General features: G+C 39.7%; 15 protein-coding genes, 1 long non-coding RNA gene and 7 other non-coding genes across 29 annotated transcripts in view; 9 read left to right on the forward strand and 14 right to left on the reverse strand.

Annotated features, from left to right (window-relative positions):
- Nucleotides 1–28,882, reverse strand: part of LOC136705921 (uncharacterized) — a 32,274-nt gene extending 3,392 nt beyond the window's left edge. Inside the window, exons 1-2 of the long non-coding RNA XR_010804102.1 lie at nt 28,804–28,882; nt 25,317–25,482 (exon numbers count right to left, since the gene is read on the reverse strand). This is a non-coding gene — a long non-coding RNA (uncharacterized lncRNA). The remainder of the gene's footprint in view (nt 1–25,316; nt 25,483–28,803) is intronic.
- A 10,860-nt stretch (nt 28,883–39,742) lies between these two features.
- npas4l (neuronal PAS domain protein 4 like) lies at nt 39,743–44,387 on the reverse strand. Its single transcript, XM_066679754.1, has 8 exons — nt 44,210–44,387; nt 43,485–43,624; nt 43,140–43,233; nt 42,800–43,028; nt 41,884–41,993; nt 41,638–41,788; nt 40,428–41,473; nt 39,743–40,191 (listed from the first exon to the last, which is right to left on the reverse strand). Exons 1-8 carry the CDS (start codon nt 44,385–44,387, stop codon nt 40,121–40,123), a joined length of 2,019 nt encoding a protein of 672 aa, XP_066535851.1. The 3' UTR covers nt 39,743–40,120.
- Nucleotides 44,388–46,816: 2,429 nt separating this feature from the next.
- On the reverse strand, nt 46,817–70,766 carry klhdc3 (kelch domain containing 3). Its single transcript, XM_066679723.1, has 11 exons — nt 70,680–70,766; nt 68,932–69,160; nt 67,810–67,986; nt 66,363–66,478; nt 64,693–64,764; nt 63,196–63,409; nt 62,983–63,069; nt 60,623–60,731; nt 52,609–52,682; nt 51,764–51,842; nt 46,817–49,386 (listed from the first exon to the last, which is right to left on the reverse strand). The coding sequence occupies exons 2-11, from the start codon at nt 69,083–69,085 to the stop codon at nt 49,320–49,322; spliced, it is 1,149 nt and encodes a 382-aa protein (XP_066535820.1). The 5' UTR covers nt 69,086–69,160; nt 70,680–70,766; the 3' UTR covers nt 46,817–49,319.
- Nucleotides 70,767–73,981: 3,215 nt separating this feature from the next.
- mxtx1 (mix-type homeobox gene 1) lies at nt 73,982–76,875 on the forward strand. The gene is made up of 3 exons (XM_066679191.1): nt 73,982–74,003; nt 75,409–75,587; nt 76,123–76,875. The coding sequence occupies exons 1-3, from the start codon at nt 73,982–73,984 to the stop codon at nt 76,873–76,875; spliced, it is 954 nt and encodes a 317-aa protein (XP_066535288.1).
- Nucleotides 76,876–77,811: 936 nt separating this feature from the next.
- On the forward strand, nt 77,812–91,832 carry tspan14 (tetraspanin 14). 4 transcript variants are annotated; one of them, XM_066679437.1, is made up of 10 exons: nt 77,812–77,905; nt 78,867–78,898; nt 80,433–80,522; nt 84,931–84,981; nt 85,245–85,391; nt 85,497–85,667; nt 86,295–86,420; nt 89,697–89,750; nt 89,859–89,972; nt 90,137–91,831. In XM_066679437.1, the coding sequence occupies exons 3-10, from the start codon at nt 80,442–80,444 to the stop codon at nt 90,203–90,205; spliced, it is 813 nt and encodes a 270-aa protein (XP_066535534.1). In that variant the 5' UTR covers nt 77,812–77,905; nt 78,867–78,898; nt 80,433–80,441; the 3' UTR covers nt 90,206–91,831. The 4 variants fall into 4 exon arrangements, with proteins under 4 accessions (XP_066535534.1, XP_066535537.1, XP_066535535.1 ...); XM_066679440.1 differs by lacking the exon at nt 78,867–78,898 and having other exon boundaries at nt 77,887–77,905; nt 90,137–91,832; XM_066679438.1 differs by lacking the exons at nt 77,812–77,905; nt 78,867–78,898 and adding an exon at nt 78,914–78,937.
- Nucleotides 91,833–113,038: 21,206 nt separating this feature from the next.
- frmd6 (FERM domain containing 6) lies at nt 113,039–142,107 on the forward strand. The gene is made up of 14 exons (XM_066679326.1): nt 113,039–113,315; nt 126,486–126,773; nt 128,059–128,149; nt 128,275–128,354; nt 128,855–128,931; nt 129,145–129,331; nt 130,310–130,465; nt 130,697–130,762; nt 130,919–130,987; nt 131,151–131,325; nt 133,222–133,530; nt 134,071–134,202; nt 134,373–134,464; nt 138,437–142,107. Exons 2-14 carry the CDS (start codon nt 126,675–126,677, stop codon nt 138,725–138,727), a joined length of 1,824 nt encoding a protein of 607 aa, XP_066535423.1. The 5' UTR covers nt 113,039–113,315; nt 126,486–126,674; the 3' UTR covers nt 138,728–142,107.
- Nucleotides 142,108–142,520: 413 nt separating this feature from the next.
- On the reverse strand, nt 142,521–144,663 carry LOC136705556 (ladderlectin-like). The gene is made up of 6 exons (XM_066679193.1): nt 144,603–144,663; nt 143,823–143,870; nt 143,592–143,683; nt 143,198–143,323; nt 143,019–143,118; nt 142,521–142,588 (listed from the first exon to the last, which is right to left on the reverse strand). The coding sequence occupies exons 1-6, from the start codon at nt 144,661–144,663 to the stop codon at nt 142,521–142,523; spliced, it is 495 nt and encodes a 164-aa protein (XP_066535290.1).
- Nucleotides 144,664–152,916: 8,253 nt separating this feature from the next.
- LOC136705557 (ladderlectin-like) lies at nt 152,917–155,448 on the reverse strand. Its single transcript, XM_066679194.1, has 7 exons — nt 155,427–155,448; nt 154,969–155,064; nt 154,252–154,299; nt 154,021–154,112; nt 153,607–153,732; nt 153,428–153,527; nt 152,917–152,994 (listed from the first exon to the last, which is right to left on the reverse strand). The coding sequence occupies exons 1-7, from the start codon at nt 155,446–155,448 to the stop codon at nt 152,927–152,929; spliced, it is 552 nt and encodes a 183-aa protein (XP_066535291.1). The 3' UTR covers nt 152,917–152,926.
- Nucleotides 155,449–157,154: 1,706 nt separating this feature from the next.
- LOC136705558 (uncharacterized) lies at nt 157,155–165,516 on the forward strand. Its single transcript, XM_066679195.1, has 4 exons — nt 157,155–157,214; nt 157,667–157,951; nt 160,022–160,128; nt 163,749–165,516. The coding sequence occupies exons 1-4, from the start codon at nt 157,155–157,157 to the stop codon at nt 164,740–164,742; spliced, it is 1,446 nt and encodes a 481-aa protein (XP_066535292.1). The 3' UTR covers nt 164,743–165,516.
- Nucleotides 165,517–165,947: 431 nt separating this feature from the next.
- Nucleotides 165,948–168,113, reverse strand: LOC136705559 (ladderlectin-like). The gene is made up of 6 exons (XM_066679196.1): nt 168,053–168,113; nt 167,259–167,306; nt 167,028–167,119; nt 166,628–166,753; nt 166,449–166,548; nt 165,948–166,015 (listed from the first exon to the last, which is right to left on the reverse strand). Exons 1-6 carry the CDS (start codon nt 168,111–168,113, stop codon nt 165,948–165,950), a joined length of 495 nt encoding a protein of 164 aa, XP_066535293.1.
- An 11,355-nt stretch (nt 168,114–179,468) lies between these two features.
- Nucleotides 179,469–179,557, forward strand: trnay-gua (transfer RNA tyrosine (anticodon GUA)). Its single transcript is given in 2 exon segments — nt 179,469–179,505; nt 179,522–179,557. It is a non-coding gene; the product is annotated as a tRNA-Tyr (tRNA).
- A 1,319-nt stretch (nt 179,558–180,876) lies between these two features.
- Nucleotides 180,877–180,948, reverse strand: trnae-cuc (transfer RNA glutamic acid (anticodon CUC)). The gene has a single exon. It is a non-coding gene; the product is annotated as a tRNA-Glu (tRNA).
- Nucleotides 180,949–185,761: 4,813 nt separating this feature from the next.
- trnak-cuu (transfer RNA lysine (anticodon CUU)) lies at nt 185,762–185,834 on the reverse strand. Its single transcript has one exon. It is a non-coding gene; the product is annotated as a tRNA-Lys (tRNA).
- Nucleotides 185,835–187,611: 1,777 nt separating this feature from the next.
- dtx4b (deltex 4, E3 ubiquitin ligase b) lies at nt 187,612–210,088 on the reverse strand. 2 transcript variants are annotated; one of them, XM_066679148.1, is made up of 10 exons: nt 210,006–210,088; nt 209,633–209,900; nt 209,106–209,320; nt 200,344–201,415; nt 192,657–192,718; nt 192,158–192,319; nt 191,991–192,052; nt 190,990–191,310; nt 190,786–190,875; nt 187,612–190,342 (listed from the first exon to the last, which is right to left on the reverse strand). In XM_066679148.1, coding segments are annotated over exons 2-10 (2,214 nt in total). In that variant the 5' UTR covers nt 209,635–209,900; nt 210,006–210,088; the 3' UTR covers nt 187,612–190,114. The 2 variants fall into 2 exon arrangements, with proteins under 2 accessions (XP_066535245.1, XP_066535244.1); XM_066679147.1 differs by lacking the exon at nt 210,006–210,088 and having other exon boundaries at nt 209,633–209,997.
- A 3,338-nt stretch (nt 210,089–213,426) lies between these two features.
- trnat-ugu (transfer RNA threonine (anticodon UGU)) lies at nt 213,427–213,499 on the forward strand. Its single transcript has one exon. It is a non-coding gene; the product is annotated as a tRNA-Thr (tRNA).
- A 396-nt stretch (nt 213,500–213,895) lies between these two features.
- On the forward strand, nt 213,896–213,968 carry trnak-uuu (transfer RNA lysine (anticodon UUU)). Its single transcript has one exon. It is a non-coding gene; the product is annotated as a tRNA-Lys (tRNA).
- Nucleotides 213,969–214,291: 323 nt separating this feature from the next.
- trnak-cuu (transfer RNA lysine (anticodon CUU)) lies at nt 214,292–214,364 on the reverse strand. Its single transcript has one exon. It is a non-coding gene; the product is annotated as a tRNA-Lys (tRNA).
- Nucleotides 214,365–214,867: 503 nt separating this feature from the next.
- Nucleotides 214,868–214,939, reverse strand: trnae-cuc (transfer RNA glutamic acid (anticodon CUC)). Its single transcript has one exon. It is a non-coding gene; the product is annotated as a tRNA-Glu (tRNA).
- Nucleotides 214,940–215,779: 840 nt separating this feature from the next.
- On the reverse strand, nt 215,780–224,760 carry zgc:66472 (uncharacterized protein LOC327494 homolog). Its single transcript, XM_066678316.1, has 7 exons — nt 224,630–224,760; nt 223,589–223,935; nt 220,709–220,808; nt 217,909–219,081; nt 217,694–217,761; nt 217,516–217,559; nt 215,780–217,281 (listed from the first exon to the last, which is right to left on the reverse strand). Exons 2-7 carry the CDS (start codon nt 223,901–223,903, stop codon nt 217,203–217,205), a joined length of 1,779 nt encoding a protein of 592 aa, XP_066534413.1. The 5' UTR covers nt 223,904–223,935; nt 224,630–224,760; the 3' UTR covers nt 215,780–217,202.
- Nucleotides 224,761–227,653: 2,893 nt separating this feature from the next.
- Nucleotides 227,654–232,392, reverse strand: LOC136705913 (uncharacterized). Of its 2 annotated transcripts, XM_066679740.1 has the most exons (6): nt 232,278–232,392; nt 231,264–231,570; nt 230,095–230,242; nt 229,792–229,956; nt 229,661–229,680; nt 227,654–228,852 (listed from the first exon to the last, which is right to left on the reverse strand). In XM_066679740.1, exons 2-6 carry the CDS (start codon nt 231,513–231,515, stop codon nt 227,767–227,769), a joined length of 1,671 nt encoding a protein of 556 aa, XP_066535837.1. In that variant the 5' UTR covers nt 231,516–231,570; nt 232,278–232,392; the 3' UTR covers nt 227,654–227,766. The 2 variants fall into 2 exon arrangements, with proteins under 2 accessions (XP_066535837.1, XP_066535836.1); XM_066679739.1 differs by having other exon boundaries at nt 229,661–229,956.
- A 1,046-nt stretch (nt 232,393–233,438) lies between these two features.
- urb2 (URB2 ribosome biogenesis homolog) lies at nt 233,439–243,582 on the reverse strand. The gene is made up of 10 exons (XM_066679813.1): nt 243,503–243,582; nt 242,561–242,704; nt 241,695–241,871; nt 237,771–241,068; nt 237,512–237,672; nt 237,177–237,287; nt 236,471–236,713; nt 235,897–235,993; nt 234,793–234,926; nt 233,439–234,000 (listed from the first exon to the last, which is right to left on the reverse strand). The coding sequence occupies exons 2-10, from the start codon at nt 242,684–242,686 to the stop codon at nt 233,803–233,805; spliced, it is 4,545 nt and encodes a 1,514-aa protein (XP_066535910.1). The 5' UTR covers nt 242,687–242,704; nt 243,503–243,582; the 3' UTR covers nt 233,439–233,802.
- Nucleotides 243,583–245,265: 1,683 nt separating this feature from the next.
- On the forward strand, nt 245,266–254,388 carry abcb10 (ATP-binding cassette, sub-family B (MDR/TAP), member 10). Of its 2 annotated transcripts, none has more exons than XM_066679529.1 (14): nt 245,266–245,647; nt 245,730–246,247; nt 246,993–247,193; nt 247,323–247,525; nt 248,031–248,165; nt 248,366–248,512; nt 248,742–248,877; nt 250,697–250,792; nt 250,886–251,095; nt 251,360–251,439; nt 251,549–251,729; nt 251,830–251,873; nt 251,956–251,990; nt 252,642–254,388. In XM_066679529.1, exons 2-14 carry the CDS (start codon nt 245,869–245,871, stop codon nt 252,895–252,897), a joined length of 2,103 nt encoding a protein of 700 aa, XP_066535626.1. In that variant the 5' UTR covers nt 245,266–245,647; nt 245,730–245,868; the 3' UTR covers nt 252,898–254,388. The 2 variants fall into 2 exon arrangements, with proteins under 2 accessions (XP_066535626.1, XP_066535627.1); XM_066679530.1 differs by having other exon boundaries at nt 245,750–246,247.
- A 2,719-nt stretch (nt 254,389–257,107) lies between these two features.
- The window catches only part of acta1b (actin alpha 1, skeletal muscle b), a 3,083-nt gene continuing 2,389 nt past the window's right edge, over nt 257,108–257,801 (forward strand). Inside the window, exon 1 of the mRNA XM_066678462.1 lies at nt 257,108–257,673. The gene's annotated coding sequence lies outside the window, so the exon portion shown is untranslated. The remainder of the gene's footprint in view (nt 257,674–257,801) is intronic.

Genomic DNA, 257,801 nt, shown 5'->3' on the forward strand with positions numbered 1-257,801 from the left:
GTAAGCAGAGTGGGCAGGGCCGAACTGCTGGTCGCTTAACGAAGCCCCAGTCATGACTCGGCTGATTAATGATATTTTGGGGTGAGTGCAGAGAAACTGGTGAAATTAGATTTGATTTTTTTAAAGTCAGACCTATCACTTTATACCCAGAATGCATCAGTGCAGCTGAAGATCTGATCGGGGATTGGACAGCACTGTTGTTGTTGTGTGAGGGTCAGGGTTTAATGGCAGTAATCTTCCTGAAGTGGGAGGTGGAGATCAATAACTCCGGACACACCGCTCCGTGAGCTCAGACTAATTGTTTAAAAGTGATTGATTTTTTTCTGCTTGATCAATTTCTCTTAAAGGATTTCACACCTCTGCCCTAAAAGCCACATTATCACAGAAATAAATGTGTTTCATGTAAAGTTTATGGTTTGCACTGTATGTAGTGAGTGTTGGTGTAAACTCTCTCTCTCTCTGTGTATTGATTAGCCTTTTAGAGCTGGGAAAACTGCAGTGATCAGGGAAACGATTTCTATATTGCACAGCTCAGTGTTCACTCCTTTGTTTGACATTATCATTTCTATTGTAACCACTGCACTTCTATTACTTTACAATACACAGAGACATTAACTATTCAACTCGACAATTATTCTGTTTAACCCCTTTTATTCCAATTTCCAATTCCCCCCTTCTAGAACGCAAAGCGTATTTCCCCACTGGTGTCCACTGCTGTCTAACACTAACAACACTATATCAGTGTCAATGCAGTGCTGCTTACCTGCTCTGTGGTGGTCCTGTAGGGGCCCTAACTACTGAATGGTCCCTTGCAATAATTTTGGACAATTATGAGACAAGAGTCCATTAGTGTCTAGTCAATATATTTGGGCCACAAACAGTTAAGATTTCATTTTCTACTATGAGTCCTGCCTCCTGAATCCACACCGCTCACAGGATTGGCTTTGCCATTTCTTGCTAACATGTGAGAGGCTGTGGCTGTAAGGGGCCAAAGGAATGCAAACACAAGGCTGGGTGAGAGACATTGTCCACATCGTACATTGTTTAGGAACAGTACATTTTCATTTTAAATTAAAGTACAATTCCATAGGCTATTATATGAAAATGGTGGCAACCCTAAACATTGTGTGTGTGTGTGTGTGTGTGTGTGTGCGTGCATGCTCAGTGAAGATGACATCAAAAAATGGATGTTAGGAAAATTGTCTTCCCGGACTGTCACACACAGTTCAAGCCCAAGCCTCTTAAAGTGACAGTACACTTAAAAAATCACAACCTAGAAGAGTGTTGTAAATGTGCCTGCCACAATTGCGATCAATACATCCTTGGTCCTGTACTTTGAAGAACAGGATAAAAGGGGTGAAAACAGCAGATGGTCTACAAGCTATTATTGTAGAATTACAAAATGTCAGTAGAGCTGATTTAATAGAGTTTATAAACAAGGAAATCATTTTAGTGTCTTGGCTGATCAGTGCATATAGTCCTTGTCTATGTCTTATGAAGACAGTTTGTCTTTTATGATCTAGTTTTTGTTTTATGTATGCCATTAATCCAAACCACTCTGGCCTACATCCTGCCCCAAACAGTGGTATTAATAATACATCACCTACTGTATGGCCAGGTTCTAGCCTTTGCTTTTTCTGTTTAGAAAATAATAATAAAAAAATAAAATAAATAAATTTGTGTAAACATACATTTCATTCCATTCCAGATAACTGTAACATGTATTTTCTTATGACATCAACTCACTGAGCACTCACTTCACCAGCAGCTGCTTAGCAGAGTCTAAATCCAGAAAATACAGCAGAATCCTCTGTAATCTTTCCAGATTATTGCTAACTCTAACACTAACAGAGAACCCGTCCGGCTCGGGCAGTTCCCACAGTCTGTGCCTCCTCAGAGCTGCAGAGAAAATTCAGTACAAAAAAAACAAAGATGAAAAGGAATAATCCTCAGGTGTTTTCCAGAAGTGCTTTGGTGCTTCATCCTGATCTCTGATGTCTGTAAGGTGTGTGTGAATACAATTTCAGACACAGAACAATTTCATCATGTTTACCGTAACATAGAAAAATAAGAAACTGCCCAAGAGGAAAGAATCTTATTTCTCAAAGATCAATGATAACACAGGAGCTTTAATGATTATCCAGTGATGAGCACAAACAATCTCAGACAGAAAGAAGTCATAAGACACTTTGGATCAGATAAAAATTTTACAATTGTTTACAGCTACAAATCTGAGAAGGATCTTGTTGCTGATGAGAAAGGGGTTAAGTTCCTGTCCAACAGGAGTGTTATCTCTCCACTGCTGAGATACAGATGAGATTCAGCTGAGATTTGCACGTTCTTTAACTGCAGTTTATCTGTGCACTGTTTTTGTCTTTTTTATACAATTAATATTAATTTAATGTCAACAGCTGCACCATAAGAAATTTTTTGTACACCAGATACATGAATAAAAGATTCTGTTTCTTCTTTTTCTCAACTGAAATGTCTGAGCAGGAGGAGAGACATCAGCTTCAGTCTCCAATGTCTGAACACCTGAGTGTTGTCCAAGAGAAGCTACAGATTTTAAGTAAAAGCTACATAGATTTTAAGGAGAAACTACCAGAAAGATATAGATATTAAGGAGAAACTGGGGTGCTGTGCTCACAATCACACAGGTTTGTGGATGGTGGCGAGGATGGATGCAGGTGTTTCTGTCTGTTTTCCTTCTCCTTGCATTTAGTTTGTTACAGTCAGATCTCCTGGAGTCACCACACTGTGAAAATACACTCTTCTCTGAACAAATTAATTGTATATATCGTCATGTTCTGAGAAAATCATGGAAGATTGTCTTCTGGGTTCTCCTGCGGTCCACACCAGAACAACTGCTCAACCTCCATCTACTGTTGCCAGCCTTGAACCCCTCACAATTACCCACCAGCATTAATTACAGTGAAGCAGAAATGGACTTGTATAACACTCAGACTGATGCTTCCAGCACTATTATAATTGTTACTGCCCCAGATTGATGCCACTATCACGTTTATTACTATTATTATTATAGCCATAGTCCCCATTAATTCCAACATTCATACATCCATACTCTAATATTACCACCCTGAAGCATAATAATAGACAAGGGTGTAGAATTAGCATGGACAGAGGTCACGTGTCTCCACCAATATCCAGCGATTATTGAATTGTCCCACCAAAAAACATATGTCAACGTCTCATTAACTTAGAGGTGCAGAAAGGGTTAAATCACATTCTCTACTCAAGTCCTACATCCCCATAACACATGGCCAGTGTGACTGGCTGTGCCTTTCCCTGCTGTCACGTGAGACTCTGTAGCTACCTTTGGTTGTTAGCAGTGCTAAAACGTACTGTGCAAGACTCAGGTGCAACATGGATTACACATGAGTGTGTGTCAAAAGCGAGTGAAGATGGCAGCAAAAAAGAAAGTTAAAACAAGGAGCTATTTTTCAAAGAAACATTTAAGTCTAGCGACACTTAAAGGTCGCTAATCAAATGAACCCATCATAACGTTTATGGCAATGCTAGGCGTACAGCATGCAGCAGGCTAAAATCATCTGTAGCTATGAATAACAGGGTTTGGGAATTTTTGTCAGTCATTAGTCATCATTAATTCAACATTTTATAATTAATGAATTAAATTATGCATTGTTATTCAGAATAGTTTAAAGATTTGTAGAATAGCATATTGTTTGTAGAATAGCATTTTATAGTTTTATCACAGAGCAGGGAGACAAAAAAAATAAATAAATAAACAGGGGTGGTGGTAGTAGATTTATTGGTCCCCACCATTGTCAAGACCAAATCAACGTCCTTAATGACAGACATAACTTAAGAGGAAGGTCTAAACCCCTGTAGGCTGATTGTGTGGCTCTAAATCAAACCATAAAGTCTAGAGTGACAGGGTAGGTTTCAATGGAGGGTGTAGTGAGCTGTGTTATTCTAACAGTGTTTCCTGAGAGAGCAATAGCTCATCTTCATTAATACTCAAGGAGATGAGCATCAGTGATTAGCTGCTAGCGTTAGCCAAACTGAGGATGAAACCATGTCAGCATCACTAAAGTGAACAGTGTGATTATGATGTTCTCATTTGCATACACGCTTGGTTAACAGATGCTAAGAGATACTGGGAAATTTTCTGATTTCCTGAGGAACTCAACACTGATCTCGGCTCAGTCTGTGATCCATTCTTAAAAGATGGCCCTGCAACACTGCAGAATCAACACTATGGAAACATCCTACAACCTCAAGTCCTACACAACATCCTCCATCCAAAACAGAGAACAGCTAAATGAATAGATTATCAGCGAAACAGATTTATTGAAATGCCCCACCTCCAAATAAGGACCATCCCCTCTTCCTTACACTGTCCCTCTGAAGGCCCTACTTCAAATACAGACCCTCCCTTCAGAGTTTCTTCCAAATCCCACCTCCAAATAAATACAGCCTCTGCTAAATTCCACAAACATTCCATCTTTAACTAAATACTGTCTCGCCCTAAAAACCCATGCCCAGGAACAGCCTCATCTTGCAGTGTTCACTCCAAAGACCTCCCTGGAGAAGAGGCATTACTTTTGCTATGGTCAGCAGATATAAGCAATCAAAACAACATGTGGTTAATCATCAGATAAGAATTTTGCAATGTGTTTTTTTTTAAATAAATAAACAGAGATCCTCAACACAGTTTATCAGCTTCCGATTTTGGATCATAATAATTAGGATATAGATATATGAGCCGGCTTAGTGTCTGTAAGCTCTTAGGCTTCCTTTTTATTATTTATATATAAGACATTGAAGCTTTAGGATTAAGGGTTAAATATAAAGACTGAAAACGAAACCCTTCACTCAGAGTTTCAGTAGAATTTTAAAGGATTTCTGAAGAATAATCTCCTACAGTGCTCACATTAAAATTTTGCACCCTCAACAAAAACGTCAAATCTTCTTAAACCACCTTAAACATGAATAATGACACAGTGTCCTCAGAACCTGCTCAGCGTCACAAAGAGGTCTATTCACATACTCTAAGAGGTGATTTATTACACATAACACAATAAGGAGGACACGGGGGCAGAAATTATTCCACCTATATATCTAGTGAAAAAATAACAGCTTTTCAAACAATCACACTCGACAACATCTGAATAAACACAGGCAGAACAGTCTCCTGCTCACCTCTGATGGGATTTCTGTGTAATTAATAATGTCTGAAGAGGTTCAGGTTCATAATTGGAGGCTTGTTAAGCTCAGAGAAACTATTAATGAGTTAACAAGCTAACAAGCTTCTACTTATTAAACTGAACCTCATTAGACCTTATTAATTAAGCAGAAATCCTATTAATGCTGAAGAGAATTAACTTAAGAGAAACTGCACAGTTCAGAATTTAAAACAACATCCAGAAACTGGTGGCTCGGGTTATTTTCAGCCCCTCCAGGATTTAAATGATTCTTCTAGAGGTTGAATGCAACAACAGGTATTCCACAGTGTGCTGCTGTAATTTTACAGTAATATACGTTTTTATCAATAACAATAACTTTCAGTATGTTGTGTTTTGCAGGGAGTACATGATGCTGATGTCCATTCTTTTACAGTGTACTGTAAATTGTCTCAATGTGAATTTGATTCATACAATGTGTATGAAATATAGTTTGCACTCGTGTGTGTGCAAAACATAATTTACATTTTATGGATGTACCCTAACTTTAACATGACGCTAATCACAATGACACCCTGATCAGGATTAAGTGGGAGCAGACCATAAATTAATAAATTGAATGTGTTAGAAATAACAGAATAGTGAGACAGCATGAAGTACGTTGTTTATACAAGCGGTGGCATCAGTGAATCAGATTATTTGTGGATGGAGCTATAGCTATAGTGTCTAGGGACAGGCTGAAGTGGGTTCAGTACTGCTGGGGTGAACATTGTCTCAGCCCCTGTGCACTTGTGAATTTGTTAGTTTGGTTAGGTAGTTTGTATTTAATGCCATATCTGCCCATTGGGCCACATTCATGGCAAGAAAGGTATTTAGCTGTAATTGATTTACTAATACAGTTTTATTGTAGGTACATTGAGGCTGCCATCTATTTAAGTTTATCATATGTGTTGCTAAGGTTTTGTTACTGATAGGACTTTTAGGAGCGCTGATGCTTTCGTATTGTTGAATAATTCTGTTACGGACTTTCCAGTCAGGATCTGTTACCTGTCAAGGCCAAAATAAAGACAGTACAACATTAAATGCTTAATCGTAAACTGGGTTTGGCATGTTGCACAATATGGGCCTGCTTCTCCCTTTACTAGATGAGCTAATCTGGTGTATCCAATTCGGCATCTGGTGTACACTGCTTGGTCCCAGTGGTTCTCAAGGTAGGTCTGCTGTTTTCAGCCAATAATGGGATTCTCTTTGTGTAATTTATTATCCAGGCATGTATCCCATTCACTTTACCATTCACCCTTGATCAAGGTTTGTATTACTGGTTTGACATCCATTGGTGGAATCTGGTACATCCAGTCTGGGTTGCATGAGGCCATTTTGTCCGCGCGATCTGTTTTTTCAATCGTCAAGTCCACAGTGTCCAGGTCTCCAACAAAAGATTATGTCGTAGTTCCATAGCATTACGCAGTACACTTCCTGTAGAACATTCAGAATTGTTGGGTGGTTGGTTTTGAGGGATTTGAGTGCCTGTAGATAGGAGCTGGAGTCTGTGCAAACAAGTATCCTTCGTTGCTGAACTGATTCAGCATACTCTAATGTTAGAAGCAGCACTTGGGCTTCAGTTGTGAAAATCGAGCTGTTTTTCAGGAGTCTAATTCCTTTCTGTAGCGAACTAGACATTATTCTCGCTGATATTTGGTTGTTTGTGTTAGAGCCGTCTATGTATATAGGGGCGTATGCAGGATACCCTTCTCTGATTTCACAAAATCGCTGTCTGATTTCTTGAGCTGTGAATGTAAAGCTGTGGTTACAGCCTTCTATAATTAGTTACTGTAATTTTCAGTGTCAATAAGTTACTGTATATTTTTCAGGATACAGTGCAAATATTCATTCATAATTTACAGATTTGTTCATAACTCCAGTTCTTTACAGACAAATCCTATCTTTATTTTCTTTGTTGAACATAAAGCATGTCTTTTTGAGGGAAATGGGTTATAGAAATTAACCTTGCCTTGCCTTAGTAATGGGGGGAAAAATGACAGATGTAAAGCAATATTTAAATGTCAGAGTTCAGAGCTTCCGCTCATTATACAGAGCCTGACATTCAGCAGCACACTCAGTGTTTAAATATACACACCCTCTCTGTCATAATTCATACTGGAGCAAGTTTCAGTACCCTTCAGAGACACCACTGTCCCCCAGGAATTGAGGAGTGATTACAGTGAATATAACCCACAGCTGAGCACTAGAGGATTCTGCTTTTAGTTCCTGACTCCGGCTGCATCCTAAATAGGACAGACGCACCACTCCACCCTCAGTCTTCTCCCCAAAAACACCATAAATACCTGTAAACACTAGGTAATGTACACATTGTGACGTACGTTGTTTATTCTGTATGTTTACAGTATTACTATGACTTCTACTGTGGTGCAGTGGCTGATGCGTGTTAATTCCACGTTCCTGTCTGTGCAGAGATATGTTTCATTCATTAAGCACTACTCAGTGTTTACTGTAATGTTTTAGTGAAGTTCCTTATTTCTCAAATATTTTTTTACTAGGATTGAAATTTTGTTGGATTCTGGTCCAAGAGAATTTGTTTAAGGTCAGAAATGATTTTGTCAGTTTTAGGGAGAATAACATCAGTGACCTTTAAAAAGCTTGGAGTTGAACAGCTTGCCTGGTTTAGGTGTACTTGGACCAAATGCTGTCAGGATTAAGCAAAAAGGTCAGAGAGAGTTTCAAGAGACTGACAGCAATTTGTATGGGTTAGACAGACTTTTATTAAGGTTAGACAGGATCTTGTAAGGGTAAGACACTATTATATAGCATATAATATATAATATTTTACAGTCGAACAATATTTTATCAGGGTTAGACAGAATCTAGTCCGGATTATTCAGATTTGTAAGTGTTTAGATTGTTATCAGGGTTGGATAGAATCATGTCTGGGTTAGACACAGTTAGGCAGAGAGTGAACCGTGTTTTGTCAGGCTTTCCCTCTGTGCCCAAGTGTAAGCTGAGCCTTATCCCATGCTATTTCCTTTGCTGGATTGTGAGCTGTGTTCAGAAGGTCACATTCACATATCCTTGTGTAAAATCTTTTACCTTGTCTCAGTTTTGAACTCAACTTCCAAAAGCCCACTAAAACTGCTGACTAACAGCAAAACCCTTGGAAAGATTTTTATTATTATTATTATTCGCTATAACAGTGGAAACCTGCTGCGTTTACCTGCCTTTAAATCAGCAGAAGTGTGTCCACCCTGCTGTGGTCAGAACTTTAATACCAGTGCGGTAAGGATTAAAGATCTAAGTGGAAACAAACGCATGCACTAAGCGTCAGAGAGATGGCCCCAATGCCAGCATCCTCCTTAGACCAATGAAGTATAATGTATCAGTTCTAATGGCATTAGGGGGGTCCTCTGTTGCCTGTCCACTGAACTGTCCTGTTTAATCCAGGTCTTTAAAGACGAGCAGTAATAGAGCTGTAATGCAGCACTCTCAGTGTAATGTAGAGTAAGGGAAAGTAATGGAGAGTAAGGTCTAAAAGCAGCTTGTCCTCGCTCTTATTGGTCCAGACAAGCTTCACCCCTCCCCCTCCCCCGTCTCCATTTCACTTCTGAATGACTGAATTACAGCAGTCCTCATTTGTAGCTGAATGACCTTCTATGGAAACTAAATGAGCTTCTGGAATTGAATGACTTTTAAAAATGCCTCCAACAAACACAAACACACACACAGGAAATGTAAACACTCGGATAAAAAGCATCTCTTTATTGCAGTGTTTTTATTCTGTCTAATAAATGTCTGATGTGCTGTGTATTGGATTAAGCTGCTGAGTAATTGGGAGACGGGAGTTATTTTCCTCTGAAGGGCTCCAGTCTGGAGAGGAGGGGGAGTTGGGTGGTGTACAGTAAAATCTCATTTTCTCTCTAAACGCCTGAGTGGACTGAGCTATGGATGATAGCCTCAGTGCTAACGGTACTGTGCTAAATGCTGCCACTCTGCTGCTACATTTCATTACTTAAATTTAATCAAATACACAAAAAACTCACTGCTGGAATGTTCTTTATTTAATGATCACAGATAAAAACAATAACTGAATGCAATGAATAATTAATGACAGCTCATGGACAAAAGCCATTTACAGCTACTGCTTGGTTGTTTGCAAACTTATAGAGGATTTATGACACACACATGAACACTGAAATATTAATGCTCCTCTTGTTTTTATGTATATAATATTAATTCCTTCATTCATTCATTATCTGTAACCGCTTATCTAATTCAGGGTCGCGGTGGGTCCAGAGCCTACCTGGAATCACTGGGCGCAAGGCGGAAATACACCCTGGAGGGAGCGCCAGACACACACACACATTCACTCACACACTCACACCTATGGACACTTTTGAGTCGCCAATCCACCTACCAACGAGTGTTTTTGGACTGTGGGAGGAAACCGGAGCACCCGGAGGAAACCCACGCGGACACAGGGAGAACACACCAACTCCTCACAGACAGTCACCCGGAGCAGGAATCGAACCCACAACCTCCAGGTCCCTGGAGCTGTGTGACTGCGACACTACCTGCAGCTCCATATAACATTAATGTATTTTTTTTTAACATACCGCAGATTAAACATTTTTCAATGTTATACTGAATGTTCCTTTAAATATTAATGCAGCGATGAGTCAAATTCTTCAGAACAAGTTGATTCTTGAAGTAAATGACACTGCATTGATAGACATTCTGTTGCTCTGAATGTGTTTAAAACCCCTTTCATATACAGGCATAAATTTAGAATATGAAAAATTTGAAGGCTCTGGACCCACCGCGACCCTGAACTGGATACGAGGTTACAGATAATGAATGAATGAATGAATGAATAAATGAATGAATGAATGAAAATTTAGATTTTTTTTTCAGTAATTCCATTCAAAAAGTGAAACTTGTATATTGCATTAGTGTATTGTATTTGATACTGAATATGATACTGAATTTGGGGTTTTCATTAGTTGTCAGTTATAATCATCAAATGAAACAAAATAAACACTTGAAATATATCAGTCTGTGTGATGAATGAATGAGTATAATATACCAGTTTCACTTCTTGAATGGAATTACTCTATCATTTCATAAAATCTCAAGTCATTTTGTAATTATCATATTCCGTTTCATAAATAATTTATTATTCTTAAGCATGTGTTACAAAGGCCTTCTGAACACTCTGAATGCTACTGTGTTAATTAGTTAATTTACTTGCACTTCATAATCAGATAACTGTTCTGTTTACATGACCAACTGAATAATCAGATAATCTAATTATGATCACATGCCCTTAATGATTTTTCTTCTCCAATCAGTTTCCACAGGCCATCAGTGAGGTGGGCTTATGTGTAGACAATAACTCAGTTTATGAAAGCTTACATTGTTTTATGGTGTATTTGGGTTTTTACTGCAGTGAACTGAAGGACGCAGTATTAATGTGGTGCTTCAGTCGTTTTATAAAGGGTCATATTCCTTACACCAGGCCTTGGTTCAGCACACTCTGATGAAGTGTGTATTGGATTAAATGCTGAGTAATTGGGAGATAGAGCTATTCTCCTCTAAAGGTCTCCTGACGGGGGGTGGGGTGCGGGTGGTGGTGGTGGTGGTGATGTGGGGGGTTTACAGCAAAATCTAATTTTCTCTTCAAATGCCAGAGGGGTCTGAGCTACAGCCACAGTGCTAAGGTTTATTTCTCATGATGACAATGTTCACCTGGCGTCCTGCCATGTGAGAAATCATGCTTTTTGTGTTATTTTTTAGTTCAAGGTACTATGATCCTTTAAAGTAAACATTGAAGCATTTCTCCAGTGCACTACCTCTTTAATGGTGTACATTAAGCATACATTGCCTGAGAGCTAACCCATATCGTTACAATGGAGATGGGTCACCACAGTGCACAGAAATAAATCACTAACAGGACACAATACAAAATATCCAATAAATAAATGAATAAATACATCAATAAATAAACAAACACATCAAAACACCTGAAATACACTCACTATTCAATACATTACTCACTGTATAATGCACTATGATAGCAAACTGAATTCAGGAATGATTCCAGACCCTACATCACACTGGTTTGCTTATTACTGGGGACATTGTTGCTCTCTTTAGCCCACCTTAGATAAAAACCATGAATCTTCAACCCAAACCCCACAGTGTATTATGGGTATCGTCTATCTCCTAGGGTACAACATTTATATTTTACATATTGTCAAGCATTGTAGGGTTGCTTGAGTGCACTGAAATGTGCGCACTACTTTCAAACAGTACCTCAAAACCTCAGAAGCCCCAAATATGCACTATATGATGAATAAGGACTGTTTCGTCCACAGCCATTTTCCTTAGATATGAGAGGGTGTCAGTCAGTAGTCTTGTAAAATTCTTCTACTATATGGTTAACATTAAATATCCTGTTTGTGCTGGTTGCTTATTTTTCTATTTCAGGTAAAATCAATGTTTGAATACAAAGAAATAAGTCTTGATTTTTTTTTTTTTTTCTTCTTCCATCATCTGCTGATCAAAGAGCAATGTCCTCGTTAGACTGTGATTTAAAACAAACTGTAATTTAAGGCGGACTGTAATCAGACCTGTTATTTAGGTTGTTAGTGTTTTATGTTGCTCCGAGAACAGCAAGAGGAGAAAAAATCTGCCCTGAAATCTATTCATACCAATGAGAACCCCAATCAGGAGAAAGCTTTAGAGAGGAACACTTGCTCTGTAAATTAAATTCTCATATATTCTTCTTTGAGAATCAAACACCCTTCCACCTTAAAATGCATTACACTTTTACAGCCGAATAAAATCCCTTTAAATACAAAAGATTTCCATGTTTATTCAAGTAGTTTCATATAAAATTAATCTCACAGGTATCCGTGTACTGCATGAAATGAATCATCTTCAGGCTACATGGAGCGTAGCCTTAGGGATAAGATACGGTTAAGATCATGGGAACACTTGAAAATAAGACTACATTTATAAAGGTTTTTAAAGAGGTTTAAAAATCTGTTTATTACATAGTTATTAATTAGGTTGCAAACACATTAATTATAAAGTAATTAATAATAATTTCTAAAAGAAATAGAAAGGGCAACACTGACTTCTTTATTGTCTACTAGTGAGTGTCAGAGAACTTACAGAAACATAGATGTAAAGAATAAGCTCAGACCTATGAATGTGAGTTTAGTCATTTAACATGCTAAGGTCCACCACCTTATCATCAGTGTCTAAAAAAGACTCTCTTGGTGGTTCATCGATTACACGTGATTCTTAAATGGTTAAACTTATAAACAAATATGTGCTGAAGCTGAAAGTACTTAATGTTGATTTAGTAAGGCAAGTTAAGATGAGTATTCTGTAAAATCTGAAGTTCAACAATGCAGATGGTTGTGAGTTCACTATTTGGCAAACAACAGGTCCCTGTCGCTCTTTCTGTCTATGTATAATAACTGATTAATGACTTTTAATGTGCTTACAACCAAATTAATAACCATTAATGCATCATTTGTAAACCATTTATAGAGATTTAAAAGTGTAGTCATATTCCACAGTGGTATCAGATTATGGGTTTTTGAGTAGGATTATGAATAGTGTTATGGTTGGCATAGGGGCAGGGTTAAAGCTGGGTAGGCTTTATAGATAAATGTGAGTATCCACAAAGTCCACACTATATTTCCTAAACTTTGTACAAATTATAATAAAGATCACAGTAAATATGGAAATGAACTGTCCCGATGTAAACTAGGTAACTGAAATCACTGATTAAACCAAACAAAACCATGCAGCAAATCTGACACCATTCATGCACTGTCTGTAACTGCTTATCCAGTTCAGGGTGGGTCTGGAGCCTACCCAGAATCACTGTGGGCAAATCCAGTGGAGGGAATATGAAATATAACGTCTCAGAAGCTACAACTGTCTAGAAAATTAGCTTATTAGCTGTGCTAGCCTTAATCAGAATCAGAATCACTTTATTTCGCCAAGTATGTTGACTGTATGTAACATACAAAAAATGCCAGACAGGCACAAAGACTATTAATCAAGTGTCAAACTAAGTGAGTCCAGAATATAGTATAATTAAAGTGGGCAAAAAGTGTCATGTTCAAGGGGCTAAAGTGGATGAGTGATATTAGTACGTATGCAGATGATTAAGAGCAATATATTGTCTATATGCCAGTCTCTGCACGCATACTATAAACATGCTATAAAAACTAATTTATGGACAGGCTAGTAACGGCAACTGGCATTAAATAAATCAACACACCATTAGACCAGACGCATAGATACAGTCTAGAGAAAATATTAACCAGTATAAACAATATTAAACTACTTTTCCCTTTTCAGCCACAGACATTTTAAGTTTTCTCTCCTATTTATTCATCACCATTCCATATACTTCTTCTAAGACATGTAAAGCCAAGTATCGCTCTTTCCGAAACTCCTGCCAATACAGTGCCTCTAGACAGCTCAACACACAGGAGAATGCTAACTGTCTAGAAAGTTTATGCCAGAACGTTTATGCCAGGTTACACCTGTGCTAGCTAGCGTTGTTATGGTAATTAAGGGAGAGTGGGCAGGCCTCAAACTCAGGATGGGCTCAATGCTTAGCCCACTGCACCTCTCAACAGCCATAACAATGCAGCTTTATTTTGAATTTTGAAAGACATTTAGTTTGATTCTCATTTGCAGTTTACAATGTTACAAAAAACACTACAATCTGAATAGGAAGTGAAAATCCAAATTTAAGCTTGAGTTTCCATGACTTTAAGCTTTAGATGTTTTCACTAATTTAACATTTAACATTAATTTAATGACAATCCCTCATTAACTAACAAAATCCTCAGTAACAGCATGTGTTTCCTCTCTTTCAAAGACACTTTGCTGACATTAACAGAACTACGGGAGAGCTGAACCGTGAGATACAACTTAATAAATGGAGGGACATTAGTTTGGACACAAGACGCTTATTTATTTGTTTGTTGACTTGTGCATGTCTGCTTACATGTTTGTGATTTGTTTTTTGTGTCAGTGCCTGTTGCTGTAATTGTTAAAATGTCACAGTGCCAGTAAAGAAGTCTCTCTCGCGCTTTTTATTCTCTGATCACAAACAGCTTTAAATAGAAAGGGAACTCACTGAAGTGACATTTCCACACAAGTAGAGCTTGTTTTTCATGTTTATTTATTTATGTTTACGCTTCTCTTCTCTGCCATAAAGAACGGAGAATGCAATGAACAATGACGTTAATGTCTTATATTAAATCATGTTTAGCTTTTCTCCTCTATCTGAGAGCTCTGAATCTTTTCAGCTTTCTCCATATTTGATTAAGGGAACCTTTATTAAGAATTCATCAGAAGCTCATTAGAATTTTTCAGTTAACTGAGGTAATGTCTGCAGCTCAGGAGTAATCATCCTTATCAGCAATACTGTTCAATGAGGCTCATCTTCTTACATGTTACAATCAAGAGGCGGAGTTAGGGTTGAGCAGATTTTGAGCTGTGTATTTAGAAAATGTATAGAGAAATGTTCATAATAGTTGCTCTTCACAGCAGAGCAAGGTTCATTCCTTCTCAGTTCAGATATGACCCAGATAATAACAGAACTGATCAGAAATTATACAGATCAGTAGAGAAATGATCAGATACTGAAGAACACAGAAATGATCAGCTATCAGTGGTCAACCCAGAAATGATCAGATGTGACCAGTCAAGGCCTGTGGAGGGAGAACCAGATGATGTGGAGCTGAGCTTCTGGATGGGAAAAAAATGGAGAAGTTTTAGCACCAATAATAAAATGTTTCCCATAATGCACTGCTGCTGATTAGCATAACTGCATCATGAGAGCACTGACCATGGAATAAGCTTCTGACGCTTTCACTAAATTAATGTCCACTTAATCCTAAACGTAAAGCTTCTTTTGCTGACTACACTCCGACTCGCTGACGCTGCACAAATTTTATAATAACGGCTCTGTATATCAGACTGAATATTTCCATTAGTGTTTAACTCGCCCTCATTTCTATTCCATACATTTAGGTTCTGAACCTCGTTCATTAAAATCAGGCATGTCTTTAAAAAACTGAAGTGAGTGACTGCATTGAAACTTTACCAGATTTCAGAATTCCCTTCAGAGTAGGACTGAGGTTCTAACTCTAGAACAGAGCCAGGTGCTGCTTCGTTTAATCCCTGGGCTGCTGTTGTCACTGAGCCTCACCTCCACTGGGTTATACTGATTCAGTAATGTGAGTTTTAGAAGAGTGTGTTTTCTCCTGACTCAGCTGAGAAATTCAACAGAATCTAGTGTTCAGCTAATGAATAAATCCTGACTAAACAGAACCAAGGTTCAAATGTAAATGAGTGAGGTGCTGCACAGCTATTGTTTACAGTAGTAACTAATTCATGTTTTTAGAGCAGTGTTTCTGCTGCTCCTGCATCTGGCCCTGGTCCTCTGGGTCATGCTTCTGGAGAATCCCTGATATGTTAAAATGTTTTTTCTGCTCACCTATTCTCACTAATGAAATGCTTCATATCTCATTTACACAAGCTTCCTACCTTTGTTAAAAACTCCCAGTGTGAGACAGTGTTCAGGGGAAAGGGACTGGGCTTCATCCTTCCCTTCACCTACTTCACAGTGGAAACCAAAATGTATCCAGGCTGGAGTTTGCCTTTTACATATTTTTAAATTTTAAATGGCTTTTAAATTGATCCAGTGTTCTCTTTTGCATGGTTCCTCCAGTAAAGAAATGTGTTTCACACTACACCTTTTTCAGCTTTGCGCTAGTTTTGCATGAAGGGCAGAAACTTTCTGATGCCCTCTTCACACAGCCTCATCAGCCCCTCAGGAGTGGTCCTCTGAGGACTGTACTAATGAGGACTGGTGTTTCTGTCTTTAGATGACTGCAGTAGTCTGTTCCCTTCTACTAATACTAAACATATTAAAAACTCCAATCAGGCTCTACACTGCCCCCTGGTGGAGGATAGACTTCAATGTTAAACAATGTTGTGTTTGAGGCTTCTCGGTGCTATGCTATGCGATGCTACAAAATGATGTACAGCTATCTGTAGCCAGAAAGAAACTGCTTAATCATTTAAGGTGGAACAGAAAAACAGAATAAGGAGCCTCTGCACAAAAAGCTCATGACATGCGTCAATTGTTACAGTAACAAACGCTAGTTTGATAAAGTGCTTAATATTTAGAAATGTTTGCCTCAGACAGACAGACACACACTTTCTTCACTTCTGCTTCCTCAGTAAAATTGAATAAACTGAGTGCTCTAAATCTTCAGTGGTGTCACATACAGCTCGCAGAAATTTAGCACACAGAGAGAGAGAGAGAGAGAGAGAGAGAGAGAGAGAGAGAATATGAACTTGACTGTGACTAAAGGAGATGAGGAAAGAAATTATGGGTGAATTTGGCTGAAAGTGTTTGTGTTCCTCTGAGAGCTGTTAGTGCTACAGTGGGGCAAAAAAGTATTTAGTCAGCCACTGATTGTGCAAGTTCTCCTACTTAGAAAGATGAGAGTGTTCTGTAATTTTCATCATAGGTACACTTCAATTATGAGAGACAAAACGAGGAAAAAAAATCCAGGAAATCACATTGTAGGATTTTTAAAGAATTTATTTGTAAATTATGGTGGAAAATAAGTATTTGGCCAATAACAAAGGTTCAACTCAATATTTCGTAATATAACCTGTGTTGTCAATGACAGAGGCCAAACTGTTCCTGTAAGTCTTCACCAGGTTTGCACACACTGTAGCTGGTGTTTTGGCAGTGATGTTTTGGGGCTGTCTCTGGGCAACACGGACTTTCAACTCCCACCACAAATTTTCTATGGCGTTGAGGTCTGGAGACTGGCTTGGCCACTCCAGAACCTTGAAACGCTTTTTACGGAGCCACTCCTTTGTTGCCTGAGCGGGGTTAGGGATCATTGCCATGCTGGAAGACCCACCGCATTCTATCTTCAATGCTCTCACTGATGGAAGAAGGTTTTGGCCTAAAATCTCACGATACATGGCCCCGTTCATTCTTCCCTTAACACGGATCAGTCGCCCTGTCCCCTTTGCAGAAAAACAGCATGATGTTTCCACCCCTATGCTTCACAGGACGCATGGTGTTCTTGGGGCAACTCAGCATTCTTCTTCCTCCAGTTTTTACCAAAATGTTCCATTTTGGTTTCATCTGACCACATGATATTCTCCCAGTCCTCTTCTGGATCATCCATATGCTCTCTGGAAAAATTCAGATGGGTTTGGACATGTACTGGCTTAAGCAGGGGGACACACCTGGCACTGTAGGATTTGAGTCCCTCTCTGCGTAGTGTGTTACTGATGGTACCCTTTGTTACTTTGGTCCCAGCTCTCTGAAGGTCATTCATCAGGTCCCTCCGTGTAGTTCTGGGATTTTTGCTCACCATTCTCATGATCATTTTGGCCTCATGTAATGAGATCTTGCAGGGTGCCCCAGATACAGGGAGATTATCAATGGTCTTGTATGCCTTCCATTTTCTTACAATTGCTCCTACAGTGGATTTATTCACACAGACCTTGCCTATTGTAGATTCACTCTTCCCAGCCTGGTGCAGGTCTACAATTTTCTTCCTGCTGTCCTTCGACAGCTCTTTGGTCTTGACCATGGTTGAGTTTGACTGTTTGAAGCTGGGGACAGGTGTCTTTTAAACAGATAACAAGGTCAAATGTGTACCTTTAATACAGGTAACAAGTGGAGGACAAAAGAGCTTCTTAAAGAAGTTACAGTCTGTGAGAGCCAGAAATCTTGCTTGTTTGTGGGTGACTAAATGAATATTTTCCATCATAATTTACAAATAAATCCTTTAAAAATCCTACAATGTGATTTCCTGCATTCTTTGTCTCATAGTTGAATTGTAACTATGTTGAAAATTACAGACCTCTCTCATCTTTCTAAGTAGGAGAACTTGGGATTCATTCATTCATTCATTATCTGTAAGCGCTTATCCAGTTCAGGGTCGCAGTGGGTCCGAGCCTACCTGGAATCATTGGGCGCAAGGCAGAAGTTGGGATTAATATATTACTATATTAATCCTGTTATTTAGACCAATCTGTAACCCAACATTCAACCTAATATTACAATTAACAATTGATCAGGTCACATTACAAATTGACTGCTCGCTTCACTGACACCTAGTGGCCTGGATGTATGGTGATTCTGTACTAAACCTATTATAAACACAGCCATCCTAGGGACAATGCAACGTGATTCTTAATCTCATGTGTGTTGCACTTTACATAAAAAATGTACTACTCAATAAGGAACACATTTATAAATGTCTCTTGCTGGTTCTGGTGGTACAAAATGCCTGACTGTTCCTTTAACCCAAGGTTTACACCCGGCTTTAGCTTAATGTTGATGCAAAGGTTTAACTCAGAATTCACCCAGAATTTTACTCCAGTATTTAACCCTGTACATGATTACACTGGACAGTGATCAAATTACAGCTTCTGGACATTCACTCCATCAGTCAGACATGGAGGAAAATCAATGGCAGAAAGTAAAAGAGGAGTTAGAGGTGGACATACTCCCTCCCACTATCCATCTCTCTTTGGCTCTCTCTCCAGTTTCTTTTCTTTTGCTCTCTCTCTCTCTCAATTTAATCTCAGGTGATTTTAATATCCTCTGAGAGAGATGTTGATCTTTAACTCCGAGGAACTGAAAAAAATCAGATAAAAAGGTTAAAGTTCTCAGGGAAATAAGAAAGGCTCACGACCAGATCAGATATTAAAGTTTGGATTTATTAAACATGAAGAACCTGCTGGAAGAGAGCAGTAAAGATGCATAAAGTACGTTTACCATAATGCCTTTAATGCAATGAAGTTGATATTTAGAATATTTAAAAAAGAATATTCAAATGTTACATAATAGTATCATTGGGCCTCATTTGTGAAACCTTCATAAAAATATTGTAAACGTATAATGGTCCTTCCCAAAAACATTCCAACAGATCCATGAACACTGCGTAAACAACAAATTCTGAGCACGTGCACGTTTCTTCACAATTAACATCCCATTACCATAATCCATGCCCATGAATTTCAAATGACCACCATAAAAGGAAGCGCTCAGACTGAGGAATCACAGCAAAAAGCCTTTAAAATCTCTGCAGAAAAGCAAAAGTAAACATCACTTTTGAGCTGATCTCTAAATTTCATTGAAGTGCATTATAATCTACACCTTTTATTTCCGGTCTATGTATATTTGTTTTGTTTGTTCACTTACAGGAACTAATAGTGAGGCATTAAATATAGTGCCATTTAAAGGCTCAGTTACAAAGTACTGTGAAAATGTTTTAGGCTCCTGAGAAAATGTGATTTAGGAAATCTACTAAACTCAGCAGTAAGAGTTTATTTGCACAAAAACCCTGATGTTAGAATAAAAAATATTCCAATTAAAACCCATTATTCCAGTAAGTAGTGATTGTTTTGTTTATGAATAGTATAATTGTATATAATAAATCATGGACGTCGTTAGACCTGTTTAGGCGGGCTGTAGCCCCCCAAATTCTTTCAGTTTCAACACTGGTTCTCTGTCTCCTGATAGCCGTTGGCTATCGGTCTGTATTGCTTTCTTGACAGAATACGCACACGTAGTGTTTCCAACCGTCCTGTCCTGTATTTTTAACACTAAAAGATGCATGTTTCAAACTGTTAGGGTACACGAGGGGCAGATTCTCCACGGCTCCTAAACAGAGAACACGCTTTTCATTGGTCATCACCTTTATTTAGCCAATCAGCAGCCAGAGTGATCTGTCCATCATTAAGTGCTGCAGCCAATGGAGTCACAGTCCCTCTTTCAGGGGGTTGTTCTGTGGCAATGCTGAGAGCAGCAGGTCAGAGCTGAAACACTGGGACTTACAGCTCTGCTTTAGATAGAACTAATGTTATCTCACCTCCTTGTGGCTTCGCTTACTCAGTACCTCGTCAAGGAAATTTGCTGCTATGAGGCCTTTACCCCAGACCTCCTGGTTAAATCTTAGACCCCTTAATCATTAATCTCTAGTGGTGGCCCTGTAATAAATAATTATACATAATTTTATACAAGCAACACACTTATTTAGAAGATCAATTATTTTAAATAATGGTAATTTTAGGGGCCTAAGGCATTTTCACTCTGCTGCAAGTTCACTGAGGTTTGTCCCACACAATTCTACAAAAGATCCTACACAGAAGCTAAATCTGTTTCTCCTTGACATGAAATCCTTTTAGTGCTGTGTGATATTAAGCATAAATCAATATCACCATTAATTGTACATTTTACCACGATTACGATTAATGAGGAATTATTTTGTTTTTGTATTTTGACCCTCATAGTTAGGGACGAGGCTTGTACTGTAAAAAGCTGGGATAATTTTTCTAATGTTGCTGGGAGCTTGTTGTCACTTGGTCGGCCTCAGTGTTTAGGTTGCTTCCATGTGGCAGATAGGGGCAGAACCACGTGACTACAGCCTGTTAGCGTGATTTTAAAGGGACAGCAAGCTATTACAGGTGCGAAACTGCGACAGAGCAGGGCCACGGGCAAGGCTCTTGCACTGCAATTTCCTCATGTTAAATATATCATATCTTAAAATTGTTCCTTATTTTGAGGACTTAAAAGCTCCTGCTTGTAATGTCCCAGTGTCCAAGGAGCCAAGCCCAGACAGCATCGGTATTAGCATGGGATCTGCTGGACTCTGTTTTTAAAGATGGCTCTAAACATTGCACAAGTAAAGAATGGATTTCATTACTTAACGGTAGCTAGCCAGTGAGGAGAGAACCAGCTAACAGCCAATAAACCTGTATAGCCCCCAAAGACACTATAGTGCTCTCAGTAGAACTCTGTTAAATCCAGCAGCAACACATCAGCCATTTGCACAGGTGGCACTACAGACCTTAAACTCTTTTATAGTGAAATAATCCACATGAAATAACTGTCCACATGAGTAACAACATGATTTAACAAACAATTGCCCTTTAGCTAGTGGAAACTGCTCTGAATAACAAGTTGTATTAGGAAGATGACGGTTTAGTGAAATTTCATTTGATTTTGTGTGTTATTTATTTATTATGTATTTAGTCTGTACATTATAATCATTATTTTTAATCACAATTTCAGTGTCTATCAGAAATTACACACATTTTGCACTATTACATGAGCTGATATGAATTTAGTTTGTACCTATCGAGGGTTATATTAAACATTCAGCTCAAATGATCAAAGTTTTAAATAAATAAATGAATTAAAAACCACAAAAGCCTTGCCAGTGGAATTCAGAGGGGCAAAAATGCATGGGCGCGTCTAAAACTAAAACCTAATCTACTGATCCTTAGCCTCCTCCCATCTCCATTCACAATCACTTCTCTCCTCTCCCTACCTCACTCTTGATCCCTCACTCCTCCCTCTGGTTTAGAGCTGGATCTTCCTTTCTTCTCGAGTTAATCCCTGTTCTTTTATCTGTTTATAACTCAAAATTATGGATCCACATATATAAATACGGAAGAATATACCCTGAAGTCACTGCTTTCTGCCATAATTCCACATCAAACCTACAGCCAACACCTGATAAATCACCTAAAATATTAGTATTAGTAATAAAGTATTATTAAATAATAATATTTTCTGTTATACAACTCTTTAAACAACTAATAACACAATGCCGTTGGAGCTTAACACACTCTGAGGAGAACAGTAACTGGCCAGCGAACAGATGCCATCATGAACAAGCATCGTGATGAGTGACAGGGGAAGAGGCTCAAGGTACAGAATGTCTGTGGCATCAATAATGTCTAAGATTTAATGAAAGTGTCTTCAAGCCTTACATCTGTTCCTTTTGGCACTGATCACAAACATTAACCTACAGTCAGTGTCTACAAAACAACACACAAAACAAAAAGAAAAATCCCAACAGATATATCTACAGAAACGAGGAGTGAAAGTCACTTAGAAAATACTGTTTTTTAAAAAAATGTCCTCACGTACAGCACTTTAATAAAGCACCTGAGTTTAGCACTTTGTTAAAGTGGATAGTTAGAAGACCTGGTAACTACCTTAATTTGATCCCAGCAAATCAGACTGACTTCAAAAGGGTACCAGGTGAGATTTAGCAGATACACTCACTCTCTGTCAGATCAGAGGAAATATCCAGCCGGAATTCACTCCCTCCTCAGAGAGAATTTAATAAATGAGGTCCAGAGAGAGGAAGAGGATAAGAACAAGAGAACTTCAAAAAGAAAGTAGAGAAACAGCTCCACCACCTTAAAAATAAAGGGGGAGAGAGGGGGGAGAGAAAGAGCGAGAGAAGGGTGGAGAGCGATAATAGAGAGATAATAGAGAGAGAGTTATAGAGAGATAATACAGAGAGATAATATGGCACAAGAGTGCAACAACACAATGTGATAATAAAGTGAGAAAGGATGTAAGAATGGGAGGTGTTAGAGAGGGGGAGAGAGAGAGAGAGAGAGAGAGAGAGAGAGAGAGAGAGAGAGAGAGACACTAGGGGGAGGAAAGATGAGAGACTGTGAATGGAGAATGGAGAGAGAGAGAGAGAGAGAGAGAGAGAGAGAGAGAAAGAGTGAGGGAGTTGGTGAGAGAAAGAGGTGAGAGGCAAAATTGGGCAAAACCTCACAGTAGTTGTTGTGAAAAACCCAGTCTTGCCCAAGAGGAATTTAATAAATCAGAGCTAGAGCTGAGTGATCAGCATTAACAACGTCATTGTTCCTGAAATCATCTAAAAAATTAAATCCTCATAAATAAAACCAAAACCCTTTATTTATTTTTTTTTTCAGTTTGAAGCAGGAGGTGTCCTCATGGTTTTGAAGCTCGAAGATGATTTGTTTTTAATTTAAAACGTAAACCCCTCTGGAACTGGATTAAGTGAAACTCTAGCTCTCAATTTACCAAAACATCACCTTTAAAAACCCCTGGAATTAAATGCCTGCAGGTGACGGAGGCACCAGATTATAAATAGGCAAACTTCTGTTGGGTTATGAAGAAAAGATGCCCGCCCTCACTGTTATTAAAGGGGGTGTGTTGTATTTACAGTTGTTATTTATGAGCAATTATTTGTGTTTGTTCCTGTGTCCCTGCTTTTCTTCTACCCATCATCGTGTTGTTTCAAATTCCCTGTGGTCACCTCCTCCAGCGGTGGGCTGGGAGATAGCTGTGGATCAGTGTCCACAAAGTGCTTGACAATATAAGTGTGGTTAAAGCATTAAAAACCTCCTCCAGCGTCTTCTCAGGGAATGTTACAATATTGTGGGTAGGTGGATTGGCGACTCAAAAGTACCGTAGGTGTGTGAGTGAATGTGTGACTGTGTGTGTTGCCCTGTGAAGGACTGGCGCCCCCTCCAGGGTGTATTCCCGCCTTGCGCCCAATGATTCCAGGTAGGCTCTGGATCCACCGTGACCCTGAATTGGATAAGCGGTTACAGATAATGAATGAATGAATGAATGAATGTTTTTAACCTGAAAGTCTAACTTCACCAAAGCCTCAACAGCATTTTACCCAAAATACAGGGACTTTTACCTGAAATAATGAAACAATATTGAAAATATATTGAAACAATTTTAATATTTCAAAATACTGCTAATTTACCCTAAGAAATATTTTGACTTTATTCTCAAAATCTAAAAGCAAACTATTTCATCTGTGTCTTTAAAACACTGTGGCACAGATGAGGTGGAATGTATTCCGATAAATGTCTGTCACCAGCAACAAACACTGAGGCCAACAACTAAATAATGTGACTATGACAAAGAAGGTAAATTCTAAAAGAAGATCCCCAGAACAGATCCCAGAGGATCACTGCGACTAACAGCAGCCTAGGAGAAACAACATTCCTGAATACAGATGAAGTGCAGCCTGCTGGGATTTAAGGAACAAAGTAGGAGAGAAAGAGAAAATGAGAGAGAGCTGTGAGAGTTTTATCAATCACTCAGGAGCTAAGTGTCACAATATCAAACACTCAAACAACAATAAGAAGAAGATCATGAGGAGAGAGGAGAGTGAAGGTCATTATAAAACTTCAGGAGAACCGGAAGGTTGGACAAAACGTAAAGGAATGAGACAGAGGGAGATCTAGACAGTGAGAGAGAGAGAGAGAGAGAGAGAGAGAGAGAGAGAAAACATAAGTATAGCATGTAGTATAACTATAAACCGAGGATGTCTGTATTAAAAAGAAATGAAATCAATTGGAAATAGGTACAGGAGTTCTCCCAGGGGAGTGTCTGATAGATTAGAGTTCCTTTAAAGAAACATCTCCCTTGTTGGTGGGGAAAAAGAAAAAAAGGGAAAAAAATATCCCAATCATCCAACCACAGTCCGCTATAAAGTGCTGTAAAAACAGGGCTGTTTTCATCTGCATCTTGTCACGTTAGTCACACTGTGTCTAGAAATCTGAACTATACTCCTCAGATAGCAAAATAACACTGGCCCTGGTCTGTCAAACATTCCCCATTTTTGTGGCCCACCTGCCAAACATGAGCATGTCCCTCACACTTGCCACGTGAGGGCCACATAAACACCAAATTAGGGCCACATTGCACCAGAGGTCACCTTTAATGTCACTTTTAGCTCATATCCAGTTTGCCACTGCCTTCACTGTCATACCTTTGTCAGACATTTATCAGATCTGAGACATGTGACTATTTTAGCAGTTCTTTTTAAAATGTGGACCAGTTTAAAAACAGTTGCTCAAAAGTACTGCATCTTTGCCAGGGGTGGCCCACATCCGCGTGCTATCTGGGACAGAGAAGACATTACACTAAGAAAGGGATCAGATTAACAACTCAGGGCAGCACAGTCACCTACTATCTGATTCCAAACCCAATACACATCACCTGATCCAGAAGGCTCTGGTTGGCTGGATTACAATTATTGGCATTAAGAAGGAGGAGGGGCCAATGTGATTAAGGTTAAATTAAACCTGAGATTTAACGCTGAATCACAGACGATAATCAGGATATGTTTGATCCTGAAAGTCCGAGACCACAGTTGGCCTCTTTACAGGTGGGTAATCATTTTGTTTGTTTGTTTTCATCTTTATTTAATTACCCATTGTTAGCCTTTCGCCAAACTCGACCTTCTCTCCACTCACCTGAGTTCCTTCTCCAGTGAAGGACACAGCAAGGCGACAGGCAGATGTTACAGCAATTGGATCAGTCGCTCAGGACCCCTGAGCCATCAGGGCGAGTCCTGAGAATGTAGGAGGTGTGTTCTTTTGTTTGTTTCTGAATGTATCTAATGGAACCGAGGACGCTGTCCTGAAAGGAAGAGAAGGAGAAATGTCAGTGAGTTTTGGTTGAATACAAATCAATCCAATTAGGATTGTATTTTCTGTAGTATCTAGAGGAGCTGAGCTCCTCTGGCATCAATTAGTATTTAAAGAAGACATTGCCCTTATCCACAAGTGAACACATTTCTGGGGTCTTAATGAAATCTCTGTGATGACCTTTAATCAAAATACCACAAGGTTCAAACAACACAGCAACATTCTCAGCCTGTCTGAACAGCCCTGTTCTGAATAACCAGGTTTCAGCACCTGTTTCCTTAATTGAGAATGAACCACAGGTCAGTTTTGTTCTGTTTAACCTCACTTTTGTGCTCTGAAATAAATTCAGGTACAGTACTGTGTTTGGAAAGACGAGGAGATGGGACAATATTTAAAAAAATATATCACTTTATCTCATGTTTACTGACTTAAGCAGACCGCAAAAAATAAACTGATTTGGTGGCTTTATTTCACAGTGTGTATGTTGGTAGGTGTTCCAGATGTTCCACGTTAATCTGCTACTGCACAGAAAATGTGATTTTTTTTTTTTATTATGACTGATTTATAGAACTAGACTGAAGGCCTTACACATTCAATTAATCATCAACAATATTAACAAGACATGGGGGAGCCAACCATTTAAAAGAAAAAAAGGTATTATTTTGCTTGTTTGTATATTACTTAAATTTACCCATGATGTTGCCTTGCACTGTGTGTGTTTTATATTCAACTGATGAACTCTGAACCTCAGCTCAATATTTACTGCAGCTGCTAAACACAGATAACGTCAAAACCTCAGATCATTTTGATTTAAAGATTTTAAGTAAATTCAGTGCTTGTTTATAACTCAGAATTCATGAATAATTAATAAACATGAAAATAATCCATTATAAATATTAAAACCAGAAAAACAATCTACATTCTGTCTCTCAGTCGATCTGAGCCTTATATTTATACCATTCGGCACTCTGAGCTCGGCCTCATATTTACACCATCCTGCAGTCTGTGCTCTGCCTCATATTTACACCATCCTGCAGACTGATTTCAGTCGCAGATTTATACACCGTCCAGCAGTCTGATCTTAGCTTCATACTCAGAAAGAAAAAAATATTCAGAACCTTGTCTGGCCCCGGGGTGTGACTAGACTGTACGAACATCAGGGGCTGAGCCCTTGTCCCATTTAACATTTACACAGCCTGTCCTCTCAATTCCACAGCATCTCCATAGATTCAAAAAGGTTGCTCAGGTCATCCTAAAATAGTGATTTCACATGCAATTGATCAGGTTTTATTCAGCTCAATTGTGTTGATAGAAACAATACAAAGTAAAATATTTCATTCACATGGACAAAAATGAAGATTTACATCAATTCAAATATCCAAAACTTGATGTATTTATCCCACTGCATTTGTTTAAAGAGAACGTCTGAGATTGTGGCTAGGAGCAGGTGTTGTTTACATTCCGAGCCTAAGCATCGAACGGCATGTTTGAGGGGAAAAAAACAACTGTTGTTTGTACAAGAATGACATGTGTCTGAATGTTTTTATTCACTGTTTGAATTACCACTGAAACTCATTTTTTCTAGCACTTTCAGTAATGCAGTTAGCCGTCAGTTAGTGATCAGAAACAGCAAAATAAGTCAATGTTACCCACCTATTGATAGAACTCATTTTGGTTCATGCATTTGGAGTTCTCTCCATTGTCTAAAAATTCACCAGATGCCTTCACCATGAGGAGAGAGAGAGAGAGAGAGAGAGAGAGAGACCGGTTTCCAGCTTGAAAGCTGACTGAAGAACTAGCAAATGGTGAGGAAACATCTTATGAATTTTGTAAAAAAAAAAAAAAAAAGGAGAGAAAAGAAAAAGAAAAAAAATGTTTGTGGTGCAGCAGGTAGTGTCGCAATCACACAGCTCTAGGGACCTGGAGGTTGTGGGTTCGATTACTGCTCCGGGTGACTGTCTGTGAGGAGTGTGGTGTGTTCTCCCCGTGTCCACCTGGGTTTCCTCCAGGTGCTCGGGTTTCCTTCCACTGTCCAAAAACACACATGGGTAGGTGGATTGGCGACTTGAGTGTGTGAGTGAATGTGTGTGTCTGTGTTGCCCTGTGAAGGACTGGCGCCCCCTCCAGGATGTATTCCTGCCTTGCGCCCAATGATTCCAGGTAGGCTCTGGACCCACCGTGACCCTGAACTGGATAAGCACTTACAGATAATGAATGAATGAATGAATGAATGAATGAATATGAATGATGCCGAATCTGCTTCGAGGTTAAATGACCATTGTCCTGTTTTAAGGTTAAACACACAGGGCACTGGAATGAACTACCTCAGTCTTTCACATATTGATACTAAATTTCTGGTTGTTTCTTGCTTGCGCTGCCATCCCTTGTTAAAAATTGGCTGTCTTAAAAAAATTATTTCATTAAATTAGTTGCAACCTGCTTCTTAAAAGCTGTGATCACGATTTAGATCAAAAAACGATTTTTATATAATTCTGAGGTTTCCTCGCAATTTGCTAGGATTCCAGTCTGTTTGCATGCTCGAAACTGATCTATTACATTTATGAAGCTCCAGTGTCAGTAAAGTGCTTTTATTTATTTATATATAAACTGATAGTCTAATGAAACATTGAAAACCATGAACTGAAATGAGGATATTGCTATTTCTGCTCCATGGGTGGGTAATAATGACTTATTTTTTGCTGTTTCTAATTACTTAAGTCCTCTCCAGGGTGCGTTCCTGCCTTGCGCCCAATGAATCTGGGTAGGCTCCGGACCCACCCTGAACTCAGTTACAGACAATGAATGAATGTCTTCCTGTGGTAATTCAAACAGTGAATAAAAAAACTAGACACGCTAAATTCATCCACGTACAAACAGCTGTTTTTCTCCTCAAACATACTATTCCACCTTAAAAGACACAGAACTTCTAAACGTAAACAAACCTGATAACAGCGTTTCCCCACAATCGTAGGCATACCCTTTAAAAATACTTTATTTAAAACCACCTGTCGCTACTAGATTTGCGCTGCTGCCCGATCTGGATTAATATTATTCTTGTGTACACTTTGCTAATAGCGCTGATATTTTACTTATTTCTTCTTTGAGCATAATAATAAAGAGACACGGCCCTTTTATTAACGTCATGTAGGTCGCAGATCGTTATTCGTCATGTTTTGTTTAAACAGAAGAATACCTCAACACGGATATGGTCAATTGTAAATAAACACACTTTGCAGGTACTCCAGTTATTTAAAACGGTAACGGACAGTGAGGAAAGACTAACTAAAGTTTGTGTGTGTTTAAATTTACTCACGCTAAACTCCTCTCTGCTAAACTACACCTGTCTACATCAGGTCGCGCTGCGGCTTCATTTAAGGTGGAAGGGAAAATTCGAACAGGAACAGGAAATTAGCTAAATTAAATAACTCTAGTCAGCAATTAGCTAATGAGCTAATGTTTAAACAATGTGTGGTATGGTTGACAGGGAGCGCTAAAGAGGGTATTATTGTCGCCACCTGGTGGGTTGGATAGGACGATAAAAGCCCCAGGATCACCAATAATTTTCACTTCCGCTTTCGATCAATCAAGGTGGTGTGTGTGGGCGTGCAGCGTCGTCGCGGCGGTGGAAGCTGAGTCGTATTTCTCTGGCTGAATCGGAAGCCAAGTGTCCGAGGTTTAAGCAGGTTTCTAGCCTTGCTTGACTACCCAGCGATCTATAGTGTAGATGGTGGTTTGAGGCCACGGATAACTGACTTCGCCGTTAAGGCTTTACACTTGATTGCAGTTGCCTGAACGTCATTGTTCCGGTGCTGGTTGATCGCACTTTGCAGCAGCTAGGTTGGTGTTTCTCTTTTTTTTATATTAGTGCATCTTATCTTGGTGGATTAGGAATTGTGATATGGGGAGCAATGCGGTTAATGTCGATTTATGTTTTAACTCCAATATAGTAATTGACTGCGGTGGCCTGAATGTCACACTTCCTGTGCCAGTTGATCGTGCTTTGCAGCCTCTAGGTGGGTGTTTATTTTTTTTAGTGTATCTCATCTTAGCGTTTTTGATATGTTTTAATGACAGGAGTGTACTGAAATGTAGACTGATCCTGTGTTTTATGTTTCAGTGGGGCCAGGCCTGGTTGCCTGTAGGCCACTGTTTTCTTTTGTTTCTTTTCTTTTTTTTCTCTCCCTTCTTTTTATATTACTTGCTTGCCTCTCATGCCAAATTTTAGCAGTATTGTATTGTTTTATTGAGCCATCTGTACTGTTGTCTTTTAGTTTTCTTCTCTTAGTGGACCATAGGACCACTATTTTTACTCAGTGTTACTAGGGGTTGCCCTTTATGCCCATTTAGTGTTTAACACATTTGAATAAGTCTTAATCGTGATGACCCTAGAGTAATTATTAGTGTTCTGCCCCAAGGCTTAAGTTTGAGTACTTTTGGTTTCCTTCTTTTTGGGAGTGGTTTATGTTTAGAGGTGTTTTCTTTGTTTTGTTTCCTTGGGGTAATTAACTGGAACTCCTTTATTACTCTGGGCATCTTACTATTAACCTTTTAGGCTTTGCCAGAGGTATTGGGCTGAATGGGAGTGTTCCTGGTGTTCACTATTGAATTCAAGACTCGTGTTAATGTGAATTGATTTTTATACTGTGTTGACTGAATAAAGTGCCTTTTGTTAAGCAGCCTTATCACTCATTTATTTGAGAAACCTGACAGGGGTCCCCATACCCTTTAGACAATTGGGGTGGCGTAGTCGTGGTTATTGTATGTGGCGGTAAGCTCTTTTATTTTATAGAGGGTGCATAGTAGTAGCCCCTGGAGCGTGCGCCCCCGCCACATTCTTGGCGTAGTCGGCAGGATCGTGATTAGATTAAGGCTGTTTGACAGGTGTGTGGTCAATAGTATATGGTGGCTCAGTATTTGGCTTGGCAAGTAGGTGTTTGGAGGGAGAGGAGAAGGGAGAAGGAGGAGGGACGAAGAGAGCGGTGGTCACGGCTGGACTGAAGCGTTGATGCCAACAGAAGACTTTTGCCATCCAGAAGGAGCCTGAGGACCTGGGGATTGGAGCTGAAGCCACTTACACCTACAGATTTTTTTTTTTTCCTTCCATTTCTCTCTCCTTTGTTTTTTTCTCTTTTCTTTTGGGTTTTGGTTATAGATTTAGTTTTCTTTCTTTTTCTTGAGAGAGTATATTTCTTTAAAAAAAAAAATAAATAAAAAAAAAATTATATATATATATATAATAATGGCAGATGAGAATTTGGCAGATCAGCTTAAGGCCCTTACCGAGCTAGTTCAGCAGCTCAGGACAGAAAATACTAGACTCAGAGAGGAGGTAACTCAGAGACCTGTAGCCGCAAGGGTAGATAACGCGGTTGAAGGTACTTCCAGGCAATCATATACTTCTAGTTCTGTCCAGGGGAACTCTTCGATTGTGGGTGGAGTAGTAGAACGTTATGTTTATGTGCCTAGGGACAGAAAATGTCCCAGGTTTTCTGGAAACCCGGCAGTAGATTCCCTTAAGGTGGAGGAATGGATAGAAGAGGTTCGGCGGTATTTGATATTACGTCCTGGGTCTAGGGGTGAGCAGGCTTTGAGCGTACTTGACCTGTTGGATGGCGAAGCAAAGGCAGAAGTTAAGTTTCGTCCTGACTCTGAGAGGGAAGGACCAGAAGGGATTTTTAGTATTTTAAGTAGTGTGTATGGGTGTTCGCAGTCATGCGTTAGTCTGCAAACTCAGTTTTTTCAGCGGCGACAACGTGAGGGCGAGTCATTAAGAGTTTATTCCCATGCCTTAATGTCACTAATGGAGGCTGTGAAGCGTAGGGATCCTTTATGTTTTGCCAGTCCTGACATTACCTTGCGCGATCAGTTTATTGAACATATACGTGATAGTTCACTGCGAAGGGAGTTACGGCGCCAGGTCCGTGTAGACTCCGAGGTGACCTTTTTGGATATTCGTAGCGAAGCAATTCGTTGGGCGGAGGAAGGCGAATCTTTCAGCCATCGCCCCCGAGTACACTCTTGTCACACCCATTTAGTAGCTGAGCGCGAGGGAGATGTAAATGCTGTTTTGGTTAACCGTTCAGGCGAACTGACAGACCTAAAGGAGAACATACGGAAGCAACAAGTCCAGTTGGATGCTATCATGCAGCGTCTCGAGTCTGCCCCTTTAGTCCCTAGGCCCCAAGGTCACCAGATTAACCGCCATTCACGGTATCGGTTTCAGGCCGACGGTAAGCCAATATGCCTACGTTGTGGTCAGCCGGGGCACATTGTTCGTTTTTGTAAAGCAGAGGCCAGTGTTGGACTAAGAGTGGGGGGAGCAGTAGACCGGGCTACCGTTCAGCAACAGGAAAACTAGTACCCCCCGATACAATAGCCCAGGTGTCGGGAGGGGAGGAACAGGGCTTTGGACTTTCAGGAGCAACAAGGTTAGTTGGTGAATGCCCTACAGTGGAGATCGAGATTGGGGGAGTGGTAGTGCCTTGCTTATTAGATACCGGGTCAATGGTAAGCACAGTTACAGATCGGTTTTTTAATGAGTATTTGCGAGGTCACTTGCAGCCATCCTTGCAGTCATGTCCATGGTTGCAGTTAAAGGCTGCTAATGGACTAGATATTCCATACTTGGGGTATCTGGAAGTGGACGTGTGCGTTTTTGGCAAGGTTTTACCCCGTATGGGTATTTTGGTCACTAAAGGTTCTAGTGAGTCTAATACTCTTCTCTCTAAGAACGCTATTCCCGGGTTGCTGGGGATGAATATAATTAGTCAGTGTTATAATGAGCTGTTTTTACAACATGGGTCGGCACTGTTCCGTTCCCCAGAGGTCCAACAGGCTGGTAGGGTGTGGCAAAGAGCATTTTCGCAATGTCAGCATTTGGAGCGTACTTGTCATGGGGGTAGGGTAGGCCTGGTTAGAATGCAGCGTGGCCCTGCTGTTCGAGTACCAGCTGGCACTATGAAGTTTGTGCCTGCCTTGTGCCATGGTGGTCTGGGGCGTGCCCTTTCTTCCGGGATGTTGGAGCCAGCATCCTTTGTGGATGGCCATTTGCCCGGTGACCTTCTCATCCCTTCAGCCTTTTTGACTGTGGAACAGGGAGTGATACATGTGCCTGTGGTGAATGTGAGTTATCAAGATAGGTGGCTTCAGCCCAAGGTGGTGCTGGGGGAGCTTTATGTACCTAGATGTTTTTCTAGTGGTAGTACCGTGCAAGTCCAGAGAGATGAGCAGCAGCAAGTGGTGACAATTCAGTCTGTTCAAAGGGATGATGGGTTTGGCATTGATTTTTCCCAATGTACTTGGCCCTCTCTTTCTGATCAAGAACAGGAACAAGCTCGAGCGGTTTTGGAGAAGTATCGGGACACCTTTAGTCAACATGATGGTGATTTGGGATGTACTACACTGGTTCAGCATACCATCCCTCTTGTGGATCCTATTCCAGTGAGGCAGAGGTATCGGCGCCTTGCACCTTCGCAGTATGATCTAGTGAAAGCCCATATACAAGAACTGGTAGATCGTAAAGTAGCGAGCCCTAGTACAAGCCCTTATGCATCGCCCATAGTGGTTGTTCAGAAGAAGGATGGGTCCATCCGTTTGTGTGTCGATTATCGTCAACTTAATGCTAAGACGCGCAAAGATGCTTTTCCTTTGCCTAGGATCGAAGAATCCCTAGATGCTTTGAGTGGTGCTAAGTGGTTTAGTACATTAGATTTGGCCAGTGGGTATAACCAGGTGTCAGTAGCTAAACAGGATAGAGAGAAAACTGCCTTCTGTACACCTTTTGGCCTGTTTGAATTTAACAGGATGTCATTTGGTCTATGCAATGCGCCGAGTACGTTTCAGCGATTGATGGAACGGATTTTTGGCGACCAAAGTTTCCATTCCCTGTTGTTGTATCTAGATGATGTGGTCATTTTCTCTCCAACTGTCGAGCAGCATCTCCAACGTTTGGATATGGTACTGGGCAGGTTGCAACAGCATAACCTAAAACTGAAGTTACAGAAATGTAAGTTCTTTCAGACGGAGGTCGGTTATTTGGGGCATGTTATTTCCGCTGCAGGTGTGTCCACTGACCCGGAGAAGATCCGGGTAGTAGAGGACTGGAAAAGACCGTCAACGGTTAAAGAGTTGCGGTCCTTTTTAGGTTTTGCCTCATATTATAGACGGTTTGTGGAGGGGTTTGCTCATTTGGCGGCTCCCCTGCATCGACTTGTGAGTGCCATACAGGGCTCTAAAAAACGACCCAGGCCTAGAGTGCAGGATCCCCTTGGGCAACATTGGGATGAAGCCTGTGAGAGGAGCTTTTTAGGTCTTAAAGAGCGACTTGTAAGTGCACCTGTGTTGGGATATGCTGACTTCACTCGCCCTTTCCATGTAGAAATTGATGCGAGTCATGCTGGGTTAGGGGCAGTGTTGTCCCAGGATGTAGATGGGCAGCGACGGCCAATTGCATATGCCAGTCGTGGGTTGCGACCATCGGAGCGAAATATGTCAAACTACAGCACTATGAAGTTAGAGCTGTTGGCTTTAAAGTGGGCTGTAACTGAAAAATTTAGGGAGTATCTTTTGGGCAATAAATGTATCGTCTATACGGATAACAATCCGTTGAGTTATTTACAGTCTGCAAAACTGGGGGCAGTAGAACAGCGGTGGGCATCCCAGTTAGCATTGTTTGATTATGAGATCAAGTATCGCCCAGGCGTGGCCAATCGCAATGCAGATGCCTTGTCTCGGTTGCCTGTCCCTTCTGAAGCTTTTTCGGGGGGGTTGGTAGGAGGGGTTTCCATTCCCCTCGAGGTAGCTCATCAGGTAGGTGGCTTAGAGAGACGCGACCTGATGTGTCAGACAGTAGATGCAGTCCCTAGTCGCAGTAGGGCTGACCTTAAGGTGTTGCAAGCGGCTGACCCATGTATTGCCGCGTTCTTGCAGTATTGGAAGCAAGGACGGAAGCCTACGGTACTAGAGCTAAGAAGGGAGACAGAGGGGTTGAGGGAGTTGGTTAGGCAATGGCCTAGGATTATAGAGATTGAGGGTGTTTTGTACAGACAAGTTAAATTTCCATCAGCAACCAACCCAGTCTTTCAGTTGTTTTTGCCTAAGGCACTGCAGGGTGAGGTGCTCACCGGGCTACATGACCATCACGGTCACCAGGGTATAGAGCGCACTACGGACCTTGTGCGGCAGAGGTGTTACTGGCCTAAGATGTGGCAAGATGTGAGGGATTGGTGCCTTCAGTGTGACCGATGTTCCGTGGCTAAGGCCACACGCCCTAAAGTAAGAACTTTTATGGGTAGTTTATTGGCCACTCGACCTTTAGAAATTGTGGCCATCGATTTTACCCTTTTGGAGCGGGCTAGTAGCAGACAAGAGAATGTGTTAGTAATTACCGATGTATTTTCAAAATTTACCCAAGCATATCCAGTGCCTGACCAAAAAGCCAGTACGGTGGTGAGGGTGTTAACCGAAAGGTGGTTCTATGTGTATGGGGTACCTCAAAGGATCCATTCAGATCAGGGTCGTAGCTTTGAGGGGGAGTTGTTGCGACGCCTTTGTGAGCTCTACGGCATAGAGAAGAGTCGGACTACACCTTACCATCCGGAAGGCAATGGGCAATGCGAGCGTTTTAATAGAACTCTGCATGATTTGCTTAGAACTTTGCCTCCTGAAAAGAAAAGAAAGTGGCCGCAACTGTTACCACAGTTAGTGTTTGCTTATAACACCACGGTGCACCAGTCTACCCATTACTCCCCATATGAATTAATGTTTGGGCAGAAACCACAGCTGCCCATTGATAGGTTGTTGGGGAATGGTTGTGAGGAAGGGGAGGGGAACATTGATCTTTCTGATTGGGTAGCTCAACATAGGGAGCATTTGGCTGAGGTGTACGTTAGAGCAAAAGAACATTTAGAGGAGGCAGCAGCATATCGGAGGCGTAATTATAATGCACCAGCACCCCTACTTTCTCCAGGCACACGGGTTCGTTGTAGGAATCATTTTCAAGGTAGGCATAAGGTACAGGATCTCTGGAGTTCTACTGTTTTTGATATAGTGGAGTGCTTAGATCATGTGGGGACTCTGTATAAGATTAGGCCAACAGGGACTGAGGAAGGTTGCAAAACAGTGCATCGGTCAGAATTAAAGGTTCTGACCACGGCAACAAATTCATTAACACCAGCCGAAAAGGTTATTGTAGAACCCGGGTTAGCTTGTCATCAGGAGGTAGGTTTAGATGATTTAGAAGAAGAGAGTGTATCGGGAGAGGTATTGGTGGGTGTAGGGCCCCCAGTAGTTGATGTGGTTGGGAGGGTGACTGAGCCTCGTTTAGGTCAGGTAGTGGAACCTATCCAAGAGCAGCAGGGGTGTACAGTTAGCGCTCCTGCTATCCCCTTAGCTCCTCAGGTGCCGTTGATACCTGAACATCAAGGGCCGGAGTTTTTACCTGTTCCTATGTTGCGGCGTTCGGCTCGTAGCACTGCAGGCCAGCATCCAAACCCTTTCCACCTCCCTCGTGCAGCTACAGCAAATGGTGTTACTGGTTTAGTCACATCTGGCCCCGTTCTTACCATTTTTCGGCCATGGCAGTAGTGTTCTGGTGGGGTAACTAGTTCACCGGGACGGTGAACTTTGAAAGAGGGGGTGAATGTGGTATGGTTGACAGGGAGCGCTAAAGAGGGTATTATTGTCGCCACCTGGTGGGTTGGATAGGACGATAAAAGCCCCAGGATCACCAATAATTTTCACTTCCGCTTTCGATCAACCAAGGTGGTGTGTGTGGGCGTGCAGCGTCGTCGCGGCGGTGGAAGCTGAGTCGTATTTCTCTGGCTGAATCGGAAGCCAAGTGTCCGAGGTTTAAGCAGGTTTCTAGCCTTGCTTGACTACCCAGCGATCTATAGTGTAGATGGTGGTTTGAGGCCACGGATAACTGACTTCGCCGTTAAGGCTTTACACTTGATTGCAGTTGCCTGAACGTCATTGTTCCGGTGCTGGTTGATCGCACTTTGCAGCAGCTAGGTTGGTGTTTCTCTTTTTTTTTATATTAGTGCATCTTATCTTGGTGGGTTAGGAATTGTGATATGGGGAGCAATGCGGTTAATGTCGATTTATGTTTTAACTCCAATATAGTAATTGACTGCGGTGGCCTGAATGTCACACTTCCTGTGCCAGTTGATCGTGCTTTGCAGCCTCTAGGTGGGTGTTTATTTTTTTTTAGTGTATCTCATCTTAGCGTTTTTGATATGTTTTAATGACAGGAGTGTACTGAAATGTAGACTGATCCTGTGTTTTATGTTTCAGTGGGGCCAGGCCTGGTTGCCTGTAGGCCACTGTTTTCTTTTGTTTCTTTTTTTTTTCCTCTCCCTTCTTTTTATATTACTTGCTTGCCTCTCATGCCAAATTTTAGCAGTATTGTATTGTTTTATTGAGCCATCTGTACTGTTGTCTTTTAGTTTTCTTCTCTTAGTGGACCATAGGACCACTATTTTTACTCAGTGTTACTAGGGGTTGCCCTTTATGCCCATTTAGTGTTTAACACATTTGAATAAGTCTTAATCGTGATGACCCTAGAGTAATTATTAGTGTTCTGCCCCAAGGCTTAAGTTTGAGTACTTTTGGTTTCCTTCTTTTTGGGAGTGGTTTATGTTTAGAGGTGTTTTCTTTGTTTTGTTTCCTTGGGGTAATTAACTGGAACTCCTTTATTACTCTGGGCATCTTACTATTAACCTTTTAGGCTTTGCCAGAGGTATTGGGCTGAATGGGAGTGTTCCTGGTGTTCACTATTGAATTCAAGACTCGTGTTAATGTGAATTGATTTTTATACTGTGTTGACTGAATAAAGTGCCTTTTGTTAAGCAGCCTTATCACTCATTTATTTGAGAAACCTGACAGGGGTCCCCATACCCTTTAGACAATTGGGGTGGCGTAGTCGTGGTTATTGTATGTGGCGGTAAGCTCTTTTATTTTATAGAGGGTGCATAGTAGTAGCCCCTGGAGCGTGCGCCCCCGCCACAAATGTATCAGCGTTCGCGTGTAGTGACATTATGGGTATACATAGGGTGACCAGACGTCCCCTTTTTTAGACTTAAAAAAATGTCCGGCCGGAATTTTTACAAACTTTTGTTTTTCTAGAGCTTACATAGAATTTGGAGAAGTGTTTCGTTCACAAACTAGTCCCGCCCTCCCCTACTCCGATTGGTTCGCTTGAGTGGAAAAGGGGGCGTGGCGAAGTATCCTAAAATCTTCGGATTGGACGGTCTGACTGTAGAGCTACCGTTACTGGTCGATAACCTTCTCTGTAAACATTTAATTGGTCAGTATGCACGTCAGACGTCAGCCCCCCCGGAGACGTGTCCTCTTTTTCACCACCTCAGATCTGGTCACCCTAGTATAAATAATTCAACTTCACGATTGGCCTAGCGTTAAACATTAACATTACCCTAAAACCCCAGAAAAGTTAACATATTAGACTGTCTGAAATCTAACAAGCTGTTTGCGAAACAATCACAAAAGTAATCCTTACGAAAATATTTGGCTTACTCTTTTCTCCACACAGCAGTCGAGCCCAACTACTACAGCCCAACGTCTTCTGCTGATGGAGAGTCGACTCCAAAAGAATTCAATCATATAAACGCGATATTGATTCTTGGCCAAAGCTTCGAAAAGCTTGGAGTAAATTCTTACTATGATATAAGCTTAGAAAATGATCCAATGCTATTGATAAACATTTGGGGCAAAAGTCCAATAGAAGTAGACCCCTGGCCAACATCGCTTCTTTTCATGGCGCACCTGCTAATGTCAGCACTTAGCGGAACACTCCCGCTTGCCAGGAGGGGCAGAAAAACGCAAAATTAGGGACACGTTTTGTCAGAGGTCACGTTTTTGTCCATATTCAGTTTGCCATGGCCAGCACACATCTCTGCCAAAAGTGGGCCCGGTTTGTTTTGTGACTTGTGCAAACTAAGTACTATGTGGGCCACTTTTGATTCATACACAGATTGCCTGTACAGTGGGCCAGCAGTGCTGCATCTTTAACAGATGACCCACATTATCCTGCTATCTCGAATATTTACAGCATCCTGCAGTCTGATCAGAGCTTTAATATCACCCTTCGCTAAACCTCTAATCTGAAGATGTAGGAAACTCATACTCCATTTTCATGTAAAAAATATTACCCCCAATACCCCTAAAATAACCCCAATATAACCTCAAAATAACAACTATGAGGAAATCACATCACACTCAAACATGCTTTTCATGCAGATGAATTAGACTCATTAACTGTGTCGCTAAGCAACATTCATTTGCATTTGACCTGCTGAGTTTCCCCCCGAGATTCCAATGAATATCTCTCTCTCTCTCTCGCTGTCTGTCTCTCTCACACTTTCTGTCTGTCTCTGTGTGTGCTTGTGTGGTGTGATCCATAACTCTGTTGTTTGGGATTAAGTGATCTGTTAAACAGGAGATTAAATATCAAACACACTGACATCACAAACTCCGACCCGGCTTAAAACATCTTAACAGAAGTGCTATGCAAACTCTCACAGGACTTTCATTCATTAATCAGTTTTATTGCAGTGGATCTTGGCCTGTTGTTCTGGACCCTGTGAATACATTTCTACACCCTTGGGTTATTGCAGTAGTCTAAACTAATATGATAATCCTGGACTATTTAATATATTTCAAAAATAACTTTATCACCTGTATGAAAATTAATTAAGGATCTTATGAGTGAACTAAACTAATTTCCATATTAAAGATAGTATTTAGGTCACAGGCTAGGCCGCAAATGTCACAAATATTTATAAAATAATGGACGCCATGTCATTTATTGATGTCATTTAAGTCGACAGCACCACCTGGTGGTTAATGTATTTCAGCCGGGAAACATATTACAGAATGTGAACCAGTGACAGTGGTATGGACCAAAAATTGATATTAATTTGAATGTTGTCTGGTGGTATCTCCTGCACTTTAAAAAGCCAACAGCTACCCTACATGTATTGAATAAGACTACTGTCGCTGTTGTTTTAATTTTATTATTATTATATAAATATATATTTGTAACTTGAGGACATTCAGCGTGCTTATGGTGTTTCCATTAACCTTTAGTAAAATACAATTTTTAAAAACACTTTACATCAGGTTTATTAATATTACAAAAATAGAGCCATATTCTAAAAATGTGTTTACTATAAATTTGACAAAAATGTAAACAAGTGATGCAATCACAGTTAAAAAAAAAAAAAGTTTGCAGTGAATTCAGAACAAGAAGCAGTTTTATTTCCTGTGAATCCCCTCATCAATATTCAGTAGATAACTGACGTAATCAGTTTTCAATTTGAAACTTGAAACACTGTTAAAACTGAAATGTGCCCAGTTTTAAAACACAGTTGCTCTGTAGCGCTCTTTCTAATATAAACGTACCATGATAAACACAGAGAAAATGTAGCTGTGTCCCGCAGAGGGCGGCAGAGAGCCACATTTTTCCCGCCAAATATCACCACAGGTTTTCTGGGAGAATTAAGGTTTCAAATATTATTCCTTTCTTTAAACGCGAGAGGAGAAACCTGCTCCCAACTTAGATAAATGTCAAAATATTAAAACTCTTCTTTGAATCCAGCGAAGAAGTCTCTCTGTTACATGACAATGTGCCATACTATGGAGCACTGTGGAAAATCCACTCCGTACATGGACTCAGCAGCAAACTCTGAAACCAGAAACAAAAAAAAAGATTATTCAAGATTACTCAAACACTCAGACTTAAGATGTTAGATAAGAGTGTGTGATACAGAGTCAGAAACCATACACTGAATTCTGTTAGAGATTACTAAACAACTAAACATGGTTTCAAGCTAGACTGATACTAGGTCTCTGTTGGAGATTACACTTTATCCCAAAATGTGAATGTTTTAAGGTGGATGATGCTGAGTTTCTTTACCTTACCTTGCTGGAAGTTGCTGTTCAGGTTAAAATTGAGTTGATACAACTCATTGTTTTCTTCATGGCAGTCTGGTCTGTAAACACTTGGCCATGGTTCCAAAGGAACCGGGTTCACTGGAACGTCCATGGAGAGAGCATGCAGCCTGTCAGTGTCTGGGATTCTGGGGCTTTGCTCCCAGGATGAGTCTGAATGTGTCCTCACTGTCTCTCCATCCCAGTTTCTCAAGATGCTGTCAATGATATCGTTGTCCAGCAGCAGCTCCTCATTGAGCCTACAGGGGGCACTCTGAGTGTCCGACTCTTGGATGTTAGTGCGGTAAGCATCGAAGCTGCGAGCGAGGGATGAGATCTGTTCCGCAAGGACACTGATTTCTGCCTGCTCTTGCTCGGTGTAGCATAGAGGAGGTGTCACAGAGCCGGGCACACTCACCAACTGGTCAGAGGTTAGCTGATCAGCCACTGAGGAATACCCAGAATCCTCAGTGGCTGGAAGAGCCACACCCACACCTGCCACCAACTCCGGCAGCATGTCGTCATCGAAGTGGAAAACACAGTCTGATGATTCACATGCCTCTGAGCAATATTCGGGAACCAACGCATCTTCAGCTGGGCATTCTGGGTAAGAAAATGAGGCAGGAGAGTTGGAGTGGAGCTCCCCATCAAAAGAACTTTGCGGAAAGGCCTGAAGAGAAAGGGAAGACGGAAAGGAAGGAGAGGAGGTTGGAGAGGGGGAGGAGGAGGAGGAAGGAGAGTAAAAGGGAGAGGAAGAGGAGGAGGCAGGAGACGAAGAGGAGGTAGAGGAGGCGGGGCTGTAGAGGGGTGTGGAGAATGATTGGTCGTAAGAAGCATCTCCCTCGTTTTCACACGTTCTCTCCATAGCTATAGAAAATGTTTTACTTTCAGAAATTCGTCGGATTTTTTTTCGCGGCTCGGCACTAGTGGCATCCCCTGCTGGACGCTTTTGGGAAGTGCAGGGTCCGGGACCCCAGGGCAGCGGAGAGCACACACTGCTGTAGAGCTTCTGCCTCAAGTACATCGCCTCTGTTTCACTGAGAATAAACACAAAAAGCCGATCAGTAATAATAATAATAATAATAACAATCAGTTGTGTGAGGTTTGACTGAATTGGTAGTTTCTTTGAGTGATATGTGTGAGGTTTGTACAGGGTTTTCCTAATCAGGTGGTTTGTGCGTGTGCTGTGTGTGACATTTACCTGATCAGGTAGTTTGTGCAGGTGATCTGATTCTGAGGGAGTTTCAGGGCACGAGAGTAGATCCAGATCCAGAGCTGAGACTTAGTCTGAAGTCTAAACACCATCTCCACCTCCTCACCATCCTCTTCATTATCACCTCCACCCTGCTGCACTGCAAAACACACACATACACACGAATGTAAGAATAACCAAATATAAACAATAATTTCTTGCATCTTTGTGTGTGTGTGTTTGTATGTTACTTACTCAGGTGTGTGTGTGCACTGGCGGTGATTGACAGGTCTTGTGGGTGGAGCATGCTGTACCACGATTGGCCAATTAGTTCCTCCGCTTCATAACCCAGATGCAGAGCCACACTGAACACACAACAGACACACATTTCAGCTCCAGAGTTCTGTTTAAAGGAGGTCAGTGTGAAATCGTCTACAGTTTAAGAAAGGAGCAGGCTTGGGATGGAAAGGTCACTGGTTTGATCATATGGCAGGACAAAATAGAGGAAGAAGGAGAGAACGAAACATCAACATCCACGGCTGAAGTGACCTTAAAGGAACACTAGGTAAGATTTGGAATTTTTGCTCCTGGGCTCCCCCTACAGTTACAGAGGGAAATTCACGTTTACAGCACTGTCCTGAAAACAAGGAGAAGGGGGTGATATCCTACCCACCTCCAAAAGTTACATGGTGCAGTTTCTGCAGTGCTACACGAGTAGCAACAACAAAGGCTCTATTCTCCCTATTGCATGTCACAAGAGCATGTCAAGCTGTCATTTTAAGGTAAAAATACTACCTAGTGTTGCTTTAGGCAGTACACCTAAAGCCTAACTGCCTCAGGGCTGCCTGTGTGGCCTCTCTATTCTCAAGGTGTGTGTGTCTATATGTATGTGTGTTCACTGCTACAAATGGGTTAAAGGCAGTCTACCAATTTTGGCTTTACTGCTGTGCAATGACTTTAAAAGAACATTTCTTTTTTTCTTCACTTTCTTTTCAGAAATGATGCAATAAAGCAAAAGAGAATGCCCTGCTGGAGCTCAATACCACTGGCCTGAATTGGATTATAAAACCTTAGTAACTAATAGTAATTTTACAAGAAAAAAAAATATGATAAAAGTTTAGTTCAGATATTTAAAAAGAGGGAGAGGGAGAGAGGGAAATAAGCCTGATACCTTTGTTGGAGGTCTGTGAAACTCATGTCTGGTCCATGTTTGCTCTGAAAGTGCTCTCTGGAGGACAGACGCTCTCCGTCTGTCAGTCTGTCCACCGTCGGAGAACACAGAACCACAAACATATGCCTCTCAGAGTCCAGAACCCGCCCACGAAGTAGCAGGGGACAAAACCCACCAAACCTCCGCCTCACAGACTTAGAACACTTCATATTACACATGAAGCTCGACCCTGAAAGAGAGAGAGAGCATGATCAGCTTTAAATTGACTTATAAACATATAGCTCACTAACATATCTATACGCTTTTATTATGTTTTGTTGTGATTCTGTTTGTTTCTCACCTGCGGCAGTTTGATTATCCAGGTGAAGCTTCACTGAATCCACATCATCAGAGCTGATCAAGCTGAAAAACGAATCGCTTTGCAGAATCTCCACCTGTTAAACACACACATACTACTTTAACTGTAATGTATCAATATTAATATCACTGTTTTAAATGGGACTTTAAACCTTTAGGGAGATGGACAGTTCACACTTTGATAAACAGTGAAATTACAGGATTAAACCAAGTATCTCTGTTTATTTAAAAGGCAAGACAAGTTTATTAATAGAGCACCTTTCATACACAAGGGCAATTCAAAATGCTTTACAGAGTCAAAAAAATAATAATAAAAGAAGAGTCTCACCATTGAAAAGCCAAGGTACTGAGAGACATTGTCTGAAACGTAGAGGAGTTTTCCATCTGTGGTTGCAGCAATGATGAAACCAGGCAGAACCTCCAACAGGTCGTTGTACAGCGGCAGAACCCCATCACTGTCTCCATCAGCTTCAAAAAGAAAAAACACACACATGATCACCTATATATGCTGCAGCACCACGTGTGCATTCTTCACAGTCTGTCGAGTCCATACTTCAAACATTCCCTAGTCCAGTCCAGTACAGCACAGCATTTAGAATGGGGATTCTCCACTGAGCGGCAGATGCTGTTCAGGTCTAGCCTTTGTGGTCTGGGTTTCCCAGCCATATCTAAAAGTACATTGGAAGTGATTATTTAGAAATGAAGGGTATTAATTAGGATTTTGTTCCCTCTTTGCTGCAGATACTGACTCTAGTCTTCTGGGAAGAATTTATGGAAAATGTTGGAACATTGCTGTGAGGATTTGACAGTATTCAGGCCCATAAACTCTAGCGATGTCATGTAATGATGTTTTAGCTTCATCACTCCAGAGTCCCACTGTTCCACAGCCCAGTGGTGAGTGGTTTTGTATCCTTCTAGACTGCACTTGGCATGGGGCCTGGTGACTTATGAAACTTAAAGCAGCTGAATCCACTGGATAAGAATCCACTGGAGAAGGTTGTGGTAAAAGCAGTAACAGAGGGGTTACCCTTGAGGAAGAAGAGGAGGTCTTACCTCTGAAGAAGACTGTTTTCCTGATGAAGATGCAGATGATAGCCATGGAGTGAAGGTAGGAAAGTCCCTGCTGATCCTGAGCCGAGATGGGGAGCAGCGTCCGAAGGTTTCGGATTTCTGCATTGATCTGGTCTCGCCGAGCTTTGGAGGCTCCTTTGGTGGATCTGCAGGACACCATCGGATCAGAGCCAAAACAACAAACTACTGAAACTACAAAAACAATACGCTTCTCTTCCTACAAAACACCACATCAGACTCTGAGATAAAGACTGGTACTCTGTCTATTCCAAAACACTGCTCTTACAGACCACCAGAGACCCCCCTATATAGTTAATGAGGGAGTGGGCGAGAGAGTGAGAGAGAAGGAGTGGGAGGGAGGGTGAGAGGGGGCATGTGTGAATGGACAAAAAAAGAGAGAGGGAGGGTGGTTAAATGAGAGAGGTGTAATAAATCTCCATCATGTGGAGTTCTACGTCATAAACCCTGAAAGACAGTCATAAATAAATAAATATATAAAATCATAAATAAAATCTACCTTCCTCTTCCTCTTTCAGAAATGAGTTTAATAAACTGCAATGATGACCCTAAACTTCCCAAGTAATTGAGTAATTAGGATCTGAATGGTCACTCAGAGGTTTGGTGTAAAATGCTCCGTTTTAGAAAAACATAAGAGTGTCAGAATTGTTCAGTTTTGGGGAATGGAACCCGACATCCCAGACATTAACATGTTTTAAGTTGGTTTGGCAAGTGTTTTTAAACCTATTTTTGATGGAGAGGTGATAACTGAATTGTTTTGTTTTATATTTTATTCATTCATTCATTCATTCATTTACAGAGCATTCCAACAGTACAACTTTTTAGTACACACAGGGAAAATGATATATTTTTACAATTCACACATTCCAAGCTAAAAGAGCATTGTCCACAACTGAAAGCACATCTGTTTCAAGTGACTCTCCAAACCCAGCATTTCTGAAGCTTTGTGTTTGTAGTGTGTATATGTTAAATATTATCTTTTTAAAAACTGTTCTGGTGCAGGGTAGTGTCGCTACCAAAATGTGGTTCATACCCCATCTTGGGTCACTGTTTCTGAAGGGTTTGGTGAGTTTATCCTGTGTCTACGAGGTGTGTTAACCTCTGTGTCTGACAGAACACACCAGGTGCTTCAGTTTCCTCCTACAATCCAGATAATTTAGCTGAGAGATGCTCTGTCCAGGTTGTGAATCCAATGTTTCGAGGTAAGCTCTGGACCCACTGCGACCCTGAACACGCCGGTTACAGAAAATGAATTAATGTATGTTGTGATGTAAGACTGTCATATGACTTCCACTGTTCCAGAAAACCAGAACCCACTGTCATGTTGTTTACAGCAGTAAATATGCTAATTTCACACTTAGCTGCTCTGTATAGTGGACAGGCTGCCTTTGGCGTGCAAGACAAATTGTCTTGCGTTCGCTATTCCAGTGTAACAGCGAAGAGTCAACTGTGATATCACCTTGAAAAACGACACATATCAACAATGGTGGAAATAACACAGAGGTCATAGGTCACAGACTTGCTCATGTTTACCGTTTTTGTCGATGGGAAACTTCAGGAAATGGTCTGAAAGCACTAGTGTACAAGCGCAGAATGTTCCAGATTACCCGGGTCAGTGTGGAGTATATCCTAATGTTTTTAAATCTGGTTTTGACCACCAGGGGGCAAACTCATCTACAGGTCACGTTGTTGTTTGTACGTTAGGAGGCTGGACAGTGATGGAGATTCATGGACACTCAGTTTTTAGACTTTTTTGGGTTTAGACTTGAGAGTTTGGATTAGAGGTTCAGAGTTTTAGAGTTTAGTAGCTAGTTAAGTGTGCCTTTTTTGGTGTTTAGGGTTTGTTTTGGCTTTTAAATTGAGGGTATGTTGCTGGGGTTGGTGGGTAGGGTTCAAGGTTTGAGGGTTTATTTATGAGTTTGGTTTTCTGTGTTTGAGATTAAGGCTGAATGGGGGAAAATGTGTGGACAAATATATATATATATATATAATTTTTTTTGGGGGGGGGGTGGGTTATAGTTTCATTTGGGAATTATAGTTTCATTTTGGCTTTAGGATGATTATCAGTTTTGGGGTGAGATGATGAGGGGAGTAGTGTATTCAGGTAGCACTATACACACACAGAGAGAGCGAGACAGGTTTATAGCAGCTCAGCGCTGACAGATATGAACACACTGCCACCATGGGGGGTTGTCAGTAAATGAAGAGGGGAGCATAAATATGATTTATTACTGACTCAGAGAGAGAGGGAGAGGAGTGGGTTATAGATGGTCCAGAATGATGTTAATCTCTAAAGCCTCAGTGTGTCCCTCCGGAAAACTCACTTCAGTTTAACGAGTCTAAAACAAACAGATAAGTGTTAACTGACCAATGTCAAACCGGACTCCACTCAGAACCTGAAACACACTACACACCCTCATTTTCTCTACACACAGACTGTTTTCTTCTGGTCCAGCAGAGAATTAGAATATTTAACCCAGAAACAGATGATTAAAAAGTTTCTACACAGTCATTTAGAAGCTATTAAAAATGTTGCTTTAATCAGTTTTTAAAATAAAGAGTTGAGTGAATTTGTTTATTTCTGTATGAGGTGACAGGGCACAGATACATTTATTAAGAAGTATTTTTAATTAAGCCAATATTAAAATACCTTTTAAAGTGATATAGATACAGATGATTGTCCCTATATATTGTCCCAATGTTCGTAATCCACCAGAGCGTTGCTGAATCCAGTCAGTTACAACTGATCCCCTACACCACACACATCAGTACTAAAGTGAAGTCAAAGGTTATAAATGTTAATCTTCAGGTGATAAATCACCATCTTTCAGCTCTCTCTCCCACAGCCAACGTTCCTGACTGCTGGGAGTCTCAAGTCAAAACAATCCTCCAAATTCAGCCCAAATCCTCTCTCAGTCTGCAGTGGGTTGAGGACTAAAAGCTCCCGGGAGACACTCGGATCGAATCTTTCTCCAACTTGCCACTCGACAGAAGCTGGAGGAGTTTAAGAGCAAGTTTAAGGACGACGAGCAGGTGGAGTGTGTCACAGTGAAGCTCTCTGGTATTTAAACTCCAAACAGATCAAAAACACCAGCTCAAAATGTCAGCAAACTTCAATCCAGGATCACTGCTAGTCCACCAAGAACAAAAATAAATCATAACATCATGTAGTTAATTTTAAAAACATTCATTTACAGAATTACAGCTTTTTGTTTAGCTTGTTTTTGTTGTAGGCCATGTTGAAATTGTTGCAGGACAGGCGTTATGTTTCCTCAGGGCTATAAATAGAGGGAGAACAACAAAGGCCCCAAAACATTGCCCTGTGGGACACCACACTGTGCACATCAGTGATCAGAAAACTTCAAATTTACACTTGCCTGTCAAGTACAATCTAAACCTGGCAAACAATTTGTATAAACCTTCTGTCCATTAAATGAACATCTTCAACTCAGCAAATAAATCTAGATAGTGTTTTAAAAAAGAATCAGCCGTGTGTCTGTTTTTTCCACAAACTAGAAAAATTCCCTTTAAATGTAACAAGAACCTGATGGTAGAAATCTGCCATGAGATCATGAATTTCAATATCAACCTGGAAAACATGGAAATAAAACAAAGAATCATCCATGTTCCAAAACCTGTGTCTGTAAAATAACAACGTAGATTATAGTGTAGACAAATAGTGTAGTAATATACAACCGTTGTGCTTTAACATTATGAAAGTGTTGCTTTAATTAAGCACACTGATCAACAGGAGATAAAAGACTCATTTGAGGAAAAAAAATGTAACGTTCTCAGGCAGCAACTGTCCACTCTTTATTATCAGTACCATCACCGTCTGTAGTTTGCATATATAAAAGAAGCAACAGTGATGAGTATAAAGGCCACACTCAGATGATGATTTCACTGTGATCCAATTTGTAACAGACTCATATTGGACGTATGCCTGACTTCTCCGAACACTGTCATATCTCCGGAACAGCAGACATTTTCCTAAAAATACACAACGGCCTTATTTAACACACACTCAGCCAGTTCTAAACATAAACATATCTTCTTTTATTTGACTGAATTTCATAAATAGATAACGGAGCTGAGTGGAAATCTCTGATGTCCTAGAAAAGGTTTAGTGACAGTTGGTCTGGAGAAGAGCACTAAACACAGCAAAGTGTTTTAAACATGTCAAATACTCTCTCTCTCTCACACACACACACACAAACACACTTTTTGGCACCATCAGAACTGAAGTGATTTTTATGTGTTTTCTAGGAAGAAATGCTGAGCTTCTGATCAGACACTTTCAAATCTGAAAGAATCAGAGAAGAACAGCACCATAAAAACAATGGATCCTAAATCAGTAAACATATACCTCAACAAATATTAAAATTCATTATTAAAAAAAACCCAGTTGGAGCAGCTTTATTAACTGACAATCACTCTCATACCCACAAACACCATCCCAAACTCCAGCTGAACACTAGTTCCGTGAAGGGACAGCTGTATTTGTAAATGTCTCCTACTGCTTAGTTGACCCTGTGATCATAACTTTAACTCAAGATTGACACTGACGACAGAGACTCTGCACTCTTTCTTCTGATGAAGTAAATGAATATTTTGTGCTCTGAAATATATGTATAACCTGCTTTATCTCAAAAAGAGACTGGAAACGTCTGAGACTTGAGACTGAGACATGAAGATGCTGTTGAAGATGAAAGTTGATTGTAGAGAAAGAAAAAACTAGAACCTGATCTTTAATCTCTCACGAGTCTTAAAAGAATCACAGTTACTTGTAATACCTCTGAAAATCTAAAATGATTTTAATGTCTGAAGATCCAGGTTCTTCATCAAACAATTACTGCAGTTTGTCCTCAGAAACGTGTAATGTGCAATACTTCATAATCAGGGAAACCGGGTCCACAGATGGAAAAGGGTCGAGTCAAATCATAGCCCATGAAAATTCTGACCCTGAAAAAGTCACCCAGGAAAAAAAAAAGCCTTCTCCAAATTCACCAAGAGGATCAGGTTCTAGAGGCAGATCTTCAGGTTTGGATTCTGGTTCTGATTGATACTCGAGTCTTTAGCCATGAGAGGAAAAGATGGGGCGGCTGATGTTACTATTTGTCGTCATTGCAGCCAGTTCCCACCTGAACAGAAAGAGGAGGATCATTAGACACACAACATTCATCATCTCTCCACTCAGATCTCAATATCTCTTTCTTAACATTATTTTATTAATTCTTTGTTCTAGTAGATATTGGCACTGGTGTGCTGCGGTCATAGATCAGTCACCAGTGCCAATATCTCACGTTACAGCATGAACCTTGAGTGTATTATTGCGATTATACCACAGTTCGTTATCGCCATTTATTATTAGCTTTTAAGAGGCCCAGTCACCTTTATGTTTCAACCGAGACCGTGGCAAAGTGAGCTGTAGCTGACTTGATAACCTCAAAGACCTGGAGGCAGGGTAAAGCTGAAGCAATTCTCCTTTATAAGAGGGAGCCACTCCATTTAAAGACTTAAATACAAACAGCAAAATTTTAAACTGGATCCTATAGTGTACAGGAAGCCAGAGTAATGATGCCAGAACAGAGGTAAAGAAGACTTTTTGAAAATTTGTTTGTTTATCAACCTTTCACGAGGACAAATAGTTCCATTCCGTCACACATTCCTTTTTGCGCTTTTCAACGAATTCTGGATCTTTAACTTATGCAAGGATTTTTGAACTCTCCAGCAAGCCAGTCCGTGTTCACACCAGATTTGTTGGGAAACAATGCTGCATTTTTCAGAGCTGCTCTCTGTCTAAATCAGGACAGAAGCAGAGATAAATGCATCAAGTCAATAACATGTCATGGTTTATCCATTGTTTAAAGCGGATTCAGATCGTAGTGATATCTATCAAACACTAAACGATGCCAGGTTCTCTCTGTTTAAGTTAAAAGTGAGTACTTTGGAGTATCACTCCAAAGCCATGCTGCTGAGCTGTGAGAGCAGTGGAGGAGAAAAAAAAAAAAACCAAAAAACACAGACGTAGAATTTTACTGTTTTTTTCCATTTATTTCCAATTTTCTTTTCTTTACAAATCAGAAAGCAAATAGTGGTTCACTGCACCATGACTCTTTACTCTGAAGAGCAGACTGAAGAGCTTCGGTCAGAGTGCCATTATCATGTAATGTTGGCACTCCTGGAATGTCTCTCAGCCAATCACACTGCAGGGTCGGAACTAAATGTTGTATAATTATATGATATGAAGTTTCGAACAAACTTGTAGTTAACCTTGGTCTAACAGCAGCACTAAGACTGTGTTGGCTCATGTTGTAAAAGACCTCAGGCTTTGGGGTGAAACAAGGCTGGTTTGTTTCATATTATGAAACTGAATAGAAAACTTTGTTGGAATGGTAGATTCTGACCTATGTGGAATTCTGCATTTAAATGCAGTCAAAGAAGTAGCTTTATATTATGTGAGATACATTGCAAGTAAGGCCTTTACTATCTCAGAATCAACTTTTTATTTCAGAATCTTATCATTCATTTGTTATAAGCAAAACTGTTTATTGTAAAGTTCCTTACTGGAATTCTTAAGAAAACCTTACATTCTCTACAGCTCATAGAAATCAATCACATGGATCCACGCACACGCACACACACACCTCATAACTCCCAGATATAAAAACTGGCCTCTTATAATCTGTTAGAATAGATTTCAAAGCTCTTTTACTTCTTTTATAGCTGTAAATGGTCTAGCTCCTGAGTACCTCACAAAACAACTGTTAACATTCTAGTTACAAGCTTAGACCTGTAGATTTTGGCCTTCTGACCAGCATTTTCCATAAAATACAAAAAACATGGAGAGGCTTCTTCGTCCTATTATGCATCTGAGCTGTGGGATTTTAATTAGACATTCAAACTTCTCTATAATTTAGCTTTTAAAACTAAAAAAACACTCTGCATATTTCATGCTTGACAGAGAAGTAATATAGTTTTTATTTAAATGTATTTATTAATGTATTTATTAACTAAACTGCTACATGTCTAAAAGTTGTAAACTGAAATTTAGTTGTTTTCTCAACCATTCAATCAGACTCCACACACACACACACACACACACTGTGTGACTATAAGTGTGTGCGCCACTGATGAGAGTCTGAATCTGAGTTGATGAAAGGTGAGGGGTCGAGGTTCAGATCATTATCACTGTATCTGATTACACACAAAGACACACACACACACACACACACACACACACACAGTGCGAGTGTATATTTGTGTGTGTGTGTGTTTGTTCGGAAGCTATAATGCATTTTAAATTGGATTAAGAATACTTCTAAAGAGTAATGAGCAGTTTGTGTTCAAGGTAGACTTAGGGGCTTCTACTGAGTAGATGAGTCTTTTGTGTTAAATTGGCACTAAAATAACTCCTACTGAGATCATGAGCAGTTTTTAAGGTGGAATAATAGTACGAAGAATGAGGTCATAAACAGTTTGTATTAAATATGGAGTTCAAGGACTAAAAGGACTGACCGGATGTCATGAGGGAGTCCTGACTGATCCAGACTGAACTGGATCACAGCGATCTTGCAGAGTGTCTTCAGATTCGGACCTGACAGGAAATAACAGATATTTACACACATTAAACTGATATTAACACAAATGAGCCATAAATTAGAAAAGAAACGAGTCATAAAATTTCAACTGATATATTAGTTGGTCCAAAAAACAGATGTCAAAATCCCCTTACACATATGCACGGAAACCCAGGAGGAGCTGTATATGTGAACACAAATATCAGAATCATTCATACCACATATTAATTGGATTAATCCTGACAGCCCCTAGTACAAAGTCCAGGTAAGTGAGCACACATGTAAATAGAGCCGGTGATTGTCCAAGGAGATCTCTCTGAATTCATGCCCTGCCTCCTGCAGGCACTACACAGGCACAACCTTATGTGTAAACCATGCGGAACATTTCCTGAAGTGTGAACTTATCAAACACGGAATATCTCCGGCTGTATGCTACATGTGAGAAAGGGCACATCTGGAAAATGTCCAGACCTGATTCTCCAGATATTTACCGGAGTTCATACGTGAAAAATTAAGTGCTACAGAACCAAAGACTAGACATTATTCAGGCATGAATGTTTCCACACTTGTCTGTGTCAGTGGATCTGAGCTGGATTTCTAACACAGGCTGCGTTCCGGCTGACATCATTCATACATATGGACATGAGAGAGAGAGAGAGAGAGAGAGAGAGAGAGAGAGAGAGAGACAGAGAGAGAGAGAAAGAGAGAGAGAGAAAGAGAGAGAGAGAGAGAAAGAGAGAGAGAGAGAGAGAGAGAGAGAGAGAGAGGGGGGGTGATACTCACTGAAGTCAAGGATGTAAAGATCTGAGTGATCCATCAGATTAAACTCATCACCCATTCCCTGCTCCGGACATGGACTGAAACACACCAAAGAGAAAAACACAGATCAGTATCTCTCTCACATACACACACACACACACTATCTACAAAGACTTTGCAGCTACTTAAACAGGAGTTCCCAATGTCAGTCCTGGAGGCCCAACATCCTCCTTGTGCTTTGTCTCATCCAGTACACACCTGAAGAACTCATTAACCAAGAGAAAATGCATTAACTAAAAGACTAGTGACAAAAACCACAAAAATCTGTGTAAAACACAGGGTCATTATTACTGGGAAGTCCTATGATACAAGAATTTGATTTTGAATTGCAAGTTTATTCTGACCCTACACCCTGGCTTCAGCAGAAGTCTTTAAAACTGGATTAACCTTTATTTAAATAGACAAATACTAATGCACACAAAATTACACACGGCAGAAAACATCAAAGACTTGAAGCAGTCACACTACAAAGGTCATAGAGGTCAAGAGCTCAGATTCATTGTGTAAACGTTGCTGGTGTAAAGGTGAGTGATGGATGTTTTTCCTGCAATCAGTTCTGATTCACTTTCGAGGTGAAATCTGTACTGTCCATAAGAGCTAAAAAAAAAAACAGCTAATTCAAACTGCGTATTCCAAATTCCACAGTGAAAAGAGAAAATACCACACAAATATATAATATCAATATATAACAACACAATATAGCCTCGTGGTCAGTGCGGGTTCATTACAGTTCTGTTCTTCATCTGTTATTTAAAGAAAACAGAACATATACATGCTTAATCATTACAGGTTAAGCATGTAAACACTATGTTTACAAATCCTAAATACTGAGGAGCACACCACAGCTCCACAGTTCATATAAACACTTGAACATGCTGAAAAAAATGTATTCTATATCATTTAAGATCACATTTATCCAACTTGCACCTTGAAATGTGCACACAGCATAAAGAAAATAAAAAGCCATTATGAAATAGCAGTCCAAGGACTGCACTGTAAACAGACAGACTGATCATTCCCTGTTTAACGTACAAAAGAACTGCATCTGAATTTCAGATCTTCAACCTGCAGCTCCTGCGTTCTCTCTTCTTTCTCTCGGCCGTGCGGGACATTGTAAAGCTTTTATGCTCCTAATCTTTCCTAAACAAACAGGCTGGTGCTTTAAAGAGGCTGTGAGAGGCTGGAGCACGAGCACAGGGGTCCCGGGGGGGTTTGGACAGGGGGTCCAAAGGGGTCTAGGGGGGGTCTGAGGTGGTTTGAGATGGAGGCAGCTGGAGAACTCATTACGGCTCAGCGGGGGGTTCTCCTCCCCACATTACTGCAGGACCCTCAGCACTTCCGCAGGCTGTTACATTAGCGTACACGCGCTGCTGTTTATTTACCTTCAGCAGCCGCCACGCTACTCACACTTAATGAATTGTGCCCTATGAACCTCACACGCACAGGCTTTTAACCCAACACCCTGCACTCTGAGGGAGGACAGGGGGAAAAGGACATTTTGTGTTCATGTGTTAAGCTGAGGGCAGAGATAAATAAACAATGTATAACAGGAACATTGCAGAATGCCAGTGGTCTTTCTCTCAGTAAACACTTTTTAACAACAACAATTAACTTTTACTATGTGTGAACATTTCATGACGTATGCACCAATGGAGTGGTCTAAATATACTCCCAATAAAATTTTATTTCACTGATGTTCTAGATTTCCTCCCCCTGTAAATGTTATATTACCTGTGACTTTATGACACTGATGATACTCTGATGATGTAAGATGAAAACGGTTGAATAATGTGGAGAAAAGTTAGCTGCAACTCCACAGATTATTTCAGCCTTGGCACTCATTCCCCTAAGCCTCAATTAAAATATGGAGATGAAACTGGAACCACACAGAAGTCAGTGGTCAGCACTCAGAGCGACCACTGAACTGCTCAGAACAGGAGTTCAGAATGCGGAAATGTGGATTAGGCCAAGGTTTATCAGACAATCCTCTGGTTTCAGTAGCTGACTGTTACAGACCGATCAGCAGAGCCACTGCTTTCCCGCAAGAAAAACTCGTAAATACACAGTTAGATGTGAAATTGAGCTCAACGTCACGACTGGCTGATCTTCACAGAGACAGAGAGAGGGAGAGAGAGACAGAATGAGAGACAGACAGACCCAGTGAGAGGATGCCGAGATGCAGAGAGGTGTTGTGGTGTGAGTTTACGGCATCTCCCACTGAGTTTGACAGTCGTTTCTGTTACATGATCTGCAAAGTATCATGGAGAAACAGCAGCAGGCCTCACCCCCTCTCCTCCCATCACACACACTAAGAGTTTAGCTGCCTGCTGGGTGTTTAAGTGAACAGCACAAATTATCATTGTCTGAAGTTGTGTGCCTTAAGTTTCAGCACTGAAACTACAAGGCCAATGTAGCTAACATGTAACGTAAGCTTATACTCCACAAAATGGGACGGTGAGAACTACATGATTCAAGCACACTCTGTCCATAAAGTTTGCCTTCCTGACATTGTGGTACCACAAGTCGCTTCACTCATCTGGCATTAGATAACCCAAATAATCATGGACCTCGATGCATCACTGAAGAAAACGGCTCCTGAAAAAAAATCTGTTCCAGAGTTTTTATTGTTGTCGCTGTCAGAAAAGAGAATTAATAATGAATATTTATAACTCTTTCCTTCGCTGTTTTGATTATAATATTTCTGCATAATCAAATGGTTAAGGGGTAAACAAAGTTATGGTCTGAAAAGCTTTGGTTCTAGAAAAACTTGCAGAGTCAGAACATTTCACAGACTGCTGAATGAAACCAGACGTCCACCACTAAAATCTCCTCAATTAAAAGGGTTATGAAAAAGCTGCCTGAAGTTTTGGAAAAAATAAAACATTGTCGATGCCCAAACGTTAGTAACTTTAGTATCTTTCAGTGGAAGTCAATGTAAGAAAAGATTTTATTCCAAATATTTGAGCATTTCTATCAGTTTCTTCATTATGACATTTTCACAAAATATGAAGAACATCTTCTGTGTTCTAATGATGTAGTAAAATAAAAAGTGACAGAATGTTTCATAGTTTTCTTAGGACAGCGATGATACATATAAATCCAATTATGGTGGACGTGCAGGGATTTTTGAAGCCAATTCAGACTTTAACATCATATGAATTCATATTAAGACACCTGTAGTTCACTGGAGATTGTTGAAAATAAACAAAATGCTATATTTGTGTTGTATACTTGACACCCCTGATTCCAATCACCACCATTGTAAAGAAATATGAGCAAAACATTTCTCCAGAATCAGCTTTTTAATACAAATAAAAACAAATTCTTTCAATTTGAAGAAAAAATTGAGAGAAACCTCCATAATATTTGCAATAGCAGGTATTTATTTGCTTATTAAAAATATCACCTCTACCATTTGAAATCCGAACCTGTGCCACTCTGTGGTCAACTCCTTCATCAATTGCTCCTGTGAACATCCTCATTCTTCGAGGGATTTCATGAGCAAGACTCTTCCTCTGCTCCAGACTCCTCCAGCTCAGAGGAACTCATCTTGCAATATGACTTCCTGAGGAAGAGCTTATCTGCTGAGTCCAGATGAACAGAGGCTTATAGGTGTGTTTGTTTTAGAACGTTATTAACACTCAGGAAACTACAGCAAAACACAGGTGGGTGAAGAACCGCAGAACTCAGACGGTATTAAAACAACCTAAAACCTACCTACCAACATGAGCTTTATCTGCCTTTAAACATCAGACTTTAACATAATGTCTTATAGAATCCTCCACGTGGAACAGCAGCAATCAGACACATGCTCCATAGCTGGAGTCGCTTGTCTCAAAGATAGTTCATCTAATCAATTCATATCTTCATTGGATTTGGGACTTAGCCTCACATTCTTCAAAATCCAGACGTTCTCCATCTTAATCTTAAAGATTTAGATCCTCCAAGTTAACTATCAGAGCCCCATGGGACTAAAGGTGGGATTAGACTGGAGAGCCAGGGAGTTAAGCTTCAGGTTCAGCACAAAGCACTGAAAAATGTCTGGATAACACAGGAGGCAGTCAAAATTCACATTCACATCTAAGGCAGACCTTCAGACATCACAGCACTGACATATCATCCAAGACCTGTGCTGAACCCATGGAGCAGCATGGTTTAATTTAGGAAACACTTACAAACATGTGTTATTAAAGCGATACAGACCTTTTCCCCTGTGAGAGAAAAACAAAACCTCTGAAAATTATCGGTGCAATGTTATCTAGTTGGTGTGATGGAATGGTGTTGGGGGTCCTGGAGTAAAAGTAGAAAGTGCTGGAGCAGGTCTGCTGTTGCAGTGTGAGGAAAGAACAGCACATTCACCTCTGAACTTTACCCAGATGGAATACTTGAGAAATTTGTCTGACAGATTAATTAATTCATTAAAATATTACTGACTGCACCCAGGCAAACAAAGTTCTTCTCTCCAGTAACAGGAAAACACCAGTAATCACTATAACACCAATAAACGCACCAGTAAAACCCCAGTAAACCTCTCCTTTAAAAGGAGCAGCTTCTATCAAACACACATTTTTTTCTGGAGGGTAAAGACCACTGTGCGCACCAATAAATAAATCTCAAACTAAATCAGGATTTCAGTTTATGATGCAATACTTTCATCAGTTATTTAGTTCTTCCGTTCCATTCGCTATAACAACAGAAATGACAAACAACTCTTACCGCTTCTAACACCCAACTGCCCCCCACTTCACCTTCCACTCAAACATGTCCCTCTCCCCTGGTTTAAGCAATTAACCACAAAAAAGAAGAAGAAGAAAATAAATAGGATGGTGAAGGTCAGTGAGAGTGAGCGAGAGCAGACCGGCGTCCTGCCATTACCCAGCAGGCCAATCTGCCACGTTCCTGTTTACATCCTGTCCTCATCCCACACAGCAGGAGGAATGGAGAACCCAAACACACACTAAAATACACGGCCAATAAGTACACATCTTCTAACATCACTGATGACATCAGTATGTACATAAACACACACACACACACACACACACACACACACACATACACACACATACACACACATACACACACATACACACACATACACACACACACACACACACACACACACACACACACACACACACACACAAATCCAGAACTAACCGAAACAAAGCATTAAGGTGCACGATGTGTATTCTTTGTTTACTGGAAGCAATCGCACACATTTTTCAATTTTTCAATTATTTTTTACTTTAAATGAAGGAATAAATACTCCAGCAAATACGACCAGCTTTGATCACCTGTCCATATCATCAGCCCCTCACTCTCTACTCAAACAGGCTGCAGCTTGTTGACAGACAGTGGATTTTTGTAAAAGTGAGTAGATGAGAGATGCCACAAAACACCAATTTACATTGTCTTTTACAGTTTTAAACCGAAATCACTTTACACTCAGAATATTTATGTATGAGAGACAAAGCCCACAACCAGTAATGGATGACTTTGATCTTGTGTGGTACTTGTACTGAAATAAAAAAAAATATGTTTCTTTATATAGATAGATACTTAATCTAGCAGAGAGAAAGACAGAGAAAGACAGAGAGAGAGAGAGAGAGAGAGAGCAAGAGAGAGAGAGAGAGAGCAAGAGAGAGAGAGACGAATTTCACGCTTCTCACACACACAGCAGGACTGTTTACACTCAGTAAGTGCCCAAACACACTCACACACCCACACGTGCGCGCACACACACACAGCTTATCATTCTGCTTTACATTCACTCCATGCATACTTAAAATGTGTGTGAAATCTTAATCTTAGCAGTAAGTTGACAGTCTGTAACTCTTCAAAGACTCAGCATTTTAAATGTATATTTTAATGTATATAACAACACCAAGCATTTTGCCTTAAAGCAGCTTTCCTCCTCCCCTCTGTATCTACATCACTCTTTCACCCTCTCTTACTCAAAGTGTTGAATGCTGAGCAGAAACAAAGACTCTTGTGGTGCTGAGGTGTTTACTGAATTTCTCAAATGCGATCAATAATCACTTCTGAACCCCAGCTCTCAGTTGGAGCAGAGATCTGTTCAGACTCAGAGCTTGGCGACAGGCTCTCAGGAACAGAAGGTTATAAATCTGACGCTCGTTTCCTGCAAATGTCCGGCTCAATAAGGAAACCTACAGCAGACGTCTGATCTCTGATTCATGATTCTCAGCACAAACGTTCATCACCTTCAGCAAGAAACAAACACAAATAACTCTCGCCCTGTTATCCACACTTCAGCCGTTACTGCTGCAAACAAAGAGTAAACACCATTAGCTTTACACTAAACAGACGGTCTGACACTTCATTAACATTTCACACGCAAATCTTCATAATGGTGTTCAGCTTAGAAACTTGTATTACAGTTGTTAATTATTAGCAGCAACAACAATAACAACAACAACGGGAAACATTCCAGTGAGTGCGAGTTCTGCCCTTTTCTACACACTGCACGTCCAGCACACGTTTTACTGACGCTCTCAGGGCCACTCTTTCTCACAGTCCATTACTCTCTGAGTTGGTCCAGGTGCCGGCCACTCTGGGTGCTACTCGTTTTCAGGGATGGTCAGCTTAAAAGCCAGTCATTCTCAATGATAACGGTCATTCTCAGAGCTGGTCACTCTTGCTGCTGGTATCACCCACATGAGAGTTCTGACTCTTGCCTGCAGGAAGTCATGACTCCGGGAGGATTTCCTGCTGCAAGTTTTTATGCAGCCATTTAAACAGGGACAGTCTGACAACAGTAAAGTCCTGCTAATGGTCACTATGCCAGACAGAGTCACAATCACACTGTAATTCTATATCACTGCCCCACTGTGGTATTAACACTGTATATACTGACAGACATGGCTGTATCAGTGTGTATTACAGCACAAACACTGCTTTGCTGTCTCTACTGCTATAAAATGTGTATTACCTGAAATAATCTGTTAAAACTAGTCACACACTACAACCTTGCCAAATACGATAAGACGTGATGGCAATTCTATACTAAACTATATATATGTATTGTATCTGCATGTATTGTTATGCAAAGTGTGTGAAGTTTAAGTTTGTAGACTGTGCGTGTGTGTGTGTGTGTGTGTTCTGGACACCGCAGGGTTCCTGTGATAAGTTTTGCTGATAGCGGAGGCTGCTCCTGTATCTCTGCATTAGTGCGCTAATTACCCCAACCACGATTACACTGCGCAAAGAGCACTCGTCTACGGCTGCAGACTCTCAGGCTCCAGGATTAAAATGTCCTCCGCAAACACACAACACAGAACATACAACACAGCCACAACATACAACACCGAACAAACAAAGGCTCCAAACTCTCAGGAGTAAACCGGCAAAAGTCCTTCATATAAACACACAACACCAAACATACAACACGATATACAGGAAGACGATATATAGCACAGAACCTACACAGACTACAAACTCCCGGCTATTAAACGATTACACTTCCTCCACATAAACATAACACAGAACACAATACATACACAGGTTCCAAATTCTTAAACATACACAACACTTGGTTCATATTAGCCCATAATGCAGAATGTACAAACAGAACACACAATGGCACACACACCTACTTATATCTGCCACAATTTCAAACTTCTTTCAACCCATTACTCAGAAACATGTGAAATACATTTTTAAAAAGGTATTCCATTCAATAAATGTCCTTGTTTATTTAATACATTACCATCACAACAAACATACACTCATCCCCACAACAACTTCATATAATGACTGTTTTAATAAATTCTGAACCAACCCATGAATATTTTGCTGTGTGCTGTAAGAATTCTGATTAATCAGACAGTCACAGGTGAGAATTGCACGGTTAACAAATAATAATTATAATTCATTTTCAGAAAATGAATTAATGATTGAATGAATGAACAAAAAGAAAATACAGGCATTGTGTTCTACATAACGTGAAAGCCAGTACCTGGTTCCTCCAAAAAGAATGATACGGTCTCCCACCATGCAGCAGCACTGTCTCCTCCTCGGACACGGACCCTTCCCCTTCGGTTCTACCTTCTTCCAGGTGAACGCTTCTATAAACACACAAAGGTACACACACCACACACACACACACACACACACACACACACACACACACACACAGATGGATCACTACACTTTTGCTTAAAAGACAGACACCCCATATATGTATTTATTTGTTTGTTTGTTTGTTTATTGTCAAAGCATATTCTATATAAAATGTCTTATCTGTAAAAGAATCAGATAAGGTTTTCAATTTGTTTATTTCAGTACAATCATATTTTTTAACAGCAAAAGTCTGAGCTTATTGATGATGTTTTAATATCTTGGGGTGTAAAATTTGGTTTGAGATCCAGGAGCTGTCCTGGTTTAAACCAAACAAGAGGTTCAGCTTTATTCATATATTTTCCCTTTAAATCACATCCATATACTGCTTTAGTCTCTCAGTGCCCCTGTTCTGTCTTTATCATAAACACACTCGCCCACTGAATAAATTTATTATTTAATAAATTTCATCTGAGTCAGACAGTCTCCATGGCAACAAGCGACTAGCCAGAGTGAAGGGCTTTCAGATTTACGTCAAGAGCCTCAAGAGTTCTGCAAATATAACAACATACATAAAAAAATAAATAGTGCCATCTAGTGAGCATTTCAGGCAATTGCAGAAATCTGACAATGCTTTGAATGTCAACGCTACCTTTCCCTTAATTATGAGCTGCTTTCTTAATAAATGTAATACAAACATGTTCAATTGCCTCATTATTTGCTAGTTCTCCAGTCTGTTTGTGTGCTGGAAACCGGTCTAATGCATTTATGAATCCCCGGTGTCAATAAATGAATAAAAAACATGTCTTGGCTTTCTCCCTCTCTGCTCATGGGAAAGAAATTACTCCAAGCATTAAAAAGTACGAATTGAGATGAGGATATTGCTATATTCCTGCTCCACAGGTGGGTACTGACTTATATTTGCTGTTTCTAATCACTCAAGGTGGAAATACCTCCAAATTCAGGAGACAGCTAACTGAATGTAAGACCAAAAGTGACACAGACGTCAAAACGGCGTCTTGATTCAACACACTAACAACTAAATAAATTAAACCCACTGCCCTGGATTAAACACACTCACCTAGATATTATATATGTCCCTGTATTAAACGCACTGCCCGGGATTAAACACAGTCACCTAGATTTAATACATGCCCCTGGATTAAACACATTGCCCTAGATTAAACACAGTCACCTAGATGTAATACATGCCTCTGGATTAAACACACTCACCTAGATTTAATACATGAGCCTGGATTAAACACACTCACCTAGATTAAATACATGAGCCTGGATTAAACACACTCACCTAGATTTAATACATGAGCCTGGATTAAACACAGTCACCTAGATTTAATACATGAGCCTGGATTAAACACACTCACCTAGATGTAATACATGCCTCTGGATTAAACACACTCACCTAGATTTAATACATGAGCCTGGATTAAACACAGTCACCTAGATTTAATACATGAGCCTGGATTAAACACACTCACCTAGATTAAATACATGAGCCTGGATTAAACACACTCACCTAGATTTAATACATGAGCCTGGATTAAACACAGTCACCTAGATTTAATACATGAGCCTGGATTAAACACACTCACCTAGATTTAATACATGAGCCTGGATTAAACACACTCACCTAGATTTAATACATGAGCCTGGATTAAACACAGTCACCTAGATTAAATACATGAGCCTGGATTAAACACACTCACCTAGATTTAATACATGAGCCTGGATTAAACACACTCACCTAGATTTAATACATGAGCCTGGATTAAACACAGTCACCTAGATTAAATACATGAGCCTGGATTAAACACAGTCACCTAGATTTAATACATGAGCCTGGATTAAACACAGTCACCTAGATTAAATACATGAGCCTGGATTAAACACAGTCACCTAGATGTAATACATGAGCCTGGATTAAACACACTCACCTAGATTTAATACATGAGCCTGGATTAAACACACTCACCTAGATGTAATACATGAGCCTGGATTAAACACACTCACCTAGATGTAATACATGAGCCTGGATTAAACACACTCACCTAGATTTAATACATGAGCCTGGATTAAACACACTCACCTAGATTTAATACATGAGCCTGGATTAAACACACTCACCTAGATGTAATACATGAGCCTGGATTAAACACACTCACCTAGATTTAATACATGAGCCTGGATTAAACACACTCACCTAGATTTAATACATGAGCCTGGATTAAACACACTCACCTGGATTAAACTTCCACAGGTCGTTAAAGTGCCGGTCCAGTCGAGCATTATAGCCTCCAAATATGTAGAGTTCACCATTGTAGGCAACTGAAGAATGATAAAAACTATTAAGTTCTGGAAAACTATGGGAAGGTTAAAACACATAATTATATCAGGGAGAGAGAATGTGTATGTGTGTATACGTGTGTGTGTGTGTGTGTGTGTGTTACTAACAGGCAGAATGACTGCGTCTCCCCTCTGGCAGAAGTGGTGTTGTGGGTGTGTTGAGCCAGCTGTTTGTTTCTGTGTCGAACACTTTGATCTTGTTGCAGTAAATCTCATTATTGGAGTGAAATGGACCAAATCGATCCGCTCGTCCTCCAAACACAAACATCTTTGTCCCAATAATAGTGGCAGAGTGGAAATCTCTCCAACGTGCAGGAGTGCCCTGAAATACAATAAAATCATTATAACTAAGCCACACACTGTCAATAAACTAAAACAGAAGCAATAGAAGTTGTGGAGAAATCTCAAACCTGTCAAAGGTTTGATTAGAACATTCTTCACCTCTCGTCTCACAACTGTGTACATCATTACAGTTTAAAAGTGAATGACCATATTATGTCGCCATTCTGGGTTTAACATTAACGTTTAGAAAGTTGCAGAGAGAATATTTCAAAATCAGACCACACATGCACACATCCAAATGTGAAGACATGTCTATAAGATTTTCATTTTCTGCTCTACAGTTCCTAAAACTGAAAGTCAACGGTCTGAGTGTTTTTACTGCAATAAACAAGCCTGTAAATGGGCTCACATAGATTTCCAGCCACACAGGAGAATAAAGAGTACTTTATTAGAAACGTATTTCAATATAAGTAAGTGATTCCCAGCAAAGTCTTGATCAGGTATATTACACTGGGTTGACAGACTATATTGGTGTTTGAGTTCACACAATCTAAAAAACATTGATGTTAAAATGTGAGGCCAGCATAGTCACACAAGTTGATTGGATGTAACTTAAATACAATGTAATGTTGATCATACAAATCTTCAGTTCTGTAATTTGATATTAACAGAAAACAGGCATTCCATTACTACATTCACCCCCGAACTACAGCATTTTCAAATGATCCTAACAAAAATGCTTCATGTTCAAGGTTGAGGTGGGTCTAGAACCTACCCGAAATCACTGGGGCGCAAGGAAGGAACACACCCTGGAGGGCCCCGGTCCTTCACAGGGTGGCACACACTCACACAGTCACCCACACCTATGGACACATTTGAGTAGCCATTCGACTTACCATCATGAGTTTTTTGGACAGTGGGGGGAAACTGGAGCACCCAAAATGGGGCTCAAGCCCACAACCCTAGGACCATGAATCTGTGTGACAGTGACACTACCTACTGCACTACCTACTGTGACATCTTGTTTTTTGTTTATGTGAGTAACATCACAGGATTGCAGGGGAACACAAGCACTTGCGAGAAAATGTGGTCACACAAGGGGTGCTCCACTTAGGAGTTCCACTCCTAAGCACATGTGATACGTGGGTGCTAGTGCAAGCAACCAGACAGTGCCTGAGCCTGATTCCAACAGAGAGCATTGGTAGAGTCGGTAAATGAATCAATGAGTCAGTAACAAATATCAAATCTGTGACTAAATCAATGAATCAGTAACAAAATAAGAAAGCCAGTGAACAACACTGAATTTTAACAAGGAACACTCACTTTAGCACTGATTAAGGACCAGGACATGGTGGTGGTGTCCAGTTTGTGGATGTCATTGGAGAAACAGTCAGCCTGAAAATAAAAATAAAAAAGTATTTTCACCATCACATACACTGGCATATTTATAAAAACATCTGTGATCTGAACCCCTAATAACCTAAAAATCCAGCAGGATTCAAGACACTACCTCCTAAATTAGTGTTGCACCGATACCAATACCGTATCGGTAGCAGCACCGATACTGGCACTTATAGGTGCACAGTATAGGTATCGTCTACAGAGAGCAACGATACCAAAGATGTGCTTGACATGGCCCACTACTCATGATTCCCTACATTTAGTACACAGGGCACTTTTTGGGACACACTCCATGCAGATACTGATGCGATTTTAACACACTACACAACCCCAAAATCCCCAACCAAACACACAACTCGCGTTTCCTAGGAGACACAAATAAATACAGACATACAAGTTATAGTTTGCGCTGCTGTTTTTATAGATTTATGCCCAGATGAGCTGGAGATTAGGAGAATAGCACATAGTTGTGGCTACGTTCCAACTTAATTGGTTCAGAAACTGCGCCAGCGGTAGCGCACGCCAGTGTTGTATCATTTAAGGTGGAATGGAAAATTAGAATACAGTTGGAATAAAGGCTGTAAGAGCATGTTTTGGGACTCACTATGTTTTCCTACAGGTAATACTCGTTATTTGGGGACATGTGCATCCAGCACTATGTAATATATTGTAGTTTTTTATAATTTTACCGTTTAACCCATCCTCTACTCTAGAGCTCCATGGCACACAGCTGTGTTTACTTTCTGTGCTCTGTTCTCATTGGCCATTGAAGGGACTCGTTCAGCCTCGAGTTGGTGGAAAGTTTAAAATATGCGACTACAGCCAAAGTCAGGTCGAAAAAAAATCAAACGTTTGATATGCTCTAACTGGTCTGAAAAATGATTTTGAGGCAAAAATATTTAGAATCGGGCTAAAAGTCATGTAGTGTAACCATAGCTTAAGGCATGCCAAAGAACACCAACTTCATTCAAGCAACCACAAAGAAGTACGCTAACACAGGTCAGCAGTGGTCCCTAAAGTGCATTTCACAGTCATGACATCCTCATGACAGTGTACAAAGCTGTTCAGTCAGGCTAGACTATGTCTTCATATTTGTACTTGTTACTGCATTGTGGAAATACATTTTCATGGCTCTCAAAATTTTACATTTTTAATGTGTAGTTAATAAAAAGTACAGAAAATTGCTTAAAAATCTGTAAGTATAGCAATATAAATATCTGGATTTATAGGCACCTACCTAAAATTAAGATAGAGTTGGTATCGGTACTCAGTATCGGCAGACACTTGAACATGAAATATCGGTATAGGATGGGAAAAAGTGGTATCGGTGCATCCCTATCCTAATTTGTGATGTAGTATCAGAATATATTATCAGATAAAACGCAGTTTGATACAGCTCACAAATTAACCTATTCAAAGCTTTATTAATTGTATAAACCATGTCCACCATGCAAACAAAATGTCCAAAGAGCATTAGGATAGTTATCTGTAGCTTAAATACAGAAATCCTCAGAACATTAAACCGAGTAAGATCTGTAGTTTCTCTAATATTTCAAGACACAGACGAGAAAGACAGTGATTTGAGGACCAACCAGCTGCTCATATCCTCCAAAGATGTACATGGCTTTTCCCAGAACGCAAGCAGAATGACCATCTCTAGCTCCAGGAACAGTCCCCGAGATTTTTGGCGTGTACCAGCGGTGATTATCTGCACGTAAAAAAAAAAAAAACATTAGTAAACTACACAGTACAAATACAGTAATAATACACAAAAAACAACGCAGATGCAAACAACGCAGATGCAGACAAGGCATTAAATGCTTTTAAACACATATACACACAAACACACATCAGAACATACACAGACAAACACACATACACACAAACAAGCTGTTTTCAGATATGAACTATGGAAAATATTCAAAGAACCAGATCAGGCTACAAATATAGCCAGAGGTCTTGTCTTTCCTTGCAGTTGAATAAAGATAAAACAGATTATTCTATTTGGGAATAACATTGAGAGACACAGACTAGCTGCATATCTGGATTCAAAGGCCTCAAGTCTAAAGAATTAACCTGTAACCCTGTCATACTAATGGACTCTGATCTCAGGTTTAGGGTTAATGTTAAAGCAGATACAAGATCTGCATATTATCACCTTAAGTGCATTAATAAAATTAGAGATTACCTGTTTAAACCCGACCTAGAGAAACGCATCCACATTATTTCTAGCAGGAGTGATTACTGTAATGGTCTTCTAAGTGGACTCCCAAAAACAATAATTAAACCACTGCAGCTGATTCAGAATGCTATGAGCAGAAGAGGAGAACACACCACTAACATTTCTAAAAACTCTTACACTGATTACCAGTCTGTTTAAAAATAGACTTTTAGCTACTTTTACTGTTCTATAAATCTCAGAATGGTGTAAGAGCAGCATATTTATCAGATTGTCTACAAAGATGTGAGCTGAGCACAATTCTCAGATCTTTAGGGACAGGTGAGGACTAAAGACGGAAAAGCATCATTTAGTTTTACTACACTATTTTAACTGTTTTAAACAATTTACAGTCTAACGCTTAATTAAGTGCATTTTACTGTTCTTTTTGCACTTTGAATTGACATTGTGTATGACAGTTGCTCTATAAATAAAATTGCCTTGCCTTGTCGGACATGTTCTCACTACATGAAATGTTCTGCATGGCTTATGCACAGGGAATTGTAGGTGCCTGTGTAGCATGTGTAGGAGACACGAGATGAATTCACTGTAAATTCTTCAGAAAATAACCTGCTCTGTTCACACATGTGCTCGCTTGGACTCTGCCCTATGGAGCTGGCAGGATAGAGTCCAGATAACGGTACAATCAATTCACATTTTTGCGATCACCCCCTTGCGGTAATGTCCAGAAAGGTTCTGGATTACAGTGCATGTCTGAAAGGGGCTATAGAAAGACAACAGACACACACGCATACATACACACACACACAATCAATAAAGCAAGAGAAAGGTTTTATTTTCCAGATCCTATTGTAACTTACTGACGTCAAAAGCATAAAGCACGTTGCAGGCTCCTTCTGTGTCGTTCCTGCCGCCCCAAACATAAACGGAATCATCCAGTAGAACAGCTGTGTGGCCATAGCGCATATAGGGAACCTCTCGAGCATGTTCTCTCCCACCGGTTCTCACAGGAGGAAGCTTCATCCACCGCAGAGACACTGACACACAAACATAACACTTAAACACAACACTAAAAACTACACTAATTACTTTTAACAGTCACTTTAATCACATGTAACAGTTACACAAAAAACTTGAATGTTCTGCTCTGGAGCTGCTCAGTTTCAGGTGTGGAAGAACTTACAACACAAAGGTGTTTCACTGTAAATAGAACAGTAAAATGACCCACATTCACCTCGGCTTTAAAGGGGATATATTATGAACGTTACATAATAAATTTAATTATTAATTACTGAACATAATAATTTGTCAATTTGGAGGGCCTTCACACACAAATCCTGAAAAAAAGACCACTTGGTCTGTTTTTTGTGGTTTGCCTAGGTCAGTAAACAAGGGTTAAAACAGGCCTCTCTGATTATGTGCTGTTCTTTATGTTGAGTGCAGACATTTTATTTATATATAAAAAAAAAAAAAAACACCCCCCAAGCATTTCCAATCACAACATCGGGCACATGCCCATAGCCATGGTTAAATTCTGTAAAATACTCATGAGTACAGAGGAGAAATGAGTAAACAGAGCCAAGAAAAAAAGAGAAATGAGAAAAATGAGCTTCTGTGTGCCTCCCTTGATGTAGATGCTTTGTAATGTGTGTGAGCTCAATCTTATATAAAAAGTTCTGAATAGGGCTGTTTAGAAAGGGTAAAAATTTCCTGTGGCATTTGACCCTTACTACAACAAGCCCAGTACTGTTTAAACATGTGAAAAAATGAGTATATGTACCCTTTCACAAAATTAATCCAGATCAAAAAGAGTTATTGATAACTATCTATTCTATTATCTATTATCTATTACAGATAATGTAACGATTACTCTGTTTTGTTCAATGTATACACTGAAATTACAATTCGTGTCAGAATACTTTTTCTAAAAAAATAACATACTGTAAGAGTCAGCCCTCAGTGTGCGTGAGTGCACGTCTCACCTGTGTTGAAGACGTGAACGTCGATCTGCCGTAAAGTTTCATAATCTTCCCCGGAGCAATAACCCCCAAACGAGTAAACTTTGTGCCCCACAGCAACGGCCGCATGGTTAACCCTTCGAGGGCCGCCTTCCAGGTGCACCGTCCAGCGCAACATCACACACCGAACTCCAGTCACTTTACAGCATCACTGCCGTTCACCATCTACCGTACAGCATCACCGCCACAAACCCTACAACACCACAACAGACAATGTTCACTTTACCCCCTCACAGCACACACTGGGCATCTCCCAAAAGGCTACTTACACATCACCAAAAACATTATTTATTTTCACAAAATCATCACCACACGGTCTGCAACATCACACCACATTCAGTTTATAATATCACTGCCATGCACCCAACAACGTCACAACAAACACACCGTTCCCTTTACATCATCAACGTCACACCATCGCCAGCTCCTTCAGACTTTACTGATCAAACACACACCTGAACACAGGAAAGTATTTATTGTTTTATACAGTAAGTAAACAGCATATATTTCTTGTTTAAATATAATTGTTGCCCTACATAACAGAGTAACGTTTCTGTATTTTTCATCGTCATTTTTTAAAAATATTCCTCCTCTAATGTGTGCATGTTTGTATTTATAAAAAATGATCAGCCAGTTACTTTATTCATTGTAGTTTAATGGATTATGTGAAAGAGAAATAAATGTGGTACTAAAACAGCTGCTTTCCAAATCTCTCCACTAAAATTGACCTTAATATTTTAACCCACCAACTTTAAAACTGCCAAGTTCAGCTGACACATAAATGGTTTTATAAGAGTTCAGTTTTTCAAAAAGTCAATGCCACTGTGAAGGCTAACGCTGCTACTGTTCCTCCCCCACTTTGCGATCGAATCGCTTTATAAATATAGCCCATGCATAGTTATTCCATACAAAGAACTCTATTTAAGGCACGGCATCCAAATAAACACTAGGACACACACACACACTCTCTCTCTCTCTCTCTCTCTCACTTTCCGCCTACTCTTTGAATGTAGTCTGGAAGAATTTTCAACTTGATTTACAGAATAAAACTGTAAAACACAACTTCTGTAACAAACACATTATGGATTCTTTTTATGATCAGTAAAGTGTTCTGTCTCCTATTTTATCTCACCTTTAATACAGTATAATGTATAATGCTGCCCGAAATTATTTGTATTAATGTCAGTGTTAATGATGTTAATTTAACTAATATTAGTATACTTGTTAATCTTACTGATGCTCATGTTACTGGTGTTAGTGCTACAAACGTTCATTTTCAGGCTGAGATCAGGGAGGTGAATCAGTAGAGTGTTGAATCATTCCTATCGACAAAATTAAGCTTAAACTAAATCATTCTGTAACAAACATTCATAACACAACAACCAGCTAACGTTAGCATGAACATTAATGGACAAGACAGTAAACAACACAAACCAATATCATTTTTTTCTGACACCCAAAACCATCATTCTGTCAACACCATTTCACCGGGTTAGTCATGCACTCCTATCATTTTATTACACTGTCTTATTAGCTGTTTGTCAGACCCTATATAGTTTCGTCAGACCCTATATAGGGTTAGCTTAGCTTAACTTAGCCACCGAATCCATTTAGTTACACTGTCCATCTGCAGAGAATTAATATCAGAATTAGCTCTGCTGCACTGCCGCTCAATGTCTTCATATAATATATCGTATCAGTGTCAGTTTTACCTTCATATTCATTTAGTCTCCCAACAGAAACCCTACCAGAAACCAGCGCAGCGTCGTATTTACTCTATACAGGTCATGGGTCACACAGGCAGAGCGGGGCGGGTTTAGTGATCATGGAATAAGGAGTAGGGAGTAGGGCGTAGGGAGTAGGGCATAGGGAGTAGGGCTATGGAAAGGAATAAAGCAGCAGGCGCAACATAAATATGGGTTGGGGAGTACGGCTTAGACAAAGCGAGTAGCAGGGTAGAAGTTATAAACGAGGACTTAAGCAGTGAATGATGAGGTTATACCTTTACTGGTTTGAGTTTAATTGTTAAAGGGAAGAATTAGTGTTGTATTATAAGGTCTGATACTCTTTACTTACTACTAACGTGTTTATTTAACAGTGAGTTGCTAAGCAACATTCATTCATTCAGTCTTCACTGGAAGCATTGCAGGAACACATTCCAGTCCTTCACAGGGACACTGTTAAGCATCATATCTGTTGATAACTGAAATATTTATTTTTCCACCTTAAATGGTGTTGATATTCATCACTCATAAAAAATAAATATATCACAGAATTATTAACAAACAACAAATAGAGTATTACACAACAAATTCACCAGTGTTGTTATTTTTAAATTAACACCAAGCATATTAACTGTTAATTTAACATTAAGTGTTATTTTAAAATTTGCCATGTATCGTTACATTTAGTCTTCATTAGGATTTGGATGTTCTGTTATATTACAGAATTTGTTTATTAATTCTTGTGTAGGGCAACACTGGTGCAACACATAGTATTGGTGGCATGCAGCTCCATGTTCGTGGATGAGTTTAGCCCTGCCTCAGATACCTGAGCTTTAGTGTGTTCTCCCTATTTCTGTGTGGGTTTGCTCCGTGTCCTTAGCTTTCCTCTCACAATTCACAAACACATGCTGGTAGGTGGATTGGACGGTCAAATGTGTCCATAGATGTGAATGTGTGGTGTTGTGTGATGGACTGGTGCCTCATCCAGGTTGTATTACTGCTTGCATCCAATGATTCAGTGTAGGCTCCAGACTGTATTCTCTGGTCCCAGCGTTATCTTGAACAGGATGAAGCAGTCAAAAAATATGAATGATTTCAGGTGTGATTAGTGACAACAAATTCCTTAGTCCCTACATTTCCTTGCCATAATATAAATGTATAAAATATGGTACTACTGTATATTCCTTCTGTACTTTAAATTTAAAGCATTTATAAAGTACTTTTTGGTGCTGTTATATGTGTGTAATTGCAGCTGTCCCTTTTAAGTTACATTTAAATAAGGGAACTTCTGATATATAGTCATTAATGCACTGAATTTGGATAAAACAGAATTCATTATAAATCAGTTGTAAGAGAGTGGGTGATGGCACATATTGTGAGCAAGTTCATTCATTCATTCATTCATTATCTGTAATCGTTTATCCAGTTCAGGGTCGCGGTGGGTCCAGAGCCTACCTGGAATCATTGGGCGCAAGGCGGGAATACACCCTGGAGGGGGCACTAGTCCTTCACAGGGCAACACAGACACACACACACACACATTCACTCACACTTGTGAGCAAGTTTTGTTTTTCAAACACAAGTTACATATAACTAAATTCAAAGCATAAATAACATTTTTATCATTGTTTTGACAGCCTGCTCAAAATTCATCACTCTAATTAAAACCAACAAATGAATTAAAACTCACAAGCATTTTATCCCTTAATTGTATCCTCAAAAAAAATAAAATAAAATAAAATGTAGTCTGATATATAAACCCTGTGGGAAGTGCTGGTAAAACTCACATTGTGGCCAGGGGTCAGTTTACTATTATAACTGTTTTGCATTTGAGTTATTTGATGTTGACCAGAGAAGGATGGGTTCTTCTGAGTCTCCTGTTCTTTTACTTTTCAATGGAGCTCATCCTTATGTGTCTTGGTTCCTGTCAATGTTTTTTTCTTCTTCTTTTTTGCTGCAAGGGAGGGTAATCTTATGAGTCTTGGTTCCTAACAGTGGCTCTTCCACTCAGTCTCAGGGAGAATGTCCTTTTCTGTCATGTTTCCTGTCCATGGCTGTTCTTCTTGCTCTGAGAGAGGTTCTCTTTTTGAGCCTTGATCCCTAAAAATGGATCTTCCTCTAGGAAGACCTCACTAGGAAGGAGGTTCTCTGTTTCTGTCTATTTTTCTAGTGTTCCTTCCTCTTGCTTTGAGGCAGTTTTTCAGAGTTGATTTCTGTGACGCTGTTGTGTGATACTTACTGTAAAAACGCTTGCACTGAATTCTGATGTGTGGTTGTTTATTTATTTATTTGCAATTTTTTATTTGTTGTTGAGCCTTGTGCTGTAAGGCTCCGGGACTCTCTTCTTCCTGATGGTTGAGTGAAGCTGGAAGAGATTAAACTGAAACGTTAATGGTCCTTTTAATCACTGAGACCCTTTGTTTTTTCTTTCTTTAAACTGTGCCTCTGTTCTCATCAAGTGAAAGAGAAAAGATTAAGTAGCTTCATTTAGTTCTCTCTTTCTGAAAGCTGTGAACTATCTCACTGACATTAGTTAATAATTCTGAAATGCATTGTTCGGTTGATTAACGTGTTTGACCACAAATCCATAACAAAAAACCCTCACTTTTGGCAAACCTTACCACATGATTAATGTTTTAGTAAATAAACCCAAACATGAGCTGCTTTCTACACTTTATACTTGTAAACTACACTTACCAATTTCTGCGAACATCATTTCTTTTTTTACATTAAGGCAACAGACACTTATATATTTACATTTGTACAATTTTATATAACATTCAGAAGATAATAAATTAATAAATAATAGTAATATGAACATATAAAGTACACAAAATATGCTTTTAATCTGCTGCAGACTTGAGCACTTTCTCAATCTGTAGAACCTCATTTGAGATCTTATGAGAATTATTCTCAAATTGTTCGGTTTACCTGATTGAGAAGTGAACTCCGTGGATTTATAGAATGTAAATGAATGTGTGCATGTGATGGACGAATGCCCCCTTCACCTTCCCCACCCCCTTCACCTCCTCCCAAAAAACATCCACTTATCAGTTCCATATAGCTCAGTAAGCGCTTCTGTGAAGGGAGAGAGGAATCATGGGATATAGACTGGGGGCACAGGTATAAAGGGAGGCAGAAGGTCTGAGGTCCAAAGGGTCACACATCAAACTGTGGGAGCACCAGAGGAAAAAATAAAGTTCAACAACAGCAGAGGTTTTCCAGAAGAGAAGGTTCTCCAGTTGCAGGTTTATCAGCCGATGTTGAGTAGAGCTCTGAGAGAACACAGCATGTGGCGAGACAACAGTACAGGTAAAGATCAGACTTTATTTATTACAAATAAATCACAGATAAAGATTTAAAACCTCTCACTACACTGTGGGGAATCTTAAACTGAAAGTAGGAAAACAGTTAATATTTTACTTTAAAACCCAAAACATAGAAACAAGATATAATAAGAATAATAATTATTATTATTATTATTAATAATAATAAAATATTATTTTAAAATAGTACAAAGACGAAATTTTAAATGTTGAAACAAAAAAATGTTTTTTGGAAACCAATTTTGAATTTGACGCCAGCAACACATTTAAAAAAAACTTGGGACAGTGTCATGTTTACCACTGTGTTGCATCACCTTTAATGTAAACATCTGGGAACTGAAGACACCATTGGCTGTGTAACTGCAATACTACCCCTTGTTTGTTTCACATGTTTTTGCTTGTTATAGGACATGAGCTTAGTTTCCCAGTTTATTCAAGTTCAGTAGGTGACATTTCTGACCTTTTTTACTAACTTGCTGTGCTGTTGTAACTCTTGCATAATATGCTTGAGCCCTGTCTCAGTGAAATACGCAGGGCCTTCCCTGAAAATACCTATGTATATTGTTCAGCATTAATGGTGCCTTCATATATGGGAAAATCACTAATGTAACCCCCATTCAGTCATGGATGCTGGTCCAGAGGAAGCAGCACAATGATTTCCAAAAAAGACACCACAGGACACTTTTCCATTTTGGCTGAGTCCATCTTAAATTAGCTTGTGCCCAGAGAAGGAAGTAATGTGTCTGAATCCTGTTTTTAAATGGTTTCTTCTTTGCATTTATGAGCTTTCACTTGCATTTGTGGTTCAGCAACAAGTAGAGTTCACAGACAGTGGTTTTGGGAAGTGTTTCGAGGCCATGCAGCTATTTCCACAACAGAAACATGTTTTTAATTCAGTGCCACCTGTGTGCCCAAAGATTCCAGCCAACCAATATATGTTTTGGTTTTTGTCCCTAGTACATAGAGAATTCGCCAGATTCTCTGATAATTTTTTGATATAATGTTCTCTTAATGATGAAATCCCTATGTCCCTTATTTTTGAATTGTTGTTGTGGTGGTGCAGTCTTTTACAGAATGGTGAACCCTTCCCAATATTTACTTCTGAGATGCTTTTATTAACACCCAGTCATGTCAATAACCTCTTGCCAATCAACCTAATATTCTTTTCTTTTGCTCTGTCCCACGTTTTTGGAGTTACAGTTACAGTTTCACTATTATCTTAAATGAAGATTATACTATTTGTCTTATCTCTGTAACGTTGACATCAAAAAGGGAAACTCAGAGAGAGGGATATTTTCACTTTACCAGAAGATGGATGATTTCACCACAGTGTTGATAATCAGTAGTTGAATTTTAATGATTTTTAATGATTGTTTTTTTTTCTGGAGCAGAATCTCAGCAAATCTGTGTGAGTGGAGCCTCAAGAACAGCGAGCCGCAGGAAAAGAACCAGTTTCTCTAAAGAAAATGTGGAACTTCTGAGAGCCACTTTCGAGACGGATCCCTATCCAGGAATAAGTCTGAGAGAGAGTTTATCGCAAACGACTGGCCTCCCTGAGTCTCGCATCCAGGTGAGGTCAAAGGTCATCGCTACACTTCTGCAGGAATATTACTGCCACTGTACTGTACAAGTATATTTTATACAAACATACAGTACATCAGAATAGTTGTGGCAACACAGTGTTAGTCACTCTGACGTATAATCAATAGCATTTACTCTACTGAATGGGTCTTATCAATGGAGCTCAAAAGCTCCTTGACTTGCTATTATAATTGTAAATATTTAATTGATTTTGATTTGAGTCTGGAGCCATTCCTGATAGCTGTCATGCTTTGTGTTTACTCTGTATTTACTTGGTCTGCTCTGACATGATGTAACTGAGTTTATCTTCAGTTTTCTTTAGTGTTGTGTTTGGTGTGTAAACAGAGAATCAGAAAGATAATTCTAAATAGTCTGACTCTGTTCTGTGATGGCGGGATGTCATCTGAAAATTATTAACCTGAACGTTCTTACAGAATCTCTTTTATCTAGAGCATTAGGACAGTTTTAATCTCACGACTGTATTCCTATATGAGGTAAATAATATCTCCTCTGTGTGTCTTTAGGTCTGGTTCCAAAATAGAAGGGCTCGCACATTAAAGTGTAAGAACGGTAAGAAGTCTCCCTGGCATACTTCATTTGGTGATGCTCAGAGTCCAGCAGCAGGCCCTTATCCAAACAACCAAGAAGTCAGACCCTCTCTCCCACTGCTGAATGGGCAGATTAAAGATGAGCATGAGGACAACAGTTACTTCACACACTGTTCCTCATCGTCCTCCAGCGTCTGTGACGATTCAGGATACGGAACGCCATCTTATGCCTATCAGGACAGTTCTGTCACCTCAGCCGCCCTCACCTGTGAACCAGTAACCCCTAACTGGGCTCTGAGTTACAGTAAATCCCCTGTATACTCCACCAGAGCCTCTACTGACCGGAGCCCAACCAACTGGAACGCCACTGACCGGAACGTCCTGTCCAGCAGTTCCAGTTCTACATCTGGGCCCAGCTCTAACAATAGTTCCGGGTCCACCTCCAGCTCTAGCTCCTGGTCCATGTCCTATCCCACTGTCTCTGCACGCCGGTTCCCAATCATGGATTCAAGCTGTTGGAATGGGGGTGACGACTGCACCCCCGGGAGCTTTTTCTGCCTCCAAAAGCCCAAACCAGCCACTACTGAGCCCCCGCAAGACAAATTCCCCCATCACAGTCCAGTCCCAGTTCCAGATTTGCCAGCACTCTCTCTGCAAGAAATTATAGGGGAACTTCAGGGAGACTGGTGGGAAGGAGACAGTGGGGACACCAAAATAATGTACTTCTGAAAACACATACACACACCTTCAAAATCTCATCTGTATATCTCCCAGATCTCAACAACACACACCTCAAAAATCTCCACACAGATCTAAATATCTCTATTGCACAAACCTCCAAAATCTTCACTACACACAATTTCAAAATCTTTACTACAATACACACGTCTTATTTCATTTTATCTTGTACTGTAAATGAAGAGTCAGATCTTCCCCTGTTGTCTGTAAATTTTGTTTTGGGGATGATTTCCTCACTCAATCAAGTGTGACATAGTTAAATTAAAATTACATTACTTTTTGTTTAAGCATTAGAGTTGTATTTATGTTATTTGCTTTGATTTGTTGTATTTGAAAATGTTGAATTCCTCTACTTCATGTAAATATTTCACATTTTGTCTTTCATATTTTTTCCCTGCACTTTCATTAAATAAAGACTTATCAAATATTCCCTGCAGGAAATGGAAATATTTATTATACCCCTTAGAAAGACTGGCGCCTCCTCCAGCGTGTGTTCCTGTCTTGCACCCAATGATTCTGGGTAGGGTCCGGACACACCGTGTCCCTGAACTTGACAAGTGGTTACAGACAATAAATGAATGGAAGAATGAATGAATGAGTTGTTTCAGACTAGTTTCAGGATGAGGTTGAGGGCAATGTTTAAGATGAAGTTTATATTCAGAATTAGGCAAAGATGTCTGATCCAGACCATCAGTTAACTTCAACAGATGGATCAGATTTAGCTTTGTGCTGGAACAGAATTATGTTTTTGGAATATTGATACCACAGTTGTATCATTTACACAAATATGCACAACATAGAAATTGTGTGTGTGTGTGTGTGTGTGTGTGTGTGTGTGTGTGTGTGTGTGTGTGTGCGCGCAACAACAGGGAAAAAAGGAAACACTGCTCTCCACATTTAACACAGGAAATGAGTCACAGAGAGACATGCAGTGTGTGAGAGATACAGATGGTGACAATGAAGATTAATGTAGAAATCTGATTTGGTGTTCAGCTGAAATATTTTCAGTCAATTATAGAGAGTGAGTAAAAGTTTTTCTGTTGATACGCTGAAAATAATATACCCGTATGTGTTTCGTTTTTGCAGTGAGCTATGAAGCATTTCTATGTGCAATATTAGACTGGGTGTGGCTGACTGTAGAGTTACAGCAGCTACAACCCAGTTCCTGGAAAAAGCTGGGGTGAAATCTGTACAATGCAAGAAAAACAGTTTTTTTCTTGTTAATTCTCTTGAAACTGAGCTAGATTTTTCACTGACAAAAGCACTCAAAAGATTTCTACTATTTTCACCGACCAGCTTGACTGTATTTTGTAAATAAAAACAAATTTAGATTTTGATGCCTGCAACACAGTTGCTCAAAAAAGTTGAGACAGGTGCATGGAGTTTACCAGTTTCACAAACTGGAATTGTTGCCTAGTCTGGCTTGATCCAAGACTTCAGCTACTCAACAGTCTGTTGTCTGATTCTTCTCTTCATAATGCATAATAGCACACAGATCTAGATTTCAAGCTGGTAATTCAAGTACACACACGCTGAGCCTTTGAATACATGCTTTTATAGAATGCACAAAATACAGCCTAGGACTGTCTTGATGAAATTAGAAAAGACATCGCCTTGGTGACAGCATTTGTCTGTCATCTGCAAAATATATGCAAGTCAGTTATGCAGTTGGCACTGATGCACACATGCCAAAAGAGATATTGACTTCTGCACCTTTCACTGATAAGTGTCTAGATGGTCTTTTTATCTTTTTCTGGAGAAAAAAAAAAGCTGATTTGTGGACTCACTTGAGCACAGCATGTTTCCACTGTTTTTCTGACCACTTGAAAAGAGCTTGTGGTAGAGACAGCAGCTTTTTTGCATAGATTTTGCCTTGCATTTCTTAAAGGACCCCTCTATAATATTTTTTACCGTGTGTGTGTGTGTGTGTGTGTGTGTGTGTGTGTGTGTGTGTGTGTGTGTGTGTGTGTGTGTGTCTACAGCGTATGTGTTCTGCTGCAGTGCGAGTTTCTTGGTGAGTGTTCGTTGTGTATTTATTGGTCTTGTGTTTGTGGTGAGTTCGGTGTTGTGTTAATGTTAAAAAAGTTGATGTTAAACTGTACCAATGTCTTGTTTTGTAAAGTCTCGAAGCTGAGCTGACTTTTTAAATTACTATGAAATGTAACTCTCCCCCGAGCTGCTTGTTTACACTTAAGCATTAATAGCGGACCTTGTTTTTCGGTTTACTCTAAATTCGAGTTTATTTAGATACTTTAACCGAACTGTGTGTTTTTTTGTGAAGGCCTCCTCGGCTCTTACGCTTTTGAATAATCCGTTGTTTTAACTTTAGCTGGACTTATTGTTAGCTAATTGTAACTAACAGGTAACGTTACTTTAATGTTTGACTAAAACACATTGTTTATTAAAATAGAGCAATTCTGCTAAACTTAGAACAGATTTAACTTGTTCTGTTGTCGAAAACCAATCGCTGATGTTAAATACAGTCTGGTGAAGTATAAATTATTTTACTTTTCTTAGACGCACGGCTACGTTAAGCTAACAATACTGAAATTAGCCTCTTGGCTATCTGCTGCCACTGCATATCTCAAATTTGTTTTTTATCTATCGTTTTAAACGCACGTTAGTATTTTGGCTTAGAAGTGACAAGTCATCTGTTGAAATACTTAAGTTTTCTCACTTACCGCTAGTTTTAAGGTTTTTAATTAGACTAAATTGCTGTTGTTTATTTTATATTAGCTATGAGCTGCCATTTAGCCGTTGTTAAATGATAAAACATTGAACATTTCACATGTCAAAATTAAATTTATTAAAAGCTGGGTGGGATAATATTATTTAGTATTTAACATTTGAGGAGACACGAAATTTTCACATCAGGAAGTATAGCTACAGTAGTGATATTATACTCCACTGCCAACAACTCGTTTCTCAAAATCTATTAGTGATAATATTCTTTGAACAGTCCCCACTCTCCACAAAAATATTAGTGATTTATTTATTTTTTAAACGGGAATTTACAAACAGGAGGCAACACCTAAAAAAATTCCATAAAATAAACTTGTCATTTAACACGTCTATTGTGTAGAAACACAAGAAAACGGATGTATGTACGTCAGTATTACATCTCTGTTCATCAATATAGAAGTGTGTGTATGTGTGTCATATATGTATATATATATATATATATATAATTTTTATTTTTTTGCTGTTGATACATTGTCCCAGAAATAATTGTGAAAATATTTGTTGTTTAAAATGTTGTTATTTTAAAATAAAAAATACAAATACATTTTCAAACATAGCACCATAAGGGCCTCAGAATAGAAGAGAACTGAAAGGTGTGACTGGCTAAAAGACATGGAACAATGTGACAATACATGGAAATAAACACAATCGCAAAAAAATGATTGAAGTCAACAATCTAAGCTTTGGAAAAGACATAGGTGAAATTATATAGGTTATATCACCTATAGCTAAAATTAGAGTGCTCTAAATAACTTGTTAAATTGTTGTTATAAAACTTGAATTTTGTCTTTTTTGTCCTTTAACAGGTTGTGAAGATGCACTATTACAGATATGAGAGTGCAGAGGTTAGCTGCTGTTATAAGTACCTCATGTTCAGCTACAACATAATCTTTTGGGTGAGTTGTAAACACAATACTAAACAACATTATAATGAGTTACCTATAAACCTATATGATATTATAGGGGTGTGTGATATGACTATATCAAATCGTGAAGGAATAGAATTTGTCTACGATACACCATCACAGGGAGATCGTTGGATTGTGCTAATGCACGTTCACTCTGCTGCAGTTCTTAAAAGTTGTTTACGTACTGTGTACATATTACGAATCAGTCAAACGGGCAGACTCTCTGGACAACGATAATGTAAGTCAGCGCTCTAAAATGTATGACTACTGAATTTAAAACCAAAAAATGTGTTATTCCATACATGAGATCTCTTCCTCGCAATAAAAAAAACAGTGGCACCACGAGTCTTTCTGAGTCTTTCCGTTAATCCACTAGTTGGTAATCTTCATGTTTTTGTAATGAGTACTTGCAAAACAAAAGAAAAAACAACAGTTCAAAATAAAGTACAACAAATAAAAAATGTATTTCAATATATTCCCATTGTATCTCGTCTATGGCCGTGTAGCTTGGGCTCTCAACTTTAACAACGCGTCAACCAAGTCTGTAGATCCATCAGGGGCAATGCTCAACCAAGGAGGCGGGGAAGCAACCATGCTTTGGCACCTAACAGAGGCGCACTGCGATAGACAACGTTTTACATGGCAACAGCAATTAAACTAAACTATCAAAACAATAAATATGTTTTCAAAGCTTAGATCCCTTTCACTGCCTGCACTTTCCATACTGAGAGGGAAAGCTCCCTCCTTCCAACGTGTCTGGGGAAGTGTACTGGGTTAGAAACAAGACTAAATATCAAAATAAATCTAAGTGAGTCAGAACTTTTTTTCCTGTTTAGTGAGGGTAAAACGTCATTTGGAGATGTGTATAAGATTAGATTAAGGACGGTAAAATGTTGCCAAAAAGTTTCCTTATGGAGAGGATGTGGTCTTTGTAGATTTCAAAGAAGAATCCAAATTAAATTTAGAAAAGTGCCTAAAGTGTTTTGTTGTTTTGATCATATTTTGACCACTAAAGATTAATTTCAATATCTATAAAAAATTCGGAAGGTTTTTCAGTAACATTACTTCATAAAATTGCCTCTAGTTTATTCACTGCCTCAAGATTTTGGTATGGAATTTCAGGCAGAAAATGGAAAAAATACCCATAGTGTTAAGAGGATAAAAACAAGCAGGAAAAGGAATTGTGATAAAATTGAGATTGTGATTTTGCAAAAGAAAAATCATGATAAGGTATTTTTGCCATATCGCCCACTCCTATGATATTAAACTTGTTTGGGCTTTGTTGATCCTTTCTGCTGTTTCTGTAATACCTTAATGTATATGTATTATATATATTAACCTTAATGTTAAAAGTTGCTGGGTTTGTAATCAACCTGTTGCTGACTCAAAATGTCTCAAATTTGCTGGACATTCTTCTAAATGCCTTGCTGAATATTATTTGAAATGTTTAGATGACATTTTACTTGACTTTTTTTTTTTAAAGGTTCCACCTGGTTTTTGGAGTGAGCTGTAGATTGCCTTAAATCAATCAATGTCAATATCAGCGATTTACTTCTAGGGCAGTTTTTTAAACAGTTGGTAGTGTTTGATTAATCCAGGAAAAAGAGATGTTCTGTGTGTTGTGTATAGTGTACATTATTTTAAAATAGAAACACTCAATCTGATAAAGTTAATCTGCCCATAATCTCATATTTTAATTCAAGGCCTTTGAAAAGATTCAGTCTTCTTGGTTCTGTTTTTGTTTTTTATTTGTCAGCAGTTTTATTAGGTGAACGTGATATTGTGTTAGTTACAAAAATATTTGTGGGTGCAAATGTTAAAATGAGGGAATATGACTGAAGACAGTCGTTTTCCATATTATCACAGTTTAACACAGAACTCAGTTAAAATTTAACACAGTCAGTATTTGCATCTTTGTTAAGAAACTGTGACTGTGACTGTACTTCCTGTCACTGACGCTTGAGAAGGTTAGGTTTCCTGTCAGTCAGCTGACTTATTCCACAGGAAATTGTTTGTGTCAGTGTAAAAAAGAGAGTCAGTCTGTGTTCCAAGGAATAGAGAAAGTCTGTTCTTTGGATTTGGCGCAGTGGTTTCTGTATTGGGGTTCTTTGGTGTCCTCTGCTTTCATCTTGAATAAAGAAAACATAGAGGACTGTTTCACTAGTCAAAATCCAGTGTCCCTTCTGATAGCCTCACATCTTTGTTGATGAATATAGGGATAAAGATTAAACAATCACATGCTCCCAGAGTAAAAGAATGAGGAGTTCTGAGCAGAGCATGAGCAGAGGGAGTTAAGGGTGAATCTGCGTGAGCACAGATATGTTATGCATCACTGCAAAGGAATTCATGACTGCTCTATAAATCAATTTCACATTTAAAAACAAGGGTCCTGAAATTTGGCAGTAAAATAGTTTCATACAACTGCTGTTAGATCTGAGGTCCTGAATGGGAGTTATAAAATAAAAGTTCTGCCGCTGTTGTTTATTTGGTACTGACAGAACATCTCTTGTGTGATATTCTACTATTCTTCTGCTGTTGAGTTCTGTGACATAAGATATGCTCCGGTTTGGCTGTTGTTGAATCTGTTGTTCTGAGATCTGATACACCCAGGTTTGGTGACATATGATATGCCCATGTTCTGCTGCTGTTATTTCTGTGGTTCTGACAGGGGTTCTCTGAAGTATGATACGCTCTTGTTCTACTACTTATAACTTTGTGGTTCTGTAATGTATGATATGGTCCTGTTCTGTTCCTGTTGGTTCTGTGGTTTGGAATAAGGTTCTCTGATGTACAGGTGCTGGTCATAAATTTAGAATATCATGAAAAAAGTTGATTTATTTCAGTAATTCCATTCAAAAAGTGAAACTTGTATATTATACTCATTCATTACACACAGACTGATATATTTCAAGTGTTTATTTCTTTTAATTTGATGATTATAAATGACAACTAATGAAAACCCCAAATTCAGTATCTCAGAAAATTAGAATATTACTTAAGACCAATACAAAACAATAATTTTTAGAACTGAAAAGTATAAACATGAAAAGTAGGAGCATGTGCAGCACTCAATACTTAGTTGGGACTCCTTTTGCCTGAATTACTGCAGCAATGTTGCGTGGCATGGAGTCGATCAGTCTGTATCACTGCTCAGGTGTTATGAGAGCCCAGGTTGCTCTGATAGTGGCCTTCAGCTCTTCTGCATTGTTGGGTCTGGTGTATTGCATCTTCCTCTTCACAATACTCCATAGATTTTCTGTGGGGTTATGGCCAGGCGAGTCTGCTGGCCAATTAAGAACAGGGATACCATGGTCCTTAAACCAGGTACTGGTAGCTTTGGCACTGTGTGCCAGTGCCAAGTCCTGTTGGAAAATGAAATCTGCCTCTCCATAAAGTTGGTCAGCAGCAGGAAGCAGGAAGTGCTCTAAAACTTCCTGGTAGATGGCTGTGTTGACCTTGGACCTCAGAGTGGACCAACACCAGCAGATGACATGGCACCCCAAACCATCACTGACTGTAGAAACTTTACACTGGATCTCAAGCAACGTGGATTCTGTGCCTCTCCTCTCTTCCTCCAGACTCTGGGACCTTGATTTCCAAAGGAAATGCAAAATTTACTTTCATCAGAGAACATGACTTTGTCCTTTTTGGAGGCGAGACGCTTCTGACACTGTCTCTTGTTCAAGAGTGGCTTGACACAAGGAATGCGACAGCTGAAACCCATGTCTTGCATACTTCTGTGCATGGTGGTTCTTGAAGCACTGGCTCCAGCTGCAGTCCAATCTTTGTGAATCTCCCCCACATTTTTGAATGGGTTTTGTTTCACAATCCTCTCCAGGGTGTGGTTATGTCTATTGCTTGTACACTTTTTTCTACCACATCTTTTCCTTCCCTTCACCTCTCTAATAATGCGCTTGGACACAGAGCTCTGTGAGCAGCCAGCCCCTTTAGCAATGACCTTTTGTGTCTTGCCCTGTTTGTGTAAGGTGTCAGTGGTCGTCTTTTGGACAACTGTCAAGTCAGCAGTGTTCCCCATGATTGTGTAGCCTACAGAACTACACTGAGAGACCATTTAAAGGCCTTTACAGGTGTTTTAAGTTAATTAGCTGATTAGTGTGTGGTAGCAGGTGTCTTCAATAGTCTTCAAGGTGGCTTTCATTAGTTGTCAGTTATAATCATCAAATTAAAAGAAATAAATCCTTGAAATAAATCAGTCTGTGTGTAATGAATGAGTATAATATACAACTTTCACTTTTTGAATGGAATTGATGAAATAAATTTTTCATGATATTCTAAATTTATGACCAGCACTTGTATGTTATATATGTTCTGCTGCTATTGATTACGTGTTTCTGAAAGTTGGCTGTGTGATAAATGTTTTTTTTCCTCCTCTTAGCTGGCCGGAGGTGCATTCATTGCTATTGGCCTCTGGGCATGGAGTGAAAAGGTGAGTAAATGGTTTTAACTGGATAATGTTTAAATAATAGTGGTAATTAAGCATCATTAGAGGTGCCTAGTGGTATTTTAATGGCCACAAATTGTAATTATTTGTTATTAATTTCCTTTAATGATTATGAATGTTCAATAAAATTTAATAGTGCTACTACTGCGTGATCAGTGGTGTCTATGGTATAGAGCATATAAACACCAGCAGTCTGAGCTGATCTGAGACTGAGGTTATCAGCACTGAATGCTGTGAATTCTTTACAGGGTGTGTTATCAGACATAACACAGGTGACCCGTATGCATGGTTTTGACCCAGTTTGGTTGGTTCTGTTGGTCGGAGCTGTAACATTTGTGCTGGGATTTGCTGGCTGTGTGGGAGCACTCAGAGAAAATATCTGTCTTCTCAAATTTGTGAGTGAAGTTCTTTGAGATTTTCATTCATTTTTTAAAACAGCCAGTGCAACAAAATATTTAAAATATTTAGCCTTGACCTTGTGCTATGATCTTGTTGTCCAGTTCACAGGGATCATCGGTTTCATCTTCTTTCTGGAGTTAACGGCCGCGGTCTTAGCCATTGTGTTCCAAGAGCCTTTACGGGAGTGGATCAGCGACTTCTTTGTGGCTAATGTTAAAGGTTACAGAGATGATATTGACTTGCAGAACCTCATCGATTCCCTTCAAAGACTGGTAATGTTTTCCTTTATTATTACTGGAACTCATGTAAGGAAACGTTTACTGTTGGCAAAGTGTGAAACCAAATGTTGTGTGTAGCTCTGTGGTCTCATTTTCTGTGTTCAAATTTGAAATCAGATCATGGGTAATTTCTTTACTCTATACTTTACTTTGAATATTTTCTATGGTATAAATTCAGTAATCACCACTGCTCAAACTTTTGATTTTATTTTCTGTGTGTTTGGCTGTGTGAAATACATTTTAATGTAGCTGCACCCTTTTTGTGTGGTGTTTCTCAGTCCCTCATGGAATAAGCTACATCAGTTTTCAATTTGGAGGCTTTTTTTTTTTGCCATTTTAGAATCAGAGGCATGTACAAAGCACTAGGTTTCTCAAACACAAAGAAAACCTAAAACATCACAAACATATTCCATTATTTTAAAGAAATTATTAAACCAAAACTACTGAAAAGAAAATCTTTGTCTGTTGGATAACAGGGTAAACAGGCTGACAGTTAAAAAACAGCAGATTTTCTTAGCAAGCTTCTTTTTACTTCAGGTCAGGTCTGTCACTGTAATTTTACAGTTAAGTGTACTGTTAACGGCACATTTTAATTATTTACATTTATATTTCTCTTTTCAGAATAACTGTTGTGGAGCCAAAGACCCCAATGACTGGGACAAGAATGTTTATTTTAACTGCACTTCTGATAATCCCAGCCGAGAGAAATGTGGTGTTCCCTTCTCCTGCTGCGTCAGTGATCCCGCTGTAAGAACTTAGAATTACTCTTTATTTACTCTATAATGTCTTTGCTTCCTCAGTGTTATCTATTATCACTCTTTTTATACTAGGATTTCAGTTTATAATTTTGAGTTTACAGCTTACAGGAAAAGCTGCAGTTCATTTTGTCAGCTTTACACCTCACATTAGAACACCTCCACTAAGCTCTGGTTTATTTGTATACACTCTGCGTGAGTTAGTGAACGACTCAGCAAGTGGAGCCATGCTGGGAGCCGCAGTGACACCTTAATTTTAAAGCAGAAGCTGAGCGCTCATTCCTGAACAAAGGTTAGCCTCAAGTATTCGGGTATTCAGATAGTTGTTTGTTGGTTATGTATTTGGGTTCTAATTTTGAGATTTGGATATTCAGTTTTTTTTGATTAATGTGGTTATCCATATTATCCATCACTGTAAAAACAGTGCTCTCCCCACTCCACCCATATTCAGGCTCATCAACATAAAAGTCTTTACGTAAGTGAAGCCTAAATCTCAGTCATGTAAAACAGCCCAACATGCTAAAACAACACACAACAAAGCGAGGTGACACCACAGTTAATTTTGTCAGCTTTGTGCCTGAAATTAGAGCAACTCCACTCAAACTGGTTAAATTGTGTATACTCTGTGCCCTTAGTTAGCAGGTTAGCCACGCAGGGGTAAGAAGGGGATTTTGTTAATAACAACAACATATACCACCACTCCCCGAATATTGGAACATTCACTGAATATCCCGGCCGAAGCTCCAAAGCCCTAAAATGGTATTCGGAACAGCCCTAGTCATTTCTAAACTCTGTTACTTACTCTATAATAACTGTGAAAATCTAATCACTCCATAATCTTCTGCTATCTTCTGTAATACTCATATATTCTTGGACTTGGGATGGGATTATCCACATTTTTCATACCATCATACCATCCATCCATCCATTATCTGTAACCGCTTATCCAATTTAGGGTCGCGGGGGGTCCAGAGCCTACCTGGAATCATCGGGCACAAGGCGGGAATACACCCTGGAGGGCACAGGGCAACACAGACACACACACACTCACACCTACGGACACTTTCGAGTCGCCAATCCACCTGCAACGTGTTTTTTTTTTTGGACTGTGGTAGGAAACCGGAGCACCCGGAGGAAACCCACGCGGACACGGGGAGAACACACCCACTCCTCACAGACAGTCACCCGGAGCGGGAATCGAACCCACAACCTCCAGGCCCCTGGAGCTGTGTGACTGCGACACTACCTGCTGCGCCACCGTGCCGCCTCAAACCATCATACCGTCTCAAAATATTATCACGGTTTACGTCATTACCGTGGGGAGGGGGTGCTCTGTTGGGCTGCGCGAATTTAACTAAACACAGCCCACACACACACAGACGTGTTCATGATAAAAACCGTTTCTGAGAGCAAATTTCAGCAACGGGTGCTGAAGGAACAGAAAAGTTTGAAAACAAGCGAAAAAAGACGGTTATACACCATTTAGAAGCACAGCTGGTGCTAACAGGCACTTGTGGTTTAGCACATCACAGAAGATTTTTCAGCGAACTGAGGCTCAACACATACATTTAGAGGATAAAGCCATATAGCTGTTAGCACTAAGCTGAGTGAAAGATTTTCTGATAATTTTGTCTGTTTACAGCTTTCTTCCTCTTTTTTTAAACCCAAACTCAGCGCTAAACATACAACTGCGGAGGGCTACCGGGCTTGTGTTTTTCTCCGCCCGTTTTCAGACCGTGCCATCAGTAGTCATTGAGCTCCCACAGCGCCCCCTTCCTGTGGCTCTCTTAAATGCACATGAACATTTTAGTCGACTTTTAAAGACACAGCAGATATTTGACACACCAAAAATACCGCCCTCATTTGAGCTACCATCCACATTTTTAAATACTGCGGTATAAAGTATTATTGTTGTACCGCCCAACCCTACTTGAACTGATTATAGAGGTTTAAATCTATATCTCGATAAACTGTTTTAATGATTGTTCAGCTCTAGTGGACCTAAAGCCCTTTGATAAATCTCATAAATCAAAGTTAGAATTATTTTTATCTCTGTAATCACCTATAATCACGTTATAATCTTTATTACCTCTGTGCACCCCTTGTTTCTAGATGTTGTAATACCTTCTGCTGCAGTGAAAGTTGTAATAATCACTTTTTGAGTGCATTAGCACATTCATTTGGGAATCTGGATATTCACGCCACTCACAGTGAAATGAGGCAATTCAAGTCAGTAAACATGGGCTGACACAAGTTGTTCTGATTTTGTGCAGCATGTTACGTGGAGTGTGGGCATTTTACAGTTCTCCCTCCTCGCAGAAGATAAATGGAGCAAACTAGACACAAGGTGCACAGAGAAATAATTTCACTGATTAAATATTGCAAGTATGAGAAACTAAGAGAAAATCAAAATTTCTGCTCCTCACATCTGGGCTCTCATGATGGACTAAGATTAAAAAATTTAAAGGAACAGATGCTGCTAAAAGGGGTATATGTGCCTTTTAAACTTTTAAATCCTAGCCGTGTGTTGCTATAATAAAGCCCTGTGTGTGTGTGTGTGTTGTAATGTTATGCTAACAAAGTAACAAAATTGTAATTGTTGCTTTTCAGGACACTTTTAGCTCTACCACCAACAAAGTGCTTGAAATATGCGCTAGAGTTGGTGCTGGTTCCTGTGAACATGCAAACATTTTAAAAACATGGTTTCCACAGGTTTGAGAGGTCAAAGATTACGTATATGGATGTGTGAGTTCCCTAATCCAGAAACAGAATTTAAACATAGTGTATAACCATGTTTCTCATGAGGATCAGAGCAATATTTTGTGGACCACAGTTAATTAATTGCTTCATTTTTGTAGTCAAAATCACTCCAAACTCCCTATGTAGTGCACTAAGCAAGTCAGTAAATTACTAAATCTAGATCTTAATAGTGCATTAAACATTTCTAAAACTGGATCATTTATTTTATTCATATGTGGGAATCTGAAATATAGTGCAAGCTGCATGTGTTCATTAATTTACTATGTACACATGTCTCTGGCTGAAATTTGAAATGCTTCTCACTCATTATAGGGTGAATTAGGGAGTGAAAAGCTATTTGAATTTCAACCAGAGACAGACATGCTGTGTGGCATAAGCGTTTTCAAAAACTGGACTACTGCTATACACACACACTAAGATGTAACTTTTAATCTTTGTAATGTTCTGTTATATTGATTAAGTTGTAGTCGTGTGTGTGTTTTAATTGTGTAATTGTTCTTATGCTTAGGTCACAGTGTTGAACACTCAGTGTGGATATGATATCAGATCAACCGGGTCCATGGTAAGAATCCATTCTTCATTATTGGCTTAATTTGTGTTTTAAAAACTGAATGAAGAAGTTCAAATTTAAAATCACTTTCTGTTGAATATGCTTTCTTTGTTCAAACAGAACCAATGGTCGAATACCATTTATGTTAAAGGCTGCGTTGCTGCTTTAGAGGAATGGCTTCCTCGTAATATCTACATAGTTGCTGGAGCCTTCATCGTTATCTCACTACTGCAGGTAAAGAATGGAAGGGGGAACAGCAATCCTTTACAAATAAAATACACTCCGCAAAAATACCTCAGAAACATGTAGCACACACTCACAGCTGATATAAGGGTGTATTTGTATTAATATATTATTTATTATTATTAAGATCTGTTCTCTGTTCTTTTTTTTTTCAGATGGTGGGAATCTATTTGGCCAGGACTCTGATTAGCGACATTGAGAAAGTTAAATTTAATTATTACTGAGTTTAATGTGTGGAGGGAAAGCCTTGATCTTTCCTTCTCTACCCCCATCTCTCTCTCTCTGTCTCTCCTCTCTCTCTCTGTCTCTCTTCTCTCTGTCGCTGTCTCTGTGCCTGAATCAGAGCTGCTGTGTATCACACTTGCCTTTTTGTCTTTTGCAAATATCTACATGTGCCTTTCACTTTTCCAGGTTTCAGCTGAACTAAACTTTATCTCTCAGGGTCCTTTTTTTCGTCTCATATTTCTTTGTCGTGAACCTATATCTGCATCTCATGAAGCTGATTGATGAAATGAGTTATAGTTTTAATGATTCAGCTGACCTGAACAGACAGTTATTTCACTGAATTCAGTACAATTAACATTTACTGCATTTCTCTCATTATAGAAAACACAGAATTAAAAATATTTTCACACCTTCACTTAAAAAACAAAAAGAAAAAAAACATTTACCTCATTTTTTCTAGTTTTTCAGATTAAAACCTTTAGAGACGTTAGAGATATTCTGAGTGTTAGCTGATGATGGATGTTTTTATCACTGAGGATGGTCATATCTCCAGTTAAAGCAAACAAATATTGTGATATTTTTATATAACAAAGGGATTTTTGTGTATGTATGTATGTATGTATGTGTGTGTGTGTGTGTGTGTGTGTGTGTGTGTGTGTGTGTGTGTGTATATCTGTGTGTGTCTAACGTTGGTCACATCCAGCTTCAGTATAAATAGAGTTGAACTTTTTTTATGAAGGCATAAAAAAATGTTTGTGTCTCAATTTCAGTTGATGATCCCAGTGTTAATTACTGACAGTTGTAGTTTGTTACTGTTCACTATTACGCTCTTGGGGGGAAAAAAATTTAAAAAAACTGTGTGTGTGTTAGAGAGAGGTTTAGACCCCAAATTCTAGTGAATATCAGACCCATCACAAAACCAATAAAACACACATATTAACTTCACATACACTTCCACACAGTGTAGGACCAGAAGATGTTTTTGTTTGATTTCTGTACATAGTCTCTAGCCTACACCAATGTTAGTCTACAGCACTGATACCGTGCAGCGCTGTGAAATTTACTGAACAGATTTCTCTGCCCTGGAGCTGCCAGGAAACTGTGTATTAACTGTGGTTTTACAGTGGTGTGATCCTAAGATTTTTAAGATTTTTCTGCAATTGAGGTTATATTCAGAAGCTTTAGTTTTCACAACTAATTACATTTTGTACCATTTCTTCAGCGTACTAATGTGCCTTTTCCAGCATTTAAACAGCTGTACGTACGTGTGCTCAATTTGTTTTTTGGAACACTGTAGCTGTGCAGAGAGGGATGTCTGTGTTTTTTACAGCATAAAATGCACTCAAGTCTTCCTTATGTATTTGAATGTATATTTTAGAATTAATAATTTTGTTTAGACAGAAAAAGGGCTTATAAAGGAATTTAATAAAATAACATTTATATCCAAAGACAAAATTTGTCAAATGTTTAAAAAGTGAGTGCACTATTATACTGCCTACGTACATTTGAGGACTTTTCTGTGCCATTTTAAGAATTCTGCTTAAATGAATGTAACTGTTACAGTGCAGTAACTCCACTATTAAGTGCATTGCCCAGTAGTCTGCTTGTATTTTCTGTTTTGTAAATAAAATACATTTCTGTATTTGTTCATTCATTTTTATATGTGAACAATGTTGTTTCAGTTTGCTGTTTTTTTGTTGACCTTAACTGCTGCTGCTGTGATTTTTAGTTCTACTGCATATAACATACTACAGGCATACATTATAGGGGTGGGAATTAAGGAATTAAACAGAGTCCTGGACTATATCCTCCTTTCATGATGAATTAAGTACATTTTATCAGAAGGATTCATATTTTAGAAATCTACCAAATCCTGTAGACTACAATAGAAGGTCTACAATTGAAAGAAAGTAACAGTTCTTGAATATGAGGCCATGGAAGCCAAAAAAATGGACAAGTGTGAAGATCTAAGCCTATGACAAGGGCTAAATTGTAAAGGTTAAAGATTGGGGCAGAGCATCTCCATCGTGGCAGGTTGTGAACATGGTCCCACAGGCTCATAGATGCACATGCACACCTGTCTGTTACTTGTATATTTATATGTTCTCCATAGATAAAAATATACATCAGATTTTTTATTGCCAAAATAAGCATTGCTTACTTGGTTTTGGTACATCACATTATTTTCTCTGTTTATTGTGCGGATTTTAAGACAAATACCCGAACGGTGTGAAGTCATATTTACCAGTTAATCAACAGGTACATCCTTCTGATGAGCTCCCAAATACAGCCTCAGGATTTATGAATGTTCAGTTAGTCCCCAGCCCCATCTCCACTCTCAGAATTGGTTTCTTCGGATTATGCCGTAAAAGAAAAACGTTTTTGGGGACACTGCAGTTTCGTAGAAGACACATTTTATTCCTCATACGTACGTCTTCTAAACAACACAGACACGGCGCCCTTTATTTTACAGCCAACCCAGCAAACATTTAGCCGTTGATTCAACGTTGAAATAACGTAATGACTGCCGTCTAATCAACGTTCTCTTAGGGTTGAAAATGAAAGTTGAAAAGACGTCCAAACACAGACATTGAAAAGACGACTATTGCACGTATTTTGGACGTCCATTGACGTTAATAATTGGTCCCGAAATAAATTACTTGTATAAAACGCATTTTGGACGTCCACTGACGTTATCGATTGGTCACCACTTGATAACTAACTTATTAAGATTGATTTTGGACGTCCATTGACGTTTAAAATATGTCATTCATGAACAGACCACTTTTAGACCTATTTTGAACGTCCAGGGACGTTCCTTGTTTACTGGGAATAACCAACATGGGTTGATGCTGTACGATTATAAACGTATCTAATGGGAATGTTTAGAGGAGTTAAATCATATTTGTCTGTGGAGGGTAATCACCAAAATGCCGGACAAAGTATATTCAGAACCGTTAAGATACTGAATATCCAAGTGTTTTACAAATCAATGCAGTGTACTTAAAGGCTCCACTAGAGGGCAGCAGGGACTATTCAATGCAGTCCTTAACTGAAGATTTCCTGGAGATTTATCTCAGTGCGGCATACCCAAGTGGATTATCATTTTAGGTCATGTATTTAATACTTTTTACATTTTTCCCCCATTTCTCCTTCCCTGTGTTTGTTTGCCATGTTTTAATCTTTACAGGAATGCAGTTTACAATCAGTTGAGACATAGGAGTCACTGATTGGATGTGTTCCCTGATTGTCATCTTTGAATGTTGTGCAATAAAAGAGAAACACTCTGATGCTGTTGTGAAACACATTCTTCTCTTAATCATGTTCGTTCTTGAACACCATTTTTTTCTTCTTCTTCTTCTGTAAAATTGAACATCAAAGTTGTTTGTGTCTGTAGCATGTTTAAGGGATAGTGATGATGATCATCTTTGTGTACGGTGTACATGGATGAGGGGACGTTAGTAAGCTTTAATGAGTCATTAAATGACAGTAGCCTGACTTGGCAGGAAGTCAGTGTTATAGAGATCTCTGACAGTGATGATGCACACACATGCACAGACACGTAAAGAGCAGAGCACTAGTGTTATACAAAGTGATGAGTGCAGTGAAGGTGAAGTGAAGTGCAGGGAGGTTCATTCGCGCAGCAGTGCATTTGTTGTGGCTGTGGTTTTATTTAAATGAACAAAGTCTGGTTATAATGTGGTGTGATTCAAAGTTAGAAAACAAAGAGTCTGGTATTGTCTCAGCATTGTGCTTTATTCCTGTATGATCAGTGGCCATCTGTAGACAGCTATTGAAAGATAATTGTGCTTGATGTTAGGCCTTCAGCTGAGTGACTAAACTCTAGTTTCAGGACTCCTAAGGGAAGTATAGCCAGAGTTTGTTTCTGTAGTTTATTGAAGGCTATGTTTTGTTAGTTATAGGCTGAGCTCACATCTGTAAACACCTCATGCATACAGTTTTTTAGCCTTCGTACACATCTCTCATCACGCGTCAAATGTCTGACCATGGTTCCTGCTGCATACACTAAGGTGAACAGATGAAGTATGAACTTTGATGACGTTGTTGTAGTCGAGCAAATGTGGTGTGAGGGTGGAAGCGTTCTAGGGGTCAGGGAGCGGAGAGCAGAACTGAGACACATTTCGCCTTATGCGCTTTTATGTGCACGACGCTGCGGTTTAAACACCGTATACTGTTTTTTTTAGCCGAGCTCCGCTCAACGATACAGTGATTTACTAGAGCCTCAAACAGAGATATGTTGAACGTTTTTAAATTAGGTAAACAAAGTCTTTTTCATGTGTAGGTGACCCACAAGCTTTTCATTTTCTGCTCTGTATTTTAAAAATTGACAGCCATTTTGTCTGTCCCTATAACGGCACAAATACACGGACACATCTGAACAGCTTTTTATTAGAGTGACCAGACGTCCTCTTTTACCAGGACATGTCCTCTTTTTCAGACTTAAAAAATGTCCCGCCGGAATTTCACAAACGTCCGGAATTTTGTTTTTCTAGAGTTTACATAGAATTTCGAGAAGCGTTTCGTTCACAAACTAGTCCCGCCCTCCCCTACTCCGATTGGTTCGCTTTAGTGAGAAGGGGGCGTGGTGAAGTAGCCTAAAATCTTCGGATTGGACGGTCTGACTGTAGAGCTACCGTTATTGATCGATAACTTTCTCTGTAAACATTGCACGTCAGTAGTTACCCCCCCCCCCCCCCCCAGCCAGGCAAAACAGGCAAACCCCCCGGATTCTTACAGCCAAAACACTAGAGAGCGAGGAATGATTTGAGTAAGGTTAAAAAAACATTACAGTTAAAATGTGATCTCAGTTCTTCTCATGATCCTGAGTTTTCTTGTGTAAACGCTTTAATTTCAAGTAAGTTCTGTGCTTCAGTTTTGTAGTTTGGTATAAACAGAAAAGTACTGATTTCCATGATAATAAACTATCAGGAAATGACAGAGTTTTTCAATGAATTATTTGTTGTTATTGTTTGGGCCAAATGTTGCATAGAAAGTAATGGACATAAAGGTATTTGTTAGTTGTCTTGTTAAAGAGTATCTGTTTATATATTAAAGTAACGCTATGAAGTATTTTCCCCTTAAAATGACAGCTTTAACATCATTGTGATGCTCCACTGAGCTGTAGGGAGAGCAGAGCCTCTGTCATTGTTACTCTGGGCTCAACACTGCAGGAATGACACTATGTGACATTTGAAGGAGGGTAGTGATTTTAGTAGTGCTATGAAAATATATTACACAATAGGAACATCCTACATGATGTTTTTAGAAGAAAAAAAAAAAACAACATAATTGGTATTCTGTCCTATGCTGCCATCCTGCCCTAAATGTCCTCTTTTTCGAAAACTAAAATATGATCAGCCCACTGTCTCTCTCTCTCTCTCTCTCTCACACACACACAGAGCGAGAAAGAGTCTTGTCTCCATAGTTTCAGGGGGTTTCATAGTTTCATAGACTTCTTTTCATTATGTGTAGACGTACCCAAACCTTAGCTACTACTAGCTTTACTAACCTTAACATAAACCTTGGTCTGAAGTTGGTCCTAATATAAACCTAACCTTATATTAACCTTGCTACTACCCTAACTCTAATCCTGACCCTTACCCTAAAACTAATTCTAAGCGTATCCTAAAAGAGAGAGAGAGAGAGATGCCATATGAAGCAATTTGGGAAGACAACTCAGAAATCTCAGTGTCTGTGTCTAAGTATTCAGTTTTGCAATATTGTAAGGAAGGAAGTGCAGGTCTATACAGTAATGATGGCATGCTTGTTTTTTTTTTTTTTGGAGTGTAGTACAAGGTGTTCTAACAGTAGTTGTGGTTGTGAAATGACTGAATTTTTAAACCAAAGTACATCGTCAGGATTTACTCTTTTATTGTAATGAAATACAACGTTTCTACTCCCCTCGAAAAATATCTGAATTTCTGCTGAGTAATGACATGTGTGATGCTTAAAGCCATGACATGTTCAGATTCAAATTGCTTATAGGTCTTTTTAACACCTTTAGAATACATTCAAGTCAAACCTGTCTGTTATGGGCCATGGCCAGAGGCGGTGTGTCTCTGTGTGTACTTCATTCAGACCAATAAATATGAAGTTTCTCTACAAACTACAGCCTTGAGCAACACAACAGTAAGACACAACAAGGTTCCTTCCACCGTTACATCACAGCGGCGCTCTGAGCCACAGGAATTTAGGTTCTGTATTCGGCTGCAATCGGGTTTGTGGGTCAGAGGTGGATTTGACTATTTGTGCTAAGGCTCTCCCATGAAAATAGGGCTAATACACGGGGATTGGCGACAGTTAAAGTAAATTTGTTGGTGGAAAACTGCGAGTTTGTATGTAAACATGCTGTATCCACTTTATCCACTGAGTTTAATTCACCAGTGAATACTCTAATGGATTATGTAACCTCAGGACAAAAGTGATGGTGTATGTGGCCCCACTCTCTCTCTCTCTCTGTGTTTGTGTGTGTGTGTGAATGCTCTACGCTGAGTGCTCTTTCTGAATTGCATCACTGAAAAGCATACAAGATGCAAACTGACAGACTTGTCAGACCTGAGTTTAATCTCTGTGTGTGTGTGTGTGTGTGTGTGTGATAGAGAGGGAGAGCTATGTTCCCTCTAGCCTCTGTGGCTTTCCTGTATTGTTCTGACTCTTTCCCACAAGGGTTGTTTTTAATTCCTCACACAAAACTCTCAAACCTATCATTCTGTGCTAGAAGTTGTGTGCAGGGATTTTTTTTTCACTGTCTAGAGTGTGTGGGGTTTATTTCGGTGTGTGTTCACTCTGTGATTAGTGTGGTAATTGCAGCACAGCATCTCTGAGAGTCAGAATAATTACACATAGAGCAGACCATCTGCAGGGATGCTGCTTGGAGCATAGAGAGAGCAATGAGGGTGTGTAGGGGGCATCCGAGGGTCTTTCAGAGGAAGCTTTGAGTTTTACAGTGAGAAAGGGGTTCTTTGAAGTGGATAGGGGTGGGTTTGAATGTCTTTGTGACACAGAGCCACAACAAAATCTACAAAAAAAAAAAAAAAAAATAATGAATTCATTGCTACAGATTGCATCTATAAAGGGATAATGGGTATGCTGCACCGAGTCCCTCCACTTTAAAGCATAAACATTGAAAATACACTGTGACAGGACTTCATTACGTGTGGTTAGTGCTGACCACAGTTTTTTAATTTGTTGGCAATTAACCTACAGCTCCTTACAGTAATAATACTGTAATTCTGCACTACGCAAAATACATTTATTTATGAATTATTAACATTGATTGAGATCAGTGTGACCTTGGGGCAGCAGTGAGTAATGTTTGTTTATTTGAGCGGCGTGTGTGCTGTAGTGTGTGTCTCTAGAGAAGCCATCACAAAATGACAGACCTGGACAGTGTGATGATTCTATCAGGATCAGTGACCAATTTTTTATTAATTAATTAGAGAAATGTATTATTTTGATGAGGTTTTATTTTTCTCAGACAGTCACAGCGAGTATCAACATGCACGGCTGATCCAATTAATGCAGCAAGAGTTTCACTGAAATAAGCCAATCCAACTGTTCAGTTACCCTGCAGAGCCAGTTCCCTAGCAAGAGCAAGAAGGACAAGAGACTGAATACAGCATGGCATGCTACAAAACAAGGAAAGATGCATAAAACTAAAAATAATAACAAATGAGAAAAGGAATTGCATGTTTTCTCTGTTTGGGAAATAGACACATTTATTTATTGTATTTTGAAGATAGTTCTCAGATTCAGTAGATTTAGAGAATGTGTAATTAGTTTCACTTAAAAATCCATCATATTTGTTATTTGACCTTGGGGCTAAAGGTGTGCACTCTGAGATATTTAACAGAAGGTAGTCTGAATGTTGCTGTTTTACAGGGCTTCTCACTGAAAACATCAGTGACTAAGTAAATGACTAAGGGGACCATCTTTATATTATCTCATGCTGTTAGAATTATAATACACCAAACTGCTGCCCTCTTTCCCCTTTTCTCATTGTCACTCTCCTACCATTGTCTTCATACTGCATGCTCAAGTTGTTTATACTTCAACCCTTTGATATTCTGCAGCTAGATCTATCTGTGAGAACTCTACAGACACAACCTTGCTGTGTGTGTGTGTGTGCGTGTGTGTGTATGTTGGAATCTCACTGTTCTCATGGAATGTGGTTTTGTCTGGCTCTCGTTCATCTAACCACGACCCTTCACCTCTAAAAGTCTTAAATACTCTAACCTAGGGCCACTAGATAATCCAGCATCACTCTGTAACCCCCCCCACCCCCCCACCCCCCAGCACACTGACATGTGTTTTCATGACCTTTTAATGCTATTACTGTAAGATATCAGCACAATAAAAAGCTTGTGAGTTTTCCTTTATAATGATTACAGGTCGATTCCAGAATTTCACCCACAGTCAGGTCCCTACACACAGCCTGACTGGTTGCAAAGCGATAGATGTTTGGGGTTCCTGAGTGGCACGATAGTCTAGTCTTTGGATTTATCTTAAGAAGATCACGTTTGACCCCCAGCCATCCAAGGACTGCAGTCCAAGAGAGCATGACTGGCCTCGCTCTCTGGGTGTGTAGAATAGCCCTCCTTCTCCTTTCCATTAATCAGAACTACTGGCAAATCCTTTTCGTGTTGTATAAAAGACTGAATACTACTAAAGTCTCTGCAGAGACTCAAGTGTGAGGACCCAATGGAGACACAGTCAAGCTGTAGGAAGTGGTCTGAGATGGGAGAGGCAGTAATTGTACATAGTTTTTAGCTGCTCCTATATATAGCCTTTAAGGACTATGTTTTTATTAACTACTGTGGGTGTGTGTATTTGGTCTATGGCCACTGTGATTATTTTACGGGTTATAGCATTTAGCTCCCAGTATCTGACCAAATATAGGGTCAGTTCACATTTCAAGCATTTGCCTGACACTTAGCCCAGTGTGCAATATGCCTCTCCACTGCTGACCTTGCTCCTATAAATTCCCACATGTTCCTAATGTCCTGTAGCATTCCTATAATCAACATTTCAAACAAGATCTAAAACACATGGCACAGACATATCAAATAAATTTACATGAAGCACAGGCTAAAATTAAGCAGATGACAATATCCAGTGATCCTGGGCTGCATACTAACAGCATTACACACAGGCTTTAACTAGTTTTACTAATACAAATAAAAAAAAACCTGTCCAACTGTGTTTCAACAGGCCTGCTAGCTAATTACAAAGCTAATTAAAATCCACAAAAGCTCCCTGGTTGCTGGGGAAAATGCTGTGATTGTTCTAGTAGCAAGAGTAATTTTTCTCTCCTCGGATTAGGTTTTGTTCTTCAGTGAAGCATTACTTTATTGGCCCAGGACACATGTTCAGCATGGACACCTAATATTAGTAAAATAAGCACACACCCTGTCTGGCCTCTTTGTAGCCTTACTGGCACTTTCCTCAAAACCTGCACTGCATGTTCGAAACATTAAGCAGCCTCAAGTCTGCACAGCTCAGTTTTCCCCATTTGTTTCAATATTTCCTAATGACAAGACTTTGCCATTGACACAAGAGGCATAAGCCAGTGCCGTATTGTGCTAATTCACAAGAGTTCTCTGTGACAGGAGGATGCTCAGTTTGCCAAAAAAGAAGCTCTACAAGATAGTCATACACCCGGTAGCGCACTATGGAGTGGAAAGTTGTTTGGAAACCATTAGGCATAAACAAGCACTGTATGCCATGCAGAGGCAAATGCTCCAGTGGACGCTTGGACCAACTTGGCTCAGCCAATCATGAACAAGAATGCGCTGAAGACCATGAAAGTGGTGCTAGATACAAACAAGATGTGAGAAGTCACATGGTATGCTCCTGCTGGAATGATCAGATGGGTACCAAATCATCTTAAACTTGAAGATCAAATGTAGAAGGCTACTTAGCAGACTGCAGAAACCCTGGCTTGACTGATTCGAAGAATGAAATTCCAGGATCCAGATTGGCCAGTTGGCCTTTACTTTTCACACCAAATTAGATTAATATAATCATACATTGTACAATAATACATTTCACTAATACAAATGAACAGACCATGTCAAAATAGACACTAATAAAATAACAAATGACAATACATATGAAGTATATGAGGGTGGCGCGGTGGCGCAGCAGGTAGTGTCGCAGTCACACAGCTCCAGGGGCCTGGAGGTTGTGGGTTCAATTCCCGCTCGGGGTGACTGTCTGTGAGGAATTGGTGTGTTCTCCTCATGTCTGTGTGGGTTTCCTCCGGGTGCTCCGGTTTCCTCCCACGGTCCAAAAACACATGTTGGTAGGTGGATTGGTGACTCAAAAGGGTCCGTGTGTGTGTTGCCCTGTGAAGTACTGGGTGTATTCCCGCCTTGCGCCCAGTGATTCCAGGTAGGCTCTGGACCCTCTGTGACCCTGAATTGGATAAGTGGTTACAGATAATGAATGAAATATATGACATATGACTTATACTACTTATATATAAATATATTTAAATTGTATTAGAAGGGGGCAGCACGGTGGTGCAGCAGGTAGTGTCGCAGTCACACAGCTCCAGGGACCTAGAGGTTGTGGGGTCAATTCCCGCTCCAGGTGATTGTCTGTAAGGAGTTGGTGTGTTTTCCCCGTGTTTGGTGCTCCGGTTTCCTCCCACAGTCCAAAAACTCTCAGGTTTCCTTCCACAGTCCAAAAACACACGTTGGTATGTGGATTGGCGATTAAAAAGTGTCTGTAGGTGTGAGTGTGTCTGTGTTGCCATGTGAAGGACTTGCGCCCCCTCCAGGGTGTATTCCTGCCTTGTGCCTATTGACTCCAGGTAGGCTCTGGAACTACCGCGACCCTGAATTGGATAAGCGGTTACAGATAATGAATGAATGAATGATATAATTTAAAATACTTTACTACAATTAGTAGTGATTTAGTGCACATTAGTGGTTCCAAGATAACAATTTATGTACACGTTTTTTCAAACAATTGGAAAAAGCATGTTACATAAAGAAAAAAAAAAACACTTTAACCTAGATGGATATTTGGAAGACCTCCCTGAGAATTTTATGACATTCAGCCTCAAGACTGTTAGTGAGGTCAGGTAAAGGTGTTGGATGACTAGCTTAGATTCATGTGAATATAGCTTTATATACACAGTGTGGGTGTGTGTTTATAGGTGAGTTTCGTACACAGAAGTCCTAGCACTGCTATGCAATGGTACTGCTTTCTCCATCTCTCTCTGTCTCTCCCCTTCTTCCTCTGCCTGCCCTCTCAGAGGCGAGAGCGCTGAGAAGCACCAGAGAAAAATGCAATATTGTCCAGTGCTTTCTCTAAAACAATCCAGACTTTCAGATCTCGTCCCATAGTCTTGGAGAGGGCCCAGAACAGCCCACTCTTTCATAAACAACTTTAACAATGGCAGAACTATTCTTCTGTTGTTTCTCTCCCTGTGGTCTCTGAGGTCTCTGTTGTGGTGGAGGAATTTGAATGTGATCCTTTTTTTTTTTTGCTTTGTCAGAGGGCCAGTTTAACTGTCCTGTGCGGTTTTGATACTGCACCCTTTCTCCAACAACCCCTGCATTTCATTGTCCTCACTGGGACGTAAACAAAGAGCTGTTTGCTTCCTTGTAGTTTCCACAGTGATGCTGAGACAGAAAACTGAGAGCCAGACGACGTGGTCCACATAGGTGTGCTGCACAGTTCACACAGAAAATTGTGGAGACACTTCCTGTCACCTTCCTTTTCTTTAATTCTTTCTCTCCCCTCCCTCTCTCCCTTTTCATGATCTTTCTCCTATTTGTTTTTGATCTCTGTCTTTTCTCTCTGTCTCTCCTTCACTATCAGTTAATCTCTCTGGATTTGTCTTATCATGTTAGTGGGTGACACTCTGTCTGTGCTATGAAAACTCAAAGTTTTTTTTTTTTTTTTGGGGGGTGGGGGGGGGGGGGGGGTCAAGAGAAACACAGCTCTTAAGTGATATGAAATAATTTTTGCCAATTTTCTCCCAGATTTGTGCTTTTGTTCTGACCAGTTCTACGCTTTTACCAAGAACCACCCACACATACTCATCACCCCCAGTGCCACAATTCATCTGAAACTTGTGAGGCCTACTGCGGCTTCTTTTCAAACACAACACCACTGGATGACTCAACGCACTTGGAGGAGAGCGATAACTATACAGATCTGTTATGCTAGCTAACAGAAGCCCACATTGGCATGGGTTGTGTTTGTGAAGGAGGAGATGTTCATCCTAGACGCCCAGAGCCTTGTGTAGCTGTGGCATCACTGGAGATCAATCCAGTGACCTCCCTGTGATAGGGAAGTTGCTTAGACCACTGTGCCATGTGGCAAACCTCAGGAATGCTGACACAGAAAATAAACATAACTGTATTAAACCAGACTAGCAGAATGACTGTAGTAAGTCTAGACTAAGGATTAATCCTGGCCATGCAAGGCTTTTTTTTTTTATTCTGACCAAATTCTGTTACATAAACAAGAAAAATGTAACTCCATCCCATACCCCTCTTTCACTTCCCCACCTCTCTCTCTCTCTCTCTCTCTCTCTCTCTCTCTCTCTCTCTGAGGGAGAGTGTAATTCACTCATACTGTTTGAGGCAGAGAGACAGGCCTTGTTGCAGTAAATGGAAGCAGATGTTCTTTTCGTTGGGAATGGGTGAAGTCCGGGCCCAAACAAAACCCAAACATGAACCACACACAGAACTGCCACTATACAGCTATACACACATAAAACTTTACACAACACACATGCAACCTCAGCTTCTCATAACACACACACACATGTACAGAACTTTACATAACACAGGCAATTTCAGCTTTTTATGTCCCACACAAAACCTAAACTTTACACAGCACACACGCAGCCACAGATTTGTCTGCCAAACACTTTCCCCTGCCTCAACACACGAGAAGGAAAAACATCTGTGGTGTGTGTTGTTCCTGTGTGAAGACTGTGGGAAAGAGGGTGAGAGAGAGAAAGAGCTAGAGGGAATATTTGTATTGTATTTGTATTTTTTTCCCCGTAAACTTGAAGTCGGTCATACAGACATCAGTTATGGGTGTTGCCGTCTTAATCACAGCTGCCTGCTGTTTTGTCACCACAGATCATCCCTTTTAACATGGAATAAAATAGGAGAGAAAGAGAGAGAAAGCGTCTGTGTATATGTGTGTGAGAGAGTGTGTTTAGATGTCTCGTGAGGCATACACAGGAAATGGGATTGGGTGTGGTGATAATGCAGGGTTTAAGAAGCAGAAAAAAGCGGAACATTTTCAAACTTTCCAGCGCCGAAGAAGAAAACAATATGCTGTCCCTTCAGAACTCCACTTCTCTGTCACTAATGCTCTAAAACTATTTATAGCTCTAGTCGCTCTACTCCGCCTCCATTTACCTCGAATCTCCTCTATATACAGGTGCCAGAAACAGTGAAGAACGATCCTCATTCATACTGAGTACCCTACTATGTACATTTTGGTGGGTTTTTTTCTTTTACTCTGTTCTCAGAGGAACCTGCTTCAACTCCTCAGCCAAATAACAAACCTCTCCTGAGCCCAGGAGTGCCATTCTTCAACTCCACAGTGCAACACCCAGCTTATACAACACACACACAAACACAGAGATGAAAAACAATTAAAGCTCAAACCAGTACATTAGTCAAAGTGACCCACAGCATATCACCTCTGGAGTGCAGTTTCCAAACTGGTTATCTCAGCCACAGGAAGCACTTGTGCTGATGTACTTGCTTAAATAACTAGTAAATAATCATGTTACTGTTATTTTGTACTGGTTAAAAAACAAAGTAAAATCACCTGCACCTTTAAAGACACATACAACAACCTAGAACAGGACCCTGGAATACACAGGGAGCCAGGAAAGACAGGTTAAATATGGGGCATATGAACAGTCTCCTGTGTAAGCAGTCCTACAGTTGTATTTTGTACTAGTTGTAAATTAGTCAGTGAAGACTTGCTGACACCTGTAAAGGCTGACAGTAGTGAAATTAAATGAGTGCATGGATGACCTTCTCTAAGACCTATGGAGTGAGAAGTTATTTAATTTTGGTAATTGACCTGAGGTACTAAAAACAGCTTTTGACAACTGAATTGATTGGTTTGTCAGACCTGAGATCAGGGTTAAAAACCACACCACGATTCCTAACCTGAGGGCTTAAAGAGCAGCACTGAGAATCAATGGACAATCAATGGAGTGCCCTAAAGGACATTTTAGTGGATGGATTTTCAGGTGCCATTCAGACGTTTTGCTGTTAATAAGATAAATGACTTGTGTGTTTGTGGAACCTAATGTTTAATGAAGTTCCACATGGTGTGACGTCTCTACCAAGTAAAAGATTTTCATTAAAAAACACACATCCAGTCTAAGAAGCAAAACAAACGTGTTAAACTCTGCTCTAAACTCCATGGTAAAAATCGCCCATTCTGAAGTGTGCTTTTGAGCTGAAGTGTCATTATATAGAAAGAATTAATTTACAGTTATAGTAACAGACAGTATTGATTTATATGCCATGCTCAGGGGCATTTTAGCCATGGATGTTGAGGGTGGAGATAGTCCCTCCAACCACCCCACTCCCACCCCCTAATTTCCTGTCAGTCATGAGAATAAAACTGGCAACCTTCCAGGCCTACTTCACAAACTGACTTCAACTAACACCCCCCCCCCCATCCACACACCTCCACCCCATGCATTAAAGGTAGAGTTTTATGTATATTTACACACTTCAGATTTTTATGAGTGTAGAATGCAGGGCACTCAGCTGATGACAGAAGGAAGAACTGCTGCAGAGAGGGAAACTGATGCAATGATAAACAGTGATGAAGGTGAATACAATGTACAGCTTCTTAAAAATACACAGGGCTTAACCTCCACTTCTGCAGCTGTTCAAAGTGAAGGGAAGAGATTCATCAACGGTAGAGTAACCAGCGCCTCTACACGTGTATGGGCATGTCCCGTGTTTCAAAGGAATTCAGCCCACACACACACACACACTATAGTCGTGCATCCTTACATTATTCATAAGTACTACTAATCTAGCCCTAAACGTTACCCTAACGCTAGACCTAAGATTTACAAGTTGTTTCCATACTTAAACAGCCCCTTGCACCACCTTCATACATTACACTTCCTGCATCCAAAGAATCACTTTTTAGATGCAAAGAACCACTCACTCACTGACATGCATACTGCTCCATTTATGAATAGCAGGGTACTACCCTGTGCTTTGCAGCAAAGTCACTGTGTCCTTATTAGAGTCTTACAGCTCAAATGTCACGCATAAAAAAGAGGCAGGAATGACAGCAACCATGTGATAATGGAGCTATGCTCATATTATCTTTTAAAGTATTACATCTGCTGTTTCATCTAGAAATGAACGTTATCACCCCATCTTCCTAGAGTAAATATGTTTACCCAGAAAATCTGGTCCAGTCACTGAACTGCAGAAAGAATTCTAAATCCCTTAGGCATGTTTACACTGCTAACAAAGCTGTGCTGTCTAACCCTGCCTGTGTGAAATACACCGGAGAAGTGTAATTCCAGATGAGCATTGTTGAATACCTTTGGGATTTGTCAGTTTGTTTCTTGGAGGAAGAGACTCTGTACAATGAGGTAAAAACTCAGTTGCACTTGATTCCCAAGTACTCTGTAAACCTGAAATTCCAGAATGAGATTTCCATTTTGCCCTGGCTTTGCCTTCTATGGTCTTATGTTAAATGATTCTTCTACTGATGTATGAACATCACCTTGTATCTCAACATTTTTTATTATTGCCAGCAATTATTTTTGTTGTTGTTTGCATTACTTACATCACTGTAAAAGTCCATGAGGTACAGATCAATAGAAAGACTCTTAGTGTGTTGTGTCTAGTTCCAGTCACAGACATCCAGGCTTGTGGGTCTAGGGTGATCTATTGGAGATCCTCTGGGCAGGGGAGATCCATCAGGAAACAGCCCCTTTCTTGGGACAACCATCGGAGGACCACATCCATATATAGACTTGCAAGCCTATGAGTCTGGGGTGATCCATCAGAGGTCTAATTTACTTAATTTAAGCAAGTACAACATTTCCCTGTTAATAATACATATTGCTTAAGTACGGATAATGTTTCTTGGCAATGTTTCTTGGATTTATTACTTGAAATGTAGGCTTCTCCATGAATAAAAATGCTCATGACACCTGTGAGACTTCTGGAGGGCAGAGGCCTTGGGATACAGAGTGCATTGGTTGAGCGTCAGCAGCTTAGGGCTATAAACCTGAACGTATGTGGGAGCAGAAAGCAGACGGCTGCTGGTTTGATTCCAGAGGGATCTAGTGATGTTGACGCTGACTTAGAGAACTGCACTATTCATGAGCTCAGAACAAATTGCCTTCACATCCAGAACTCGTTTACTGCATTTGTCATTGCTGCTGTTTGTGTAGTTCTTTCGGATTACAGACACACTCATTACACAGGAGGGAAAATGAAGGCGTTTGGATGCATACAGGGTGCCATCCACAACATAAACCCTTTAAGACTTTTCTGTGCAGCCTCTTTCTTTCGTTCGTTCTTATTTTCCCGCAGTATTCCTTTCTTGCCTTCATTCCAGCCTTCTACACAGTGAGTGTGAGACGGTGCAGTAAGAGCTGGGTGCGTCACTCACCTCCACCCTTCTGCTCCCACTCTGCAATTAGAGTAAGTATAGCACTGCAGCTGGGCCAAGAACAGCAGTGTGTGTGTGTGTGTGTGTGTGTGTGTGTGTGTCTGTGTGTGTATTTGTGCCTTAACGAGGAGTACCCTGAAGTGAGAGATAGACATTTCCACTACTGACGTAACATGAATCCCAGGGGGAAAGAAAGGATGATGTAACTTAAGGATATATTTTACAGGCTGAAGAACCTGAATACTGGGAAGGTGTGTGTGAGTATTTGTGTTTGATTTTATAGAGTAGCAGACTGAATATGTAGGATGTTATATGACCTCATGGTTGTTGAGATGCTCTTCGTGCATCAGTGAGCAAATAAGCACTTTTTTTCTTTGTTCTATGTGTGTGTTTGTGTTCTTTTTCCAATACATGTTCAAATAAAACAGCATACAGTAATGTGTATGTAAACGTACACATGTTAAACTTTGGAACATGTTTGGGAGACTATTTCCAGCAGGGAGCCGAAATGATCACCTTCACTTTTTCTAGCATTAGTTCTAAAAATACTGACTTGCTATTTCCAAATAATGATGTATTAGTTTTGGTCGTGTCATCGGAACATCAATGGTTCGGTTGCCATGGGAGCATCAGCCATCTCTCTCCTCTTGTCACTTAGCTCATTGCTAGCCAGCACATGCATGTGCTATGTTATAAAATGACAGATCTGAGCAGTTATTGTTCTCCTTCAGTTGGCATAGTCTTAGAAGTAGTTTAAAAAGAAGAAGACATGTCTCAGATGGTGGATGTGCTTCCCCTCTCTCTCTCAGGTTGGTGGAACTCAGCTATCTCACAACATTTATTCATATTTCAATGTTATATTCAAAAATAATGACATTTTGTTGTGAGATTTCAGTATGTTGAAATACAGAGTTACTTTAGTCATTTCACACTGCAAGTCAATATTAAACGTAAGTCAATATTATGAGACAAGTAAATATTTTAAGATATTAAGTCAATATATTAATTCATTCATTCATTCATTATCTGTAAGCGCTTATCCAGTTCAGTGTCACGATGGGTCCAGACCTGGAATCACTGGGTGCAAGGCAGAGACACACCCTGGAGGGGGCGCCAATCCTTCACAGGGCGACACACACACACACACACACATTCGCTAATACACCTACAGACACTTTTTTGAGTCATCAATGTGTGTTTTTGGACCGTGCAAAGAGACCGGAGCCCCAGGCGGAAACCCATGAGGACACGGGGAGAACACACCAAACTCTTCAGAGACACACCATGGAGCTGTGTAACTGCGACACTACCTGCTGTGCCACCGTGCCACACAAGTCACTATATTGAGGGGAAAAAATTACTTCCCAGTGTTAACACAAACAGAAAAACACAATGCAGGTCTCAAACATACACACACACATACACACACACACCAGCACTCTCCAACATACATACTCAGCACATGACCTAAAAAGCTCTGCATTTATATGAAACAGATGCAGCGTGTTACAGTCTCACTTTCACTCTGGACTCTGAGCAAATGCTGGTCGAAACTCAAACACCACTGCAATGGGGTCAAATACTAACTTTAGTGCCACCCATGTCAACATCAGAGCAACCACAAACCTTGTGAATCCCAAGAAATTATTACCCCCCTACCCACCAACCCACCACCACCACAGCAAAATCATTATTTTCTTCTCACTTTATGCATTGCCATTTCCACCTGTTAGCTAAAACCCCCAATGCCATCAAACCAGTGTAAATCATAACACTGGCCAGCGCAACACCCTTGGAAGAGAACATTAACTGTCCAGATCTGTTACGGAGTGACCGGATATGAACCTGTCTTCTGTGTATCACCAAACAGAGTTCGGCTGTTGTTATAAGTTTGCAGAAAGTTTGCCTAGATTCTAATATAAAGGGAACTAGCGGGATGTCGTTAACAGTAATAGGACATTAATCTGACACTGTGAGAGTCGCAATCCCTGTCTCAGCAGACTGTTATTGCTGCTGCGACTGATGAAGCAATTCTCAAGACCATATGCTCACCACATTATCTGCAGTCTGCATACACAATGTTCTCATCCTAATAGATAATGTATTGCGGATACTTGATCTCTCTCTCTCGCCCTCCTCCATCTGTCTCCATATATGTCTCTTTTTTTCACTTTCTCCATTTCTCGCTCTCTTTCTGTGGGTCAGGGTGTTCTCGTGGGTCATGTGACTGTGATTTTTTTTTTGTTCTGTGTCTAGTTGACCTTACTCAAAGTTGGGATTACTGATAACTGCAGGACGTTTTTGTGTCTGAAAAATCTAAACAGCAGCTGTGTAACCCTGAGCCAACAGCCAACAACCATTCCTATCTCTCTGTCTGGATGTTGTGTGTATGTGTGTGTGTGTGTGTGTGTGTGTGGGAGAGATAGAGAGAGAGAGAGAGAGAGAATTTGACTATAAGAAAACCAGAGTAAAACATGTAGAACAGTGTAATTGTCAGTGTAAAGGCTTTTGGATTACGTTTAAAATCAACCTGAAATCAAACCCGACATATATTCTCTCTTTCTCTCGCACTTTAAAATCAACTCAAACCTTGTTTTTCTCACATTCGTCTTTTTAAGACTGGTTCATCACACTATCTGGCTTTAAATGTCTACTGTATAAATGATTATTACAAAATAAAACATCAGGAGTCTTTGACTGTCTGGACATCTGGACGTGCAGTGTTTGTTTGTGTGTATTTTTCTATTATTCCTGTCTTTGTTGGTGCATCAGATCTTGGTGAAACTGCATCAGACTTAGAACAGTGGAGGTCAAGGCTAAACACATTCGCACACACATACACATACACACACACACATGATGGCTGTGCTGGGAATAGCTGCAGGCTTTGGCAAGAGAGCAGCATCTCAGCTTTTATTGGCCATGCCCCTCTACTCTTGCCACACGCCCTATGTGAGTGTGTGTGCTGTTTGTTTATATAATATACTCTCTCTCTCTCTCTCGTGTCAATGAAGACCTGTTTGCTGCTGCATAAAGCAGATAAATACACTTCCATAGGCCTGTGACCTGGAACCATCTGATTTGGTTTGTTTATTTTTCATTAGTCCTCGTTTGCTCCACCTCCGCTTCTGTGTCTCTGTCCTCCCTCAGGGTGAAACTGACTTCTCCACCATCTGTCCTGCAGAGAGTGGCTGGGGATGGCCACACAGCCCTATGTTTGTGTCCAGCAGAATTGGTTATGTGAATAGAAGTGTGTGTGTGTGTGTGTGTGTGTATGTATCTATGCTTGTATGTTTGGGGACAGTGTGTCTGTGAAGGTGGGAATCAGTCTTGTGTCCTGAAGTCTTCAGTCTTGTGTCTTTGCTGGTGCCACAGATCTCCGGTGTGCTTACCTCCTTGTGACCCCCACTTCTGTTCCCTGTGGGACCCTGAGGCTGATAGGCCTCAGCAGATGTTCTTGTGTTCATGCTGGCCCCAGTGTAACTGACCTGACCCACAGCATGGAATTCGTAAGCTCTTTGCGATAACGTTTGCCTTTGCCCGTGTAATGACAGCTCGTGTGTGATATGGGGCACATCTGGAGAGCGCTCTGTTACTGTCTGAAAGGATCAAGGTATTGTCAGATCACACCTGACAGATTGGGTTGACTTTTGTGTTGTATAAATATTGCACAACAAATGAAACAAAAGCTTATGTTTTAATTGTATCTTCTTTTTTCATCTTTTCTACTGCTTTTGGAGATATCGATGATATTTTGTTCCAACAGTGACAATATCAGTACATTGTAACTTTATATTTGCTTTTTTTCCATATTTCATTACAAATATTGATTAGTTCATTCATTTGAGGCAGCAATGGTCATAAGGTTAGAGAAGCGAGCTTGAGGCCGGAGGTGTGTCGGTTCGATTCCCAGGGAATGCAGGAAAATGCTTTCATGGCTGAAGTGCCCTTGAGCAAGGAAACTAACCCCCAAACTCATCCCTGGGTAGTGAGGTGGTTGGCAGCCTCCTGCTCTGTGATTCGCTCTACATGACTCGTAAACATTTGGTACTAATTTTACTGTCATTACAGATTACTTTTTTTCATAACACTCAGAAATCAAGGGGCTTGCCATGGCTATACATCATAGGAATTATATACTACATAGTAGTATATTATACGTACTATATACTATGTTTACTACATTTGCAGTTCTAGATTGTTACGTAAAAGTTTTTATGGTTAACACTTGAGTATTTTCTGACTGCATAACTAAAGGAAATTAAATTATACTGTAGGTCTATATAAAGTTACTCTGTAAACAGCCTGGTCTTTTCACTATGAACACTTGTGCACCTACATTATTGTATTAGCCATCAACAAATACATTACCATCATCTTTTTACTTTTTTTTTCTTGTGTGAGTGTGTGTGTCTGTGTGTGTGTGTGTGTGAGAGAGAGAGAGAGAGAGAGAGAGAGAGAGGGGGGGGGGGCAATGACCTCTAGCTTATTGACCCAGAACAAACTTAACAGCTACTCATAGCTACTGATGCATGGGCACTCACTCACTCACTCACTCACTCATTTTCTTACTCTCTCTCTCTCTCTCTCTCTCTCTCTCTCTCACACACACACACACACACACACACACACAAAGAGTGAATGAGATGCCCCCTGGCTGTCCATGGTTCTAGGTCCTCCCTACTCACAACACTAAAATACCACAAGCAAATACTTGTGACATACTACTAGCACTACACTGGAAGCATATAACCATCTCTCTCATAAAATGTTGCTTCTAGAGAAAGCTTAAGTCACACTCATGTATTCTCTAATGTTTCATCAGCCCTGGGGTTGTTTCAGAATAAATCTTAACACTTTCAACAGAACAAACTTCAGCTCTGATTGTTCTAAAACACAACGATTTAAGAAGAATTACTCAATATTCCCCTTCAAATACGGAGGCATATTCTTTTAATAAAGGAATTGTTCACTGAGAAGTCACATTCACACAGTTGTCCCTTTGCCACAAACAGAGCAGATCAGCCAAGTAATGTTTGGTGTCCAGAGTTTGCTTCATTAGTTTTACATGAAGCTGAGGCCACAGTGAATAATGTCTTGGAACTGGGTTGATTTAAATGTTCCATGTGAAGAAAATACACAACATCAAAGTGATGGATGGCACAGAGGCACTACGGGGAAAACACTCCAGGGTGTTGCGAGTCTAGGGTTTATTCCATGCCTCTGGCCACAGTCTGTGGAAGATTTGGACCATTCTCATTTTGCTTCCAAGGGTTTCCATGTCTCTAGGTGCTCTGATTTCCTCTCACAGTCCAAAACACATATTGGTAGGTCACCTGGATAAGCAAAATTATCCATAGGTTGAGTCAGTGAGTGTGTGTTGCCCTGCAATGGATGATTGTAAGACTATGTGTGGGTTGGGATGGGAGAGGAATCAAAAGATGAATGATTTATGAACATAAAAATTAAAATGAACAATGATTTTTACTGATTTTAGAGCATTTATAATGGTCTTTTTTTGTTGTTGATGGTGGTGTATTTTATAATTATTATTTATTATTATTTTTCTATAGTAACAATACTTAGTTTCTAGTAGAATCTAAGTATGATGGACCCAATTACCATCTAAGGTACATTCAAAGCTACATTAGTCTCAAAACTACAGATGAAAATTTTGGACTACAAATGTGTCTTGGTTTGTTACTGGATATTTTTTGGAGGGGAAACTATTACTTCAAGTCCTCTCCAGGACATGAAAATGTGATTCAGTGAGTCATCAGGCTGTTTCAAAATACACCCTCTACTTTACAGCAGCGCATTACTTATTATTCGGCAAATGGGGCATTAAGCCTGTCCCAGCTGAGTCACACATTTTGAAGGCTGGTTCTTACCTACTGCGGACAGGGACGCGGCACAGCTGTGTCTCTGCAACTAGGTCCCAATGCTGGCGCCATAAACAACACACACACACCCACACACACATATATACATATACACCCCCCTGCCCTGCTACAGTTGGGACGCACGGCATGACAAGCGGCCGTGGGTATGGAGTGGACGATACCAATCTCCGCTGCATTTTGGGGGTGGATATCACTCACTCACTTTTAATTTCTTCAGTGCAGAACTCACACGTTCCGCGCAGTCTCTGACGAGGAGCGTCCTCCAGCTTAATCACTGTCTGTGGTCTTTATCCTGGTATTTACTTCCACATCTGTGCCGCCCCTTTTTATCTCAGTTGGGTCACTCCACCCGCCTCTTCCACATGTTTCTGTGAGTTGTTCACTCTCTCCAGAGCTGCTGCAGTTTCCCAGGTTTTTCATCAGAGCCGCTGCAGCGGGACAAAGAACCGAACGGAATTAGGCTACCGATCTCAGCTTGGATTAAACTCTCTCTCTCCGGACGGAATTAGCAGGTTTGAGACTTACACGGGTGAGTTTCACGCTGGCGTTTACCTTTCCTTCGATACTGAACATTAAAAGCTTTGAAGTTGGTTGTGTGGGTGGGGGGGGTCTCACAGTTTAGAGCCCCGGGACTCAACGTGGCAGTGTGGAAACTGGCAGCAACTACTACTCATTAGCAGTGAAACTGGGATCGTTCCGGACACCTCTTGAACGAATGGGTTCGTGTGTCCCCGTCACCTCGACTTTCCCGCAGAAGAGTGCGACCGAGCGGGAGGAGTTGGAGCCTCTCCGCTTCTCTCTCACCCTCCCGGGTTTTCCCCTGTTCCTCAGCCAGGCAGAATGAGGTTTTAAAGGAAAGGCAAGACGCAGCACTGAGTTCAGAGGGTCTCTCAGCTCTAAACCTTTTCTACTTGAAGACTTTAAAAACATCCCGTTGTTACTTATGGTACAAAGAGAAAAATAAATGTCTGCCCGCTTAATTTGAACTCAGCTTGGAAATGCGCTTTTCCCTCAGGGAACAGTATGAGCCTAACCGTGGTCGTGTTTTCAGAGGTCCACTCTTAACCTTGCTTGTTAATGTTTACTGGGTCAGTACTAACGTTAACCTTTGAGGTCGGTGTACTTTCAAATTAGCATTTAATATTGAGTAAGTCTAAGTCTAAAGAACCACCATCTAAATAACGCTAAATGAGCTCACAGGTTTGGGGAGTGTTAAAACTGCCTTATTAGGTATGGATAGTGTTAAACTCGCCTGTAGAACTGTGTAATGTTCGTCTTTGGGACTGGATATTAAACCACACTATGAGGTATGGGTAATGATAATCTTGCCTTTAGGGCTGAAGAGTGTTAAACAACCCCTTAAGGTATGGACAATGTTAAACCGTCTGGAAAGTCTTAAAGTGTCTCATAAACAATGGGTAATTTTATCACGAAGCACAACATGACAAACACTGAGTGGAACATTTCAAAAGCACAGTACTTAACTACAGAAATGCAAGAATTATTTGTTTATGACATTAAATTGTGGGACAGCATGAGAATAAAACATGGAGTATATTCATTTCTCAGTCTGGATTTTCAAGTTTCGTAATATCTCTCAACCCTTCCTCTTTCTCTCAACCTCTCTTTTTCTCTCCCTCTTTCTCTTTCTCTGGGTCCAGGCTCAGTTTCTGTGGCCAAATGGCTCCAGGACTGAGGAATGTTCACTATTTCCTCTCTGTAATAGTAGCATGCTGCTGTTCTTCACCACTCTCAACCAGCAGCTGCTCTGGACAAATCTCATCCAGCAATGCTGGTTAGGAGTCCTGCAGCTTCTCATCAACTTTTTTTTTTTTGTCCCAGAATCTTACTCAAAACACTCTATTTATATTTAGGCTGCACAATATATCGTTTCAGCATCGTCATCATAACATGAGCAATAGTCTGATCACAGGATGTGCAGTGTCAGGTTAAGTAACTTCATTGATGCCTCATACAAAAGGAAGTACACACATGCACAATGCATTGAATATCATTATATGTTAGATTACTGATTATTGCTAGGATTGATAGAAAAGTATTATGAATACAGTGGGCTCAATGTGACTTAGCAATATGGTGAAAATTCAGTTAATTGCAGTATTGTGCCGACCTGACTTACGCTGCATGTGTGCTAGAAGGGTTTTGTATTTATTTATGTATTTATTGTATATTCTGGATTCAGTGTTTTATGTTCTTACATAAACTGTAGCATTATGGTCCTTTATTGAACATAGACCACTGTTTTTATTTTTATGGATTAAAGTTTTCTCAGCTTTCCCACCTCAGGATAATGAAAAGAATCCTGGATTAAAATTGACACATCCTATTCAAACTGTGATGTAAATACTGTGAATGTGTGTTTGAGTTGGTGCTAGTTTTGATTTGGCATGAGTGTTGAGTTTTTGTGGTTTAAGCAGCTGTTCAGCAGCAGGGCATCATCAGTATCACCGTTTCAAACCTCAACACAATGATCTTATTCCATTTTAGGCTTATTTATTATTAATCAAAGTTTAAATAAATAAGTGAAATCATCCCCTGTAACTACTCTGAAACTAATATGTAGGTTTTGTTGTTATGAAAGTGAAGAATTGAAGAGTGGACCATACATGGACAGAATGAAGTTTAGGGTTAGGGTTCTGAGCTAAGAATATATTGCAGTTACTCTCAAGATTGTGTTTAATCTCTGCTTTGAATATTCTGAACATTGCAGCTGTCTGCAGAGTCAAAGAGGAAGCTGTAGTCTGCGTCTTACTTTCATCTTTTCTGTAGTTCCCTCTTTTGATCTCTTCACATTTCAGAGACTGTGTTTGTTTTTAGGAACAGTAGAGAGGTGGTGTGTCTTTTTTAGTTCAGTCTTACTGATCATAAAAGCTGCGTGGTGTCTGCCAAGATGGAAATGTCATCATTTTTTCTCAGTGTTTTGACCTTCAGAATGCATTACTGTGACTGAAATATTGCTAATTTCACATCCCGAGTTCAATCTGTGTTCCTGTGTGTCATACTGACTGTATGTATTACAGATTATTATAATATTGTATACTATAGCTCATTTATTTTCTTTACAAATGAGGTCTACTGTTATATCATCAAAATAAAATATAGTAGCTTTAATATTTTGTTTTGTAAAATATATAAATATAAACATATAGTGTTAGAATGTGTACTATAACACCCCCTTTATCAAAACCACACCACTATAATATTACCGTGTATAATTTTTAATGTAAATATGCAAATTACAGAAAATAATACATAAAGTTAGGTAACCTATTAACTAATAAGTTTAGTTTGTGGATACAATGAAGTGATTCTCAGGGCCTTGTGCTAGTGTAGAGTCACAAGTGGGTTTTGTTTTCTGTTATTTTTCCTCAAGTGAAGCTGGAGTAGTGTATCAGATTTGCTTTGTTAATGGACCAGTAATGTGTGTATATATATATATATATATGTGTGTGTGTGTGTCTCTTATCCACCTGTGTAAGAGACTCCCCAGGAAACGGGTCATTCCCCAACCCTCCTCCCGCTTCCCTCCTTTTTTCCCACTTCCTTTCTTTTTTCAGCCTCAGGATGTTTTTCATTGTTTAGCTTTTCTTCTTTTGTGGAAGGAGTCTGTGTGTGTGATCATTACGTCTCACCTGACGCTTAAACCATGAGTGTTTTAAAAGAAAACATTTGCTGATTGGACCAATCAGGAGGCTTGTGGGGTGATGGGTGGGTTTACCCCAACATGGGTTGTGTTTAGCACGAATGAAGCGTATCAAACTACTTTGGGAGTGCTCTTGTTGAGAATGTGGGACTACTATAATTCTGTGTGTTGTTTTACAGTAATGCACACTTCTTTACAAGTACTTTCATCCACCATGTAGCTGCAGTTGTTATTTAAAATAAATGTTTTTGCAAATCAACAATTATTAATGTTTTTAAAAAAAACATGTAGAATGACATCTAATAAAATTCTTAAATGAGGCTAATGTGATAAAAGACTGTTATAATGAAAGGTACAAAGATTTCTTTGCCACTCTCAGAGAAAAAAAAAAGAATAAAATGGCCTGGGCACCCAGGTACAGGTACGCTTTTTATATAATTAAAATAAATAGGGAAATGGCACAGAATCGGAAAATGGGTAGTTATCCTTTTTTAAATTTCAGGAGTGGAAATGGAAAACCAAATGCCATCATTATTGTTTTTTTTTATTATCTGTAAACCACTGTTTTTTTTTTTCTTTTTTTCCCCTGTTCGATAAAGTGACTGCCTTACTGCCCAGTTCATCTTGCTAATTCCAATTGCCACATTTAGCTAGCTCATTTGCCTTTTCAGTCAAAACTTCTATTGACGCCAGGTATTTTGTTTTGCAGAGGTGATGCCGTTGGCAATCATTATGTGATGTGACATGCCCTGCTGTTTCTTCATGGGCAGGAGCTTGTGCTGTTGGAGAATTTACCTAATGTTAAAATGCCTTACTATACAAATATATTGAACATGACATTGCAAAATATTTATTCTGTAGCATACCTTCAGTATTAAAAATATATGATACATTATTCCCAGCAGATGCTATAAAGGGGCGGCACGATGGCGCAGCAGGTAGTGTCGCTGTCACACACCTCCAGGGTCCTGGGGTTGTGCGTTCGAGCCCTGCTCCGGGTGTCTGTCTGTGAGGGGTTTGGTGTGTTCTCCCCGTGTCTGTGTGGGTTTCCTTCTACGGTCCAAGAAACCCTCATTGGAAGGTGGATTGGTTTCTCAAAAGTGTCCATAGGTTTGAGTGAATGTGTGAGGTTTGAGAATGTGTCTGGCGCTCCCTCCAGGGTGTGTTCCCCCTTGCTCCCAGTTATTCAGGGTAGGCTCCAGACCCACCACGACCCTGAACTGGATAAACGATTGCAGACAATGAATGAATGGAAAAGATGCTATAATGCTGATTTGGATGATATAATAATTGAGGAATTTTAATAGTTTTTGATGTTATCATTTTCTTGATACTGTTCTTCTTTTCAGTGATTATAGGAGTAATAAACCAAAATAAATATATTATTATTTTTATAATTTATGTTGAATTAAGAGGTGGCACGGTGGTGCAGCAGGTAGTGTCGCAGTCACACAGCTCAAGGGACCTGGAGGTTGTGGGTTCGAGTCCTGCTCCGGGTGACTGTCTGTGAGGAGTTTGGTGTGTTCTTCCTGTGTTCGCGTGGGTTTCCTCCCACGGTCAAAACCACACGTTGGTAGGTGGATAGGCTACTCAAAATTGTCTGTAGGTGTGAATGTGTGTGTTGTCCTGTGAAGGACTGGTACCCCCTCCGGGGTGTATTCCTGCCTTGTGCCCTGTGATTCCGAGTAGGCTCTGGACCCGCCACAACCTTGAACTGGATAAGGGTTATAGATAATGAATGAAGTAATGAAGGATGAATGTTGAATTAACTAATAGAAGTGGTCAGGAAATCTTGTTAAATTTAGTTGCTTAATTTTTATTACCACTTATTCCTCAGAGGAAAGTCTTAATCACGGTCATGTGTAGGAGATCTTAAACGCTATACAGTTTGTGCTGATTTGGTCTTTAAGGTCTGGACCTGGCTAATCATTTTCAGACCATTGGGTGGATGATACTTTAGAAGTTGTTATAAAGCTGTGTACAGTCACATGGAACTCTACAACCCAGTGGCCTGGGTCAAACTGGAGGAACATATTGGCAGTGTGGTGTGTTTCATCCATGTAGAAATATTCTGCCCTGATGCCAGACGCCTGGGAGTGTGGTTCTGTATTTCATTCTGGAAGTGTTCAGATTGCCAGGATAATTTTAGCAGTCTTAGCTATAAACTCACTGCTGTTGAAATAACTCTTGTAGCAATCAATGGGCCTGATAATTGTAAACAGTAATAATTTAAGCTTTCTGACCTCCTAATTATTCAGGAGAACTAGATGTAGAAGTAGATATTGTTGACTAAAACACAGACATTTTATTAATCCCCAAAATAAAATTTGTAGGCAGTGGTTGCAGAAAAGCACATAACTTTAATTACACCACAAACTGGACTACACTAATAATACATACTGGAAATCTAAGATTGGTTTTAAAATGTTTACTTAGTTGTTGCATGATTATTTTCAGCACCGTGTAGAGGCATCCATCCAGACCGACTGACAGTTATAATCATGTTAAAAGAAGCACAGTTAGAAGTCTTTAGCTAGGACCCTTATTGCTGGTGTGTGGTGTGCTTACCTGATCTGCTGCATTGAAATGATCACTACACACCAAGTGCTTATTGTGATACTGTGTCTGAACCATAAGTCAAACAGGAACTGTTAACATCTTTCAACAAGAAAAAGGAAGACCTGGTGTTCCTGTTGTTCAGTCAGGCTGCTGCAGGAACGTTCTGAACTGGATAATGGACACCAGTGAAAGCAATGAATATATTTTAACTATAGACCATTAACTGCAGAAGCAACCTCTACTTAGACCTGCTTCAGTACGATGAGGCAGAGAGAGTTTCAGCTGAACACCTCGTGTAGACTTATACAAGAAATATTCTTTATTGGAAAAAAAAAAATCTAAAACATAATCTTGCATTAATGAATGGTTTTCTTTCTCAGGGGAAAATATGGGTATTGATGTCAATGTTACATTCAAAGCATCAATATAATATTTAACCTCCTAAGACTCCAGGCAAATTGCAGCCTAAGAACTGTTATTTAGTAACTGCATGGACTACAAATGCAAAGTAGTATATATTTTTGAAGTGAAAACCATGTTATAAAAGCTTGAAACCAACAGCAAATCCTTAACATTTTAGTGTTAACCACAATGCATATTTTGTGTGCTCAAATTAGCGTGTAGCATTTGTAGGACCGTAATATACAAATATTCTAATGCAACAATGAAAGGAGTGGCTGTAAATGTGGCTTTCATTGGAATGTTATTGTTTTCTATTTTATTCTATCGCAGCACTTAATATTCAAACAATATTCAAAATGGTGCTGTGCTCTAGCGCCTAGCCACAAGCTAACACATTGGCCAGACACATCAGTACTACAGTTTAATCAGATACTGTTATAGAATTATACAACACGTTACGTGGTCTTATCATATTACTAGTGACTTTTTTGTGTCATTTGAATTTACTTGTTGCTATATTGGCTTCTATTGCATGCAGTGTCACTTTGCTCTTTCATTAATTTTCTTTCATTTCATTATTTTGGGCTTCATGATGGTACAACAGGTAGCGTCACACACTCCTGGGCACTGGGGTTGTGCGTTTGAGCCGCATTCTGACTAACTACCTGTGAGCGGATTGGTGTGTCCTCTCCGTGTCCTATATCTGTAGGTGAATTGGCTTCTCAAATTGTCCATAGGTATGAGTGAATGTGTGAGCGTGTTGCCCTGTGATGGTGATTATGGGTCGGCTCCAGACACACAGTTAATCTAAACTGAATAATCGGTTACAATCAATTAATGAATTTAATTACTTTTTGTTTTGTTCTGTAAGAAGAATTATTCATATATAGAAAGACTTGCCAAGACACAGCCGGGGTTGATGTTCATTAGTGTGAACTGTGACTGAAACATTTACAAGAAAGGCAATTAAAAACAATCAATCCAAAATACAGAATGCCATTTGATGGGCTCTCATATCCCTGCAACTTCAAATAACAGAATTAGTTATGAATGCATTTAGAAAAATTTCATGGTGTAATTTAACAGGAATGGGAAAACATGGTAAGCTCAAAGCTGCTTTGTCTTTTTTTTTTAAACCACAGGGTGTAACTTCTTAACACAGATGGACTGAGAGCCACATTATGAATGGTCAAAAGCATGTGTGTGTTTGTGCGTTGCAAATAAAGTGCTGGGCTCTTTGAGAGGGGAGTCACAGTATGTAACTCTTGGCTTGCATTCTTTATCGAAGCATGTTGGGACATGTTAATATAATGCATGTGTTTTTTTTCCATTTTTTATTTTCCCTCTCTTGTTCCTTTGGTTGCCCTATTTTTCTTTCTTCTGTCTATGCCTCTTTCTCTACCTTCTCCCTCTCCTTTTCTCCTACACATGGTTTCCAGATGTCTTATTATTAAATCACATGTTCTTACTGGGTCACGTTTCTGTTAGCAGCAGGGGAGCAGAGTAAGAGATGTGTTAATATCACACCTAGACTCCAAAAGTTTAACTTCATGGCATGTAAAAAGACAAAGGAATTCTGAATCAGAAAATGTAATTGTGTGTGTGTTTCAGATTGGGTAAGAAATAACAGAATATCCAATGACTTAATTATCCTAAAATTTAATTTATATCAAAACTGAGGTCCCAATTATGAAGGTAATCATTAAAGATGCATATTTGCCTGAATTTGCATTTGACTATTTGTATCACTTAAGAGTTTCCATTTGAGATTCCTTTTGTGGGCCTCAGTCCTTGACTCCTTTAGTGTGTAGTTCTAGGAAAGCCAGCAAGGAAGAAAGATTGTAATCTGGAGGGTTTGTCCACTAATGTGACCAACTGGAATCCCTGATAGGGATAGATAAGGGACATGCTGGGCTCCCACAGTAATTAAACGCATGTAGAAAATGACAGGAAGTGAAGGTATAAACCCAGTTACCAAAGTTAACACACAGTGGGCATGTGTAGGGTGTTCCTTTTTTGTCATTTTACAACATACAAAGAAATGTGTCTTATGCATTTAACCCATCTATGGCAGTCATCACACACACACACAGTAATGCACTAGGGGCTGTGAACACACACCCAGAGCGGTGGGCAGCCATCCTCAGTGCCTGGGGAGCGTTTTGGGGTTCATTATCTTGCTCAGGGGCACTTCAGCCATATTCCTGTGGGTCCTGGGGATCAAACCGGCAACCTTCCAGTACCAAGCCCAGTCCTCTAATCTTTAGGCCAAGGTTGCCCCCCGTGTTAAAAGTCTGCTGCTTCCCCACATTGCAGGTTTGCCTGCTCATACACTCCACAGATGACAACCGACCATCATGTGGTGTTTTTCCGCTACATGGTATCTACTCTACTGTACTCAATTGGTACCCCATTATAAAGTACGACCGCCCCTCACACACACACACACACACACAAACACACACAAATAAAACAAACAAAAAAAAAGTTTAGCTTTTGGATTGAACAGCTCTGTGCCCCAATTCAGACAGATCAGTGTCATTTTTTTCATTCTTTATTGCATATCTCTAACTCCAGGGAACATACGAACTTCTTCAAAAGACCATGGAATAATTTTACGAGTTGCCGTTGTTAGCTGCATTCAAAACAAATGTGATATTTCCTGTACCTTGGAGATTTTACAAATGTCAAGTTTGTGGTAGAGGCCTGCATTTTGTTGTGATTTTTTTTGGTTTGTGAAGTCTTTCTGACCAATCAGAGCAGCCAATCAGGTTCACATACACGTTACAACTAAATTCAGCTCGCTTGGAAACAGGAGTGAGCAGGAAAAAAGTGAACCTGATTCCAGGTACCATATTTACCTAATGGAAAAAAAAAATGTAAAAGTCGAGTAGAGTAGGTACCATGCAGTGAAAAAATGCTGTTATATACATGACATGCTATGTCAGTATCATTTACACTCTGACCGACATTCCGCACTGCTATCTGTACACACTTTTACACACTAGTAAACAATAAGGATGATTACGGATACTCTATTATTCAGTTAACCATTCAGAGCCTGAGTTCACACTTAAGGTGTACGTATTGTACTTCACTATTATGAAATATGAGTGTCTTAACTTGAGAATGTTGCCATTTTTGGTCTTTTTATTATGAGTCCAAATGAGAAGACATCAGACACTCACAGCAGTCTCAAGTCTGACATGTGAGACTGGGTGCCTCTGTGCACTAACATAGATCTTCATTGAAGGCTTAGACCTAGGCCTATTCATTCAGTGCAAGAAAGCTAAACCTGTATGTTACAGTAAATGCACACAAAACCTGATGAATATAGTTAAAGGCACAGAGTCTGAGCTTGTGTGCATCATTTATCTCATCAGCACAGGGACAAGGTATTTGTTTCCATTCAGAGAGAAAAAGCAATGAGCACTCAGCACTTTTTTTGTAATTTAAATGTATGTTCTTTTATCCCTTTTAACTTAACTATCCAAATAAATTAAACATTGTGATGCATTTGCTATTATGATGTTGTCATATATTGATGCTTTTTCCCCTAATATATCTCGGCACTTTCTAAAGGTCTGTTGAAGTGACGTAGGAACTTTTCAGATTACTATTGACAAATATAACAAGAATTACTTTCTGTAAGCAGAAATTCTGATGTAGGAAGCACCTGTAATTTGCTCATGGATTTGTTGCAGAAGACTCAGCAGAATATTCAGAGACAGAGTTCAGCTGGAGATTTCTGTGGGTTTTTATGATGCTTGTTTGCTGAATTGCATTTCTTTGTTTCGTTAGTTCAGGCTCGTAAATTTACAGTAGACTGTATACTTGTAGACACCATCCTCAGAAAACACCCTCAGAATATTCTGTCCAAAGTGTTTTTTGATTAAAATTCTGAATGTCCCCTTTAAGGTGCCACACTTTAAGTTGCCGGCATTGTGGACTCAGACATTCAATAGTGCACACACAGCTTATACTGTTTGAACAGAAATGTGTTAAATGACCTATGGCTCGGCTGGAGCAGCTGAACATGAGCTTATGTGCAATGCCAAGCAATTAGAAGAGTATAAAACCCAGCCAGCACTGGATTGTAGAGCAGTGGGATTGCTTTCTGTATTAAGGCAAATTCACACCAAGTACAATTTTTTTCCCCTCACAATGTGATTTGTAAGGTTGTGGAACCTTCACACTAAGTCCAATGCATTTTTTTTGTCTCAACAATCATAAATCAAGGGAAAACACTGGGAGAGGAAGATGAAATTGATGGAGTAGGAACGATGGAGACTTTGTCATTTTACTTTAAACACCATATCTAAACGACTCTTATGTTTTGCTCCTTTCATTATGAAGAATTACACTTTCTTTAACCCCACAGTTTTACAATCAGTGTGTCGTTGATCTTTAAGCTGTTGTGTTCTGCTGCGAACAAGACGAGCTATTCAGCCACCATCTTGCTACTCAATTGTTTGGGCTGTAACCATGACAGCGGCTCTCTGATTGGTCGGTCTGATTTTAACGCATCAGTGAAATGCAGTAAATTGAACAGGTTCTGACACAGCATCGCAGTGTCTTGTGAAATGTGAAAGACATTATAATGCTTAATATCAGTACGTCATTAATATACTTGTTTTTGTTTTCAAAACCTGACGTGCATGTTTTTTTTTTGTTTTTTTTTTTGTCGTCCGTAACCGTTGGATTTGATGTGAAAAGGCTTTAATAGTAGAAAACCTTCCAAAAACATATGTGATGAGTTGAAGTGGTGTTCATAGGCTAGAACTTATCATCCTAACCATCAGGTCCTAACCATCCTGATATGACAGATGATTTTGTGGCTGAGTGCCATCAAAACATCACATAATTTCAGAAGATATATTGCACGAGCAGGTCTCTAGTTTATCACAAGCTGTGGACAGATGTGTCAAAACCTGTTGTAATTAGTTTAATACAAATAAACATTTAGGTTTTTTTTTTTAAGTACATTGTTAGTATGGGGCTAGTTTGACTGTTTAAGACCCTGATGTAAACACACATTAGGACTTGTATGCAGTGGGAAACTTGTACTCCCAGGTTTAAAACATAGTCTTTAAGATTTGTGACCAACTTTTGACCACAACCATCATCATGTCTGTGTGGATACAGTGGTCAAACCTGCAGTCTGACGAGGGTCCTCCAGGATCAGTGACAGCTGCTGATGTTTTGATGTTTTGATTTAGCGCGTCCATCTAAGTGAGCACATTCTCCTGAAGATGTAGCGTATGTGCTGTGTCCGGAATCAAAGGCGTCCATTGTTGGAATGAGAAGCAGATGTTAAGCTGGAATTCTCCTGACTACAGCAGTTCTCTCTCTTTCTCTCTCGCCCTCGCTGTGTATGTGCTTTCTCATTTTCACTCAGTTTCACAGACTACACAATTTTCCTGTTGCACTTTTATATATTCTTCCTTTTTCCAAAGTTTTATGAATCTGTAGTTATCTGTCATTCCCTTCCTCCCCTCTACCTTAAACCGCAGAAACTTAGGTGTTGTTTACTATTGAACTTTTTCTGTCATCCTCCTGATCTTCTAACATTCAACAGGGCACAGTAGTCACACAGATGTTCCAGACTTTATGTAAACATATATAAACCTGTATTAATGACAAGGATTAGAGGTGTGTGAGTGCATGCGCGTGCTTGCGTGTTCTGCCACGTTGTCAGCATGACTGAATGGTAGGAAGTGACTCAGATTTAGAACTAACACTCTCTCTCTCTCTCTCTCTCTCTCTCTCTCTCTTGTTTCTTCCCTTGCTAAAACTACTAAGTTTTTACTTTTTGAGTTTAGTCTTATTACAGGGAAGATCCAGATGATGGGGGAGAATGTATTTGAAGTAGGAATGAAAGTAAACCAATTTTCAAAAACAAAGAGAAGAGAAAAAGAATGCAGTATTTTACCAAAATATGTATTTCTCCACTTTCCACTTAAGGAACTATGTAGGCACTTTCCAAATAAGAAGATGGTCAGTTGTCTCTGTAGCGATGTCTGCATGAACAAGACTCTACATTGAAATATGCAGAACCATTAGCCATCAGCTACAAGATTAAAGACAGTGCTAGAAATTAGTTATAAATTGTACAGTTGTCACAGGGACACAAGGCTTGGGTGACTTAGTAAGTTTTTTTTTATATTATAATCGTCTACAGGAATATCACAGTAGTATCATGATTAAAATCTAACATTAGTCACAAATCACCATTTCTGAGCCTTACACAACCTTTTGCTTTAGATCGTCATGGGCTGCATCCCAAAACCACACACTTCTTTACCTCAAATGGTGCACTGATGAATGCACATATAATGGTGCTGCATTACTTTTTTACATGCTGTTAACCGTGAGTTACCATGGTCTTCTTTTGCAAAAACAATATACATAGCCTGGAGACATGCGCCCTGTATTGCCGACTGAAAGCAGATTGGACAGACGTGGGGTATGGAAATATTGTATGAAATGGACTGGACATTCCTGTTAATGTTGTTTTCAGAGAAGGGACATATTCAGCACCAGGTATCGGCCTGGTGTCAACAGAAAATGTGGGACTGGATATCAGAAATGCCGTCCTATAACAAATCTAACCTGAAGTACACACCCACACACACACACAGAGAGAGAGAGAGAATAATGTAATGTTTAGGTGTTCATTTTAAATGTGTTTCAAATTTAACCAAATTTTTCAGGGCTTAATGCTTGTCCAAGAATAAATATCACATTGGTTAAGTATTGGCTGATACTCAGTGTTTCCGTCTTTTAAAAATCAAAAGAAAAATATTGCTTCCTAAATATGTGATTTTGAAAGGTACCAACTTTCTCAAGAAAATATGAAAGAACATGGGAATAAATTATTGAGGAGTGCGTCTATACAGGCAGATGTTCAGGTTGTCACCAGCAAGTGAAACATTCTTTGATGGTGAGTTCAGAGCAGCAGAACAAAGTGTGTGTGTGTCATTACTCTTAGAATGTTCTTTAAAATGGAAATTTGTTCTGGTTTGTTTAAATCTCTCTCTCTCTCTCTCTCTCGCTCTTTCTTTCTCTCAACAGGGAGCTCACCAGTTGTAAAACTGGCATGTGTCTGTATGTGTGTGTGTGAGAGAGAACCGGTACCAATAGAACTCTATATTTATATGAGTTTACTGGTACCAGTTAAAGGGTGAAAGCGAGGGTGAGTGGGCGGCTCTTGGGGCGGAGCTCCGAAGAGGGGCGGAGTTTACAGGCGGAAGTTGGTCAAACATGAACAAACTGACATTCCACAACAACAAGACCATGCAGGACCGCCGCTGTGTTTGTGTGTTTCTCCCCAACGATGAAACACTTAACATCATCGTCACTGTGAGTTCACCAACCAAAGCCCACACTCATACATGACCAGTGATAAACACATCCTGACGTGTTTCTGCTGGAATGTTCAGGACTTACAACTGTTTTCAACAGTATCCACGGGAGTGTACAAACCAGTGGGAAATGTTTGACATAATGTTAAAGTGTTACCGAAAGCAGGGAAATGTCTTAATGTGTTTTACACTTTTCAGTTTCTCAGTGTTAAGACAACACCTTGCACCTTACTTTTTTGTTTCCAGGTTTTAAAATATATTTTTTTTAATGCATGAAATTAAATGCAGAGCTGTTATTTACATTATATCTTGTCCAAAAATGTATCTCCAATTTTGTTGGTTTTTAGTTTACTATATATATATATATATATATATATATATATATATATATATATATATATATATATATATATTGCTCCAGAATAAAATAAAATATTTTATATTGATTTCCATTGAAAGTTAAGAAGCTATTTTTCCTTCTCCTGTAAATTTACTATTTTTGAGGTTTATGATTTTCTTGCGAAGTTACAATTTACTTTGTATATGGATCAATAGAAAATTATCCTTAATTACTTGGTCTAAATGATAGCTGCTTTACAGTTCATTAGTTTTCCCTCTCTTTCTTCTGTAAAGTTATAATTTCTGCAGTGACACAATTCAGTTGCAGTTAATAAATAACTGAATTAGTGGTTATCGCTGATTTTATGAACTGTTCCTGGTTAATTGTTTGATTGGCCTCAGATACCTTACATGTTCATTTAATTTATTATATTATTTTTCCAGCAATAATATTATAAACATTATATCTGAATGTTTTTTAATATCTATAACTAGGTTATTATGTAAACTAGGGATTGTGTTTCTTATTTGAGCCTTTTCTAAATAATTCCTGAATGGCACACATGGTTTACTGATTTAGAGTGTCAGTGTAAACTGAGACCAGCCAGACACTAAATCTCATCAAAAGTATTGGTCTGCATTTGCTTTTTTTCAGAGCACCAAGGATATTGTTTTAGGAATTAGAGCAGGGTAGAATTAAGAGATCATGTCTATGTACCAACCACCAGTCACAGGTATCATTATATGGCTCAATACAAACACATAATAAGAATTAGTTCATCAAGAGCATTGTCAGTATCACTGGTCAAACATGTGTGGTTTGTAAATAGGTCAAGGCTATTATTAGCGATGGCTAATATTAGTATTAGAAACAGATGTTATAACAGGGTCAAATGTTTGGTTTTTTTTCGCTGCTGAATTTGGGCCATGTTCCTCTCTCTCAGGTGAAGACTTTGTGTCAGGAATTGTTGGTGCAAGTGTGTGATCTGCTTCGACTGAAGGACTGTCATCTGTTTGGCCTAACCGTTGTTCAGAGTAAGATGTGAAAATGTTCATGACCTTCTCCTTAAATTAAATATCCCAATATTATGTGTATTATGTGTATATATGCATGTGTTTGTGTGAAATGTAATGTAACTTACAAGGTGGTGTTTTTTCAGACAATGAGCACATCTATATGGAGCTGGGACAAAAGCTGTCAAAATATTGCCCAAAAGAGTGGAAACGAGAGGCTAGCAGGGTAACATCTCTCTCTCTCTCTCACACACACACACACACACACACACACGCTTGCAGATTTTGTCATATTCATCACATAAAAATATAGATAACCATTGGCATCTGTTAAAAATTTTGAAGATTTAAAATTAAAGACTTTAATTTGCTTATTCTGTGACTGAAATGGAAAATCTCTGTAGCCTTTTTTTGTGGTAAATAATAATAGAATTAATTTTGTTTTTAAATTTGTCTGATGACCATCATAGCTTGGCTTTATTAAATTATAGATCAGTGAGTAACTGTCATTGCTGGTTGATAATACATGCATTGTGATATTATGTGCATAGTGCATTTGACTATGGCATCTTGGGTATTTTAGTGACAAAATGCTGATGAACAAAAACATGAAAACAGTAAATAAAATAATGAATTTGGCCAGACTGTTGAGGAATATAATTCTGCATTACTCTTGTTTTCAGCCAGAATGCCCTTTAAATGCCATATGTCTTTTTCTATTTAAAGGGAATTGATCAATTCGGACCTCCAATGATCGTACACTTCAGAGCTCAGTACTATGTGGAGAATGGCAGGCTTATCAGGTAAAAGATGTAACACATATCACATATTATTTTTGTTGTCGTTCACGGTACTGTTGTGTTCTCCCACTTTGGATACTGAGATGTTTTTAAAATAATGGTAGTACTATAGCCATTCTTTTAGGGTATTTTTATGTTTATATATTGAACTTTACCAGTGCAAGCTGAACTCAAATCTGAAATCTCTCTCTCTCTCTCTCTCTGACCCATGTGCAGCGATCGTACAGCAAGGTATTACTATTACTGGCATTTACGGAAGCAGGTGTTACAGTCACAGTGTGTGCAGCGAGAGGAGGCCTACTTCCTGCTGGCTGCGTTTGCTCTGCAGGCTGACCTAGGGAATTTCAAACGGAACAAGCACTTTGGCTCCTACTTCCAGCCTGAAGCATACTTCCCTTCCTGGGTGAGCTTTGTACACTGTACCCTATATTTTGTACCCTATACACCCTCTGCTACAAGAATCCACATTTGGATTTCTCTAATACCATCACATCTAGTACCTACATCGTACGTAGTTGCCTTCTGAGACCTTACCAAATTTCTCCTTTCTTTATGTGCAGTAAACTGATTATCTCTGTCTATTTTGTGGATTTGTATTTTCATACACAGACATTCAAATTTATCATACTAAACCTGCCCAGTAGTTCCCAGCTTAGGGATGTTTAGGACTTGAGTAGGAGGTCCCAAAAGTCAAAAGAGAATGTAGAAATTCAGCATCTCTTCCAAAAGCTGGAACTCTGGGCACTTTTGCATTTGACACAGTATCTAGCCCAGTTTGTGAGATGCAGTCCAATAATACATTTTGTACATGAAGTCAGTCAGTAGGACTGTAATTGATGAGCCCTTGTGTTTGCAATATATTTTACTTTACACAGAAAAACTTACCAGTAAGTAGGTGTCATTAAAATGTGAAAACATAACAATTTATATAAACTCATATGAATTACAGCATCTCATTTTCTACAGTGAAATGCTGTATCTTTATTCATTTGTTCTTACTTGTATATCACTTCATTACAGTTAATGGGTGTAAATTTGTAACTAATCCTCAACTGCCCCTTTTTAAGCCAGTCTTTTCAGTTCTGTCGCTCTCATCCAGGCTCCCTCAGGCTAATTAAAAGATGTGAAGAAATGTGGTAGAGGCCCATCACTGATTGTCTTTCACTGCAGTTTAAATAAATTCAGTGAGCTCATAGTTCCTAGAAATATCCTTATCATCAAATTCTTTATTATTTTACAAACTGATGTTTCTTTCACGCTGTCTGTGCTCTAGATGCAGGTGGTTGGTAACAGTAAAAGATGTGGAAGATCTGTCTATCTGTCTATATCTATCTAATCTACCTCCGTCTCCGTCTCACTCGTTATCTCTCTGTACTTCCAGGTGATCACTAAGAGAGGGCGAGAGTATATACTGCGTCACATTCCCAACATGCATAAGGAACAGTTTGCTCTAACTGCTTCAGAAGCTCAGCTGAAGTACATCAAAGAAGCGGCCCTCCTGGATGATGTCACTGTTCACTACTACCGCCTTTACAAGGTCAGAAGGGAACCTGCTGTTTTAAAAAGTTTTAAATTTAGAATGTAGGTCCTGGTCTACCTTTTTAAATTTAAAATTTAAATTAACTTCTTTTAGAACAGGTGCCTATGTCTTTCACTCTGTTCAGTTTTTGTCAACTTATTATTAGAAGTTTAATTAACTCAAATTTTAATGTAGCTCAATGACTAGCTACAAGTTGAACTTTACAGTGTTTGTATATTTCCCTTCCAGGATAAAAAAGAAGTGGAGGCGTCTCTCACTCTAGGGCTTACCCTACGTGGAATTCAGATCTTTCAGGTGTGTGTGTGTTATGATACACTGGACCTTTGCAAATAAACTTCAGTGTTTTTCATCAGTGAAATATCTTTGTGTACCTGGAAAATAATTGTTTGTACTTTAATTTGGTGAAGTATTGATCAGCTGATAAACGTGTTTTTTTTTTTTTTTTTTTAGAATGTGGGAACTGTGAGGCAACTCCTGTACGACTTTCCCTGGACCAACGTGGGCAAACTCGTGTTTGTGGTTAGCATTACATATTTTCAGAAGTATAACAATCACTTTTGATCATATTTTATTTTTTATTTCACTTTCATACAGGGTACAGTCATATATACTGTGTTAATTTACCTGTGCACTTACTCATTAGAACAATCTCTCTCTCACTCTCTCACACACACACACACAGGGAAAGAGGTTTGAAATCCTGCCCGATGGCTTGCCCTCTGCCAGAAAGCTCATCTACTACACTGGCTGTCCTGTGCGATCCCGCCACCTCCTGCAGTTGCTTAGCAACAGCCACCGCCTTTACATGAACCTTCAGCCAGTTCTTAAGCAGGTCCGGCGCCTAGAGGAGAATGAAGGTAACACTGATCATTTGCATGTCTGTGTGTGTGGGTATAATGGCCCAAACTTTAAAAATGGGCAGATACTGTATAAATAGTTACTGTAAACACAGAAATAGGTTAAAACACAGTGACAAGGTTGTGCTAAGTAAATTAATTTTCAAATACTATAAATCTACTTTTCCAGTAAGAAATCATGGTGAGGGGGTCAATGCATTCTTTATGTAACATTCGAAGGTTAGTTACTGTACCAATACAGAGATCAAAATTGATACAATAATGCATTACGTATTAAAAGCATGTGTTGTATGGATAAATAAAGGCTTTAACTTGCACTTATTTTTGTGATCAAACATTAATCTGGAAAAATGAAATCTTACGTCAGTAATGAGATGGGAAGAAGAAGGCGTGATTATTGAAAAGTTAGAGAAGAATCTGGACAGAATTATATGTAATGTTGCTCTGACGGATGTCAAGTCATGATGAACCATGCTGTGGCTCAGTGAGGGACCTGGTGTCGGAGTTATTGCTGGACCATTCACTGAAGTAGGAGTCAATTATTGACTGTATTGCAGGCTGGTGTTTCTCATGCAGTAACCCCTCATAACAGGAAACATTAAACATTTTGCTGCTTACTGTCGCCTTGAGATCGTAGTTAGCCAGCATTTGAATGCCATACTGTATGAGTATCAAACTACAGACCCATGCAAAACATAGTTCAGTACAACAAACCCCTATGCGTAATTTTATTTGGCACATAACGTACTCTGTTTTTCATAATAACCAATAGCAGTATTTCAGATATAGGGATTATAAACAAGGTGACTGCACATTATCAGTACAAACATATTTACATTGGATTGTTTATGTTGTAACTTGTAGCACTTCACAGATAAGTGGGTAATAATATAGTAATATAACTGTAACAAGTTACTATTTAATTTTTTCTCTTATTTGTTTCAATATAAAAAATCAGTAATTATACCTGTGACATATTCTGTATTATTAAGTTATTACCCTAGAATGCAATAGCTGAAATTGTGTAAAATATTCGCTCAATTGTTATGTGTTTAGGCAATAGTCAGGCATGGTATGACATGTAGTGATAATTATTACTAGAATTTAAATGAACATACAGGAAAACTTAAAGCTGTTATGTGCATTCTCCTTTCTTTTGCTTGCTGTGTCACTGTAACTAACAGCAAGTATGGACACCACTGCAGTTCTTTTATGGGCCAACAACAAAAGGGAATAAGACACTCCTTGGAATTTGTCTAAATTGTATGTGATTTAATTTCATTACCAGTGGACCAATCACAGAGCTTATAAAACAGTTTTCATGAAAACAGGCAGTGGGTTGTTCACTTGTGCTCGTCAAAAGCTGCTTAGCAAGTTAATCGCAGTAGGGTAATGTTTTGTGCAAAAACTAAAATGGTTTCTTTAAAATAGCTCTGTACAAAGAAAGGAAGTTCACAGTGAATGACGCTTTGCTTAAGGATGAAAGAACTTCAAAAGAGGTGTTTGTTTTGCTCATTTGACCTCTGCACCTTCAGCTCTGTGGAAATTTGAGTAACCTTAGTTCAACGGTTAAAGCCACTGCATTCTACACAAAAAAAAACTTGGGGGTTAAATCTCAGTTTGTGTAATAACCCTAATATGATGAAACTTGTTTTAATATCTAAATAACTGTTTAATACAAACAAGAATACTGATATTTAATTTAGGGAAATTACAACTTCTATTAACAGTTCCATGTTTATGTAATAATAAAAAAACAAAAACTAAAATGGAAAAACATTATAGAATCTAGTTTATCGTTCATAGTAGTAAAGGAATTGTTGAATTAAACATCATGAATTATTGTAGATTATTACAAACGTCTGAGCATTAGTGTGTGTGTGTGTGTGCTTGTAGAGAAGAAGCAGTATCGAGAATCATACATCAGTGATGCTCTGGAGCTGGACATGGATCAGCTGGAGCAGCGTTCTCGTGCGAGCGGCAGCAGCATGGGGAGTGTCTCACGCCAGAAACGCTTCTCACGGCACTCCACCACCAGCCATGGCAGCTCCCACACATCAGGCATTGACACGGGCAGCTTCCGCACCCCGGCACACACGCCCCACCGGCCTCTACGCACACACTCCTCTTCCAACACCAGCCACGCCAGCACACACACCTCCGGCATCGAGAGCAGCGGCAAAGAGAGAGGGCTGGATGACGACGGTATGAGTCACCCACTCAAGACCTAAAATATCTGTCAATTTGTGAATTTGCTCATTGATTTGCCTTGAAACTTAAATGAGTGTAATGGAGTGCCTGGAACTGAAGTATGGAATGTTGAGAAGAGCGGGAGCCCCCTGGTGGTAGTTGAATTTATGTAACCTTGATTTAAACCTTTTTTTTTTTTTTTTTTTTTTTACATTTTATATGTTTGCACAATATAGAGGGGGAAAAAGGAAAGAGTTAAATTTGCTACAAGAGTAGAAAATAAAATAATGTGCAGGGAAAGTAAACAAGCCCAAGAAGGGCTTCTTTAATGTTGGCCACACTCACGTGTGTCATTCGTTACAGTGTTATTTTAGTGGCATCTGTGCTGTTTTTTCAGGGAGGTTACCTCAATGGCACAATGGCCAAATTGTTACAGTAGTGGATATTTTATCTATCAACCAATGCAGGACACAAAAAATAGACTTTAATTGAATACTCTGCATGATGAGCGAGATGTGTAGCTTGTGATAAATTTGTTTTTATGTATGTCTGCAGAGATTGAGATGCTGGTTGATGACCCTAAAGACTATGAGGAGCTGCATGAGTTAGCACTGGACCTCAGCCAAGACCTCTGCATTCACATCACTGAGGACATGCTGACATCTGCACAAAGCAATGGCTACTCGGGTACTCACACACACACACACAAATAGAAATCATGTAATTTTCCCAAAACAAATTGAGATGTGAATATCATACGATAACAAGATGATACTTAATCATGCTGCATGGTAATTGATGCAATATATGTCAAATAAAATGAGTGTGTAGTTGACCATGATAATCTGTGCATACAGGTTTAGTTGTGAAGGAAGTGAGCTCATCAACATCTAGTTCCTCTGAGACTGTGGTGAAGATGAGAGGCCAAAGCATTGAATCACTTCCACAGGTAACTCACTCACTCACAAACTCTTGTTCCATGACAGAAGTAACCTGCAATAACATTTTCACTAAGAGGAGGAACAGTGCAGACTGGGACCTTATTCTTTTGATTTAAAAACTTTTGGCATGTTATTTTGCCATAGATAACATTTGATAATGGATAACATTTTAAATAAAAATTATAGCACATAATGCTATACAACCTGTGTTGTGCTGCACCTCGTGTTCATTGTTAAATGACATTGAAACAAACAGCAGAGGGCAGTCTAACCACTTTCCTTCTCTGTATTGCCAGCAGGGTAGTTAACACATTGGTTTAATGTGTACAGCGCTGAAAAATTTACAGTAGTGTTTTACCCAAGTGTTAAGATTGTCTGAGTTTTCTAGCTATTTGTCAGGAGTGAGGGGCGAATTGAGGGAGGCGGACGCATTCGCTAAAACACGGGATAATTTAATATAAACAAAACAACGATACTAAAACAGGACACAAACAAACAAGGAGCCAAACAAGCTAAATAAAACAAAGGAAACTGGACAGGGAAAACAGGACAGACGGACGAAAAGCGACACGACGAAAAAGGAGAAGAAACGGGGAAACTCTAGAGACAGACGGACAGACTAAATAACATGACCAACTAAACACAGGATAAAGGGGAAATGTACGACAAACGGATGAGAGACAAGAGGGCTTAAATACTCACACAAACGAGACACACCTGGACAGATAACGAGGACGGGTAACACATGACACGGACGAGGAGGCGGAACAAAGGCGGAGACTCGAACATAAACAAAACAGAGCCATGTGCAAATAAAGCACATGGCAGGGACAACAGACTGACAGGACGAAGGCGTGACAGATGCCCCCCCCAAGAACGCGCAACTCCCGGGCGCGTACTCCTAAACCCCCCAGGAGCTGGCGCAGGAGAGGGCACGAAAAACATGACAGGACAACAAACCAACAGGTGACAGGACTCAGGACAGGACGGGAACCGACACAGGAGCTGGGGACACGACAGGACCGAATATACGAGACGGGACTTGGGACATGACAGGAGACTGACAAAGGGGGGCAACAAGAGACGAGAACGGACTGGACAGGACAGGAGTGGACACATGGGAATTGACGAGATTTTTGACATTGGACATGACACTGGATGGAAACAGGGACTGGACGGAAGACGGGACAGGTGACAGGACTCGGTGCTGGGACTGGACGGGAGCAGAGACTGGTGACAAGACACTGGACTGGACAGGGGTACGTGACTGGACAGAAGACAGGACAGGTGACATGACACTAGACTGAAACGGAGACGGGACTGGAGACTGGACAGGGGATTGAAAGGGAAACTGGACCGGAGACAAGACAGGTGACTGGACATTGGACTGATACGGGAACTGGACGTGAGACAAGACAGAGGGTTGAAACAGGGACTGGACAGGACTGACAGGGGACTGGACAGGAGACGGGACTTGAGACAGGACCGAGGGTTGGAACGGGGACTGGACAGGAGACGGGACTTGAGACTGGACAGGGGTCTGAAACAGAGACTGGACAGGGCTGACAGGAGACTGGACTGGACTTGGTAGGGGAACAGGTACAAGGACATTTACAGGGACTGACACAAACACAGTGACCGGGACAGGGACAGAGACAAAGGCAGACACGGGTACAGGGACAAGGACAGAGACGGGAACCAGGACAGGGACTGACAAGGGGACCAAAATAACAGGGGGGTGCCCAGGACTGGCTAATGTCTGTGTGGCAGTCTGAGGAACCAGCCTAGGCACAGTTCTGGGGATCGGCCCTGAAGTCCTTCGGGCCGACCTACGGACATGGGCAGGGGAGGCCGTAGCCACCGTCACGGGGACAGGAGAGGCCGTAGCCGCCGTCACGGGGACAGGAGAGGCCGTAGCCGCCGTCACGGGGACAGGAGAGGCCGTAGCCGCCGTCACGGGGACAGGAGAGGCCGTAGCCGCCGTCACGGGGACAGGAGAGGCCGTAGCCGCCGTCACGGGGACAGGAGAGGCCGTAGCCGCCGTCACGGGGACAGGAGAGGCCGTAGCCGCCGTCACGGGGACAGGAGAGGCCGTAGCCGCCGTCACGGGGACAGGAGAGGCCGTAGCCGCCGTCACGGGGACAGGAGAGGCCGTAGCCGCCGTCACGGGGACAGGAGAGGCCGTAGCCGCCGTCACGGGGACAGGAGCGGCCGATGCCGCCGTCACGGACACTGGAGCGGCGGGTGCCGCCGTCACGGACACTGGAGCGGCGGGTGCCGCCGTCACGGACACTGGAGCGGCGGGTGCCGCCGTCACGGACACTGGAGCGGCGGGTGCCGCCGTCACGGACACTGGAGCGGCGGGTGCCGCCGTCACGGACACTGGAGCGGCGGGTGCCGCCGTCACGGACACTGGAGCGGCGGGTGCCGCCGTCACGGACACTGGAGCGGCGGGTGCCGCCGTCACGGACACTGGAGCGGCGGGTGCCGCCGTCACGGACACTGGAGCGGCGGGTGCCGCCGTCACGGACACTGGAGCGGCGGGTGCCGCCATCACGGAGACAGGGGAACCTGCAGCGACGTCGTCCTCGGAGGCAGGGGAACCTGCAGCGACGTCGTCCTCGGAGGCAGGGGAACCTGCAGCGACGTCGTCCTCGGAGGCAGGGGAACCTGCAGCGACGTCGTCCTCGGAGGCAGGGGAACCTGCGACGTCGTCCACGGAGGCAGGGGAACCTGCGACGTCGTCCAAGGAGGCAGGGGAACCTGCGACGACGTCCAAGGAGGCAGGAGAGGCGCGTGTCGCGCTTACGAAGACAGGAGAGCCGCGCGCCGCGCTCTCGAGGACAGGGGTTTGTGCTGCTCGCCGGGCTCGCGCTGGAGCTGTAAAGGGTTTAGGGGGTTTCACAGGCGCACCCATTAGATCACCTCGAGGTGCGCCCCTGTTAGCCTCAGGCCTCAGAGGTACGGAGGTGAGGCTAACAGCCCCTACCCTTAACGCCCCCCCAAAAATTTCCCCGGACCTGAGGGGGTAATCCTCCAGCGAGGGGGGAACTCCAGCACGGTTCTTCCGCCGACTCTTTCGACTCCCGCTGGCGCAACGACTCGATTCCCGAGTCGACTCCACCGCTATAGGATCCGGAACAGCGCCAGGCAGGAGCTGGAGCCGGCGACTCCATTCCGAGGCCGCTTTCAAAGCCTCCTCCACAGGATCTTTGTGGCCTGTGCGGAATGGAGTCCGGCGAACGGCACAACCTTTGATGTAATAGTCCGTGCTAGCTGCGTCCTGAGGGTCGTACATTCTGTCAGGAACGAGGGGCGAATTGAGGGAGGCGGACGCATTCGCTAAAACACGGGATAATTTAATATAAACAAAACAACGATACTAAAACAGGACACAAACAAACAAGGAGCCAAACAAGCTAAATAAAACAAAGGAAACTGGACAGGGAAAACAGGACAGACGGACGAAAAGCGACACGACGAAAAAGGAGAAGAAACGGGGAAACTCTAGAGACAGACGGACAGACTAAATAACATGACCAACTAAACACAGGATAAAGGGGAAATGTACGACAAACGGATGAGAGACAAGAGGGCTTAAATACTCACACAAACGAGACACACCTGGACAGATAACGAGGACGGGTAACACATGACACGGACGAGGAGGCGGAACAAAGGCGGAGACTCGAACATAAACAAAACAGAGCCATGTGCAAATAAAGCACATGGCAGGGACAACAGACTGACAGGACGAAGGCGTGACACTATTTAGTTTGTTCCTCAGCCCGTTTCTTAGTATCAAATTCATTTTGGCACACATTCAGCTGATGAAGGAAATAAAAGGACACTTTCATAGTTATGGATATTGAAACTGTAATGAAGTGGTTGTTGGAACAGTCTTGATTTAAAAAAAAACAATGCTCTGCAAATAAATTAGCTTGTTCCTACATTCTGATTGGATGCCTGTTTGTTTTCAGACGGTGTCTGGCAGGAAGTCTCAGAGCTCGACAGACCGGCACAGCCAATCTCTGGATGATGTTCGTTTGTACCAGAGAAATTGCCAGGAGTGGGCAGAGCTCTGTCAGGATACTGCCCATAGCTACACATTCGGCTGTGTTGAGGACCTTAGCGATGGCTGCAGCTATCAGGGACTTGCAGAACAGTGTTCTGGGATCCGGGACAACCAGCACCCTTTCCCCATCAAAAGAACCAACAAGTACTTCTCCCTGGACCTGACTACAGAAGAGGTGCCTGAGTTTGTGGTGTGAGGGAGCACAGAATGAGAAAAGCAAAACTAAACAATGACGGAGGACATTGTTATCCTTACACTCTCTCACACGAACAATAATGTGATGGAGCTGCCGATTTCAGCTTTTGGAAGTGAAAGGGAAACTGCGCCAGTCTGTCTTAGGAGTCAGCTGCTTTAGCTCAGAGTGGACTCTTATCTAGGAGTGAGTGGGTGTGTGTCAGTGTGTGTGTGTGTGTGTTGTGGTTGTTTGTCTTTGCATGCTAATCAAAATGGGCAGTTCCATTTCATGTTTATTACATTAATCAGTGATATTGTACCTTTTAACATTGACGCACACACACAGTCACACTCCTGTTTGTAAACTATGGGCAGAGAATTGGTTGAGAAATTTGCTGCTATGAGATCAGAAGGACTGTATGATTTGTGTGAAGTTGTGTCTGTGTGTGCACCAGAGTTTTTTAGTGACAGTGTTTCTTATAATCGTGATCATACCACATGAGCTACGAACCAAAGAAAGGCAGCATTCAGTGTTCAATATGAAATGGAGCATATAGCCATATCTTATATCTTCGAGGAGACAAAAAGCATATGTGTGTGAGTCTGTGTGTGCGTTTGCCCGTGTGCGTCACGCATTTCTGTATTAATGTGTATTATGATGTGGTGCTGGCCGCTCTGTCTGAACCACCTGTGCCTTTGTTACACTATGCAAACCCTGAGACCCAAAAACTGTTCTCAAATCTTGCACCAAATACATTTACCCCAAAGCCAAGGAAACAAGCAGAGATTACAGTGTGTGCTACAGTCAGTGTTGAGTGAGGAATATAGTGGGTGTTTGTTTGTTTCTTCAGATTTTCTTCATGCACAGAAATGATCAATGGAGAGAACTGTGCAAGAAAATACAGGCAAAAAATCTAAATAAAATCTTTTTTTTAGATCTTCCCCACACAGAGATATGATGCACAAACATGTCAGTGGTTTACTCATGTAGTGAGTATTCAGTACTGTGTAAAAGTTACGCCACCTTTCATTTACATAATTTCAATTGCTGCTCTGTCATGTCTTGTGTGACATATTAGAGCTCCACTTGATCATTTTTATTAATTTATTTCTGAATGTCTTTTTTTTTTTTTTTTTTACTATTTTTCATTGAATGACCCATTCATAAATATGCATTACATTATTTGTAATCTCCAACGTAACTTTCAAAGATGAAAGAAAACCTGTACTTAATGGTAATTTAACAGGAAACTAAATAAGAACTGTTTGTTTTTTTTGTTTTTGTTTTTTTTCTGACTGTACACAGTAGAGTACATTACAACTGTTCAAATCAAGTAAATTCAAAACAAATTTCCAAGTAGCAAAACCCTATTTCTGCTGTTTATTGTTGCTATCAGACAAAAAAAATTGTATATCCAAAAAATTGGGACCTTTATTAATGAGTAGAAAAAACATCTCTGGGCGGCACGTTGTCGCAGCAGGTAGTGTCGCAGTCACACAGCTCCAGGGACCTGGAGGTTGTGGGTTCGATTGCCGCTCCGGGTGACTATCTGTAAGGAGTTGGTGTGTTCTCCCTGTGTCCGCGTGGGTTTCCTCCGGGTGCTCCGGTTTCCTCCCACAGTCCAAAAACACACGTTGGTAGGTGGATTGGCGACTCGAAAGTGTCCGTAGGTGAGAGTGTGTGAGTGAATGTGTGTGTGTGTTTCCCTGTGAAGGACTGGCGCCCCCTCCAGGGTGTATTCCCGCCTTGCGCCCAATGATTCCAGGTAGGCTCTGGACCACCGAGACCCTGAACTGGATAAGCGGTTACAGATAATGGATGAATGAATGAAAAACATCTCTACAATATTGTTAAAGTAATGTTTGTTTGTTTTTAATACAAGCAAGTTTAGAGGGTTTGTATTGGTCTATTCACTATAAAAACATTTACACTGTGAAAAGAACAGCTGGCATTTTTAAGATTAGGCTAAATAAAAGACAAATTATGGAACTACAGTTTTTTTCTCCCCCTGACATTGACATGGTCGGGGCAGAATGCAATATCTTTCTTGACAGCAAATGGTTGGAAACTACGTATCTTTCTTCTCATTGTCACAGTTTCCTTCTTGGAGTCAAATACTCAGCCAGTGAGGCAAAAGGGTCTTGATACGCAGAAGTACAGAGATTGAAAAATATCTCATTTTGGTGATCTAACCACAGTTCTCCCTGAGTAAGACACATTAAACAGGACGGACTTGTTTAATGGCAAATTAAAAGGAAAACCCCACTGAGAAGCCACAAAATTATCAGCTATTTCTGTCTTCATTATTGTAACTGTAAGCTTTTTCTGTGTCATTGTCTTTGTTGGTTATTTTAAAAACTGGAAATTTGTAATTTAAAAGAGTTTTATGGAGAAGATTTTAATTTGTGTAATGCATGAATGGTTGTTGCAAAAGTGATAGCCATATATTTAGTTAGGTCTCAGTGTGCCGTATTCAGTATTATTCCTGAATGGAAGTCAGTATTACAAACCACATTTCTCCCATGTTAAGTGTGTGTGTGTACGTACATGTGCGTACTCTCTGTATGAAATTTAGCCAATAACTGTATGAGTAACTAATGAAGATCTTCCAGCTGAATCGGTGAGCACTACATCATCCTCTCACCTGTAATGCCAGAGTGAGGCCGCAGTGTGTTGGTCCTAGCGTTCACACACAGTCTCCCTTTAGCATGCTTTAGATAAACCAAAATAGAATCCCATTTCTTTTTGTTGTATTTTTTTTGCTGTCTTTAAGTGGTCATCAGCAGCACTTTTAATTGCCCCCTTGCATGTGGGTAGCCATTTCGATGGTGCAGTTATTTCCCCATGGTCCTGGACTCATGCTGATTAGAGAATCTCTAGAGTCATGTTACATTCTCTCTCTCTTTCTCTCTGTCACTTAAACTTAATCACAATTATAAACATTTTGGATAATATATATAATTTCCTTCATTTTAACCAGTAAATAAAACTGCAGTTCATTGTTTAAAGGCAAATTAAACCAAAAGCCTAACATTACATTCCAATTTGTGATGTGTTCTCTCACGGTGGGAATAAAAAAAGGTTTCTGAGCAGTTTTGTTTGTAATGCACAATAAATAATGCGTAGGCTAAAGATAAAAGGACTCAATTAAAGTCCTACATCTACAACTGTTCTCATCTCCATTAAATATTTTTGTCTGCAGTTAGTAACGGTCCTTTCTGTGAAAGGAAATGCCCTTGTAAAAAAATTAAGAACAATAAGAGAACAATATTTTTTTTTTTCTTTTGCATTTTGTAAACTCTTTGAATTAATGCTTAAGTTCCCATAATGAAGTCTTGTGTGTGCCTTTTACAGGTACTAATGTCCTCAAATGTATGCAATAAAAGGTACCTTGATTTTGCAAGCCATTCTGTAGTTTGTCTATTTTCCAGTTCAGTACATTTTCATTTAAATATATCAATAATTTATTGCCTGAACATTTCAATAGCTGTTGAAGCTGAAAGTATTGCAGTCTAATCTGTACATCCCCTCTATACCTCATCTAGCATAAATGATATTAAAAACACAACAGTACTACAGTGTCCAGTGCTTCCTGACCAGCTTTATTCAAATAAACATTTTCACAGTACAAACTTTCCACAAATCTGGCCATGTTTTCAGTGCAATGAGTTATCCAGTGTTTTCAAAGGAAATAAAGCAGTTATTTGTCTACGTAGGAAAACAACACATTTTATTAAAACATACAATGGTAATTTTGAGCTAAATTTTATAAAATCACTCATCCTTTAATAGTGTGATTATTAAGGTTAGTGATTTAGCACTGTGGGACCTTGACACAGAAGAATGGCAATGTCGATCCACAGCCTGCGTTGGTCCAGCCAGCTGTGAAAAGAGAGAGAAAAAGGTGGGAGTCATACAAATTCAATTAAAAATAAAATAGACCATTAATATTGGGGTCATTCTATAGTGGATGTTCTGCCAACATTAGGAACTATGGATCTAAGTTGGACTGCTCTCTGACAGGAATGAATGAGATCTGTAATGTCACAGGACCCTCTTAAAGGTTGCTCAGCCACTGAAATTTAAATAATACTACATATATGCTACTAGCCTGCAGCCATTCCTGTGCCTTGACATTGCCTGTATGGATTATATTATATAAATATATATTAAAGTATTTCAAAACAAAGCCAGCTACTGTTTTTGAAGGTGTCATCGTTTGTGTGAATACTTTTACAAATTTGAAGCTCTTGTTACCCCAACAATGTACCATACCAAAGCCATCTCACTGCAACAGGATGAGTGATCTTACCATTGCTTCTCATGTAGCCGCAGGGGCAGCTGGACGTACTGCTTAGTGACTGCCAGCTGTTGTAGAAGAACCCTGCTCTGTCAATCCACATCCATTGGTTCTGCAGAGAGAGGGCTGTGTTAAACAAATGACCAGTGTCACAGCTGTAGGAGCAGTTTGAAAGGAAATGTAGAAATCACCTGGAAGTTGTAGGCACCAATCCATACAGATGCCTGACCTCCAAGATTAGCCAAGTTCTGCAGGAAATGATGTTCTCCTGGACTCTGCACAGATGCTAGAGCCCCCTGAAGACTTATACAGTGGTTCTAGAGAGAGAGAGAAAAGAAAGAGGGAGTGGGGTTAGAGAACATATGGAGAGAAACTGAACACTGATGATATAACCTGACCACCTTTCCAGAGCTTCAGATAAGAAACTAATTCATTTGATAGAGAAGCTGCAGAAATGGAGAGAGCAAGGAATTGCCTCCTCAACGGATATTAAGACATTAACCAACATTTTTCCTTTTTATTTCTCCAATCAACTGCCAAGTGAATCTGCAGCAGATTCAGATCTGAAACTACAACACTCCTTACCTCTGCATTCAACCAGGTCATCCGGGATGTGACCAGCAGAAAACAGCGAGAGCCATACTGGAACCAACCAGTGGGACAATACACAAAGTTAGCTGTGTAAGAGAAAATGATTCATCATTAAACATTGTAATGAAACTATCACAGGTTATTAATATACTGTCTTTGCTAAATGATACACTATAAACCACTAATGGACAGAGTCATTCAGCCTGTATTTGAAATGTTTCTTACCTGGTCCTGCATCCTCGCCCACATCCTGATTTACAGGCTCCAATTCAGCTACAAAAAAGTATCATTATAGACATGAGCATCTACACACCAAAGACTGATATTTTCAGATTCAGAAACTGAAGTTAACACAAAACCAAAATCTCAGAATAAACAAAAGCTAAGAACAAAAACAGTTCAAACAATAATTAGACCACATTAATCATTATTGCTTCAAACACAGATATAGTGAAGTCCAGAAACAAACCTGGAACTGCGTTTGGATGCTCCTCAACAGCTTCTTCTAAATTGAGACACAAATATTAGTCTATAAACTAGCCTTGACTGACTATATCAGACCAGTGACTTTACATGACAGTCGTTTTATATTGTGAGATTACAGCACATGCTTCAGGACTCCTCTTGTGTTGGAATGAAAAGTCGACAGTTCAAACAGCAGCATCCCTCACTGTCTTCAAACACTGACTGAAGACTCACCTCTTTGCGGAGTATTTAAATGAACAGAAATGTTACACTAAGGTGGTCTTAGTTCTGTTGTTTTGTTTCTGTATCAGCACAGATTCATGACACTTACTGCCCTTATATTATATTTTTATTTTGTGATTCTGTTTTTCCTGGGAATCAGCACTGATTCCTGTATCTGATGGTATCTGGATTGTATTCTGGGCTATTTGTACTTGCTAGGATAGATTTTCTGACAACAGAGCAATTCTGTAAGACACTTTGGAAAACTGCATCAGCTAAACATTGTAAATATGAATATAAATTTGAAGGGCTACTTACCAGCTGGAGCTCCGTGACTAAAGCTGATACAAACCAAGCAGAGCAGAATCACTTTGTTCATGGTGATGGTGGAGTTGATGATGACTGAACAATTGTCTGAATAAGAAAAGTAAATAAAACATTTTTGATACATGCTCCTGAACAAGGCTCAATGCTCCTTTTTTGCCAAAGCCTCCAGGCCCTTTTTATTTCCACTGAATGAGGAGGTGAATGTAATTTCAGATACATTACAGTAATAAGACTACACAAGCATGTATCAAAGTGACAGCTGAGAAAAGACTTCTTAAATATTCAACAGAGTCAGTGTAGAGGTTAAACGCACATTTCAGATATAAAGTAATTAACAGCAGTGAAATGGCATATACCAAACCCCTAAGAACAGAAACTCAACACTCACCTCTAAATCAAAGCCTTGGTCTTGTAGCTCTGACGCTGAAAGTTGGAGATGTGTTTACTTTTATACTCTCTAAGCCCCATAATGTCCGGTAAACACAATCTTTTTTCAGGTGAATATTTCATTGCACTACGCCAACACTTATCAGCTTATTACTCACTACAAGTGTATAACCTGCACTGACGTTACAACCAGGGCGCACATAAACCTGGAGTTTATGCAATCGGGGTTTTTTGACTGATCAATGTGACACCTAACAGCTGATTGAAGGTCACTTATAAGAAGTAATATAAGTGAAGTTACTTTGCTGAAAGACTTTGTCCATTTCCTTATCACAGAAATCTGTTTGAAAGGGAAGAGGCACAAAAGTCCAGGAAAAGAATAACAGAGTGACTGGTGTCAGCACTCTATGTATGATTAGTATTTATAAAGTATTTACTGAAACATTTACATGAGAACCACTGTACATTATTTAATGTGAAAATGAGCCTTCAATTTAGAGCATGAGAGAGTTTCACAGGTTAGATCATGTGAGAATTTGTAGACCATGGGCCAAAGATTTAGGGAGAAATGCAGTGCAGCTGATATGAGGATAAGGCATGGTTTATTTTTTAAAATTCGAGTTAAATGCTCTTTAAAGTGAACTAAAATAGCCATAATATAAATTTACATATTGTAATTTTAAGGCAGAATGGTAAATGAATAAATTAATAAATAACTGGCATGTTCAAAATGTCCTAAATATGTTGGATGGGAAAGTTCCAAAAAGAGACCAACTTTGGATTCATCCTTCCAGTGGAAAAAACTGAGAAATTATCTAATAAGCATTTTCCAAAATTTCAGTCAAATACAACTCTGAGATGCTAACAGGCCAAAGATTTAGGGAGAAATGCAGTGCAGCTGATATGAGGATAAGGCATGGCTTATGTTTTAAATTCAAATTAAATGCTCTTTAAAGTGAACTACAATAGCCAGAATATGAATTTACATATTGTAATTTTATGGCAGAATGGTAAATGAATAAATGAAAATGCTGAGAAATTATCTAATAAGCATTCTCCAAAATTTCTGTCAAATACAACTCTGAGATGCTAACTTAAGCCTTGAAAAGTCCCCCTCGACTGAGAAACAGAAACAGAAACTTCTTGGTGAATAAGAAGTTAAGCACATAAATGTAATAACATTATAAATTTGTTGTACTCATTTATTCGTTGTCTGTAACCACTTATCGAGTTCAGGGTCACGGTGGGTCCGGAGCCTACCTGGAATCACTGGGCACTAGGCATGAAGACACCCTGTGGGGTCTTTCACAGGTTGACACTTTTGAATAACCAGTCCACCTACCAATATGTGTTTTTGGACCGTTGGAGGAAACCCACGTGGACACGGGGAGAACACACCAAACTCCTCACAGACAGTCACCCGGAGCGGGAACTTGCTGCGCCACAGTGTCGCCCAATTTGTTGTGCTGTTGTTGACAATTATAAGTTTGAGACATTTACATTAAGGGTTCAGTTTTGCTGTTCTCTTTGTACTGCAGGTTTCGATCTTATGTTTCTTAACATTAAACTGAGAGCATGTTGTTACATCCTGTGTGGCCCAACTGTGTACGAGCAATTCATTGTGTTCCATAAATTTTCACTTTGCATATTTTCAGATCAATTGTTCTGACAGAGACAATTTTTCTATAGTTTTTATAGTTAATACAGAAATGTATTACTGTGATAATGAACAGAGAACAGAAAGTCAACATTTAACATAATGTTCATCCTATTATAATCAAGTATTTATTTCTCTTTGATGATGCCAGTGACAACTGGGCATTGTGAGTTTTCTCTGTAATGTTTAGTGGTATTTTGTTACTTGCAGTTCATAAAGAAGTAGTGGGTTGGCCTCACATGTCCCAGAGGATGCATATGTTTGCCCCCACCCTCCTGAAGGCAGTGGCACGGAGTCACAATAAAATTCAGGTCAGTGTCATAAGGTGTCTTACGTGTTTGAGAGATGTTCTTGCTTTTTTATGTTTCACAATTTCTCATAACTTACAGTCACTGCTTCAGGAAATAGTCTGGTTTAGATTAAGTAACAACCACTGTCAAATTCTGCAGATAACAATGAATGCTTACTGAGGTATTTTATGAACAGAGGTCACCTCTTAATAAAACAGGTCGCAGCCAGAAGGTATGTGGATACCAGTAAATATTTTGGGAATGACATGAAGCTGTATTTCATTCTTCATAATCTGTAACTGCTTCATCCAGAATCACTGGGCATGAAGCAGGAACACAACTTGAACAGGGCGCCAGGGCATCACCCTCTCAGTATATTGTAAGTTGTTGGAACAGTCTTGAATTAAAAAATATTGCTCTGCCAATAAATTAGCTTGTTCCTACATTCTGATTGGATGCCTGTTTGTTTTCAGACTGTGTCTGGCAGGAAGTCTCAGAGCTCGACAGACCGGCACAGCCAATCTCTGGATGATGTTCATTTGTACCAGAGAAATTGCCAGGAGTGGGCAGAGCTCTGTCAGGATACTGCCCATAGCTACACATTTGGCTGTGTTGAGGACTGTAGCGATGGCTGCAGCTATCAGGGACTTGCAGAACAGTGTTCTGGGATCCGGGACAACCAGCACCCTTTCCCCATCAAAAGAACCAACAAGTACTTCTCCCTGGACCTGACTACAGAAGAGGTGCCTGAGTTTGTGGTGTGTGGGAGCACAGAATGAGAAAAGCAAAACTAAACAATGACGGAGGACATTGTTATCCTTACACTCTCTCACACGAACAATAATGTGATGGAGCTGCTGATTTCAGCTTTTGGAAGTGGAAGGGAAACTGCGCCAGTCTGTCTTAGGAGTCAGCTGCTTTAGCTCAGAGTGGACTCTTATCTAGGAGTGAGTGGGTGTGTGTCAGTGTGTGTGTGTGTGTGTTGTGGTTGTTTGTCTTTGCATGCTAATCAAAATGGGCTGTTCCATTTTATGTTTATTACATTAATCAGTGATATTGTACCTTTTAACATTGGCGCACACACACAGTCACACTCCTGTTTGTAAACTATGGGCAGAGAGTTGGTTGAGAAATTTGCTGCTATGAGATCAGAAGGACTGTATGATTTGTGTGAAGTTGTGTCTGTGTGTGAACCAGAGTTTTTCAGTGACAGTGTTTCTTATAATCGTGATCATACCACATGAGCTACGAACCAAAGAAAGGCAGCATTCAGTGTTCAATATGAAATGGAGCATATAGCCATATCTTATATCTTCGAGGCGACAAAAAGCATTTCTGTATTAATGTGTATTATGATGTGGTGCTGGCCGCTCTGTCTGAACCACCTGTGCCTTTGTTACACTATGCAAACCCTGAGACCCAGAAACTGTTCTCAAATCTTGCACCAAATACATTTACCCCAAAGCCAAGGAAACAAGCAGAGATTACAGTGTGTGCTGCAGTCAGTGTTGAGTGAGGAATGTAGTGGTTGTTTGTTGGGAATTTCTTCAGATTTTCTTCATGCACAGATATGATCAATGGAGAGAACTGTGCAAGAAAACACAGGCAAAAAAATCTAAATACAATCTTTTTTTTAGATCTTCCCCACACAGATATACGATGTGTGCCACATTGGTTAATGGTTAACAATAGTGGACAATACGGAAAAGACCACCCCCCTTTTATTTTTTTTATTACTCTAATGGATATTACATTGTTCTATGCAATCCATTGTATTTACTGTGGTTCAACACATTTCAACAAGGTCAAAAAGGGGCGCTAACTGCTCTACTTAATATGTTTGTGCATCTCAGGCGAGTAAAGAACAGTCAGTAGCAGACAGTGCACGAGTGAAAGCGGTAGCATTATCTCCAATTAAATCTGTATCTTTTGATGTATTTTCAGGCAAGCTTGACAGTGAAACCAACCACAGTTGTCTGTCCTCTTATTAACAAATTACCAATGCTTCACTTAGTTCAGTAATGGTCCCAGCTTCTTTGAAACTGGCAGCTATTACTCCAGTTCTCAAGAAGCCTGGCTTAGATCCTGAGAACCTCACAAATTATAGGCCCATCTTTAATCTCCCCTTCCTTGCTAAACTGTTGGAGTGAACAGTAGCTGCTCAGTTAACAGAACATATTCAATCATGTGATCTGTTTGAGGTCTTCCAATCAGGATTTAGGAGGAATCACAACACTGAAACTGCTCTTGTTAGGGTTATCAATGATTTGCTGATGTCAGCTGACCAAGTCCTGCTGAGTCTTCTTGTACTATTGGACCTTACTGCAGCATTTGATACAGTGTGTCACAGCCTTTTACTTACTAGGCTCAAAAACATGTTTGGCATAACTGGTACTGTATTAGCTTGGTTTCAGTCGTATATTTCTGGTAGGCAGCAGTTTGTTTCAATGGGAAGTTTTCCATCTGACACATGCTCCTTGTCACATGGTGTCCCCCAGGGCTCTGTTCTTGGGCCCCTGCTTTTTATTTTGTACATCCTTCCACTTGGTGACATCATTAGACATCAGGGGCTGCAGTTTCACTGTTTTGCTGATGATGTCCAGATATACATTTGTACAAAACCTGCTCATAGCTTGCCCCCTAGTGCCTTGCTGAAATGCTTAACTGATGTGAGGGCTTGGATGATCGAGAACTTCCTGAGCTTAAATTATAAGAAATCTGAAGCCATCATAATTGCTTCTCCTGCAACAGTCAGGAGGCTTAGTGACACTACTGATTGTATCCCTGATTTTGTTGTCTCTACCTCAACACTAGTGAGAAACCTCAGAGTAATTTTTGATTCTACATTATCTTTTGAATCACATATTAAGAACACATGTATGACAGCCTTCTACCATTTAAAAAATATCTCTAGGATTCGCCCTTTTCTCTCTTTCACTGCTGCTGAGACCATAGTCCATGCATTTGTAACTTCCAGACTCGACTACTGCAATGCTCTGTTGTGTGGCCTCCCTGCTCGGGCTTTGAGCAGGTTGCAGTATGTGCAGAATTCTGCTGCTAGGGTGCTGACCCATACATAAGATCTTGGGAGCATATTACATCAGTCCTAAGTCGTCATCACTGGCTTCCAGTGAAGTTCCGTATCCAGTACAAATTGCTTGTGTTGGTGTTTAAATCCTTGCCGCTTCTTACCTAAGTAGTTTACTTCAGCCATACTCTCCAGTGCGTACTTGTTGATCTGTAGATGTTTTAAAAACCAGACTCAAAACTCATCTTTTTAAACCAGCATATGGATGATATTATGTATATGTCTATATGGTTATGTATGTATGTATGTGCATTTACCTTTTATTTACTTTTTCTTTTTTCTTTTTATTATCTATTGTACAGTGTCCTTGGGTCTCTTGAAAGGCGCTTTCAAATAAAAATGTATTATTATTATTATTACGGTAAATATAAAACCCCTATATATGTGTTAATGTGCAGTTTGTAGAGTTTCAGCGAGTTTAATGCACTGTTCTCGTTTTCTAGAAAATGGCGCTTCATGTCCCTCTTCTGTTCTTAGATTAGCCTAGCTTTGTAGATAGCACATAGACGCATTTGTTGTCAACTTATATTTCTCATGAAAAAACCACCTCGTTTAAAATGCTGTAAAACAGAACTATGCTCAGTAAATAATGCTGTAAGTGGTGTAAAATGAGGCAATACTTATGTTAAGCTAAACCAGAAAGTGGTGTAGAGTCAATAGTATAAGAATGCTGAAGCATGTTATAAGCATAATATCTGAAAATTAGTGTTCTTTGAGGTTATTTTTGTTGGTGACATGAAAGAATAGCCTGCCCTATTCACAAACTTGTCCAGGTATATTGTTTCTTTTATTATTTTTTTTACTATCCACACTGATAGAAGTTTGTATGATGCATGTTTCTGTTGTATTAAGAGTAATCAAGTGAAAATTATTCTGTAAAAAGAAAAGGGGGAAAGCAGCTTGACTTAAATGTGCGTATCTAACTAGAAATTCTTAAGCTCAGAGTGTTCACTGCCAGTAAGTTTATTGGTAAATTAATATGTTTGTGCATCTCAGGCGAGTAAAGAACAGTCAGTAGCAGACTGCACGAGTGAAAGCGGTAGCATTATCTCCAATTAAATCTGTATCTTTTGATGTATTTTCAGACCCCCCCCCCCAATAAATATGTCGCAAAAAAAATGGACCTTGCGTCTGATTTGAGGCATGTAACAGATGCACAAGCATGTCAGTGGTTTACTCGTGTAGTGAGTATTCAGTACTGTGTAAAAGTTATGCTGCCTTTCATTTACATAATTTCAAGTGCTGCTCTGTCATGTCTTGTGTGACATATTAGAGCTCCACTTGTATTTTTCATTGAATGACCCATTCATAAATATGCATTGCATTATTTGTAATCTCCAACGTAACTTTCAAAGATGCAAGAAAATCTGTACTTAATGGTAATTTAACAGGAAACTAAATAAGAACTGTTTGTTTTTTTGTTTTTTGTTTTTTCTCACCGTACACAGTAGTGTACATTACAGCTGTTCAAATTAAGTAAATTCAAAACAAATTTCCAAGTAGCAAGACCCCATTTCTGCTGTTTATTGTTTCTATCAGACAAAAAAATTATATACCCCAAAAATTGGGACCTTTATTAATGAGCAGAAAAAACATCCCTACAATATTGTTAAAGTAATGTTTGTTTGTTTTTAATACGAGCAAGTTTAGAGTGTTTGTATTGGTCTGTTCACTATAAAAACATTTACACTGTGAAAAGAACAGCTGGCATTTTTAAGATTAGGCTAAATAAATGACATATTATGGAAATACAGTTTCTTTTCCCCTGACATGGTGTGTAAGTCACATTAAACAGGGTGGACTTGTTTAATTGCAAATTAAAAGGAAAGCCCCATTGAGAAGCCACAAAATTATTATCAACTGGTGCAGTTATTTCCCCATGGCCCTAGACTCACACTGATTAGAGAATATCTAGAGTCATGTTACATTCTCTCTCTCTTTCCCTGTCACTTAATCACAATTATGAACATTTTGGATAACATATATAATTTCCTTCATTTTAACCAGTAAAAAAAACTGCAGTTCACTGTTTAAAGGCAGATTAAATCAAAAGCCTAACATTGCATTCCAATTTGTGATGTGTTCTCTCACGGTGGGAATAAAAAAAGGTTTCTGAGCAGTTTTGTTTGTAATGCACAATAAATAATGTGTAGGCTAAAGTCAATTAAAGTCCTACATCTACAACTCTTCTCATCTCCATTAAATATTTTTGTCTGCAGTTAGTAACGGTCCTTTCTGTGAAAGGAAATGCCCTTGTAAAAAAATTAAAAACAATAAGAGAACCATATATATATATATATATATATATATATATATATATATATATATATATATATATATATATATATATATATATATTTCTTTTGCATTTTGTAAACTCTTTGAATTAATGCTTAAGTTCCCATAATGAAGTCTTGTGTGTGCCTGTTACAGGTACTAATGTCCTCAAATGTATGCAATAAAATGTACCTTGATTTTGCAAGCCATTCTGTAGTTTGTCTATTTTCCAGTTCAGTACATTTTCATTTAAATATATCAATAATTTATTGCCTGAACATTTCAACAGCTGTTGAAGCTGAAAGTATTGCAGTCTAATCTGTACATCCCCTCTATACCTCATCTAGCATAAATGATATTAAAAACACAACAGTACTACAGTGTCCAGTGCTTCCTGACCAGCTTTATTCAAATAAACATTTTCACAGTACAAACTTTCCACAAATCTGGCCATGTTTTCAGTGCAATGAGTTATCCAGTGTTTTCAAAGGAAATAAAGCAGTTATTTGTCTACGTAGGAAAACAACACATTTTATTCAAACATACAATGGTAATTTTGAGCTAAATTTTATAAAATCATTCATCCTTTAATAGTGTGATTATTAAGGTTAGTGATTTAGCACTGTGGGACCTTGACACAGAAGAATGGCAATGTCGATGTACACACTGTGTTTGTCCAGCCAGCTGTGAAAAGAGGGGGAAAATGGTGGGAATGATACAAATTCAATTAAATATAAAATGAATAGACCATTAATATTGGGGTCATTCTGTAGTGGATGTTCTGCCAACATTAGGAACTATGGATCTAAGTTGGACTGCTCTCTGACAGAAATGAATGAAATCTGTAATGTCACAGGACCCTCTTAAAGGTTGCTCAGCCACTGAAATATAAATAATACTACATATATGCTACTAGCCTGCAGCCATTCCTGTGCCTTGACATTGCCTGTATGGATTATATTATATAAATATATATTAAAGTATTTCAAAACAACACCAGATACTTTTTTGAAGGTGTCACCTTTTGTGTGAATACTTTTACAAATTTGAAGCTCTTGTTACCCCAACAATGTACCATACCAAAGCCATCTCACTGTAACAGGATGAGTGATCTTACCATTGCTTCTCATGTAGCCGCAGGGGTTGCTGGACGTACTGCTTAGTGACTGCCAGCTGTTGTAGAAGAACCCTGCTCTGTCAATCCACATCCATTGGTTCTGCAGAGAGAGGGCTGTGTTAAACAAATGACCGGTGTCACAGCTGTAGGAGCAGTTTGAAAGGAAATGTAGAAATCACCTGGAAGTTGTAGGCACCAATCCATAAAGATGCCTGACCTCCAAGATTAGCCAAGTTCTGCAGGAACTGATGTTCTCCTGGACTCTGCACAGATGCTAGAGCCCCCTGAAGACTTACACAGTGGTTCTAGAGAGAAAGAGAGAGGGAGATTGACAGAGACAGAAGAAAGAAGGAGTGGGGTTAGAGAACATATTTAGAGAAACTGAACACTGATGATATAACCTGACCACCTTTCCAGAGCTTCAGATAAGAAACTAATTCATTTGATAGAGAAGCTGCAGAAATGGAGAGAGCAAGGAATTGCTTCCTTAACGGATATTAAGACATTAACCAACATTTTTCCTTTTTATTTCTCCAATCAACTGCCCAGTGAATCTGCAGCAGATTCAGATCTGAAACTACAACACTCCTTACCTCTGCATTCAACCAGGTCATCCGAGATGTGACCAGCACAAAACAGCGAGAGCCATACTGGAACCAACCAGTGGGACAATACACAATGTTAGCTGTGTAAGAGAAAATCATACATTATTAAACATGATAATGAAACTATCACAGGTTATTAATATACTGTCTTTGCTAAATGATACACTATAAACCACTAATGGACAGAGTCATTCAGCCTGTATTTGAAATGTTTCTTACCTGGTCCTGCATCCTCGCCCACATCCTGATTTACAGGCTCCAATTCAGCTACAAAAAAGTATCATTATAGACATGAGCATCTACACACCAAAGACTGATATTTTCAGATTCAGAAACTGAAGTTAACACAAAACCAAAATCTCAGAATAAACAAAAGCTAAGAACAAAAACAGTTCAAACAATAATTAGACCACATTAATCATTATTGTTTCTAACACAGATATAGTGAAGTCCAGAAACAAACCTGGAACTGCGTTTGGAAGCTCCTCAACCGCTGCTTCTAAATTGAGACACAAATATTAGTCTATAAACTAGCCTTGACTGACTATATCAGACCAGTGACTTTACATGACAGTCGTTTTATATTGTGAGATTACAGCACATGCTTCAGGACTTCTGGTCTTAGTTCTGTTGTTTTGTTTCTGTATCAGCACAGATTCATGACACTTACTGCCCTTATATTATATTATATTTTTATTTTGTGATTCTGTTTTTCCTGGGAATCAGCACTGATTCCTGTATCTGGGTTGTATTCTGGGCTATTTGTACTTGCTAGGATAGTTTTTCTGACAACAGATCTATTCTGTAAGACACTTTGAAAAACTGCATCAGCTAAACATTGTAAAAAAGAAACCAATGTGTGACAAATGTACTGACTGTAATTCTGTTACAGCTTCTAAGATTATGATTTAATAATAAATTTGAAGGGCTACTTACCAACCTGAGCTCCATGACTAAAGCTGATACAAACCAAGCAGAGCAGAATCACTGTGTTCATGGTGATGGTGGAGCTGATGATGACTGAACACTTGTCTGAATAAGAAAAGTAAAAAAAATATATTTTTTGATACATGCTCCTCAACAAGGCTCAATGCTCCTTTGTTGCCAAAGCTTCCAGGCCCTTTTAATTTCCACTGAATGAGGAGGTGAAAGTAATTTCAGACACATTACAGTAATAAGACTGCACAAGCATGTATCAAAGTGACAGCTGAGAAAAGACTTCTTAATTATACCACAGAGTCAGTGTAGAGGTTAAATGCACATTTCAGATATAAAGTAATTAACAGCAGTGAAATGGCATAAACCAAAAACCTGAGAGCAGAAACTCAACACTCACCTCTAAATCAAAGCCTTGGTCTTGTAGCTCTGATGCTGAAAGTTGGAGATGTGTTTACTTTTATACTCTCTAAGCCCCATGATGTCCAATAAACACATTCTTTTTTCAGGTGAATAATTTACGCCAACACTTATCAGCTTATTACTCACTACAAGTGTATAACCTGCACTGACATTACAACCTGGAGTTTATGCAATCAGGGTTTTTTGACTGATAAATGTGACACTTAATAGCTGATTGAAGGTCACTTATAAGAAGTAATATAAGTGAAGTTACTTTGCTGAAAGACTTTGTCCATTTCCTTATCACAGAAATCTGTTTGAAAGGGAAGAGGCACAAAAGTCCAGGAAAAGAATAACAGAGTGACTGGTGTCAGCACTATATGTATGATTAGTATTTATAAAGTATTTACTGAAACATTTACATGAGAACCACTGTACATTATTTAATGTGGAAATGAGCCTTTAATTTAGAGCATGAGAGAGTTTCACAGATTAGATCATGTGAGAATTTGTAGACCACGGGCCAAAGATTTAGGGAGAAATGCAGTGCAGCTGATATGAGGATAAAGCTTATTTTTTAAATTCAAATTAAATGCTCTTTAAAGTGAACTAAAATAGCCATAATATAAATTTACATATTGTAATTTTAAGGCAGAATGGTAAATGAATAAATTAATAAATAACTGGCATGTTCAAAATGTCCTAAATATGTTAGATGGGAAAGTTCCAAAAAGAGACCAACTTTGGATTCATCCTTCCAGTGGAAAATACTGAGAAATTATCTAATAAGCATTTTCCAAAATTTCAGTCAAATACAACTCTGAGATGCTAACTTCTGCCTTGAAAAGTCCCCACCGACTGAGAAACAGAAACAGAAACTTCTTGGTGAATAAGAAGTTAAGCACATAAATGTAATAACATTATAAATTTGTTGTACTCATTTATTCGTTGTCTGTAACCACTTATCCAGTTCAGGGTCACGGTGGGTCCGGAGCCTACCTGGAATCACTGGGCACAAGGCAGGAAGACACCCTGTGGGGTCCTTCACAGGTTGACACTTTTGAGTAGCCACCTACCAATGTGTGTTTTTGGACCGTTGGAGGAAACCCACATGGACACGGGGAGAACACACCAGACTCCTCACAGACAGTCACCCGGAGCAGGACTTGAACCCAAAACCCCAGGGGGTGTGTGACTGCAACACTTGTGCTGCGCCACCGTATCGCCCAATTTGTTGTGCTGTTGTTGACAATTATAAGTTTGAGACATTTGCATTAAGGGTTCAGTTTTCCTGTTCTCTTTGTACTGCAGGTTTCGATCTTATGTTTCTTAACATTAAACTGAGAGCATGTTGTTACATCCTGTGTGGCCCAACTGTATACGAGCAATTTGTTGTGTTCCATAAATTTTAACTTTGCATATTTTCAGATCAATTGTTCTGACAGAGACAATTTTTTCTATAGCTTTTTCCAGAAATGTATTACTGTGATAATGAACAGAGAACAGAAAGTCAACATTTAACATAATGTTCATCATATTGTAATCAAGTATTTATTTCTCTTTGATGCCAGTGAATACTAAGGTTGGGAGTCTCAGTGAGTAAAACTGGCTTCTTCTCTCAGGTTAGATATAAGAGTACATATTATCTGCTCATCTTGTAGAGGCATATGTCAGGTGGTGTGGAAAACCTGGGCATTGTGAGTTTTCTCTGTAATGTTTAATGAGTAATTTCGTTACTTTCAGTTCATAAAGAAGTAGTGGGTTGGCCTCACATGTCCCAGAGGATGCATATATTTGCCCCCACCCTCCTGAAGGCAGTGGCACGGAGTCACAATAAAATTCAGGTCAGTGTCATAAGGTGTCTTACGTGTTTGAGAGATGTTCTTGCTTTTTTATGTTTCACAATTTCTCATAACTTACAGTCACTGCTTCAGGAAATAGTCTGGTTTAGATTAAGTAACAACCACTGTCAAATTCTGCAGATAACAATGAATGCTTACTGAGGTATTTTATGAACAGAGGTCACCTCTTAATAAAACAGGTCGCAGCCAGAAGGTATGTGGATACCAGTAAATATTTTGGGAATGACATGAAGCTGTATTTCATTCTTCATAATCTGTAACTGCTTCATCCAGAATCACTGGGCATGAAGCAGGAACACAACTTGAACAGGGCGCCAGGGCATCACCCTCTCAGTATATTGTAAGTTGTTGGAACAGTCTTGAATTAAAAAATATTGCTCTGCCAATAAATTAGCTTGTTCCTACATTCTGATTGGATGCCTGTTTGTTTTCAGACGGTGTCTGGCATGAAGTCTCAGAGCTTGACAGACCGGCACAGCCAATCTCTGGATGATGTTCATTTGTACCAGAGAAATTGCCAGGAGTGGGCAGAGCTCTCTCAGGATACTGCCCATAGCTACACATTTGGCTGTGTTGAGGACCGTAGCGATGGCTGCAGCTATCAGGGACTTGCAGAACAGTGTTCTGGGATCCGGGACAACCAGCACCCTTTCCCCATCAAAGGAACCAACAAGTACTTCTCCCTGGACCTGACTACAGAAGAGGTGCCTGAGTTTGTGGTGTGAGGGAGCACAGAATGAGAAAAGCAAAACTAAACAATGACGGAGGACATTGTTATCCTTACACTCTCTCACACGAACAATAATGTGATGGAGCTGCCGATTTCAGCTTTTGGAAGTGAAAGGGAAACTGCGCCAGTCTGTCTTAGGAGTCAGCTGCTTTAGCTCAGAGTGGACTCTTATCTAGGAGTGAGTGGGTGTGTGTCAGTGTGTGTGTGTGTGTGTGTGTGTGTGTGTGTGTGTGTTGTGGTTGTTTGTCTTTGCATGCTAATCAAAATGGGCTGTTCCATTTCATGTTTATTACATTAATCAGTGATATTGTACCTTTTAACATTGGCGCACACACACAGTCACACTCCTGTTTGTAAACTATGGGCAGAGAGTTGGTTGAGAAATTTGCTGCTATGAGATCAGAAGGACTGTATGATTTGTGTGAAGTTGTGTCTGTGTGTGAACCAGAGTTTTTCAGTGACAGTGTTTCTTATAATCGTGATCATACCACATGAGCTACGAACCAAAGAAAGGCAGCATTCAGTGTTCAATATGAAATGGAGCATATAGCCATATCTTATATCTTCGAGGAGACAAAAAGCATTTCTGTATTAATGTGTATTATGATGTGGTGCTGGCCGCTCTGTCTGAACCACCTGTGCCTTTGTTACACTATGCAAACCCTGAATCCCAGAAATTGTTCTCAAACCTTGCACCTCATACATTTACCCAAAATCCAAGGAAACAAGCAGAGATTACAGTGTGTGCTGCAGTCAGTGTTGAGTGAGGAATGTAGTGGGTGTTTGTTGGGAATTTCTTCAGATTTTCTTCATGCACAGATATGATCAATGGAGAGAACTGTGCAAGAAAACACAGGCAAAAAAATCTAAATACAATCTTTTTTTTAGATCTTCCCCACACAGATATACGATGTGTGCCACATTGGTTAATGATTAACAATAGTGAACAATACAGAAAAGACCACCCCCCTTTTATTTTTTTTATTACTCTAATGGATATTACATTGTTCTATGCAATCCATTGTATTTACTGTGGTTCAACACATTTCAACAAGGTCAAAAGGGGGCGCTAACTGCTCTAATTAATATGTTTGTGCATCTCAGGGGAGTAAAGAACCGTCAGTGCATGAGTGAAAGCGGAAGCATTATCTCCAATTAAATCTGTACCTTTTGATGTATTTTCAGGTAAGCTTGACAGTGAAACCAACCACAGTAAATATAAAACCCCTATACGTGTGTTAATATGCAGTTTGTAGAGTTTCAGCGAGTTTAATGCGCTGTTCTCTGTTTCTAGAAAATGGCGCTTCATGTCCTCTGTTCAAGTCTTCTGTTCTTAGATTAGCCTAGCTTTGTAGATAGCACATAAACACATTTGTTATCAACTTATACTTCTCATGAACAAGCCACCTCGTTTAAAATGCTGTAAAACAGAACTATGCTCAGTAAATAATGCTGTAAGTGGTGTAAAATGAGGCAATACTTATGTTAAGCTAAACCAGAAAGTGGTGTAGAGTCAATAGTATAAGAAAGCTGAAGCATGTTATAAGCATAATATCTGAAAATTAGTGTTCTTTGAGGTTATTTTTGTTGTTGACATGAAAGAATAGCCTGCCCTATGCACAAACTTGTCCAGGTATATTGTTTCTTTTATTGTTTTTTTTTTTACTATCCACACTGATAGAAGTTTGTATGATGCATGTTTCTGTTGTATTAAGAGTAATCAAGTGAAAATGTTTCTGTAAAAAGAAAAGGGGGAAAGCAGCTTGACTTAAATGTGCGTATCTAACTAGAAATTCTTAAGCTCAGAGTGTTCACTGCCAGTAAATTTATTGGTAAATTAATATGTTTGTGCATCTCAGGCGAGTAAAGAACAGTCAGTAGCAGACTGCACGAGTGAAAGCGGTAGCATTATCTCCAATTAAATCTGTATCTTTTGATGTATTTTCAGACACCATCCCCCCCCCCCCCCACACACAATAAATAATATGTCACAATAAATATGTCACAAAAAAATTGGACCTTGCGTCTGATTTGAGGCATATTAACATATTTTGGCGAGCCATCCAACCAGGAGAAAGATAGAATCAAGAATATCACGTCTTTTCAGAGTCGAACCAAGAATGAGCAAGTATCATGGAGAGTAGCCAGCATCATCTTCATGACAGAGTAAGTGCATTACTATGGCAGTTAGAGAAGGACCAGCTTATAGAGGTCTGCAAGTTGCTAAAGTGCAGTGACCTCGATGCAGTTGATCCCCTCACCAAGCCCCGCAGAGTACTTGTCAGGTTGGCCGAAAAGGTGCTAGATGAAATCCTGGAAAAGGGGGAGGAGGAAGAAGTTAGGCAGTTCTTTAAAGACATACTTTCATTCATCACTGAATTACAGCAGGACATAGCCAGTTGAAGTTACAAAGCAATGAAACACACATTTAAGAGCGACACTGAGATGAAGGAGGAAGCTAAAACACCACAAGCCCCAAAATTCCCAGAAGTCACACTTAGAAGGGAATTCAACATTTTTGGGCAGATTGGTGAAAGCAACCAGAAAGATAAGCTGTCATACCCCAGTTTAGTGTGGCAAATTGAAGTAGGGCTAGAAAAGGGACATACAGAGACTGAAATAATTGAGGTTGTCATCAGGGCAGTAAACCCAGGCTTGCCATTGAGGGACATGCTTGAAATCAAACGTGGACTGACCATGAGAGCACTCTATACCATACTTCAAAGCCACTACAAGGTAGACAGTGCCACTGAGTTGTAACACCAGCTGATCAACATCTCACAAGACCCAAGAGAGTCAGCTCAGAACTTTGTGTTCAGAGCCATTGAGCTTAAAGCGAAATTATTGTGGAAAGCACAAGAAATGTTGTTTTCCCCAGATGACCTCCAACCAGTGCAGGAAGGCCTTATCTTTGATGAAGTGCTAGTGAAAGCCCAGACCGAAGGGTGACATACATGCCAGTTTCAGTATCTAACACAACTAGACGTAATGCCTTCCTTGAGCCGAACCAGATTTTAGGCTACGTACAGTCAGTGAAAAGCAGCTATACACCAGCAACACAGCCTAGAAGCAATACTGGAACCAAGAAAGCTGATGTTAGAGATCTACACACCAAAGATGCTCTCAAGGGAGTCACGAAAACTGTACAGCCATGTGAGTGGGACCCACTGGTGAATCTCAATGACCTTACGGAAAACACAACAGAAAACAGTAAGACAAATGCTTAAAGAGGAGTGCCATGCTTTTTTATTTGATGACGGTGATGTAGGCTGCATTCCATCTCTCAGAATGCACATCATGCTGCATGATACCAGTCCAGTACATATGTCAAGTATGGAAGTAAAAGAATACTTGCAAGACCTGCTTATTCAGGGGTGGATCACACCATCCAGATCCCCATACTCCTCACCGGTGGTCTGCGTAAGAAAAAAAGATGGAAGTTTGTGACTGTGTTGTGACTACAGAGAACTGAACCGCAAATCAGTACCTGACCGTCACCCCATCCCTCGAATACAGGACATGCTTAATGCACTCAGTGGAAGTTTATGTTTTTCTGTGCTTGACCCGGGAAAAGCCTATCACCAGGGTTTTCTTGATGAAGAAAGTCGCCCACTGACAGCATTTATTTCACCCTGGGGTCTTTATAATTGGGTGAGAATTCCTTTTGGCCTTAGCTCTGCCTCCGCAGAATTCCAAAGAAGCATGGAGCACTGCCTGGCTGGCCTCAGGGACAATATCTGTCAACCATATTTAGATGACAACCTAGTACACAGTGACAGTTTTGAAAACCATCTGGAACATGTAAGATATGTATTAAAGCGATACCAGGAACATGGAGTCAAACTTACCCCAAAGAAGTGTGAGCTGTTCAAACGGAAGGTGAGGTTCCTTGGAAAGATGGTGACAGGAGGGCTACACCATGGATCCGGCTGACATCGCACCTGTACAAGCATTAAAAAAAAAAACACCAGCCACAGTCGGAGACTTGAGAAAGATGTTAGGGTTTCTTTCATATTATAGATCATACATTCCTAACTTCTCTCGGATCGCAAATCCACTATATGACCTCCTGACTGTCCCCACCAGTGAGACCAGTAAGCCTAGCACCAACAAACGTCCATCAGCTGACAAGTTACGGAAAGGTCACCTCATTTCACGCATCCCAATTCAGTGGGCCAGCACACACCAAGAGAGGCTAAACCAGCTAATAGACTTGCTCATCAGTCCAACAGTCTTGGGGTATCCTGACTTTACTCAGCCATTTGTGTTACACTATGATGCATCCCAAGATGGGCTTGGTGCAGTTTTGTATCAGAGGCAGGATGGAAAAATGAGGGTAATAGCTTATGGTTCCCATACACTCACCCCACCTGAAAAGAACTACCATATGCACTCAGGGAAGCTTGAGTCCTTAGCACTAAAGTGGGCGGTCTGTGAGCGCTTTTGTGACTATCTTTACTATGCCCCATCCTTTGTGGTATACACATACAATAATCCCCTGACATATGTGCTTACCTCTGCAAAACTCAATGCTACAGGACACCGGAGGGTAGCTCAATTAGCAGACTTCAACTTTACCATCAGATATCATCCTGGGAAGAGTAATGCAGATGCTGGCGGCCTCTCACGTATGCCCCTGGACATTGCTGACTACATGGAGGTGCAGTGAAGTGGCGGGCCAAGATGTTATTAGTGCTTCAATGGAGAGTGTTGTAGTTGAGAGAGAGAGAACCCTGCACGAGGAGTGGGGATGGTACAGATTAATGCCTTAGATCTGTTGCTGGAGAAGGGCAGCAGCCACCTTGGTCAGTCTCTCACTCCACACCAGATCCAGGCCGCCCAAGGGAAGGACAGCATCCTTACATTATAAGCGCGGAAATCATTGCCCAAACGGCGATGTGCTAAAGTCAGAGCATCCAGATGTTGCAGTGCTTTTAAGACAGTGGATGTAACTTCAGCTGGATGGGGATGGAGTGTTATACTGCAAGACATCTAAAGGAGAACAGCTTCTCCTACCTAAAGTGTTTCAGCCCCTGGTCTTCAAAGAGCTCCACCAACAGATGGGCCATCTGGGGGTAGAGAGAATACTTTCCCTTATTCGGGACCGTTTTTATTGGCCATGAATGCAAAAAGATGTGGAACACTTTGTCACTAATGTCTGTGAGTGCCTCAAGAGGAAGAAACCAAATAAACAGACACGACCCCCCTAACAACCATTCACACTACCTATCCCTTTGAAATGGTGTCGATTGATTTCTTACATCTGGAGACAAGTAAACATGTAAATGAAAATATCCTAATTATAATGTATCATTTCACCCGATTTGCCCAGGCCTATGCAACAAAAAACAAGTCTGCAAAAACTGTAGTTGACAAGATTTTCAAAGATTTTTTTACTGAAGTTTGGATTTTCTAGTAAAGTACATCATGACATGGGCAAGGAATTCGAAAACAAACTGATGACTGCACTAAAGGAAATTGGTGGAGTCAGTGGCTCACACACAACGCCCTACCACCCCCAAGGAAACGGACAAGTTCATTCATTCATTCATTCATTATCTGTAACCGCTTATCCAGTTCAGGGTCGCAGTGGGTCTAGAGCCTACCTGGAATAATTGGGCGCAAGGCAGGAATACACCCTGGAGGGGGGGCCAGTCCTTCACAGGGCGAAACGGACAAGTTGAAAGGTTTAATCGGACATTACTGTCGATGGCAAAGATTGTGCATGCATACAATTACACAAAAAGTGAGGCAACTGGGTATTCACCTTATTTTCTTCTTTTCAGGAGGTCTCCTCACCTTCCTATTGATCTCCTCTTCAACCTAAAAACAGATGAGGTGAATGGAACTTACCAACACTATGTAACGGTGTGGAAACAAACAGCCAACAAATGTGCAGCCCGGGGAAAAAATCACTATGACAAGAAAGTGCATGGGAGAGACCTCCAACTTGGCGACAGGGTCCTGATTCGCAATCTCACGCCAAGAGGGAGTCCAGGCAAAATTCAGTCTTACTGGGAGGATCAGGTGTACCTTGTTAAAGGAAGAAAGGTTGACAACTGTCCTGTGTACGAGGTCAAACCTGAAAATGGGAAAGGAAAACAGCGGGTCATTCACAGAAATCTTCTCAGTCCATGTGACTTTCTTCCACTTGAGACAGCGACTTATTTTCCACCCTCAAAGAAAACCCATCAACCCACCCCTGGGAAGAACAAGTCATTAGTAGGCCACAAACAGCAACAAGGCTCGGACTCTGACTCTGAGGAGGACTACATGATTACCTACCCCCGATGGCAGAACTCTAGCAGTGAAGAGAGTGAGAGGTCACCATCGGACCCACAGAGCCAACCATGCCATTCCAGTGCACTAAACGGACCGTTGAAGAGGATTTGCCCCTTCATGTTCCTGCAGAAGAGGATTTGCCCCTTCATGTTCCTGCAGAAGAGGATTTGCCCCTTCATGTTCCTGCAGAAGAGGATTTGCCCCTTCATGTTCCTGCAGAAGAGGATTTGCCCCTTCATGTTCCTGCAGAAGAGGATTTGCCCCTTCATGTTCCTGCAGAAGAGGATTTGCCCCTTCATGTTCCTGCAGAAGAAGATATGCCCCTTCATGTTTCTGCAGAAGAAGATATGCCCCTTCCACCTTCAGAAACAGAACTCTTGCATGAAAGTCCAGGTAGTAGCAGAGACTCTTCTGAGTCTGATGATGACTTACCACAGCCTACCAGACTGCATCCTCACCATCCAGACCTGCATGACTCACTTGGCCAACCCGCCTTAGTACACAGAGACTGTAAGGTTACTGAGACTCAGGTAACAAAGCCTGTTACCATGGGGGTTAACTTTTGGAGACCATGGAACATTGCAGAAGTATGTTTATGTTTTTTTTTTGTTTGTTTTTTTTTGGAAATTTCAGAGGACCTTTAATTTTGTGGGGGAGAGTGTGGCACATTGGTTAATGGTTAGCAATAGTGGACAATACGGAAAAGACCACCCCACTTTTATTATTCTAATGGACATTACATTGTTCTATGCAATCCATTGTATTTACTGTGCTGTACTTAATGTGTTTGTGCATCTCCAGCGAATAAAGAACAGTCAGTAGCAGACAGTGCACAAGTGAAAGCGGTAGCATTATCTCCAATTAAATCTGTATCTTTTGATGTATTTTCAGGTAAGCTTGACAGTGAAACCAACCACAGTAAATATAAAACCCCTATATATGTGTTAATTTGCAGTTTGTAGAGTTTCAGAGAGTGAAAATCAAGTGAAAATGATTCTGTAAAAAGAAAAGGGGGCTAATGCACAATAAATATTGCATAGACTAAAGATAAAAGGACTCAAAGTCCTACACCTACAACTGTTCTCATCTCCATTAAATATTTTTGTCTTTCTGTGTCCTTTCTGTGAAAGGAAATGCCCTTGTAAAAAAATTAAACACAATAAGAGAACAATATATATATTTTTTTCTTTTGCATTTTGTAAACTCTTTGGATTAATGCTTAAGTTCCCATAATGAAGTCTTGTGTGTGCCTGTTACAGGTACTAATGTCCTCAAATGTATGCAATAAAAGGTACCTTGATTTTGCAAGCCATTCTGTAGTTTGTCTATTTTCCAGTTCAGTACATTTTCATTAATATAAATCAATAATTTATTGTCTGAACATTTCAACAGCTGTTGAAGCTGAAAGCATTGCAGTCTAATCTGTACATCCCCTCTATACCTCATCTAGCATAAATGATATTAAAAACACAACAGTACTACAGTTTCCAGTGCTTCCTGACCAGCTTTATTCAAATAAACATTTTCACAGTACAAACTTTCCACAAATCTGGCCATGTTTTCAGTGCAATGAGTTATCCAGTGTTTTCAAAAGAAATAAAGCAGTTATTTGTCTACGTAGGAAAACAACACATTTTATTAAAACATACAATGGTAATTTTGAGCTAAATTTTATAAAATCATTCATCCTTTAATAGTGTGATTTAGCACTGTGGGACCTTGACACAGAAGAATGGCAATATCGATGTACACACTGTGTTTGTCCAGCCAGCTGTGAAAAGAGGGGGAAAATGGTGGGAATGATACAAATTCAATTAAATAAAATGAATAGACAATTAATATTGGGGGTCATTCTGTAGTGGATGTTCTGCCAACATTAGGAACTATGGATCTAAGTTGGACTGCTCTCTGACAGAAATGAATGAGATCTGTAATGTCACAGGACCCTCTTAAAGGTTGCTCAGCCACTGAAATATAAATAATACTACATATATGCTACTAGCCTGCAGCCATTCCTGTGCCTTGACATTGCCTGTATGGATTATATTATATAAATATATATTAAAGTATTTCAAAACAACACCAGATACTTTTTTTGAAGGTGTCACCTTTTGTGTGAATACTTTTACAAATTTGAAGCTCTTGTTACCCCAACAATGTACCATACTAAAGCCATCTCACTGTAACAGGATGAGTGATCTTACCATTGCTTCTCATGTAGCCGCAGGGGTTGCTGGACGTACTGCTTAGTGACTGCCAGCTGTTGTAGAAGAACCCTGCTCTGTCAATCCACATCCATTGGTTCTGCAGAGAGAGGGCTGTGTTAAACAAATGACCAGAGTCACAGCTGTAGGAGGAGTTTGAAAGGAAATGTAGAAATCACCTGGAAGTTGTAGGCACCAATCCATACAGATGCCTGACCTCCAAGATTAGCCAAGTTCTGCAGGAAATGATGTTCTCCTGGACTCTGCACAGATGCTAGAGCCCCCTGAAGACTTACACAGTGGTTCTAGAGAGAGAGAGAGAGAGAGAAGAAAGAGGGAGTGGGGTTAGAGAACATATGGAGAGAAACTGAACACTGATGATATAACCTGACCACCTTTCCAGAGCTTTAGATAAGAAACTAATTCATTTGATAGAGAAGCTGCAGAAATGGAGAGAGCAAGGAATTGCCTCCTCAACGGATATTAAGACATTAACCAACATTTTCGCTTTTTATTTCTCCAATCAACTGCCCAGTGAATCTGCAGCAGATTCAGATCTGAAACTACAACACTCCTTACCTCTGCATTCAACCAGGTCATCCGGGATGTGACCAGCAGAAAACAGCGAGAGCCATACTGGAACCAACCAGTGGGACAATACACAAAGTTAGCTGTGTAAGAGAAAATGATTCATCATTAAACATTGTAATGAAACTATCACAGGTTATTAATATACTGTCTTTGCTAAATGATACACTATAAACCACTAATGGACAGAGTCATTCAGCCTGTATTTGAAATGTTTCTTACCTGGTCCTGCATCCTCGCCCACATCCTGAATTACAGGCTCCAATTCAGCTACAAAAAAGTATCATTATAGACATGAGCATCTACACACCAAAGACTGATATTTTCAGATTCAGAAACTGAAGTTAACACAAAACCAAAATCTCAGAATAAACAAAAGCTAAGAACAAAAACAGTTCAAACAATAATTAGACCACATTAATCATTATTGTTTCTAACACAGATATAGTGAAGTCCAGAAACAAACCTGGAACTGCGTTTGGAAGCTCCTCAACCGCTGCTTCTAAATTGAGACACAAATATTAGTCTATAAACTAGCCTTGACTGACTATATCAGACCAGTGACTTTACATGACAATCGTTTTATATTGTGAGATTACAGCACATGCTTCAGGACTCAGCACTGTCTTCAAACACTGACTGAAGACTCACCTCTTTGCGGAGTATTTAAATGAACAGAAATGTTACACTAAAGGTGGTCTTAGTTCTGTTGTTTTGTTTCTGTATCAGCACAGATTCATGACACTTACTGCCCTTATATTATATTATATTTTTATTTTGTGATTCTGTTTTTCCTGGGAATCAGCACTGATTCCTGTATCTGGGTTGTATTCTGGGCTATTTGTACTTGCTAGGATAGTTTTTCTGACAACAGATCTATTCTGTAAGACACTTTGAAAAACTGCATCAGCTAAACATTGTAAAAAACATCAACAATGTGTTACAAATGTACTGATTGTAATTCTGTTACAGTTTCTATGATTATGATTTAATAATAAATTTGAAGGGCTACTTACCAGCCGGAGCTCCGTGAGTAAAGCTGATACAAACCAAGCAGAGCAGAATCACTGTGTTCATGGTGATGGTGGAGTTGATGATGACTAAACACTTGTCTGACTAAGAAAAGTAAAAAAAAATATTTTTGATACATGCTCCTGAACAAGGCAAATTATTAATTTTAATTTTTTTTTACCAAAGCTTCCAGGCCCTTTTAATTTCCACTGAATGAGGAGGTGAAAATAATTTCAGATACATTACAGTAATAAGACTGCACAAGCATGTATCAAAGTGACAGCTGAGAAAAGACTTCTTAAATATTCCACAGAGTCAGTGTAGAGGTTAAATGCACATTTCAGATATAAAGTAATTAACAGCAGTGAAATGGCATATACCAAACCCCTAAGAACAGAAACTCAACACTCACCTCTAAATCAAAGCCTTGGTCTTGTAGCTCTGATGCTGAAAGTTGGAGATGTGTTTACTTTTATACTCTCTAAGCCCCATGATGTCTGGGAAACTCTTTTTTTTTCAGGTGAATATTTCATTGCACTACGCCAACACTTATCAGCTTATTACTCACTACAAGTGTATAACCTGCACTGACGTTACAACCAGGGCGCACATAAACCTGGAAATTATGCAATCAGGGTTTTTTGACTGATAAATGTGACACTTAACAGCTGATTGAAGATCACTTATAAGAAGTAATATAAGTGAAGTTACTTTGCTAAAAGACTTTGTCCATTTCCTTATCACAGAAATCTGTTTGAAAGGGAAGAGGCACAAAAGTCCAGGAAAAGAATAACAGAGTGACTGGTGTCAGCACTCTATGTATGATTAGTATTTATAAAGTATTTACTGAAACATTTACATGAGAACCACTGTACATTATTTAATGTGAAAATGAGCCTTCAATTTAGAGCATGAGAGAGTTTCACAGGTTAGATCATGTGAGAATTTGTAGACCACGGGCCAAAGATTTAGGGAGAAATGCAGTGCAGCTGATATGAGGATAAGGCATGGCTTATTTTTTAAAATTCAAATTAAATGCTCTTTAAAGTGAACTAAAATAGCCATAATATAAATTTACATATTGTAATTTTAAGGCAGAATGGTAAATGAAAATGCTGAGAAATTATCTAATAAGCATTTTCCAAAATTTCTGTCAAATACAACTCTGAGATGCTAACTTAAGCCTTGAAAAGTCCCCACCGACTGAGAAACAGAAACTTCTTGGTGAATAAGAAGTTAAGCACATAAATGCAATAACATTATAAATTTGTTCTACTCATTTATTCGTTGTCTGTAACCACTTATCCAGTTCAGGGTCATGGTAGGTCCGGAGCCTACCTGGAATCACTGGGCACTAGGCATGAAGACACCCGGTGGGGTCCTTCACAGGTTGACACTTTTGAGTAGCCACCTACCAATGAGAGACATTTCTCCCTCAGAGACATTTACATTAAGTGTTCAGTTTTGCTGTTCTCTTTGTACTGCAGGTTTCGATCTTATGGTTCTTAACATTAAACTGAGAGCATGTTGTTACATCCTGTGTGGCCCAACTGTGTACGAGCAATTCGTTGTGTTCCATAAATTTTCACTTTGCATATTTTCAGATCAATTGTTCTGACAGAGACATTTTTTCTATAGCTTTCTACAGAAATGTATTACTGTGATAATGAACAGAGAACAGAAAGTCAACATGTAACATAATGTTCATCATATTGTAATCAAGTATTTATTTCTCTTTGATGATGCCGGTGAATACTAAGGTAAGGTCTCAGTGAGTAATACTGGCTTCTTCTCTCAGGTTAGATATAAGGGTACATATTATCTGCTCATCTTGTAGAGGCATATGTCAGGTGGTGTGGAAAACCTGGGCATTGGGAGTTTTCTCTGTAATGTTTAATGGTATTTTGTTACTTGCAGTTCATAAAGAAGTAGTGGGTTGGCCTCATGTCCCAGAGGATGCATATGTTTGCCCCCACCCTCCTGAAGGCAGTGGCACGGAGTCACAATAAAATTCAGGTCAGTGTCATAAGGTGTCTTACGTGTTTGAGAGATGTTCTTGCTTTTTTATGTTTCACAATTTCCCATAACTTACAGTTACTGCTTCAGGAAATAGTCTGGTTTAGATTAAGTAACAACCACTGTCAAATTCTGCAGATAACAATGAATGCTTTCTAATGTATTTTATGAACAGAGGTCACCTCTTAATAAAACAGGTCGCATACTGTATGTTAATTATCAGCCAAAAGGTATGTGGATACCAGTAAATATTTTGGGAATGAAATGAAGCTGTATAATAAAGCTAAAATTATAATAAAGATAATATTTCTGTTGCTGGTCATATATTTTAAGGGCATTTTGTAGGTTTTTGTATTTCATTCTTCATAATCTGTAACTGCTTCATCCAGAATCACTGGGCATGAAGCAGGAACACAACTTGGACAGGGCGCCAGGGCATCACCCTCTCAGTATATTGTAAATTGTAAAACATTCAAAAATTAAACAAAGACATTTTTATGATAATAGGGGCTTACATTTAACTAATAAACTATTTGTTTGTTGTAAAAGAAAAATTAAAAGTCCAATAGGTGTAGAAATAATTTATGTTTACGTAATGCTTAGTAACATTTCCTTTCTTAGCCCTTAGGGACATACAGTAGAATGAATGTCCTTACTAATGAACTCAGCAACTGACCACTGCTGAAAGTGCCACACAAAAGCTCACTGAGGTTGGGAGGCTTCTTCTCTCAGGTTAGATATAAGGGTACGTATTATCTGCTCATCTTGTAGAGGCATATGTCAGATGGTGTGGAAAACCTGGGCATTGTGAGTTTTCTCTCTAATGTTTAGTGGTATTTCGTTACCTGCAGTTCATAAAGAAGTAGTGGGTTGGCCTCACATGTCTCAGAGGATGCATATGTTTGCCCCCGCCCTTCTGAAGGCAATGGCATGAAGTCACAATAAAATTCAGGTCAGTGTCATAAGATCTTACTTTATTGAGAGATGTTCTTGACCTTTTTATGTTCCACAATTTCCCATAACTTACAGTCACTGCTTCAGGATATAGTCTGATTTAGATTAAGTAACAATCACTGTCAGATTCTACAGATAACAATGAATGCTTACTGAGGTATTTTACACTCTCAGGCCCTCTTAGAGATATCAATGTAAAGCTTAATATTTTGTGCTCGGTTTTAAACCCACAGTCATGGTTTACATATAAATGTTAAGGAATGAGGAATGATTTGAGACATGCTCCTAGAAAATGCCGTTACAGCAACTGAATCACCGATGGGTTTTCCCTCTTTATTATTTAATTTTTTTGTAGTCTTAACCTGACTTTGTGATTAATGTCTTAATTTGTATTTGTGTTAGATTAAACCATCTTTATAGTGTCAGTCACTGCTCTCAGTCTCCATTTATGACAAGAAAAGTTAAACTTACATTTTTTTTAAAGTGAAAATAAGTATATTTGGTATGTGATTTTATCAGTATTAGGAAGCTCAGAGTAAACTGGAGACAGTTTATTGGTGTGAAAAATGTTCTGAAGTTTATTTATTGGTGAAAAATGTAATAAGGTGAGCTGCAGTGTAAAGAAAGTAATTAGCAACGGCTCAGCAGCGTGATACCATGGTTGTGAAAAAACGTGCTGGTATGGCCATATAGAGAGATATATGGCTTAGTGTTAGAACACTTCTCAACCAATCAGACTGCGAGACCAGAACTAACTGTTGCATAAGAAGCCTTTAATAACAAGCTGAATTACAACGGCATCATATTTGATTAACATTTAAAGTATTTATTAACCTGAAGGTATAAAGTGGGTGCCAGCCCTTAGTGGCAAAAGACGTGTTAGAAAAGACTTCTCGTTTGTTGTCAAGTAGGTCTTCAGGAAAAGTCTAAAGCAGTTTACTGATGTAATCATGAAAACAGCCATCAGAAGACTTTAAAAATAAATGATTGAAATTTGATACTGATATTCAGAACAGGGAAGGGATAAAAATAATATCAAAGTGTTTTGGGATACTAGTAGCAATGGTGAAGAACATAATCCAAAGGTGGACAGAAATGGACATATTAGGACTTTGCCAAGAAATGGAAGACTAGGAAGTAAAACCTCAACTAGCAGGCAAATTCTTGAGAGATTTTCAAGGAACTACCAAGTCCACACTTCCACATTGAAGTCCAGGCCTGTATTCTTTGTGAGAAAAGCATGATGAACTTGTAGAGAGAAGGCAGCTTCCTTGGAGAAAGATTAAGGGCATATTAATGTGAAGTTGGTGGAGCATGTTAATTTGAATCGTGAAATGTGGTTAATTGAAATTTTCAGTTATAATTTACACAGGTTTGTGTGGTAAGGAAAAAAACTAGCATGAAAAAAACACCATTCCCATAGTAACACATGATAGAGGATCTCTGATATTTTGGAGATGTCTGCTGTCTGTGTCAAGGACACTGCAGGAATTGGAGGAAAAAATGAATGCAGGCCAATATCAACAGATTTTAGAGCAAAGCCTCCTTGTTTATGGAATAATTTACCTGTGATAAACTTTTTGGGAGTATGTTTTACTTTGTTGATTAAGGAATATCTGAAAAATACCTTAATCAAACTGAGTTAATTTATCTGGCACTCTTTGTCATTTCATGGTAAGGCTGTGCACTCAACAGGATACAGTTTGGATTACACATGCATGTACAAAGTCAAAAGACTTTATAATCTGAAGTGGAATAATGTTCAAGAATATAAAGCGAATTTTGTGTGCTTACATGTGTGCCCCTCACAGCAACTCTTCAAATTCTGGGGTGGCATCTTCTTTCTAGACTGTCCTCACTATTTTCAGGCCTTTTATGTAGTCTGTTGTGTTTTGTTCTGTTTGGCTGTGACTCATATGTATAAACCACAAGTCATTTTGTAAATTAAACACAGCAGTGGTTTTTGGTGTTCAGTGCATATTAAGCAACTTCATGTAAACAAAACACTACAGTGAACACATATACAGGCATTCAATTTCAAATATTTGGTCTACATGACCACATTTATTTCACAAAGAAAAAAAAGTAATAAAAGGAGTCATTGTTCTGTAAACATAATTAAAAAACTTGAGTCATTTAATCATTTTATTATTAGTGTTATTTATTCAGTTGTCAAATGAAAACCTTTGCAAGAAAATGTTTTGATGGAAGGAGAAATGATTCCTACAGTACTGGGGAGACTAGTAAAGAGTTTAAGTAGATACTATAGTGCAGCGCTAAACGATACAGAAGAAGTTGTGGGACTAAAAGCTGAACTGATGAAGGTTGTTAATAGCATTGATAGATCATGTTTGCCAGGGAAGTTGTAATTGTGGTGTCTGCAGTTTTGCTTACTACCTCATATTAGGTGGCTATTGACAGTTTATGATGTTTCAATCACTGAAGTAGAGAGGATGGAAAGGGTTATTAACAAGGCCATAAGGAAGTGGCTAGGGGTGCGGCAGTGTTTAAGTAGCATGGCATGGTTGTGGAATTTAAATGTGCAAAGGTGAGTCGTGAGATGATTTTGTTAGGATTGAAAGATGCAGTGGTAAAAGCAGCAGCGCCAATCATAAAAACAGGAAGGAATTCAAATCCGAAAGTGGACGTGCAAGTAGCCGCGAGCTCATTAGAAATAAGGGATGTGATTGGCCAAGTACAATGTGGAAGAGCAGGCCTTAGGTCAGGTGATTTGTGGAAAGCTTTTAGTAAGGCCACATGACCAGAGAGAAGGCAAATGATGACTAGTTTCATTCACAAGCAGGAGGAGGGGGCATGGTGTGCAACAGCATTGTCACAAGCAAAACAAGGCCAGTGGCTTCGATGTGAGAATCTAGAGAAGCGTAAAATTTCCTGGCAAGAACTGTGGGTCCTTCCATCCATCCATCCATCCATTATCCACCGCTTATCCGGGTCCGGGTCGCGGGGGAAGCAGTCGGAGCAAAGAAACCCAGACCTCCCTCTCCCCAGCCACCGACGCCAGCTCCTCCGGGGGTATACCGAGGCGTTCCCAGGCCAGTCGAAACATATAGTCTCTCCAGCGTGTTCTTGGTCTGCCCCGGGGCCTCCTCCCTGTTGGACATGCCCGGAACACCTCTCCAGGAAGGCGTCCAGGAGGCATCCGAACCAGATGCCCGAACCACCTCAACTGGCTCCTCTCGACGTGGAGGAGCAGCGGCTCCACTCCGAGTCTCTCCCGGATGTCCGAGCTCCTAACCCTGTCTCTAAGGGAGAGTCCAGACATCCTGCGGAGAAAACTCATTTCAGCCGCTTGTACCCGCGATCTCGTTCTTTCGGTCACTACCCAAAGCTCGTGACCATAGGTGAGGGTTGGGACATAGATTGAACGGTAAATCGAGAGCTTTGCTTTTCTGCTCAGCTCTTTCTTCACCACAACGGACCGGTACAGAGCCCGCATTACTGCTGACGCTGCACCGATCCGCCTGTCAATCTCATGCTCCATCTTTCCCTCACTCGTGAACAAGACCCCGAGGTATTTAAACTCCTCCACTTGAGGCACTTCCAACCTGGAGAGAGCACTCCACCCTTTTCCGACTGAGTACCATGGACTCGGACTTGGAGGTACTGATCCTCATCCCTACCGCTTCACACTCGGCTGCAAACTGGTCCAGCAAGAGCTGGAGGTCCCAGCTCGATGAAGCCAACAAGACCACATCATCTGCAAAAAGCAGACATGGGATCCTGAGACCACCAAACCGGACACCCTCCGCCACTTGGCTACGCCGAGAAATTCTGTCCATAAAAATTGTGAACAGAACCGGTGACAACGGGCAGCCCTGACGGAGTCCAACTCCGACTGGAAACCAGTCGGACTTACTGCCAGCCATACGAACCAGACTCCTGCTCTGTTTGTACAGGGACTGGATAGCTCGTAACAAAGAGCCCAGTACCCCATACTCCCTGAGCACCCCCCACAGAATACCCAGAGGGTCGAATGCCTTCTCCAGATCCACAAAACACATGTAGACTGGTTGAGCAAACTCCCATGCACCCTCCAGGATCCTAGCGAGGGTAAAGAGCTGGTCCTGTGTTCCACGACCGGGGCGGAATCCGCATTGTTCCTCCTGGATCCGAGGTTCAACTATCGGTCGGACTCTCTTCTCCAGTACCCCCGCATAGACCTTACCAGGGAGGCTGAGGAGTGTGATCCCCCTATAGTTGGAACACACCATCCGATCCCTCTTTTTAAAAAGGGGAACCACCACCCCAGTCTGCCAGTCCAGAGGCACTGCCCCCGATGTCCACGCGATGTTGCAAAGACGTGTCAACCAGGACAGCCCCACAACATCCAGAGCCTTGAGGAACCCAGGGTGAACCTCATCCACCCCCGGGGCCCTACCGCCAAGGAGTTTCACTACCACCTTGGCCACTTCAGCCCCAGTGATAGACGAGCCCCCCCCCCCCCCCGGGGTCCCCAAGCTCTGCTTCCTCTGCGGAAGACGTGCTGGTGGGATTGAGAAGATCCTCGAAGTATTCCTTCCACCGTCTGGTGACGTCCCCAGTCGAGGTCAACAGTTCCCCACCCCCACCATATACAGTGTTGGTGGAAAACTGCTTTCCCCTCCTGAGTCGCCTGGCGGTTTGCCAGAAACTTCTCGGAGCCGACCGAAAGTCATTTTCCATGTTCTCACCGAACTCCTCCCACACCCGAGTTTTTGCCTCAGCGACTGCCAAGGCTGCGAGCCGCTTGGCTCCTCGGTACCTGTCGGCTGCCTCCGGAGTCCCCTGAGCCAACCAGGCTCAGTAGGACTCTTTCTTCAGCTTGACAACCCCCCTCACCCGGGGTGTCCACCACCGAGTGCGGGGATTGCCACCCCGACAGGCACCGACAACCTTGCAGCCACAGCTCCGTTCAGCCGCCTCAACAATGGAGGTCCGGAACATGGCCCACTCGGACTCAATGTCACCGGCCTCCCCCGGGATGCAGTCGAAGCTCTGCCGGATGTGGGAGTTGAAGATCTTTCTGACAGGTTCCTCTGCCAAACGTTCCCAGCAAACCCTCAGCACACGTTTGGGCCTGCCAGGTCTGTCCGGCATCCTCCCCCGCCATCTGATCCAACACACCACAAGGTGGTGATCAGTTGACAGCTCAGCGCCTCTCTTCACCCGAATGTCCAGAACATATGGCCGCAGGTCAGATGATACGACTATAAAATCGATCATCGGAATGCGGCCTAGGGTGTCCTGATGCCAGGTGTACTTGTGGACACCCTTATGTTCGAACATGGTGTTCGTAATGGACAAACTGTGACGAGCACAGAAATCCAATAACTGAACACCACTCGGGTTCAGATCAGCGGGGCCGTTCCTCCCAATCACGCCCCTCCAGGTCTCACTGTCATTACCCACGTGAGCGTTGAAGTCCCCCAGCAGAACAATGGAGTCCCCAGAATGAGTGTTCTCCAGCACTCCCTCTAGGGTCCCCAAGAAGGCATGGTACTCTGAACTGCTGTTCGGTGCATAAGCACAAACAACAGTCAGAGCCCTTTCCCCAACCCGAAGGCGCAGGGAAATTACCCTCTCGTCCACTGGGGTAAACCCCAACGTAGAGGCGCTAAGCTGGGGGGCTATGAGTAAGCCCACACCTGCCTTACGCCTCTCACCCTGGGCAACTCCAGAGTGAAAAAGCATCCAGCCCCTCTCGAGGAGATTGGTTCCAGAGCCCATACTGTGTGTCGAGGTGAGCCCAACTATGTCTAGTCGGTACCTCTCAACCTCGCGCACCAGCTCAGGCTCTTTTCCCACCAGAGAGGTTACGTTCCATGTTCCAAAAGCCAGTTTCAGTAACCGAGGATCGGAACGCCAGGGCCCCCGACCCCGACCACCACCCGATCCACAATGCACCAGACCCGGATTACTACCTCTCCCACAGGTGGTGGGCCCATGGGAGAGTGGACCCATGTATCCCCTTCGGGCTAAGCCCGGCCGGACTCCATAAGTGAAAGTCCGGCCACCAGGCGCTCGCCAAGGAGCCCCTCCCCCAGGCCTGGCTCCAGGGTGAGGCCCCGGTAACCCTGCTCCGGGCAAGGGAGGCTGTGTCCTCGTTATTATCTTTTTCATTCGTGTCTTTATGGATCACTCTTTGTCTGGCCCATCACCTAGGACCAATTTGCCTTGGGAGACCCTACCAGGGGCTATTGCCCCCGACAACATAGCTCCTAGGCTCACGCAGGCACGCAAACCCCTCCACCACGTTAAGGTGGTGATCCAAGGAGGAGTATAAGACTTCGATGTGAGAATCTAGAGAAGCGTAAAATTTCCTGGCAAGAACTGTGGGTCCTTCCAACACCACAAAATCTTGGACAGTGGGTAGGTGAAGACCCTAGTTGTGGATTATGTACAAGGGTACACTATTCTATCAGCTTGTAAGGTTAGTTTTTCACAGGGTCGGTATACATGGAGACATAATCAGGTGCTAAGGGTTTTAGCATGTTTGTTGGACAGCAAAACAAAAAGACAGAAAGTTGATGAGGCATAAATTGAACCTCAAGAGAGCAGGGAACTACTACTGTGTCAGATCCTTGGTCTTGCAGATCTGATGCTGACAGTTAGAGATCTGCAGAGTCTTCTACTCTCTAAATCCCATGATATCCAGGAAACACATTTTTTTCAGCTGAAGATTTTATTGCACTAAATTAACACTATATCATTGCTCACTGAAAGTGCACTACCATGGCTTTCGGAGCAGTACATAGTTTTAATTTGTTGATTCATTTTCTGCAACTATTTTATCCTGTTCAGGGTCACTGTGGATCCAGAGCCCACCCAGAATCGCTGGGCAAAAGGAAGGCACACACCCTGGATGTGGTGCCAGTCCCACACAGTAGATTTTATTCTATTCAAGTTCACTATAGGAAACAGTATACTCTGTCCAGCAGCATTTAAAATAACAAATAAAACAAAACTAAAATATAAAAATCTAATAGTAAAACAGTACATGAAAATCTGAAATGTTTTATTTTATTAAATTTTAACAACAGATAAAATGTTTTTATATATTAAACAAGAAATCCTGGGCAGCACGGTGGCACTAGGGTCCTGGGGCTGTGGGTTTGAGCCTTACTCCAGGTGACTGTCTTTGAGGAGTTTTCTCCCCATGTCTAAGTGAGCTTTCTTCAAATACTCTGGTACACTCCCACGGTCCAAACACACATCTTGGTAGGTGAATTGGCTGCTCATAAAGTGTCCATAGGTGTGAGTGAATGTGTGAGTGTGTGTCACAATGCAATAAGTAGTTATAGACAATGAATGAATGAATGAATGAATGAATGAAGTAATTAATAAGAAAACAAATCAAACTGAATGTTTGTACAGTTATAGTTTTAAGGAAAGACACTTTACTCAGGCTGTTACATTTCTATTGTTTATTTCAAAGTCAATGCATAAATTAAAACAATTAATTCTAATATTTTCAACATATTGTAAAATCTTATTTGTTCTATAAATGCACAACAAAGAATATGACAATTAATAAATATTATTATTATAATACACCTTGAAAGAATCAACAATATATTTAAATTTAATATAATCTACATAATTTTTGACTGATAATTAATACACATCTTCTTAGTTATGTTTCAGGATGTTTCTGGAATACCCACAGCAGAGAAAGGGAGATGAAATCAGAAATTAGGAAAATCGGTAAAGATTTTAGTGAGTGGCTCAGGGATAATGGACTATTTCTGACCATTCAAGCTGGGTTAGCTGTTATATACAGGGTCTGGTCACATGTACTATTATTCAGTAGGTTTCTTCTGGGTGCTCTGGTTTCCTCCCACGGTCCACAAACACACTGGTAGGTGGATTGGCTGCTGAAAATGTCCCTAGGTGTGTATGTGTGAGTGTGTGTCGCACTGTGAAGGACAAGCAGCCCCTCCAGCGTCTGTTCCCACCTTTTGCCCAGTGATACCAGGTAGGCTCTGGACCCAAAGCAACCCTGAACCGGATTAAGTATGTATGATCAATCCAGTGACTGAATGAGTGAGTAATTTTATCACAAACCGATTTCATGCGGCGTTTCATATCTAAATCAGATGAATATTTTCATCAAAATGAAGAAATATATTTATTTTTTCTTTCAACACATTTTCATGTCTGTACCAAGAGAAATAATAATTGATGTTTGCTTTGAAAACTTGTTTGTTGAGTTATTTTTGTTGTAATAATTAATTGTTAATGTTAATTTGCCGTTATTATAAGCTTTCATGTTTGGCACATGCAGTCACACAGGAACATCTGACCACCCCTGGTCAAATTACGCGAAATATTTAAGTTTTACAAACAATAAAATACATTAATATACTTTAAGTAACAATTATGCATTTATGGCTATGCGAGCAGCCTTACTCGAAGCCTCATCTACGGCAATATGGGCGCTCCCTATCGCCCCCTTCGATAGCTCAGTTGGTAGAGCGGAGGACTGTAGAGGTGTAAACACGGACATCCTTAGGTCGCTGGTTCGAATCCGGCTCGAAGGAGGACAATATTTTTTTTTTCTTCGCTAATGTCCAATATTAAAGTTCACTTTTAAAACAAAAAGTGATATTGTGCTATTTATTGCGTATATTTTACATTTTGTTCATAAAAATGTGTTTTAAACCAGCTGCTTTATTTTGTTTTTTGTTGAGGTTTTCTGAGCGCTAACTTCAGTCTAAAATATTATTGAAAATAAAACATGGATTTTTTTTTTTTTTTGCATTCCAGTTAGTACAGTATAAGCCTTGACTGCTTTTGAAACAAGTATTTAGAATTTGTTATTCCTTCATCCAACAACCTTTCAGATCATGCTTTTTGCCACCTTTGGTATCCACTCAAGACTAGAGTAGAAAACCAGAGCTGAAGAGGCGTGGCCTTTTACTAAACTTTAACGAACAATATTATGCATTTATTACGAAATATAAGGGCTGTGTTATGCTTAACTGTATTTTTTTATAAATCTGTATTTTTAAAAGACAATAAAAAAAACCGTCTAACCTCTAAGTGTAAACAGTTGTTTTCTCTGGGGGCAACTTACACAAACCACCCTTTCTCAGTCAGCCAGCGAATTTAAACTCAAAGGTAAGGACAGTCCAATAGGAACCTCCCTCAGCTCGGATCCAATTGGACGGGTTTGAGCTGTGAAATCATGCTTTGTGTAGTCTACACTAGCCTGCTGTTATGTTTAGGAAAATGGTTGTCTGGATTTTGGCCTTTCAGAGAGAGCTTGAATGTGCGAACATGCCCCAACTATATATGGCCTTCTTCTAAAGCAATACATTTTTGTCCCTTTACTCCTTAATAATTTATAGCTCATATCAGCACTCCCCTTCGCCTCGCAGTACAGAAGCAGCTGTTTTCCAGCTAACGATAATTAATCGGCTCGAGGCAATTTCACTCATTGCATCTTTATGACAAAAAAAACAGCCCCCAAAATAGTTTAAACTTTCATTAAGTAAACTATTTTATATAAGGATTTTAAAACATTTATTTCTTAATTAATGCATTAAGTTTTAAAAATTGTGTACGCCACTAATAACAGAAAATAAAGAACACAAAACAAGAAAATACAAGACTATAAATATATGTAGATGAGATGCATTAAATTATTGATAGAAATAATTAAATAATCTTAGGACGTTATATTTTTATTATCCTGTTTTTTGTGAACATTATGATGTTTCTGGTTTGAACTGATATTTAAGCGAGTTACTAGTCATTCAATTAATATCTAATTACTATTCACTTAATAACTATTACATGCACAAGAAGAGACAGCTCAAGCAAATGTAAAACGGAAAATGTTTAAAGAAAACAGCTGTTCCCTGACCGGGAATCGAACCCGGGCCGCGGCGGTGAGAGCGCCGAATCCTAACCACTAGACCACCAGGGACACCTGGCTGCCCTCCCCCAGCAGAGCTCCTAGCATGTGAACCTCAGTGTTTAGTAATATTAGTTTCCAATAGGTTCCTCAGACTTCATAAGTACCATCACTCCAACCTACCTTTAACTATTAACATCCAAGTTGTATATGTCCAGGATACAGAGAGCACGTGGTAATCTTTGCTGGATTCACTATCCACAGGCAGAAGTGATGCAACTCCCATCAAAAAAGACAGTAGTGCTGCTGCTCAAGATGGTCTCTAAGGTTCTTTTGAAGAACGTGATGATGGCAGGAGGGGAGATGAGTTTCCTCAGTGTCCTTATGTGATTTACATATATATATGGAGTTGGTGGTGTGGGTCCAGGTGAGGTTCTCAACAATGTGAACACCAACTTATTTGTTAATTAACTTAACTTTCCTTCTACTGAACTCTGACAAAACAGAGGTTCTCCTCCTGGGTGCAAAAGCTGCAAGAAGTAAACAATCTGACTTTAGGTTAAAGACAGCAGATTTCTCTTTAGCATCTGGGTCAGCAGCAAAAAATCTCGGCGTCATTGATCTAGATCTATCATCAAAAAAAACCCCTCTTCCTGTTTACTGCACCTCATTCCTGGTGCACCATTTACAGAGAGGCAGTATTAACATGGAAAGGCATCGGCATCTTACGTTCGCGTGACGCTGGCACATGCCAGTGACATCGGCACCTTACGTACGGGTGACAGTAGCATCTATTTTTTAATTTTTTTTGCCAGTGGCATATGCCTCTGTTTTGCGCAAATGCCGATGACATTGACATCCGTTTTATGACACTGGCATATACTCCACTTCATTGTTGAACATCTGCCAGTAAGTTTAGCTAGCATTTGGATGTTTAAACTAGCTATATATTTAACTACTCAGTAAACAAGGAACGTCCCTGGACGTTCAAAATAGGTTTAAAAGTAGTCTGTCCGTCAAACACATATTTTAAACGTCAATGGACGTCCAAAATCCATCATAATAAGTTAGTTAAGTGGTGACCAATCGATAACGTCAGTGGACGTCCAAAACGCGTTTTATACAAGTAATTTATTTCGGGACCAATTAATAACGTCAACGGACGTCCAAAATACGTCTAATAGTCGTTTTTTCAATGTCTGTGTTTGGTCGTCTTTTCAACGTTCATTTTCAACCTTAAGAGAACGTTGATGGCAGTCATTACGTTATTTCAACGTCGAATCAACGGCTAATTGTTTACTGGGTAGCACACGTATGCTACTAGCATGTAAACGGACCAAACTAGTGACATGCTACAAACATAGTCATGTCACTGTGTTCATGGACAAGTGAACTACAAGTTCTTCCCAGTTAGGGGTATACGACACTCCTCAAACTCACCACTTTCAAGATGTCCACATACCACAATGCTGCCAAGCAACATTACTACTGGACTACTAGATAAATTAAAATGTCTTTATGGCACGTGAAGCTCTAATAGCCTTGTACAACACTGCATGTCAGATTCTTGAAAGCTGACGTTTCAACCAAGACAATGTATGACGTTCTAATGAAGGCTCATAATATGTGCTGACATCCAATTCTACTGACATATAATCCAGATTTCCCCTAAATTTCTCCTTTACAATAAAGCCCATGTGTTTATTTAATGACTTCTTTTTAAGTCTTTAACTTGTCCACAAAAACATGGCACTGTGAAAAGATCTGACAGAAAAAAGAATTCAACATTATGTAATTACTACTGAACATTTAGTTTAGCTGTACAAGTCATCAAAAGTCTACAAAAACAACAGATCATAAACAGCACATCATTTTTAATTTTTTTAATCTCAATAATAAGACAATCATACTGATCACAAAGGAACATTTTGGCCATTAGTATTTCCTCAGCATTTATCAAAATATATATACCATTATTAACATAGAAATTCAGATTAGAAACAGACTGCTTACTATAGCTAGCATCTTTAAAAAAAACAGAATACTTGAGATGTTTTTTAGAGATGTGGTCCTGGGTGCACTCATCACACTTTCTACAGAATGGACAAGTACTGTGAGCCTGGATGTCATGAAACAGACCATCAAGTGTTTTAAATGTGTGTCCTAAAAAGCAAAATAAATACAGGATAGCATTAAGGTATCAATGTTAACATGTCAGAGACTTGCAGCACCAGAACGCAGGCACACTAAACCTTATAGTATAGTCCTCTGCCACTTTTAATAGCATTCCAGTGTTCAATTTTCTGATTAGGCCTAGCAGGGTTGCTACCTCAATTTAAATTCGAAAATTTTAAAAAGTAATGTTTCATTTAATACACTGTCATATTAGATTTTCACTCTATACACACACACACACACACACACATATATATATATATTACTGCCTCTCATGTTATCGCACGGCAGCATTGTGGTATGTCGACGTCTTAAAAGTGGTGGTTTTGAGGAGCATCGTATACCCCTAAGTGGGAAGAACTTTTAGTTCAATTCTCCATGAACACAGTGACAGTGGACTGTGTGCGAATAAGGGATGCTATGTTTGTAGCATGTCACATGTTTGGTCCGTTTACATGCTAGTAGCATACGTGTGCTAGTTAAATATATAGCTAGTTTAAACATCCAAATGCTAGCTAAACTTAGTCTACTGGCAGATGTTCAACAATGAAGTGGAGTATATGTCAGTGTCATAAAACAGATGTCAATGTCATCGGCATTTGCGCAAAACAGAGGCATATGCCACTGTCAAAAAAAAAAAAAAATTCGATGCCATTGGCACATGCCACTGTCACCAAAAAAAAAAAATAGATGCCACTGTCACCCGTACGTAAGGTGCCGATGTTACTGGCATGTGCCAGTGTCACGCGAACGTAAGATGCCGATGCCTTTCCATGTTAATACCGCTACTGGATTTACAGCATCCCTTGTGTGTACTAAGTGACAGTGGACTGGAGGCCTTAGATAAAGAGTGTGTATTTTTGTGCAGTCTGTATAGGTAAGTGTTTGGCTAATTGTTAAAGGAGCAATCTGTAATACTGACACCAAGCGTTTATAATCGAAACTATAATATAGTTTCAAAACAGTGAAGAGAGCTGTCGGCCTCCTCCCCCTCCTCCACAGACGTGTAGCTCGGCCAGGTTGCCCGTTTGAGGAAAACTGAACGAACAAGCAAGAGATATGTTTAAGAAATGTGGACCGTAATAGCTAAGAAGAATGTGAGTGGCAGCCATTTCCCTGCATTTACAAGCCATTACTGTCAAAACACACCTTAAATATTTCAACTAGACAAGGCTAGTGCTACTTATCGATTTTCTTTTCCACCATAAAAATCGTTTAGGAGGCAGATCTTTGATTCTTATTCACAGTTTTCGTAATCAAACATTTCGTTCCACCTTACATGTACTGTTTACGAGTCTTACTGGCGTTAATCGTAAGCTTTTTTTAATTCTCTTTTCCATATTAAGGGTTAAAGTTAGTGATATAGCGTTTGAAACCTTTTGAAGCATCTGTTATTCCAGTTTATCCGTTTAAAACACAAACATTTACCTACTTCAGTGAAAAGCAAAAATGAAAATAGCCGCCACTGTTTTTCCTGTACTTACAAGAATGAAATCTCTAAACAACCTTACATTTTTAGACTTTACAAGGCTGGTGTTCAACCATAAATCTCATTTTATGAGTCAGTCCTATTTGTGTTATTCTCCAGCTTCTTACCGAATACTTATTTTACCTTAAACAACTATGCGAAGCTAAAGCTAAGTGCTAGGTTCATAAACAAAACTCGTTTTGAAACACGTATTTTCCATTTTATCAATTTAAAACATATCACCAAGTGTACATCATTTCACTAAAACATCTGCCTAACAGTAAAACACTTATTTTTGCAACGTACAACCAACCTTGATTTCTCCATTCCACCTTAAATAAGTGAATGTCCGAGGCTTTTCAAACACAAGTCTTACTCCTTAATTTGTTTAAAACACACACACCACAGAGAAACACACATGGATCTGCTTCAATTTCTTTAAAACAAACAAACAATGGTATTTACACTTTTCAATCATGTTGTCATTCACCTTCATATAAAACACACAACCTATGGCGTTTACTCCTTTTAATCTACACATAGGCATCTGTACTTCTATCTATCTATCTATCTATCATTTTTTTCTTTTCAGAAATTATTTGCTGTTACCTGTTCAGGAGAAAATTAACCAGATCTGGCTCTTTTCTGTAGTGTTGCTGCATCTAAACTGCCTCCACTTTTTAAACACTTATATTATAATGATATTTCCTCTCATTGTACTCCATCTCTGTTCATGGTGATTTTTAGAAGGGCAATGGGGCTGTTTGGGATTTTAAAATATACCATTAACTCTGTTCAGTTGGTCATTTAAGGGCTGCAAGACACTGGGTTTCTAGACCTGGCAGCGCTGGACTGACTCTCAAAGAGAATATTCTGCTTCAGCAATGCTATGAGAAGCAGCAGTGTTTTAGCTTTGACTGTTTCCTTAATCTATGATCACACATTCTGGACATTTTATGACAACGTACAGTAAATATTATACAGATTGTGCCTAAATAATAAATAAAATAAATAAATGGATCAAGATGAACACAACCCTGGACCCAGTTATCTTGGGGTGTCCCCACTCCCCCTTCTCCCCCCACTTTTTGAACCACTGGTCTAAAGTATATTTACAGTTTGTAAGATGAATAGTCAATGATCCAAAGTAGAGTATTTTTAAACTTACACTGGAAGCAAAGTTACCGTTTTGCAGACTATATTTAATCCAAAAACACCAAATTGTCTGAGAAAAAACACAACCGCCCAACGTGGGGCTCGAACCCACGACCCTGAGATTAAGAGTCTCATGCTCTACCGACTGAGCTAGCCGGGCTGGTGGACCCAGAGGATGAAAGTGTGTCTATGAATATATCTCGATATGATTTTTAAACACAAATATGTTTAAAATGAAACAGCTCTGTACTAGCAAATTTACAGTTAGGTGTATTTTAAGTGTGCGCTTGTTTTCATAGTAGAGTTCCACAGCCGAGAACCAAATCAGAAGATGATTTTAAAAAAAAGACTGGTTCTTGCATTTGTTTCTTTATCGATTACAATATGAAAAGTTACAATTTATAGTACGATTACAGCTAATTTTAACCGACCGAGCAGGCCGAGGCACTTCGAAGTGTGATATAAAAGCTAATCCTATCCTTAACCCTAACCACAATCTCCCACTTGCTGGTATCCTCTACTTACTTTGTATGTTCCTTCGGCCTGGGGAGACATATACCTCAAGAATTTGTGTTGTCATGTGATTCTTAAATCAACCACAAGAGGTCGTTCTTTACAGCTATTTATTCATGTCGACACCCGTTGGAATCACAAATGAAAACGCTTTCTCTCGTCTAGTTTTTTCTTTGTCTTTCATAAAACGTTGGGTGCCACACTGATAATTGTGTGCGGTACGTGTATATTGCGCGTAATGGCTTTTTGGTCTCAGAAACCGTATTTTTTTCTCATCACCTAAGAACTCATGAACAAAGGCCAATTGTTGCAAAAAAAATGTATATATAGGTGATGACCTCTCGCCCCTCGCTGCCGTTTTATGTTTAGCTGAACCGGTGTGCTTTTAGGCCCTTTACGCCTTTATTTGCTACAAAAAAAACAGGGGAATTCCTTTTTTAATTAATCCGAGAACTTACATTTACCTTTCGGCATAGCTGCTCCAGATGATGGTAGGGACATGAGCTTTGCCTGACGTAAACAAGCACTACTGACGTGCAGACTGACCAATTAAATGTTTACATGTTTGCCAATAACAGTAGCTCTACAGTCAGACCGTCCAATCAGAAGATTTTAGGCTACTCCACCACGCCCCCTTCTCACTCAAGCGAACCAATCGGAGTAGGGGAGGTCGGAACTAGTTTGTGAACGAAACGCTTCTCGAAATTCTATGTAAACTGTAGAAAAACAAAATCCCGGACGTTTGTGAAATTCCGCCCGGACATTTTTTAAGTCTAAAAAAGAGGACATGTCCGGGTAAAAGAGGACGTCTGGTCAACCTATATATATATATATCAAAGACAAGTGCTGTTTTTGTTTATATTAGATTAGATTATATATAGATTGTGTTTATGAGTACATGTTACATGTGGTCTATGTTACATTGACGTTTTAAACAAACTACACCAGGACAGATTAGTCCAGCAGGTCTCGGTCCAAGTCAGGGTTTGAATCGCAGAGTTCACATGTTCTGCTGAACTGAACTGAACAGTCCACAGTGCATTTGACCAAACGTATGAGAACCCCTGCTTATCCAGGCCCACAGAGGCCCACTCACCTACAGGCCTATTAAAACAGCTGCTGATCCGTAGTGTCCCCCTTTGCTGTAGTAGCAGCTTCTACACTTCTGTAAAAGATAGATAACTGAAGATTACTGTAAGGATTTTCTTCTGTATTCATTTACTATTTTTGAGGGAAGATCCTGACCATTAAAGGAAATATTGAAAGTGAGCTATAAAAGCATGCAGAGCAACAGTTTCACTTTTCTGTCTTTGTAGAAATGTGGAGTTGACAAAACTGACACTAGAAACAAGGTCATTTTCATGTTACTGATCAGTGCTTTATATTCATTCTAAAAGAAGTCAAAGGACAAATCATTAGCTATCATTCATTCTTTAATTTTCTTAACTTCAATATTGTTCATACCTCAATATTGTAGTACCTTATTTACATTTATCCCCATTATTATGTACATGTATTTGATCCTGCATTTATCTTAAACACTAAAGGAGTGCTTCAGATGAGATTCTTAAGCGCAGAAACATTTTATAAAAGAGCAGAAGAAATCAGGAAATGTCCGTCTCATACACACAGGTGTCAAAGCATGACTGACCTCAGTGAATCCCACTGGAGGTTTGCTCTGAAGGGATTTAAGAGAAAGGAGGGAGCTGGCTCTCCTCAAACAGCAACAGCAGATTTACCCTCACAAAAATCTACTCCCTTTTCACAAAGAAAAGGCAATGACAATGAATACAGAGAACTTCTGCACACTTCAGAGTAGGTCTGTTCTGTTACAGTGCTGTAAACTGACACCTGGAAATGACTTGTGCAATCATTATGTACAAAATGATATAAAACATTTAATTTGAAATAAACTTGGAATGGGGAGAAATAAAGAAAAAAATTATATATAAAACATGCACTAATGGCCTAGAATATCAACTGAACAAGTAATGGAAAATATGTGCATATCAGTAACGTAACCATACCACAAATCAGGCTAGCAGACACACAACACACACTCGTACATGTAATCCAAGTACAAATGCATGCATACAGCTGATGCATGTATTAACACATGCATGTATTCACTCTTACAGAGACACACAAAAACATGCCTGCACACCGGCACACTTCAGGATACAGACAGAGGAGCATAAACAGGTCAGTTACTGACCAAACACTGAGACTGGACAAGAGACAGGGTAAACATGGATGGGTAGTGCAACACAGCTTGGATCATAAATTATCGTAAAATAATTCCTGACCAAAACGGCCCAACACTCACACTTCAGTAAAAATTGTTTTATTTTTTAACAAGGCAAAATTTTCAGATGCATTTTGTATTATTTTTAAAAATGTTTGTTTTCTTTTTTTAAATTCCAAGCTGTTGCTTCCCTTTCCATCACTTCCTGAAAACCTGTTCAATCTTATTTTTATTTTTTGTACCATAACCCTTCTCTACATAATAGAAAATATGACTCCAGAACCTTTAAAAAAACAAAAGCAAGCAGTACCTATTCATTTGCTAACTCAAGCATGCTGTACCAGAGAAACGTCTTTACATTCTACTTCTATGAAAAGCCATTACCACCTTATTGTAACTGCTTAACAAACCTCAACGGGGCACTGACATACTTAATGTGGAGAAATTTGGTCTACAACAAATAAGTGTACACCTGGACTGAGTAAGACATGGTCTATCTTGATTAAATTTTCTCTAAAGAAACTAAGATATGTTCACACCTTTGCGAAGGGGTGCTTCAACAGTCTTACTACTTTGCTCTTTGAGCCATACAGAAGATGTAACCTTTACCAAAATAATGCAATAATATAAGAATAGATAAGTGTAACACATGGAATGGTATTACATTGTAATAGAAACAAAATATACTATGTTAAGTACTCATCATGTTTAAGTAACTCTCAGTCATGAGTGGCCATAAAAAGGAATGTTTTTAAGGAGAAAAGGAATCATTTGAGGGCACAATTGGGTTTATTACATCTCTCACACATCTCAATCTCTCAAACACACACACACACACAAGCTTATTTTCATTGCAGCGTGAGCTAGCCAACTGCCTAATGTATCAGGAAATAATGTTAAAACTACTTTCTTTGGCCTTTCTTCTACTCATTCGTTCTCTTGTTTCCTTCCGTCTTTCCATCATCCTCACCCCTCCCATTCTGGCTTTTCACGCGGTATTCTTTCTCATCCTTCATTCCATGTAACTTTCAGTTATCTCAACCTCTCAACTATAGCCCATAATCTATTATTACAGTCATATTAGTAATACAGCACTGAAGTATCCGCCTCTATTATGTTCCCAAAAGCACTTTGTAGAGACTCATAATCAAGTACATATGAGATCTGTTCAACCGTGCATAGTTTAATTCCAGCCCTAATCCAACACACCCATTCTGGCTTATCCAGATCTTCAGGAGCATCTGAATATCAGAGCCTGGAGTGTCTGTCTGGAATTAAACAAAAGAGAGTACAGCACCAGCTGGAGGGCTGGGCATGCCTGGTTCAGCTAAACCACAGTTACTCATTAAATGTGTATCATTTTTTTTTTTTTATTACCGGGCCCACAACAGAGGAACACTTCCGCATCGCTTCTTTCTTTTCCTCTGATATTAGTCATTGCTATTACCAACTCTCCCACACAATCCTTATATACATAGATACACACACACACACACACACACACACTTGTGCCCCAGAATCAACCATTCCAAAAACAGTCCCCTACAACCCACCCACAGACCATCCCAAAAAAAAAAAAAAAAGTCATCATCTTGTTTCCTCCATTCTAATTCTTGCACATCCAGCCTTCTCATATTGTTGAGAATTGAATTCTGGAACCTTTCCCTCCTTTCTCCTGGTCCTCACAGCTGCTGTCCATCCTCCTCTGTGATTCCTTGAGCCTTCAGCTCTTCCAGGACATTGTCCAAGTAGCTGGGGTCAGGGTATCCATGGCCTGTGAGGTTGGAGCCAAACTCAGTTTTATGGTGAACTTCGTTCCAGATAACTGTGTCTGACTCTCCTGTGGTGCTGGAGGTTCCCACTGAGAAGATCAGCCTCCTGTCCCAAGCTACAAGCAAAAGCCTCAGCACCTACCGCACAGGAGCAGACAGAGTTTCACTGATAATGCTTTTAAATGACCATTCACTCTCTTCAAAATCTAATTACTACCAATTACAGTTGTTGCATTTGTGTGAGATAAAGTAGTCTGGTGTTCCACCAATATAAAACCCAGTTTGCCTGTTATGGCATCTGTGTTTGTAGAGACAAAGTATACACAATATGAATCAGAATATTTGGAAAAATTGGAATAGATACAACACAGCAGTTATACCATATTTAAACGTAACTTAAAGAATCATATGTTCTTAAAAGAACTCTGCATAGCCACAGTGTGCAGGGTCTGAATCTGAAAAGTATTGTGGAGTATTCTGCTGTAACTGCCCACAAAAATCAGATGAATGTAGTTGAGCAATTTTTTGGGATTAAGCACATTGCTGGTTAAAGGTTGGTTTAGATAGTATAGAGTGCCTACCTTGCGTCCTTTCTCACTGTCTGGAAGATAGCAGTGACGGGGAAATCCTCTAGCAGTGAATGGCTTTCCTGGATTTGAGTGCTCTGGGCCCTTGTGGGGGAAAAAAAAGTTTTATAAATTTTTCTCTGACGTCCTGAGGAAGGCAAATCGTAAATAAAGCTTGTGTGTACGTTTGTGTGAAAGACTACATGACTAGGGTTGTACCTGTATACCAGGAGGGATGTTATAAATTATGCGGATGGTTTTGCAGTCAGGGTGTCCTGGCAGCGAGTGGGGGATGACATGATACTCCATCTTGCCAGGTGGTTGGTTGCCTGTTTTCACACCATAGATGGTCTTGCACGTGGGGCACTGTAGGCTGCCGTCTTTGTTGCCGTTGTTGTACATGGCAACCAAGCACTGCAGGTGGTATTGATGGCCACATTGTGCCAGTCGACCCACTGACTCTGCACGTGACACACTGCCCACGCCTGGGCCTTTATATCCAGAGGGGCCAGTCAGACTCTCCATGCATATTGTGCAGTCCTGAGAAGCAATTATAACATCATTTAATAAGTTTTATAATACTATTGAAAGATATTGCTTTGTCAGAAAATGTGTCCCAAGTTAGCATCTGCATGTATCGTTTTCTACAATGTCGATCTACAGTGTTCTGTTTATTGCTAGTGTTTTGCAATTTGGCTCCTTTATCGTGGGCCAATGTATCAGAGTTCCTATTCTTGACAAAATGTCTTTTTCAGGGTACAAATGTCTTGTGTTCAGAGTTGCTAGTTAGTGAATATTTCCAGTATCTTATAACAATTTCAAAACATCACAGCTCCAATGAGAATAACTACTCTTACATGAGTAACTAAGAGGTGACTATTCCAACCAGTGTATACACACACACACACACACACACACACACACTGGGTTCAGGACAATACATGAAAATGTTTGATATTTTATTCTTCTACAAAATCATTAGAATGAGCAATGTAATCAGAAACTGAATGAAATTTACATTACATAGTTACAATATTTAAAATATGGATACTGACATAACTTCAGGTTGTGGTATCCTTAGTGTTTGTTTCTTTAGGGCTAATCAGTATAAAAGTTTAAAGCCACTATATTATCTGTGTGGCCATGTACCCTACACGCCTGCAGCCACCACAGGGATACATTAATGAAGTTAAGTTAAGCGAGAAAGCAAATGTACATACCTCCTCAGGAGGATTTCTGACTTTCTGTAAATACCTCTTCACTACATCTTCAGGAGTCCTGCCTAGAAAGAAGAAAAGGTTTAAATATAGTGTTTATGTGCAGGATAAAGGGGACCAAATACTGTAGTCCCTTGGATATTTTGTCTTCATTTTGGCTTCAGCCTCACCTTTCCGAGCCTGTTTTTTGGTGGTTTTGCGGCAACAGTGTCCAAGGCCAGGGATGGGTTTGATGTCACCCTTACTGACAGGAGGAGGGTGCAGCACAAGTTTAGGAGGACGAGTCAAACACACCGGCAATGCTGCCGCACTCATCAGGATCCCTGTGATCCCTGCAGAGTATAGAGGATTAACTTCTCACACAATAACCTTAAACATTCCTTAGGAGTGGGCAATTTATTATTTTAGCATAATCTGATAATGTACAACACACAACTTTTCTGAGCAAGGACCTTATCATTACTTCAAAAAGCTCCTCAGAATACAGACCCTGTTTTATTATAAAGAGTGCTCTGGGTTTTGTTCTGTCTCCTTTAAACTCAAACCCCAAATTTCTACCATTATGTCAGCTTATGACAGCAAAATACTGATATCAAACATTTGACCGCAAATGAAACTGTGTGCTCATGACTTTGTATTTGTTATGAGTAAGTAGTCACCATTTCTTACCTGCTAAAGCTGGATGAACAGGACTGGAACCATTTAAATTCTTCACTGGTACTGTTGGTACTCTAAAAAACAAGTAAATATATAAAGAAAAAAGTCATTTGAATATTGTGCTCCAGTACAGGCATATCAGACTTACAATGCAAAGTCCGCTCCAGATCTATATGAATGCATCGTCATATCTAATTAACACACCAGCATGCACACACACACACACTCACTTTATTGGCCACAGTCTGTCTGCTTGTCTTTACATACCTATGATGCTGCTTAATCGCTTAATAGCAACATACCTGCTGTTAAGCAATTACTTTTGATCCTACCATGCTAAACACCTGCAACCAGTCTACTGACACAGTTAACTTGGGCAAGAAGAGCACCACCAACGACAACATTTTGAATGGATGTAGTACAATATTGTAGCCTACATTCAGCGTGCATTGTAATACCTGTTTTAACAATACATTCAAAATGTGCTAATTTAAAAAAATAAATAAATTTTAACTAATTTGGTTAAGCTGGGGCAGCACGGTGGTGCAGCAGGTAGTATCACAGTCACACAGCTCCAGGGACCTGGAGGTTGTGGGTTCGAGTCCCGCTCCGGGTGACTGTCTGTGAGGAGTTTCCTCCGGGAGCTCCGGTTTCCTCCCACAGTCCAAAAACACACATTGGTAGGTGGATTGGCGACTCAAAAAGTGTCTGTAGGTGTGAGTGAGTGTGTATGTGTTGCCCTGTGAAGGACTGGCAACCCCTCCAGGGTGTATTCCCGCCTTGCGCCCAATGATTCCAGGTAGGCTCTGGACCCACCGCGACCCTGAACTGGTTAAGCCGTTACAGATAATGAATGAATGAATGGTTAAGCTGCTGAACAAAACCCAACCCAATAATTAAAACTAAAATAACACTAAATTACAATACATGTTACTTTTCAAAATAGAAATGAAATCCAAAAACAGAAATAACTATACACAGATCCATATACATCTTGAGTTCTACAAAGTATCCCAACAACCCCACACCTTTCTAAAATCAAATACTTACTCGATGTGAGTGAGCACTGTCATATTTCTGCCAAGTCCAAGCCAGGAAAAGTAAGAATCTAACGTGAATATAACCAGACTATTCTCCGAGGAAAATTTAATAAGAGAATGAAAATAGTTTTGGTCCTTTTCTCCACAACAGGTGTTCTGTGTTGTGTCTTCTCTGTCCTGTGTCTGAGTCACAGCCCACAGAGTCGCTGACTAAACCTTTCTAAACTGAATTTCTGCATTACTGGAGCGTGGCAAAATCTCAGCTGCCTCCTGAGAGTCTGAATGTCTTGTGATCATCTTCCTGCTCTCTTATAGGCCTAATCCATTGCTTTCCATCTGGTGACTGACCTCACATCTGCAACGGATTACCTGCACGTCACAAGCTCATGAGACTACAGCCTGCAAATACACCTGCTTCCACCAACATACACACTGACAAACCCTCTCACACTCGTATATTTTGTAATGCTAAATGTCAGTGATCCTACAGATGTCTTCCTCAACAGGTGAAGATGATTAGTCAGCCGAATTGCAATATGGCCATTATGATAAATATTTGGTAATTTCTGAAATACAAGGTGTAATTTATAATTATAGTTGCATAAATATGTATTATTGTATAATTTTCTATAAATTATTTTTAATCTGTTTATTATTCAGATATTGACAATCACAGTTGTCACTATGAGTGATGTTAGTTAATATGGTAAACATAACTCTTATCCTACTATCTTTAATTTATAATGTCTGCATATTTATTAAAAAAAAAAAAAAACATTTTAAATGAAGAGTTGGCTCAAACATAAGTAGCATTCAAATCATTTGGTCTGTCTCGTCCTTCCACATATATCATGTTGTGTATAAATATATGATGCAATAGGGTAGAGCTGCTCATGGATGCCAGTGTAATAATAACTGCTAATGCAGTGATGTGTTAGGTACAGGGAAACTCTACTCCATTTACGTCACAGAAAAGGTGGCAGAATAATCCCATCATTCATACTTCCAAGTGTATTAGCAGACTGCTAACGCACTGCTGAGTGAGTAACAGGGCAGGTGGGGGGACTGTTTAGTCACGTTTCATCCCTAATTAATCTAGGAAGCATTAACACACTTCCCAGCTGCCCCACTGAGACACAGATACACAATCACACATACACACACAGGTAAAATATATAAATAAATAAACAAACAAATCAACAATCCTCTTAGACTCTATTGGATAACAATTTGGTGACAAAAACTTAATAAAACACAAAGTGGAACAGAAGACTAGGATAATTCAAGTGTAAATAATAATTTTGTACATAATAAATGTTTCTACTATGAACAGTTGTATAACATGTACAAGATTGAGTGCCTCCTGAATAGCCCTCATGTAAAGCAGATGAGTAACTGTGACCTAGTCTATTGCATTACCTTCTACTACTAGATTTAGAGCTTAAAAACCTTAAAACTTTCTGAACCTGCACATTTACATTACATCATTAACAGCTGCAACAATGCTTGTTTTTGATTTGTTCTTTGATTTAACTGTTTTTGCAATATGTTAAATTAGGGCAACTTTAAAGGAAAGCATGTTCATTTAATAAAATGTTTAAATAAATAAATAAATAAATCAATAAACAAACACTTTGAAATTTAGGCATCTCCAACTCAGTATAGTACATTTTACACTATAGTGCGTATATAGCCACCATCAAACCATTAGTAGATTTATCTAGCAGGTTTTTTTTTTTTTCATGTCCCCACTGTGTGTTCATGTACTGTCTCTTTAAAACCACACTACAATACAGTAGTCACATGATTCTGCCCCTATCTGCTACATGGAGAAGAACCTAAACACTGAGGCTGACCGAGTGACTCGAGCAGCTTGTACCTAAGGAAAACTCAGCGTCGGTTTTTGGACATGTTGATGTTCGACTTTAATGTCTTTGACTTTAAGATGACACTGAACAAAAAGTCAGATGTAAACGCTGAGGAAAAAAAATTTCAGCGACCAATGCACAATCACACACCAAATATGAACAGTGCTCAAAAAACCAGAGAGGAACTAGCTCCCAGCAACATTAGAAAAAATATCCCAGCTTTAATACTGGAGCACACCGAACTATGAGGGTCAAAAAAACAAAAACAAAATAATCGTTATCATGGTAAAATGCACAATTAATCGTGATATTGATTTGCACTCATATTGCCCAGCACTAAGTACAAGGTTTCGAGTTTTACAGAAAGACTTCTGCTTCAACTATAGATTAGAGCCAATCAAGTTATTCTAATAAATAAATAAATAAATAAATAAATAAGACAAGCAGGACAAACTATGAAAATCTGAGTTTAAAAGCTTAAAGCAGGAAAACATTCTAGAAAATGAAGCACATTTAGATTCCACTGCTAAAATAGATCCTGATGATAACTTAGTTTTAGTGATTCATAACATTTTTTTCCACTATTTCTATATTTAAATGTTTTTTTTTTTAAAAATATATAAGTTCAGCATGCAATGTTATGAAATTCTAAAACTACTTAGTTGAAGATAATGCAGAAAGGTAGCACACAGACGCTGATCAGCTTATGTTAGCTCATCGGGATGAGCATGATAATCCAAAAAATTTTAAATTTGTTCAGCCAACCGTCTCAAGTTTCAGTTTGACTGATGTCTTATTATTTTATTGTTTTATGAAACCAAGCTTCATGAATTTTGGGCAATGTATTTCTTTAGAATTTGTCTATACACTGAACTTTCCTCCTAGCAGTCATGATTGATTTCCAGGTGGGGGAGATGTGTGGTGTTTGAGAAGCCTGTGATTTCTGTACACTCAAGTGTGGAAAACATTTGCATCTTCCCCTCTAAACTTTTTTTCAGCAAGTTTTTATTTTTAATCTATTCTGTAAAAGCTATGGTTTTTAATCCATTTTTTGTGCATCATTACATTTAATCTTTTTTTCTACACCTGTCATTGCTCACTCTCCCTCCGTCTGATTTCTATGGAATTGTTCGTTGACAGATGACACCACACAGACGAGAAATTTGTTGTCGCTGCCATTTTGGCAGTCAACTGTGGCCAAGGCTGTACTAGAACTATTAAGCCTGGAGCATTTTCTTTTCGCTAATTTCCTTTTACCAGTGAAATAATACATTTGTGTTGTGCAAGACTGCAGTAATAAGTCTCACAATGAAACAATTTAAGAAGTTATAACTAGGGAAGATTTGAAATCCTTTGTTAATTTCTGCTTCATCCTTAGGGCTGTAAAGAGCTAATATATAAAATAATACCATAGAATATCTAGAATATTTTATGCTTTACTTTAGTACTCTGTCAGTCAGTCTTTAAAAAACTGATCTCTTGCTGCAATGAAAACCTACAGCCACACTGACCCTTCCCGGATAAGTTTGGACACCCCTACTTTAACAAGAAAATGACTCTCGATTACCGCAAGCTTACCTTGGCGGTCACACTTCTTTGAGTGAACGGTAAACAAACCCGGCACCCAGCCATGGAATTCAGGGGATTTACAGTTTGGGAACTTTTCGCATTTAAGCACATATACCCTAAACAAAATGGTTGGTAACATCCAAGTATGAGGTTGGAGGCAGCAATGCAAGTTCAGCACTTTATGGTCTGGTCATACGAAGAATTATTGTTATAAAAATAAATAAAGATGAAAATTTATCCAAGTAACAGTCCCTGGTATCCTTGCTGAGTTTGTCATGGTATGGAATAATCTCACTTTGCTCATACGTCGCCAGTTTTATTGCTCTCACTGCTGCCTTTTTATAAGTATAAAAATAATGTATGTTTTTGACTGTTTTTGTTGTGAGTATACCACCTTAAATGGCAGATTTTTGTTTTACACATGCAGTAAGAAATCCACTAATTTATACTGCAATAAGCCAAACAAGGTTAGCATATCTGAAACTTGGAAATGTTGCTGCTACACCATTTTCTTATAGGTGGTTAAAACATAATTATGGTTAACTCACTGTGCTAAACTGTCAGTATCCTCTCACTTTTACTATGGCACTTACTTTAATTAATGAAATTTATACATGCAACTAGTGCTGGGCGATAAAACGATATCGATATGTTTCGTGATTAATTTTCACTCGATAATGATGATAAGCTTTGGGTTATAGAGCTCGATAAAGCTTCATTTCTATTCCCAGTTAGCACAGCCAGCTGCACACTATCTGGCGCGTATACTACGGTAAATGAACAGGCAACAGCATGAACTCGAGAAGGTAAACAAGACTATAATAGGTTTAATTCAAGTGCTTGTGTGTATGTATTAATTATATAAACATTTATATTAAATATGTTATAGTCTCCTGTTCGCTGTGTGTTTTGGGGTGTATTTTGTCTGGTATGGCGACCCCGTCAGAACACAGGCACAGAAACGTTCCCTCACGCGCTGGGAGAATCCGGTGGGTTTTTCTTCACTCAAAGTGAATTTTCCTCCCGGGAAATGTTCTGCAGTTTGCGAGAGCACTGTTAGCCTGATGTGGCTTTCCTCACACAAAATTATTTTCTCTGCTCGCGAATTTTTAATTGGCTCCGATGCCATAGATCATGGTGCTTCTCTAGATTTCCCACTGTTACAAGCACTGTTCTAAGCCTTCTAATGGGTTAAGTGCAATATGATTATTGTTCAGCACTTGGGAGTGCTCATTTATTTATTATTTTTAACTCTTCTTAATCTATCTTTTTACTCTTTCTGCTTCTTTAAAAGCTTGAGGTGGTAATGCCCTAAGAATGTTTTCATAACACAAGACAAAGAGATCATTAATTTTATGTGGTAAGGAAATGTTATTGTTCCAGTGAAATCTTTCCTTGTGAATTTGAGTAATGTGTGTACTATGTGTGCATGCATATGTATGTTGTATAGTAATGAACATTTGGTGTACTCAGTTTATATTTTTAGAAGAATGTCCTTTGTCACAGTGTGACAAAATGTTAATATCGCGATAAATATGGAGATTGATCAATATAGAAAACCTTATCGTGAAAAATTTTTTTGGCCATATCGCCCAGCTCTACATGCAATTGGTTTTTCCATTTCAAAATGCCTTTTGGGCCAATAAAAAGCAAACAACAGAAGGAGATAGTCCAGCTTACACTGATTAATGTGTTTGTGCTAAGGCCTATTGAGAACTGTCTAAATGTTTGCTCAATCTTTGAAAGATTTCATCCCAAGTTCAGAGTCAGAGTTTGCAACTGTACTACCACTCTCTGGGTGGGAAGAGTGGGATCAGTTACAACCACTCATCCCCAATCTAAAGTTTTTTTGCAGTGTAGAAGCTCTACACAATCACCTCATCTTTACTGTTTTCTCCAACATAAGTTTCTTCATGAACTTCAGTTTATCGTTCTGTAACATGAGTGCATGTGTGAGAGACTGTGTGAGAAAATGACAACTTTAGATAGTATAGTGTGATTATGTTTTTCTGTTCCTTCATCTCTTCTCACCACACACACACACACACACACACACACTAAAGCAGCTTTGTGTTGCTAATGCTGACTAGGCTTCGCCATGCCAACAAAGGTTGCCATAGAAACCAAACATGAGCACACAAAAGCCAGCATAACGCAGAGCTGGGGTTTGTAGGGGAAGCCTGGGAAGTTGGTTGAAGAGAGGGGGTGGGAGAGACAGAGGGTATTTTTTGTTTTTTTTTGGGGGGGGGGGGGGGGGGGTAATAATGACCCTCTCTGACCCCTTTGCTTTTATTCTTTCACTGTCCCAAGTCTTTATTCCCCTCTTGTAACTCACTCTCTCTCTTCATCCACCACATATCATTCCTCAACAGTTCATGTGCTCAGTTCTGTCCCCAGATGGTCATCAAGCTGAGCTGTGCTGGATGATTTAGCACTGTGAGAAACACACTACCCCCACACATTCACAGACATGAAATGCACACACATGTATACACACTCAAATGCATTACAAACAGACCCCAAATACTTGCCTGCACACACTCTCGCACACACACACACGAACAATCACAAATGTGAAACAGGCATCCACCCAAAATCATCTGAACATCATAAAAAACTAATGAAAACATCTCAGTTCACAAAAATTCTAAACAGAAACACATGACAGAAGACATAACCCAGTAGTATTAGCCACAGCAACAACAACAACAACAACAACATGCAAGTAGTACCATGGCCCAAGTACACACCAGAAGAAGTTCTAGTTTTTAAATTATTGAGGCAATCTAATCTACTGCACTATTTATATTTCTTGCTTACAACTAATCAAGGAAAAAAGTGATAGTTTTTTCTTTCCTAAAGTCTAAGCTGAAGGCATTGGGCATTGCTATTCATCATGATCACTAAGATCAAAATATGTTGTAGTTAATCAACTATATCATAGAAATTAACAAAAAACTTTCTGATAAAACTAAAAAAAGCACTAGATCTTGTAAAAAAACTTGTAAACACAAACTTCAATATATTTCTCATGCTCAATAGGATTTCAATATCATTGTAGATCCCTAATAATAACAATCTTGCAGCAAATATGGCCTTTCAAGATTTTAGTTAACTCAATCAACAGCGTACACTGTCCATACCTAAGGTCTTTACACATTAGCCAACAACTACATCCCACCACCCACTACACACTACACACTGACCACCCATCTTGCTCACCCGGAGGCGATGAGCGCACGTGACTGCGCCATGGCAATTCTCTGCAGAGCTGGCCGGCTGAGCCCTGCGAGACTGGCACGAGGAGGCAGAGGAGCAGCACAGGCCGCGGAGCGCTGAGGCGGAACTGTTGCCGAAGGCGACGGTGAGGGGGAACATGATGTGGTGCTTGATGCCACGGTGATAAGAGTAACAGTTGGCACAGACGGAGGAGAAATTGTAGAGGAGCAGTTTTGCACAGTTGATGGCTGCTGGCTGGACACTGTTGGTGGTAGAGGAGGGGGCAAAGGTGGCGGAGGTGGGCGGCTAGAGGACAGTGAAAGAGTGGCAGTGTTCGATGTGAGCATGGACAGTGAATGAGCGAAGGCAGCGGCGTTCCTGCGCTCTTGTGAAACAGAGCAGTTAAAGGACAGCCCACGAGGCAACGTTTGTGAATATGAGTTAGACATGGACGAGGTCATGGACAAGGACGGAAGTGTCCCTAGGCTGGATTTGGGACTCGGCGGCTTCATCAGGGGAGGTCTGCGTCCCAGTGTGTGCGAAGCCATGGAATTCGCTTTCACACTTAACACAAGCAAACACTGTTGGCAGGCACATTGCTGTCCAAGAGGAGCAAGAGATGACACTGAAAGACTTCCACTAGGATAGATTGCAGTCCCATTATCACTTGAGTTAGAACCAGACACTCCTACACCCAAAAGTGCTCCAGTTGAGCCTGCACCTGAGGGTACTCCACCAACTGCCCCTCCAGCACCTGTACCCCAAGCTTGGGAAGCTTTAGGCAGTGGCCCCGAGACCAGTGGATAAGCCATGTCTGAACGTCTCTGAATGCGGCGGCGTCTCTGCGTTTGCCTGTTGACCTGAATCATGCTCTGAAAGTCCACGAGGTAGAAGAAGCCAAGTGGTGCCAGGTCTAACCAGGGCTGCTGGCGGTCTTTTGCTGCTTGTAAGGCAATGCAGACCTCCATGTCGTACGGCGTCCAAGAACCTGCATCGTTCTCCCACTCCCACAGCCAGCCCTGACCTGGTGCTGAAGTAGGGTCATAGAAACTCCGACGTACAGGCCTTAGTGTACCTGTGGAGAGAGAAATAGTGTGTTATCCATTTACAGAAATTCAGCGCAAAACAAAACTAATTATGTTTTGCATTACGTTTTTTCACATTTTCTGCACACTTTTGAAAAAGGGCATGTAAAATTTTTGATCCAACAGGAAATTATTGCACAGAAAAGTTCTTAGAGAATGAACAGTAAATCGTATAATTTACTCCAAAACCTTGTAACATTTCTGATATTATATTATCTGAAATCTATATAAACTGATATTAATTTCTTTGCGATATGTACATTTGGAATGCTATATTACTATTTTTGGTGGTATGCATGAAACAAACCCTTTCCGTATAAAGGCAAACAAACATTCCCTCTATTGTTATCATCCAAGTTTGACACTTTACTTTTATTTTAAATACATGTGTGTACCTTCCATATATCTGCTAGATTCTCAAGATAAATGCAGACAACATTTATAACTGAATCAAAAAATGATTACATCATTATTCTAATTCTAGTCTGACTACTACTGACTAGTGTCCAGGAAGGAAAAAAAAAAATAGGCAGGCATCCACGTGTGTGCAGGAACTCAAAATGCCTACTTGTTTGTACATGAGCATAAACAATAGTTTAAACTTTGTCTATGAGCATGCAGATAAGTTCCAACTGTTTTGATTGCTATTCTACAGACGAAAAAATTAGATCACCAACACTGTAGTATATACAGAGCACACAGTTCTGATTTTTTATTAAACAGTCTCTTTCAGGTGTTCTACTTTATAATGAACCAATCCACTATAAAAGAATTAAATACACCACTCGCCCCATATGACAGCCTGTTGAGTCTGGGTCCTGTGGTGATTTGTAAAGCAACAGCTAACTACATGCAGGGCATTCCATAGCGACTCAGCCAAAAGCCAAGCAATTTGGAATGGGACACATTCACAAATTCCTGGCAGTGATTGGAGGGTTAAGCATGGGAGAAAGGCCTAAGAGGGTCAACATTTGCTTTGTGCTGACAGTAAATTGTGATACATGATAAAGTTAACAGCAGATACTACTGAGGCCTGGAGCACAACAGAGTAAAAGCAGAGAATTCATTCTCTATGAACATTTTTCATAGCCAAAGATTTTTGCAAAGAAAGTTCCTAAAATAGGGACAAATCTAAACACAGAAAATTCTGAATGAGGATACTCCATTTTCATGTGTGCACTTTGATTCTTTTCTTCTGCACCCCTTCCCCTTCAAGCTTAGAACATAATCACTTCCTCAAGCCTTTCATCACAAAGTCCACATTCTTCTGTGTTGGGAATAACCTTGTTTTCTTTCATTAATAGAAGAAAGGCAGAGTATTCCCTTGGCTGTTAAATGACTTTTCTCTCCATCCACATGATTTGATGTCACTGAGGGTGCATTATTCTAATAAATAGGTGTGGTCCAAACAGCTTTTATAGCAGGCTGAGCTTTTACTGGTGTGTACAAGCACTGCTTTTGCTCAAAGGCAACCAGGACAAGTGGCATTTTTTTTGACATCCAACATTTGGTTTCAAAGAAAACTGATAAACCCATATATATATATATATATATATATATATATATATATATATATATATATATATATATATATATATATATATATATATATATATATATATATATATATATATATAAACCTCCATATCTGAAACAGCAAATTTACAGAGGAAGGAAAAACCTTCTTATCTTTATCCCAAGTAAAACTTGAAAAGATAGATGCTGTGTTTAAATGATGTAAACTAATATTTACAAAAGTAGAGATTCATGTTATTCCCTTAACAGGGACAATACTTATTATATGGCTAATGGTAAGCATGCCTAAGAAAACTCTGAAAAGACATTTTAAAAATCTGGCACCCTGTCTCACATAAAGCCAATAAATTTTTAGTTGCAGACAATGATTTGTGGGTCCATTGTTTGCATGAGCCAAGACTAAAAACCTTTGATAATATTAAACACAGTTGTTTAAAGTTTATAAATTTTTACAAGGGGACACATTATGAAAAAGGGTAAACCATAAAAAACGGTATAATATGAAAAAAAATAAATAAATAAATCTCCCAAGAAACTATAAAAATAGAACAGAACTGTAAAACTAGAGACAAACCTTTCTCAGTTCCATATTTTCAATTGTAAAAACCCTGAGCATACAATGCGAAATTACAGCATTACAGTTCCTTTTCCCAAAAATAACAACAGAGCACGAATAGCAGACGTCTGTGCAAGAACAAAACACAATGTTTACAGAGATGTTATTTGGAGCTAATCTATGTTCCTGATGATGACTGATGCTCTCTTCCTAATGCAATATGAAAACATTTTTCATTGCTATTCCACCTTCCCATATTGCAGCTAGATCAACAGATGGCCACATTCACTTTCACATGCCAATCAATTTTGTCCTTGTAAAAACATGTGGAAATGCATCCATATATGAACGCCTGTGTCAGTATTGGCGTGTGGAGACGGTCAGTCTCCCAGTACATCATTGAGTATGACATTAGGTTTGGGATCCCAGGACCTCTGAGGCAAGACAAAGCCTTAAAAGCAGGTGTACAGAGACGGTCCATCTGTTCAATTGTTAAAAACTCCTTGCTTCTACAAATACTACCCCCCACCCCACCCCAACCCATTTTCTCAACCTAGTTCTCATCCTCCCTCACACACACTGACTGTGTGGACCCCTCCCATATCATTATTGTTATGCACTTTTTAAATCTACAAACCCATTTTCCAGGAAAGATGAAACATATTGTAATATGCAATTTTGAATCTGTGATTGGTTAATTCACCCGAAATGTATTGTAACTGACGTCTGCAGCATGCTCCCAAAAAAGCCTTGGGACAGAGGCAAAAATCAGAGTGAAACATGCAGAATATTTAAGTTACTTCTGAATCTGTATTAGTCAAGTGTGTTATGATTGGGCCAAAAGGAGCATTATGTTTGCAAGTAAATTTGAGCCATGGCTCACAACTGCATACCAAATCATGTCAGAGAGTTGTCAAACAGTTCAAAAATAACATTCATCAGTGCTAGCATAACACGAATGTAGGTCCGAAATCTATATGACATATTATGAAAGGAGAAAGCCAAGTATCAGTCCAAATCAGAACTCCAAATGGCTACACGAGAAAAATCAGCATACTTGAATTGTACATATGTATAAACATCTGTACCATAATACCAAAACAGTACAATCCCTACTGCATTTTCAAAATATTTAACTTGTTGCTTAACATTCTTAACATTTATACACAAACACACACCCCAACAGCTCCAAATGTTAACACTGCAAACAACAAGCAAATATCTAAAATGATTTTAAAAAATTATCAATTAAACACAATAGTTCATATTCACAAATCAACATGTTCCAAAATACATAAAACTAGATTCAAAGGGCTACAAAAACAATGACGTTCAATCTAGCCATGCTTTAATATTTCAAACCAGATTTTGGATCTGGCTGATGTAAAAACTGATTTTGTATTAACATTTAAATAAACATCAAGACAAATGTGGCCCCACATGTATGCTTATTGGCCTTATCTCTCTGCTCTGAAATTCACATGAATCTTACCCCCTCCCTTCCCTGATCAGCTGTCACATGCTCATTAACTTAATTTCCCTTTTCTATTGAACAAAGACTAAACAGAATCAAGTGTTGAAACTGTAAATGTTGGGACGAGTGACTAAAAGGCTTATTCTGGTGTGAAGTCGACAATTTAATAAAGTTCACAAAGAGAAACCGACAGATACTCTAAAAGAAAGACATACTATCTCAGCTCGCAAGACAAGAAAAGCAACCTTTTACCAAATAAATAAGTAAAAACCCTTAAGTCTCCACTGAACCCTACAGCCTAATCACATGAGAGTCATTAGACACAATCCGGCCTTGAGTGAGAGTGTGTGCGCACATGCACACATGAATGTGTGTGTGTGCGTATGTATGATTAATCTCTGGCCTTCACTGGAATACAAGGGGTGAATGACGGCACCCAGGGGCCTGGGACTGTTGAAACGCTATACAGTCTGTTGCGCAATCATATGGAGAAACTTAGACACTACCCTCTGTTTTCCTCCTCTGTCTTTCTCTGCAAACTATTCAGTTAACCCCCCTTTCCCTCAGCGCCTGCATAGCACAGCACTCCCCCCCACACCCTCTATGACTCTTGAGCAGCATTTTTCAACTTGGAATTGGCACTGCTCCCTGGCCATGCTTGAGACACCTTGGAACTTCAGCTTTTGAGCAGTGTGTGTGTGTGTGTGTGTTTGTTTTGTTGTCCTTTGGAATGAATCTGGATAGGCTGGACCAGATGGATCGAATGGGGGTTGTATTACAGTTGACTGTCTTTAACCTCTGTCAAATACAGATTTCCACTACGTTTCTTCTGTTAGATCTTGTTCACTTTCCCACAATGAACTCACAAAGATTCAGTTTCAGAATGACTGTGGTATGTGATTTTATGAATAGTTAAAAAATTGTTGTCTACCAACTATTCAATTTATTCCCACACTTTATGTGGCTTGTGTGGTTAAGTGTTATTAATACTTCTTCAATAATGCACTCACTTCCCTGTGACAAAACTGAGTAAGGTTTTACTAGGAATGTTTACTAATCGATGACAACAGACAGAGGAGGAAATGCGTTCATCTTGTAGAGACCACAAAGTTCTGCATGCACTTACTGTAACTAGAGTAGAGGACACAGCAGAGCACACATGAAACTTATAGAGAGAGTGATGGGACAGTGAAAATGAGAACAAGAGACATTTTTTCTGTCTTTTTTTATATTTTGTAACTATTAAACTGCATAAGAATTTGCAGAGTTCATAAAGGCAAAACAGCCTTTTTCTTTTCTTTCTTTTATTCTTTTCTACACTACTCTATGGCACCTTAAAAGCTAAAAAAAAGGGTCTTGAGTCTCTAGATTGGGTCACTACTGCAATTACACACAACGGTGTCCCAATAATAGTGCTCAGAGACATACTATTATTTATTTAATTATTTTTTAAACCATACGTTATAGCCCTCTTTTTATCTTTGTCTTCTGATCATATAATTTGAAAGCACACCGTGTATAATCATTATGTCTTAGTGAATTCTCTGCTCTTCTTTGCTCTAAGGAATCAGTCCCACGCTCTCTACTCCACTCACATCTGTTCCTCCAACTCAACAAAGAGAGCGGGTGAGGGTGCCTTTTCCAAACACTGGAGTCCCCCTCAAACTCAAATATGCTTAGTCCCCACCCCCAATCCTATCAAAGCTTGGAGAGTTCCCTTTTTTGTATGTCTGCTTTGCCTCCTCAAATTCCCAACCTAGGGCAAACCTCACATGATCAACCATCGCCATGAAAAATAAAGCTATTTACAAAGTATTTTTTGTTGATATTGAAGCTTCTACAACATATTCCCTGCTTAAACCATTTAAATAATTGTCTGTGGAGTTTGGCAATGTTGTCTATCATTTTTATCATCACAAATTTTGTTTTTGTACGAATTCACTTGCTTTTTCTGACCATAGTATGACTATAAGTGGATCCAGAGTGTCACAGATGTCTAAGCATCAGCCCCATCATTGACAGATCATTGGTTCAAGCCAAGGTTTGGAGACTTCTGACAAAACCACTGGCCTTCACTCTCTGATAGCGATTTTCTATCAATGAGAACCGGAATGGGTCTGGTTCGCAAACCTAGTTTAGAACCACTGCGGTTCTGCCACTGAATTCAGCAAAGCTAGAACCTAGCTAACGGCCCCTGCTGATACATATCCTTGTCCAGTGACAGAGTATTTGGGGCCGTGCCAAAAACTTTTTGAGATGGTGTGCTTCAGAGGCTTATGCTTGTCCTCATCCTCCCAGGCTTAGTGGCATCTGCAATTTCTTCAATCACATACAACTTTCATTTGGGATCAATAAAGTTTTATCTTATCTTACTATACCTTATCAAGTTGGAGTTCAGCATAGAGAACAGCATTGAAGACTGAAATGTAAAAAATGCTAAAATACTGGGATGAATATGATATTTTGAAAATATCTTTGAATATTTGAATATTGTAAAAGTTAATTTTTTAACATATCGCCCACCACTAATGCAGTTCACCTCACTTTCTTAAACTTATTCTACTCGGTTTATGCCTTTCCTGTGCTTGGTGACAGCTGCATGGGCATCACTGTTTCTAATAAGAAAAGAATGTGAATGGGCAAAAGCCTATGGGTTCCAGCTGTTTTGTGGTGTCACTCCCACTCACTTCAAAATGACAAAACAGTCAGCTATCGCTGCTGCCAACACTTCTAAAAGCACTCTTGACTGTCACTCAGGGTACTAGTCATATTTTACAAGAAAGGGTGTGAACAACACCTTCACTATTCTGTTGTAACACAATGACATCTGAAGACAAACAACTAGCTTTCCAAGATAATAGGGCGGAAAAAAAACATTCACATTCAGCTAAGGTTGTCCACGACTGTGTGTATCAACAGTGCTCTTAGACATAGTCTGCCCAAATGTTTGCCCCTTTTCAAATTACACGTGCCGATGATTTTTTAAGTGACAATATGTGTGTATACATATAGTGGTTAGGGAACTGGGCTTGTAACGGGAAAGTTACAAGGAGCCGGCAGGTCATGACTGACACCCTAACCCCCTGGGCGCTGTAGCTAAGGCTGCCCACCGCTCTGGGCATATGTGCTCACTGCCTACTAGTGTTCATTAGTGTGTGTGTAAATGAGTGTTTCACTGCACGGATTGGGTTAAATGCAGAGAACAAATTCCTCCCAACAAGCTGTAGTTTGAAGGTTTTGAGCTGCAGGCAGATGGTAAAGGGATAAGTATAGACACAAGTGGGAAATAACTACACATTCATAGATAAATATGTACTGCAAGAAGGTTTATTTTAAGTTGCATCTAACCCACTTTTGGCATTTCTATGGAAATTATGTGTAATTCTGAAGAACGGAAAGCAGTTTTCTTAACCAATGACAGCATGGGGACTTTAAACTTTTGCCAAAGAGCATGAATAATCATGGTGATCTTTGTGTTTATATGTATCTTTAACTCCTTGTATGACACAGCGGTTTAACTATTAAATAGAGAAAAACAAAATATTCCAGATGGTGTATGATGTAATTAACATAATCACCAGTGAAATATTGTGGGTTTCAAAGAAAGATAAAAACTTGATGTTGTAGCAATATGCAATACATGTATCATTAAATATATTATTCAATAAATCAAACAATTTTATTAGCAAAGCATGGTACACACAGGGATTTTGACTCTACATCTTAGATTGTGTGCAGTTTAAACAAACTGCAAACAATGAAGGAGGAATAACCCTTGGGAGTTTAACTGTGTTGTGTTCGTAATATTAAATGGTCTGTGGAAAGTGCACGTTTATAAAGTTTAGAAGCTGTCAATGCAGGTTTTACTGTCTCTGGAACTTGACATGAAGGAAATGTACACTTTGTTAAAGTCATGGCAGTTATAGATTTTATTTTTCTATGAACACATACTGAGAATATGATCTTGCATTAGCAGAAAGTGCAATATTCCCTTGTTCCCTGCGGAGGGTTAACTTAATTTGACTTAGGAAATTTGAGCAGGGTGGTTCTGACTTTTGCAGAAGGCTTCACAGTTCACACCAGTGTAAACAGACCGTAGGAAGCGGCGTCTCACCTGTGTCCTGCCTGAACTGGTGCATCGAGTGCAGGTCGATAATATAGGGCGAGAGGCGGTTGTCGACTTGGCCTAGCACGACGCTGCCGCCGCGGGGATCGCTTCGTATCACGGCCTCGATGTGATGAGAGACCGCGGGGCTGTACGGCCGCCAGCGCCCGTGCTCGTTCAGCCATTCCCACACCACCGCGGCGGAGGCGAGCAGCATCGCGTCCCTGCGCAAAAACAACACAAACGGTCGTTACACTCATATTTATCCAGCTAAAACCACTACGGGTAAATTAGCCCCCTAAGAAAAAACCCGTCCGCTTACGGTGAAGCCGAACTTGGCTTTTCTTAAAAATGTCCCTTTCCACCTTAAACGTTGCAGCGCTTACATTCCCACCCCTGCATCATTTAAGGTGGAATGGACAATTATACGGAAGAGCTGACGAATAAGAAGCCAACTTCAGGTTCTTAACGAAAGCAGAGCCCAAATAACATCGACATGCTGCTAATGTCTCGGAAGCCCATGTTTGTTTACTTACATTTATTCGGCCGGTTGAAAGCTAAGGCGTGAAAGAGCAGCATCTGGGCTTAAATCTCCGTCCCTCTTCCATGGCCAGGCACAGCGCAGCTTCCTTGGGGTCTCTGTGGCCGATTTAGAGAACTCACGGTCGAACCATTCGTCCGTTTACCTCCACATGACTCGGACTCCGGCTTTTCTCCCCTCTCTCGCACCCTCTCTCTGGTCTGAGTAGCTCGAGCTACAGAGACGGAGAACAACTCAACACCGTGGCGCTGTTCTGCCGGGGTCTTGAAGAAAAGCAGAAAACACAACTTTAAACACCTCTTAGCCTCGGACTGGGTAAACACTGACAGCAATCACTTCCATAAATCTGGACCTAGCTCTATACACACCCATTTACTCTGTAAAGTATCTCCGTTTCTCTCCCCCTCTCCCTCCCCCTCCCTCTGTCTCTCTCTCTACACACACGCACACGCTAAACAGGTTGGGTTAGTCTGTTGTTTTTTCCCCCAAAAAATCCCAACTGCTCGTTGCAACTTTCGAGTTTAGTAACAGTCAGTGCTACTGATATCTCCAAATGAGAATAACATTGAATTCCTCTTAATGAAAGGTTTTTATATACTTTTTCACATTTTTAATATTTTCACTTCCTGTACATTTTTAATATTGAATTTGTACACAGCTGACCTACAAATTGTGAAATGACAAAATCCAGTCAGTGAAGAATAGGAACAAAGTGAATGTGACTACAACATGCCTCATTCCTGGGAACATTACGTTTTGAGAAATGAGACTTATTCTCAGTGCATTATCAGTACAATTAGAAATGGTCCAAAAGGTAGCAGTTTTTGAAAAAGGGAACACTAGACATTCCTTGCCATTAGGAAAGATGTCAACAAATCTGCAGGACATATGTGCAATCTTTGCAACTTTCCATATTCAGATTGGTTCCCTATAGTACACATGTTGAGACTTGCCGTAAGTAACTACAGACTAAACATCCCATTTGCAAGAACTGGATGATAATTGTTCTATTTCATATTTCACAAGACTCTTTTTTAAAAAAATTCACTACAGGATAAATGGGAGACTTTTAAGTGCAGCAATACATCCAAGACATGTGGTGATTGTAATGGAAAATTTTATATGTCCCTGTTGAAAGACTTTGTCTGTTTGTTTTGTCTGTAAATTCATTTCTAACTATCAACGCAACTCAAAAAAGTGTATGTCAGGTCAGTTTCGAGGTCAGTGCTTTATCAAAAACAAAACATTTTGTCCTACATCTTGTTTATCAAACTGGGATGTCTCTAAGGAAACTAAGTTTGCAGAAATTTCGAGTTATTATCTTATGCTTATGACGTATAAACTACATATGTAAACTCTCTGTGAAAACATCTTCTTTGTCCACATTCACATAGTACTCTGTGCTATTGTGTGTTGACCACCTTAAGGTTAATAAACTACTTTCTGATTGCAAATGCTCTGTTAGATTTCAATTCTTAACACTTGTACTTATTTTATCCACCACAGTGATGTAGTATTTTTAAAATTGCCCAGAGGGGTATGTTACTTGATTGTGTATTTATAAATATATTTGTAAATTGGTGTGGTAAACCAATAAAACCTACTACAAGGAGTAGATTCTGTTGCGAGAGACAGTGGAATTAGTTCTGAATGCAAGAGCTTTTTTAACATCAGATTTGATGGCAGTTTACATTTTACTCTATACACACACACACATTAAAAAAAATGGGCGGAGGGGATCCCACTGACTCCACTTTCTTCAGCTGAGCAAAACATGATATATAGTTCCATTCTTTTCTGGAGGGATCCATGTCAATGCCATGTAGACACCCCACTGGTGTTCCTCAGGGACCCATGTTGGGTCCCCTTCTCTCTATGTATGCTCCCTTGGTGATGAAATATCTTCTTGTGTTTTCGCTAAACAATAAACCAAAGAAAATCAACTCCTTCCTAACTTCTTACATTGGCTGTAACTGAAGGCCCACTACTTGAAACTGAACCAAATTATATTTTAAACCTGACTCAGTCATGCAGGTTTCTCCTCTGCAACCTATGAACAATTCAATACATTCTCTCTTAGGAGATTCAAGTCTGTTGTCATCTCAAGGCTCAACTACTGCAACTTACTCCTCATTGGTTTCCTTCTGTGTGCAGTCAGACCTCTTCAGCTCATCCAGAATATTGCATGGTTGGTCTTCAATCATCTGAAGTTCTGGCATGTTACTGCTGCTGTGTTCCCTTCACTGACTTCCAGTAGTTGCTCAAATCAAATTAACAACTAAAATGTTTGCCAGGCATCATCAAATAGTTTGGTATGGTATTACACTAGTTTAGTTGGTCTCTTAATATTTAACATACTCCTGTATCTAGGAGTATCATAATTTGATGGTATTCCAACTCTAGTCTGATCGTTACACCTGTTAGGGTGACCAGATCTGAGATGGTGAAAAAGAGGACACACATAAACCTATGTGTGCTTTTAGGTCCTTTACACCTTTATTTGCTACACATGGGAAAACATGGAAATTTCTTTTTTACTTCATCCTAGAACTTACATTTACGTTTCGGCATAGCTGCTCGAGATGAGGGTGGGTACATGAGATTTGCCTGACGTAAACAAGGATTACTGACGTGCAGACTGACCAATTAAATGTTTACAGAGAAGGTTATCGACCAATAACGGTAGCTCTACAGTCAGGCGATTTTAGGCTACTTCACCACGCCCCCTTCTCACTCAAGCGAACCAATCGGAGTAGGGGAGGGCGGGACTAGTTTGTGAACGAAACGCTTCTCGAAATGTAAGCTCTAGAAAAACAAAATCCCGGACGTTTGTGAAATTACCCCCGGACATTTTTTAAGTCTAAAAATGAGGACATGTCCGGGTAAAAGAGGACGTCTGGTCACTCTAACATCTGTAGGCGTCTCTGGATAAGAGAATTCGCTAAATGCGGTAAGTGCAAATGTAGAGGCCCACGGGACTCATCAACAGACTCTTACACAGAATTTCTGACATAGATCCGTGTGCTAGTGAGCGGTCTGTGTACAGCTATCTCTGACTGATGTGATGAAGGAGATATTTAGGTGTGAGCAGGATTTCTCACTGGTTTATGTGAGAGATACTGAGGGTGTGAGGGTGAAAATCTTGGCCTATTTTAACTTTAAATTTAAGCCGTAGGAGTCAAGTGTCAAGTTTTATTTCTGCAAATCATTACATTATTTTACATTGTATTTAGTATTGACAGAATCTGATAGCTTTGTCTGTTTGTTGGTCTCTTTGCCACTTTCAACTTTCATGAGCTCCGTTAAAATAGCACTGACAATTCGTGCTGCACCGAATTATTTTCTCCCTGTTTTAAAAAATGTTCATGTAGTGCCCCCTTCGGGGAAACGTGTTTTTCGTGAATATATGTTTGTTTTTGTTGTATATTTGAAATAAACCTGTGTCTCACGCAAGCTCTAAAGTGTTTAAATCTGCTTTCTTGGCATTAAGACATATAACAAATTACTTTCACGGTAACGTTACATTAATCAACAAACGCATTTCGTGGTGTTTTAACCATTTAATCCGTTAGACGGCGTTTGTGTCAATTGTGCCTAACGTAGAAAACACATTTTCTATCTTTTTTTCTTCTTCTTCTTGCTCTTTTTCTTTTTTAAAACAGAGTACAGTAGCTAAATCGATTCTAACGACACAATCCCATTAAAACCGTCCATAGTTGGTTTCCATGACTGCAGAACCGCTGGATTGTGGTCGTTAAAGACGTTTGCTCTGAGAGTGAGTGTCCGTAGGGCTCCATAGCTCAGGGGTTAGAGCACTGGTCTTGTAAACCAGGGGTCGCGAGTTCAAATCTCGCTGGGGCCTCATCAATCTTTTGTTGTTGTTTTACAAAGTGCAAAACAGATTGCTGAAAAAAGATAGAGACGTCAGAATTGGAGCAAATCGAGGTCGTGTATGCACTTTGTCCACGTATTTGGACTCTTTGTCTTTAGACACAGTTATAGCTACGTCAGCTGTAGTTGATTGGAAGCTTTATGGAGTTACAGAAGTGGGTGAAACGGAGGGATCGTAACAACCACTTATTTATTTCCTGAGTCTTGACACAGACTCGGGGGGGGGGGGGTTCTGAGACCCCACAGAGGCTTAAGAGAATATACGTTTTACAACAAGCTTTTAAAACTGCAAATGGAGACTTACTATTTTAGTTTCTTCTGATGACTCGTGTGCCTCAAAGACTGCGCCTAACTGTGACCTCTCAGAGCCCGGATAGCTCAGTCGGTAGAGCATCAGACTTTTAATCTGAGGGTCCAGGGTTCAAGTCCCTGTTCGGGCGAAAATTTTTTTCTTTATGGGTTATGGTCATGCTGTAGTTACTGCATTGCCTTTGCAGATTTTTTTGCAATGGGTTTTAATTAAAGTGACAGAGAGTGTGGCGGTGTAATAGAGGGGCTTTAAAAGAGTTCATATATTGTTTGTCCTTGTAAGATAATAATGTAAATTTCTAACAAGTATTGCATTAATAAAGTAGTTCCCTAGCTAAGATAGAGACATTTTAATGTGTGTATAAATCGAACACTGTAAACAAATTAACTCAGAGCAGTTTGTATTTAGATGATTTATTGTTCAAAAAAGTTCATTTAAAAAAAAAACGATTAGCGCCCAACGTGGGGCTCGAACCCACGACCCTGAGATTAAGAGTCTCATGCTCTACCGACTGAGCTAGCCGGGCTGTTCACTGTAATATCTACTGAAAATAAATAAACACAAACCAAAGGTATGTTTTATTCATTCATTCATTCATTATCTGTAAGCGCTTATCCAGTTCAGGGACGCGGTGGGTCCAGAGCCTACCTGGAATCATTGGGCGCAGGTGTATTTTTCATTTTTTAATTAATACATTAATTCATTATTTGTATTCGCTTATCCAATTCAGGGTCGCGGTGGGTCCAGAGCCTACCTGGAATCTTTGGGCGCAAGGCAGGAATACACCCTGGAGGGGGCGCCAGTCCTTCACAGGGAGGTATGTTTTAATTTAATTTATGTTTTGGGGTAAACTTTTTACATGTTCTTTTTTGTTTTATTTCAGTCAGGAGTACAGTCAGAAAATAAGCAATCAAGTTAGCTGTCACTTTCGGTCAAAGAAACGTAATAAAACATAGTCTCGGTTTATTTAAATCCTAAGACACTGGCGAGTAAGTGGAAGTCTGTGTTAACAAACAAATAAAACAACTGTTCCCTGACCGGGAATCGAACCCGGGCCGCGGCGGTGAGAGCGCCGAATCCTAACCACTAGACCACCAGGGAGCTGAGTGCAGCACTGTCCATCTTAGTATAGGAAACTGTTCTGAGCTCTCTGCTCTAAGATGATACACAAATCAATAACTGTCAAATATGATCCGTTTTAAAGTATTAAGGTTCCACCGCGCAGTGTGTTTATGTATGTATGTGAGTAATGCGAGTGGATGTGAACGTGTTTATGTATGTATGTATGTGTGTGTGTGAGTAAGGCCTGTGAGCCATTCAGGGTGTGTTCCTGAATTGCAACCAATTCCAGGTAGGCTCTGGACCCATCGTGACCTTGAACAAAATAAAGTGGTTACAGAAAATGAATTTCCCAGTTTGATTCTGTCAGTCAGTGGCTTGTTTTAACAGTGCCACTATATTTCCACAAAAAATACTCACGCCCCCCTATGAAATAAAGCTACATACTTGTGAGAGGCAAAAAGACCCAATAAACAAAGCAACATACACAACATTCAGGGAGAAAACACAAATATAGTGGAACCTCTACTAACGAACGCCTATACTAACGAACTTCCCAAGATACGAACCCGGCATTTGAACATTTCTTGCCTCCACCAACGAACCACTACTCTAGAAACGAACCCGAGCCTCCGCCGAGCCGGCGGCTGGAAATGGCTACTGACCCCAATCGGCGAGTCTCCCAGCGCGCCCAGACTTGAGTGAGCGTTTAAGATTAGCATATTGTAGCTTTAGCAATTTAGCATTAGTGTAAATAGCAGACATCAAAATTAAGCTAAGTTAAGCCGTATCTACGCTTCGTCTCCCCACATTCACCCGCCTACTCTCCGTTTCAGTCAGGAAAAATGAGTTTTCAATAAATAATAATGATGACAACTCACTTTATAGACTTCAAAAGTAAAACAAAACTTGAGTGTTACAGACATTCATAGCACAATTGCACAAGGAATGAAGTTATTAAACAGTAACATAAAATAGCATGAAGTAAATAATTTTAACATCTAATTCAGGTCTACCAACTGCACAAATACGTTTCTGCCACAGCTGTGCTACAACAGCAACACTTTTGTTAAAGCTGGACATTATACTGGCTTAGGTCAGGCTTAAAGTGACTTTAGGAAACATTGCAAAAAGTGTGCTTATAACATGAACAAGTTTCATACATTGGTATAAAAACTGATGTAAACAACTAGCTTTCCAAGCAGTGTGACAATCAATTGAAAAGTAAAAAAGTGAAACCACAATGTTTGTAGAGACAAACTGCACATAACTTGCTCAGATTATCAAACTGTGTACATTTAATTTGAATTAACCAAGAACCCCCAACTCTTCTATTGGGGGAGAGCATCTATTTAAACAGTGGGAATAACATTGAGTTCTATGAAACTTTTAACATTTCACCATAAATTATCTGAAATAAATCTCAGACACAGCCAACTGAGCAACCATATCTGCTAACTTTGCAAGCATTTATAATTTACACTTTCAACATGTAAAGCAAGGATTGGGTTCCACTGTAAAACTGCCAAGAATTCTCAAAAGCAGAGGTTCTCTAAACTGGGGCCTGCACCAACTTTGGCTTTGTGTCAATTCATAAAAATCTACTTCAGCCATATCTTAAAAACATGGTAGGTATATATAAAAAAATTGATATTACACAGATAAAATTTGTGGCCATCTAGCATCCACTTAACCACATTTTTGTCATGGAACAGTGCTATGTAGGGTCAGAGAAAGCAAGTATAATTGATAAGACTCTAGTAAAACAAAACCCTAGCTTTTAGATACAATTAATGACAGTAATAAATTTGTGGGGGGGGGGGGGGTTTACAAAGTGGGACTTCGAGAAAAGCTTTAGATGAGGGAATGGGGATGGAGATGGGAGAAAGCAAAAAAGAAAGGCATGGGGATATGCTGCTCAGTCCTTCACTAAATTTATCTTAACCCCATTTCAAAGGCCCTAATAATAATTTAAATGCATTAACATTTGAAATCACTGTATACTAGGCACATTAGTTATCTTTTATCTGCTTTTACCTGCTTATGATTTAGGAGGTCAAAGCATGTTGAAAAAAGTTGTGCAGTAATGGATTTAAATAAAACATCCCTGAATATGACTGCTAATCTATAGCAGCAATATTTGCCTTCTCAAAAACTAGGTTAATATCTTACCCACAAAATTGTTATGGTCCAGATGACACTGTGGAGCAAGAACATTTAATAAATTACAATGTATTTTTAAAATAATGTGAATCATTTCATTCTCTGTATACATATTCTGGTCTTCGTTTTTGTATATATTTTTTCATTTCTCATCTTCCATGCTGTCCTTATAAGAAGTAAAGCTCTCAGCTGGTTCCCATGTGTTTTTCCATTTCGTCCCACTGAAAAATAAAGCAAAGCATGTCATAATAAAGTCATGATTATTCAAGTCAAGCCTTGTAACAGACTGACACAAAACCACTAAGTACTCATCCTTGAGTTTAAATGCTAAATACAAAACAACTCTGTGAGCAAGCCTATGGTCAGGCACACTGTCCATAGTCAATAATACAATTTTATTTGTAAACACTCATGACAGTTTTTAAAGTGGGTATGCAGAGAATCAAAGAACTTACCATAAAGAGCAAGGCATCCACTTGACTCTGACTTCATTTCGACCCTTTTGTAAATTGAGGAAATAAGAAAGTGAAATATGAGGAAAGTGCCTGCACCTTACCCTTACCTGTTAGTTTACTAAGTGTTGAACAGTATAAGTTCACTTTAGAATTCCTCAAATGATTTTGTTTGACTTACCTTTGTGGTTCTCCATCTAAGAATTTTCTCAACAGGAAACACCCCATTGTACTCATCATGATTGCAATCTGGAGAAAATGGTCATTATGAGATCTTTTTACAATAATTAAAATAGTTCAAGGATCCACAATAACAAATACATAAACCACAGTACACATTTTAACAGACAACATGCAGAAAACATTGACACAAAAACATAGATGCCAGTATTGTACCTGATACTTTACGCTTTCTTGAAAGTGAAGTTCGACCAGAGGAGCCCACTTCATTTTCCAGTGTGTCAGCTGGGTCTTCAGTATCCACTTTCTCCTTTTGCTTTGGCTGAACTTTACTAGATACAGGTGGAATAACAGAATTGCAGTTCTTGCCATCAAGCTTATTTCCATTTTCACCTATTCCAGTTTCTGATCTAGACCCCAAAACATCTTTGGTCATGGCCTGAAACCCAGAAGCTTTGCTTGATACAAGTTTATTTGTGACAGTGCTTGTTGATGGTGCGTTAGAACTGACACTAGAAGCTGGGCTGTGCACTGCTGAAGGCAAGCACTGCACCATGGCCTTTGAGCTCAGACAAGGTGTTTCATCTTGCTGTAAAGACTCTTTAGGACACAAGGCAGCTTCTAACTGAGCATGGGAAATCCTCTCCAAGCGAACCTCCACCTTGGCATTCAGTTCTTTGTCTAATGTGAGGGACTGGAACTTTTTGGTGGCATCCTGTTGGGTGTTGTCATTGTCATTAGAATGGACATGGATCCTCTTGTGAATATTCCATCCACACTGGGTAGCGAACATAAGATCACAGTGGTAGCAGCAGTACTGGAATGGCCTGGTTGAGGATTCAACACTCTGTCTGTGTGTAGAAAGATGCTTCATATTTCTGAATGTCTGCCCACACCTGTTGCACTCAAGTACAGTGGAGCACTTATGGTCTTGAAAGCGCAACCATTCATTAAATTTTTTCCCACATTTTCTGCAGGGGTACAGTTGTGAAGCCTCCTGGGGACTGTATTTTAGCTGTTTCTCTGTTTGGGAGCAGTGGTCTGAAGAGACGCACAAACAAAGCCTTTGGTTGCCAAGGTGCTGTCTGTCACGTAATTGGTGTGTGGTAGTGATGTTATCTATGGACCCAAATGATTTTTGAATGTATTTTTTCTTTGTTATCACCGCTCTCTCCTTGTCTCTGTTCTTACTGAGTATTATGATGCCAGAACCCGAAGAAGACTCCTGGGGATCAATCACTGAACTGGTTTTGAGCTTTTGAAGCCTTTTGGCTGATTTAGAAGGGCGACCTCTGTTACGTTTAACAGTTTGTGACGTTTGGGCCACTGGGGCTTGCTTTTGACCATTTATAGATTGACCATTTATAGATTCGTTAATACCAGAGATACCTGTAAAAATATTATAAACAAAAACAAAAGTTATATTTTATAGTTATAAAGAATTAAATATTAATCAAGAACACAAAAAAGCAGAAAAAGTCTTTGTTTTGAAAATAAATTAGCGGGTAATTATGGGAATTATCTGGAAACAATGGGAATAATACTGAAAAATTTGAAGCTAAAGGTGAGAACTTGCATATAGTTGGCAAATTAATTACTAAAATAATTAGATATGATACCAAAACAGTTGAATAGCAAAGCTGCTCCTCAATCTCAGGCACATTACACACTGAAAGGCTATTGAGACTACTTCCCTGGCACTGTTCATTTCACCATCACCTGTACAGCATAGGTCCAGCTGATTTCTAGAAATTTGACACTCCGCACTGCTGAAGCACACATTTGGACCAAAGGACTACCTAAAGCCAGGTAATTTTTGACAAGGTTCATATTTTTATTGACAGTAATAGCACTGAAACATTTAAGCAACTATTAAATCAAGGTTGCTTGCTCAATGGTCAATTTCATTTCAGAGACTAGTTTACCAAGGCTATCAGGTTAGCTTACCAAGGCTAGCATAAGCTAACTACCTATATTATTTTCCTCAAGGGGTTTCTATGACTAAGAATTATTCATTCATTGTTTATAACTGCTTATTCAGTTCAGGGTTGCGATCCAGAGCCTACCTGGAATCACTGGGTGCAAGACAGGAACACACCCTGGAGGGGAACCAGTCCTTCACAGGGCAACACACACACACATTCACTTACACCTATGGACACTTTTGGGTCACCAATCCACTTAACAGAGTGTGCATTTTGACTATTGGAGGAAACCAGAGCAACCAGAGGAAACCCACACAGATACAAGAAGAAAACACCAAACTCCTCACAGACAGTCACCCGGAGCAGGACTTAAACCCACAACCTCCAGGTCCCTGGAGCTGTGTGACTGCAACACTGCCTGCTGCACCACTGTGCCACCCTACCAGTAATAGCATACCTACCAAGAATTAATACTTATTATTTGTTTAACATTTTGAAGACCATTAGTTTTTACACTTTGTCATTTTATTCAACAGAAAAATGCCACAGACCTCACCTATGTCATAGTTATTATTTGTGTTGTTATGCCTTCTTTTTTGCTGTTGATAAAAAATGAATTGAAGATAGTGTATGATATAGAAATTATCCAAAATTTCCTATTAATTCCAATAAATTCCCACAAATTCCCAAAGTTCTCAAAATTGCCATGGAAAGTTTACATTTTGGAATATTTCCAGAGTTTGAGTCCCCATGGAAAGTTACCGGTAATCTACTGGAAATTTTCCACCCCTTTGCAACCCTAATAACAATAAGTACAAAGACTTAATCTTCCTTTTTGTTTTATAATTAAACAAGGTCTCAAGGTCTATACAATTTGACATCCTTTCTTTGTTAAAATAATGAAAGCAGAGAATTTAAGCCTATAATATATTCATTTTAATTTGTCAATTCATTATCTACAATTTTTTTGAATAGGTTAAATCTTTTGATACAGGTCTGAGAGGCTTCAAGACTGTTTGTATTTTTGTGGACATCGTAAAAATTTTCAACAAAATCACGTTAAATTCTAAACAAACAAACCAATCTCTTACCTGGAATTGTTTGTGAAGTCAATGGTTCATGGTCTGCTACATCGCTCTGTGTGATGCCTGTGTGCTCAGATGTAACACCCTTAGGAATTTGTAATTGATTCTACAGGGAAGAAAGGGATTTTAAAAAATTATATTTTAACAAAGATATTTGGTTAAACATAATGTGTGTTGTGCTTCAATATATCAATATATACATCTCATCTAAGTAATTACAGCTGTAGAGGTTTGGCTTGCAATTATAAGCAACTTTTAATGGATAATGATTTACTGTCTATTTATTATAGTGTTTAATTGGTTATTATTATAAACTTATTTATTATTTATATTTTATTAAACATAAAACAGCAGATTTAAAAATTAAAATGAAATTAGGTTAGAACATAGTGAAATGAACTAGAGAAGACTACAAAGACTACAAATAAAACAGAATAAAATACAGCAAGCAATGAAACTTTAAAAATGAAGACTTTAAAATATAACTCAAACTAATTTAAACAAATGAGTGTTACTCTTCCTTTATCTTACTTAATTGATCTTAATCTAGGAGGTAAGGACTGATAGGTGTGAGGATGCAATTATTTAAAGGCTAAGCACCAGCTACATGGAAGTGTCAAACAAATAAATGCAGTGGAATTTGAGTTCCTAACTTGTGTTTATTGATAGTCAGAAAACACGTTATTTCTTACTAATTCAAGGAATAAGGTTTAAAAGACCGTTGGTCTTGACGAAAAGGTGTGTTGTTTTTGGCTGCAATAATTCAATGTACAGTGGGACATCAGTGCACAGATGGCCCAAAGATCCCCAAATATCCAGAAAATGTACTAAATTTGTCAACTTTATATGGGCACTCTGGAAAGGACCATCCGCTCACTCCGTTATCTGTAGCTCATTCCACTGGCGCTTTTCCAACTATATGGGCATGTAAGGACACCAACGAAAGGTGTTCAAGAGCCTCTGTAACATGGAGGTAAACAGAGTAAGTTCACTTATTTTGCCTGTTTTAGTTGGTGTTAGTTAAAGTTAGCTTGACTTGCTAAACTCGGTGGCTCAGATTATACTCGGCTACGTATCACTAGTTGCATTACGGAGGTTTACAATGTCGGATGAATTCGAATTCGATCACATTTACAAGAATAACGGTACCTCTAAATTTGAGTTTAGCTTATTGCTAGGCTATTGTCATGAATAATGTTGGTTATTTAGCTAGCTATATACTGTCATAACCGTGTTTTACCGCGGCGTTGTTCAGCTGTTGTCCACCAGTGACGTCACGGTTGCGTTCAAGAATTTCCGTAGCGAGCTCGGGTTTTTCTGTCAATTTAATAAAATTATCAGTTTTAAAGCAAATTAAGTAGCTATTTTCATTTTAATTCATACTTATATATGTCAGTAACTAAAATAATGTGTAATATTCATGGAGGTCCATTAAGTGATGCTTAGCCTTTAACTACATGATGCTACGAACTCAGTCTCCACGCTATGTTATGCTTGTTTTTAGGCCAAACGTTCCTTCATAAATCACAGTTTGTCTGAGATGCTGCGTATGCACATTTCTGACCAGTTTTTGTATGAAAACTTTATAAATAAGGCCCCTGCTCTCCCCCTTATGTTTGCAGCCAGTTCTCATGTTTCAAGCCTTTCAACAGGCTACTCTACCCCTACTAGCTACCGAACTAGCCAGCCCCTCAGGGTAGAGGGACCTCCTATTGGTAGAGGCTGCACTCCAGCTACCCTGATGACTTAAAGAACAGCAGGCTCTGTACTGTGCTCTGATTGCAAAGAAGTAGGTACATTATTTCAAAGATAAACACTAGTGCTAAGTTATATACACATAAACCTTCTTGAGAAATATTTACAAATCCTAAAACCATACAGCTGCTACATTATTGCACAGAAATATTGCCTAGAGAGAGATTTACGGATAATAGTAAGTGGTTCACTAATGTCAGGCATCATTCCAGCTTCCTGAAAAATGCAGCTCTCAAACCCCTCTTAAAAAATAGAAAAAAGTATATGCCTCTATGCTGCAACACCTACAGCTTCCAATCAGTTATTCAGAAGAATCCTTCTGACTTGTGGGGTACTTCAGGGGTTATGTTGTACCCTTTTTTTCCAATCATTAAATGCTTCAATGAGATGCACACAGATTGCAGACATTTCTAAAAGCAGAACGTAAACATCTGTTCTACTGTGCCTTTCACACTCCCTACCTAACTGCACTATGCATTTGTTCTGCACGTTCTTTTTATTCTTGAATTAAACTGAATTTTTAATGCATTAACTTTGATCGTATGCCTTACGTTTTTCACTATTATTTTATTTGTTCTTGATTTGTTTTTTTGTTTTTTGTTTGTTTTTTTGCCAGACAAAGTCTTTTGAATTGCTTATGTTTGTTTATTCATTGTCTGTAACCACTTATCCAGTTCAGGGTCACGGTGGGTCCGGAGCCTACACAGAATCATTGGGCGCAAGGCAGAAACACACCCTGGAGGAGGTGCTAGTCCTTCACAGGGCAACACACACACACACACACACACACACACTTTTGGGTCATCAGTCCAACTACCAACATGTGTTTTTGGACCCCGGGAGTAAACCGGAGCACCCGGAGGAAACCCACGCGGACACGGGGAGAACACACCAAACTCCTCACAGACAGTCCCCCAGAGCGGGACTCGACCCACAACCTCTAGGTCCCTGGACTGCGACACTACCTGCTGCGTCACCATGCCACCTGCTTTTGTTTATGCAAAACGCTAAATAAATAACCTTGCCTAAGATGCATGATTTTTTTTTATTCAGTTCTAATGACTTGGCAAATACAAATACATTTTCGATCCTAATATGTACAAATTGCAATATGTATAGACAATACCATACCTCGCTTTCTCTGTCTACTGGACAAAGACTGCTAGCATTAACAACATCAAACTCAGAGCTCTCATGCGACACCGGTGCCTCCTCTGTTTCTGTTTTGATGATTGCTTCACTTCTCAAATAAGCCTCAGTCCTCTTCTCCTCAGCCTCTTCCAATTTCTTCTTAAGCTCATCAATTTCTCTCCAGCTACGGGAGATCTCAACCCTAGTCTCTAACAGCACTTCTGTAAAAACTTTCACAATCTCTGAGGTTGTTTTTGCCATGAGAGACTCAACTAGAGTCTGAAATTTGGCAGATATAGGGTCCTCCACTTCCATGGTGTTTGGCGATGGAGAAGCAAGTTGGCTTTCTGTGGGGGGGGAAATACATTTTTATAATAAACATTAAATTTCACCAATAAATGTAATTGAATTATTACATAAAATGTCATGCTTTCCAAAACAATTAAGACTATGATGAGATATTCACAATATAGCAAGACCAGATGAACTGAGTTGCCATGGTTTTTCTCATCATAATTTTCGTGACACTGATGGATTTAAAACTCGTATGCTGTCTGTCTATTGACTAAGATTAACCTTCTGTAAGAAATATGTATATATTCTTATTCTCTTCTGAGTGACAGGCTTCCATTCCCCACGTTAAAAAATGGTCTAACTGAGACAACGACTAAACCCACCAAGACACCCATTCACTGCTGGCAGCTACAAAGCGACGAAGCTTAATGGGCTTAGGCGGTAATACAGAGAATTATAGTCTCTTTACTCGGTATTTTTATTAAAGACTGGTCGAGATGTTGGATTTGACAAAAACATTTCGAAATGTGTTCAGGATCCCCTCCTCACACCCATTGTAGCCCTGTCCTCCCCCGACGGCTCGGCTCGGTTTTGCTCAGTTTTGTTCGACGTTTGTTTGTGAGCCGCTAAGTGAACGGAACAGATCCATTCCCGGTTCTCCTCTCAGTTAACAAAACACAAAGAGAGAGAGATGCAGATGAAGACAGTTCTTCGGGAGAGACTGATCAAACCTGGAAATCCTCTTACCTCACGTTCAAACAGAGCGGTTTTCTTCTCGTTTTTTCTCTCCACGGAGGAGCCCCTCAGAGAGAGAGAGAGCGCGAGGGGGTGATGGTTGATGGAGCCGTACAGAAACACTCACCGTGTGTTCGGTTCCCTTCACCCATGAAAATAAAAATAAAGCGTCGAACAGTAATATTTAAAAAGTACTAGGTGACTTCAGATTTTTAAATCTCGTGTTTATGGGTGAGGTGTTTTGTACCCTGGTCTTTAAGGTTTATTTAGGCCTACTTAATATTAGCTACTCAAACATTTCTCAAAAGAAATAAGTGACAATTATTTTATAATGCATCACACACAAGTAGGCTACAAATACTACTAATATAATATTAAACATATTTATGTTTATTTGTTTTTTTTCACGTAGAAATGAATTCTGCATTGATTTTTTGAGGAAACTAGAAAAGTGGCAGAAAGCAAATTAGTTTCTTATATTGCACAGTTAAAATGCTTTTCAGTTTTACATATTTAAGATATTATCACCCTTATTTTCATTCATTCATTATCTGTAACCAGGCGTAAATCGGGAACACACCCTGGAGGGGCACCAGTCCTTCGCAGGGTGACACGCTTTCACACCTAGGGACACTTTTTAGCAATCCACCTACAAACATGTGTTTTTGGACCGTGGGAAGAAACTGGCGCAACCTGAGGAAACATACGCGGACACGGGGAGAACACTCTTATTTTCATTAATACATTAAATTTACTTTGGTCTTCAGGAAAACCTTTAGTATACTACAAATGGAAAAAAACAAAAATGACATCGGTAAAAGTACAGTAATTAATCCCTTGCTGTCAGACCTGTGAATGGCTGCTAATGCCCAGAGCCTCCCATTGCCTTCCATTGTAGTGCACTTTCTATTAGACAATTTTTTCAGTCATTTGTGCTCAAGTAGCTCTTGTGTAGGACTGAACCATACAGGCTAGCCCTGTTCTCTCCTTGTGTATAAGTGAGCCTTGGGATCCCATGACCCTGCCATTGGTTCACCATTTATGTTTCCTTGAACCACTTTTAGTAGTTACTAATCCAATGATAGGAACAAACCACAGACCTGCTATTTTGGAGATGACTGCTTCAGATCTCTGTTACAGTACTTTTAATTTCATAAGCACCAAATGTTTTCATTGGGTTGGAAGTACTTTAGCGCCTTTATTTTACTATGGGAGTCTTCACATATGTGCAAGTCACTAAAGCCATCTGCACTAAGGCACCTCCATACAATCACAGATGCTGGCTTTTGAACTGTGTGCTTATAACAAACTTGATGGTCCTTCTCTTCAGCCCGGAGGACAAGACATTAATGATTTTTTAAAACATATTTTTTAATGTTTGTTCTTCTGACCACAAGACAATTTTCCACATTGCCTCAGTTTATCATAAAAGAGCTCAGGCCCAGAAAAGGTGTTTCTGGATCCAGTTTATATAGAGTTTCATTTTCATTCCTAATATGTGCAAATTGAAATATGTATAGACAATAACATGCCTTGCATGCAACACCCGTGCCTCCTGTTTCTGTTTTGATATTGATGATTGCTTCACTTCTCAAATAAGCCTCAGCCCTCTTCTCCTCAGTCTCATCCAATTTCTTAAGCTCATCAATTTCTCTCCAGTGTTTCTGGATCCGGTTTATGTAGTATATATTTTAGATATACTTTTAATGGTTGTTACGTGCATGGCGTACACGTGCGTTATGTATTTGCCTTCTATTTCCCCCCCTCCCTGTTTGCGTTGGTCTCTCAGGTTTCCTGGTGTATGATTGGATGATCTTCGTTCAGCAACCAATTGAGTCTTTCCTGCTGACGCCAAACCGCCAACCACAAGCATCAATAAGCCCGAAAGGGGCGGGCCTTTTAAGTAAAAAAAAAACAAAAAAAAAAACGGCGGTTGAGCACACAAGTTGCACAGAGAGTCAAGAGGATGTAAGAGACAGAGCGTTGTTTAGAGCGATTGTATGAGCGTGGCTTCCTGTGTGGGTGTTTTTTGTAGCGTTGTTAGCCCCGTGAGCGTGATAATTAATGTGTTTTGGTAGTGAGTGTGTTGTGTACGACGGTGTGGTTGTTTTCCCACGTTAGGAAGAATTAGTATATATACACAGTAGGCTAAAAGCAGGTGTCACTATTGTATTTTGGGTTGGTTTGGGCAATGATTACAGGTGCATCCCAGTTAATTAGAATATCATCAAAAAGTTAAAGCCTAAGGTAAAGCGTTTAAAATTGTCCCTTATTCTGGTTCTGTAGGCTACACAATCAAGGGGAAGACTGCTCACTTGACAGATGTCCAGAAGGAAGTCATTGACACCCTCCTGCTGTATCCAAGCATATTAATGGTAAGTTGAGTGGAAGGAAAAAGTGTGGTTGAAAAAAGTGCACAAGGAACAGGGATAACTCCAGCCTTGAAAGGATTTTCAAGAAATGGCCATTCAAAAAAATTTGGGAGAGATTCACAAGGAGTTGACTGCTACTGGAGGCAATGGATGGCAATAGTCCATCACAGGGCACCCCACACTCGAAGCACATGTTGCTGGAATCAAATTCAGTATGGACAAGTTTTACATTTTAACAAATGTGATTTTGTACTGCTTTCGATTAAATATTTGTTAGAAATGACTTACAAATCGTTGCATTCTGTTTTTTACAATTTGTGCAGCATCCCAACTATTTTTTTTAAGAAATGAGGTTTGTAATAAACTGCTGTTAAACTCAATGCATTCTTAACTAGGTCTACACTTCTTCCTGAATGTATGAATATAGCTGACTAAATAATAATAATAATAAAAAACTTAATTGACTATATATATTCCATTTAACATTCTTATTCTAAATACGATACTGCTATCATGAAAGCAACATGATCACTGTATAAAGTAAGTTGCTTCTCAAACAAATTTTTAAATATTAAATTGGACTGCTTCCTGACAGAAGTATCACCAAACAACAAAAATCAGTTTTTATTTTATTGTATTTTGACCATTAAAAATAAAAGCAGTATCAAACTTGAACATCGTGCATTGCTATGCCTCTAATGTACATGCAAAGTGTGCATTTGCTGCAAATATTAGCTTATTAATATTACACCATTACGAAATGTAATTTACTATTTATTATTTACATTTCTTTCTCATCTTCTCCAACCACAGCTTTTTGTCCAGTGTTTCAGTTTGAGGGCAATAAACAATTCCCTTGTACTGGCTATGTCCAGTGACTGCTGATCGGAACTGGCCACATTTTTTACAGGTATTTCCTTGTACTACTCTGTTGTAGGAACGTTTTTGCCGTGGTTTGCTGTGGTCCTGGATGTCACTATGTAGTACGTTGTTCTGAGGTGGGCCGCAAACAATAGTGGGCATTGGTTGTAGCACATGGACTGTCTGCAACATTGGTGCTGTCCTGACCGAAATATTTGGTATCACTTGCAAGTATTTTGGAGGTTCTTGTACTGACCCAAACAGCTCTCTCTGTGTGGGCAGCTTTGGTCTGATAGATGGCAGTTCTCCTACAGATGACCTCTTCTGTTTGACCTGTCCAGCTGTTCTATCTTGAGGCTTATTGTCATGTACCAGGGCAGGGTGTTGAGTGTGCTTTACTGGAACATCTCTGCCCTGTAGAAATGGGCCCTCAGCTTCTGGTAGCGATGGAGGTAGACCATCAAGAAATGACCTGGTCAAACCCTGGTCTTTAATGCGGTGACTGTGCCACTGAATCAGAGCATTTGGATTCACTTCTACTAGCTGCAGAGATGTACCTTGCATTACTGCACAATTACCCAGCAAAAGCCTCCTGATCGTCCTATAGTCCTGCAAAATCAATGTCCATTGTTTCATTGTTCCCTCATTTTTTTCCTGATGACTGCAGTGGATATTGCAGAGCCTGACAAAAATGGCTTCTACCAAGCGACAGCAGTCAGGCCACTCTGTTGATGAAGCACTTGTTCCCAGATCACAATTGGTTCTGCTCTCCAAACCTGGCATGGAAATGGCTTGGAAATGACCATTCAACAACCTATCTTGGAGCTGAGCAATATAAAGTATCCGCTGCTTATCCCAAGTGTCCAGATTCTGCCACATATCAAGGATTGTGTTGGCTTGCTCACTTGTCAAGGCCATGGTAGTTGGATTTCGCAGTTCCACTAAGTATTCAGCTAATCTTTCCACATGGTGAAAACCAGGAATGCCCTTTTCATCCACAGCCTATAGAAATGGAAAAAATACAGATTTAAGAAATGGTGGAGTTATGATTGAGTTTTGATTCAACTCATACAAATTAGATTTACAGAGGAAAAGCAGTTGAATAAAACATTTATTTGTGCAACATTACAAATGTATAATTGACCAGTGTCACAGAGGGCTTGAATTTATGAATTACCAATAACTCCTGATGGTCCTGTCTAAATGTAGAAGTCATCTCTTGCTATAGATTGCAAACATCTGCAAATGGGTTTTGAGGCCCCATTTCTGCAACAAGGCTCCAGGCCCTCGCAACTGAGTATCACATAGAAAACTCACTTGTGTGCCATGTGTATTAATAAGATCAGAACAGAAGTCTTAAAGGAGCTTAATATTTGCAGGGAAACAAACAGCTTAAATGTGTAAAAGTAAGACTGACTACTTTTGAAAAGTTACTGGCTTATGCAGTTTTCTGCAAACACCAGCTAAAAGGTCACCCTCCATGGGTTGTTTGTGGTAAAGGAAAATATATATGACATGTATGGAGAGGGAAGAGAAAGGGAAATTAATATATGGACCACTACTTTTAAGGGAATAGATACCAAATATGGAAAAGCTTAAGAGATCCATGATTAGGTTGTCCTTGAGCTGAAAACTTTAGACATGCTGGTTGATGAATTTTGGTTTCTATGCTCCATCAGGTATTTGTTCTGCTTATAAATCTACTACGGATTTGTTTGACTGTTACTGTAGTTTTGTGCATTTCATTTCTGAAAACTGTTGACATTTTTCAATTTCAATAAAGTGACATTTAATTGAATTTTTCACTTACTGTCTCCTCATCATGAAGCTCTTCAGCAGCAACAAAGTCATTGTTGAAAACCAGAGACTCAGCGTTAGGAGAGGAAGTATCCACTGTAGAGGTGCTGCAAGAAGGGTGCTGTGGACTGACCATAGAAATACCTTGGATTGGAGACTTTGACACCATATCTGTTGTGGATTGTTGATGCTCTGTTGCTCTGCATGTTTTAGGTGGACGACCTCCTTTATGTTTAACTAGAGGCTGGAGCACTAGGGCATCTTGGGTTTGGTTTGGATTGTTTACAGACTGATTAGTGCCAGATGAATCTGTATAAACATAAAATCATAAAGAGTGAAATAATATATATATATATATCAAAGGAGTTGAACTCTATTATGTATTTCAAAATTAACTTAATTTTAGCTTTGTTTCTTAACAATTTTATTAACAACATTCCAACAAACCTTTAACCAGTGCCACTGGTTGGCACTGGATTGCTTCAGCAGGGGGTGTTGCCCATGAAGTGTCTCGTTCATGGACTGACACATTGCCCTGCATTATGCCTGTGTTGTCATTTACAGCATCTTTAGGTGTTTGAACAAGGTCAACAACCTAAAGAGAAGTGGAAATAGTCTTTCAAACAAAACACACGATATGCCATTTAACACAAATCCTACTGATATATGTGTCTTGGGAAAACAGCTGTATTGTTTCACCAGTTCTAGATTTGAAATACACCAAGATTACAACTCAAATCAAATTGTAATCAACCAAAAACAGAAAGTTAATTAATAACAAGGCCAATCAATAAGGCCACATTTATTTTGACAATGGTTTTCTGGAATTGTTGGCTCATTGACTGTAGATGTCCATATTAACAAAAATAAAAGATCCAGTTTGTGTTTCTTTTTAAATGTAATTATCTGGATTTTATATATAAAATATATAATATTATATAATTTATTTATAATATATATTATAATATTTTAGATTAGAAAGCTGCTTTAAACATGTCACACATATTACAGGCACACTGAAAGACAACAGCTAAAATAAACCATCATGTGTTTTACAATGTTAACTGAATAGGTGATTTGTGTCAAGTGGTCAATAATCAGGATGTAATTCAGCTTGCCATGTTTAGAGAAATAAGGGTTGTGAACATTATAAAGACTCAAAACTATGTGTAAGTCTGACGTGAACGTTGCCTATATTTACTGTGTATCATGTGAGAAAAGCAGACATTAACAGATGAGCCAACTCAAAGGTGAAGTGAATAAGGTTGATTATCTTGTACAAAGGTGCATGATCTGGGTCTGGGATTAGACAGTATGTCAACAGTTGGCTAATGTGGCAGCCATTTTACATTTTTATTACATAATGAAGTGTCTTAACACACATGGTAACCACCATCAAAATCCTTTATACTGGAGTAGGAGTGGAATTGTCTATGGAGTGATGAACTGAAGAATAACAGCAGCTGCCAGTATGATGAAAACTGAAATAGTATAAATATTAAGGCGCACACCTGGGTGAAAGAAAAACCAACCGTCAAATGTTTAACCCTGCTTTTAGTATGAAATAAAGTCATGTGTAGTGAATAAAGATAAATCATGTTTTTTCTATAGCTCACATCTGACAGAAACACCTCTTCTGTTTCTCTTTTGAAGTTGACAGCTGCTTCACTTCTCAAAACAATCTCAGTGATGGGCTCGTCACTGTCTTCTAGCTTTAGATCATTGGCTTCCCTCCAGCTGTGAGAAACCTCCGGCCTCATTTCCAAGAGAACTTCAACAAAAATCTTAACAATCTCTGAGGTTGTTTGTGCCATGAGTGACTCAACCAGAGTCTGAAATTTTGCAGATATGGGGTCATCCACATTCATGGTGTTTGGTAAGTTGAAAACCGTCTAGCAAAAAAGAATGTAGGACATCCACTTCCTGAGAAACAAAAAGTTATATAGTTATAATTTGCAATAAATAGGCATTGTAAAAATAAACTGTAATCAGAAACGGCATTGTTATTATAAATCTATGTCTACTAAATATGGTGTTATAATTTTAATATAGCTAATATGTTATGTGGCAGCTGGGGACGTGCATCATGTTAATGAACAGAAATGAGTTTTATGTATTTAATCATTGACATGAGGACTGTACGTTAAGTTACTGCTACATTGCTACTACGTTAATGTTAACTATTACAATCCAATAAACTATAGCCATGTGTTCAGCTTTTCAATGCCATACACATTCAGTTTAAATTCGCATATAGCTACATGTGGGAATCAAGCAAGTGGGTATTTGTCTATCAGCCCTCGCTACCTGGAAATCCTGACACATCAGGGTTTATAACGGTCTAATATGCTACCGTTATGAGCACTCATCTGGGATTAATAAACTTGAAAAACAGCTACTAGAAATGTCAAGCTGATGTTAGAGAAAGTGCTCTTCTAACATGATTTAAGCTTCGTTATTTGCTTGTTAGTGAAATGGGCTTTTAATATGTATTTGCTCTTCGACCTTAAACGGTGCAGCAGTTACATCCAGGCGCCTCTATAATACGATTCTAACATTTAAGGTGGAACGGAACAGTCAAGAAGTCAACTGCGCTGTCTGTAAAAAAAAAAATTCCCCAAAAGACAAACCTTATGGTTTTCCCTGAGTGATCCCTTCTTCCCAGAGAGAGAGAGAGAGAGAGAGAAAGAAAGAGAGAATGAATAAATATATAGGAACCGGACAGAAACACACTCTATGTTTTCGGTTCCCTTCAGAAGTAACTGTAAAAATGTAAACACACCACGGTCAGCCTTTTTGTTTCTACACTCGTCTTTTTAAATCTCCACTGATTACGTGCACTATAATATTTGTTCTGATATTAGAGGATGTAGTTCATCTGTTTGTCTAAATACTTTGCCCCACTCTATATTTCAATGGCCAGTGCCGATTATTAAACCGTCGATTGTGGCGTTTGCTGGTGCTGTGGGAGTTTTTAAACCCCTCAGCGTCAATACAGGAATGAGAAGGCTATCAACCAAAAACATTTTGTCAGTAGAGTCCTGTGATCACTAAGACTAGAGAATGACCAACGCTACTCACTGATGCTTTAAAACTCCAGCTGTATACCTGCTTTCTGCTGGACCTGATATTTGAAAAAGAGGATGGAAGGGGCAAAATGGACTATAGTCTGGACTAGAGTGCAAATATGTTCAGTGGAGCTGAATTGACAGCGAGAATAGTAGAAATAAGGGGGTAATCTGTGATAAAAGACCTTCTGAGGAAGATAATGAATCTCCATCAGCATCAATGGTATTCCAGGTTTGAGCGTGTACTAATCTGAATGAGTAAATGTTTTTAGTGTCTAATGTTTAAAATGTGACAAAATAAATGGACATTAGGTCAAAATATTTATTAAGTATAAAAGCTAAATTTGCTGAAAATATTTGCTCTCTACTGAAAATGTATGATGGCAAAACTACTCAAGTAGGATTAGATGTAATGGCTAAAATTGATTTGTACAATTAAAAATGTATCTTGTTTTAATAGGCAACTTTGAACTGCAACAAAAACTTACAGACTAATAAACAAAAATAAACTCAGGCAAAAAATATGACTAATGAATAATGTATATTAATACTCCAGCATCAGTCATACACACTAATCCACTACTAATCATACAACTGTGCTGAAGCAGCTCTGGGTTGGTCCTTTTCCACAGATTAACGTGGGAGAGAGGAGCGGATAAGTTACATGCTAAAGTCAGTAATCACACAAATACATAGTGCACTTACATAATTTTTAATGCATATACACAGGGAATGCTTTTTAGATTTTACGGCAGGGGGTGAAATAAAAAAACGATCTTGCACATGTTTATGTACATAATATTAACAAACACACAGTGCACAGAGATTCTGTACAGAAAAGAGAAATAGAGCGTAATCATTGCCATCATTTATATGAAATTTGTACCCTGAGTGCTTTTATTTCTCACATATTTGTTTTAAATAAACAAGTCTAACTAGAAAAGCAGTTGCAAACAGCATGCAATACACAACAAAAAGACGTGCTTTTTCTATATCCAGTCCATATTTCAAAGTGAATTTTTGTCTCTGAAAATAAGAATGATCAATAATTCTTTGTGTCACTTGAAGTGCCTTGAGTAGGAAACCCTCAGGCAGTATACTTCTCTTCCCCCTGCCTTTGAGATTTGTGGTAGTGTACATAGTTTTTGTACAGCTCACTGAACACCTCCTTGACACCCATTTGCAATGTCATGTTCAAGAATTTTATATCCTGTTCAAAACAGTGGTCCAAGATCAGGTAGATGCCTTCTGTGAGGTGTGCCTTGATCTCTGGCTGAAGTGTCACCTTCACAAATGTGAACAAATAATGTATTAATATGGCTTTCACTTAAGAGTTTGTAAACTTTCAACATACAAAACAAAACTTGTTGCCTGGCTGAATCTCTGACTGAAAAATCTGAAACTTGTTTGTTTTAATCTAGGAGCATTTGAAATAATGGAAACATGTTACAGACACAGACCCGTAGGGGGAGCTCTTTGCCAGTAAATAAATACATTTGTTTAGCATAAATTTAAGCTTTGTAAACGTGACTTTAGTTGTATTTTTGTACTAACATTACACAGGAGATTGTATAATGAGTTACAATAACAGATTGGATAAATAGATTTTACACACTATACTGTGAGCTACAATAATACTAAAATAAGAATTCACAGGAAGGATCTACAGTCACACTTTCCCCAGATTTTATGAAGAAATACTTGGTTAAAAAAAACTCCAGTGAAATATCATTCATTCACCGATATTCTATAACTATCACATGCACACCTGTGGCCAGTTTTACACAGAGAGTTCACCTATCATCAGGTGTTTTTGGATTGCTGGATGAACCTGAAGCACACAGACACGGCGAGAACACACATACAGTGACTCAAATAGAGAATCAAACCAGGGACCTGGATGTGTGTGGGAGTGACAGAACCCTGCTAAATTATTTTTAATATGATAATTTACTTAACTTCTACAGAGTACACTAAGCATTTTTTTTTCAAATAATCCATGCATATTCAATACATAATACAATCAATTACATAGATGTAACTTTTTTTTTTTTTTTACATGTAGACAAGATCTTACCCTCTGCAATTCGCTGACGTATTGAGCCACAATGAACGGGGATAAGACTGTGAAACCCTCAGCTGTGCTGCCAATGTAGCTGTACATCCGCTCCACCAACATGGCACACTTTAAAAGTGTCGCAGAGTCTTTGTCTTTGAGGTGAATAAAGACAAAACTAAACATCACAATCTGATAAAAAGTTACAGCTGAAAGGAACCATTAACATGTAGACGCGAAACTGAAAACATAACAGGCTGGGCAGTTACATTCTGAATGTACTTCAGAGTGAAGTAAAAATACTCAAAACATAACTGGAGTGCCACATGGTCGCTCTGCTGCTTCACAGTCATCTATAATCAAAGTTAATCAATATATATTTTTAAATCCACAGTCTGGTGGATATAAATACACACACACACACACACACACATATATATATATATATATAAAAAATCGGATTAAATATTAAATATATATGTTCATTGTACTTTTCACAAAAGTCAAAACACATCAAAACTTTTTTCTTTGGTAGAAACAGCTCAAGTTGCTCAGTTGGACAGTACATGAACAGAGGGAGACATTAACAGAATTAACAAAAAGAATAAGAATTAAAATTGAAAAATTTATATTGGCAAAATTACATTGATTAGAATTTTTAATGTAGATTTCGATTTATTTGACTAGCCGTCCAGCCCTAATTCACAGTCAAAGATCACTAATAACATCAGCTTTAGCAGGACATTCCCACTAAAATTTAATGCTAATGAATGCAGCTTCAACTGAAAATGTCTGTTGTTTGTAATAGAAAATTCTTGGAATTATGTTTAGCGTTACACTTATTTATCCCTAAAGACAAATTAACCTGATTCTGACCAAGAATATAAAACGGCAATACAAATACCAGACATATGCAACCTGCTCATTGCATGTAATAATAATGAACCAAAACATTCATACAACAGTTTAGTTAATTAATCTTTTGCCCAACATTTGAATAAAGTGTTTTTCCCACCTTTCTTCAAATCAGTAATACAGTTTGAGGAATAAATACATGTATAAATGTTTTTCTTTTATCCATTTTTACAAAAAAAAAACATATGATTGTGGACCTGCCCAACTTACCTTTATCCTTCTCTCCCTTTTGCCTGCCCTCATGTATGATTGATGTCACCAGACGATAAAAACAGTTCAGGAACGTTGGAGCAGCCTTTAGCATTACCTACAAAAACAAGACCACATGAGTATAAAGAGAGCCACAGTTTCCAAATGTGGTTGAAACAAATTTACATGAAAACAAATTTCCTTTTTTTCATAAATACATTTCAACAGAAAATTAAAAGAAAAAATTACAAAATTTAATCATAGATGTTTCGCTGAAAATGTCAGCTGCAATGTTCTTATAAGCTGCAACACTTATGATGAAAAAATTGGGTCTAAGTATAGACTGACAGGTTTAGCGAAGGGGCAAAATATTGACAAAATTACTTCATCACACATATTTTAGCTTATTTATATCCACTACATAATCATGTTCTTCCATCATGCAGTTAGTCATTCAATAGAAAAATATCAGGTTAAATGATCATGGATCCCTCATTAATCTCAGGTTAGAAGGTTTATTCTGTGACCCCACTTACACCAAACACCAGTACTAAAGTCAGATTCACACTTCCGTCTAAATCTGAAGGCCATTCACCTTAGGGTAGCATTGGATGATGGCAAACAAGGCTTCGTGGATGGCCTGAAAGGCAGAATAGTAGTCATCCATGGACAGGATGTCCAGTGGCACAAAATGAAGCGCACCCAGCCCCAGGATAACATGATGTGGGTTAGAGAGGTGACACTCTCCTTGCCGGAGCAGTGTGGTCATGGTTGCTACTGCTGGAACAGTCAAGGCACCAGTCAAAGCAGCCATTTCACTCGACTTCCTTATCACAAACTGAAAGAGATACATTTTCATTAATGTGAATCCTAACTTGGTTTTGGATGTGTAAAAATGAGAAATTCCACTGTATGATTAAATTTGATTGTGATTAAATTTCAGAATGTATTCTGCAAATCCCAGTATTATCATTATACAGATTTGGGGCACTTTTCCCTGCTGTGTAAATGCATACTAGAGAACTATATTAGTTGGATTAGTTTGGATCTACCAGTATTTGGTCAAAACACTGAGTAAAATGAATGCAGCTGTAAATGTAGGAATCATGCAGACCCCTGCATTCCTACTAATGCTAACAATATCTTCATTTGCTTTATTTTTTCATATTCTTCTATATTTCTACTAGGGGTCACCACAGCGGATCACTGTAATCTATACATTTAACTTGGAAAACATTATTAAATGCAAAATTAATAAACTGACTGCTAACACTCCATATACCCTGCACTGCAATACTCACAACAAGAGAAGACAGGATCTGTGGAACGGTAAGCCAAAAAGACTTTGAGCAGGTCTCCGGTAATGAACAGCAGGCAAGCAGCTTTATTAGAGTCAGAGTTGCAAGGACCTCCTATTAGGTTGACAGTGATGACAAGTAGCAGGTAAAAACAAATCAAATTAGACACTTTACATTGCACTACAGGTATTGGGTAAAAAAAAAAAAAAAAATATTATATATATATATATATATATTATAAATAAATGAATAGTCATCTTTAAGCTTTCTCAGTACTGTATATTCTAGGTTTAAACAGTTCAGAAGCTTAACATTTGATGCTACAGAAGGAAACTCACTGTGTGGCAGCCTCCGCCAATCTTTGAAGCAGCAAGCCCATCCTGAAGCAAGAGAAACAGTAAATTGAACTGCTCTTGTGAACAAGTGGCCATCAACTGAGAAAGCATGTCCTTAACTGGTGCTTCAAGTTCCTTCACTTCTGATATAGACAGCCATGCACCTTTCAAGAATGAACAATATGTTAATGCCATTAAAACAGGTTAAAAGAAGAGAATCAATCATATCAATACACAAGTAAGATCTCAAGTGGATGCCTACCTGACAGCAGCTTATGGACAGCCTTCAAAATATTAAAATGAAGATCTTCAACGTCCAACTCCTTATTTGTTTCTGAAGCCAAATAAAATGCTGAGAGAAAATGGACTGATGAAATGAGAAAATCCATGGGTCGAGGTGCTGGCCATAGTTCCTTCAAGATTTGCTGGCCAAAGCTCTTGTACAGTCCTATGTGGGAAAATTTGTATCGTCCATTCTCTTCCTCGCTGTTCTGAATCTGATGAGAGGCTTTTGCTAGTTCACTCTTAATCATCACCGTTACCACATCAACAGTGAATGACTGCCTGAGCACACCGCCTGCCTTGCTCGTCAACATAGCCTGGATGGCAGGCCCCATAATGGAGATGATTTTCTCTAACAACCGAGTTATGATTTCATCCAGCTGCTCACGTTTTCTAAGAATGAGCATAATTTCCTCACAAAGTGTGCTCATTATTGCTAAGTGAAGCTGTATGTACAGGACCCCTTCACGTTGTTCAGACTCAGCAGAGGAAGGCCCAATGGCTGCAAGTCTTTCAGTTATGAAGTTTGTGAACTTTTCCAGGTTGATTCGCAAACTGCTCTTTCGGTTGACTATCAGCTGGATTAGGCACTGGATGAAGCCTTGAACTGACTGAAGTAGTAGGAACCACGAGGAGCTGTCCATATTACAAAAAAGTCCCTTGCTAAAACCAGAGGAAACTGAGGTTATGACTCCCTCTAAGAGTGTACTACCATGTATAATCTTAAGGATTGCTGGAGAATTCTGCCCCATCAATAACAACGTCAGAAGTCTGAAGATTTCTTTCAAAAGGCTGACGGGTGCTGAAAGTGCTCCACTTCCATCACGCTGGACACAAAAGTTAATCAGGAACGAGCTCAGAAAAAGCTCTAGGTAGTCTTCAAGGCCCATTGCATGTGGATTGAGAGCACTTGTGATCTTCACCAAGTGCAGCAAACTACTTACTTGTGTTTCAGAGACAGGTATTGAAAGCCCAGCTTTACCACAGTTAAAGATCTCCTGAGCTATGCCTTTAAGTCTCTCCATAGAAGGTAAGATATCAGTCATGTGCTCTTGTTTATCTTGAGATTCAACATCAAATTCTGACACAGGTTTGAAAAATGAGGGACATAAAGCTTGGACATCAGAAGCACACAGCAGCTCAAACAACTTTCTCATGATACAAGTCACCACTGCGGAGTGCAAGCCAGGTAATTCACAGAAAAACACACTCTGAAGTAACTGTTTTGAAATCAAGCAGACAGTCAGATCTGTCTTCTCCAAACTTGTTCCCAAGTCGCTCTGAAGCAGGTAGTTCAACATTGTGTCTGCTATATACATTGTATCTTCCTGTGAGAGGTATGGGGCAATTAAAGGCAGATTGTTGGTTAGGAGGAACCAGTAGGCAACAGAATAGTTCTCACTATTCACACTGCAAAGTTGGAGGTCCCACGTTTGGTCAAGGCTCATGTTTATTAATGGTTCTTGTCTTTTTACGACATATTGAGCAGCTTTGCATAGAAATTGTGTGTCTGCATCTGATAATAACAAAGGTGAACCAAGCAAGTGCTTCTTCATACTATGAAGAGTAAGCAGCTTCTGTAGAAGCCTGCTCAGTGGACTAATGACCTCACCTGCTGAGCTTTTGATTGCCAAAACCTTTTCTACAGGGTTTATGTCACATTTTTCAGCAGCTGGGGATTTATATTTACTGCAGTGAATTTGGAAGAGGGTGTCAGCCTCATGCCAAGTGTGAACAAGTAGAAGACTCACCTCTTGAATCTTCTCTCCCCAGGGGGCATCTGTAATTAAAACCCCATCAAGATTCTGTAAAAGGGACTTAACTAATTCATGCATCTCCTCCATTAAACTCTGAGTTTGCCTAACGATAGGAACTGGGGTGCTGTCATCCAAGGTTTTTAAATTAGAGATAACTGCATTGAGGAGAATACTCTGAGAGAACAGCTTTAGAGCAGATTCCTCTCTCATTTCACTCACATAACGCAGATCATTTTGCATCGTCTCCAGAATAAGCCTGCAGATTTCAAGATTCTGGCTGGGAGGGTTGTCCAACAGACACTGACTCAGATGCTTTTGCACGGTCTCAGGCAACAGCTCTTGTCTCAGTTCATCAGCTGCTGGCCGTCTGATTACGACAAGAAGTTCCTCAAAGAGTCTTGGCAGCTGTCGTAGTTTAGCATAGGTCTGAAGGACAGCAGACACAAGCATTTCACGAGCTTTCTTCACACGTAAATCTACATTGTCTGCATCCACCCATGCAGATGAGACAAGCTCATCAAGATTGGGCTCCAGAATTTGGTGGTTCAATTCAAGAAGCGTTTTCAGGCAGCGGTACCAGGCTGGGATATCTGTCTGCGCGTTATTGAATAAGAGCTGTGCGACCTTCCTGTAGAAATTTAACTGCACCTCTCCATGATGTATCCTGTCTGCAGCGATGTTGTAGATATCCCCAGCCAAGCAAGAATTCAAAATGTTCTCTAGGGAAAGCAGAGCAAGGCTCCAGTTTGCTGCATTAAATGTTTCCTTGACACTCAGATCCTCTGTAAAATCTAAAGCAGTCACAAACTTTGTCATGATGTAAAAGCAAACCAGCTTGTTCTGTTCTGCTTTACCAAATGAATCTAGAGCAAATCTGAAGAGCAATGGGAGAGAATTGGATCTGGCAGCATAGAACAAACCCTCTTTTTCACTGCCCTGTTCATAGACAAGTTTCACCAGAATTGTTGCAACAGGGCAGAGCAAGGTATTGCCTGCATATCCCTTTTTGGAAACCGATTCTCGTTCAGATGGCACAACTTCTTCTTTGTAGTAAGGTAGGCGGTCATGGAAAAAGAGAGCTGACTGAAGAATCAGGTCCACTTTGTTCCTGATGTCTTTGTTCAGATGCTGTCGGATTATCACGTCATCCTCCTCTGTCCATGCCCTTGTGGTCAGTAAGTGTCTTACCAGGCAAAGCGGCTGCAAAAGGTGTTCTGTGACTTGGGTAAAAACTCTGTTGGAGTTTCCTTGTTGTCTTTGTACAGTTAGGTATGTGCTAAGAATGAGAAGCAGAACCTCAAACACCTTAACTGGAAGAGGCTCCACAGAGTCCAGCTGGCTGAGCTTAAAGCAGGCCAGCCTACAGACCCTCACCAGCAGTTCCACCAGTTGATCATATCTGGCGGTGTAGCTCACAGAGAGAACAGGAGAGGTCAATATCCCGTGGCAACAGCTCAAAACAGTGGACAGGCTAACAGTCAAGGTCCCAGAGGTCCCTTCTAGGATGCGTTCATTGATTATCTATAGAAAACCAAACAAAACAAAGATCTAAAAACTGCACTGACAGATAGATTGAATTTTTATCAATTTGCATCAAAGGATGTTATTAAACATCTTTGCTTTTCCTGACACAAAACCTACTTCTGAATGATAGCCCACTACCCCATGGAATTTAGAGAGGAATTTTTGCTTACTGACAGACTGACAAAAACAGAAATTTGTTAAAACATGTATGCGCAGGACCTGGCTCTTGCCACAGCTGCAGACAGAGCTCATTAAGCTCAAATTGGCCAATGCCTTTGTCAAACTCAGCTGTTTTGCTTTTAAGTTAGTTGTTACACTGAATATATAATTATGAATCTTTGCATCAGTAAAAATTTGGTCTTCTCCGTCTTATAAACATCTATAATTAAATTTTCACATAAAATTAACAAAGAAAATATGATACTACGGAGGGTAGTTATTTCAGATGTTATCTTCCAATTGTTGAAATGCCAGAACACACTTGTATGACATACACTATGCAGCTAATAGCTGCCTGACAAAACTACATTTGGTTTGTTCATATCAACTAACCTATACACAATTAACAGTAAAATGAATCTGGTCTAAGGCATAACATATTTATTGTTCCTTTTTTTGTTTACCTGAGAAAGTGCTGAGTTCAGAGTAATTGATTTCCCATGGCTCAGGATATTATTCAGGTTTTTGCTGTGAAGAATATCATCTAAGTAGGTCCATAAGCCATCTTCTACTTCAAGTGGCACTTCCACTTTCTTATTGTAACGTGCACAAAGTGAATGAGTGGTCCAGTCAAGCAAAACCTGCAAAATAAACATCAAGGGAGTAATCTAAGAGATGTGTTCATTGTGAAATTCTATTAATACTCTGGTAAAACTTGTTGTGCAATACATAGAGTATATTTGTCATGCATGTACTGCATACTCTTTAGGGATATACCAGAAAGTATGTGGTTTTTTTTCATTCATTAAATTTTTAGGGTGTGTTTATACTTGTCAACATTGGTTCAATTAAAACAAACCCTGATGGAACTGCTCTGTTAGTGCTGAAGACTTCCTCATAATATATACAACATGTAGGACATTTTTCGTTTTGTCCTCTATGTTTTAACTTATATTGGCTTGAATATAATTTGTCAGTGGCAACACCAAGTAAACCAGTTAGCAAGTTCGCCTCTCAGCGCTGGGATCTTGGGTTCAAGTCCCATCTGGGTGGAGTTTCCATGTTCTCCCTGTGTCTGTGTGGGTTTCCTCCCACAGTCCAAAAACATGGAGGGTAGGTGAATTGGTTCTCTAATAACTGTCCTGGTGTATGAGTGAGCACGTTTGGCTGCCGCTTCTCGCCAATGTGTGGATTGAGCATTCTGAGCAGTGTGGATTGTAAAGCATCCTTGGTATATAAGTGTAATAATAGATAAGTGCATTAATAAACTCTCTCTCATTTCTAATGCTACAGTTTTATTAAATAGAACTGAAAGAAAGTGTGTATGAACCTGTTCTTTATTTGGGAGAATGCACTGTCTGGACCCCCATGCAAACCGTGCAAGTTTCAGCTTATCTGCCCAAGGGGTTTGATGGCTTTTCAGCTTCTGATGGATGCCAGCGTAGACTGCAGCCATTTCTAGAAACACCTGCGGCTGGACAGAAAAGAAAACCAAAATTAAGTGTTATGTTATTTTACTAAAATGAATAAAAATACACTGCAAATATAGTTTAGAACACTTCATGAAAGCTAAGCAGCTGCAATGATATATATGTGGGGAAAAAATCTGTGATAATCTTCTGTAAACAATACAGTCCAAGAAGTACGGTCCATATAATGCCTTTCAGGGTTAAAGCCTGAATACTCAATGTACACTACTAGGGAGTGTTTCACAATACAAGTTAAATTTCTCCAACAGGAAAAGAGCAGAGGGACATTCAATTTGGACAGTCCTCAAATCTGGCTTAGGTTATCTAGCTAACACATTTTGAAAGAAAAAAAAAACACAAAGTGGGGTGTTCCATAAGCAGGATTACTCAGTTAGCCAGACATCTTAAACCCAATAGGAAAATGCGTAGACACATGTACTTAGCTTGAATTTGGGTTTATCTACTGCCCAACTTTTTTTCAGATAGATTAGCTGCCAATTGTTTTCCTGCATCAGCCCGTGCAGTAGTCACATTTAAATCATAGTCAAATACATAGCTCATCTAATCTGTGTTAGGGGATCCACGTTGTCAGTTCGTTTACGGAACAAAACAAAAACTCAGAGTGAGTTCTCTACTTTCAGTGAGTCTAGTCTAGAGCCGTAAAGCTGTGAAAGTTCTGACATCGATTGTGTTTAAGGTTCCATAATATTCCCGCACTGCAACACAAAATAATTACATGGTTTCTAAGTGAAATTGGTTGGTAAACACAATCAGTTTCCATTAAAAACGGCAGAAACACTTACAGTCACATTACACACACGTGGTCCTCCTCCTGCAGCAAAAACGATCTCCCCGACACTTCCGCACAGGCAAAGACAATCTATTACCGATCACACGGAGAGATTTCAGTATATTAACAACTTAAAACTTGAAGTGCGTTACTTAACACAAATAAACGTGTGATTATGCGTTTATTTCAGTCTTCTCTGTTCGTTCACGTGCTTTAAAGACAGGGAATAAATTCACCAATCAGCCAAAATGTAAAAAAGACCTGTTTCTGAGCTGTAAAATTACAGACTGTAGACCAATTGATTATCTTCTTTGCAAGCCCAGTTTTACAATGTTGATCTGTTGATCAGGATTCCCACAGGACCAATAAATGGATCTTTCTCTGCACTACAATAAGTTGTTGGTGATTTGTTAGGGTGTGTTGCACTTGTATGAATGGATCAGACACAGCAGTTCGACTGGAGGTTTAAACATGGTGTCCACTCACAAACCACTCCATTAGAGACACCTACCATGCTGGTTCACTTTGAAGATGTAATGTCAGAGAGAGTAGTTCATCTGTTATTGCAGTTTGTATTGGTCATCATTTAGTCTTTCATCAGTGGTGACAGGACACTTCCGACAGGGCACTATTTGCTCAATATTAAAACTGTTTGGAGGTGGCACGGTGGTGCAGCAGGTAGTGTCACACAGCTCCAGGGACCTAGAGGTTGTGGGTTCGATTCCCGTTCCGAGTGAGGGAATGTGAGGAGTTTGGTGTGTTCTCCCCATGTCCGCATGGGTGTGCTCCGGTTTCCTCCCACAGTCCAAAAACACACGTTGGTAGGTGGATTGGCAACTCAAAAGTGTCCGTAGGTGTGTGTGCGTTGCCCTGTGACAGACTGGCGACCCCTCCAGTCCAGCCTTGTGCCCAATGATTCCAGGTAGGCTCCAGACCCACCACAACCCTGAACTGGATAAGTAGTTACAAATAATGAATGAATTAATTAATAAAATTGGTTGGTGGACTATTATTTGGAAGTTGTGGGTTCAAGTCCCACTCCAGGTGACAGTCTGTGAGGAGTTTGGTGTGTTCTTAAGGAGGTCACTTAAATATCAGTTGTGATCAGTTATGTTTTGCAGTCTGGAAATTATATATATTTTGTAAGCTTGAGTAAAATTGTTTATCTTTGCAATAAAATATGTTGTGTATTTTTAAACATATATTTAAAAACTGTGAGTTTGGAAAGCTGAAAATTCCTATCACTATCTCTCCATGGACACATACTTTTCCAGATAGTAGCCATGTTGTATGAATATGTATAAAAAAGTGTAGATGTGCAGTGACATACACAAACGTTCTATGACATGAACATGAAGGAAAACTGAAAAAAACTGCATGAAATTTCAAGTGAAATTGTACTTTCAGATTTCTATCTGTCTATATCTCTTGAGTTTCCCATGAAGTATGTCAGTGTGTTCAGATACATTTTTTAATTTTTTATTTTAATTATTTATAGAATGCTTTTTTTATAAAGGACGTTGCCATAAAATGGGTCTAACCCAATATGAATTTTGTTGAAGTGACTGTGGAACAGAGAAAAACATTCAGAACTTTCATAGTCCATATTTTTTATAGAGGGTGTACTACTACACTCGAGCTACACAACATGCACATCTCCATTGTTAAGAAGGAATGATTTGTAGATCACCGAATCCGTGCTACGTTCGAATCAACGAGTCTGTTTCCGTTGGTGATGTCTGAAAAAGTATTGCTCGGGTGAGTGTGGATCAGCCATTGGAGCAGAGCAGCGGTGTGTGGTTTTTAGTGTCGGTGTTTCTGTCGGGGTCACCTTTTACTTCGCTGCTGCGGGGGAAATGTATATTTACTTATTTGTCGTCCTTTGTGTTATATCTGGTGTAAATATATGAGTAGTGTTTATGGAGAAGTGAGGCTGTGGTTGCAGACGGGCGCTGTCTGGGTGGAGAGAGAGAAGAGGAGGAGAGAAGTCGAGGAGAGAAGAGATAACGAGGGAAAAGCAGGCTCTGTCACTGACAGATAATGCTCTTCACTAACCGTCGGACACGAGCAATGACCGGGTCCACCCCGGGCTGCAGTTCACTGAGCAGAGCCGGGGCGGAGACGCTGCTCTCGAGCTGAATGTTGTTATCTATGCTAGGTTTGTTTTCTACTGCGAACTGTTTAAAGTGATGCCCCGGAATTAACTATTCTCAGTTAATTAGACTAAAGGTGAGTTGCAGACTTTATGTATGTTTTTCAGAGCTCTTCTCTGTGATAATAGTTCGGTCTTCGGAAACTTGTGAAGGGAAATGAAGAACCACAACTAACCTAATCTACAAATGCAGAACTTCTCTATATCACCTTCATCTGTGTGCACAAATGTTGCGAATGACAAGATTCACCCCTGGGAAGCTCTTCCAGAGCTGGAGTATTTCCTGCTGCCGCCCTCAGAGACTGACCCCGCGGCCTTTGGCGACTCTGGGAAGGTCGCCTAAACGGCAGGTCTCCGAGAGGGGAGCTCTGCACAGTGGGTTGTGCTCTGTGCCTGTTTTATACGTGAGGAATGTCCCGTCTCCACACTCTCGTGTCTCCCTGCCCACTCTTCGGGTTGCTGCGCCCTACAGCACCGCAGCCGGCTCCCAACCAGCCGAGCAAGAGGGCACCGAGCGAGGTAAAGTCAGCAAGGCGCCTCGGATAGCCTCAGGTGACCTGAAGAAGCTACTGCAGCTCGCTCACCCGGAGCGCTGGAGACTCTCAGGTACTGCTCCACACAGTCTTCACACAAAGCGCCGATGTCCATACAGGTTTTTCTGGTTGTTGTCTCAGTTCCTGTATTTGCCCTGATTTCAGATAACACTGTGCCACCCTTGAATGCCCACATTCAACAGTTTCACTTTTAATTTCTCTCCAGAGCCCTCTTTTCAGGTTTGCAAACAAAGAAATTCAGATAAGTAATTTCTGAATTAATGCTACACTCCATATTTGTGGAAGGCCCTTTCTCATAATGACATAGAATCCAATAACAATGATCTACTGTCACAAAATACTGAATTACATTCTTAAAATAATGACTTATAATGTCATAACAATGGCTTAATAATGACTTTTTGACATTATCTCATTACTATGACTTAGTATCTCATAATTATCACTGAGTGTCTCATAACTGACTTAGAATTCCTTTGACTGAAATGACTTTTAATAGTGAAAAATATCTAAACATTATAACTTCATTAATGTGAGAGCTTAAATCATAATTATAGAAGTCAGAATTCTAAGAAAATATCTCATACTCATAAGATGCAGAGTGAATATCTAAGAGTTTATTGTAATTGAGTAATTATGAGATGCAGAAGCTAGAAAACAATTATATCAAATGCGATACAATGTCAGATATTACATAGAAATGTATGTGTCCTTATTATTTCATTTCAAGTTGCTTCCATACATGTTGCTGTGGGACAGTGTCCCATGTTTATACTGAAATCTGCCTTTGCTCACAGCTGCGGTGGGCTTCCTGGTCGTCTCCAGTGCTGTTACCATGTCTGCTCCATTTTTCCTGGGTCGAGTAATCGACACCATCTACTCAAGCTCATCTACAGACTTCAGCTCCTCCTTGACATCACTGTGCATCATGCTAGGAGGGGTATTCCTGTGTGGAGGTGCTGCAAATGCTGCTCGTGTCTACCTCATTGAAATTTCAGGTAAGGTCTCAACATGGACTGTGAAGCAGTGTCACTTCAAAAACAGTCATGGTTAATTTTGCTGTATTTTTAATTCACAGTGAAGCATTTTTTAAAAGCATTTTGTCTTGTCTCTGATGGTTTTTACAGGGCAGCAGATTGTGAGAGACTTGCGGGAATCCCTTTTTTCCTCAATTGTGAGGCAGGAGGTGGGATTCTTTGATAAAACTCGCACCGGTGAGCTCGTTAACCGCCTTTCAGCAGACACAGTTCGGGTCGGATACGCGCTCACTGACAACTTGTCTGACGGCCTACGTTCAGTTGCTCAAGCTGTAGCTGGGGTCAGCATGATGGTGAGCAGTGTATCAGCGATAACAGATGGCAATTTTATGAGTTGATGCTGCTATTTAATCGCATTGACTGACCTTTGATACCTATTTAGTGTTGTTTTGACTGGTGTGCAGTCCGAGTTAATGCAAGGAAATGACTGGCGGCTGTAATTGTTGGAAACAATATGTTCCTAAGGGTCCAAGAGGAATGAGCTGGTGTACAAGCTTAATCTATTTTCTCTAAAGTAAAGTAGTGTCATCTGCTTAGTCTTTTAGTGGTTTATTTCAGTTTGATTGAAAAAGATCAGCAAATTGTCTCTAATTGATCTTGACTGATGAAAGCATTGCAGAAAGAATTAAACTGCAGTATGTCTCTAGATTGCAAAATATAATACATTTGTATAATATGGCACTACTCCTGACGTTTCAACTAAAGCACTGTAGATTTATTGAGAAAAGAATTCTTGTTGATTTTGCTTTGAGTTTCTGATTTGAGATTTTCTCAACACTCATTTTTCTCTCTTGCCAGTTCTATGTGTCTCCAAGTCTGGCTACATTTGTCCTAATGATTGTGCCTCCTATGGCTGGCTTGGCTGTTATCTATGGAAGATACTTGCGCTCCATATCCAAACGAACACAGGATTCTCTGGCTCAGGCTACTGCGGTAAGAGCCTGCTCCTTATATATATTCAATTTAACTATCACACAGATTCGTAAGTAACAATACAAGCTAAAGACTTTGCTTTGGTGCTGCCATATAGGTTTTCGAGTGTCAGTTCAGCTTGACTGCATCAGGTGACTGTGTTACAATTAAAGATTAAATGACCAAGTCTGTCTATTTACTCTTCACTGGGTACTCAATAGCTGGCAGAAGAGAGGATCAGTAACTTGCGGACAGTTCGTGCATTTGGAAAAGAGCTGACTGAAGTGCAGAAGTATGCAGACAAAGTGGACCATGTCCTCCACCTGGCTAAGAAAGAAGCTACTCTTCGAGCTGGGTTCTTTGGCATTGTAAGTGTTTTTTATTTTTTTAACTAATGAAAATATACAGATATTTGTTTTAGAAGACAATGAGAATATATATATCTATCTATATATATATATATATATATATATATATATATATATATATATATATATATATATATATATATATATATATATAAACACATTGTGTAGTCAACATTTACTGCTCAATTCTTTTATTGCAGTGACAAACCGTATGCATTTTTTTTAACAGACGGGCCTGAGCGGCAACATGATTATCCTAAGTGTTCTCTACAAGGGTGGGCTTCTGATGGCCAGTGAGCACATGACGGTTGGAGAGCTCTCTTCTTTCCTCATGTATGCCTTCTGGGTGGGGATCAGCATCGCAGGTGAGGATGAAACCCTCTGTCTAAACTGAACACCACACACTAGTCAAATTTTTAGAAAGAAAAAAAACAGAATGCAAATTAGAAAAAGGTCTGTAGATGTGAGTGAATGTGTGTCTGTGTTGCCCAGTGAAGGACTAGCGCCCCCTCCAGGGTGTATTCCTGCCTTGCGCCCAATGATTCCAGGTAGTCTCTGGACCCACTGCGACCCTGAACTGGATAAGCGGTTACAGATAATGAATATTTTTATATATATATAATGTATGTAGTAATAATAGTGATATTCTGCCTTGTTTATATAATGAAGCCATGTAGTTACCCATAATATGGCATACATTCATTATATGAGTCATTTGGGCACAGTGAAGTGTGGTGGAAAGTGGCTCTGAGGTAAAGGAAAAAGGGGAGTAACTTCAGTCGTGTGGAGACTGTTTTACAAAACCATACTAACATGAAAGAAGCCTGTAATAACAGAAGGGGGAAGCACAGCCAATCCATTTCCCCACTTCAAACAGAAGCACCTGGTTGAGGTTGAGGAAAATCAAAAATGCAGTTTTTGTGTAGTAGATTTATATGCTATGTTATTTATTTTATACTAGACGGAATTCTTGGTATGTAAATGTTTACAGATTTTTTTGTGGTTTCTTCTGAATGTTTGAAATGTTACGTTTGTAGTAAAATACGATAAAACCTGTAACTAAATAACATTTAATATAATTAATATATATTACATCAACCATACTTAATTTAATATAATTAATATAACATTTATTTTGTTGTCGTTGTGTGATCTTGAAATCAATAAGAGTATTTTTCAGCGTTTTGTTCATATCACCAAGCATATCTTTTATCACCAAAGTACCCTGAAATATTGTGACATTATTTTAGGGACATGTCGCCCACCCCCAGTAAGAAGAATACAGACAGAAATTCAGTCTACCTAATTTATAACCTAACAGAACAATATACTACATTGAACTAGCATGGCCGCCTCCTTACCTACTTTGCTTTTTAGACAAAGAATTGGTCTGTGTGCAAGGTGGAAGAAATGAATCATACTTTAATTATTGGACTACCTGAATACTTAAGCCACGGCTGTATTTGTGCTGCTTACTTTACTGCAAAACATGTTGAGACATCCTCAGGAAAACGTAAACAATGGACTAAAGCCACAGAACGTGATGAATATTTCTTGTCTCTCAGCGGGGGCTTCAGCCTTCCTATCCATTCCTTAGTCTTTTAAATTTAACACACACTCGTAGACACACACAGATGGCAAATTACACAGCCTATAAAAAAGGGCAGTGTCTGCACCTAACTCAAAGGCTTTTAATAAAGTAACTACCATGAAACTACTTTATGTGGTCTGTTGTTAGAAGAGTGAGGAAATAAATGTGAGTTAACAAAGCTCAGTGAATTAATTGTAATGTAGAGGGTGGCACGGTGATGCAACATGTAGTGTTGCTGACACACAGCTCCAGGGTCCTTGGGTTGTGGGTTCAAGCCCAGCTCTGGGTGACTGTGAGGAGTTTGGTATGTTCTCCCCGAGTCCATGTGGGTTTCCTCCCACATTTCCTCCAGTTTCCTCCCAAGGACCAAAGACATGTTGGTAAGTGGATTGGCTACTCAAAAATGTCCCAGAGTGTGAGGGACTGTGTGAGTGTGTGTCGCCTGGCTCCAGTCCCACGGCTACCCTGAATAGGACACGCAGTTATAGACAATGAATGAATACATGAATGAAACTACTTGATTCTCTTGTATATATTTCATTGCTTATACTATGATAACATGTCATTGTTGTCTGTCTACTGTTTATTTATAGGCCTCAGCTCATTTTACTCTGAGCTGATGAAGGGATTTGGTGCTGGAACTCGTCTGTGGGAGCTGATGGAACGAAAGCCTGAGTTTCCTCTCAATGGTATGTGTGTATATGAGGTGAATTGTCCCCAGGCGTTCCTTTTTCCAGACATCAGGGAGATCCTTTTACATGTGTGTCATTTTGCTGTTTCAGAGGGTCTAGAACTGCGGCCAGAGCAGCTGAAAGGAGCCCTGGAGTTCCATAATGTGTCTTTCGCATATCCAATGAGAAGAGATGTCCCCATCTTTCAGGACCTCAGTCTTTCAGTTCCAGCTGGCTCTGTGATGGCAGTGGTGGGCCCTAGTGGTTCAGGAAAATCTACTTTAGTGTCGCTTCTGCTCCGCTTTTATGATCCAGACTCAGGTGAGGACTACATCTTGTTAAGATTTCCAGTTTTAGTCTTACAAATAATATCAGAGTTAAATTTCTCCAGGAATTATTCACACAAAATGCATAAAACATTAATAATAGGAGCCAAGAGATACTTGCTTCAGTGTTCTTGTATTATTCTTTAATATTATTCTGGAGTAATAGCGCTACAGTAATTATATACTTATAATGGGAATGTGCCGTTGTTGATTTTTCATACAGCCTATTTATCCTTTCATTCTGCCTTACTAACCCTAGGCATGGTAACTGTAGATGGCCACGATATTCGAGATTTAAATCCTTACTGGCTGCGAAATAATATTGGAACTGTAAGCCAGGTAAGAGCAGAGCACGGCAGCACCTGAAGCAAAAAAAAAAGCTTACCTTGCTATTTCATATCATTACAGAATGTCTGGACCTAAAATCTTGTTTTTTTTTTTAATGTAGGAGCCGGTACTTTTCTCATGCTCCATTTCTGAGAACATTTCTTATGGAGCGACAGACCCCAGTAGAGTCACAACGCAGGACATCCTCCGTGCAGCACAAATTGCAAATGCACATGACTTCATTTGTGGATTCCCTAAAGGTTATGAGACTGTGGTTGGCGAGAAAGGGGTCTTGCTATCAGGTAATACAATTGAACACATCTTTATTAAAACTTTATGGAATGTATAAGATTGAAAGTATGTAATAATTACAGTGGACTAATTATTTGTTTTGCACCACAGGGGGACAGAAACAAAGAATAGCCATTGCAAGAGCCTTGCTGAAGGTAGTTTATCATCTTGAGTATTTCCTAATACATTACGTTCTATATAACGTTACAAACAAAATGTTTTTATCTTCTCTCTTAGGATCCCAAAATACTTTTATTAGATGAAGCTACAAGGTAATATTATGATTTATTATCAGTAAATATATATTAAACATTTTACTTTAAAATGTACTGGATCAAAAAATCTTTCCTTTTTGTTAGCAAGAATATTTTGTCCTAAATGAAAGACATTAACTGATGATAATTACATCTAACATGTTATTAAGAGCTTTATAATAAATTGGCTGCGATACAAATGGACATATCTTTTAATGTCATAACTCCACATTAATGCCACTAGGAACCTCATAATTACTTCATAACAACTCAGGCACTGAAATACCCATTCCTGGACAGAAATGAGAAGTACCCTTGACTGAAACCCAAAGTAATAGGGTGTTTGAAATGTACATACCAATTATACATGTTTATTATGCCTGTTTTATTAGTGATGATTAGACACAAACTTGTAAGTATTTCCGGGTCATTTCTATTGATCCAATTATCAAATTAAAATTTGAACACAGTTAAAAGGGAGTGTTTACAAATTATGTCAGAACATTAAAAACATCAGAAATGTCAAAACAGCAATGATCTATAACAGTTATCATGACTGAATGGAAGTTGAATTGTTTTTAGCATGGCTAAGCGCTACATTCACTAAAGTTAATAATGAATGGAAAGAGTGAAGACTCTGTAACACGGTTCTCTACTTCTTCAAACCAGTGCCCTGGATGCAGAGAATGAGTACCTGGTGCAGGAGGCTCTGGAGCGTCTGATGGAGGGCCGAACTGTGCTCATTATTGCCCACCGCCTCTCCACCATCCAAAATGCTGATGCTGTGGCTGTGCTGGACCAGCAGCGGGTGGTGGAGTGTGGCCGCCATGCTCAGCTGCTCGCTAACCAAGATGGCCTCTTCCGTAGACTCATGGAAAAACAGGCCTTTCTACAGGCTGAGCAGAGAGAGGCTCTTTCCAAGTAGGAGGATGTGTATGCTATGTTCAGGAAGCACTGATAGAAAAAAATTATATTAACACTGGATTACACCATGAAAACAAGGTGATTTGTAATTTTATTGTTTTATACCCAAGTGCCTATAAAAATACTTTCACTGAAAAACAAGGAAAAGAAAAATACACCATAAAAAGGACTTGGATTGTGTTGGGAAAAACCAAATTCTATTATAAAGGACTAACATCAGGGACAAAAAAAAGCTGTATAAAGGACTATATATTTAAAAGGGTCTCCATTGTAGGCCAGATTTGGACACTGCCACTATATGGTTAACTGGAAGCTTTTACTTAACAATACCACTAGTAAAGACAGGGTGCTACTGCAGTGTCAGTTATTGCACAGATGTCAATTTAACATAGAGTACAATATTTATACTAATATAATAAGTACATTGGGTGTTTCTAAAGAAACATGTATGTGTTATATTTTTGTTAGAGACTGCATTTATTTAAAAACTGCAAAAAACTCTTAGTCGTACTGTACGCCTGTTTTAAGCCATGTTAATCCTGTCTTTGATTTATAGTCAACTAAACAAATCCACTCAGTCCTGTATAAAAAAAGGTATCCATAATCTCCTGTAAAGCGTTTGTGTGTAAAAGCACATTATTAGTTTGACACTACAAATCTATGTAGTCTTCTATTTACTCATTGCGTTTAGTTTTCCACAGTAAATATCTTTCATTCATTATCTGTAACCTACCTGGAATCATTGGGCGCAAGGCAGGAATACACCCTGGAGGGGGCGCCAGTCCTTCACAGGGCAACACACACTCACACACTTTCTAGTCGCCAATGTGTGTTTTTGGACTGTGGGAGGAAACCCACGCGGACACAGGGACAACACAGCAAACACCTCACAGACAGTCACCCGGAGTGGGAATCAAACCCACAACCTCCAGGTCCCTGGAGCTGTGTGACTGCGACACTACCTGCTGCGCCACCGTGCCGCCCCAATAAATATCATTGAATTTTATTTGATCCAAGTAATGTGATGTCTGATCACTAATCACAATCATTGCAACCAAATGATTTCTGCTTTTGTCACTTATGATCTTTTTATGATGGAGTAGTTTTAAAATGGTCACCTGCTGTAACAGGAAATCACATGTATATTTTAAACAGAGATTATTATTGTTATTGATACAGTGGTATCTAAAAGCATACATTATTAGAGTTATTTAACATAAAGAATATGTTTCTTTTCCACTCCTCAATCAAAATGTTTATTGTTATGATAAAGATCATGGATATATTTTAGTGTTCAGTGTGTTAACTTATCTAAATTCTTTATATAATCAACTGCTTATATGTAAACATTCATATTATTGTTCTTTGTTTGGAGCCCTTCATTTATTCTGTTGAGGATGACCAAACACAACCAAAAGAGGGCACTGTTGTCCTTTGAAAAAAGAAATTGCATGAATCCTGGCAGCTCTAAATGAAAAAGCATAAGCTGTGATTCCATTGAAGATTTTCTAAATAAAATGTTAATTTCTTCAACGGTTTTTTTTGCTTACTTATGAAATGGGATTTCAATACACTGCATCTCCTGACCAGATTAAATCCTAAGCAGAAAGAACCTACCAAATTAAGGCTCGTTAAAGTGCACTCCTGTTTAGCCAAGCGACTAAGCTGCTTAGTTCCCCTGGTGACGGAGACCCTTTGGTACTTGCTCTGGCTTTGGCAAACAAACCGTCCTGTCTCCAGTAGAAGTGACATAGGCTTGTGTGGTGGGCTTTGGAGGTCCAGCAACTCAGCCACAGGGCAAAAGGCAACCTCAGCTCCATTTTAGAGAGGGAGAACGGTCAAATCAATTATTATTGGCTTTAAAATGTAAAAAATGCATGTGGTTATTTCACTCACATTAAACCTCAAATAAATCTGACTTTTAATAACTATAATGACCAGTTAGAAATCCAGCTTTTTTACATGGCAATCCCTGTCCCCAAATGTAAACCATACTGAAAGGGATGATCTGAGGGGAGACTCCAAAACAGTGAGTCTAGGACACTGCTTGATCTGGAGGGATTCTGTAGTAAAGAGTGGTTTCATATTGAGATTTCTTCTTCTGTATTCTCCAATTACATCAATAATTATGGGGGAAAGACTACTGTTATAAAGGCAAATGGAGGTTGCACAATGCAGTAAATGCATGACTGTCAATAATGGAGTCACAACTAGTACCAGAGTCAACCCAATTACCAACCAGTGGTGTGAGGTTTTATGAATGCTTATGTACTTTAGGTTGTATTATTGAGCATAAATGCTGTGCAGGGCAATATTTCATATCCCATGACTGAACTTATGATTCTCTCTTCCCCTTCCTTATTTGTTCATGAAATGTGATAATACCTGCCTACAACCTACACCACACAGAGCACAATGATTTACTCAAACAGAGTGAAAAGCAGATTTCTGCAAAGATAAATCATTAAAATATAAACACAGTGCAGTGTGTTTATTGTGGAAGGCCTCATTCTGCAGAACTGTACTGAGGCAGAATCTCTCACTGTGATGGTATTAGTAGTTTCTGAAATAAAGTTTATTATTACAGTTATTCTCTGGAGAAGGACGTGCAGGATTTTATTTACCTCTGTTTTACAGTTACTACTATCTAATATTACATAAGCTATATAAACTCAGAAAGTGAATGTAGGCTCGCTGGTGGTTTTGGATAGTAGATAAAACACAGTTGTTTAAAGGTTATTGTGAACAGCAAATAAATTAGCTCCTTTCACTTCCATTTGGTAAGACGTTTTACATGCAGCCACTGAATGGTTTTGCGTACATCTGCATTTCTGAATGTAAAAGTCATATTGAAAACACTGGGACATTGCACTGTAAAGCTGATTTGAGTCACACTAGTTGTGTGCAAGTTCAGTTGAGAAGGATATTAAGGAGAAGTCTGCTATTATGAGGAACGTCAGTCAGACTTTCTTGTGCTTGACCTCAGTGACACAGTTTACTGTAAAATGATCTTGGCACTGGATGCCTCAGGGGCAAATAACACAACATTCAATTAAAACCACGGAAAAGCAAGAGAGAAAACAAACAGTATTAGATGGGCATGGAACCCTGGACCTGGAAGGACTAATTGCTGCTGTTTGTTTTATATAAAATACTAGGTGTATTAGTGCTGTGCAGGGAAATCTACAAACTGGACATTGTCCCCCAGTTCATCACCAGTGTTGTAAGCATATGCTCCAGGCAGGGATTAAGCCTAGTCCTGGACAAAAGGTCGGGGTTGAATGATTTTGGGGAAATTTCACATTGAGACTTTCCTGACCAATACTGCAATCACAATTTAAATTAAAATTATTATCTATAAATGAACATGATCTTGGCCCAATCATGTATCAAAACAAGTAGCCCAAGAAGACCTGGCTTTAATTTTGGATGCTGAACAAACGTTAAAGGGCATTTTCAGGTACACAGCATTTGGCTGCCTCTGATTGTCTCTAGTATATAAGCGAATCCTTTGCACTCTTTCAAATTGCATTTTTGTTGTAAATCAATGTTTTAGCCTTATAACAAATTCCTTTCAAGGCAAAGTCTAAATCCAGAATGAGGTGCACTCCAGGACTAGGCTTAATCCCTGTCTCATAACCAGCCCAAAATGTACAACAAAGATTCACTTGATAAAGCTCTGAAGGTCCACACACGACTGCATTATTCATAAGGAAAACTTCCTGCTGAAATCAGGATTCTGGATGAAGTACAAATATCAAGGTTTATCTGTTTACATTATACTACTTTTATTCTCTCCTTTCTTCATCATTTAGTTTGGCATCTGCACTTAACTACAGTTAAAGAGATTAAAGGGCTGCTTTCACATAAATCACAGTGATGTTCAATCAGTCAGTCCTGTGTTACTCTTCAGATTTTTAGCTAGAATTCTGCCTCTGAGAGTATTTTGAACATATGCACAGCACATTGCAATATTTTGCCAGTTGGTTTAACATAAAGTATGAGTCTGACTCTTACAAAGACCATTGCATTAACCCCACGGACACAGAAATAACAGAGTAGCCTACTGGCTCGTGTATAAAATAATGCAGACTTCTCCCTGTTCCCTCTGCAGGACAAACCATTGAGAAATGTCGTCCTACAGTTCCCTGATAAAACTCAGCCCTTTCTTATTTAAAAGACTAGTTTAATTAAGTAAACGATGAGCTGCAGCGTGAAAAAGCAAGTCGTGACGACGCTGAAGAGCGTAACGTGTGGAAAAAATTACGGATTTCGGTGTTGATTTTCTCCACTGTGAGTGAAGTTAATAAAACTCCGATCTCTCCGATGAAGTCCATGTCCGTAAATCCTGGAGCTGGCTGTGTTGGAATCCATGACCAAAGTCTTTCATTGTAAAGCGGAGCTCCAGTCTGGGCGCAGTAAAGAGAGCCCGGAATGCCATCGTAGTAAAGCAGCGCCATGTGCGTCCTACTACCTCCCATATACGGTGCGTGCGCCCTGGCTTCGGATCATGGCTATCACGCCTTATTAGGACAGTCAGGCTCTTGGCAGCGGGGGGAGACAGGCACCTACTCTACGAAGTCCCATCCAAGAGCCTAATATGGGCGAAGGCCAGGCAAAAATCCAAGCGAACACACGGACATCTTCAATGGTAGGCATTGGGGGGTAATAAAGTCACTGGTATAAAAGGATGCCGAGGAAACGGAGCCCTCCGTAGCTGGAACCAGCAGTGGTTGCATTCTGCACTGAGCTTCATCGAGGAAAGGCACCACCAAAGGTAAGCCCCTTCAGATAAACCAGGACTAGAGCAACAGATCTGCACTCACTGGGAAAAGTAATGGTAGCATAATTAATTTGAATGCAGTTTACCTTAATAGAAATATTAGGAAGTTTACCTCATTCAAC

The sequence above is a fragment of the Hoplias malabaricus genome, chromosome 8 (genome assembly GCF_029633855.1).
Source record: "Hoplias malabaricus isolate fHopMal1 chromosome 8, fHopMal1.hap1, whole genome shotgun sequence".
Lineage (NCBI taxonomy): Eukaryota > Metazoa > Chordata > Actinopteri > Characiformes > Erythrinidae > Hoplias > Hoplias malabaricus.

Coding starts and splice junctions, on each gene's coding strand:
- npas4l (XM_066679754.1), bottom strand. CDS start 44,387: ATGGTGTCCTGCAGATCCACCAAAGGAGCCTCCAAAGCTCGGCGAGAC. Junction 41,474..41,637: donor TGCACAAACTACCTGATCAG/GTAAATGTCACA, acceptor GTTTATTCTCAG/TGAAACAGAGGCGATGTACT. Junction 40,192..40,427: donor GAACAGCAACTTCCAGCAAG/GTAAGGTAAAGA, acceptor TTCTGGTTTCAG/AGTTTGCTGCTGAGTCCATG.
- klhdc3 (XM_066679723.1), bottom strand. CDS start 69,085: ATGTTGCGCTGGACGGTGCACCTGGAAGGCGGCCCTCGAAGGGTTAAC. Junction 67,987..68,931: donor CGTTCACGTCTTCAACACAG/GTGAGACGTGCA, acceptor TTTGTGTGTCAG/TGTCTCTGCGGTGGATGAAG. Junction 52,683..60,622: donor ATTCTTTTTGGAGGAACCAG/GTACTGGCTTTC, acceptor GGTGTGTTTCAG/TCCATGTCCGGAGCAGGGAA.
- mxtx1 (XM_066679191.1), top strand. CDS start 73,982: ATGTGGCGAGACAACAGTACAG. Junction 74,004..75,408: donor GTGGCGAGACAACAGTACAG/GTAAAGATCAGA, acceptor TTTCTGGAGCAG/AATCTCAGCAAATCTGTGTG. Junction 75,588..76,122: donor TCCCTGAGTCTCGCATCCAG/GTGAGGTCAAAG, acceptor GTGTGTCTTTAG/GTCTGGTTCCAAAATAGAAG.
- tspan14 (XM_066679437.1), top strand. CDS start 80,442: ATGCACTATTACAGATATGAGAGTGCAGAGGTTAGCTGCTGTTATAAG. Junction 80,523..84,930: donor GCTACAACATAATCTTTTGG/GTGAGTTGTAAA, acceptor TCCTCCTCTTAG/CTGGCCGGAGGTGCATTCAT. Junction 84,982..85,244: donor TCTGGGCATGGAGTGAAAAG/GTGAGTAAATGG, acceptor AATTCTTTACAG/GGTGTGTTATCAGACATAAC.
- frmd6 (XM_066679326.1), top strand. CDS start 126,675: ATGAACAAACTGACATTCCACAACAACAAGACCATGCAGGACCGCCGC. Junction 128,150..128,274: donor TGGCCTAACCGTTGTTCAGA/GTAAGATGTGAA, acceptor GTGTTTTTTCAG/ACAATGAGCACATCTATATG. Junction 128,932..129,144: donor GAGAATGGCAGGCTTATCAG/GTAAAAGATGTA, acceptor ACCCATGTGCAG/CGATCGTACAGCAAGGTATT.
- LOC136705556 (XM_066679193.1), bottom strand. CDS start 144,663: ATGAACAAAGTGATTCTGCTCTGCTTGGTTTGTATCAGCTTTAGTCAC. Junction 143,324..143,591: donor TGACCTGGTTGAATGCAGAG/GTAAGGAGTGTT, acceptor CTCTCTCTCTAG/AACCACTGTATAAGTCTTCA. Junction 142,589..143,018: donor CGGCTACATGAGAAGCAATG/GTAAGATCACTC, acceptor CTCTTTTCACAG/CTGGCTGGACCAACGCAGGC.
- LOC136705557 (XM_066679194.1), bottom strand. CDS start 155,448: ATGGGGCTTAGAGAGTATAAAA. Junction 154,300..154,968: donor TAGTCATGGAGCTCAGGTTG/GTAAGTAGCCCT, acceptor ACTTTTTTGTAG/CTGAATTGGAGCCTGTAAAT. Junction 154,113..154,251: donor GGGCGAGGATGCAGGACCAG/GTAAGAAACATT, acceptor TCTCTTACACAG/CTAACATTGTGTATTGTCCC.
- LOC136705558 (XM_066679195.1), top strand. CDS start 157,155: ATGCATATATTTGCCCCCACCCTCCTGAAGGCAGTGGCACGGAGTCAC. Junction 157,215..157,666: donor GGAGTCACAATAAAATTCAG/GTCAGTGTCATA, acceptor GTTTGTTTTCAG/ACGGTGTCTGGCATGAAGTC. Junction 160,129..163,748: donor AGCATCATCTTCATGACAGA/GTAAGTGCATTA, acceptor TCTTCTTTTCAG/GAGGTCTCCTCACCTTCCTA.
- LOC136705559 (XM_066679196.1), bottom strand. CDS start 168,113: ATGAACACAGTGATTCTGCTCTGCTTGGTTTGTATCAGCTTTACTCAC. Junction 166,754..167,027: donor TGACCTGGTTGAATGCAGAG/GTAAGGAGTGTT, acceptor CTCTCTCTCTAG/AACCACTGTGTAAGTCTTCA. Junction 166,549..166,627: donor TTGGTGCCTACAACTTCCAG/GTGATTTCTACA, acceptor CTCTCTCTGCAG/AACCAATGGATGTGGATTGA.
- dtx4b (XM_066679148.1), bottom strand. Junction 190,876..190,989: donor ACATCCCTCCTGGTATACAG/GTACAACCCTAG, acceptor TTCCCCCACAAG/GGCCCAGAGCACTCAAATCC. Junction 190,343..190,785: donor ACAGTGAGAAAGGACGCAAG/GTAGGCACTCTA, acceptor CCTGTGCGGTAG/GTGCTGAGGCTTTTGCTTGT.
- zgc:66472 (XM_066678316.1), bottom strand. CDS start 223,903: ATGGAAGTGGAGGACCCTATATCTGCCAAATTTCAGACTCTAGTTGAG. Junction 217,762..217,908: donor AAGAAAGCGTAAAGTATCAG/GTACAATACTGG, acceptor CATTTTCTCCAG/ATTGCAATCATGATGAGTAC. Junction 217,560..217,693: donor TTAGATGGAGAACCACAAAG/GTAAGTCAAACA, acceptor AATTTACAAAAG/GGTCGAAATGAAGTCAGAGT.
- LOC136705913 (XM_066679739.1), bottom strand. CDS start 231,515: ATGAATGTGGATGACCCCATATCTGCAAAATTTCAGACTCTGGTTGAG. Junction 229,957..230,094: donor ACCAGTGGCACTGGTTAAAG/GTTTGTTGGAAT, acceptor ATGTTTATACAG/ATTCATCTGGCACTAATCAG. Junction 228,853..229,660: donor AGCTTCATGATGAGGAGACA/GTAAGTGAAAAA, acceptor CCATTTCTATAG/GCTGTGGATGAAAAGGGCAT.
- urb2 (XM_066679813.1), bottom strand. CDS start 242,686: ATGGCTGCAGTCTACGCTGGCATCCATCAGAAGCTGAAAAGCCATCAA. Junction 241,872..242,560: donor TTCTCCCAAATAAAGAACAG/GTTCATACACAC, acceptor TTTATTTTGCAG/GTTTTGCTTGACTGGACCAC. Junction 241,069..241,694: donor TGAACTCAGCACTTTCTCAG/GTAAACAAAAAA, acceptor GGTTTTCTATAG/ATAATCAATGAACGCATCCT.
- abcb10 (XM_066679529.1), top strand. CDS start 245,869: ATGTTGCGAATGACAAGATTCACCCCTGGGAAGCTCTTCCAGAGCTGG. Junction 248,166..248,365: donor CTCTGGCTCAGGCTACTGCG/GTAAGAGCCTGC, acceptor GGTACTCAATAG/CTGGCAGAAGAGAGGATCAG. Junction 251,096..251,359: donor CTTTTATGATCCAGACTCAG/GTGAGGACTACA, acceptor TACTAACCCTAG/GCATGGTAACTGTAGATGGC.